The sequence below is a fragment of the Melospiza melodia genome, chromosome 6, assembly GCF_035770615.1.
Source record: "Melospiza melodia melodia isolate bMelMel2 chromosome 6, bMelMel2.pri, whole genome shotgun sequence".
Classification (NCBI taxonomy): domain Eukaryota; kingdom Metazoa; phylum Chordata; class Aves; order Passeriformes; family Passerellidae; genus Melospiza; species Melospiza melodia.
Window position 1 is genome coordinate 45286990 of NC_086199.1, and position 285403 is coordinate 45572392.

The following is a 285403-nucleotide window of genomic DNA, read 5'->3' on the forward strand; positions in this document are numbered from 1 at the left end:
GCAGAAGCGGGGCAGCTTACTTTTGTTTGCCAGGGAAACGGGCCGAGGTTTGTGTCTGGGGGCCTATGGCTGGGAGTGACCGCCTGGCTCCTGAAAATCTACGATAGGCAGGATGGTTACCAGACCCATGGTGGCACCAGTGCCAAGTTGGGCTGGTTTGATAGTACCAAGTGGCTCCGGCAATCTGCCATCAAAAAGTTGGCAGGCCAGTTTTGTTTTCCAGGGAAAAGCGCCGTTGTTTGTGTTTGGGGGACTGTGGGTGGGAGTGGCCGGCTGGCTCCTTAGAACACACGATACGCAGGATGGTTCCCAGACCCAAGGTGGCACCAGTGCCACGTCGGGCTGGTTTGATGGTGAAAAGTAGCTCCTGCAATCTGCCATCCTGAAGCGGGGTAGCTTACATTTGTGTGCCAGGGAAACGGGCCGAGGTTTATGACTGGGGGCCTAGGGCTAGAAGTGACCGGCTGGCTCCTGAATAGCAACAATAGGCAGGATGGTTCCCAGACCCAAGGTGGCACCAGTGCCAAGTTGGGCTGGTTTGATGGTACCAACTGGCTCCTGCAATCTGCCATCTAAAAGTTGTCAGGCGAGTTTTGTTTTCCTGGGAAAAGCGCCGTTGATTTTGTTTGGAGGCCTGTGGCTGGCAGTGGCTGCCTGTCGTCTTAGAATCCGGGTTACGCAGCATGGTTCCCAGAGCCAAGGTGGCACCAGTGTCAAGTTGGGCTGGTTTGATAGTACCAAGTGGCTCCTGCAATCTGCCATCCAGAAGCGGGGCAGCTTACTTTTGTTTGCCAGGGAAACGGGCCGAGGTATTTGTCTGGGGACCTATGGCTGGGAGTGACCGGCTGGCTCCTGAAAAGCTACGATAGGCAGGATGGTTCCCTGACCCAAGGTGGCACCAGTGCCAAGTCGGGCGGTTTTCGTAGTACAAAGTGCGTCCTAAAATTTGCCATCCAGAAGAGGGGCAGGTGAGTTTTGTTTACCAGAGAAAAGGGCCGTGGTTTGTTTTTGGGGGCATATGGCTGATAGTGGCCGTCTGGCCCCTGAAAATCCACGATAGGCAGGATGGTTCCCAGACCAGAGGTGGCACCAGTGCCAAGTCGGGCTGGTTTGATAGTACTAAATAGCACCTGCAATCTGCCATGCAGAAGCGGGGCAGCTTACTTTTGTTTGCCAGGGAAACGGGCCGAGGTTTGTGTCTGGGGGCCTATGGCTGGGAGTGACCGCCTGGCTCCTGAAAATCTACGATAGGTAGGATGGTTACCAGACCCATGGTGGCACCAGTGCCAAGTTGGGCTGGTTTGATAGTAGCAAGTGGCTCCTGCAATCTGCCATCAAAAATTTGGCAGGCCAGTTTTGTTTTCCAGGGAAAAGCGCCGTTGTTTGTGCTTGGGGGACTGTGGGTGGGAGTGGCCGGCTGGCTCCTTAGAACACACCATACGCAGGATGGTTCCCAGACCCAAGGTGGCACCAGTGCCACGTCGGCCTGGTTTGATGGTGAAAAGTGGCTCCTGCAATCTGCCATCCTGAAGCGGGGTAGCTTACATTTGTGTGCCAGGGAAACGGGCCGAGGTTTATGACTGGGGGCCTAGGGCTAGAAGTGACCGGCTGGCTCCTGAAAAGCAACAATAGGCAGGATGATTCCCAGACCCAAGGTGGCACCAGTGCCAAGTTGGGCTGGTTTGATGGTACCAACTGGCTCCTGCAATCTGCCATCTAAAAGTTGTCAGGCGAGTTTTGTTTTCCAGGGAAAAGCGCCGTTGATTTTGTTTGGAGGCCTGTGGCTGGCAGTGGCTGCCTGTCGTCTTAGAATCCGGGTTACGCAGCATGGTTCCCAGAGCCAAGGTGGCACCAGTGTCAAGTTGGTCTGGTTTGATAGTACTAAGTGGCTCCTGCAATCTGCCATCCAGAAGCGGGGCAGCTTACTTTTGTTTGCCAGGGAAACGGGCCGAGGTATTTGTCTGGGGACCTATGGCTGGGAGTGACCGGCTGGCTCCTGAAAAGCTACGATAGGCAGGATGGTTCCCTGACCCAATGTGGCACCAGTGCCAAGTCGGGCGGTTTTCGTAGTACAAAGTGCGTCCTAAAATTTGCCATCCAGAAGAGGGGCAGGTGAGTTTTGTTTACCAGAGAAAAGGGCCGTGGTTTGTTTTTGTGGGCATATGGCTGATAGTGGCCGTCTGGCGCCTGAAAATCCACGATAGGCAGGATGGTTCCCAGACCAGAGGTGGCACCAGTGCCAAGTCGGGCTGGTTTGATAGTACTAAATAGCACCTGCAATCTGCCATGCAGAAGCGGGGCAGCTTACTTTTGTTTGCCAGGGAAACGGGCCGAGGTTTGTGTCTGGGGGCCTATGGCTGGGAGTGACCGCCTGGCTCCTGAAAAGCTACGATAGGCAGGATGGTGACCAGACCCATGGTGGCACCAGTGCCAAGTTGGGCTGGTTTGATAGTACCAAGTGGCTCCTGCAATCTGCCATCAAAAAGTTGGCAGGCCAGTTTTGTTTTCCAGGGAAAAGCGCCGTTGTTTGTGTTTGGGGGACTGTGGGTGGGAGTGGCCGGCTGGCTCCTTAGAACACACGATACGCAGGATGGTTCCCAGACCCAAGGTGGCACCAGTGCCACGTCGGGCTGGTTTGATGGTGAAAAGTGGCTCCTGCAATCTGCCATCCTGAAGCGGGGCAGCTTACTTTTGTTTGCCAGGGAAACGGGCCGAGGTTTATGACTGGGGGCCTAGGGCTAGAAGTGACCGGCTGGCTCCTGAAAAGCAACAATAGGCAGGATGATTCCCAGACCCAAGGTGGCACCAGTGCCAAGTTGGGCTGGTTTGATGGTACCAACTGGCTCCTGCAATCTGCCATCTAAAAGTTGTCAGGCGAGTTTTGTTTTCCAGGGAAAAGCGCCGTTGATTTTGTTTGGAGGCCTGTGGCTGGCAGTGGCTGCCTGTCGTCTTAGAATCCGGGTTACGCAGCATGGTTCCCAGAGCCAAGGTGGCACCAGTGTAAAGTTGGGCTGGTTTGATAGTACTAAGTGGCTGCTGCAATCTGCCATCCAGAAGCGGGGCAGCTTACTTTTGTTTGCCAGGGAAACGGGCCGAGGTATTTGTCTGGGGACCTATGGCTGGGAGTGACCGGCTGGCTCCTGAAAAGCTACGATAGGCAGGATGGTTCCCTGACCCAAGGTGGCACCAGTGCCAAGTCGGGCGGTTTTCGTAGTACAAAGTGCGTCCTAAAATTTGCCATCCAGAAGAGGGGCAGGTGAGTTTTGTTTACCAGAGAAAAGGGCCGTGGTTTGTTTTTGGGGGCATATGGCTGATAGTGGCCGTCTGGCGCCTGAAAATCCACGATAGGCAGGATGGTTCCCAGACCAGAGGTGGCACCAGTGCCAAGTCGGGCTGGTTTGATAGTACTAAAGAGCACCTGCAATCTGCCATGCAGAAGCGGGGCAGCTTACTTTTGTTTGCCAGGGAAACGGGCCGAGGTTTGTGTCTGGGGGCCTATGGCTGGGAGTGACCGCCTGGCTCCTGAAAAGCTACGATAGGCAGGATGGTGACCAGACCCATGGTGGCACCAGTGCCAAGTTGGGCTGGTTTGATAGTAACAAGTGGCTCCTGCAATCTGCCATCAAAAAGTTGGCAGGCCAGTTTTGTTTTCCAGGGAAAAGCGCCGTTGTTTGTGTTTGGGGGACTGTGGCTGCGAGTGGCCGGCTGGCTCCTTAGAACACACGATACGCAGGATGGTTCCCAGACCCAAGGTGGCACCAGTGCCACGTCGGGCTGGTTTGATGATGAAAAGTGGCTCCTGCAATCTGCCATCCTGAAGCGGGGTAGCTTACATTTGTGTGCCAGGGAAACGGGCCGAGGTTTATGACTGGGGGCCTAGGGCTAGAAGTGACCGGCTGGCTCCTGAAAAGCAACAATAGGCAGGATGGTTCCCAGACCCAAGGTGGCACCAGTGCCAAGTTGGGCTGGTTTGATGGTACCAACTGGCTCCTGCAATCTGCCATCTAAAAGTTGTCAGGCGAGTTTTGTTTTCCAGGGAAAAGCGCCGTTGATTTTGTTTGGAGGCCTGTGGCTGGCAGTGGCTGCCTGACGTCTTAGAATCCGGGTTACGCAGCATGGTTCCCAGAGCCAAGGTGGCACCAGTGTCAAGTTGGGCTGGTTTGATTGTACCAAGTGGCTCCTGCAATCTGCCATCCAGAAGCGGGGCAGCTTACTTTTGTTTGCCAGGGAAACGGGCCGAGGTATTTGTCTGGGGACCTATGGCTGGGAGTGACCGGCTGGCTCCTGAAAAGCTACGATAGGCAGGATGGTGACCAGACCCATGGTGGCACCAGTGCCAAGTTGGGCTGGTTTGATAGTACCAAGTTGCTCCTGCAATCTGCCATCAAAAAGTTGGCAGGTCAGTTTTGTTTTCCAGGGAAAAGCGCCGTTGTTTGTGTTTGGGGGACTGTGGCTGGGAGTGGCCGGCTGGCTCCTTAGAACACAGGATACGCAGGATGGTTCCCAGACCAGAGGTGGCACCAGTGCCAAGTCGGGCTGGTTTGATAGCACCAAGTGGCTCCTGCAATCTGCCATCCAGAAGCGGGGCAGCTTACTTTTGTTTTCCAGGGAAACGGACCGAGGTTTTTTTCTGGGGGCCTATGGCTGGGAGTGACCGCCTGGCTCATGAAAAGCTACGATAGGCAGGATGGTGACCAGACCCATGGTGGCACCAGTGCCAAGTTGGGCTGGTTTGATAGTACCAAGTGGCTCCTGCAATCTGCCATCAAAAAGTTGGCAGGCGAGTTTTGTTTTCCAGGGAAAAGCGCCGTTGTGTGTATTTTGGGGCCTGTGCCTGGGAGTGGCCAGCTGGCTCCTTAGAATTCACGATACGCAGGATGGTTCCCAGACCCAAGGTGGCACCAGTGCCAAGTCGGGCTGGTTTGTTAGTACCAAGTGGTTCCTGCAATCTGCCATCCAGAAGCGGGGCAGCTGAATTTTGTTTGCCAGAGAAAAAGGCTGTTGTTTGTGTTTCGGGGCCTGTGGCTGGCAGTGGACGGCTGGCTCCTGAAAATCCATGATACGCAGCATGGTTCCCAGACCCAAGGTGGCACCAGTGCCAAGTAGGGCTGGTTTCATAGTACCCAGTGGCTCCTGCAATCTGCCATCCAGAAGAGGGGCAGTTGAGTTTTGTTTTCCAGAGAAAAGGGCCGTGGTTTGTGTTTGGGGCCTATGGCTGAGAGTGACCGGCTGGCCCCTGAAAATCCACGATAGGAAGGATGGTTCCCAGATCCAAGGTGGCAGCAGTGCCATGTTGTGCTGGTGTGATAGTCCCAAGTGGCTCCTGCAATCTGCCATCCAGAAGTGGGGCAGCTGAATTTTGTTTGCCAGAGAAAAAGGCTGTGGTTTTTGTTTGGGGGCCTATGGCTGGGAGTGGCCGGCTGGCTCCTGAAAATCCATGATACGCAGCATGGTTCCCAGACCCAAGGTGGCACCAGTGCCAAGTGGGGCTGGTTTCACAGTGTCAAGTGCCTCCTGCAATCTCCCATCCAGAAGCGGGGCAGCTGAGTTTTGTTTGCCTGTGAAACGGGCCGTTGTTTTTGATTGGGGTCTGTGGCCGAGAATGTTCAGCTGGCTCCTGACAATCCACAATATGCAGGATGGTTCCCAGACCCAAGGTGGCACCAGTGCCAAGTCTTGCTGGTTTGATAGTACCAAGTGGCTCCTGCAATCTGCCATCCAGAAGCGGTGCAGCTGAGTTTTGTTTGCCAGAGAAAAGGGCCGTGGGTTGTGTTTGGGGGCATATGGCTGGGAGTGGCCGGCTGTCTCATTAAAAAGATCGATACGCAGGATGGTTCCCAGACCCAAGGTGGCACCAGTGCCAAGTCGGGCTGTTTTTATAGTACCAAGTGCGTCCTGCAATTTGCCATCCAGAAGAGGGGCAGTGGAGTTTTGTTTGCCAGAGAATAGCGCCGTTGTTTGTGTTTGGGGGCTTGTGGCTGGGAGTGGCCGACTGGCGCCTTAGAATCTGCGATACGCAGCATGGTTCCCAGACCCAAGGTGGCACCAGTTCCAAGTTGGGCTGGTTTGATAGTACCAAGTGGCTCCTGCAATCTGCCATCCAGAAGCGGGGCAGCTTACTTTTGTTTGCCAGGGAAACGGGCCGAGGTTTGTGTTTGGGGGCAAATGGCTGGGAGTGACCGGCTGGCTCCTGGAAAGCTACAATAGGCAGGATGGTGACCAGACCCATGGTGGCACCAGTGCCAAGTTGGGCTGGTTTGATAGTACCAAGTTGCTCCTGCAATCTGCCATCAAAAAGTTGGCAGGCGAGTTTTGTTTTCCAGGGAAAAGTGCCGTTGTTTGTGTTTGGGGGCCTGTGGCTGGGAGTGGCCGGCTGGCTCCTTAGAATCCACGATACGCAGGATGGTTCCCAGACCCAAGGTGGCACCAGTGCCAAGTTGGGCTGGTTTGATACTACCAAGTGGTTCCTGCAATCTGCCATCCAGAAGCAGGGCAGCTTACTTTTGTTTGCCAGGGAAACGGGCCGTGGGTTTTGTTTGGGGGCATATAGCTGAGAGTGGCCGGCTGGCCCCTGAAAATCCACGCTAGGCAGCATGGTTCCCAGATGCAAGGTGGCACCAGTGCCAAGTCGGGCTGGTTTGATGGTGCAAAGTGGCTCCTGCAATCTGCCATCCAGAAGCGGGGCAGCTGATTTTTGTTTGCCAGAGAAAAATTCCGTGGATTGTTTTTGGGGGCATATTGCTGGGAGTGGCCGGCTGGCTCCTTAAAATGCTCGATACGCATGATGGTTCCCAGGCCCAAGGTGTCACCACTACCAAGTCGGCCTGCGGTTTTAGTATCAAGTTCACCCTGCAATTTGCCATCCAGAAGAGGGGCAGTTGAGTTTTGTTTGCCAGAGAAACGGGCCGAGGTTTCTGTTTGGGGACATATGGCTGAGAGTGGCCGGCTGGCCCCTGAAAATCCACGATACACAACATGGTTCCCAGATCCAAGGTGGCACCAGTGCCAAGTTGGGCTGGTTTGATAGTCCCAAGTGTCTCCTGCAATCTGCCATCCAGAAGCGGGGCAGCTTACTTTTGTTTGCCAGAGAAATAGGCCTAGGTTTTTGTTTGGGGGCCTGTGGCTAGGAGTGGCCGGCTGGCTCCTAAGAATCCACGATACGCAGGATGTTTACCAGACCCATGGTGGCACCAGTGCCAAGTTGGGCTGGTTTGATAGTACCAAGTGGCTCCTGCAAACTCCATCAAAAAGTTGGCAGGCGTGTTTTGTTTTCCAGGGAACAGCGCCGTTGATTTTGTTTGGGGGCCTGTGGCTGGGAGTGGCCGGCTGGCTCCTTAGAATCCACGATACGCAGGATGGTTCCCAGACCCAAGGTGACACCAGTGCCAAGTCGGGCTGGTTTGATTACACCAAGTGGCTCCTGCAATCTGCCATCCATAAGTGAGGCAGCTAAGTTTTGTTTGCCAGAAAAAAGGGCCGTGGTTTTTGTTGGGGGCCTGTGGCTGGGAGTAGCCGGCTGGCTCCTTAAAATCCACGATAGGCAGGATGGTTCCCAGACCCAAGGTGGTACCAGTGCCAAGTCGGGCTGGTTTGATAGCACCAAGTGGCTCCTGCAATCTGCCATCCAGAAGCGGGCCAGCTTACTTTTGTTTGCCATGGAAACGGGCCGAGGTATTTGTCTGGGGACCTATGGCTGGGAGTGACCGGCTGGCTCCTGAAAAGCTACGATAGGCAGGATGGTGACCAGACCCATGGTGGCACCAGTGCCAAGTTGGGCTGGTTTGATAGTACCAAGTTGCTCCTGCAATCTGCCATCAAAAATTTGGCAGGTCAGTTTTGTTTTCCAGGGAAAAGCGCCGTTGTTTGTGTTTGGGGGACTGTGGCTGGGAGTGGCCGGCTGGCTCCTTAGAACACAGGATACGCAGGATGGTTCCCAGACCCAAGATGGCACCAGTGCCAAGTCGGGCTGGTTTGATAGCACCAAGTGGCTCCTGCAATCTGCCATCCAGAAGCGGGGCAGCTTACTTTTGTTTTCCAGGGAAACGGACCGAGGTTTTTTTCTGGGGGCCTATGGCTGGGAGTGACCGGCTGGCTCCTGAAAAGCTACGATAGGCAGGATGGTGACCAGACCCATGGTGGCACCAGTGCCAAGTTGGGCTGGTTTGATAGTACCAAGTGGCTCCTGCAATCTGCCATTAAAAAGTTGGCAGGCGAGTTTTGTTTTCCAGGGAAAAGCGCCGTTGTGTGTATTTTGGGGCCTGTGGCTGGGAGTGGCCAGCTGGCTCCTTAGAATCCACGATACGCAGGATGGTTCCCAGACCCAAGGTGGCACCAGTGCCAAGTCGGGCTGGTTTGTTAGTACCAAGTGGTTCCTGCAATCTGCCATCCAGAAGCGGGGCAGCTGAATTTTGTTTGCCAGAGAAAAAGGCTGTTGTTTGTGTTTCGGGGCCTGTGGCTGGCAGTGGACGGCTGGCTCCTGAAAATCCATGATACGCAGCATGGTTCCCAGACCCAAGGTGGCACCAGTGCCAAGTAGGACTAGTTTCATAGTACCCAGTGGCTCCTGCAATCTGCCATCCAGAAGAGGGGCAGTTGAGTTTTGTTTTCCAGAGAAAAGGGCCGTGGTTTGTGTTTGGGGCCTATGGCTGAGAGTGACCGGCTGGCCCCTGAAAATCCACGATAGGAAGGATGGTTCCCATATCCAAGGTGGCACCAGTGCCATGTTGTGCTGGTGTGATAGTCCCAAGTGGCTCCTGCAATCTGCCATCCAGAAGTGGGGCAGCTGAATTTTGTTTGCCAGAGAAAAAGGCTGTGGTTTTTGTTTGGGGGCCTATGGCTGGGAGTGGCCGGCTGGCTCCTGAAAATCCATGATACGCAGCATGGTTCCCAGACCCAAGGTGGCACCAGTGCCAAGTGGGGCTGGTTTCACAGTGTCAAGTGCCTCCTGCAATCTCCCATCCAGAAGCGGGGCAGCTGAGTTTTGTTTGCCTGTGAAACGGGCCGTTGTTTTTGATTGGGGTCTGTGGCCGAGAATGTTCAGCTGGCTCCTGACAATCCACAATATGCAGGATGGTTCCCAGACCCAAGGTGGCACTAGTTCCAAGTTGGGCTGGTTTGATAGTACCAAGTGGCTCCTGCAATCTGCCATCCAGAAGCGGGGCAGCTTACTTTTGTTTGCCAGGGAAACGGGCCGAGGTTTGTGTTTGGGGGCAAATGGCTGGGAGTGACCGGCTGGCTCCTGGAAAGCTACAATAGGCAGGATGGTGACCAGACCCATGGTGGCACCAGTGCCAAGTTGGGCTGGTTTGATAGTACCAAGTTGCTCCTGCAATCTGCCATCAAAAAGTTGGCAGGCGAGTTTTGTTTTCCAGGGAAAAGCGCCGTTGTTTGTATTTGGGGGCCTGTGGCTGGGAGTGGCCGGCTGGCTCCTTAGAATCCACGATACGCAGGATGGTTCCCAGACCCAAGGTGGCACCAGTGCCAAGTCGGGCTGGTTTGATACTACCAAGTGGTTCCTGCAATCTGCCATCCAGAAGCAGGGCAGCTTACTTTTGTTTGCCAGGGAAACGGGCCGTGGGTTTTGTTTGGGGGCATATAGCTGAGAGTGGCCCGCTGGCCCCTGAAAATCCACGCTAGGCAGCATGGTTCCCAGATGCAAGGTGGCACCAGTGCCAAGTCGGGCTGGTTTGATGGTGCAAAGTGGCTCCTGCAATCTGCCATCCAGAAGCGGGGCAGCTGATTTTTGTTTGCCAGAGAAAAATTCCGTGGATTGTTTTTGGGGGCATATTGCTGGGAGTGGCCGGCTGGCTCCTTAAAATGCTCGATACGCATGATGGTTCCCAGGCCCAAGGTGTCACCACTACCAAGTCGGCCTGCGGTTTTAGTATCAAGTTCATCCTGCAATTTGCCATCCAGAAGAGGGGCAGTTGAGTTTTGTTTGCCAGAGAAACGGGCCGAGGTTTCTGTTTGGGGACATATGGCTGAGAGTGGCCGGCTGGCCCCTGAAAATCCACGATACACAACATGGTTCCCAGATCCAAGGTGGCACCAGTGCCAAGTTGGGCTGGTTTGATAGTCCCAAGTGTCTCCTGCAATCTGCCATCCAGAAGCGGGGCAGCTTACTTTTGTTTGCCAGAGAAATAGGCCTAGGTTTTTGTTTGGGGGCCTGTGGCTAGGAGTGGCCTGCTGGCTCCTAAGAATCCACGATACGCAGGATGTTTACCAGACCCATGGTGGCACCAGTGCCAAGTTGGGCTGGTTTGATAGTACCAAGTGGCTCCTGCAAACTCCATCAAAAAGTTGGCAGGCGTGTTTTGTTTTCCAGGGAACAGCGCCGTTGATTTTGTTTGGGGGCCTGTGGCTGGGAGTGGCCGGCTGGCTCCTTAGAATCCACGATACGCAGGATGGTTCCCAGACCCAAGGTGACACCAGTGCCAAGTCGGGCTGGTTTGATTACACCAAGTGGCTCCTGCAATCTGCCATCCATAAGTGAGGCAGCTAAGTTTTGTTTGCCAGAAAAAAGGGCCGTGGTTTTTGTTGGGGGCCTGTGGCTGAGAGTAGCCGGCTGGCTCCTTAAAATCCACGATAGGCAGGATGGTTCCCAGACCCAAGGTGGTACCAGTGCCAAGTCGGGCTGGTTTGATAGCACCAAGTGGCTCCTGCAATCTGCCATCCAGAAGCGGGGCAGCTTACTTTTGTTTGCCAGGGAAACGGGCCGAGATTTGTGTCTCGGGGCCTATGGCAGGGAGTGACCAGCTGGCTCCTGAAAAGCTACGATAGGCAGGATGGTGACCAGACCCATGGTGGCACCAGTGCCAAGTTGGGCTGGTTTGATAGTACCAAGTTGCTCCTGCAATCTGCCATCAAAAATTTGGCAGGTCAGTTTTGTTTTCCAGGGAAAAGCGCCGTTGTTTGTGTTTGGGGGACTGTTGGTGGGAGTGGCCGGCTGGCTCCTTAGAACACAGGATACGCAGGATGGTTCCCAGACCCAAGATGGCACCAGTGCCAAGTCGGGCTGGTTTGATAGCACCAAGTGGCTCCTGCAATCTGCCATCCAGAAGCGGGGCAGCTTACTTTTGTTTTCCAGGGAAACGGACCGAGGTTTTTTTCTGGGGGCCTATGGCTGGGAGTGACCGGCTGGCTCCTGAAAAGCTACGATAGGCAGGATGGTGACCAGACCCATGGTGGCACCAGTGCCAAGTTGGGCTGGTTTGATAGTACCAAGTGGCTCCTGCAATCTGCCATCAAAAAGTTGGCAGGCGAGTTTTGTTTTCCAGGGAAAAGCGCCGTTGTGTGTATTTTGGGGCCTGTGGCTGGGAGTGGCCAGCTGGCTCCTTAGAATCCACGATACGCAGGATGGTTCCCAGACCCAAGGTGGCACCAGTGCCAAGTCGGGCTGGTTTGTTAGTACCAAGTGGTTCCTGCAATCTGCCATCCAGAAGCGGGGCAGCTGAATTTTGTTTGCCAGAGAAAAAGGCTGTTGTTTGTGTTTCGGGGCCTGTGGCTGGCAGTGGACGGCTGGCTCCTGAAAATCCATGATACGCAGCATGGTTCCCAGACCCAAGGTGGCACCAGTGCCAAGTAGGACTAGTTTCATAGTACCCAGTGGCTCCTGCAATCTGCCATCCAGAAGAGGGGCAGTTGAGTTTTGTTTTCCAGAGAAAAGGGCCGTGGTTTGTGTTTGGGGCCTATGGCTGAGAGTGACCGGCTGGCCCCTGAAAATCCACGATAGGAAGGATGGTTCCCATATCCAAGGTGGCACCAGTGCCATGTTGTGCTGGTGTGATAGTCCCAAGTGGCTCCTGCAATCTGCCATCCAGAAGTGGGGCAGCTGAATTTTGTTTGCCAGAGAAAAAGGCTGTGGTTTTTGTTTGGGGGCCTATGGCTGGGAGTGGCCGGCTGGCTCCTGAAAATCCATGATACGCAGCATGGTTCCCAGACCCAAGGTGGCACCAGTGCCAAGTGGGGCTGGTTTCACAGTGTCAAGTGCCTCCTGCAATCTCCCATCCAGAAGCGGGGCAGCTGAGTTTTGTTTGCCTGTGAAACGGGCCGTTGTTTTTGATTGGGGTCTGTGGCCGAGAATGTTCAGCTGGCTCCTGACAATCCACAATATGCAGGATGGTTCCCAGACCCAAGGTGGCACTAGTTCCAAGTTGGGCTGGTTTGATAGTACCAAGTGGCTCCTGCAATCTGCCATCCAGAAGCGGGGCAGCTTACTTTTGTTTGCCAGGGAAACGGGCCGAGGTTTGTGTTTGGGGGCAAATGGCTGGGAGTGACCGGCTGGCTCCTGGAAAGCTACAATAGGCAGGATGGTGACCAGACCCATGGTGGCACCAGTGCCAAGTTGGGCTGGTTTGATAGTACCAAGTTGCTCCTGCAATCTGCCATCAAAAAGTTGGCAGGCGAGTTTTGTTTTCCAGGGAAAAGCGCCGTTGTTTGTATTTGGGGGCCTGTGGCTGGGAGTGGCCGGCTGGCTCCTTAGAATCCACGATACGCAGGATGGTTCCCAGACCCAAGGTGGCACCAGTGCCAAGTCGGGCTGGTTTGATACTACCAAGTGGTTCCTGCAATCTGCCATCCAGAAGCAGGGCAGCTTACTTTTGTTTGCCAGGGAAACGGGCCGTGGGTTTTGTTTGGGGGCATATAGCTGAGAGTGGCCCGCTGGCCCCTGAAAATCCACGCTAGGCAGCATGGTTCCCAGATGCAAGGTGGCACCAGTGCCAAGTCGGGCTGGTTTGATGGTGCAAAGTGGCTCCTGCAATCTGCCATCCAGAAGCGGGGCAGCTGATTTTTGTTTGCCAGAGAAAAATTCCGTGGATTGTTTTTGGGGGCATATTGCTGGGAGTGGCCGGCTGGCTCCTTAAAATGCTCGATACGCATGATGGTTCCCAGGCCCAAGGTGTCACCACTACCAAGTCGGCCTGCGGTTTTAGTATCAAGTTCATCCTGCAATTTGCCATCCAGAAGAGGGGCAGTTGAGTTTTGTTTGCCAGAGAAACGGGCCGAGGTTTCTGTTTGGGGACATATGGCTGAGAGTGGCCGGCTGGCCCCTGAAAATCCACGATACACAACATGGTTCCCAGATCCAAGGTGGCACCAGTGCCAAGTTGGGCTGGTTTGATAGTCCCAAGTGTCTCCTGCAATCTGCCATCCAGAAGCGGGGCAGCTTACTTTTGTTTGCCAGAGAAATAGGCCTAGGTTTTTGTTTGGGGGCCTGTGGCTAGGAGTGGCCTGCTGGCTCCTAAGAATCCACGATACGCAGGATGTTTACCAGACCCATGGTGGCACCAGTGCCAAGTTGGGCTGGTTTGATAGTACCAAGTGGCTCCTGCAAACTCCATCAAAAAGTTGGCAGGCGTGTTTTGTTTTCCAGGGAACAGCGCCGTTGATTTTGTTTGGGGGCCTGTGGCTGGGAGTGGCCGGCTGGCTCCTTAGAATCCACGATACGCAGGATGGTTCCCAGACCCAAGGTGACACCAGTGCCAAGTCGGGCTGGTTTGATTACACCAAGTGGCTCCTGCAATCTGCCATCCATAAGTGAGGCAGCTAAGTTTTGTTTGCCAGAAAAAAGGGCCGTGGTTTTTGTTGGGGGCCTGTGGCTGAGAGTAGCCGGCTGGCTCCTTAAAATCCACGATAGGCAGGATGGTTCCCAGACCCAAGGTGGTACCAGTGCCAAGTCGGGCTGGTTTGATAGCACCAAGTGGCTCCTGCAATCTGCCATCCAGAAGCGGGGCAGCTTACTTTTGTTTGCCAGGGAAACGGGCCGAGATTTGTGTCTCGGGGCCTATGGCAGGGAGTGACCAGCTGGCTCCTGAAAAGCTACGATAGGCAGGATGGTGACCAGACCCATGGTGGCACCAGTGCCAAGTTGGGCTGGTTTGATAGTACCAAGTTGCTCCTGCAATCTGCCATCAAAAATTTGGCAGGTCAGTTTTGTTTTCCAGGGAAAAGCGCCGTTGTTTGTGTTTGGGGGACTGTGGCTGGGAGTGGCCGGCTGGCTCCTTAGAACACAGGATACGCAGGATGGTTCCCAGACCCAAGATGGCACCAGTGCCAAGTCGGGCTGGTTTGATAGCACCAAGTGGCTCCTGCAATCTGCCATCCAGAAGCGGGGCAGCTTACTTTTGTTTTCCAGGGAAACGGACCGAGGTTTTTTTCTGGGGGCCTATGGCTGGGAGTGACCGGCTGGCTCCTGAAAAGCTACGATAGGCAGGATGGTGACCAGACCCATGGTGGCACCAGTGCCAAGTTGGGCTGGTTTGATAGTACCAAGTGGCTCCTGCAATCTGCCATCAAAAAGTTGGCAGGCGAGTTTTGTTTTCCAGGGAAAAGCGCCGTTGTGTGTATTTTGGGGCCTGTGGCTGGGAGTGGCCAGCTGGCTCCTTAGAATCCACGATACGCAGGATGGTTCCCAGACCCAAGGTGGCACCAGTGCCAAGTCGGGCTGGTTTGTTAGTACCAAGTGGTTCCTGCAATCTGCCATCCAGAAGCGGGGCAGCTGAATTTTGTTTGCCAGAGAAAAAGGCTGTTGTTTGTGTTTCGGGGCCTGTGGCTGGCAGTGGACGGCTGGCTCCTGAAAATCCATGATACGCAGCATGGTTCCCAGACCCAAGGTGGCACCAGTGCCAAGTAGGACTAGTTTCATAGTACCCAGTGGCTCCTGCAATCTGCCATCCAGAAGAGGGGCAGTTGAGTTTTGTTTTCCAGAGAAAAGGGCCGTGGTTTGTGTTTGGGGCCTATGGCTGAGAGTGACCGGCTGGCCCCTGAAAATCCACGATAGGAAGGATGGTTCCCATATCCAAGGTGGCACCAGTGCCATGTTGTGCTGGTGTGATAGTCCCAAGTGGCTCCTGCAATCTGCCATCCAGAAGTGGGGCAGCTGAATTTTGTTTGCCAGAGAAAAAGGCTGTGGTTTTTGTTTGGGGGCCTATGGCTGGGAGTGGCCGGCTGGCTCCTGAAAATCCATGATACGCAGCATGGTTCCCAGACCCAAGGTGGCACCAGTGCCAAGTGGGGCTGGTTTCACAGTGTCAAGTGCCTCCTGCAATCTCCCATCCAGAAGCGGGGCAGCTGAGTTTTGTTTGCCTGTGAAACGGGCCGTTGTTTTTGATTGGGGTCTGTGGCCGAGAATGTTCAGCTGGCTCCTGACAATCCACAATATGCAGGATGGTTCCCAGACCCAAGGTGGCACTAGTTCCAAGTTGGGCTGGTTTGATAGTACCAAGTGGCTCCTGCAATCTGCCATCCAGAAGCGGGGCAGCTTACTTTTGTTTGCCAGGGAAACGGGCCGAGGTTTGTGTTTGGGGGCAAATGGCTGGGAGTGACCGGCTGGCTCCTGGAAAGCTACAATAGGCAGGATGGTGACCAGACCCATGGTGGCACCAGTGCCAAGTTGGGCTGGTTTGATAGTACCAAGTTGCTCCTGCAATCTGCCATCAAAAAGTTGGCAGGCGAGTTTTGTTTTCCAGGGAAAAGCGCCGTTGTTTGTATTTGGGGGCCTGTGGCTGGGAGTGGCCGGCTGGCTCCTTAGAATCCACGATACGCAGGATGGTTCCCAGACCCAAGGTGGCACCAGTGCCAAGTCGGGCTGGTTTGATACTACCAAGTGGTTCCTGCAATCTGCCATCCAGAAGCAGGGCAGCTTACTTTTGTTTGCCAGGGAAACGGGCCGTGGGTTTTGTTTGGGGGCATATAGCTGAGAGTGGCCCGCTGGCCCCTGAAAATCCACGCTAGGCAGCATGGTTCCCAGATGCAAGGTGGCACCAGTGCCAAGTCGGGCTGGTTTGATGGTGCAAAGTGGCTCCTGCAATCTGCCATCCAGAAGCGGGGCAGCTGATTTTTGTTTGCCAGAGAAAAATTCCGTGGATTGTTTTTGGGGGCATATTGCTGGGAGTGGCCGGCTGGCTCCTTAAAATGCTCGATACGCATGATGGTTCCCAGGCCCAAGGTGTCACCACTACCAAGTCGGCCTGCGGTTTTAGTATCAAGTTCATCCTGCAATTTGCCATCCAGAAGAGGGGCAGTTGAGTTTTGTTTGCCAGAGAAACGGGCCGAGGTTTCTGTTTGGGGACATATGGCTGAGAGTGGCCGGCTGGCCCCTGAAAATCCACGATACACAACATGGTTCCCAGATCCAAGGTGGCACCAGTGCCAAGTTGGGCTGGTTTGATAGTCCCAAGTGTCTCCTGCAATCTGCCATCCAGAAGCGGGGCAGCTTACTTTTGTTTGCCAGAGAAATAGGCCTAGGTTTTTGTTTGGGGGCCTGTGGCTAGGAGTGGCCTGCTGGCTCCTAAGAATCCACGATACGCAGGATGTTTACCAGACCCATGGTGGCACCAGTGCCAAGTTGGGCTGGTTTGATAGTACCAAGTGGCTCCTGCAAACTCCATCAAAAAGTTGGCAGGCGTGTTTTGTTTTCCAGGGAACAGCGCCGTTGATTTTGTTTGGGGGCCTGTGGCTGGGAGTGGCCGGCTGGCTCCTTAGAATCCACGATACGCAGGATGGTTCCCAGACCCAAGGTGACACCAGTGCCAAGTCGGGCTGGTTTGATTACACCAAGTGGCTCCTGCAATCTGCCATCCATAAGTGAGGCAGCTAAGTTTTGTTTGCCAGAAAAAAGGGCCGTGGTTTTTGTTGGGGGCCTGTGGCTGAGAGTAGCCGGCTGGCTCCTTAAAATCCACGATAGGCAGGATGGTTCCCAGACCCAAGGTGGTACCAGTGCCAAGTCGGGCTGGTTTGATAGCACCAAGTGGCTCCTGCAATCTGCCATCCAGAAGCGGGGCAGCTTACTTTTGTTTGCCAGGGAAACGGGCCGAGATTTGTGTCTCGGGGCCTATGGCAGGGAGTGACCAGCTGGCTCCTGAAAAGCTACGATAGGCAGGATGGTGACCAGACCCATGGTGGCACCAGTGCCAAGTTGGGCTGGTTTGATAGTACCAAGTGGCTCCTGCAATCTGCCATCAAAAAGTTGGCAGGCGAGTTTTGTTTTCCAGGGAAAAGCGCCGTTGTGTGTGTTTTGGGGCCTGTGGCTGGGAGTGGCCAGCTGGCTCCTTAGAATCCACGATACGCAGGATGGTTCCCAGACCCAAGGTGGCACCAGTGCCAAGTCGGGCTGGTTTGTTAGTACCAAGTGGTTCCTGCAATCTGCCATCCAGAAGCGGGGCAGCTGAATTTTGTTTGCCAGAGAAAAAGGCTGTTGTTTGTGTTTCGGGGCCTGTGGCTGGCAGTGGACGGCTGGCTCCTGAAAATCCATGATACGCAGCATGGTTCCCAGACCCAAGGTGGCACCAGTGCCAAGTAGGGCTGGTTTCATAGTACCCAGTGGCTCCTGCAATCTGCCATCCAGAAGAGGGGCAGTTGAGTTTTGTTTTCCAGAGAAAAGGGCCGTGGTTTGTGTTTGGGGCCTATGGCTGAGAGTGACCGGCCGGCCCCTGAAAATCCACGATAGGAAGGATGATTCCCAGATCCAAGGTGGCACCAGTGCCATGTTGTGCTGGTGTGATATTCCCAAGTGGCTCCTGCAATCTGCCATCCAGAAGCGGGGCAGCTGAATTTTGTTTGCCAGAGAAAAAGGCTGTGGTTTTTGTTTGGGGGCCTATGGCTGGGAGTGGCCGGCTGGCTCCTGAAAATCCATGATACGCAGCATGGTTCCCAGACCCAAGGTGGCACCAGTGCCAAGTGGGGCTGGTTTCACAGTGTCAAGTGCCTCCTGCAATCTCCCATCCAGAAGCGGGGCAGCTGAGTTTTGTTTGCCTGTGAAACGGGCCGTTGTTTTTGATTGGGGTCTGTGGCCGAGAGTGTCCAGCTGGCTCCTGACAATCCACAATACGCAGGATGGTTCCCAGACCCAAGGTGGCACCAGTGCCAAGACGTGCTGGTTTGATAGTACCAAGTGCGTCCTGCAAATTGCCATCCAGAAGAGGGGCAGTTGAGTTTTGTTTGCCAGAGAAAAGCGCCGTTGTTTGTGTTTGGGGTCTTGTGGCTGGGAGTGGCCGACTGGCGCCTTAGAATCTGCGATACGCAGCATGGTTCCCAGACCCAAGGTGGCACCAGTGCCAAGTCGGGCTGGTTTGATAGTACCAAGTGGCTCCTGCAATCTGCCATCCAGAAGCGGGGCAGCTTACTTTTGTTTGCCAGGGAAACGGGCCGAGGTTTGTGACTGGGGGCCTATGGCTGGGAGTGACCGGCTGGCTCCTGGAAAGCTACAATAGGCAGGATGGTTACCAGACCCATGGTGGCACCAGTGCCAAGTTGGCCTGGTTTGATAGTACCAAGTTGCTCCTGCAATCTGCCATCAAAAAGTTGTCAGGCGAGTTTTGTTTTCCAGGGAAAAGCGCCGTTGTTTGTATTTGGGGGCCTGTGGCTGGGAGTGGCCGGCTGGCTCCTTAGAATCCACGATACGCAGGATGGTTCCCAGACCCAAGGTGGCACCAGTGCCAAGTCGGGCTGGTTTGATACTACCAAGTGGTTCCTGCAATCTGCCATCCAGAAGCAGGGCAGCTTACTTTTGTTTGCCAGGGAAACGGGCCGTGGGTTTTGTTTGGGGGCATATAGCTGAGAGTGGCCCGCTGGCCCCTGAAAATCCACGCTAGGCAGCATGGTTCCCAGATGCAAGGTGGCACCAGTGCCAAGTCGGGCTGGTTTGATGGTGCAAAGTGGCTCCTGCAATCTGCCATCCAGAAGCGGGGCAGCTGATTTTTGTTTGCCAGAGAAAAATTCCGTGGATTGTTTTTGGGGGCATATTGCTGGGAGTGGCCGGCTGGCTCCTTAAAATGCTCGATACGCATGATGGTTCCCAGGCCCAAGGTGTCACCACTACCAAGTCGGCCTGCGGTTTTAGTATCAAGTTCATCTTGCAATTTGCCATCCAGAAGAGGGGCAGTTGAGTTTTGTTTGCCAGAGAAACGGGCCGAGGTTTCTGTTTGGGGGCATATGGCTGAGAGTGGCCGGCTGGCCCCTGAAAATCCACGATACACAGCATGGTTCCCAGATCCAAGGTGGCACCAGTGCCAAGTTGGGCTGGTTTGATAGTACCAAGTGTCTCCTGCAATCTGCCATCCAGAAGCGGGGCAGCTTACTTTTGTTTGCCAGAGAAATAGGCCTAGGTTTTTGTTTGGGGGCCTGTGGCTAGGAGTGGCCGGCTGGCTCCTAAGAATCCACGATACGCAGGATGTTTACCAGACCCATGGTGGCACCAGTGCCAAGTTGGGCTGGTTTGATAGTACCAAGTGGCTCCTGCAAACTCCATCAAAAAGTTGGCAGGCGTGTTTTGTTTTCCAGGGAACAGCGCCGTTGATTTTGTTTGGGGGCCTGTGGCTGGGAGTGGCCGGCTGGCTCCTTAGAATCCACGATACGCAGGATGGTTCCCAGACCCAAGGTGGCACCAGTGCCAAGTCGGGCTGGTTTGATTACACCAAGTGACTCCTGCAATCTGCCATCCAGAAGTGAGGCAGCTAAGTTTTGTTTGCGAGAAAAAAGGGCCGTGGTTTTTGTTGGGGGCCTGTGGCTGAGAGTAGCCGGCTGGCTCCTTAAAATCCACGATAGGCAGGATGGTTCCCAGACCCAAGGTGGCACCAGTGCCAAGTCGGGCTGGTTTGATAGTACCAAGTGGCTCCTGCAATCTGCCATCCAGAAGCGGGGCAGCTGAGTTTTGTTTGCCAGAGAAAAAGGCTGTGGTTTTTGTCTGGGGGCCTGTGGCTGGCAGTGGCCGGCTGGCTCTTGAAAATCCACGATACGCAGCATGGTTCCCAGACCCAAGGTGGCACCAGTACAAAGTGGGGCTCGTTTGACAGTGTCAAGTGCCTCCTGCAATCTCCCATCCAGAAGCGGGGCAGCTGAGTTTTTTTTGCCAGGGAAACGGACCTTTGTTTTTGATTGGGGTCTGTGGCCGAGAGTGGTCGGCTGTCTCCTGACAATCCACAATACGCAGGATGGTTCCCAGACCAAAGGTGGCACCAGTGCCAAGTCGGGCTGGTTTGATAGTACCAAGTGTCTCCTGCACTCTGCCATCCAGAAGCGGGGCAGCTGAGTTTTGTTTGCCAGAGAAAAGGGCCGTGGGTTGTGTTTGGGGGCATATGGCTGGGAGTGGCCACCTGGCTCCTTAAAATGCACGATACGCCGCATGGTAACCAGACGCAAGGTGGCACCAGTGCCAAGTCGGGCTGTTTTTGTAGTACCCAGTGGCTCCTGCAATTTGCCATCCAGAAGCGGGGCAGCTAAATTTTGTTTGCTAGAGAAAAGGGCTGTGGTTTGTGTTTGGGGGCCTATGGCCGAGAGTGGTAGGCTGGCCCCTGAAAATCAACGATAGGCAGGATGGTTCCCAGATCCAAGGTGGCACCAGTGCCAAGTAAGGCTGGTTGTATGGTTCAAAGTGACTCCTGCAATCTGCCATCCAGAAGCGGGACAGCTGAGTTTTTTTTGCCAGAGAAAAGGTCCGTGGTTTCTTTTTGGGGCATACGGCTGGGAATTGCCGGCTGGCTCCTTAAAAAGCTCGATACGCAGGATGGTTCCCAGAGCCAAGGTGGCACCACTGCCAAGTCGGGCTCTTTTTGTAGTACCAAGTGCGTCCTGCAATTTGCCATCCAGAAGAGGGGCAGTTGAGTTTTGTTTGCCAGAGAAAAGGGCCGAGGTTTGTGTTTGGGAGCATATGGCTGGGAATGACCAGCTGGCCCCTGAAAATCCACGATACGCCGGATGGTTCCCAGATCCAAGATGGTACCATTACCAAGTCGGGCTGCTTTGATAGTCCCAAGTGGCTCCTGCAAACTGCCACACCAGAAGCGGGGCAGCTGAGTTTTGTTTGCCAGGGAAATGGGCCGTTGTTTGTGTTTGGGGGCCTGTGGCTGGGAGTGTTCGGCTGGTTCCTGAATATGTACGATACGCAGGATTGTTCCCAGATCCAAGGTGGCAGCAGTGCCATGTTGTGCTGGTGTGATAGTCCCAAGTGGCTCCTGCAATCTGCCATCCAGAAGTGGGGCAGCTGATTTTTGTTTGCCAGAGAAAAGGTCCGTGGTTTGTGTTTGGGGGCATATGGCTGAGAGTGGCCGGCTGGCCCCTGAAAATCCACGATACACAGGATGGTTCCCAGATCCAAGGTGGCACCTGTGCCAAGTCGGGCTGATTTGATAGTACTAAGTAGCTCCTGCAATCTGCCATCCAGAAGCGGGGCAGCTTACTTTTGTTTGCCAGGGAAACGGGCCGAGGTTTCTGTTTGGGGGCCTATGGCTGGGAGTGACCGGCTGGCTCCTGAAAAGCTACAATAGGCAGGATGGTTCCCAGAGCCAAGGTGGCACCAGTGCCAAGTTGGGCTGGTTTGATAGTACCAAGTGGCTCCTGCAATCTGCTATCCAGAAGCAGGGTAGCTGAGTTTTGTTTGCCAGAGAAAAGGGCTTGGTTTGTGTTTGGGGGCATATGGCTGTGTGTGGCCAGCTGGCTCCTTAAAATGCACGATATGCAACATGGCTCCCAGACCCATAGTGGCACCAGTGCCAAGTCGGGCTGGTTTGATAGTACCAAGTGGCTCCTGCAATCTTCCATGATCACGTGGAGAAATACTTTCTGGTTTCAGCCATATGCTCTTTCTTCTCTCCCTCAACTTCTCTATCACCTCTCATCTGGTTCACATGCGCTGTCTTCAAGGTCCACAGGCTACTTTTCACAGAATCTTCTGGCCTGATGAAGTAAGAATGATGAATAGAACAGAGCTGGGATCTATTTTCCAGTTTGGATAAAATGCATTCTGCACACAAATCCAAGGAGAACGTGCTGCCCCAATGCCCAGAAAATCTTTCACTCCTGCTAGTGTTCTACGTCAACCGCAACTTAGTCTGAAAGAAAAGCTTTTTCTCTGAGAGCATCTGAGAGGTTTGCATGAAGCACTGATATCTGACATATGCAATTTTGAATAGGAGAGGAAAAAGAAAATGGCAAGGAGTTTTTAATTTTAGTGGTTTCAATTTTAATTTCCGTGCACTTTTTCAAAACTTGTCAGCTCAAATGCCCATCAACATCTTTTAGTCATCTGTAAGTCAGTATTCATATAAAATGTGCTTCAAATCCAAAGAATTTCAAATTTGCACTCCAAGCTTCTATGCCTAGATTTATGATTTCCTACACATATTAGATGAAAGGAAGGCCTTTTTTACTGTGGGAGTGCTGGAACACTGGAACAGGTTGCCCAGAGAAGTTGTGGGTGTCCCATCCCTGAAAGTATTCAAGGTCACCTTGGACGGGGCTTGGAGCAGCAACAAAGGAGAAGCTTGATGGTAGAGAAACAAAGTTGGACTATAGAAGAAACTCGGATTGAAGTATAGGATCAAGTTTTCTCTCAGCTCTTGGGGTAAATTCAAAGTTGTACAAAATGACATTTATCTGTGCTATTCACTACTGTAACAGAAAGTTTCATGAAAACTGTACAGAAGATAGTAAATTTTAAAAGAGATAAGAATTACAGCATAAAATCCATGGGATAGGTTACAACATGAGACACTCTCTAAGAGAAAATCTCTGTGTTTCAGCACTTCATCGGGGTAAGATTTCATGAAGTGCCAAAGAAGGCGGCAAAATATCATTCGGGACATTATTTACTGGAATTCAGCCTGGCCATTAGTAGGAACTGCCTTTGAACATATCATGTAGATATACCACACACGCTTTCCCTTCACTGAAAAATTACTGTTTACAACAAATAAGCAATTGACGATCAAAATTGATTGAAAGCATCTTAAACATGTCAAGTATTTCATTGTAGATGATCTGTGATCCAAATGCTTCTTCCACCTTCGAGAGGGACAGAAGAATTCTTCCATATCATGATGGTTTAAAATTGTATCAACCAATGTTTTCTGCTGAAAAGATATCATCTATTTTTTTCTATTTTTGGAAGAAAATATTCCTAGACATACAACAGGTGAGAACTAAGTAATTTTAAAGAAACAAATGAAATGAAAATATTCTGTAAATAGAATGAAATGAAAAGCTGTGTTTTAAATAGGAGCTAAATATTAAACAGAATTTTTGTACCAGGCATTTGAATTACTGCACCAGCTCTTTTGCCCATCAAGAGAGGCATTTAGCATTTCAGTCTTTTCCAAGGTGTTCATGATCTGCTATGCTGATCTCTGTGTGTGCCTAGGTGTGTGTGGAGGGGGGGGCATATGAAGGGGAGTGTGTATGTTTGCTTTACAATTGTTGTGGCAGATTCATGCCTCAGCTCCACATTTTGTTTTAAAAAGGTCACACCGAGTGGATATGAAGTTTACTATCAACAAGAGATCGATTCCCAAATCATCCATTTGACTCTCCCTTATAAATCATGTGCTTTGTTGCATATTTTATCAAATATACTTTCAAGCCAGATGGAGGAAGGAGGATGTGGGAATCCCTCCACCATCTTGCAACTTTTATGTAAGTAGGTTTTCAAGAAAATCATCATTTCTCTTTTAAATATGTCTGGAACAGGCATGATGGTAGTGTCAACCTGTTGGAGTTTTTGTTGCTGGAAGAAGTTGTACAAAAGGATTGGTTTTTACATTGACCAGTTACTGAATCAAGCGCAGGAATACATTGGAAATTTAGCTGGGGGTTCCTTTTCCCAGCAGACTACTTCTAGAACGAGCTTGTACACTGAAGCTGACTCTTTTGCTCTCTTTTTGTTTCTTTCCTATTTTCTTGGCTTCTTTGCCACTATCTAGACAATTTTGGAACTTTGTTCCCAACTAAAATGGTTTCAATAGTCTGATTGTGATCATACATTTTTACAAGGAATTTTTAAAATCTTTCCTCGAGTCCAGAAAGTCAAGGACTTAGATCTTTTTCTTCCCTTATCAATATTGCCATGAAATTGATAAATAAAGACCAACTCTTTATTTTTGTTTTTAACCCACGTAGATAATTCCCATCCATTAATCCATTTTGTGGACCAATAGCTGCCATTCTGATGGAAGCTGTCACTTCTTAACAATAGGCATTCTGTGACTATGTTGACTGCACTTTGGGTGAAGATCCTAACTGGTCTTAGATATACATAGGGAGAAATTTGCTCAGCCAGTGTCAGTCTTAAGCATGCGTATCAGAAGATCTTTCTAGAGCTGGGAATTTTCCCATGAAAGGGATTCAGTTAGGGAAGAGACACTTGTGCCAGAGTTTTACATTCTTCTTGAACACTGCTTAAGGAACTTAGATGCCATGTCCATTTGGATCTCTGTCTGCACAGAACTTTGTCATGCCAGTGCTTTGAAATGCATCTTGAAGAGAATTCACTAGCACAGAATGAAAGAGAGTGGAAGGGGTTGGTGGGGCTAACCAGGCCCAACCCCCCTGCCTAAACCAGGATACCTAGAGCCTCTTGCCCAGGATTCTATCTGGGTGTACTTTTAATGTCTTCAAAGATCCAGGCTCCACAATCTTTCTGGGCAGTCTGTGCCGTGGTTCAGTCACCCTGACAGTAAAGAAACATTTACTGATGTTCAAAGGCAATCTCCTGTATTTCAGTGTGTGCCCACTGCCTCTTGTCTTTTCCCTCAGCATCACTGAAAAGACACTGATTCCCTCCCCTTTGCACTATTGCTTCCATATGTATGTGTGATGCCATGTAGAGGTATGTCAAAAACCTCCCTGAAGCCCAGGCAGATAATATTCCCTTCATCTACCAGTCAAGTTGATTCATCAGAGGAGTTTAAAGTGATGTTCAGCATGAAATTCCCCTGAAAAATCATGCTAACTACATTATTTGGTCATCTGTCATGTGCCTGGCAAGGATTTCCAGGAAGAGCTGCTTCATCAACTTCCTGGGGATAAAAAAGAGGCTGGCTGGTTTGTACTATGGCGAGTCCTCTTAATTGCCTTTTTTGAAGATGGGTGTCATTTGTTAACATCCACTCTTTAGCCTCTGTTGTCGTCTACATCTTAGCAAAACGCTTTTCCACTATGTCTGGCTAGGAAAAACTGTGCCAGCACAGAAAACATCTCCCATCGTGTTCTAGAAGTTGCACGGATGTCTGCCAAGTGTTTGGCAGGAAGAAAAGAAAAGTTGTCCAAAACAGCTTCCAATCGAATGTTCCTGTGATTGGAAAAGTCAGGAGAGTGCAAAGGTACTGTTTTCTATCAGTTGGCAAGGTGCGCACACAATCCCAGTGTTGTACAGCTTGCTTCTTCACCTTCCCGAAGCTGCCGCTCTCGCCGGCTGCCGGAGCCCAAGAAGCGGCTTCTTCGCGCAAAGACGATTGTGCCGCTCACAGGGCTCTCCTTAGCGCGGCTTCTGCCGAAAGACGCCCGGCAGCGGCTCTTACCTCCGGAGAGCATCCTACCTTCGTCTTTAGCTCCTCTTCTCATCTACACCTCGGCAAAAAGCTTTTCCACTATGTCTGGCTAGGAAAAACTGTGCCAGCACAGAAAACATCTCCCATCGTGTTCTAGAAGTTGCACGGATGTCTGCCAAGTGTTTGGCAGGAAGAAAAGAAAAGTTGTCCAAAACAGCTTCCAATCGAATGTTCCTGTGATTGGAAAAGTCAGGAGAGTGCAAAGGTACTGTTTTCTATCAGTTGGCAAGGTGCGCACACAATCCCAGTGTTGTACAGCTTGCTTCTTCACCTTCCCGAAGCTGCCGCTCTCGCCGGCTGCCGGAGCCCAAGAAGCGGCTTCTTCGCGCAAAGACGATTGTGCCGCTCACAGTGCTCTCCTTAGCGCGGCTTCTGCCGAAAGACGCCCGGCAGCGGCTCTTACCTCCGGAGAGCATCCTACCTTCGTCTTTCGTGTCTTTTGTAGTCTACATCTTAGCAAAACGCTTTTCCACTATGTCTGGCTAGGAAAAACTGTGCCAGCACAGAAAACATCTCCCATCGTGTTCTAGAAGTTGCACGGATGTCTGCCAAGTGTTTGGCAGGAAGAAAAGAAAAGTTGTCCAAAACAGCTTCCAATCGAATGTTCCTGTGATTGGAAAAGTCAGGAGAGTGCAAAGGTACTGTTTTCTATCAGTTGGCAAGGTGCGCACACAATCCCAGTGTTGTACAGCTTGCTTCTTCACCTTCCCGAAGCTGCCGCTCTCGCCGGCTGCCGGAGCCCAAGAAGCGGCTTCTTCGCGCAAAGACGATTGTGCCGCTCACAGTGCTCTCCTTAGCGCGGCTTCTGCCGAAAGACGCCCGGCAGCGGCTCTTACCTCCGGAGAGCATCCTACCTTCGTCTTTCGCGTCTTTTGTAGTCTACATCTTAGCAAAACGCTTTTCCACTATGTCTGGCTAGGAAAAACTGTGCCAGCACAGAAAACATCTCCCATCGTGTTCTAGAAGTTGCACGGATGTCTGCCAAGTGTTTGGCAGGAAGAAAAGAAAAGTTGTCCAAAACAGCTTCCAATCGAATGTTCCTGTGATTGGAAAAGTCAGGAGAGTGCAAAGGTACTGTTTTCTATCAGTTGGCAAGGTGCGCACACAATCCCAGTGTTGTACAGCTTGCTTCTTCACCTTCCCGAAGCTGCCGCTTTCGCCGGCTGCCGGAGCCCAAGAAGCGGCTTCTTCGCGCAAAGACGATTGTGCCGCTCACAGTGCTCTCCTTAGCGCGGCTTCTGCCGAAAGACGCCCGGCAGCGGCTCTTACCTCCGGAGAGCATCCTACCTTCGTCTTTCGCGTCTTTTGTAGTCTACATCTTAGCAAAACGCTTTTCCACTATGTCTGGCTAGGAAAAACTGTGCCAGCACAGAAAACATCTCCCATCGTGTTCTAGAAGTTGCACGGATGTCTGCCAAGTGTTTGGCAGGAAGAAAAGAAAAGTTGTCCAAAACAGCTTCCAATCGAATGTTCCTGTGATTGGAAAAGTCAGGAGAGTGCAAAGGTACTGTTTTCTATCAGTTGGCAAGGTGCGCACACAATCCCAGTGTTGTACAGCTTGCTTCTTCACCTTCCCGAAGCTGCCACTCTCGCCGGCTGCCGGAGCCCAAGAAGCGGCTTGTTCGCGCAAAGACGATTGTGCCGCTCACAGGGCTCTCCTTAGCGCGGCTTCTGCCGAAAGACGCCCGGCAGCGGCTCTTACCTCCGGAGAGCATCCTACCTTCGTCTTTCGCGTCTTTTGTAGTCTACACCTCGGCAAAACGCTTTTCCACTATGTCTGGCTAGGAAAAACTGTGCCAGCACAGAAAACATCTCCCATCGTGTTCTAGAAGTTGCACGGATGTCTGCCAAGTGTTTGGCAGGAAGAAAAGAAAAGTTGTTCAAAACAGCTTCCAATCGAATGTTCATGTGATTGGAAAAGTCAGGAGAGTGCAAAGGTACTGTTTTCTATCAGTTGGCAAGGTGCGCACACAATCCCAGTGTTGTACAGCTTGCTTCTTCACCTTCCCGAAGCTGCCGCTCTCGCCGGCTGCCGGAGCCCAAGAAGCGGCTTCTTCGCGCAAAGACGATTGTGCCGCTCACAGGGCTCTCCTTAGCGCGGCTTCTGCCGAAAGACGCCCGGCAGCGGCTCTTACCTCCGGAGAGCATCCTACCTTCGTCTTTCGCGTCTTTTGTAGTCTACATCTTAGCAAAACGCTTTTCCACTATGTCTGGCTAGGAAAAACTGTGCCAGCACAGAAAACATCTCCCATCGTGTTCTAGAAGTTGCACGGATGTCTGCCAAGTGTTTGGCAGGAAGAAAAGAAAAGTTGTCCAAAACAGCTTCCAATCGAATGTTCCTGTGATTGGAAAAGTCAGGAGAGTGCAAAGGTACTGTTTTCTATCAGTTGGCAAGGTGCGCACACAATCCCAGTGTTGTACAGCTTGCTTCTTCACCTTCCTGAAGCTGCCGCTCTCGCCGGCTGCCGGAGCCCAAGAAGCGGCTTCTTCGCGCAAAGACGATTGTGCCGCTCACAGTGCTCTCCTTAGCGCGGCTTCTGCCGAAAGACGCCCGGCAGCGGCTCTTACCTCCGGAGAGCATCCTACCTTCGTCTTTCGCGTCTTATGTAGTCTACATCTTAGCAAAACGCTTTTCCACTATGTCTGGCTAGGAAAAACCGTGCCAGCCCAGAAAACATCTCCCATCGTGTTCTAGAAGTTGCAGATATGTCTGCCAAGTGTTTGGGAGGAAGAAAAGAAAAGTTGTCCAAAACAGCTTCCAATCGAATGTTCCTGTGATTGGAAAAGTCAGGAGAGTGCAAAGGTACTGTTTTCTATCAGTTGGCAAGGTGCGCACACAATCCCAGTGTTGTACAGCTTGCTTCTTCACCTTCCCGAAGCTGCCACTCTCAGGAGGTAAGAGCCGCTGCCGGGCGTCTTTCGGCAGAAGCCGCGCTAAGGGGAGCACTGTGAGCGGCACAATCGTCTTTGCGCGAAGAAGCCGCTTCTTGGGCTCCGGCAGCCGGCGAGAGCGGCAGCTTCGGGAAGGTGAAGAAACAAGCTGTACAACACTGGGATTGTGTGCGCACCTTGCCAACTGATAGAAAACAGTACCTTTGCACTCTCCTGACTTTTCCAATCACAGGAACATTCGATTGGAAGCTGTTTTGGACAACTTTTCTTTTCTTCCTGCCAAACACTTGGCAGACATCCGTGCAACTTCTAGAACACGATGGGAGATGTTTTCTGTGCTGGCACAGTTTTTCCTAGCCAGACATAGTGGAGAAGCGTTTTGCTAAGATGTAGACTACAAAAGACGCGAAAGACGAAGGTAGGATGCTCTCCGGAGGTAAGAGCCGCTGCCGGGCGTCTTTCGGCAGAAGCCGCGCTAAGGAGAGCCCTGTGAGCGGCACAATCGTCTTTGCGCGAAGAAGCCGCTTCTTGGGCTCCGGCAGCCGGCGAGAGCGGCAGCTTCGGGAAGGTGAAGAAGCAAGCTGTACAACACTGGGATTGTGTGCGCACCTTGCCAACTGATAGAAAACAGTACCTTTGCACTCTCCTGACTTTTCCAATCACAGGAACATTCGATTGGAAGCTGTTTTGGACAACTTTTCTTTTCTTCCTGCCAAACACTTGGCAGACATCCGTGCAACTTCTAGAACACGATGGGAGATGTTTTCTGTGCTGGCACAGTTTTTCCTAGCCAGACATAGTGGAGAAGCGTTTTGCTAAGATGTAGACTACAAAAGACGCGAAAGACGAAGGTAGGATGCTCTCCGGAGGTAAGAGCCGCTGCCGGGCGTCTTTCGGCAGAAGCCGCGCTAAGGAGAGCCCTGTGAGCGGCACAATCGTCTTTGCGCGAAGAAGCCGCTTCTTGGGCTCCGGCAGCCGGCGAGAGCGGCAGCTTCGGGAAGGTGAAGAAGCAAGCTGTACAACACTGGGATTGTGTGCGCACCTTGCCAACTGATAGAAAACAGTACCTTTGCACTCTCCTGACTTTTCCAATCACAGGAACATTCGATTGGAAGCTGTTTTGGACAACTTTTCTTTTCTTCCTGCCAAACACTTGGCAGACATCCGTGCAACTTCTAGAACACGATGGGAGATGTTTTCTGTGCTGGCACAGTTTTTCCTAGCCAGACATAGTGGAAAAGCGTTTTGCCGAGGTGTAGATGAGAAGAGGAGCTAAAGACGAAGGTAGGATGCTCTCCGGAGGTAAGAGCCGCTGCCGGGCGTCTTTCGGCAGAAGCCGCGCTAAGGAGAGCACTGTGAGCGGCACAATCGTCTTTGCGCGAAGCCGCTTCTTGGGCTCCGGCAGCCGGCGAGAGCGGCAGCTTCGGGAAGGTGAAGAAGCAAGCTGTACAACACTGGGATTGTGTGCGCACCTTGCCAACTGATAGAAAACAGTACCTTTGCACTCTCCTGACTTTTCCAATCACAGGAACATTCGATTGGAAGCTGTTTTGGACAACTTTTCTTTTCTTCCTGCCAAACACTTGGCAGACATCCGTGCAACTTCTAGAACACGATGGGAGATGTTTTCTGTGCTGGCACAGTTTTTCCTAGCCAGACATAGTGGAAAAGCTTTTTGCCGAGGTGTAGATGAGAAGAGGAGCTAAAGAGTGGATGTTAGCAAATGACACCCATCTTCAAAAAAGGCAATTAAGAGGACTCGCCATAGTACAAACCAGCCAGCCTCTTTTTTATCCCCAGGAAGTTGATGAAGCAGCTCTTCCTGGAAATCCTTGCCAGGCACATGACAGATGACCAAATAATGTAGTTAGCATGATTTTTCAGGGGAATTTCATGCTGAACATCACTTTAAACTCCTCTGATGAATCAACTTGACTGGTAGATGAAGGGAATATTATCTGCCTGGGCTTCAGGGAGGTTTTTGACATACCTCTACATGGCATCACACATACATATGGAAGCAATAGTGCAAAGGGGAGGGAATCAGTGTCTTTTCAGTGATGCTGAGGGAAAAGACAAGAGGCAGTGGGCACACACTGAAATACAGGAGATTGCCTTTGAACATCAGTAAATGTTTCTTTACTGTCAGGGTGACTGAACCACGGCACAGACTGCCCAGAAAGATTGTGGAGCCTGGATCTTTGAAGACATTAAAAGTACACCCAGATAGAATCCTGGGCAAGAGGCTCTAGGTATCCTGGTTTAGGCAGGGGGGTTGGGCCTGGTTAGCCCCACCAACCCCTTCCACTCTCTTTCATTCTGTGCTAGTGAATTCTCTTCAAGATGCATTTCAAAGCGCTGGCATGACAAAGTTCTGTGCAGACAGAGATCCAAATGGACATGGCATCTAAGTTCCTTAAGCAGTGTTCAAGAAGAATGTAAAACTCTGGCACAAGTGTCTCTTCCCTAACTGAATCCCTTTCATGGGAAAATTCCCAGCTCTAGAAAGATCTTCTGATACGCATGCTTAAGACTGACACTGGCTGAGCAAATTTCTCCCTATGTATATCTAAGACCAGTTAGGATCTTCACCCAAAGTGCAGTCAACATAGTCACAGAATGCCTATTGTTAAGAAGTGACAGCTTCCATCAGAATGGCAGCTATTGGTCCACAAAATGGATTAATGGATGGGAATTATCTACGTGGGTTAAAAACAAAAATAAAGAGTTGGTCTTTATTTATCAATTTCATGGCAATATTGATAAGGGAAGAAAAAGATCTAAGTCCTTGACTTTCTGGACTCGAGGAAAGATTTTAAAAATTCCTTGTAAAAATGTATGATCACAATCAGACTATTGAAACCATTTTAGTTGGGAACAAAGTTCCAAAATTGTCTAGATAGTGGCAAAGAAGCCAAGAAAATAGGAAAGAAACAAAAAGAGAGCAAAAGAGTCAGCTTCAGTGTACAAGCTCGTTCTAGAAGTAGTCTGCTGGGAAAAGGAACCCCCAGCTAAATTTCCAATGTATTCCTGCGCTTGATTCAGTAACTGGTCAATGTAAAAACCAATCCTTTTGTACAACTTCTTCCAGCAACAAAAACTCCAACAGGTTGACACTACCATCATACCTGTTCCAGACATATTTAAAAGAGAAATGATGATTTTCTTGAAAACCTACTTACATAAAAGTTGCAAGATGGTGGAGGGATTCCCACATCCTCCTTCCTCCATCTGGCTTGAAAGTATATTTGATAAAATATGCAACAAAGCACATGATTTATAAGGGAGAGTCAAATGGATGATTTGGGAATCGATCTCTTGTTGATAGTAAACTTCATATCCACTCGGTGTGACCTTTTTAAAACAAAATGTGGAGCTGAGGCATGAATCTGCCACAACAATTGTAAAGCAAACATACACACTCCCCTTCATATGCCCCCCCCTCCACACACACCTAGGCACACACAGAGATCAGCATAGCAGATCATGAACACCTTGGAAAAGACTGAAATGCTAAATGCCTCTCTTGATGGGCAAAAGAGCTGGTGCAGTAATTCAAATGCCTGGTACAAAAATTCTGTTTAATATTTAGCTCCTATTTAAAACACAGCTTTTCATTTCATTCTATTTACAGAATATTTTCATTTCATTTGTTTCTTTAAAATTACTTAGTTCTCACCTGTTGTATGTCTAGGAATATTTTCTTCCAAAAATAGAAAAAAATAGATGATATCTTTTCAGCAGAAAACATTGGTTGATACAATTTTAAACCATCATGATATGGAAGAATTCTTCTGTCCCTCTCGAAGGTGGAAGAAGCATTTGGATCACAGATCATCTACAATGAAATACTTGACATGTTTAAGATGCTTTCAATCAATTTTGATCGTCAATTGCTTATTTGTTGTAAACAGTAATTTTTCAGTGAAGGGAAAGCGTGTGTGGTATATCTACATGATATGTTCAAAGGCAGTTCCTACTAATGGCCAGGCTGAATTCCAGTAAATAATGTCCCGAATGATATTTTGCCGCCTTCTTTGGCACTTCATGAAATCTTACCCCGATGAAGTGCTGAAACAAAGAGATTTTCTCTTAGAGAGTGTCTCATGTTGTAACCTATCCCATGGATTTTATGCTGTAATTCTTATCTCTTTTAAAATTTACTATCTTCTGTACAGTTTTCATGAAACTTTCTGTTACAGTAGTGAATAGCACAGATAAATGTCATTTTGTACAACTTTGAATTTACCCCAAGAGCTGAGAGAAAACTTGATCCTATACTTCAATCCGAGTTTCTTCTATAGTCCAACTTTGTTTCTCTACCATCAAGCTTCTCCTTTGTTGCTGCTCCAAGCCCCGTCCAAGGTGACCTTGAATACTTTCAGGGATGGGACACCCACAACTTCTCTGGGCAACCTGTTCCAGTGTTCCAGCACTCCCACAGTAAAAAAGGCCTTCCTTTCATCTAATATGTGTAGGAAATCATAAATCTAGGCATAGAAGCTTGGAGTGCAAATTTGAAATTCTTTGGATTTGAAGCACATTTTATATGAATACTGACTTACAGATGACTAAAAGATGTTGATGGGCATTTGAGCTGACAAGTTTTGAAAAAGTGCACGGAAATTAAAATTGAAACCACTAAAATTAAAAACTCCTTGCCATTTTCTTTTTCCTCTCCTATTCAAAATTGCATATGTCAGATATCAGTGCTTCATGCAAACCTCTCAGATGCTCTCAGAGAAAAAGCTTTTCTTTCAGACTAAGTTGCGGTTGACGTAGAACACTAGCAGGAGTGAAAGATTTTCTGGGCATCGGGGCAGCCCGTTCTCCTTGGATTTGTGTGCAGAATGCATTTTATCCAAACTGGAAAATAGATCCCAGCTCTGTTCTATTCATCATTCTTACTTCATCAGGCCAGAAGATTCTGTGAAAAGTAGCCTGTGGACCTTGAAGACAGCGCATGTGAACCAGATGAGAGGTGATAGAGAAGTTGAGGGAGAGAAGAAAGAGCATGAGGCTGAAACCAGAAAGTATTTCTCCACGTGATCATGGAAGATTGCAGGAGCCACTTGGTACTATCAAACCAGCCCAACTTGGCACTGGTGCCACCTTGGGTCTGGGAGCCATGTTGCATATCGTGCATTTTAAGGAGCCAGCTGGCCACACCCAGCCATATGCCCCCAAACACAAACCAAGGCCCTTTTCTCTGGCAAACAAAACTCAGCTGCCCTGCTTCTGGATGGCAGATTGCAGGAACCACTTGGTACTATCAAACCAGCCCAACTTGGCACTGGTGCCACCATGGGTCTGGTCACCATCCTGCCTATTGTAGCTTTTCAGGAGCCAGCCGGTCACTCTCAGCCATAGGCCCCCAAACACAAACCTCGGCCCGTTTCCCTGGCAAACAAAAGTAAGCTGTCCCGCTTCTGCATGGCAGATTGCAGGAGCTACTTAGTACTATCAAATCAGCCCGACTTGGCACAGGTGCCACCTTGGATCTGGGAACCATCCTGTGTATCGTGGATTTTCAGGGGCCAGCCAGCCACTCTCAGCCATATGCCCCCAAAAACAAACCACGGACCTTTTCTCTGGCAAACAAAACTCAACTGCCCCTCTTCTGGATGGCAAATTTTAGGACGCACTTTGTACTACGAAAACCGCCCGACGTGGCACTGGTGCCACCTTGTGTCAGGGAACCATCCTGCATATCGAGCTTTTTAAGGAGCCAGCCGGCCAGGCCCAGCCATATACCCCCAAAAACAAACCACGGACCATTTCTCATGGAAACAAAAATCCGCTGCCCCGCGTCTGGATGGCAGATTGCAGGAGCCACTTTGCACCATCAAACCAGCCCGACTTGGCACTGGTGCCACCTTGGGTCTGGGAACAATCCTGCGTATCGTACATATTCAGGAACCAGCCGAACACTCCCAGCCACAGGCCCCCAAACACAAACAACGGCCCATTTCCCTGGCAAACAAAACTCAGCTGCCCCGCTTCTGGATGGCAGTTTGCAGGAGCCACTTGGGAGTATCAAACCAGCCCGACTTGGCACTGGTGCCACCTTGGGTCTGGGAACCATCCTGCGTATGGTGGATTCTAAGGAGCCAGCCGGCCACTCCCAGCCACAGGCCCCCAACAAAAACCACGGCCCTTTTTTCTGGCAAACAAAACTTAGCTGCCTCACTTCTGGATGGCAGATTGCAGGAGCCACTTGGTGTAATCAAACCAGCCCGACTTGGCACTGGTGCCACCTTGGGTCTGGGAACCATCCTGCGTATCGTGGATTCTAAGGAGCCAGCCGGCCACTCCCAGCCACAGGCCCCCAAACAAAATCAACTGCGCTGTTCCCTGGAAAACAAAACACGCCTGCCAACTTTTTGATGGAGTTTGCAGGAGCCACTTGGTACTATCAAACCAGCCCGACTTGGCACTGGTGCCACCTTGGGTCTGGGAAACATCCTGCGTATCGTGGATTCTTAGGAGCCAGCCGGCCACTCCTAGCCACAGGCCCCCAGACAAAAACCTAGGCCTATTTCTCTGGCAAACAAAAGTAAGCTGCCCCGCTTCTGGATGGCAGATTGCAGGAGACACTTGGTACTATCAAACCAGCCCAACTTGGCACTGGTGCCACCTTGGATCTGGGAACCATGCTGTGTATCGTGGATATTCAGGGGCCAGCCGGCCACTCTCAGCCATATGTCCCCAAACAGAAACCTCGGCCCGTTTCTCTGGCAAACAAAACTCAACTGCCCCTCTTCTGGATGGCAAATTGCAGGATGAACTTGATACTAAAACCGCAGGCCGACTTGGTAGTGGTGACACCTTGGACCTGGGAACCATCATGCGTATCGAGCATTTTAAGGAGCCAGCCGGCCACTCCCAGCAATATGCCCCCAAAAACAATCCACGGAATTTTTCTCCGGCAAACAAAAATCAGCTGCCCCGCTTCTGGATGGCAGATTGCAGGAGCCACTTTGCACCATCAAACCAGCCCGACTTGGCACTGGTGCCACCTTGCATCTGGGAACCATGCTGCCTAGCGTGGATTTTCAGGAGCCAGCCGGCCACTCTCAGCCATAGGCCCCCAAACAAAACCCACGGCCCGTTTCCCTGGCAAACAAAATTAAGCTGCCCCGCTTCTGGATGGCAGATTGCAGGACGCATTTGGTACTATCAAACCAGCCCGACTTGGCACTGGTGCCACCTTGGGTCTGGGAACCATCCTGCGTATCGTGGGTTCAAAGGAGCCAGCCGGCCACTCCCAGCCACAGGCCCCCAAATACAAACAACGGCGCTTTTCCCTGGAAAACAAAACTCGCCTGACAACTTTTTGATGGCAGATTGCAGGAGCCACTTGGTACTATCAAACCAGCCCAACTTGGCACTGGTGCCACCATGGGTCTGGTCACCATCCTGCCTATCGTAGCTTTTCAGGAGCCAGCCGGTCACTCCCAGCCATAGGTCCCCAGTCACAAACCTCGGCCCGTTTCCCTGGCAAACAAAAGTAAGCTGCCCCGCTTCTGGATGGCAGATTGCAGGAGCCACTTGGTACTATCAAACCAGCCCAACTTGGCACTGGTGCCACCTCTGGTCTGGGAACCATGCTGCGTAACACAGATTCTAAGGCGCCAGTCGGCCACTCCCAGCCACAAGCCCCCAAACACAAACAACGGCGCTATTCTCTGGCAAACAAAACTCCACTGCCCCTCTTCTGGATGGCAAATTGCAGGACGCACTTGGTACTATAAAAACAGCCCGACTTGGCACTGGTGCCACCTTGGGTCTGGGAACCATGCTGCGTGTCGATCTTTTTAATGAGACAGCCGGCCACTCCCAGCCATATGCCCCCAAACACAACCCACGGCCCTTTTCTCTGGCAAACAAAACTCAACTGCACCGCTTCTGGATGGCAGATTGCAGGAGCCACTTGGTACTATCAAACCAGCCCGACTTGGCACTGGTGCCACCTTGGGTCTGGGAACCATCCTGCGTATGGTGGATTCTAAGGAGCCAGCCGCTCACTCCCAGCCACAGGCCCCCAACAAAAACCACGGCCCTTTTTTCTGGCAAACAAAACTTAGCTGCCTCACTTCTGGATGGCAGATTGCAGGAGCCACTTGGTGTAATCAAACCAGCCCGACTTGGCACTGGTGCCACCTTGGGTCTGGGAACCATCCTGCGTATCGTGGATTCTAAGGAGCCAGCCGGCCACTCCCAGCCACAGGCCCCCAAACAAAATCAACGGCGCTGTTCCCTGGAAAACAAAACACGCCTGCCAACTTTTTGATGGAGTTTGCAGGAGCCACTTGGTACTATCAAACCAGCCCGACTTGGCACTGGTGCCACCTTGGGTCTGGGAAACATCCTGCGTATCGTGGATTCTTAGGAGCCAGCCGGCCACTCCTAGCCACAGGCCCCCAGACAAAAACCTAGGCCTATTTCTCTGGCAAACAAAAGTAAGCTGCCCCGCTTCTGGATGGCAGATTGCAGGAGACACTTGGTACTATCAAACCAGCCCAACTTGGCACTGGTGCCACCTTGGATCTGGGAACCATGCTGTGTATCGTGGATATTCAGGGGCCAGCCGGCCACTCTCAGCCATATGTCCCCAAACAGAAACCTCGGCCCGTTTCTCTGGCAAACAAAACTCAACCGCCCCTCTTCTGGATGGCAAATTGCAGGATGAACTTGATACTAAAACCGCAGGCCGACTTGGTAGTGGTGACACCTTGGACCTGGGAACCATCATGCGTATCGAGCATTTTAAGGAGCCAGCCGGCCACTCCCAGCAATATGCCCCCAAAAACAATCCACGGAATTTTTCTCTGGCAAACAAAAATCAGCTGCCCCGCTTCTGGATGGCAGATTGCAGGAGCCACTTTGCACCATCAAACCAGCCCGACTTGGCACTGGTGCCACCTTGCATCTGGGAACCATGCTGCCTAGCGTGGATTTTCAGGAGCCAGCCGGCCACTCTCAGCCATAGGCCCCCAAACAAAACCCACGGCCCGTTTCCCTGGCAAACAAAATTAAGCTGCCCCGCTTCTGGATGGCAGATTGCAGGACGCACTTGGTAGTATCAAACCAGCCCGACTTGGCACTGGTGCCACCTTGGGTCTGGGAACCATCCTGCGTATCGTGGGTTCAAAGGAGCCAGCCGGCCACTCCCAGCCACAGGCCCCCAAATACAAACAACGGCGCTTTTCCCTGGAAAACAAAACTCGCCTGACAACTTTTTGATGGCAGATTGCAGGAGCCACTTGGTACTATCAAACCAGCCCGACTTGGCACTGGTGCCACCATGGGTCTGGTCACCATCCTGCCTATCGTAGCTTTTCAGGAGCCAGCCAGCCACGCCCAGCCAGAGGCCCGTAGACAAATATTTCGGCCCGTTTCCCTGGCAAACAAAAGTAAGCTACCCCGCTTCTGGATGGCAGATTGCAGGAGCCACTTTGCACCATCAAACTAGCCCGACTTGGCACTGGTGCCACCTCAGCTCTGGGAACCATCCTGCGTATCGTTCATTGTAAGGAGCCAGCCGGCCACTCCAGCCACAGGCCCCCAGACACAAACAACGGCGCTTTTCCCTGGAAAACAAAACTCGCCTGCCAACTTTTTGATGGCAGATTGCAGGAGCCACTTGCTACTATCAAATCAGCCCAACTTGGCACTGGTGCCACCATGGGTCTGGTCACCATCCTGCCTATCGTAGCTTTACAGGAGCCAGCCGGTCACTCGCAGCCATAGGCCCCCAGACACAAAACTCGGCCCGTTTCCCTGGCAAACAAAAGTAAGCTACCCCGCTTCTGGATGGCAGATTGCAGGAGCCACTTTGCACCATCAAACTAGCCCGACTTGGCACTGGCGCCACCTCTGGTCTGGGAACCATCCTGCGTATCGTGGATTCTAAGGAGCCAGCCGGTCACTCCCACCCACAGGCCCCCACACAAAAACAACGGCACTTTTCCCTGGAAAACAAAACTCGCCTGCCAACTTTTTGATGGCAGATTGCAGGAGCCACTTGGTACTATCAAACCAGCCCAACTTGGCACTGGTGCCACCATGGGTCTGGTCACCATCCTGCCTATCGTAGCTTTTCAGGAGCCAGCCGGTCACTCCCAGCCATAGGCCCCCAGACAAAAACCTCGGCCCGTTTCCCTGGCAAACAAAAGTAAGCTGCCCCGCTTCTGGATGGCAGATTGCAGGAGCCACTTTTCACCATCAAACCAGCCCTACTTGGCACTGGTGCCACCTCTGGTCTGGGAACCATCCTGCGTATCATGGATTCTAAGGAGCCAGCCGGCCACTCCCAGCCAGAGGCCCCCAAACACAAACAACGGCGCTTTTCCCTGGATAACAAACTCGTCTGCCAACTTTTTGATGGCAGATTGCAGGAGCCACTTGGTACTATCAAACCAGCCCAACTTGGCACTGGTGCCACCATGGGTCTGGTCACCATCCTGCCTATCGTAGCTTTTCAGGAGCCAGCCGGTCACTCCCAGCCATAGGCCCTGAGACACAAACCTCGGCCCGTTTCCCTGGCAAACAAAAGTAAGCTGCCCCGCTTCTGGATGGTAGATTTCAGGACGCACTTGGTACTATCAAACCAGCCCAACTTGGCACTGGTGCCACCTCTGGTCTGGGAACCATCCTGCGTATCGTGGATTCTAAGGAGCCAGCCGGCCACTCCCAGCCACAGGCCCCCAAACACAAACAACGGCGCTTTTCCCTGGAAAACAAAACTCGCCTGCCAACATTTTGATGGCAGATTGCAGGAGCCACTTGGTACTATCAAATCAGCCCAACTTGGCACTGGTGCCACCATGCGTTTGGTCACCATCCTGCCTATCGTAGCTTTTCAGGAGCCAGACGGTCACTCCCAGCTATAGGCCCCCAGACAAAAACCTCGGCCCGTTTCCCTGGCAAACAAAAGTAAGCTGCCCCGCTTCTGGATGGCAGATTGCAGGACGCACTTGGTACTATCAAACCAGCCCGAATTGGCACTGGTGCCACCTCTGGTCTGGGAACCATCCTGCGTATCGTGGTTCTAAGGAGCCTTCCGTCCACTCCCAGCCACAGGCCCCCAAACACAAACAACGGCGCTTTTCCCTGGAAAACAAAACTCGCCTGCCAACTTTTTGATGGCAGATTGCAGGAGCCACTTGGTACTATCAAATCAGCCCAACTTGGCACTGGTGCCACCATGGGTCTGGTCACCATCCTGCCTATCGTAGCTTTTCAGGAGCCAGCCGGTCACTCCCAGCCATAGGCCCCAGAAACAATACTCGGCCCGTTTCCCTGGCAAACAAAAGTAAGCTGCCCCGCTTCTGGATGGCAGATTGCAGGAGCCACTTTGCACCATCAAACTAGCCCGACTTGGCACTGGTGCCACCTCTGGTCTGGGAACCATCCTGCGTATCGTGGATTCTAAGGAGCCAGCCGGCCACTCCCACCCACAGGCCTCCAAACAAAAACAACGGCGCTTTTCCCTGGAAAACAAAACTCGCCTGCCAATTTTTTGATGGCAGATTGCAGGAGCCACTTGGTACTATCAAACCAGCCCAACTTGGCACTGGTGCCACCATGGGTCTGGTCACCATCCTGCCTATCGTAGCTTTTCAGGAGCCAGGCGGTCACTCGCAGCCATAGGCCCCCAGACACAAACCTCGGCCCGTTTCCCTGGCAAACAAAAGTAAGCTACCCCGCTTCTGGATGGCAGATTGCAGGACGCACTTGATAGTATCAAACCAGCCCGACTTGGCACTGGTGCCACCTCAGGTCTGGGAACCATGCTGCGTATCGTGGATTCTAATTAGCCATCTGGCCACTCCCACCCACAGGCCCTCAAACACTAACAACGGCGCTTTTCCCTGGATAACAAACTCGCCTGTCAACTTTTTGATGGCAGATTGCAGGAGCCACTTGGTACTATCAAACCAGCCCAACTTGGCACTGGTGCCACCATGGGTCTGGTCACCATCCTGCCTATTGTAGCTTTTCAGGAGCCAGGCGGTCACTCCCAGCCATAGGCCCTGAGACACAAACCTCGGCCCGTTTCCCTGGCAAACAAAAGTAAGCTGCCCCGCTTCTGGATGGCAGATTGCAGGACGCACTTGGTACTATCAAACCAGCCCAACTTGGCACTGGTGCCACCTCTGGTCTGGGAACCATGCCGCGTATCGTGGATTCTAAGGAGCCAGCCGGCCACTCCCAGCCACAGGCCCCCAAACAGAAACAACGGCGCTTTTCCCTGGAAAACAAAACTCGCCTGCCAACTTTTTGATGGCAGATTGCAGGAGCCACTTGGTACTATCAAATCAGCCCAACTTGGCACTGGTGCCACCATGGGTCTGGTCACCATCCTGCCTATCGTAGCTTTTCAGGAGCCAGGCGGTCACTCCCAGCCATAGGCCCCCAGACACAAACCTTGGCCCGTTTCCCTGGCAAACAAAAGTAAGCTGCCCCGCTTCTGGATGGCAGATTGCAGGAGCCACTTGGTACTATCAAACCAGCCCAACTTGGCACTGGTGCCACCTCTGGTCTGGGAACCATGCTGCGTAACACAGATTCTAAGGCGCCAGTCGGCCACTCCCAGCCACAAGCCCCCAAACACAAACAACGGCGCTATTCTCTGCCAAACAAAACTCCACTGCCCCTCTTCTGGATGGCAAATTTCAGGACGCACTTGGTACTATAAAAACAGCCCGACTTGGCACTGGTGCCACCTTGGGTCTGGGAACCATCCTGCGTATCGATCTTTTTAATGAGACAGCCGGCCACTCCCAGCCATATGCCCCCAAACACAACCCACGGCCCTTTCCTCTGGCAAACAAAACTCAGCTGCACCGCTTCTGGATGGCAGATTGCAGGAGCCACTTGGTACTATCAAACCAGCAAGACTTGGCACTGGTGCGACCTTGGGTCTGGGAACCATCCTGCGTATTGTGGATTGTCAGGAGCCAGCTGAACATTCTCGGCCACAGACCCCAATCAAAAACAACGGCCCGTTTCTCAGGCAAACAAAACTCAGCTGCCCCGCTTCTGGATGGGAGATTGCAGGAGGCACTTGACACTGTGAAACCAGCCCCACTTGGCACTGGTGCCACCTTGGGTCTGGGAACCATGCTGCGTATCATGGATTTTCAGGAGCCAGCCGGCCACTCCCAGCCATAGGCCCCCAAACAAAAACCACAGCCTTTTTTCTCTGGCAAACAAAATTCAGCTGCCCCACTTCTGGATGGCAGATTGCAGGAGCCACTTGGGACTATCACACCAGCACAACATGGCACTGCTGCCACCTTGGATCTGGGAACCATCCTTCCTATCGTGGATTTTCAGGGGCCAGCCGGTCACTCTCAGCCATAGGCCCCAAACACAAACCACGGCCCTTTTCTCTGGAAAACAAAACTCAACTGCCCCTCTTCTGGATGGCAGATTGCAGGAGCCACTGGGTACTATGAAACTAGCCCTACTTGGCACTGGTGCCACCTTGGGTCTGGGAACCATGCTGCGTATCATGGATTTTCAGGAGCCAGCCGTCCACTGCCAGCCACAGGCCCCGAAACACAAACAACAGCCTTTTTCTCTGGCAAACAAAATTCAGCTGCCCCGCTTCTGGATGGCAGATTGCAGGAACCACTTGGTACTAAGAAACCAGCCCGACTTGGCACTGGTGCCACCTTGGGTCTGGGAACCATCCTGCGTATCGTGGATTCTAAGGAGCCAGCTGGCCACTCCCAGCCACAGGCCCCAAAATACACACAACGGCGCTTTTCCCTGGAAAACAAAACTCGCCTGCCAACTTTTTGATGGCAGATTGCAGGAGCCACTTGGTACTATCAAACCAGCCCAACTTGGCACTGGTGCCACCATGGGTCTGGTCACCATCCTGCCTATTGTAGCTTTTCAGGAGCCAGGCGGTCACTCCCAGCCATAGGCCCTGAGACACAAACCTCGGCCCGTTTCCCTGGCAAACAAAAGTAAGCTGCCCCGCTTCTGGATGGCAGATTGCAGGACGCACTTGGTACTATCAAACCAGCCCAACTTGGCACTGGTGCCACCTCTGGTCTGGGAACCATGCCGCGTATCGTGGATTCTAAGGAGCCAGCCGGCCACTCCCAGCCACAGGCCCCCAAACAGAAACAACGGCGCATTTCCCTGGGAAACAAAACTCGCCTGCCAACTTTTTCATGGCAGATTGCAGGAGCCACTTGGTACTATCAAATCAGCCCAACTTGGCACTGGTGCCACCATGGGTCTGGTCACCATCCTGCCTATCGTAGCTTTTCAGGAGCCAGGCGGTCACTCCCAGCCATAGGCCCCCAGACACAAACCTTGGCCCGTTTCCCTGGCAAACAAAAGTAAGCTGCCCCGCTTCTGGATGGCAGATTGCAGGAGCCACTTGGTACTACCAAACCAGCCCAACTTGGCACTGGTGCCACCTCTGGTCTGGGAACCATGCTGCGTAACACAGATTCTAAGGCGCCAGTCGGCCACTCCCAGCCACAAGCCCCCAAACACAAACAACGGCGCTATTCTCTGGCAAACAAAACTCCACTGCCCCTCTTCTGGATGGCAAATTTCAGGACGCACTTGGTACTATATAAACAGCCCGACTTGGCACTGGTGCCACCTTGGGTCTGGGAACCATCCTGCGTATCGATCTTTTTAATGAGACAGCCGGCCACTCCCAGCCATATGCCCCCAAACACAACCCACGGCCCTTTCCTCTGGCAAACAAAACTCAGCTGCACCGCTTCTGGATGGCAGATTGCAGGAGCCACTTGGTACTATCAAACCAGCAAGACTTGGCACTGGTGCGACCTTGGGTCTGGGAACCATCCTGCGTATTGTGGATTGTCAGGAGCCAGCTGAACATTCTCGGCCACAGACCCCAATCAAAAACAACGGCCCGTTTCTCAGGCAAACAAAACTCAGCTGCCCCGCTTCTGGATGGGAGATTGCAGGAGGCACTTGACACTGTGAAACCAGCCCCACTTGGCACTGGTGCCACCTTGGGTCTGGGAACCATGCTGCGTATCATGGATTTTCAGGAGCCAGCCGGCCACTCCCAGCCATAGGCCCCCAAACAAAAACCACAGCCTTTTTCTCTGGCAAACAAAATTCAGCTGCCCCACTTCTGGATGGCAGATTGCAGGAGCCACTTGGGACTATCACACCAGCACAACATGGCACTGCTGCCACCTTGGATCTGGGAACCATCCTTCCTATCGTGGATTTTCAGGGGCCAGCCGGTCACTCTCAGCCATAGGCCCCAAACACAAACCACGGCCCTTTTCTCTGGAAAACAAAACTCAACTGCCCCTCTTCTGGATGGCAGATTGCAGGAGCCACTGGGTACTATGAAACTAGCCCTACTTGGCACTGGTGCCACCTTGGGTCTGGGAACCATGCTGCGTATCATGGATTTTCAGGAGCCAGCCGTCCACTGCCAGCCACAGGCCCCGAAACACAAACAACAGCCTTTTTCTCTGGCAAACAAAATTCAGCTGCCCCGCTTCTGGAAGGCAGATTGCAGGAACCACTTGGTACTAACAAACCAGCCCGACTTGGCACTGGTGCCACCTTGGGTCTGGGAACCATCCTGCGTATCGTGGATTCTAAGGAGCCAGCTGGCCACTCCCAGCCACAGGCCCCAAAATACACACAACGGCGCTTTTCCCTGGAAAACAAAACTCGCCTGCCAACTTTTGGATGGCAGATTGCAGGAGCCACTTGGTACTATCAAACCAGCCCAACTTGGCACTGGTGCCACCATGGGTCTGGTCACCATCCTGCCTATCGTAGCTTTTCAGGAGCCAGGCGGTCACTCCCAGCCATAGGCCCCCAGAAAAAAACCTCGGTCCGTTTCCCTGGAAAACAAAAGTAAGCTGCCCCGCTTCTGGATGGCAGATTGCAGGAGCCACTTGGTGCTATCAAACCAGCCCGACGTGGCACTGGTGCCACCTTGGGTCTGGGAACCATCCTGCGTATCGTGTGTTCTAAGGAGCCAGCCGGCCACTCCCAGCCACAGTCCCCCAAACACAAACAACGGCGCTTTTCCCTGGAAAACAAAACTGGCCTGCCAACTTTTTGATGGCAGATTGCGGGAGCCACTTGGTATTATCAAACCAGCCCAACTTGGCACTGGTGCCACCATGGGTCTGGTCACCATCCTGCCTATCGTAGTTTTTCAGGAGCCAGGCGGTCACTCCCAGCCATAGGCCCCCAGACACAAACCTCGGCCCGTTTCCCTGGCAAACAAAAGTAAGCTGCCCCGCTTCTGCATGGCAGATTGCAGGTGCTATTTAGTACTATCAAACCAGCCCGACTTGGCACTGGTGCCACCTCTGGTCTGGGAACCATCCTGCCTATCGTGGATTTTCAGGGGCCAGACGGCCACTATCAGCCATAGGTCCCCAGACAAATACCTCGGCCCGTTTCCCTGGCAAACAAAAGTAAGCTGCCCCGCTTCTGGATGGCAGATTGCAGGAGCCACTTGGTACTATCAAACCAGCCCAACTTGACACTGGTGCCACCTTGGCTCTGGGAACCATGCTGCGTAACCCGGATTCTAAGACGACAGGCAGCCACTGCCAGCCACAGGCCTCCAAACAAAATCAACGGCGCTTTTCCCTGGAAAACAAAACTCGCCTGACAACTTTTAGATGGCAGATTGCAGGAGCCAGTTGGTACCATCAAAACAGCCCAACTTGGCACTGGTGCCACCTTGGGTCTGGGAACCATCCTGCCTATTGTTGCTTTTCAGGAGCCAGCCGGTCACTTCTAGCCCTAGGCCCCCAGTCATAAACCTCGGCCCGTTTCCCTGGCACACAAATGTAAGCTACCCCGCTTCAGGATGGCAGATTGCAGGAGCCACTTTTCACCATCAAACCAGCCCGACGTGGCACTGGTTCCACCTTGGGTCTGGGAACCATCCTGCGTATCGTGTGTTCTAAGGAGCCAGCCGGCCACTCCCAGCCACAGTCCCCCAAACACAAACAACGGCGCTTTTCCCTGGAAAACAAAACTGGCCTGCCAACTTTTTGATGGCAGATTGCAGGAGCCACTTGGTACTATCAAACCAGCCCAACTTGGCACTGGTGCCACCATGGGTCTGGTCACCATCCTGCCTATCGTAGCTTTTCAGGAGCCAGGCGGTCACTCCCAGCCATAGGCCCCCAGACACAAACCTCGGCCCGTTTCCCTGGCAAACAAAAGTAAGCTGCCCCGCTTCTGCATGGCAGATTGCAGGTGCTATTTAGTACTATCAAACCAGCCCGACTTGGCACTGGTGCCACCTCTGGTCTGGGAACCATCCTGCCTATCGTAGCTTTTTAAGGAGTCAGCAGGCCACGCCCAGCCATATAGCCCCATAACAAACCACGGACCATTTCTCTTGGAAACAAAAATCCGCTGCCCCGCGTCAGGATGGCAGATTGCAGGAGCCACTTTGCACCATCAAACCACCCCGACTTGGCACTGGTGCCATCTTGGATCTGGGAACCATCCTGCCTATCGTAGCTTTTCAGGAGCCAGCCGGTTACTCCCAACCATAGGCCCCCAGACAGAAAGCTCTGCCCGTTTCCCTGGCAAACAAAAGTAAGCAGCCCCGCTTCTGGATGGCAGATTGCAGGAGCCACTTGGTACTATCAAACCAGCCCAACTTGGCACTGGTGCCACCATGGGTCTGGTCACCATCCTGCCTATCGTAGCTTTTCAGGAGCCAGGCGGTCACTCCCAGCCATAGGCCCCCAGACAAATACCTCGGCCCGTTTCCCTGGCAAACAAATGTAAGCTGCCCCGCTTCTGGATGGCAGATTGCAGGAGCCACATGGTACTATCAAACCAGGCCAACATGGCACTGGTGCCACCTTGGCTCTGGGAACCATCCTGCCTATCGTGGATTTTCAGGCGCCAGCCGGCCACTCTCAGCCATATGCCCCCAAACACAAACCACGGCCCTTTTCTCTGGTAAACAAAACTCAACTGCCCCTCTTCTGGATGGCAAATTGCAGGACGCACTTGGTACTACGAAAACAGCCCGACTTGGCAGTGATGCCACCTTGGGTCAGGGAACCATCCTGCGTATCGATGTTTTTAAGGAGTCAGCCGGCAACGTCCAGCCATATACCCCCAAAAAAAACCCACGGAACTTTTCTCCAGCAAGCAAAAATCCGCTGCCCCGCGTCTGGATGGCAGATTGCAGGAGCTATTTAGTATTATCAAACCAGCCCGACTTGGGACTGGTGCCACCATGGGTCTGGTCACCATCCTGCCTATCGTAGCTTTTCAGGAGCCAGCCGGCCACTCTCAGCCATAGGCCCCAAACACAAACCACGGCCCTTTTCTCTGGAAAACAAAACTCAACTGCCCCTCTTCTGGATGGCAGATTGCAGGAGCCACTGGGTACTATGAAACCAGCCCTACTTGGCACTGGTGCCACCTTGGGTCTGGGAACCATGCTGCGTATCATGGATTTTCAGGAGCCAGCCGTCCACTGCCAGCCACAGGCCCCGAAACACAAACAACAGCCTTTTTCTCTGGCAAACAAAATTCAGCTGCCCCGCTTCTGGATGGCAGATTGCAGGAACCACTTGGTACTAACAAACCAGCCCGACTTGGCACTGGTGCCACCTTGGGTCTGGGAACCATCCTGCGTATCGTGGATTCTAAGGAGCCAGCTGGCCACTCCCAGCCACAGGCCCCAAAACACACTCAACGGCGCTTTTCCCTGGAAAACAAAACTCGCCTGCCAACTTTTTGATGGCAGATTGCAGGAGCCACTTGGTACTATCAAACCAGCCCAACTTGGCACTGGTGCCACCATGGGTCTGGTCACCATCCTGCCTATCGTAGCTTTTCAGGAGCCAGCCGGTCACTCCCAGCCATAGGCCCCCAGACACAAAGCTCGGCCTGTTTCCCTGGCACAAAAAAGTAAGCTACCGCACTTCTGGATGGCAGATTGCAGGAGCCACTTTGCACCATCAAACCAGCCCAACTTGGCACTGGTGCCACCTTGGCTCTGGGAACCATGCTGCGTAACCCGGATTCTAAGACGACAGGCAGCCACTGCCAGCCACAGGCCTCCAAACAAAATCAACGGCGCTTTTCCCTGGAAAACAAAACTCGCCTGACAACTTTTAGATGGCAGATTGCAGGAGCCAGTTGGTACCATCAAACCAGCCCAACTTGGCACTGGTGCCACCTTGGGTCTGGGAACCATCCTGCCTATTGTTGCTTTTCAGGAGCCAGCCGGTCACTCCTAGCCATAGGCCCCCAGTCATAAACCTCGGCCCGTTTCCCTGGCACACAAAAGTAAGCTACCCCGCTTCAGGATGGCAGATTGCAGGAGCCACTTTTCACCATCAAACCAGCCCGACGTGGCACTGGTGCCACCTTGGGTCTGGGAACCATCCTGCGTATCGTGTGTTCTAAGGAGCCAGCCGGCCACTCCCACCAACAGTCCCCCAAACACAAACAACGGCGCTTTTCCCTGGAAAACAAAACTCGCCTGACAACTTTTTGATGGCAGATTGCAGGAGCCACTTGGTACTATCAAACCAGCCCAACTTGGCACTGGTGCCACCATGGGTCTGGTAACCATCCTGCCTATCGTAGCTTTTCAGGAGCCAGGCGGTCACTCTCAGCCATAGGCCCCCAGACACAAACCTCGGCCCGTTTCCCTGGCAAACAAAAGTAAGCTGCCCCGCTTCTGCATGGCAGATTGCAGGTGCTATTTAGTACTATCAAACCAGCCCGACTTGGCACTGGTGCCACCTCTGGTCTGGGAACCATCCTGCCTATCATGGATTTTCAGGCGCCAGACGGCCACTATCAGCCATATGCCCCCAAAAACAAACCACGGCCCTTTTCTCTGGTAAACAAAACTCAACTGCCCCTCTTCTGGATGGCAAATTTTAGGACGCACTTTGTACTACGAAAACCGCCCGACTTGGCACTGGTGCCACCTTGGGTCAGGGAACCATCCTGCCTATCGTAGCTTTTTAAGGAGCCAGCAGGCCACGCCCAGCCATATAGCCCCAAAAACAAACCACGGACCATTTCTCTTGGAAACAAAAATCCGCTGCCCCGCGTCAGGATGGCAGATTGCAGGAGCCACGTTGCACCATCAAACCACCCCGACTTGGCACTGGTGCCATCTTGGATCTGGGAACCATCCTGCCTATCGTAGCTTTTCAGGAGCCAGCGGGTTACTCCCAACCATAGGCCCCCAGACAGAAAGCTCTGCCCGTTTCCCTGGCAAACAAAAGTAAGCTACCCCGCTTCTGGATGGCAGATTGCAGGAGCCACTTGGTACTATCAAACCAGCCCAACTTGACACTGGTGCCACTTTGGGTCTGGGAACCATGCTGCGTAACGTAGATTCTAAGGCGCCAGGCGGCCACTCCCAGCCACAGGCCCCCAAATACAAACAACGGCGCTTTTCCCTGGAAAGCAAAACTCGCCTGCCAGCTTTTTGATGGCAGATTGCAGGAGCCACTTGGTACTATCAAATCATCCCAACTTGGCACTGGTGCCACCATGGGTCTGGGAACCATCCTGCCAATTGTACCATTTCAGGAGCCAGCCGGTCACTCCCAGCCATAGGCCCCCATCACAAACCTCGGACCGTTTCCCTGGCAAACAAAATTAAGCTGCCCCGATTCTGGATGGCAGATTGCAGGAGCCACTTGGTAGTGTCAAAACAGCCCGACTTGGCACTGGTGCCACCTTGGGTCTGGGAACCATCCTGCGTATCGTGGATTCTAAGCAGCCACCCGGCCACTCCGTGCCACAGGCGCCCAAACACAAACAACGGCGCTTTTCCCTGGAAAACAAAACTCGCCTGCCAACATTTTGATGGCAGATTGCAGGAGCCACTTGGTACTATCAAACCAGCCCAACTTGGCACTGGTGCCACCATGGGTCTGGTCACCATCCTGCCTATCGTAGCTTTTCAGGAGCCAGCCGGTCACTCCCAGCCATAAACCCCCAGACACAAACGTCGGCCCGTTTCCCTGGAAAACAAAAGTAAGCACCCCCGATTCTGGATGGCAGATTGCAGGAGCCACTTGGTAGTATCAAATTAGCCCAACTTGGCACTGGTGCCATCATGGGTCTGGTAAACATCCTGCCTATCTTAGCTTTTCAGGAGCCGGCCGGTCACTCCCTGCCATAGGCCCCCAGAGAAATACCTCGGCCCGTTTCCCTGGCAAACAAAAGTAAGCTGCCCCTCTTCTGGATGGCAGATTGCAGGAACCACTTGCTACTATCAAACCAGCCCAACTTGGCACTGGTGCCACCTTGGCTCTGGGAACCATGCTGCGTAACGTAGATTCTAAGAGGACAGGCGGACACTCCCAGCCACAGGCCTCTAAACAAAAACAACGGCGCGTTACCCTGGAAAACAAAACTCGCCTGCCAACTTTTTGATGGCAGATTGCAGGAGCCACTTGGTACTATCAAACCAGCCCAACTTGGCACTGGTGCCACCATGGGTCTGGTCACCATCCTGCCTATCGTAGCTTTTCAGGAGCCAGCCGGTCACTCCCAGCCATAGGCCCCCAGACAAATACCTCGGCCCGTTTCCCTGGCAAACAAAAGTAAGCTGCCCCGCTTCTGGATGGCAGATTGCAGGAGCCACATGGTACTATCAAACCAGGCCAACATGGCACTGGTGCCACCTTGGCTCTGGGAACCATCCTGCCTATCGTGGATTTTCAGGCGCCAGCCGGCCACTCTCAGCCATATGCCCCAAAACACAAACCACGGCCCTTTTCTCTGGTAAACAAAACTCAACTGCCCCTCTTCTGGATGGCAAATTGCAGGAGCCACTTGGTACTACGAAAACAGCCCGACTTGGCAGTGATGCCACCTTGGGTCAGGGAACCATCCTGCGTATCGATGTTTTTAAGGAGTCAGCCGGCAACGTCCAGCCATATACCCCAAAAAAAAACCCACGGAACTTTTCTCCAGCAAGCAAAAATCCGCTGCCCCGCGTCTGGATGGCAGATTGCAGGAGCTATTTAGTATTATCAAACCAGCCCGACTTGGCACTGGTGCCACCATCGGTCTGGTCACCATCCTGCCTATCGTAGCTTTTCAGGAGCCAGCCGGTCACTCCCAGCCATAGGCCCCCAGACAAAAACCTCGGCCCGTTTCCCTGGCAAACAAAAGTAAGCTGCCCTGCTTCTGGATGGCAGATTGCAGGAACCACTTGGTACTATCAAACCAGCAAAACTTGGCACTGGTGCCACCTTGGGTCTGGGAACCATCCTGCGTATCGTGGATTCTAAGCAGCCAGCCGGCCACTCCCAGCCACAGGCCCCCAAACACAAACAACGGCGCTTTTCCCTGGAAAATAAAAACTCGCCTGCCAAATTTTGACGGCAGATTGCAGGAGCCACTTGGTACTATCAAATCAGCCCAACTTGGGACTGGTGCCACCATGGGTCTGGTCACCATCCTGCCTATCGTAGCTTTTCAGGAGCCAGCCGGTCACTCCCAGCCATAGGCCCCCAGACAAAAACCTCGGCCCGTTTCCCTGGCAAACAAAAGTAAGCTGCCCTGCTTCTGGATGGCAGATTGCAGGAACCACTTGGTACTATCAAACCAGCAAATCTTGGCACTGGTGCCACCTTGGGTCTGGATACCATGCTGCCTATCGTGGATTCTAAGGAGCCAGCCGGCCACTCCCAGCCACAGGCCCCCAAACACAAACAACGGCGCTTTTCCCTGGAAAACAAAACTTTCCTGCCAACTTTTTGATGGCAGATTGCAGGAGCCACTTGGTTTTATCAAATCAGCCCAACTTGGCACTGGTGCCACCATGGGTCTGGTCACCATCCTGCCTATCTTATCTTTTCAGGAGCCAGCCGGTCACTCCCCGCCATAGGCCCCCAGACAAAAAGCTCGGCCCGTTTCCCTGGCAAACAAAAGTAAGCTACCCCGCTTCTGGATGGCAGATTGCAGGAGCCACGTTGCACCATCACACTAGCCCGTCTTGGCACTGGTGCCACCTCTGGTCTGGGAACCATCCTGCGTATCGTGGATTCTAATTAGCCAGCCGGCCACTCCCTACCACAGGCCCCCAAACACAAACATCTGCGCTTTTCCCTGGAAAACAAAACTCGCCTACCAACTATTTGATGGCAGATTACAGGAGCCACTTGGTACTATCAAACCAGCCCAACTTGGCACTGGTGCCACCATGGGTCTGGTCACAATCCTGCCTATCGTAACTTTTCAGGAGCCAGCCGGTCACTCCCAGCCATAGGTCCCCAGTCACAAACCTCGGCCCGTTTCTCTGGCAAACAAAAGTAAGCTGCCCCGCTTCTGGATGGCAGATTGCAGGAGCCACTTGGTACTATCAAACCAGCCCGACTTGGCACTGGTGCCACCTCTGGTCTGGGACCCATCCTGCGTATCGTGGATTCTAAGGAGCCAGTCGGCCACTCCCAGCCACAGGCCCCCAAACACAAACAACGGCCCGTTTCCGTGGCAAACAAAAGTAAGCTGCCCCGCTTCTGGATGGCAGATTGCAGGAACCACTTGGTAGTATCAAACCAGCACAACTTGGCACTGGTGGCACCTCTTGTCTGGTAACCATGCTGCGTATCGTGGTTTCTAAGGAGCCAGCCGGGCACTCCCAACCACAGGTCCCCAAACACACACAATGGCGCTTTTCCCTGGAAAACAAAACTCGCCTGCCAACTTTTTGATGGCAGATTGCAGGAGCCACTTGGTACTATCAAACCAGCCCAACTTGGCACTGGTGCCACCATGGGTCTGGTCACCATCCTGCCTATCGTAGCTTTTCAGGAGCCAGGCGGTCACTCCCTGCCATAGGCCCCGAGACAGAAAGCCCGGCCCGTTTCCCTGGCAAACAAAAGTAAGCTGCCCCGCTTCTGGATGGCAGATTGCAGGAGCCACTTTGTACTATCAAACCAGCCCGACTTGGCACTGGTGCCACCTTGGGTCTGGGAACCATCCTGCCTATCGTGGAGTTTAAGGAGCCAGTCGGCCACTCCCAGCCATACGCCTCCAAACACAAACAACGGTCCATTTCCCTGGCAAACAAAAGTAAGCTGCTCCGCTTCTGGATGTCAGATTGCAGGAACCACTTGTTGCCAAGTTGGGGTGGTTTGATGGTGCAAAGTGGCTCCTGCAATCTGCCATCCAGAAGCGGGGTAGCTTACTTTTGTTTGCCAGGGAAACGGGCCGAGATTTTTGTCTGGGGGCCTATGGCGGGGAGTGACCGGCTGGCTCCTGAAAAGATAAGATAGGCAGGATGGTGACCAGACCCATGGTGGCACCAGTGCCAAGTTGGGCTGATTTGATAAAACCAAGTGGCTCCTGCAATCTGCCATCAAAAAGTTGGCAGGAGAGTTTTGTTTTCCAGGGAAAAGCGCCGTTGTTTGTGTTTGGGGGCCTGTGGCTGGGAGTGGCCGGCTGGCTCCTTAGAATCCACGATACGCAGCATGGTATCCAGACCCAAGGTGGCACCAGTGCCAAGTTTTGCTGGTTTGATAGTACCAAGTGGTTCCTGCAATCTGCCATCCAGAAGCAGGGCAGCTTACTTTTGTTTGCCAGGGAAACGGGCCGTGGTTTTTGTCTGGGGGCCTATGGCTGGGAGTGACCGGCTGGCTCCTGAAAAGCTACGATAGGCAGGATGGTGACCAGACCCATGGTGGCACCAGTCCCAAGTTGGGCTGATTTGATAGTACCAAGTGGCTCCTGCAATCTGCCGTCAAAATTTGGCAGGCGAGTTTTTATTTTCCAGGGAAAAGCGCCGTTGTTTGTGTTTGGGGGCCTGTGGCTGGGAGTGGCCGGCTGGCTGCTTAGAATCCACGATACGCAGGATGGTTCCCAGACCCAAGTGGCACCAGTGCCAAGTTTTGCTGGTTTGATAGTACCAAGTGGTTCCTGCAATCTGCCATCCAGAAGCAGGGCAGCTTACTTTTGTTTGCCAGGGAAACGGGCCGAGGTTTTTGTCTGGGGGCCTATGGCTGGGAGTGACCGGCTGGCTCCTGAAAAGCTACGATAGGCAGGATGGTGACCAGACCGATGGTGGCACCAGTGCCAAGTCGGGCTGGTTTGATAATACTAAATAGCTCCTGCAATCTGCCATCCAGACGCGGGGCAGCGGATTTTTGCTTGCTGGAGAAAAGTTCCGTGGGTTTTCTTTGGGGGTATATGGCTGGACGTTGCCGGCTGACTCCTTAAAAACATCGATACGCAGGATGGTTCCCTGACCCAAGGTGGCATCACTGCCAAGTCGGGCTGTTTTCGTAGTACCAAGTGGCTCCTGCAATTTGCCATCCAGAAGAGGGGCAGTTGAGTTTTGTTTACCAGAGAAAAGGGCCGTGGTTTGTGTTTTGGGGCATATGGCTGAGAGTGGCCGGCTGGCGCCTGAAAATCCACGATAGGCAGGATGGTTCCCAGAGCCAAGGTGGCACCAGTGCCATGTTGGCCTGGTTTGATAGTACCATGTGGCTCCTGCAATCTGCCATCCAGAAGCGGGGCAGCTTACTTTTGTTTGCCAGGGAAACGGGCCGAGGTATTTGTCTGGGGGCCTATGGCTGGGAGTGACCGGCTGGCTCCTGAAAAGCTACGATAGGCAGGATGGTGACCAGACCCATGGTGGCACCAGTGCCAAGTTGGGCTGGTTTGATAGTACCAAGTGGCTCCTGCAATCTGCCATCAAAAAGTTGGCAGGCGAGTTTTGTTTTCCAGGGTAACGCGCCGTTGTTTTTGTTTTAGAGGCCTGTGGCTGGGAGTGTCCGCCTGTCCTCTTAGAATCTACGTTACGCAGCATGGTTCCCAGAGCCAAGGTGGCACCAGTGCCAAGTTGGGCTGGTTTGATAGTAGCAAGTGGTTCCTGCAATCTGCCATCCAGAAGAGGGGCAGCTTACTTTTGTTTGCCAGGGAAACGGGCCGAGGTATTTCTCTGGGGGCCTATGGCAGGGAGTGACCGGCCGGCTCCTGAAAAGCTAAGATAGGCAGGATGTTTACCAGACCCATGATGGCACCAGTGCCAAGTTGGGCTAATTTGATACTACCAAGTGGCTCCTGCAATCTGCCATCCAGAATCGGGGGTGCTTACTTTTGTTTTCCAGGGAAACGGGCCGACGTTTGTGTTTGGGGGTTTATGGCTGGGAGTGACCGGCTGGCTCCTGAAAAGCTACGATAGGCAGGATGGTGACCAGACCCATGGTGGCACCAGTGCCAAGTTGGGCTGGTTTGATAGTACCAAGTGGCTCCTGCAATCTGCCATCAAAATATTGGCAGGCGAGTTTTGTTTTCCAGGGAAAAGCGCCGTTGTTTGTGTTTGGGCGCCTGTGGCACGGAGTGGCCGGGTGGCTGCTTAGAATCCACGATACGCAGGATGGTTCCCAGACCCAAGGTGGCACCAGTGCCAAGTCGGGCTGTTTTGACACTACCAAGTGGCTCCTGCAATCTGCCATCCAGAATCGGGGCAGCTTAATTTTGTTTGCCAGGGAAACGGTCCGAGGTTTGTGATGGGGGCCTATGGCTGGGAGTGACCGGCTGGCTCCTGAAATGGTACAATTGGCAGGATGGTTCCCAGACCCATAGTGGCACCAGTGCCAAGTTGGGATGATTTGATAGTACCAAGTGGCTCCTGCAATCTGCCATCAAAAAGCTGGCAGGCGAGTTTTGTTTTCCAGGGAAAAGCGCCGTTGTTTGTATTTGGGGGCCTGTGGCTGGGAGTGGCCGCCTGGCGCCTTAGAATCTACGTTACGCAGCATGGTTCCCAGACCCAAAGTGGCACCAGTGTCAAGTTGGGCTGGTTTGATAGTACCAAGTGGCTCCTGCAATCTGCCATCCAGAAGCGGGGTAGCTTACTTTTGTTTGCCAGGGAAACGGGCAGAGATTTCTGTCTGGGGGCCTATGGTTGGGAGTAACCGGCTGGCTCCTGAAAAGCTACGATAGGCAGGATGGTTCCCAGATCCAAGATGGCACCAGTGCCAAGTCGGGGTGGTTTGATGGTGCAACGTGGCTCCTGCAATCTGCCATCCTGACGCGGGGCAGCGGATTTTTGTTTCCAAGAGAAATGGTCCGTGGTTTGTTTTTGGGGCTATATGGCTGGGCGTGGCCTGCTGGCTCCTTAAAAAGCTACGATAGGCAGGATGGTTCCCTGACCCAAGGTGGCACCAGTGCCAAGTCGGGTGGTTTTCGTAGTACAAAGTGCGTCCTAAAATTTGCCATCCAGAAGAGGGGCAGTTGAGTTTTGTTTACCAGAGAAAAGGGCCGTGGTTTGTTTTTGGGGGCATATGGCTGATAGTGGCCGTCTGGCGCCTGAAAATCCACGATAGGCAGGATGGTTCCCAGACCAGAGGTGGCACCAGTGCCAAGTCGGGCTGGTTTGATAGTACTAAATAGCACCTGCAATCTGCCATCCAGAAGCGGGGCAGCTTACTTTTGTTTGCCAGGGAAACGGGCCGAGGTTTGTGTCTGGGGGCCTATGGCTGAGAGTGACCGCCTGGCTCCTGAAAAGCTACGATAGGCAGGATGGTTACCAGACCCATGGTGGCACCAGTGCCAAGTTGGGCTGGTTTGATAGTACCAAGTGGCTCCTGCAATCTGCCATCAAAAAGTTGTCAGGCGAGTTTTGTTTTCCAGGGAAAAGCGCCGTTGTTTGTGTTTGGGGGACTGTTGGTGGGAGTGGCCGGCTGGCTCCTTAGAACACACGATACGCAGGATGGTTCCCAGACCCAAGGTGGCACCAGTGCCACGTCGGGCTGGTTTGATGGTGAAAAGTGGCTCCTGCAATCTGCCATCCTGAAGCGGGGTAGCTTACTTTTGTGTGCCAGGGAAACGGGCCGAGGTTTATGACTGGGGGCCTAGGGCTAGGAGTGACCGGCTGGCTCCTGAAAAGCAACAATAGGCAGGATGGTTCCCAGACCCAAGGTGGCACCAGTGCCAAGTTGGGCTGGTTTGATGGTACCAACTGGCTCCTGCAATCTGCCATCTAAAAGTTGTCAGGCGAGTTTTGTTTTCCAGGGAAAAGCGCCGTTGATTTTGTTTGGAGGCCTGTGGCTGGCAGTGGCTGCCTGTCGTCTTAGAATCCGGGTTACGCAGCATGGTTCCCAGAGCCAAGGTGGCACCAGTGCCAAGTTGGGCTGGTTTGATGGTGCAAAGTGGCTCCTGCAATCTGCCATCCAGAAGTGCGGTAGCTTACTTTTGTGTGCCAGGGAAACAGGCCGAGGTTTGTGTCTGGGGGCCTATGGCTGGGAGTGACCAGCTGGCTCCTGAAAAGCTACGATAGGCAGGATGGTGACCAGACCCATGGTGGCACCAGTGCCAGGTTGGGCTGGTTTGATAGTACCAAGTGGCTCCTGCAATCTGCCATCAAAATGTTGGCAGGCGAGTTTTGTTTTCCAGGGAAAAGCGCCGTTGTGTGTGTTTTGGGGCCTGTGGCTGGGAGTGGCCAGCTGGCTCCTTAGAATCCACGATACGCAGGATGGTTCCCAGACCCAAGGTGGCACCAGTGCCAAGTCGGGCTGGTTTGTTAGTACCAAGTGGTTCCTGCAATCTGCCATCCAGAAGCGGGGCAGCTGAATTTTGTTTGCCAGAGAAAAAGGCTGTTGTTTGTGTTTCGGGGCCTGTGGCTGGCAGTGGACGGCTGGCTCCTGAAAATCCATGATACGCAGCATGGTTCCCAGACCCAAGGTGGCACCAGTGCCAAGTAGGGCTGGTTTCATAGTACCCAGTGGCTCCTGCAATCTGCCATCCAGAAGAGGGGCAGTTGAGTTTTGTTTTCCAGAGAAAAGGGCCGTGGTTTGTGTTTGGGGCCTATGGCTGAGAGTGACCGGCTGGCTCCTGAAAAGCTACGATAGGCAGGATGGTGACCAGACCCATGGTGGCACCAGTGCCAAGTCGGGCTGGTTTGATAATACTAAATAGCTCCTGCAATCTGCCATCCAGACGCGGGGCAGCGGATTTTTGCTTGCTGGAGAAAAGTTCCGTGGGTTTTTTTTGGGGGTATATGGCTGGACGTTGCCGGCTGACTCCTTAAAAACATCGATACGCAGGATGGTTCCCTGACCCAAGGTGGCATCACTGCCAAGTCGGGCTGTTTTCGTAGTACCAAGTGCGTCCTGCAATTTGCCATCCAGAAGAGGGGCAGTTGAGTTTTGTTTACCAGAGAAAAGGGCCGTGGTTTGTGTTTGGGGGCATATGGCTGAGAGTGGCCGGCTGGCGCCTGAAAATCCACGATAGGCAGGATGGTTCCCAGAGCCAAGGTGGCACCAGTGCCATGTTGGCCTGGTTTGATAGTACCATGTGGCTCCTGCAATCTGCCATCCAGAAGCGGGGCAGCTTACATTTGTTTGCCAGGGAAACGGGCCGAGGTATTTGTCTGGGGGCCTATGGCTGGGAGTGACCGCCTGGCTCCTGAAAAGCTACGATAGGCAGGATGGTGACCAGACCCATGGTGGCACCAGTGCCAAGTTGGGCTGGTTTGATAGTACCAAGTGGCTCCTGCAATCTGCCATCCAGAAGCGGGGCTGCTTACTTTTGTTTGCCAGGGAAACGGGCAGAGCTTTCTGTCTGGGGGCCTATGGTTGGGAGTAACCGGCTGGCTCCTGAAAAGCTACGATAGGCAGGATGGTTCCCAGATCCAAGATGGCACCAGTGCCAAGTCGGGGTGGTTTGATGGTGCAAAGTGGCTCCTGCAATCTGCCATCCTGACGCGGGGCAGCGGATTTTTGTTTCCAAGAGAAATGGTCCGTGGTTTGTTTTTGGGGCTATATGGCTGGGCGTGGCCTGCTGGCTCCTTAAAAAGCTACGATAGGCAGGATGGTTCCCTGACCCAAGGTGGCACCAGTGCCAAGTCGGGCGGTATTCGTAGTAAAAAGTGCGTCCTAAAATTTGCCATCCAGAAGAGGGGCAGTTGAGTTTTGTTTACCAGAGAAAAGGTCCGTGGTTTGTTTTTGGGGGCATATGGCTGATAGTGGCCGTGTGGCCCCTGAAAATCCACGATAGGCAGGATGGTTCCCAGACCAGAGGTGGCACCAGTGCCAAGTCGGGCTGGTTTGATAGTACTAAATAGCACCTGCAATCTGCCATGCAGAAGCGGGGCAGCTTACTTTTGTTTGCCAGGGAAACGGGCCGAGGTATTTGTCTGGGGGCCTATGGCTGGGAGTGACCGCCTGGCTCCTGAAAAGCTACGATAGGCAGGATGGTGACCAGACCCATGGTGGCACCAGTGCCAAGTTGGGCTGGTTTGATAGTACCAAGTGGCTCCTGCAATCTGCCATCAAAAAGTTGGCAGGCCAGTTTTGTTTTCCAGGGAAAAGCGCCGTTGTTTGTGTTTGGGGGACTGTGGGTGGGAGTGGCCGGCTGGCTCCTTAGAACACACGATATGCAGGATGGTTCCCAGACCCAAGGTGGAACCAGTGCCACGTCGGGCTGGTTTGATGGTGAAAAGTGGCTCCTGCAATCTGCCATCCTGAAGCGGGGTAGCTTACTTTTGTGTGCCAGGGAAACGGGCCGAGGTTTATGACTGGGGGCCTAGGGCTAGAAGTGACCGGCTGGCTCCTGAAAAGCAACAATAGGCAGGATGGTTCCCAGACCCAAGGTGGCACCAGTGCCAAGTTGGGCTGGTTTGATGGTACCAAGTGGCTCCTGCAATCTGCCATCAAAAAGTTGTCAGGCGAGTTTTGTTTTCCAGGGAAAAGCGCCGTTGATTTTGTTTGGAGGCCTGTGGCTGGCAGTGGCTGCCTGTCGTCTTAGAATCCGGGTTACGCAGCATGGTTCCCAGAGCCAAGGTGGCACCAGTGTCAAGTTGGGCTGGTTTGATAGTACCAAGTGGCTCCTGCAATCTGCCATCCAGAAGCGGGGCAGCTTACTTTTGTTTGCCAGGGAAACGGGCCGAGGTATTTGTCTGGGGACCTATGGCTGGGAGTGACCGGCTGGCTCCTGAAAAGCTACGATAGGCAGGATGGTTCCCTGACCCAAGGTGGCACCAGTGCCAAGTCGGGCGGTTTTCGTAGTACAAAGTGCGTCCTAAAATTTGCCATCCAGAAGAGGGGCAGTTGAGTTTTGTTTACCAGAGAAAAGGGCCGTGGTTTGTTTTTGGGGGCATATGGCTGATAGTGGCCGTCTGGCCCCTGAAAATCCACGATAGGCAGGATGGTTCCCAGACCAGAGGTGGCACCAGTGCCAAGTCGGGCTGGTTTGATAGTACTAAATAGCACCTGCAATCTGCCATGCAGAAGCGGGGCAGCTTACTTTTGTTTGCCAGGGAAACGGGCCGAGGTATTTGTCTGGGGGCCTATGGCTGGGAGTGACCGCCTGGCTCCTGAAAAGCTACGATAGGCAGGATGGTGACCAGACCCATGGTGGCACCAGTGCCAAGTTGGGCTGGTTTGATAGTACCAAGTGGCTCCTGCAATCTGCCATCAAAAAGTTGGCAGGCCAGTTTTGTTTTCCAGGGAAAAGCGCCGTTGTTTGTGTTTGGGGGACTGTGGGTGGGAGTGGCCGGCTGGCTCCTTAGAACACACGATATGCAGGATGGTTCCCAGACCCAAGGTGGAACCAGTGCCACGTCGGGCTGGTTTGATGGTGAAAAGTGGCTCCTGCAATCTGCCATCCTGAAGCGGGGTAGCTTACTTTTGTGTGCCAGGGAAACGGGCCGAGGTTTATGACTGGGGGCCTAGGGCTAGAAGTGACCGGCTGGCTCCTGAAAAGCAACAATAGGCAGGATGGTTCCCAGACCCAAGGTGGCACCAGTGCCAAGTTGGGCTGGTTTGATGGTACCAACTGGCTCCTGCAATCTGCCATCTAAAAGTTGTCAGGCGAGTTTTGTTTTCCAGGGAAAAGCGCCGTTGATTTTGTTTGGAGGCCTGTGGCTGGCAGTGGCTGCCTGTCGTCTTAGAATCCGGGTTACGCAGCATGGTTCCCAGAGCCAAGGTGGCACCAGTGTCAAGTTGGGCTGGTTTGATAGTACCAAGTGGCTCCTGCAATCTGCCATCCAGAAGCGGGGCAGCTTACTTTTGTTTGCCAGGGAAACGGGCCGAGGTATTTGTCTGGGGACCTATGGCTGGGAGTGACCGGCTGGCTCCTGAAAAGCTACGATAGGCAGGATGGTTCCCTGACCCAAGGTGGCACCAGTGCCAAGTCGGGCGGTTTTCGTAGTACAAAGTGCGTCCTAAAATTTGCCATCCAGAAGAGGGGCAGTTGAGTTTTGTTTACCAGAGAAAAGGGCCGTGGTTTGTTTTTGGGGGCATATGGCTGATAGTGGCCGTCTGGCCCCTGAAAATCCACGATAGGCAGGATGGTTCCCAGACCAGAGGTGGCACCAGTGCCAAGTCGGGCTGGTTTGATAGTACTAAATAGCACCTGCAATCTGCCATGCAGAAGCGGGGCAGCTTACTTTTGTTTGCCAGGGAAACGGGCCGTGGTTTTTGTCTGGGGGCCTATGGCTGGGAGTGACCGGCTGGCTCCTGAAAAGCTACGATAGGCAGGATGGTGACCAGACCCATGGTGGCACCAGTCCCAAGTTGGGCTGATTTGATAGTACCAAGTGGCTCCTGCAATCTGCCGTCAAAATTTGGCAGGCGAGTTTTTATTTTCCAGGGAAAAGCGCCGTTGTTTGTGTTTGGGGGCCTGTGGCTGGGAGTGGCCGGCTGGCTGCTTAGAATCCACGATACGCAGGATGGTTCCCAGACCCAAGGTGGCACCAGTGCCAAGTTTTGCTGGTTTGATAGTACCAAGTGGTTCCTGCAATCTGCCATCCAGAAGCAGGGCAGCTTACTTTTGTTTGCCAGGGAAACGGGCCGAGGTTTTTGTCTGGGGGCCTATGGCTGGGAGTGACCGGCTGGCTCCTGAAAAGCTACGATAGGCAGGATGGTGACCAGACCGATGGTGGCACCAGTGTCAAGTCGGGCTGGTTTGATAATACTAAATAGCTCCTGCAATCTGCCATCCAGACGCGGGGCAGCGGATTTTTGCTTGCTGGAGAAAAGTTCCGTGGGTTTTCTTTGGGGGTATATGGCTGGACGTTGCCGGCTGACTCCTTAAAAACATCGATACGCAGGATGGTTCCCTGACCCAAGGTGGCATCACTGCCAAGTCGGGCTGTTTTCGTAGTACCAAGTGGCTCCTGCAATTTGCCATCCAGAAGAGGGGCAGTTGAGTTTTGTTTACCAGAGAAAAGGGCCGTGGTTTGTGTTTTGGGGCATATGGCTGAGAGTGGCCGGCTGGCGCCTGAAAATCCACGATAGGCAGGATGGTTCCCAGAGCCAAGGTGGCACCAGTGCCATGTTGGCCTGGTTTGATAGTACCATGTGGCTCCTGCAATCTGCCATCCAGAAGCGGGGCAGCTTACTTTTGTTTGCCAGGGAAACGGGCCGAGGTATTTGTCTGGGGGCCTATGGCTGGGAGTGACCGGCTGGCTCCTGAAAAGCTACGATAGGCAGGATGGTGACCAGACCCATGGTGGCACCAGTGCCAAGTTGGGCTGGTTTGATAGTACCAAGTGGCTCCTGCAATCTGCCATCAAAAAGTTGGCAGGCGAGTTTTGTTTTCCAGGGTAACGCGCCGTTGTTTTTGTTTAGAGGCCTGTGGCTGGGAGTGTCCGCCTGTCCTCTTAGAATCTACGTTACGCAGCATGGTTCCCAGAGCCAAGGTGGCACCAGTGCCAAGTTGGGCTGGTTTGATAGTAGCAAGTGGTTCCTGCAATCTGCCATCCAGAAGAGGGGCAGCTTACTTTTGTTTGCCAGGGAAACGGGCCGAGGTATTTCTCTGGGGGCCTATGGCAGGGAGTGACCGGCCGGCTCCTGAAAAGCTAAGATAGGCAGGATGTTTACCAGACCCATGATGACACCAGTGCCAAGTTGGGCTAATTTGATACTACCAAGTGGCTCCTGCAATCTGCCATCCAGAATCGGGGGTGCTTACTTTTGTTTTCCAGGGAAACGGGCCGACGTTTGTGTTTGGGGGTTTATGGCTGGGAGTGACCGGCTGGCTCCTGAAAAGCTACGATAGGCAGGATGGTGACCAGACCCATGGTGGCACCAGTGCCAAGTTGGGCTGGTTTGATAGTACCAAGTGGCTCCTGCAATCTGCCATCAAAATGTTGGCAGGCGAGTTTTGTTTTCCAGGGAAAAGCGCCGTTGTTTGTGTTTGGGCGCCTGTGGCACGGAGTGGCCGGGTGGCTGCTTAGAATCCACGATACGCAGGATGGTTCCCAGACCCAAGGTGGCACCAGTGCCAAGTCGGGCTGTTTTGACACTACCAAGTGGCTCCTGCAATCTGCCATCCAGAATCGGGGCAGCTTAATTTTGTTTGCCAGGGAAACGGTCCGAGGTTTGTGATGGGGGCCTATGGCTGGGAGTGACCGGCTGGCTCCTGAAATGGTACAATTGGCAGGATGGTTCCCAGACCCATAGTGGCACCAGTGCCAAGTTGGGATGATTTGATAGTACCAAGTGGCTCCTGCAATCTGCCATCAAAAAGCTGGCAGGCGAGTTTTGTTTTCCAGGGAAAAGCGCCGTTGTTTGTATTTGGGGGCCTGTGGCTGGGAGTGGCCGCCTGGCGCCTTAGAATCTACGTTACGCAGCATGGTTCCCAGACCCAAAGTGGCACCAGTGTCAAGTTGGGCTGGTTTGATAGTACCAAGTGGCTCCTGCAATCTGCCATCCAGAAGCGGGGTAGCTTACTTTTGTTTGCCAGGGAAACGGGCAGAGATTTCTGTCTGGGGGCCTATGGTTGGGAGTAACCGGCTGGCTCCTGAAAAGCTACGATAGGCAGGATGGTTCCCAGATCCAAGATGGCACCAGTGCCAAGTCGGGGTGGTTTGATGGTGCAACGTGGCTCCTGCAATCTGCCATCCTGACGCGGGGCAGCGGATTTTTGTTTCCAAGAGAAATGGTCCGTGGTTTGTTTTTGGGGCTATATGGCTGGGCGTGGCCTGCTGGCTCCTTAAAAAGCTACGATAGGCAGGATGGTTCCCTGACCCAAGGTGGCACCAGTGCCAAGTCGGGCGGTTTTCGTAGTACAAAGTGCGTCCTAAAATTTGCCATCCAGAAGAGGGGCAGTTGAGTTTTGTTTGCCAGAGAAAAGGGCCGTGGTTTGTTTTTGGGGGCATATGGCTGATAGTGGCCGTCTGGCCCCTGAAAATCCACGATAGGCAGGATGGTTCCCAGACCAGAGGTGGCACCAGTGCCAAGTCGGGCTGGTTTGATAGTACTAAATAGCACCTGCAATCTGCCATCCAGAAGCGGGGCAGCTTACTTTTGTTTGCCAGGGAAACGGGCCGAGGTTTGTGTCTGGGGGCCTATGGCTGAGAGTGACCGCCTGGCTCCTGAAAAGCTACGATAGGCAGGATGGTTACCAGACCCATGGTGGCACCAGTGCCAAGTTGGGCTGGTTTGATAGTACCAAGTGGCTCCTGCAATCTGCCATCAAAAAGTTGTCAGGCGAGTTTTGTTTTCCAGGGAAAAGCGCCGTTGTTTGTGTTTGGGGGACTGTTGGTGGGAGTGGCCGGCTGGCTCCTTAGAACACACGATACGCAGGATGGTTCCCAGACCCAAGGTGGCACCAGTGCCACGTCGGGCTGGTTTGATGGTGAAAAGTGGCTCCTGCAATCTGCCATCCTGAAGCGGGGTAGCTTACTTTTGTGTGCCAGGGAAACGGGCCGAGGTTTATGACTGGGGGCCTAGGGCTAGGAGTGACCGGCTGGCTCCTGAAAAGCAACAATAGGCAGGATGGTTCCCAGACCCAAGGTGGCACCAGTGCCAAGTTGGGCTGGTTTGATGGTACCAACTGGCTCCTGCAATCTGCCATCTAAAAGTTGTCAGGCGAGTTTTGTTTTCCAGGGAAAAGCGCCGTTGATTTTGTTTGGAGGCCTGTGGCTGGCAGTGGCTGCCTGTCGTCTTAGAATCCGGGTTACGCAGCATGGTTCCCAGAGCCAAGGTGGCACCAGTGCCAAGTTGGGCTGGTTTGATGGTGCAAAGTGGCTCCTGCAATCTGCCATCCAGAAGTGCGGTAGCTTACTTTTGTGTGCCAGGGAAACAGGCCGAGGTTTGTGTCTGGGGGCCTATGGCTGGGAGTGACCAGCTGGCTCCTGAAAAGCTACGATAGGCAGGATGGTGACCAGACCCATGGTGGCACCAGTGCCAGGTTGGGCTGGTTTGATAGTACCAAGTGGCTCCTGCAATCTGCCATCAAAATGTTGGCAGGCGAGTTTTGTTTTCCAGGGAAAAGCGCCGTTGTGTGTGTTTTGGGGCCTGTGGCTGGGAGTGGCCAGCTGGCTCCTTAGAATCCACGATACGCAGGATGGTTCCCAGACCCAAGGTGGCACCAGTGCCAAGTCGGGCTGGTTTGTTAGTACCAAGTGGTTCCTGCAATCTGCCATCCAGAAGCGGGGCAGCTGAATTTTGTTTGCCAGAGAAAAAGGCTGTTGTTTGTGTTTCGGGGCCTGTGGCTGGCAGTGGACGGCTGGCTCCTGAAAATCCATGATACGCAGCATGGTTCCCAGACCCAAGGTGGCACCAGTGCCAAGTAGGGCTGGTTTCATAGTACCCAGTGGCTCCTGCAATCTGCCATCCAGAAGAGGGGCAGTTGAGTTTTGTTTTCCAGAGAAAAGGGCCGTGGTTTGTGTTTGGGGCCTATGGCTGAGAGTGACCGGCTGGCTCCTGAAAAGCTACGATAGGCAGGATGGTGACCAGACCCATGGTGGCACCAGTGCCAAGTCGGGCTGGTTTGATAATACTAAATAGCTCCTGCAATCTGCCATCCAGACGCGGGGCAGCGGATTTTTGCTTGCTGGAGAAAAGTTCCGTGGGTTTTTTTTGGGGGTATATGGCTGGACGTTGCCGGCTGACTCCTTAAAAACATCGATACGCAGGATGGTTCCCTGACCCAAGGTGGCATCACTGCCAAGTCGGGCTGTTTTCGTAGTACCAAGTGCGTCCTGCAATTTGCCATCCAGAAGAGGGGCAGTTGAGTTTTGTTTATCAGAGAAAAGGGCCGTGGTTTGTGTTTGGGGGCATACGGCTGAGAGTGGCCGGCTGGCGCCTGAAAATCCACGATAGGCAGGATGGTTCCCAGACCAGAGGTGGCACCAGTGCCATGTTGGCCTGGTTTGATAGTACCATGTGGCACCTGCAATCTGCCATCCAGAAGCGGGGCAGCTTACATTTGTTTGCCAGGGAAACGGGCCGAGGTATTTGTCTGGGGGCCTATGGCTGGGAGTGACCGCCTGGCTCCTGAAAAGCTACGATAGGCAGGATGGTGACCAGACCCATGGTGGCACCAGTGCCAAGTTGGGCTGGTTTGATAGTACCAAGTGGCTCCTGCAATCTGCCATCCAGAAGCGGGGTAGCTTACTTTTGTTTGCCAGGGAAACGGGCAGAGCTTTCTGTCTGGGGGCCTATGGTTGGGAGTAACCGGCTGGCTCCTGAAAAGCTACGATAGGCAGGATGGTTCCCAGATCCAAGATGGCACCAGTGCCAAGTCGGGGTGGTTTGATGGTGCAAAGTGGCTCCTGCAATCTGCCATCCTGACGCGGGGCAGCGGATTTTTGTTTCCAAGAGAAATGGTCCGTGGTTTGTTTTTGGGGCTATATGGCTGGGCGTGGCCTGCTGGCTCCTTAAAAAGCTACGATAGGCAGGATGGTTCCCTGACCCAAGGTGGCACCAGTGCCAAGTCGGGCGGTATTCGTAGTACAAAGTGCGTCCTAAAATTTGCCATCCAGAAGAGGGGCAGTTGAGTTTTGTTTACCAGAGAAAAGGTCCGTGGTTTGTTTTTGGGGGCATATGGCTGATAGTGGCCGTCTGGCCCCTGAAAATCCACGATAGGCAGGATGGTTCCCAGACCAGAGGTGGCACCAGTGCCAAGTCGGGCTGGTTTGATAGTACTAAATAGCACCTGCAATCTGCCATGCAGAAGCGGGGCAGCTTACTTTTGTTTGCCAGGGAAACGGGCCGAGGTTTGTGTCTGGGGGCCTATGGCTGGGAGTGACCGCCTGGCTCCTGAAAAGCTACGATAGGCAGGATGGTGACCAGACCCATGGTGGCACCAGTGCCAAGTTGGGCTGGTTTGATAGTACCAAGTGGCTCCTGCAATCTGCCATCAAAAAGTTGGCAGGCCAGTTTTGTTTTCCAGGGAAAAGCGCCGTTGTTTGTGTTTGGGGGACTGTGGCTGGGAGTGGCCGGCTGGCTCCTTAGAACACACGATACGCAGGATGGTTCCCAGACCCAAGGTGGAACCAGTGCCACGTCGGGCTGGTTTGATGGTGAAAAGTGGCTCCTGCAATCTGCCATCCTGAAGCGGGGTAGCTTACATTTGTGTGCCAGGGAAACGGGCCGAGGTTTATGACTGGGGGCCTAGGGCTAGAAGTGACCGGCTGGCTCCTGAAAAGCAACAATAGGCAGGATGGTTCCCAGACCCAAGGTGGCACCAGTGCCAAGTTGGGCTGGTTTGATGGTACCAACTGGCTCCTGCAATCTGCCATCTAAAAGTTGTCAGGCGAGTTTTGTTTTCCAGGGAAAAGCGCCGTTGATTTTGTTTGGAGGCCTGTGGCTGGCAGTGGCTGCCTGTCGTCTTAGAATCCGGGTTACGCAGCATGGTTCCCAGAGCCAAGGTGGCACCAGTGTCAAGTTGGGCTGGTTTGATAGTACCAAGTGGCTCCTGCAATCTGCCATCCAGAAGCGGGGCAGCTTACTTTTGTTTGCCAGGGAAACGGGCCGAGGTATTTGTCTGGGGACCTATGGCTGGGAGTGACCGGCTGGCTCCTGAAAAGCTACGATAGGCAGGATGGTTCCCTGACCCAAGGTGGCACCAGTGCCAAGTCGGGCGGTTTTCGTAGTACAAAGTGCGTCCTAAAATTTGCCATCCAGAAGAGGGGCAGTTGAGTTTTGTTTACCAGAGAAAAGGGCCGTGGTTTGTTTTTGGGGGCATATGGCTGATAGTGGCCGTCTGGCCCCTGAAAATCCACGATAGGCAGGATGGTTCCCAGACCAGAGGTGGCACCAGTGCCAAGTCGGGCTGGTTTGATAGTACTAAATAGCACCTGCAATCTGCCATGCAGAAGTGGGGCAGCTTACTTTTGTTTGCCAGGGAAACGGGCCGAGGTTTGTGTCTCAGGGCCTATGGCTGGGATTGACCGCCTGGCTCCTGAAAAACTACGATAGGCATGATGGTGACCAGACCCATGGTGGCACCAGTGCCAAGTTGGGCTGGTTTGATAGTACCAAGTGGCTCCTGCAATCTGCCATCAAAAAGTTGGCAGGCCAGTTTTGTTTTCCAGGGAAAAGCGCCGTTGTTTGTGTTTGGGGGACTGTGGCTGGGAGTGGCCGGCTGGCTCCTTAGAACACACGATACGCAGGATGGTTCCCAGACCCAAGGTGGCACCAGTGCCACGTCGGGCTGGTTTGATAGCACCAAGTGGGTCCTGCAATCTGCCATCCAGAAGCGGGGCAGCTTACTTTTGTTTTCCAGGGAAACGGACCGAGGTTTTTTTCTGGGGGCCTATGGCTGGGAGTGACCGGCTGGCTCCTGAAAAGCTACGATAGGCAGGATGGTGACCAGACCCATGGTGGCACCAGTGCCAAGTTGGGCTGGTTTGATAGTACCAAGTGGCTCCTGCAATCTGCCATCAAAAAGTTGGCAGGCGAGTTTTGTTTTCCAGGGAAAAGCGCCGTTGTGTGTATTTTGGGGCCTGTGGCTGGGAGTGGCCAGCTGGCTCCTTAGAATCCACGATACGCAGGATGGTTCCCAGACCCAAGGTGGCACCAGTGCCAAGTCAGGCTGGTTTGTTAGTACCAAGTGGTTCCTGCAATCTGCCATCCAGAAGCGGGGCAGCTGAATTTTTTTTGCCAGAGAAAAAGGCTGTTGTTTGTGTTTCGGGGCCTGTGGCTGGCAGTGGACGGCTGGCTCCTGAAAATCCATGATACGCAGCATGGTTCCCAGACCCAAGTTGGCACCAGTGCCAAGTAGGGCTAGTTTCATAGTACCCAGTGGCTCCTGCAATCTGCCATCCAGAAGAGGGGCAGTTGAGTTTTGTTTTCCAGAGAAAAGGGCCGTGGTTTGTGTTTGGGGCCTATGGCTGAGAGTGACCGGCTGGCCCCTGAAAATCCACGATAGGAAGGATGGTTCCCAGATCCAAGGTGGCAGCAGTGCCATGTTGTTCTGGTGTGATAGTCCCAAGTGGCTCCTGCAATCTGCCATCCAGAAGTGGGGCAGCTGAATTTTGTTTGCCAGAGAAAAAGGCTGTGGTTTTTGTTTGGGGGCCTATGGCTGGGGGTGGCCGGCTGGCTCCTGAAAATCCATGATACGCAGCATGGTTCCCAGACCCAAGGTGGCACCAGTGCCAAGTGGGGCTGGTTTCACAGTGTCAAGTGCCTCCTGCAATCTCCCATCCAGAAGCGGGGCAGCTGAGTTTTGTTTGCCTGAGAAACGGGCCGTTGTTTTTGATTGGGGTCTGTGGCCGAGAATGTTCAGCTGGCTCCTGACAATCCACAATACGCAGGATGGTTCCCAGACCCAAGGTCGCACCAGTGCCAAGTCTTGCTGGTTTGATAGTACCAAGTGGCTCCTGCAATCTGCCATCCAGAAGCGGTGCAGCTGAGTTTTGTTTGCCAGAGGAAAGGGCCGTGGGTTGTGTTTGGGGGCATATGGCTGGGAGTGGCCGGCTGTCTCATTAAAAAGATCGATACGCAGGATGGTTCCCAGACCCAAGGTGGCACCAGTGCCAAGTCGGGCTGTTTATATAGTACCAAGTGCGTCCTGAAATTTGCCATCCAGAAGAGGGGCAGTGGAGTTTTGTTTGCCAGAGAATAGCGCCGTTGTTTGTGTTTGGGGGCTTGTGGCTGGGAGTGGCCGACTGGCGCCTTAGAATCTGTGTTACGCAGCATGGTTCCCAGACCAGAGGTGGCACCAGTGCCAAGTTGGGCTGGTTTGATAGTACCAAGTGGCTCCTGCAATCTGCCATCCAGAAGCGGGGCAGCTTACTTTTGCTTGCCAGGGAAACGGGCCGAGGTTTGTGTCTGGGGGCCTATGGCTGGGAGTGACCGCCTGGCTCCTGAAAAGCTACGATAGGCAGGATGGTGACCAGACCCATGGTGGCACCAGTGCCAAGTTGGGCTGATTTGATAGTACCAAGTGGCTCCTGCAATCTGCCATGAAAAAGTTGGCAGGCGAGTTTTGTTTTCCAGGGAAAAGCGCCGTTGTTTCTGTTTGGGGGCCTGTGGCTGGGAGTGGCCGGCTGGCTCCTTAGAATTCACGATACGCAGGATGGTTCCCAGACCAGAGGTGGCACCAGTGCCAAGTCGGGCTGGTTTGATGGTGAAAAGTGGCTCCTGCAATCTGCCATCCAGAAGCGGGATAACTTACTTTTGTTTGCCAGGGAAACGGGCCGAGGTTTTTGTTTGGGGGCCTATGGCTGGGAGTGACCGGCTGGCTCCTGAAAAGCTACGATAAGCAGGATGGTGACCAGACCCATGGTGGCACCAGTGCCAAGTTGGGCTGGTTTGATAGTACCAAGTGGCTCCTGCAATCTGCCATCAAAATGTTGGCAGGCGAGTTTTGTTTTCCAGGGAAAAGTGCCATTGTTTGTGTTTTTTGGGCCTGTGGCTGGGAGTGGCCGGCTGGCTCCTTAGAATCCACGATACGCAGGATGGTTCCCAGACCAGAGGTCGCACCAGTGCCAAGTCGGGCCAGTTTGATGGTGCAAAGTGGCTCCTGCAATCTGCCATCCAGAAGCGGGGTAGCTTACTTTTGTTTGCCAGGGAAACGGGCCGAGGTTTTTCTCTGGGGGCCTATGGCAGGGAGGGACCGGCTGGCTCCTGAAAAGCTACGATAGGCAGGATGGTGACCAGACCCATGGTGGCACCAGTGCCAAGTTGGGCTGATTTGATAGTAGCAAGTGGCTCCTGCAATCTGCCATCAAAAAGTTGGCAGGCGAGTTTTGTTTTCCAGGGAAAAGCGCCGTTGTTTGTGTTTGGTGGCCTGTGGCTGGGAGTGACCGGCTGGCTCCTTAGAATCCACGATACGCAGGATGGTTCCCAGACCCAAGGTGGCACCAGTGCCAAGTTGGGCTGGTTTGATAGTACCAAGTGGTTCCTGCAATCTGCCATCCAGAAGCGGGGCAGCTTACTTTTGTTTGCCAGGGAAACGGGCCGAGGTTTTTCTCTGGGGGCCTATGGCTTGGAGTGACCGGCTAGGTCCTGAAAAGCTACGATAGGAAGGATGGTGACCAGATCCATGGTGGCACCAGTGCCAAGTTGGGCTGGTTTGATAGTACCAAGTGGCTCCTGCAATCTGCCATCAAAAAGTTGGCAGGCGAGTTTTGTTTTCCAGGGAAAAGCGCTGTGGTTTGTGTTTGGGGGCCTGTGGCTGGGAGTGGCCGGCTGGCTCCTTAGAATCCACGATACGCAGGATGGTTCCCAGACCAGAGGTGGCACCAGTGCCAAGTCGGGCTGGTGTGATGGTGAAAAGTGGCTCCTGCAATCTGCCATCCAGAAGCGGGATAACTTACTTTTGTTTGCCAGGGAAACGGGCCAAGGGTTTTGTCTGGGGGCCTATGGCTGGGAGTGACCGGCTGGCTCCTGAAAAGCTACGATAGGCAGGATGGTGACCAGACCCATGGTGGCACCAGTGTCAAGTTGGGCTGGTTTGATAGTACCAAGTGGCTCCTGCAATCTTCCATGATCACGTGGAGAAATACTTTCTGGTTTCAGCCTCATGCTCTTTCTTCTCTCCCTCAACTTCTCTATCACCTCTCATCTGGTTCACATGCGCTGTCTTCAAGGTCCACAGGCTACTTTTCACAGAATCTTCTGGCCTGATGAAGTAAGAATGATGAATAGAACAGAGCTGGGATCTATTTTCCAGTTTGGATAAAATGCATTCTGCACACAAATCCAAGGAGAACGGGCTGCCCCGATGCCCAGAAAATCTTTCACTCCTGCTAGTGTTCTACGTCAACCGCAACTTAGTCTGAAAGAAAAGCTTTTTCTCTGAGAGCATCTGAGAGGTTTGCATGAAGCACTGATATCTGACATATGCAATTTTGAATAGGAGAGGAAAAAGAAAATGGCAAGGAGTTTTTAATTTTAGTGGTTTCAATTTTAATTTCCGTGCACTTTTTCAAAACTTGTCAGCTCAAATGCCCATCAACATCTTTTAGTCATCTGTAAGTCAGTATTCATATAAAATGTGCTTCAAATCCAAAGAATTTCAAATTTGCACTCCAAGCTTCTATGCCTAGATTTATGATTTCCTACACATATTAGATGAAAGGAAGGCCTTTTTTACTGTGGGAGTGCTGGAACACTGGAACAGGTTGCCCAGAGAAGTTGTGGGTGTCCCATCCCTGAAAGTATTCAAGGTCACCTTGGACGGGGCTTGGAGCAGCAACAAAGGAGAAGCTTGATGGTAGAGAAACAAAGTTGGACTATAGAAGAAACTCGGATTGAAGTATAGGATCAAGTTTTCTCTCAGCTCTTGGGGTAAATTCAAAGTTGTACAAAATGACATTTATCTGTGCTATTCACTACTGTAACAGAAAGTTTCATGAAAACTGTACAGAAGATAGTAAATTTTAAAAGAGATAAGAATTACAGCATAAAATCCATGGGATAGGTTACAACATGAGACACTCTCTAAGAGAAAATCTCTTTGTTTCAGCACTTCATCGGGGTAAGATTTCATGAAGTGCCAAAGAAGGCGGCAAAATATCATTCGGGACATTATTTACTGGAATTCAGCCTGGCCATTAGTAGGAACTGCCTTTGAACATATCATGTAGATATACCACACACACTTTCCCTTCACTGAAAAATTACTGTTTACAACAAATAAGCAATTGACGATCAAAATTGATTGAAAGCATCTTAAACATGTCAAGTATTTCATTGTAGATGATCTGTGATCCAAATGCTTCTTCCACCTTCGAGAGGGACAGAAGAATTCTTCCATATCATGATGGTTTAAAATTGTATCAACCAATGTTTTCTGCTGAAAAGATATCATCTATTTTTTTCTATTTTTGGAAGAAAATATTCCTAGACATACAACAGGTGAGAACTAAGTAATTTTAAAGAAACAAATGAAATGAAAATATTCTGTAAATAGAATGAAATGAAAAGCTGTGTTTTAAATAGGAGCTAAATATTAAACAGAATTTTTGTACCAGGCATTTGAATTACTGCACCAGCTCTTTTGCCCATCAAGAGAGGCATTTAGCATTTCAGTCTTTTCCAAGGTGTTCATGATCTGCTATGCTGATCTCTGTGTGTGCCTAGGTGTGTGTGGAGGGGGGGGCATATGAAGGGGAGTGTGTATGTTTGCTTTACAATTGTTGTGGCAGATTCATGCCTCAGCTCCACATTTTGTTTTAAAAAGGTCACACCGAGTGGATATGAAGTTTACTATCAACAAGAGATCGATTCCCAAATCATCCATTTGACTCTCCCTTATAAATCATGTGCTTTGTTGCATATTTTATCAAATATACTTTCAAGCCAGATGGAGGAAGGAGGATGTGGGAATCCCTCCACCATCTTGCAACTTTTATGTAAGTAGGTTTTCAAGAAAATCATCATTTCTCTTTTAAATATGTCTGGAACAGGTATGATGGTAGTGTCAACCTGTTGGAGTTTTTGTTGCTGGAAGAAGTTGTACAAAAGGATTGGTTTTTACATTGACCAGTTACTGAATCAAGCGCAGGAATACATTGGAAATTTAGCTGGGGGTTCCTTTTCCCAGCAGACTACTTCTAGAACGAGCTTGTACACTGAAGCTGACTCTTTTGCTCTCTTTTTGTTTCTTTCCTATTTTCTTGGCTTCTTTGCCACTATCTAGACAATTTTGGAACTTTGTTCCCAACTAAAATGGTTTCAATAGTCTGATTGTGATCATACATTTTTACAAGGAATTTTTAAAATCTTTCCTCGAGTCCAGAAAGTCAAGGACTTAGATCTTTTTCTTCCCTTATCAATATTGCCATGAAATTGATAAATAAAGACCAACTCTTTATTTTTGTTTTTAACCCACGTAGATAATTCCCATCCATTAATCCATTTTGTGGACCAATAGCTGCCATTCTGATGGAAGCTGTCACTTCTTAACAATAGGCATTCTGTGACTATGTTGACTGCACTTTGGGTGAAGATCCTAACTGGTCTTAGATATACATAGGGAGAAATTTGCTCAGCCAGTGTCAGTCTTAAGCATGCGTATCAGAAGATCTTTCTAGAGCTGGGAATTTTCCCATGAAAGGGATTCAGTTAGGGAAGAGACACTTGTGCCAGAGTTTTACATTCTTCTTGAACACTGCTTAAGGAACTTAGATGCCATGTCCATTTGGATCTCTGTCTGCACAGAACTTTGTCATGCCAGCGCTTTGAAATGCATCTTGAAGAGAATTCACTAGCACAGAATGAAAGAGAGTGGAAGGGGTTGGTGGGGCTAACCAGGCCCAACCCCCCTGCCTAAACCAGGATACCTAGAGCCTCTTGCCCAGGATTCTATCTGGGTGTACTTTTAATGTCTTCAAAGATCCAGGCTCCACAATCTTTCTGGGCAGTCTGTGCCGTGGTTCAGTCACCCTGACAGTAAAGAAACATTTACTGATGTTCAAAGGCAATCTCCTGTATTTCAGTGTGTGCCCACTGCCTCTTGTCTTTTCCCTCAGCATCACTGAAAAGACACTGATTCCCTCCCCTTTGCACTATTGCTTCCATATGTATGTGTGATGCCATGTAGAGGTATGTCAAAAACCTCCCTGAAGCCCAGGCAGATAATATTCCCTTCATCTACCAGTCAAGTTGATTCATCAGAGGAGTTTAAAGTGATGTTCAGCATGAAATTCCCCTGAAAAATCATGCTAACTACATTATTTGGTCATCTGTCATGTGCCTGGCAAGGATTTCCAGGAAGAGCTGCTTCATCAACTTCCTGGGGATAAAAAAGAGGCTGGCTGGTTTGTACTATGGCGAGTCCTCTTAATTGCCTTTTTTGAAGATGGGTGTCATTTGCTAACATCCACTCTTTAGCTCCTCTTCTCATCTACACCTCGGCAAAAAGCTTTTCCACTATGTCTGGCTAGGAAAAACTGTGCCAGCACAGAAAACATCTCCCATCGTGTTCTAGAAGTTGCACGGATGTCTGCCAAGTGTTTGGCAGGAAGAAAAGAAAAGTTGTCCAAAACAGCTTCCAATCGAATGTTCCTGTGATTGGAAAAGTCAGGAGAGTGCAAAGGTACTGTTTTCTATCAGTTGGCAAGGTGCGCACACAATCCCAGTGTTGTACAGCTTGTTTCTTCACCTTCCCGAAGCTGCCGCTCTCGCCGGCTGCCGGAGCCCAAGAAGCGGCTTCTTCGCGCAAAGACGATTGTGCCGCTCACAGTGCTCCCCTTAGCGCGGCTTCTGCCGAAAGACGCCCGGCAGCGGCTCTTACCTCCGGAGAGCATCCTACCTTCGTCTTTAGCTCCTCTTCTCATCTACACCTCGGCAAAACGCTTTTCCACTATGTCTGGCTAGGAAAAACTGTGCCAGCACAGAAAACATCTCCCATCGTGTTCTAGAAGTTGCACGGATGTCTGCCAAGTGTTTGGCAGGAAGAAAAGAAAAGTTGTCCAAAACAGCTTCCAATCGAATGTTCCTGTGATTGGAAAAGTCAGGAGAGTGCAAAGGTACTGTTTTCTATCAGTTGGCAAGGTGCGCACACAATCCCAGTGTTGTACAGCTTGCTTCTTCACCTTCCCGAAGCTGCCGCTCTCGCCGGCTGCCGGAGCCCAAGAAGCGGCTTCTTCGCGCAAAGACGATTGTGCCGCTCACAGTGCTCTCCTTAGCGCGGCTTCTGCCGAAAGACGCCCGGCAGCGGCTCTTACCTCCGGAGAGCATCCTACCTTCGTCTTTCGCGTCTTATGTAGTCTACACCTCGGCAAAACGCTTTTCCACTATGTCTGGCTAGGAAAAACTGTGCCAGCACAGAAAACATCTCCCATCGTGTTCTAGAAGTTGCACGGATGTCTGCCAAGTGTTTGGCAGGAAGAAAAGGAAAAGTTGTCCAAAACAGCTTCCAATCGAATGTTCCTGTGATTGGAAAAGTCAGGAGAGTGCAAAGGTACTGTTTTCTATCAGTTGGCAAGGTGCGCACACAATCCCAGTGTTGTACAGCTTGCTTCTTCACCTTCCCGAAGCTGCCAGCTCTCGCCGGCTGCCGGAGCCCAAGAAGCGGCTTCTTCGCGCAAAGACGATTGTGCCGCTCACAGTGCTCTCCTTAGCGCGGCTTCTGCCGAAAGACGCCCGGCAGCGGCTCTTACCTCCGGAGAGCATCCTACCTTCGTCTTTCGCGTCTTTTGTAGTCTACATCTTAGCAAAACGCTTTTCCACTATGTCTGGCTAGGAAAAACTGTGCCAGCACAGAAAACATCTCCCATCGTGTTCTAGAGTTGCACGGATGTCTGCCAAGTGTTTGGCAGGAAGAAAAGAAAAGTTGTCCAAAACAGCTTCCAATCGAATGTTCCTGTGATTGGAAAAGTCAGGAGAGTGCAAAGGTACTGTTTTCTATCAGTTGGCAAGGTGCGCACACAATCCCAGTGTTGTACAGCTTGTTTCTTCACCTTCCCGAAGCTGCCGCTCTTCGCCGGCTGCCGGAGCCCAAGAAGCGGCTTCTTCGCGCAAAGACGATTGTGCCGCTCACAGTGCTCTCCTTAGCGCGGCTTCTGCCGAAAGACGCCCGGCAGCGGCTCTTACCTCCGGAGAGCATCCTACCTTCGTCTTTCGCGTCTTTTGTAGTCTACATCTTAGCAAAACGCTTTTCCACTATGTCTGGCTAGGAAAAACTGTGCCAGCACAGAAAACATCTCCATCGTGTTCTAGAAGTTGCACGGATGTCTGCCAAGTGTTTGGCAGGAAGAAAAGAAAAGTTGTCCAAAACAGCTTCCAATCGAATGTTCCTGTGATTGGAAAAAGTCAGGAGAGTGCAAAGGTACTGTTTTCTATCAGTGGCAAGGTGCGCACACAATCCCAGTGTTGTACAGCTTGCTTCTTCACCTTCCCGAAGCTGCCGCTCTCGCCGGCTGCCGGAGCCCAAGAAGCGGCTTCTTCGCGCAAAGACGATTGTGCCGCTCACAGTGCTCTCCTTAGCGCGGCTTCTGCCGAAAGACGCCCGGCAGCGGCTCTTACCTCCGGAGAGCATCCTACCTTCGTCTTTCGCGTCTTTTGTAGTCTACATCTTAGCAAAACGCTTTTCCACTATGTCTGGCTAGGAAAAACTGTGCCAGCACAGAAAACATCTCCCATCGTGTTCTAGAAGTTGCACGGATGTCTGCCAAGTGTTTGGCAGGAAGAAAAGAAAAGTTGTCCAAAACAGCTTCCAATCGAATGTTCCTGTGATTGGAAAAGTCAGGAGAGTGCAAAGGTACTGTTTTCTATCAGTTGGCAAGGTGCGCACACAATCCCAGTGTTGTACAGCTTGTTTCTTCACCTTCCCGAAGCTGCCGCTCTCGCCGGCTGCCGGAGCCCAAGAAGCGGCTTCTTCGCGCAAAGACGATTGTGCCGCTCACAGTGCTCCCCTTAGCGCGGCTTCTGCCGAAAGACGCCCGGCAGCGGCTCTTACCTCCTGAGAGTGGCAGCTTCGGGAAGGTGAAGAAGCAAGCTGTACAACACTGGGATTGTGTGCGCACCTTGCCAACTGATAGAAAACAGTACCTTTGCACTCTCCTGACTTTTCCAATCACAGGAACATTCGATTGGAAGCTGTTTTGGACAACTTTTCTTTTCTTCCTCCCAAACACTTGGCAGACATATCTGCAACTTCTAGAAAACGATGGGAGATGTTTTCTGGGCTGGCACGGTTTTTCCTAGCCAGACATAGTGGAAAAGCATTTTGCTAAGATGTAGACTACATAAGACGCGAAAGACGAAGGTAGGATGCTCTCCGGAGGTAAGAGCCGCTGCCGGGCGTCTTTCGGCAGAAGCCGCGCTAAGGAGAGCCCTGTGAGCGGCACAATCGTCTTTGCGCGAAGAAGCCGCTTCTTGGGCTCCGGCAGCCGGCGAGAGCGGCAGCTTCGGGAAGGTGAAGAAGCAAGCTGTACAACACTGGGATTGTGTGCGCACCTTGCCAACTGATAGAAAACAGTACCTTTGCACTCTCCTGACTTTTCCAATCACAGGAACATTCGATTGGAAGCTGTTTTGGACAACTTTTCTTTTCTTCCTGCCAAACACTTGGCAGACATCCGTGCAACTTCTAGAACACGATGGGAGATGTTTTCTGTGCTGGCAGAGTTTTTCCTAGCCAGACATAGTGGAAAAGCGTTTTGCCGAGGTGTAGACTACATAAGACGCGAAAGACGAAGGTAGGATGCTCTCCGGAGGTAAGAGCCGCTGCCGGGCGTCTTTCGGCAGAAGCCGCGCTAAGGAGAGCACTGTGAGCGGCACAATCGTCTTTGCGCGAAGAAGCCGCTTCTTGGGCTCCGGCAGCCGGCGAGAGCGGCAGCTTCGGGAAGGTGAAGAAGCAAGCTGTACAACACTGGGATTGTGTGCGCACCTTGCCAACTGATAGAAAACAGTACCTTTGCACTCCCCTGACTTTTCCAATCACATGAACATTCGATTGGAAGCTGTTTTGAACAACTTTTCTTTTCTTCCTGCCAAACACTTGGCAGACATCCGTGCAACTTCTAGAACACGATGGGAGATGTTTTCTGTGCTGGCACAGTTTTTCCTAGCCAGACATAGTGGAAAAAGCGTTTTGCCGAGGTGTAGACTACAAAAGACGCGAAAGACGAAGGTAGGATGCTCTCCGGAGGTAAGAGCCGCTGCCGGGCGTCTTTCGGCAGAAGCCGCGCTAAGGAGAGCCCTGTGAGCGGCACAATCGTCTTTGCGCGAACAAGCCGCTTCTTGGGCTTCCGGCAGCCGGCGAGAGCGGCAGCTTCGGGAAGGTGAAGAAGCAAGCTGTACAACACTGGGATTGTGTGCGCACCTTGCCAACTGATAGAAAACAGTACCTTTGCACTCTCCTGACTTTTCCAATCACAGGAACATTCGATTGGAAGCTGTTTTGGACAACTTTTCTTTTCTTCCTGCCAAACACTTGGCAGACATCCGTGCAACTTCTAGAACACGATGGGAGATGTTTTCTGTGCTGGCACAGTTTTTCCTAGCCAGACATAGTGGAAAAGCGTTTTGCTAAGATGTAGACTACAAAAGACGCGAAAGACGAAGGTAGGATGCTCTCCGGAGGTAAGAGCCGCTGCCGGGCGTCTTTCGGCAGAAGCCGCGCTAAGGAGAGCACTGTGAGCGGCACAATCGTCTTTGCGCGAAGAAGCCGCTTCTTGGGCTCCGGCAGCCGGTGAGAGCGGCAGCTTCGGGAAGGTGAAGAGCAAGCTGTACAACACTGGGATTGTGTGCGCACCTTGCCAACTGATAGAAAACAGTACCTTTGCACTCTCCTGACTTTTCCAATCACAGGAACATTCGATTGGAAGCTGTTTTTGGACAACTTTTCTTTCTTCCTGCCAAACACTTGGCAGACATCCGTGCAACTCTAGAACACGATGGGAGATGTTTTCTGTGCTGGCACAGTTTTTCCTAGCCAGACATAGTGAAAAGCGTTTTGCTAAGATGTAGACTACAAAAGACGCGAAAGACGAAGGTAGGATGCTCTCCGGAGGTAAGAGCCGCTGCCGGGCGTCTTTCGGCAGAAGCCGCGCTAAGGAGAGCACTGTGAGCGGCACAATCGTCTTTGCGCGAAGAAGCCGCTTCTTGGGCTCCGGCAAGCCGGCGAGAGCGGCAGCTTCGGGAAGGTGAAGACAGCAAGCTGTACAACACTGGGATTGTGTGCGCACCTTGCCAACTGATAGAAAACAGTACCTTTGCACTCTCCTGACTTTTCCAATCACAGGAACATTCGATTGGAAGCTGTTTTTGGACAACTTTTCTTTTCTTCCTGCCAAACACTTGGCAGACATCCGTGCAACTTCTAGAACACGATGGAGATGTTTTCTGTGCTGGCACAGTTTTTCCTAGCCAGACATAGTGGAAAAGCGTTTTGCCGAGGTGTAGATGAGAAGAGGAGCTAAAGACGAAGGTAGGATGCTCTCCGGAGGTAAGAGCCGCTGCCGGGCGTCTTTCGGCAGAAGCCGCGCTAAGGAGAGCCCTGTGAGCGGCACAATCGTCTTTGCGCGAAGAAGCCGCTTCTTGGGCTCCGGCAGCCGGCGAGAGCGGCAGCTTCGGGAAGGTGAAGAAGCAAGCTGTACAACACTGGGATTGTGTGCGCACCTTGCCAACTGATAGAAAACAGTACCTTTGCACTCTCCTGACTTTTCCAATCACAGGAACATTCGATTGGAAGCTGTTTTGGACAACTTTTCTTTTCTTCCTGCCAAACACTTGGCAGACATCCGTGCAACTTCTAGAACACGATGGGAGATGTTTTCTGTGCTGGCACAGTTTTTCCTAGCCAGACATAGTGGAAAAGCGTTTTGCTAAGATGTAGACGACAACAGAGGCTAAAGAGTGGATGTTAGCAAATGACACCCATCTTCAAAAAAGGCAATTAAGAGGACTCGCCATAGTACAAACCAGCCAGCCTCTTTTTTATCCCCAGGAAGTTGATGAAGCAGCTCTTCCTGGAAATCCTTGCCAGGCACATGACAGATGACCAAATAATGTAGTTAGCATGATTTTTCAGGGGAATTTCATGCTGAACATCACTTTAAACTCCTCTGATGAATCAACTTGACTGGTAGATGAAGGGAATATTATCTGCCTGGGCTTCAGGGAGGTTTTTGACATACCTCTACATGGCATCACACATACATATGGAAGCAATAGTGCAAAGGGGAGGGAATCAGTGTCTTTTCAGTGATGCTGAGGGAAAAGACAAGAGGCAGTGGGCACACACTGAAATACAGGAGATTGCCTTTGAACATCAGTAAATGTTTCTTTACTGTCAGGGTGACTGAACCACGGCACAGACTGCCCAGAAAGATTGTGGAGCCTGGATCTTTGAAGACATTAAAAGTACACCCAGATAGAATCCTGGGCAAGAGGCTCTAGGTATCCTGGTTTAGGCAGGGGGGTTGGGCCTGGTTAGCCCCACCAACCCCTTCCACTCTCTTTCATTCTGTGCTAGTGAATTCTCTTCAAGATGCATTTCAAAGCGCTGGCATGACAAAGTTCTGTGCAGACAGAGATCCAAATGGACATGGCATCTAAGTTCCTTAAGCAGTGTTCAAGAAGAATGTAAAACTCTGGCACAAGTGTCTCTTCCCTAACTGAATCCCTTTCATGGGAAAATTCCCAGCTCTAGAAAGATCTTCTGATACGCATGCTTAAGACTGACACTGGCTGAGCAAATTTCTCCCTATGTATATCTAAGACCAGTTAGGATCTTCACCCAAAGTGCAGTCAACATAGTCACAGAATGCCTATTGTTAAGAAGTGACAGCTTCCATCAGAATGGCAGCTATTGGTCCACAAAATGGATTAATGGATGGGAATTATCTACGTGGGTTAAAAACAAAAATAAAGAGTTGGTCTTTATTTATCAATTTCATGGCAATATTGATAAGGGAAGAAAAAGATCTAAGTCCTTGACTTTCTGGACTCGAGGAAAGATTTTAAAAATTCCTTGTAAAAATGTATGATCACAATCAGACTATTGAAACCATTTTAGTTGGGAACAAAGTTCCAAAATTGTCTAGATAGTGGCAAAGAAGCCAAGAAAATAGGAAAGAAACAAAAAGAGAGCAAAAGAGTCAGCTTCAGTGTACAAGCTCGTTCTAGAAGTAGTCTGCTGGGAAAAGGAACCCCCAGCTAAATTTCCAATGTATTCCTGCGCTTGATTCAGTAACTGGTCAATGTAAAAACCAATCCTTTTGTACAACTTCTTCCAGCAACAAAAACTCCAACAGGTTGACACTACCATCATGCCTGTTCCAGACATATTTAAAAGAGAAATGATGATTTTCTTGAAAACCTACTTACATAAAAGTTGCAAGATGGTGGAGGGATTCCCACATCCTCCTTCCTCCATCTGGCTTGAAAGTATATTTGATAAAATATGCAACAAAGCACATGATTTATAAGGGAGAGTCAAATGGATGATTTGGGAATCGATCTCTTGTTGATAGTAAACTTCATATCCACTCGGTGTGACCTTTTTAAAACAAAATGTGGAGCTGAGGCATGAATCTGCCACAACAATTGTAAAGCAAACATACACACTCCCCTTCATATGCCCCCCCCTCCACACACACCTAGGCACACACAGAGATCAGCATAGCAGATCATGAACACCTTGGAAAAGACTGAAATGCTAAATGCCTCTCTTGATGGGCAAAAGAGCTGGTGCAGTAATTCAAATGCCTGGTACAAAAATTCTGTTTAATATTTAGCTCCTATTTAAAACACAGCTTTTCATTTCATTCTATTTACAGAATATTTTCATTTCATTTGTTTCTTTAAAATTACTTAGTTCTCACCTGTTGTATGTCTAGGAATATTTTCTTCCAAAAATAGAAAAAAATAGATGATATCTTTTCAGCAGAAAACATTGGTTGATACAATTTTAAACCATCATGATATGGAAGAATTCTTCTGTCCCTCTCGAAGGTGGAAGAAGCATTTGGATCACAGATCATCTACAATGAAATACTTGACATGTTTAAGATGCTTTCAATCAATTTTGATCGTCAATTGCTTATTTGTTGTAAACAGTAATTTTTCAGTGAAGGGAAAGCGTGTGTGGTATATCTACATGATATGTTCAAAGGCAGTTCCTACTAATGGCCAGGCTGAATTCCAGTAAATAATGTCCCGAATGATATTTTGCCGCCTTCTTTGGCACTTCATGAAATCTTACCCCGATGAAGTGCTGAAACACAGAGATTTTCTCTTAGAGAGTGTCTCATGTTGTAACCTATCCCATGGATTTTATGCTGTAATTCTTATCTCTTTTAAAATTTACTATCTTCTGTACAGTTTTCATGAAACTTTCTGTTACAGTAGTGAATAGCACAGATAAATGTCATTTTGTACAACTTTGAATTTACCCCAAGAGCTGAGAGAAAACTTGATCCTATACTTCAATCCGAGTTTCTTCTATAGTCCGACTTTGTTTCTCTACCATCAAGCTTCTCCTTTGTTGCTGCTCCAAGCCCCGTCCAAGGTGACCTTGAATACTTTCAGGGATGGGACACCCACAACTTCTCTGGGCAACCTGTTCCAGTGTTCCAGCACTCCCACAGTAAAAAAGGCCTTCCTTTCATCTAATATGTGTAGGAAATCATAAATCTAGGCATAGAAGCTTGGAGTGCAAATTTGAAATTCTTTGGATTTGAAGCACATTTTATATGAATACTGACTTACAGATGACTAAAAGATGTTGATGGGCATTTGAGCTGACAAGTTTTGAAAAAGTGCACGGAAATTAAAATTGAAACCACTAAAATTAAAAACTCCTTGCCATTTTCTTTTTCCTCTCCTATTCAAAATTGCATATGTCAGATATCAGTGCTTCATGCAAACCTCTCAGATGCTCTCAGAGAAAAAGCTTTTCTTTCAGACTAAGTTGCGGTTGACGTAGAACACTAGCAGGAGTGAAAGATTTTCTGGGCATTGGGGCAGCCCGTTCTCCTTGGATTTGTGTGCAGAATGCATTTTATCCAAACTGGAAAATAGATCCCAGCTCTGTTCTATTCATCATTCTTACTTCATCAGGCCAGAAGATTCTGTGAAAAGTAGCCTGTGGACCTTGAAGACAGCGCATGTGAACCAGATGAGAGGTGATAGAGAAGTTGAGGGAGAGAAGAAAGAGCATATGGCTGAAACCAGAAAGTATTTCTCCACGTGATCATGGAAGATTGCAGGAGCCACTTGGTACTATCAAACCAGCCCGACTTGGCACTGGTGCCACTATGGGTCTGGGAGCCATGTTGCATATCGTGCATTTTAAGGAGCCAGCTGGCCACACACAGCCATATGCCCCCAAACACAAACCAAGCCCTTTTCTCTGGCAAACAAAACTCAGCTGCCCTGCTTCTGGATGGCAGATTGCAGGAGCCACTTGGTACTATCAAACCAGCCCAACTTGGCACTGGTGCCACCTTGGCTCTGGGAACCATCCTGCCTATTGTAGCTTTTCAGGAGCCAGCCGGTCACTCCCAGCCATAGGCCCCCAAACAGAAACCTCGGCCCGTTTCCCTGGCAAACAAAAGTAAGCTGCCCCGCTTCTGGATGGCAGATTGCAGGAGCTACTTAGTACTATCAAATCAGCCCGACTTGGCACAGGTGCCACCTTGGATCTGGGAACCATCCTGTGTATCGTGGATTTTCAGGGGCCAGCCGGCCACTCTCAGCCATATGCCCCCAAACACAAACCACGGACCTTTTCTCTGGCAAACAAAAATCAGCTGTCCCACTTCTGGATGGCAGATTGCAGGAGCCACTTGGGACTATCACACCAGCACAACATGGCACTGCTGCCACCTTGGATCTGGGAACAATCCTGCGTATCGTACATATTCAGGAACCAGCCGAACACTCCCAGCCACAGGCCCCCAAACACAAACAACGGCCCATTTCCCTGGCAAACAAAACTCAGCTGCCCCGCTTCTGCTGTGGCAGTTTGCAGGAGCCACTTGGGACTATCAAAGCAGCCCGACTTGGTAATGGTACCATCTTGGATCTGGGAACCATCCGGCGTATCGTGGATTTTCAGGGGCCAGCCGGTCATTCCCAGCCATATGCTCCCAAACACAAACCTCGGCCCTTTTCTCTGGCAAACAAAACTCAACTGCCCCTCTTCTGGATGGCAAATTGCAGGACGCACTTGGTACTACAAAAAGAGCCCGACTTGGCAGTGGTGCCACCTTGGCTCTGGGAACCATCCTGCGTATCGAGCATTTTAAGGAGCCAGCCGGCAATTCCCAGCCGTATGCCCCAAAAAGAAACCACGGACCTTTTCTCTGGCAAAAAAAACTCAGCTGTCCCGCTTCTGGATGGCAGATTGCAGGAGTCACTTTGAACCATACAACCAGCCTTACTTGGCACTGGTGCCACCTTGGATCTGGGAACCATCCTGCCTATCGTTGATTTTCAGGGGCCAGCCTACCACTCTCGGCCATAGGACCCCAAACACAAACCACAGCCCTTTTCTCTAGCAAACAAAATTTAGCTGCCCCGCTTCTGGATGGCAAATTGCAGGAGCCACTGGGTACTACAAAAACAGCCCGACTTGGCACTGGTGCCACCTTGCGTCTGGTTACCATGCGGCGTATCGTGCATTTTAAGGAGCCAGGTGGCCACTCCCAGCCATATGCCCCCAAACACAACCCACGGCCCTTTTCTCTGGCAAACAAAACTCAGCTGCCCCGCTTCTGGATGGCAGAGTGCAGGAGACACTTGGTACTCTCAAACCAGCCCGACTTGGCACTGGTGCCACCTTTGGTCTGGGAACCATCCTGCGTATTGTGGATTGTCAGGAGACAGCCGACCACTCTCGGCCACAGACCCCAATCAAAAACAAAGGTCCGTTTCCCTGGCAAAAAAAACTCAGCTGCCCCGCTTCTGGATGGGAGATTGCAGGAGGCACTTGACACTGTCAAACGAGCCCCACATTGTACTGGTGCCACCTTGGGTCTGGGAACCATGCTGCGTATCGTGGATTTTCAGGAGCCAGCCGGCCACTGCCAGCCACAGGCCCCCAAACAAAAACCACAGCCTTTTTCTCTGGCAAACAAAACTCAGCTGCCCCGCTTCTGGATGGCAGATTGCAGGAGCCACTTGGTACTATCAAACCAGCCCAACTTGGCACTGGTGCCACCTTGGGTCTGGGAACCATCCTGCCTATCGTGGATTTTAAGGAGCCAGCCGGCTACTCCCAGCCACAGGCCCCCAACAAAAACCACGGCCCTTTTTTCTCGCAAACAAAACTTAGCTGCCTCACTTCTGGATGGCAGATTGCAGGAGTCACTTGGTGTAATCAAACCAGCCCGACTTGGCACTGGTGCCACCTTGGGTCTGGGAACCATGGTGCGTATCGTGAATTCTAAGGAGCCAGCCGGCCACTCCCAGCCACAGGCCCCCAAACAAAATCAACGGCGCTGTTCCCTGGAAAACAAAACACGCCTGCCAACTTTTTGATGGAGTTTGCAGGAGCCACTTGGTACTATCAAACCAGCCCAACTTGGCACTGGTGCCACCATGGGTCTGGTAAACATCCTGCGTATCGTGGATTCTTAGGAGCCAGCAGGCCACTCCTAGCCACAGGCCCCCAAACAAAACCTAGGCCTATTTCTCTGGCAAACAAAAGTAAGCTGCCCCGCTTCTGGATGGCAGATTGCAGGAGACACTTGGGACTATCAAACCAGCCCAACTTGGCACTGGTGCCACCTTGGATCTGGGAACCATGCTGTGTATCGTGGATTTTCAGGGGCCAGCCGGCCACTCTCAGCCATATGTCCCCAAACAGAAACCTCGGCCCGTTTCTCTGGCAAACAAAACTCAACTGCCCCTCTTCTGGATGGCAAATTGCAGGGTGAACTTGATACTAAAACCGCAGGCCGACTTGGTAGTGGTGACACCTTGGGCCTGGGAACCATCATGCGTATCGAGCATTTTAAGGAGCCAGCCGGCCACTCCCAGCAATATGCCCCCAAAAACAATCCACGGAATTTTTCTCTGGCAAACAAAAATCAGCTGCCCCGCTTCTGGATGGCAGATTGCAGGAGCCACTTTGCACCATCAAACCAGCCCGACTTGGCACTGGTGCCACCTTGCATCTGGGAACCATGCTGCCTAGCGTGGATTTTCAGGGGCCAGCGGGCCACTCTCAGCTATATGCCCCCAAACAAAACCCACGGCCCGTTTCCCTGGCAAACAAAAGTAAGCTGCCCTGCTTCTGGATGGCAGATTGCAGGAACCACTTGGTAGTATCAAACCAGCCCGACTTGGCACTGGTGCCACCTTGGGTCTGGGAACCATCCTGCGTATCGTGGATTCTAAGGAGCCAGCCGGCCACTCCCAGCCACAGGCCCCCAAACACAAACAACGGCGCTTTTCCCTGGAAAACAAAACTCGCCTGCCAACTTTTTGATGGCAGATTGCAGGAGCAACTTGGTACTATCAAACCAGCCCAACTTGGCACTGGTGCCACCATGGGTCTGGTCACCATCCTGCCTATTGTAGCTTTCCAGGAGCCAGCCGGTCACTCCCAGCCATAGGCCCCCAAACACAAACCTCGGCCCGTTTCCCTGGCAAACAAAAGTAAGCTGCCCCGCTTCTGGATGGCAGATTGCAGGAGCCACTTGGTACAATCAAACCAGCCCAACTTGGAACTGGTGCCACCTTGGGTCTGGGAACCATGCTGCGTATCGCAGATTCTAAGGCGCCAGTCGGCCACTCCCAGCCAGAAGCCCCCAAACACAAACAACGGCGCTTTTCTCTGGCAAACAAAACTCAACTGCCCCTCTTCTGGATGGCAAATTGCAGGACGCACTTGGTACTATAAAAACAGCCCGACTTGGCACTGGTGCCACCTTGGGTCTGGGAACCATCCTGCGTATCGATCTTTTTAATGAGACAGCCGGCCACTCCCAGCCATATGCCCCCAAACACAACCCACGGCCCTTTCCTCTGGCAAACAAAACTCAGCTGCACCGCTTCTGGATGGCAGATTGCAGGAGCCACTTGGTACTATCAAACCAGCAAGACTTGGCACTGGTGCCACCTTGGGTCTGGGAACCATCCTGCATATTGTGGATTGTCAGGAGCCAGCTGAACATTCTCGGCCACAGACCCCAATCAAAAACAACGGCCCGTTTCACAGGCAAACAAAACTCAGCTGCCCCGCTTCTGGATGGGAGATTGCAGGAGGCACTTGACACTGTGAAACCAGCCCCACTTGGCACTGGTGCCACCTTGGGTCTGGGAACCATGCTGCGTATCATGGATTTTCAGGAGCCAGCCGGCCACTCCCAGCCATAGGCCCCCAAACAAAAACCACAGCCTTTTTCTCTGGCAAACAAAATTCAGCTGCCCCACTTCTGGATGGCAGATTGCAGGAGCCACTTGGGACTATCACACCAGCACAACATGGCACTGCTGCCACCTTGGATCTGGGAACCATCCTTCCTATCGTGGATTTTCAGGGGCCAGCCGGTCACTCTCAGCCATAGGCCCCAAACACAAACCACGGCCCTTTTCTCTGGAAAACAAAACTCAACTGCCCCTCTTCTGGATGGCAGATTGCAGGAGCCAGTGGGTACTATGAAACTAGTCCTACTTGGCACTGGTGCCACCTTGGGTCTGGGAACCATGCTGCGTATCATGGATTTTCAGGAGCCAGCCGTCCACTGCCAGCCACAGGCCCCGAAACACAAACAACAGCCTTTTTCTCTGGCAAACAAAATTCAGCTGCCCCGCTTCTGGATGGCAGATTGCAGGAACCACTTGGTACTAACAAACCAGCCCGACTTGGCACTGGTGCCACCTTGGGTCTGGGAACCATCCTGCGTATCGTGGATTCTAAGGAGCCAGCTGGCCACTCCCAGCCACAGGCCCCAAAATACACACAACGGCGCTTTTCCCTGGAAAACAAAACTCGCCTGCCAACTTTTTGATGGCAGATTGCAGGAGCCACTTGGTACTATCAAACCAGCCCAACTTGGCACTGGTGCCACCATGGGTCTGGTCACCATCCTGCCTATCGTAGCTTTTCAGGAGCCAGCCGGTCACTCCCAGCCATAGGCCCCCAGAAAAAAACCTCGGTCCGTTTCCCTGGCAAACAAAAGTAAGCTGCCCCGCTTCTGGATGGCAGATTGCAGGAGCCACTTGGTGCTATCAAACCAGCCCGACTTGGCACTGGTGCCACCTTGGGTCTGGGAACCATCCTGCGTATCCTGTGTTCTAAGGAGCCAGCCGGCCACTCCCAGCCACAGTCCCCCAAACACAAACAACGGCGCTTTTCCCTGGAAAACAAAACTGACCTGCCAACTTTTTGATGGCAGATTGCAGGAGCAACTTGGTACTATCAAACCAGCCCAACTTGGCACTGGTGCCACCATGGGTCTGCTCACCATCCTGCCTATCGTAGCTTTTCAGGAGCCAGCCGGTCACTCCCAGCCATAGGTCCCCAGACAAATACCTCGGCCCGTTTCCCTGGCAAACAAAAGTAAGCTGCCCCGCTTCTGGATGGCAGATTGCAGGAGCCACTTGGTACAATCATACCAGCCCAACTTGACACTGGTGCCACCTTGGCTCTGGGAACCATGCTGCGTAACCCGGATTCTAAGACGACAGGCAGCCACTGCCAGCCACAGGCCTCCAAACAAAATCAACGGCGCTTTTCCCTGGAAAACAAAACTCGCCTGACAACTTTTAGATGGCAGATTGCAGGAGCCAGTTGGTACCATCAAACCAGCCCAACTTGGCACTGGTGCCACCTTGGGTCTGGGAATCATCCTGCCTATTGTTGCTTTTCAGGAGCCAGCCGGTCACTTCTAGCCCTAGGCCCCCAGTCATAAACCTCGGCCCGTTTCCCTGGCACATAAATGTAAGCTACCCCGCTTCAGGATGGCAGATTGCAGGAGCCACTTTTCACCATCAAACCAGCCCGACGTGGCACTGGTGCCACCTTGGGTCTGGGAACCATCCTGCGTATCGTGTGTTCTAAGGAGCCAGCCGGCCACTCCCACCCACAGTCCCCCAAACACAAACAACGGCGCTTTTCCCTGGAAAACAAAACTGGCCTGCCAACTTTTTGATGGCAGATTGCAGGAGCCACTTGGTACTATCAAACCAGCCCAACTTGGCACTGGTGCCACCATGGGTCTGGTCACCATCCTGCCTATCGTAGCTTTTCAGGAGCCAGGCGGTCACTCCCAACCATAGGCCCCCAGACACAAAGCTCGGCCCGTTTCCCTGGCAAACAAAAGTAAGCTGCCCCGCTTCTGCATGGCAGATTGCAGGTGCTATTTAGTACTATCAAACCAGCCCGACTTGGCACTGGTGCCACCTCTGGTCTGGGAACCATCCTGCCTATCGTGGATTTTCAGGCGCCAGACGGCCACTATCAGCCATATGCCCCCAAAAACAAACCACGGCCCTTTTCTCTGGTAAAGAAAACTCAACTGCCCCTCTTCTGGATGGCAAATTTTAGGACGCACTTTGTACTACGAAAACCGCCCGACTTGGCACTGGTGCCACCTTGGGTCAGGGAACCATCCTGCCTATCGTAGCTTTTCAGGAGCCAGCCGGTCACTCCCAGCCATAGGTCCCCAGACAAATACCTCGGCCCGTTTCCCTGGCAAACAAAAGTAAGCTGCCCCGCTTCTGGATGGCAGATTGCAGGAGCCACTTGGTACTATCAAACCAGCCCAACTTGACACTGGTGCCACCTTGGCTCTGGGAACCATGCTGCGTAACCCGGATTCTAAGACGACAGGCAGCCACTGCCAGCCACAGGCCTCCAAACAAAATCAACGGCGCTTTTCCCTGGAAAACAAAACTCGCCTGACAACTTTTAGATGGCAGATTGCAGGAGCCAGTTGGTACCATCAAACCAGCCCAACTTGGCACTGGTGCCACCTTGGGTCTGGGAACCATCCTGCCTATTGTTGCTATTCAGGAGCCAGCCGGTCACTTCTAGCCCTAGGCCCCCAGTCATAAACCTCGGCCCGTTTCCCTGGCACACAAATGTAAGCTACCCCGCTTCAGGATGGCAGATTGCAGGAGCCACTTTTCACCATCAAACCAGCCCGACGTGGCACTGGTGCCACCTTGCGTCTGGGAACCATCCTGCGTATCGTGTGTTCTAAGGAGCCAGCCGGCCACTCCCACCCACAGTCCCCCAAACACAAACAACGGCGCTTTTCCCTGGAAAACAAAACTGGCCTGCCAACTTTTTGATGGCAGATTGCCGGAGCCACTTGGTACTATCAAACCAGCCCAACTTGGCACTGGTGCCACCATGGGTCTGGTAACCATCCTGCCTATCGTAGCTTTTTAAGGAGCCAGCAGGCCACGCCCAGCCATATAGCCCCAAAAACAAACCACGGACCATTTCTCTTGGAAACAAAAATCCGCTGCCCCGCGTCAGGATGGCAGATTGCAGGAGCCACTTTGCACCATCAAACCACCCCGACTTGGCACTGGTGCCATCTTGGATCTGGGAACCATCCTGCCTATCGTAGCTTTTCAGGAGCCAGCCGGTTACTCCCAACCATAGGCCCCCAGACAGAAATCTCTGCCCGTTTCCCTGGCAAACAAAAGTAAGCTACCCCGCTTCTGGATGGCAGATTGCAGGAGCCACTTGGTACTATCAAACCAGCCCAACTTGGCACTGGTGCCACCATGGGTCTGGTCACCATCCTGCCTATCGTAGCTTTTCAGGAGCCAGGCGGTCACTCCCAGCCATAGGCCCCCAGACAAATACCTCGGCCCGTTTCCCTGGCAAACAAATGTAAGCTGCCCCGCTTCTGGATGGCAGATTGCAGGAGCCACATGGTACTATCAAACCAGGCCAACATGGCACTGGTGCCACCTTGGCTCTGGGAACCATCCTGCCTATCGTGGATTTTCAGGCGCCAGCCGGCCACTCTCAGCCATATGCCCCCAAACACAAACCACGGCCCTTTTCTCTGGTAAACAAAACTCAACTGCCCCTCTTCTGGATGGCAAATTGCAGGACGCACTTGGTACTACGAAAACAGCCCGACTTGGCAGTGATGCCACCTTGGGTCAGGGAACCATCCTGCGTATCGATGTTTTTAAGGAGTCAGCCGGCAACGTCCAGCCATATACCCCCAAAAAAAACCCACGGAACATTTCTCCAGCAAGAAAAAATCCGCTGCCCCGCGTCTGGATGGCAGATTGCAGGAGCTATTTAGTATTATCAAACCAGCCCGACTTGGCACTGGTGCCGCCATGGGTCTGGTCACCATCCTGCCTATCGTAGCTTTTCAGGAGCCAGCCGGTCACTCTCAGCCATAGGCCCCCAGACACAAACCACGGCCCTTTTCTCTGGAAAACAAAACTCAACTGCCCCTCTTCTGGATGGCAGATTGCAGGAGCCACTGGGTACTATGAAACCAGCCCTACTTGGCACTGGTGCCACCTTGGGTCTGGGAACCATGCTGCGTATCATGGATTTTCAGGAGCCAGCCCTCCACTGCCAGCCACAGGCCCCGAAACACAAACAACAGCCTTTTTCTCTGGCAAACAAAATTCAGCTGCCCCGCTTCTGGATGGCAGATTGCAGGAACCACTTGGTACTAACAAACCAGCCCGACTTGGCACTGGTGCCACCTTGGGTCTGGGAACCATCCTGCGTATCGTGGATTCTAAGGAGCCAGCTGGCCACTCCCAGCCACAGGCCCCAAAACACACACAACGGCGCTTTTCCCTGGAAAACAAAACTCGCCTGCCAACTTTTTGATGGCAGATTGCAGGAGCCACTTGGTACTATCAAACCAGCCCAACTTGGCACTGGTGCCACCATGGGTCTGGTCACCATCCTGCCTATCGTAGCTTTTCAGGAGCCAGGCGGTCACTCCCAGCCATAGGCCCCCAGACACAAACCTCGGACTGTTTCCCTGGCACACAAAAGTAAGCTACCGCACTTCTGGATGGCAGATTGCAGGAGCCACTTTGCACCATCAAACCAGCCCGACTTGGCACTGGTGCCACCTTGGCTCTGGGAACCATGCTGTGTAACCCGGATTCTAAGAAGACAGGCAGCCACTGCCAGCCACAGGCCTCCAAACAAAATCAACGGCGCTTTTCCCTGGAAAACAAAACTCGCCTGACAACTTTTAGATGGCAGATTGCAGGAGCCAGTTGGTACCATCAAACCAGCCCAACTTGGCACTGGTGCCACCTTGGGTCTGGGAACCATCCTGCCTATTGTTGCTTTTCAGGAGCCAGCCGGTCACTCCTAGCCCTAGGCCCCCAGTCATAAACCTCGGCCCGTTTCCCTGGCACACAAAAGTAAGCTACCCCGCTTCAGGATGGCAGATTGCAGGAGCCACTTTTCACCATCAAACCAGCCCGACGTGGCACTGGTGCCACCTTGGGTCTGGGAACCATCCTGCGTATCGTGTGTTCTAAGGAGCCAGCCGGCCACTCCCACCAACAGTCCCCCAAACACAAACAACGGCGCTTTTCCCTGGAAAACAAAACTCGCCTGACAACTTTTTGATGGCAGATTGCAGGAGCCACTTGGTACTATCAAACCAGCCCAACTTGGCACTGGTGCCACCATGGGTCTGGTAACCATCCTGCCTATCGTAGCTTTTCAGGAGATAGCCGGTCACTCCCAGCCATAGGCCCCCAGACACAAACCTCGGCCCGTTTCCCTGGCAAACAAAAGTAAGCTGCCCCGCTTCTGCATGGCAGATTGCAGGTGCTATTTAGTACTATCAAACCAGCCCGACTTGGCACTGGTGCCACCTCTGGTCTGGGAACCATCCTGCCTATCGTGGATTTTCAGGCGCCAGACGGCCACTATCAGTCATATGCCCCCAAAAACAAACCACGGCCCTTTTCTCTGGCAAACAAAACTCAACTGCCCCTCTTCTGGATGGCAAATTTTAGGACGCACTTTGTACTACGAAAACCGCCCGACTTGGCACTTGTGCCACCTTGGGTCAGGGAACCATCCTGCCTATCGTAGCTTTTTAAGGAGCCAGCAGGCCACGCCCAGCCATATAGCCCCAAAAACAAACCACGGACCATTTCTCTTGGAAACAAAAATCCGCTGCCCCGCGTCAGGATGGCAGATTGCAGGAGCCACGTTGCACCATCAAACCACCCCGACTTGGCACTGGTGCCATCTTGGATCTGGGAACCATCCTGCCTATCGTAGCTTTTCAGGAGCCAGCCGGTTACTCCCAACCATAGGCCCCCAGAATGAAAGCTCTGCCCGTTTCCCTGGCAAACAAAAGTAAGCTACCCCGCTTCTGGATGGCAGATTGCAGGAGCCACTTGGTACTATCAAACCAGCCCAACTTGACACTGGTGCCACTTTGGGTCTGGGAACCATGCTGCGTAACGTAGATTCTAAGGCGCCAGGCGGCCACTCCCAGCCACAGGCCCCCAAATACAAACAACGGCGCTTTTCCCTGGAAAACAAAACTCGCCTGCCAGCTTTTTGATGGCAGATTGCAGGAGCCACTTGGTACTATCAAATCATCCCAACTTGGCACTGGTGCCACTCTGGGTCTGGGAACCATCCTGCCAATTGTACCATTTCAGGAGCCAGCCGGTCACTCCCAGCCATAGGCCCCCATCACAAACCTCGGACCGTTTCCCTGGCAAACAAAATTAAGCTGCCCCGATTCTGGATGGCAGATTGCAGGAGCCACTCGGTAGTGTCAAAACAGCCCGACTTGGCACTGGTGCCACCTTGGGTCTGGGAACCATCCTGCGTATCGTGGATTCTAAGCAGCCACCCGGCCACTCCGTGCCACAGGCGCCCAAACACAAACAACGGCGCTTTTCCCTGGAAAACAAAACTCGCCTGCCAACATTTTGATGGCAGATTGCAGGAGCCACTTGGTACTATCAAACCAGCCCAACTTGGCACTGGTGCCACCATGGGTCTGGTCACCATCCTGCCTATCGTAGCTTTTCAGGAGCCAGCCGGTCACTCCCAGCCATAAACCCCCAGACACAAACGTCGGCCCGTTTCCCTGGAAAACAAAAGTAAGCACCCCCGATTCTGGATGGCAGATTGCAGGAGCCACTTGGTAGTATCAAATTAGCCCAACTTGGCACTGGTGCCATCATGGGTCTGGTAAACATCCTGCCTATCTTAGCTTTTCAGGAGCCGGCCGGTCACTCCCTGCCATAGGCCCCCAGAGAAATACCTCGGCCCGTTTCCCTGGCAAACAAAAGTAAGCTGCCCCTCTTCTGGATGGCAGATTGCAGGAACCACTTGCTACTATCAAACCAGCCCAACTTGGCACTGGTGCCACCTTGGCTCTGGGAACCTTGCTGCGTAACGTAGATTCTAAGAGGACAGGCGGACATTCCCAGGCACAGGCCTCTAAAACAAAAACAACGGCGCGTTACCCTGGAAAACAAAACTCGCCTGCCAAATTTTGATGGCAGATTGCAGGAGCCACTTGGTACTATCAAACCAGCCCAACTTGGCACTGGTGCCACCATGGGTCTGGTCACCATCCTGCCTATAGTAGCTTTTCAGGAGCCAGCCGGTCACTCCCAGCCATAGGCCCCCAGACAAATACCTCGGCCCGTTTCCCTGGCAAACAAAAGTAAGCTGCCCTGCTTCTGGATGGCAGATTGCAGGAGCCACATGGTACTATCAAACCAGGCCAACATGGCACTGGTGCCACCTTGGCTCTGGGAACCATCCTGCCTATCGTGGATTTTCAGGCGCCAGCCGGCCACTCTCAGCCATATGCCCCAAAACACAAACCACGGCCCTTTTCTCTGGTAAACAAAACTCAACTGCCCCTCTTCTGGATGGCAAATTGCAGGAGCCACTTGGTACTACGAAAACAGCCCGACTTGGCAGTGATGCCACCTTGGGTCAGGGAACCATCCTGCGTATCGATGTTTTTAAGGAGTCAGCCGGCAACGTCCAGCCATATACCCCCAAAAAAAACCCACGGAACTTTTCTCCAGCAAGCAAAAATCCGCTGCCCCGCGTCTGGATGGCAGATTGCAGGAGCCACTTGGTACTATGAAATCAGCCGAACATGGCACTGGTGCCACCATGGGTCTGGTCACCATCCTGCCTATCGTAGCTTTTCAGGAGCCAGCCGGTCACTCCCAGCCATAGGCCCCCAGACACAAACCTCGGCCCGTTTCCCTGGCAAACAAAAGTAAGCTGCCCCGCTTCTGCATGGTAGATTGCAGGAACCATTTGCTACAATCAAACCAGCCCAACTTGGCACTGGTGCCACCTCAGGTCTGGGAACCATCCTGCGTATTTTGGATTCTAAGGAGCCAGCCGTCCACTCCCAGCCACAGGCCCCCAAACACAAACAACGGCGCTTTTCCCTGGAAAACAAAACTTGCCTGCCAACATTTTGATGGCAGATTGCAGGAGCCACTTGGTACTATCAAACCAGCCCAACTTGCCACTGGTGCCACCATGGGTCTGGTCACCATCCTGCCTATCATAGTTTTTCAGGAGCCAGCCGGTCACTCCCTGCCATAGGCCCCCAGACAAAACCTCGGCGCTTTTCCTTGGCAAACAAAAGTAAGCTGCCCCGCTTCTGGATGGCAGATTGCAGGACGCACTTGGTAGTATCAAACCAGCCCAACTTGGCACTGGTGCCACCTCAGGTCTGGGAACCATGCTGCGTATCGTGGATTCTAATTAGCCATCCGGCCACTCCCAGCCACAGGCCCCCAAACAAAAACAACGGCGCTTTTCCCTGGATAACAAATTCGCCTGCCAACTTTTTGATGGCAGATTGCAGGAGCCACTTGGTACTATCAAACCAGCCCAACTTGGCACTGGTGCCACCATGGGTCTGGTCACCATCCTGCCTATCGTAGCTTTTCAGGAGACAGCCGGTCACTCCCAGCCATAGGCCCCCAGACAAAAACCTCGGCCCTTTTCCCTGGCAAACAAAAGTAAGTTAACCCGCTTCTGGATGGCAGATTGCAGGAGCCGCTTTTCACCATCAAACTAGCCCGACTTGGCACTGGTGTCACCTCTGGTCTGGGAACCATGCTGTGTATCGTGGATTCTAAGGAGCCAGCCGGTCACTCCCAGCCTTAGGCCCCCAGACACAAACCTCGGCCCGTTTCCCTGGCAAACAAAAGTAAGCTGCCCCGCTTCTGGATGGCAGATTGCAGGAACCACTTGGTACTATCAAACCAGCCCAACTTGGGACTGGTGCCACCTTGGGTCTGGGAACCATGCTGTGTATCGTGGATTCTAAGGAGCCAGGCGGCCACTCCCAGCCACAGGCCCCCAAACACAAACAACGACGCTTTTCCCTGGAAAACAAAACTCGCCTGCCATCTTTTTGATGGCAGATTGCAGGAACCACTTGGTACTATCAAACCAGCCACACTTGGCACTGGTGCCACCTTGGGTCTGGGAACCATGCTGCGTATCGTGGATTCTAAGGAGCCAGCCGGCCACTCCAGCCACAGTCCCGCAGACACAAACAACGGCGCTTTTCCCTGGAAAACAAAACTCGCCTGCCGACTTTTTGATGGCAGATTGCAGGAGCCACTTGGTACTATGAAATCAGCCGAACATGGCACTGGTGCCACCATGGGTCTGGTCACCATCCTGCCTATCGTAGCTTTTCAGTAGCCAGCCGGTCACTCCCAGCCATAGGCCCCCTGACACAAAGCTCGGCCCGTTTCCCTGGCAAACAAAAGTAAGCTGCCCCGCTTCTGGATGGCAGATTGCAGGACGCACTTGGTACTATAAAACCAGCCCGACTTGGCACTGGTGCCACCTCAGGTCTGGGAACCATCCTGCGTATCGTGGATTCTAAGGAGCCAGCCGGCCACTCCCAGCCACAGGCCCCCAAACACAAACAACGGCGCTTTTCCCTGGAAAACAAAACTCGCCTGCCGACATTTTGATGGCAGATTGCAGGAGCCACTTGGTACTATCAAACCAGCCCAACTTGGCACTGGTGCCACCATGGGTCTGGTCACCATCCTGCCTATCGTAGCTTTTCAGGAGCCAGCCGGTCACTCCCAGCCATAGTCCCCGAGACACAAAGCTCGGACCGTTTCCCTGGCAAACAAAAGTAAGCTGCCCCGCTTCTGGATGGCAGATTGCAGGAGCCACTTTGCACCATCATACTAGCCCGACTTGGCACTGGTGCCACCTTGGGTCTGGGAACCATCCTGCGTATCGTGGATTCTAAGCAGCCAGCCGGCCACTCCCAGCCACAGGCCCCCAAACACAAACAACGGCGCTTTTCCCTGGAAAATAAAAACTCGCCTGCCAAATTTTGACGGCAGATTGCAGGAGCCACTTGGTACTATCAAATCAGCCCAACTTGGCACTGGTGCCACCATGGGTCTGGTCACCATCCTGCCTATCGTAGCTTTTCAGGAGCCAGCCGGTCACTGTCAGCCATAGGCCCCCAGACAAAAACCACGGCCCGTTTCCCTGGCAAACAAAAGTAAGCTGCCCTGCTTCTGGATGGCAGATTGCAGGAACCACTTGGTACTATCAAACCAGCAAAACTTGGCACTGGTGCCACCTTGGGTCTGGATACCATGCTGCGTATCGTGGATTCTAAGGAGCCAGCCGGCCACTCCCAGCCACAGGCCCCCAAACACAAACAACGGCGCTTTTCCCTGGAAAACAAAACTCTCCTGCCAACTTTTTGATGGCAGATTGCAGGAGCCACTTGGTTTTATCAAATCAGCCCAACTTGGCACTGGTGCCACCATGGGTCTGGTCACCATCCTGCCTATCTTAGCTTTTCAGGAGCCAGCCGGTCACTCCCCGCCATAGGCCCCCAGACAAAAAGCTCGGCCCGTTTCCCTGGCAAACAAAAGTAAGCTACCCCGCTTCTGGATGGCAGATTGCAGGAGCCACTTTGCACCATCAAACTAGCCCGACTTGGCACTGGTGCCACCTCTGGTCTGGGAACCATCCTGCGTATCGTGGATTCTAAGGAGCCATCCGTCCACTCCCAGCCACAGGCCCCCAAACACAAACAACGGCGCTTTTCCCTGGAAAACAAAACTCGCCTGCCAACTTTTTGATGGCAGATTGCAGGAGCCACTTGGTACTATCAAACCAGCCCAACTTGGCACTGGTGCCACCATGGGTCTGGTCACCATCCTGCCTATCGTAGCTTTTCAGGAGCCAGCCGGTCACTCCCAGCCATAGGCCCCCAGAAACAATACTCGGCCCGTTTCCCTGGCAAAAAAAAGTAAGCTGCCCCGCTTCTGGATGGCAGATTGCAGGAGCCACTTTGCACCATCAAACTAGCCCGACTTGGCACTGGTGCCACCTCTGGTCTGGGAACCATGCTGCGTATCGTGGATTCTAAGGAGCCAGCCGGCCACTCCCACCCACAGGCCCGCAAACAAAAACAACGGCGCTTTTCCCTGGAAAACAAAAGTCGCCTGCCAATTTTTGATGGCAGATTGCAGGAGCCACTTGGTACTATCAAACCAGCCCAACATGGCACTGGTGCCACCATGGGTCTGGTCACCATCCTGCCTATCGTAGCTTTTCAGGAGCCAGCCGGTCACTCCCAGCCATAGGCCCCCAGACACAAACCTCGGCCCGTTTCCCTGGCAAACAAAAGTGAGCTACCCCGCTTCTGGATGGCAGATTGCAGGAACCACTTTGCACCATCAAACTAGCCCGACTTGGCACTGGTGCCACCTCAGGTCTGGGAACCATCCTGCGTATCGTTCATTGTAAGGAGCCAGCCGGCCACTCCCAGCCACAGGCCCCCAGACACAAACAACGGCGCTTTTCCCTGGAAAACAAAACTCGCCTGCCAACATTTTGATGGCAGATTGCAGGAGCCACTTGGTACTATCAAATCAGCCCAACTTGGCACTGGTGCCACCATGGGTCTGGTCACCATCCTGCCTATCGTAGCTTTTCAGGAGCCAGCCGGTCACTCGCAGCCATAGGCCCCCAGACACAAAACTCGGCCCGTTTCCCTGGCAAACAAAAGTAAGCTACCCCGCTTCTGGATGGCAGATTGCAGGAGCCACTTTGCACCATCAAACTGGCCCGACTTGGCACTGGTGCGACCTCTTGTCTGGGAACCATCCCGCGTATCGTGGATTCTAAGGAGCCAGCCGGTCACTCCCACCCACAGGCCCCCAAACACAAACAACGGCACTTTTCCCTGGAAAACAAAACTCGCCTGCCAACATTTTGATGGCAGATTGCAGGAGCCACTTGGTACTATCAAACCAGCCCAACTTGGCACTGGTGCCACCATGGGTCTGGTCACCATCCTGCCTATCGTAGCTTTTCAGGAGCCAGCCGGTCACTCCCAGCCATAGGCCCCCAGACAAAAACCTCGGCCCGTTTCCCTGGCAAACAAAAGTAAGTCATCCCGCTTCTGGATGGCAGATTGCAGGAGCCACTTTTCACCATCAAACCAGCCCGACTTGGCACTGGTGCCACCTCTGGTCTGGGAACCATCCTGCGTATCATGGATTCTAAAGAGCCAGCCGGCCACTCCCAGCCAGAGGCCCCCAAACACAAACAACGGCGCTTTTCCCTGGATAACAAACTCGCCTGCCAACTTTTTGATGGCAGATTGCAGGAGCCACTTGGTACTATCAAACCAGCCCAACTTGGCACTGGTGCCACCATGGGTCTGGTCACCATCCTGCCTATCGTAGCTTTTCAGGAGCCAGCCGGTCACTCCCAGCCATAGGCCCCCAGACACAAACCTCGGCCCGTTTCCCTGGCAAACAAAAGTAAGCTGCCCCGCTTCTGGATGGCAGATTGCAGGACGCACTTGGTAGTATCAAACCAGCCCGACTTGGCACTGGTGCCACCTCTGGTCTGGGAACCATCCTGCGTATCGTGGATTCTAAGCAGCCAGGCGGCCACTCCCAGCCACAGGCCCCCAAACATAAACAACGGCGCTTTTCCCTGGAAAACAAAACTCGCCTGCCAACATTTTGATGGCAGATTGCAGGAGCCACTTGGTACTATCAAATCAGCCCAACTTGGCACTGGTGCCACCATGCGTTTGGTCACCATCCCGCCTATCGTAGCTTTTCAGGAGCCAGCCGGTCACTCCCAGCTATAGGCCCCCAGACAAAAACCTCGGCCCGTTTCCCTGGCATACAAAAGTAAGCGGCCCCGCTTCTGGATGGCAGATTGCAGGAACCACTTGGTACTATCAAACCAGCCCGACTTGACACTGGTGCCACCTCTGGTCTGGGAACCATCCTGCGTATCGTGGTTCTAAGGAGCCATCCGTCCACTCCCAGCCACAGGCCCCCAAACACAAACAACGGCGCTTTTCCCTGGAAAACAAAACTCGCCTGCCAACTTTTTGATGGCAGATTGCAGGAGCCACTTGGTACTATCAAATCAGCCCAACTTGGCACTGGTGCCACCATGGGTCTGGTCACCATCCTGCCTATCGTAGCTTTTCAGGAGCCAGCCGGTCACTCGCAGCCATAGGCCCCCAGAAACAATACTCGGCCCGTTTCCCTGGCAAACAAAAGTAAGTTATCCCGCTTCTGGATGGCAGATTGCAGGAGCCACTTTTCACCATCAAACCAGCCCGACTTGGCACTGGTGCCACCTCTGGTCTGGGATCCATCCTGCGTATCGTGGATTCTAAGGAGCCAGCCGGCCACTCCCAGCCACAGGCCCCCAGACACAAACAACGGCGCTTTTCCCTGGAAAACAAAACTCGCCTGCCAACATTTTGATGGCAGATTGCAGGAGCCACTTGGTACTATCAAACCAGCCCAACTTGGCACTGGTGCCACCATGGATCTGGTCACCATCCTGCCTATCGTAGCTTTTCAGGACCTAGCCGGTCACTCCAAGCCATAGGCCCCCAGAGAAAAACCTCGGCCCGTTTCCCTGGCAAACAAAAGTAAGCTGCCCTGCTTCTGGATGGCAGATTGCAGGAACCACTTGGTACTATCAAACCAGCCCAACTTGGCACTGGTGCCACCTTGGGTCTGGGAACCATCCTGCGTATCGTGGATTCTAAGGAGCCAGCCGGTCACTCCCAGCCACAGGCCACCAAACACAAACAACGGCGCTTTTCCCTGGAAAACAAAACTCGCCTGACAACTTTTTGATGGCAGATTGCAGGAGCCACTTGGTACTATGAAACCAGCCCAACTTGGCACTGGTGCCACCATGGGTCTGGTCACCATCCTGCCTATCGTAGCTTTTCAGGAGCCAGCCGGTCACTCCCAGCCATAGGCCCTGAGACACAAACCTCGGCCCGTTTCCCTGGCAAACATAAGTAAGCTGCCCCGCTTCTGGATGGCAGATTTCAGGACGCACTTGGTACTATCCAACCAGCCCAACTTGGCACTGGTGCCACCTCTGGTCTGGGAACCATCCTGCGTATCGTGGATTCTAAGGAGCCAGCCGTCCACTCCCAGCCACAGGCCCCCAAACACAAACAACGGCGCTTTTCCCTGGAAAACAAAACTCGCCTGACAACTTTTTGATGGCAGATTGCAGGAGCCACTTGGTACTATCAAATCAGCCCAACTTGGCACTGGTGCCACCATGGGTCTGGTCACCATCCTGCCTATCGTAGCTTTTCAGGAGCCAGCCGGTCACTCCCAGCCATAGGCCCCCAGACACAAACCTCGGCCCGTTTCCCTGGCAAACAAAAGTAAGCTGCCCCGCTTCTGGATGGCAGATTGCAGGACGCACTTGGTAGTATCAAACCAGCCCGACTTGGCACTGGTGCCACCTCTGGTCTGGGAACCATCCTGCGTATCGTGGATTCTAAGCAGCCAGCCGGCCACTCCCAGCCACAGGCCCCCAAACACAAACAACGGCGCTTTTCCCTGGAAAACAAAACTCGCCTGCCAACATTTTGATGGCAGATTGCAGGAGCCACTTGGTACTATCAAATCAGCCCAACTTGGCACTGGTGCCACCATGCGTTTGGTCACCATCCTGCCTATCGTAGCTTTTCAGGAGCCAGCCGGTCACTCCCAGCTATAGGCCCCCAGAAAAAAACCTCGGCCCGTTTCCCTGGCATACAAAAGTAAGCTGCCCCGCTTCTGGATGGCAGATTGCAGGAACCACTTGGTACTATCAAACCAGCCCGACTTGGCACTGGTGCCACCTCTGGTCTGGGAACCATCCTGCGTATCGTGGTTCTAAGGAGCCATCCGTCCACTCCCAGCCACAGGCCCCCAAACACAAACAACGGCGCTTTTCCCTGGAAAACAAAACTCGCCTGCCAACTTTTTGATGGCAGATTGCAGGAGCCACTTGGTACTATCAAATCAGCCCAACTTGGCACTGGTGCCACCATGGGTCTGGTCACCATCCTGCCTATCGTAGCTTTTCAGGAGCCAGCCGGTCACTCGCAGCCGTAGGCCCCCAGAAACAATACTAGGCCCGTTTCCCTGGCAAACAAAAGTAAGCTGCCCCGCTTCTGGATGGCAGATTGCAGGAGCCACTTTGCACCATCAAACTAGCCCGACTTGGCACTGGTGCCACCTCTGGTCTGGGAACCATCCTGCGTATCGTGGATTCTAAGGAGCCAGCCGGCCACTCCCACCCACAGGCCCCCAAACAAAAACAACGGCGCTTTTCCCTAGAAAACAAAACTCGCCTGCCAATTTTTTGATGGCAGATTGCAGGAGCCACTTGGTACTATCAAACCAGCCCAACTTGGCACTGGTGCCACCATGGGTCTGGTCACCATCCTGCCTATCGTAGCTTTTCAGGAGCCAGCCGGTCACTCCCAGCCATAGGCCCCCAGACACAAACCTCGGCCCGTTTACCTGGCAAACAAAAGTAAGCTACCCCGCTTCTGGATGGCAGATTGCAGGACGCACTTGATAGTATCAAACCAGCCCGACTTGGCACTGGTGCCACCTCAGGTCTGGGAACCATGCTGCCTATCGTGGATTCTAATTAGCCATCTGGCCACTCCCACCCACAGGCCCCCAAACAAAAACAACGGCGCTTTTCCCGGGAAAACAAACCTCGCCTGCCAAATTTTGATGGCAGATTGCCGGAGCCACTTGGTACTATCAAACCCGCCCAACTTGACACTGGTGCCACCATGGGTCTGGTCACCATCCTGCCTATCGTAGCTTTTCAGGAGCCAGCCGGTCACTCCCAGCCATAGGCCCCCAGACAAAAACCTTGGCCCGTTTCCCTGGCAAACAAAAGTAAGTTATCCCGCTTCTGGATGGCAGATTGCAGGAGCCACTTTTCACCATCAAACCAGCCCGACTTGGCACTGGTGCCACCTCTGGTCTGGGAACCATCCTGCGTATCGTGGATTCTAAGGAGCCAGCCGGCCACTCCCTGCCACAGGCCCCCAAACTCAAACCACAGCGCTTTTCCCTGGAAAACAAAACTCGCCTGCCAACTTTTTGATGGCAGATTGCAGGAGCCACTTGCTACTATCAAATCAGCCCAACTTGGCACTGGTGCCACCATGGGTCTGGTCACCATCCTGCCTATCGTAGCTTTTCAGGAGCCAGCCGGTCCCTCCCTGCCATAGGCCCCCAGAGAAAAACCTCGGCCCGTTTCCCTGGCAAACAAAAGTAAGCTACCCCGCTTCTGGATGGCAGATTGCAGGAGCCACTTTGCACCATCAAACTAGCCCGACTTGGCACTGGTGCCACCTCAGGTCTGGGAACCATCCTGCGTATCGTTCATTGTAAGGAGCCAGCCGGCCACTCCCAGCCACAGGCCCCCAGACACAAACAACGGCGCTTTTCCCTGGAAAACAAAACTCGCCTGCCAACTTTTTGATGGCAGATTGCAGGAGCCACTTGGTACTATCAAATCAGCCCAACTTGGCACTGGTGCCACCATGGGTCTGGTCACCATCCTGCCTATTGTAGCTTTTCAGGAGCCAGCCGGTCACTCGCAGCCATAGGCCCCCAGACACAAAACTCGGCCCGTTTCCCTGGCAAACAAAAGTAAGCTGCCCCGCTTCTGGATGGCAGATTGCAGGAGCCACTTTGCACCATCAAACTGGCCCGACTTGGCACTGGTGCGACCTCTGGTCTGGGAACCATCCTGCGTATCGTGGATTCTAAGAAGCCAGCCGGTCACTCCCACCCACAGGCCCCCAAACACAAACAACGGCACTTTTCCCTGGAAAACAAAACTCGCCTGCCAACATTTTGATGGCAGATTGCAGGAGCCACTTGGTACTATCAAACCAGCCCAACTTGGCACTGGTGCCACCATGGGTCTGGTCACCATCCTGCCTATCGTAGCTTTTCAGGAGCCAGCCGGTCACTCCCAGCCATAGGCCCCCAGACAAAAAGCTCGGCCCGTTTCCCTGGCAAACAAAAGTAAGTTATCCCGCTTCTGGATGGCAGATTGCAGGAACCACTTGGTACTATCAAACCAGCCCGACTTGGCACTGGTGCCACCTCTGGTCTGGGAACCATCCTGCGTATCGTGGTTCTAAGGAGCCATCCGTCCACTCCCAGCCACAGGCCCCCAAACACAAACAACGGCGCTTTTCCCTGGAAAACAAAACTCGCCTGCCAACTTTTTGATGGCAGATTGCAGGAGCCACTTGGTACTATCAAATCAGCCCAACTTGGCACTGGTGCCACCATGGGTCTGGTCACCATCCTGCCTATCGTAGCTTTTCAGGAGCCAGCCGGTCACTCGCAGCCGTAGGCCCCCAGAAACAATACTCGGCCCGTTTCCCTGGCAAACAAAAGTAAGCTGCCCCGCTTCTGGATGGCAGATTGCAGGAGCCACTTTGCACCATCAAACTAGCCCGACTTGGCACTGGTGCCACCTCTGGTCTGGGAACCATCCTGCGTATCGTGGATTCTAAGGAGCCAGCCGGCCACTCCCACCCACAGGCCCCCAAACAAAAACAACGGCGCTTTTCCCTGGAAAACAAAACTCGCCTGCCAACTTTTTGATGGCAGATTGCAGGAGCCACTTGGTACTATCAAACCAGCCCAACTTGGCACTGGTGCCACCATGGGTCTGGTCACCATCCTGCCTATCGTAGCTTTTCAGGAGCCAGCCGGTCACTCCCAGCCATAGGCCCCCAGACACAAACCTCGGCCCGTTTCCCTGGCAAACAAAAGTAAGCTACCCCGCTTCTGGATGGCAGATTGCAGGACGCACTTGATAGCATCAAACCAGCCCGACTTGGCACTGGTGCCACCTCAGGTCTGGGAACCATGCTGCGTATCGTGGATTCTAATTAGCCATCTGGCCACTCCCACCCACAGGCCCCCAAACACAAACAACGGCGCTTTTCCCTGGAAAACAAACCTCGCCTGCCAAATTTTGATGGCAGATTGCCGGAGCCACTTGGTACTATCAAACCCGCCCAACTTGACACTGGTGCCACCATGGGTCTGGTCACCATCCTGCCTATCGTAGCTTTTCAGGAGCCAGCCGGTCACTCCCAGCCATAGGCCCCCAGACAAAAACCTTGGCCCGTTTCCCTGGCAAACAAAAGTAAGTTATCCCGCTTCTGGATGGCAGATTGCAGGAGCCAATTTTCACCATCAAACCAGCCCGACTTGGCACTGGTGCCACCTCTCCTCTGGGAACCATCCTGCGTATCGTGGATTCTAAGGAGCCATCCGTCCACTCCCAGCCACAGGCCCCCAAACACAAACCACAGCGCTTTTCCCTGGAAAACAAAACTCGCCTGCCAACATTTTGATGGCAGATTGCAGGAGCCACTTGGTACTATCAAACCAGCCCAACTTGGCACTGGTGCCACCATGGATCTGGTCACCATCCTGCCTATCGTAGCCTTTCAGGACCTAGCCGGTCACTCCAAGCCATAGGCCCCCAGAGAAAAACCTCGGCCCGTTTCCCTGGCAAACAAAAGTAAGCTGCCCCGCTTCTGGATGGCAGATTGCAGGAACCACTTGGTACTATCAAACCAGCCCAACTTGGCACTGGTGCCACCTTGGGTCTGGGAACCATCCTGCGTATCGTGGATTCTAAGGAGCCAGCCGGTCACTCCCAGCCACAGGCCACCAAACACAAACAACGGCGCTTTTCCCTGGAAAACAAAACTCGCCTGCCAACATTTTGACGGCAGATTGCAGGAGCCACTTGCTACTATCAAATCAGCCCAACTTGGCACTGGTGCCACCATGGGTCTGGTCACCATCCTGCCTATCGTAGCTTTTCAGGAGCCAGCCGGTCCCTCCCTGCCATAGGCCCCCAGAGAAAAACCTCGGCCCGTTTCCCTGGCAAACAAAAGTAAGCTACCCCGCTTCTGGATGGCAGATTGCAGGAGCCACTTTGCACCATCAAACTAGCCCGACTTGGCACTGGTGCCACCTCAGGTCTGGGAACCATCCTGCGTATCGTGGATTCTAAGGAGCCAGCCGGTCACTCCCACCCACAGGCCCCCAAACACAAACAACGGCACTTTTCCCTGGAAAACAAAACTCGCCTGCCAACATTTTGATGGCAGATTGCAGGAGCCACTTGGTACTATCAAACCAGCCCAACTTGGCACTGGTGCCACCATGGGTCTGGTCACCATCCTGCCTATCGTAGCTTTTCAGGAGCCAGCCGGTCACTCCCAGCCATAGGCCCCCAGACAAAAAGCTCGGCCCTTTTCCCTGGCAAACAAAAGTAAGTTATCCCGCTTCTGGATGGCAGATTGCAGGAGCCACTTTTCACCATCAAACCAGCCCGACTTGGCACTGGTGCGACCTCTGGTCTGGGAACCATCCTGCGTATCGTGGATTCTAAGGAGCCAGCCGGCCACTCCCAGCCACAGGCCCCCAAACACAAACAACGGCGCTTTTCCCTGGATAACAAACTCGCCTGCCAACTTTTTGATGGCAGATTGCAGGAGCCACTTGGTACTATCAAACCAGCCCAACTTGGCACTGGTGCCACCATGGGTCTGGTCACCATCCTGCCTATCGTAGCTTTTCAGGAGCCAGCCGGTCACTCCCAGCCATAGGCCCCCAGACACAAACCTCGGCCCGTTTCCCTGGCAAACAAAAGTAAGCTGCCCCGCTTCTGGATGGCAGATTGCAGGAACCACTTGGTAGTATCAAACCAGCCCGACTTGGCACTGGTGCCACCTCTGGTCTGGGAACCATCCTGCGTATCGTGGTTCTAAGGAGCCAGCCGGCCACTCCCAGCCACAGGCCCCCAAACACAAACCACAGCGCTTTTCCCTGGAAAACAAAACTCGCCTGCCAACTTTTTGATGGCAGATTGCAGGAGCCACTTGGTACTATCAAACCAGCCCAACTTGGCACTGGTGCCACCATGGGTCTGGTCACCATCCTGCCTATCGTAGCTTTTCAGGAGCCAGGCGGTCACTCCCAGCCATAGGCCCCCAGACACAAACCTCGGCCCGTTTCCCTGGCAAACAAAAGTAAGCTGCCCCGCTTCTGGATGGCAGATTGCAGGAACCACTTGGTAGTATCAAACCAGCCCGACTTGGCACTGGTGCCACCTCTGGTCTGGGAACCATCCTGCGTATCGTGGTTCTAAGGAGCCATCCGTCCACTCCCAGCCACAGGCCCCCAAACAGAAACAACGGCGCTTTTCCCTGGAAAACAAAACTCGCCTGCCAACTTTTTGATGGCAGATTGCAGGAGCCACTTGGTACTATCAAATCAGCCCAACTTGGCACTGGTGCCACCATGGGTCTGGTCACCATCCTGCCTATCGTAGCTTTTCAGGAGCCAGCCGGTCCCTCCCTGCCATAGGCCCCCAGAAACAATACTCGGCCCGTTTCCCTGGCAAACAAAACTAAGCTACCCCGCTTCTGGATGGCAGATTGCAGGAGCCACTTTGCACCATCAAACTAGCCCGACTTGGCACTGGTGCCACCTTGGCTCTGGGAACCATCCTGCGTATCGTGGATTCTAAGGAGCCAGCCGGCCACTCCCACCCACAGGCCCCCAAACAAAAACAACGGCGCTTTTCCCTGGAAAACAAAACTCGCCTGCCAATTTTTTGATGGCAGATTGCAGGAGCCACTTGGTACTATCAAACCAGCCCAACTTGGCACTGGTGCCACCATGGGTCTGGTCACCATCCTGCCTATCGTAGCTTTTCAGGAGCCAGCCGGTCACTCCCAGCCATAGGCCCCCAGACACAAACCTCGGCCCGTTTCCCTGGCAAACAAAAGTAAGCTACCCCGCTTCTGGATGGCAGATTGCAGGACGCACTTGATAGTATCAAACCAGCCCGACTTGGCACTGGTGCCACCTCTGGTCTGGGAACCATGCTGCGTATCGTGGATTCTAATTAGCCATCTGGCCACTCCCACCCACAGGCCCCCAAACAAAAACAACGGCGCTTTTCCCTGGAAAACAAACCTCGCCTGCCAAATTTTGATGGCAGATTGCCGGAGCCACTTGGTACTATCAAACCAGCCCAACTTGACACTGGTGCCACCATGGGTCTGGTCACCATCCTGCCTATCGTAGCTTTTCAGGAGCCAGCCGGTCACTCCCAGCCATAGGCCCCCAGACACAAACCTCGGCCCGTTTCCCTGGCAAACAAAAGTAAGTTATCCCGCTTCTGGATGGCAGATTGCAGGAGCCACTTTTCACCATCAAACCAGCCCGACTTGGCACTGGTGCCACCTCTGGTCTGGGAACCATCCTGCGTATCGTGGATTCTAAGGAGCCAGCCGGCCACTCCCAGACACAGGCCCCCAAACACAAACCACAGCGCTTTTCCCTGGAAAACAAAACTCGCCTGCCAACTTTTTGATGGCAGATTGCAGGAGCCACTTGGTACTATCAAACCAGCCCAACTTGGCACTGGTGCCACCATGGATCTGGTCACCATCCTGCCTATCGTAGCTTTTCAGGACCTAGCCGGTCACTCCAAGCCATAGGCCCCCAGAGAAAAACCTCGGCCCGTTTCCCTGGCAAACAAAAGTAAGCTGCCCCGCTTCTGGATGGCAGATTGCAGGAACCACTTGGTACTATCAAACCAGCCCAACTTGGCACTGGTGCCACCATGGGTCTGGTCACCATCCTGCCTATCGTAGCTTTTCAGGTGCCAGGCGGTCACTCCCAGCCATAGGCCCTGAGACACAAACCTCGGCCCGTATCCCTGGCATACAAAAGTAAGCTGCCCCGCTTCTGGATGGCAGATTGCAGGACGCACTTGGTACTATCAAACCAGCCCAACTTGGCACTGGTGCCACCTCTGGTCTGGGAACCATGCCGCGTATCGTGGATTCTAAGGAGCCAGTCGGCCACTCCCACCCACAGGCCCCCAAACAGAAACAACGGCGCTTTTCCCTGGAAAACAAAACTCGCCTGCCAACATTTTCATGGCAGATTGCAGGAGCCACTTGGTATTATCAAATAAGCCCAACTTGGCACTGGTGCCACCATGGGTCTGGTCACCATCCTGCCTATCGTAGCTTTTCAGGAGCCAGCCGGTCACTCCCAGCCATAGGCCCCCAGACACAAACCTCGGCCCGTTTCCCTGGCAAACAAAAGTAAGCTGCCCCGCTTCTGGATGGCAGATTGCAGGAACCACTTTGCACCATCAAACTAGCCCGACTTGGCACTGGTGCCACCTCTGGTCTGGGAACCATGCTGCGTATCGTGGATTCTAAGGAGCCATCCGTCCACTCCCAGCCACAGGCCCCCAAACAGAAACAACGGCGCTTTTCCCTGGAAAACAAAACTCGCCTGCCAACTTTTTGATGGCAGATTGCAGGAGCCACTTGGTACTATCAAACCAGCCCAACTTGGCACTGGTGCCACCATGGGTCTGGTCACCATCCTGCCTATCGTAGCTTTTCAGGAGCCAGCCGGTCACTCCCAGCCATAGGCCCCCAGACAAAAACCTCGGCCCGTTTCCCTGGCAAACAAAAGTAAGCTACCCCGCTTCTGGATGGCAGATTGCAGGACGCACTTGGTAGTATCAAACCAGCCCGACTTGGCACTGGTGCCACCTCTGGTCTGGGAACCATCCTGCGTATCGTGGATTCTAAGCAGCCAGCCGGCCACTCCCAGCCACAGGCCCCCAAACACAAACAACGGCGCTTTTCCCTGGAAAACAAAACTCGCCTGCCAACATTTTGATGGCAGATTGCAGGAGCCACTTGGTACTATCAAATCAGCCCAACTTGGCACTGGTGCCACCATGCGTTTGGTCACCATCCTGCCTATCGTAGCTTTTCAGGAGCCAGACGGTCACTCCCAGCTATAGGCCCCCAGACAAAAACCTCGGCCCGTTTCCCTGGCATACAAAAGTAAGCTGCCCCGCTTCTGGATGGCAGATTGCAGGAACAACTTGGTACTATCAAACCAGCCCGACTTGGCACTGGTGCCACCTCTGGTCTGGGAACCATCCTGCGTATCGTGGATTCTAAGCAGCCAGCCGGCCACTCCCAGCCACAGGCCCCCAAACACAAACAACGGCGCTTTTCCCTGGAAAACAAAACTCGCCTGCCAACATTTTGATGGCAGATTGCAGGAGCCACTTGGTACTATCAAACCAGCCCAACTTGGCACTGGTGCCACCATGGATCTGGTCACCATCCTGCCTATCGTAGCTTTTCAGGACCTAGCCGGTCACTCCAAGCCATAGGCGCCCAGACAAAAAGCTCGGCCCGTTTCCCTGGCAAACAAAGTAAGCTGCCCCGCTTCTGGATGGCAGATTGCAGGAACCACTTGGTACTATCAAACCAGCCCGACTTGGCACTGGTGCCACCTTGGGTCTGGGAACCATCCTGCGTATCGTGGATTCTAAGGAGCCAGCCGGTCACTCCCAGCCACAGGCCCCCAAACACAAACAACGGCGCTTTTCCCTGGAAAACAAAACTCGCCTCCCAATATTTTGATGGCAGATTGCAGGAGCCACTTGGTACTATCAAACCAGCCCAACTGGGCACTGGTGCCACCATGGGTCTGGTCACCATCCTGCCTATCGTAGCTTTTCAGGAGCCAGCCGGTCCCTCCCTGCCATAGGCCCCCAGAGAAAAACCTCGGCCCGTTTCCCTGGCAAACAAAAGTAAGCTACCCCGCTTCTGGATGGCAGATTGCAGGAGCCACTTTGCACCATCAAACTAGCCCGACTTGGCACTGGTGCCACCTCAGGTCTGGGAACCATCCTGCGTATCGTGGATTCTAAGGAGCCAGCCGGCCACTCCAGCCACATGCCCCCAGACACAAACAACGGCGCTTTTCCCTGGAAAACAAAACTCGCCTGCCAACATTTAGATGGCAGATTGCAGGAGCCACTTGGTACTGTCAAATCAGCCCAACTTGACACTGGTGCCACCATGGGTCTGGTCACCATCCTGCCTATCGTAGGTGTTCAGGCGCCAGCCGGTCACTCCCAGCCATAGGCCCCCAGAGAAAAACCTCGGCCCGTTTCCCTGGCAAACAAAAGTAAGCTGCCCCGCTTCTGGATGGCAGATTGCAGGAGCCACTTTGCACCATCAAACCAGCCCAACTTGGCACTGGTGCCACCTCTGGTCTGGGAACCATGCTGTGTATCGTGGATTCCAATTAGCAAGCCGGCCACTCCCAGCCACAGGCCTCCAAACACAAACAACGGCGCTTTTCCCTGGAAAACAAAACTCGCCTGCCAACTTTTTGATGGCAGATTGCAGGAGCCACTTGGTACTATCAAACCAGCCCAACTTGGCACTGGTGCCACCATGGGTCTGGTCACCATCCTGCCTATCGTAGCTTTTCAGGAGCCAGCCGGTCACTCCCAGCCATAGGCCCCGTGACACGAAGCTCGGCCCGTTTCCCTGGCAAACAAAAGTAAGCTGTCCCGCTTCTGGATGGCAGATTGCAGGATCCACTAGGTATTATCAAACCAGCCCGACTTGGCACTGGTGCCACCTCTGGTCTGGGAACCATCCTGCGTATCGTGGATTCTAAGCAGCCAGCCGGCCACTCCCAGCCACAGGCCCCCAAACTGAAACAACGGCGCTTTTCCCTGGAAAACAAAACTCGCCTGCCAACATTTTGATGGCAGATTGCAGGAGCCACTTGGTACTATCAAACCAGCCCAACTTGGCACTGGTGCCACCATGGGTCTGGTCACCATCCTGCCTATCGTAGCTTTTCAGGAGCCAGCCGGTCACTCCAAGCCATAGGCCCCCAGACAAAAACCTCGGCCCGTTTCCCTGGCAAAGAAAAATAAGCTACCCCGCTTCTGGATGGCACATTGCAGGAGCCACTTTGCACCATCAAACCAGCCCGACTTGGCACTGGTGCCACCTCTGGTCTGGGAACCATCCTGCGTATCGTGGATTCTAATTAGCCATCCGTCCACTCCCAGCCACAGGCCCCCAAACAAAAACAACGGCGCTTTTCCCTGGAAAACAAAACTCGCCTGCCAAATTTTGATGGCAGATTGCCGGAGCCACTGGGTACTATCAAACCAGCCCAACTTGACACTGGTGCCACCATGGGTCTGGTCACCATCCTGCCTATCGTAGCTTTTCAGGAGCCAGCCGGTCACTCCCAGCCATAGGCCCCCAGACAAAAAGCTCGGACCGTTTCCCTGGCAAACAAAAGTAAGTTATTCCGCTACTGGATGGCAGATTGCAGGAGCCACTTTTCACCATCAAACCAGCCCGACTTGGCACTGGTGCCACCTCTGGTCTGGGAACCATGCTGCGTATCGTGGATTCTAAGGAGCCAGCCGGCCACTCCCAGCCACAGGCCCCCAAACACAAACAACGGCGCATTTCCCTGGATAACAAACTCGCCTGCCAACTTTTTGATGGCAGATTGCAGGAGCCACTTGGTACTATCAAACCAGCCCAACTTGGCACTGGTGCCACCATGGGTCTGGTCACCATCCTGCCTATCGTAGCTTTTCAGGAGCCAGCCGGTCACTCCCAGCCATAGGCCCCCAGACAAAAACCTTGGCCCGTTTCCCTGGCAAACAAAAGTAAGCTACCCCGCTTCTGGATGGCAGATTGCAGGACGCACTTGGTACTATCAAACCAGCCCAACTTGGCACTGGTGCCACCTCTGGTCTGGGAACCATGCTGCGTATCGTGGATTCTAAGGAGCCAGCCGGCCACTCCCAGCCACAGGCCCCCAAACAAAAACAACGGCGCTTTTCCCTGGAAAACAAAACTCGCCTGCCAACATTTTGATGGCAGATTGCAGGAGCCACTTGGTACTATCAAACCAGCCCAACTTGGCACTGGTGCCACCATGGGTCTGGTCACCATCCTGCCTATCGTAGCTTTTCAGGAGCCAGCCGGTCACTCCCAGCCATAGGCCCCCAGACACAAACCTCGGCCCGTTTCCCTGGCAAACAAAAGTAAGCTGCCCCGCTTCTGGATGGCAGATTGCAGGAGCCACTTGGTACTATCAAACCAGCCCAACTTGGCACTGGTGCCACCTTGGGTCTGGGAACCATCCTGCGTATCGTGGATTCTAAGGAGCCAGCCGGTCACTCCCAGCCACAGGCCCCCAAACACAAACCACAGCGCTTTTCCCTGGAAAAAAAAAACCAGCCTGCCGACATTTTGATGGCAGATTGCAGGAGCCACTTGCTACTATCAAATCAGCCCAACTTGGCACTGGTGCCACCATGGGTCTGGTCACCATCCTGCCTATCGTAGCTTTTCAGGAGCCAGCCGGTCACTCCCAGCCATAGGCCCCCAGACACAAAGCTCGGCCCGTTTCCCTGGCAAACAAAAGTAAGCTGCCCCGCTTCTGCATGGCAGATTGCAGGAGCTATTTAGAACTATCAAACCAGCCCGACTTGGCACTGGTGCCACCTCAGGTCTGGGAACCATCCTGCGTAAGTTGGATTCTAAGGAGCCATCTGTCCACTCCCAGCCACAGGCCCCCAAACACAAACAACGGCGCTTTTCCCTGGAAAACAAAACTCTCCTGCCAACTTTTTGATGGGAGATTGCAGGAGCCACTTGGTTTTATCAAATCAGACCAACTTGGCACTGGTGCCACCATGGGTCTGGTCACCATCCTGCCTATCGTAGCTTTTCAGGAGCCAGCCGGTCACTCCCAGCCATAGGCCCCCAGACACAAACCTCGGCCCGTTTCCCTGACAAACAAAAGTAAGTTATCCCGCTTCTGGATGGCAGATTGCCGGAGCCACTTGGTACTATCAAACCAGCCCGACTTGGCACTGGTGCCACCATGGGTCTGGTCACCATCCTGCTTATCGTAGCTTTTCAGGAGCCAGCCGGTCACTCCCAGCCATAGGCGCCCAGACACAATGCTCTGCCCTTTTCCCTGGCAAACCAAAGTAAGCTGCCCCGCTTCTGGATGGCAGATTGCAGGAACCACTTGGTACTATAAAACCAGCCCGACTTGGCACTGGTGCCACCTCTGGTCTGGGAACCATGCTGCGTATCGTGGATTCTAAGGAGCCAGCCGGCCACTCCCAGCCACAGGCCCCCAAACAAAAACAACGGCGCTTTTCCCTGGAAAACAAAACTCGCCTGCCAAATTTTTGATGGCAGATTGCAGGAGCCACTTGGTACTATCAAACCAGCCCAACTTGACACTGGTGCCACCATGGGTCTGGTCACCATCATGCCTATCTTAGCTTTTCAGGAGCCAGCCGGTCACTCCCAGCCATAGGCCCCCAGACACGAAGCTCGGCCCGTTTCCCTGGCAAACAAAAGTAAGCTGCCCCGCTTCTGGATGGCAGATTGCAGGAGCCACTTGGTACTATCAAACCAGCCCAACTTGGCACTGGTGCCACCTTGGGTCTGGGAACCATCCTGCGTATCGTGGATTCTAAGGAGCCAGCCGGTCACTCCCAGCCACAGGCCCCCAAACACAAACCACAGCGCTTTTCCCTGGAAAACAAACCCGCCTGCAGACATTTTGATGGCAGATTGCAGGAGCCACTTGCTGCTATCAAATCAGCCCAACTTGGCACTGGTGCCACCATGGGTCTGGTCACCATCCTGCCTATCGTAGCTTTTCAGGAGCCAGCCGGTCACTCCCAGTCATAGGCCCCCAGACACAAAGCTCGGCCCGTTTCCCTGGCAAACAAAAGTAAGCTGCCCCGCTTCTGGATGGCAGATTGTAGGACGCACTTGGTACTATCAAACCAGCCCGACTTGGCACTGGTGCCACCTCTGGTCTGGGAACTATGGTGCGTATCGTGGATTCTAAGGAGCCAGCCGGCCACTCCCAGCCATAGGCACCCAAACACAAACAACGGCGCTTTTCCCTGGAAAACAAAACTCGCCTGCCAACTTTTTGATGGCAGATTGCAGGAGCCACTTGGTACTATCAAACCAGCTCAACTTGGCACTGGTGCCACCATGGGTCTGCTCACCATCCTGCCTATCGTAGCTTTTCAGGAGCCAGACGGTCACTCGCAGCCATAGGCCCCCAGACAAAAACCTCGGCCCGTTTCCCTGGCAAACAAAAGTAAGCTGCCCCGCTTCTGCATGGCAGATTGCAGGAGCTATTTAGTACTATCAAACCAGCCCGACTTGGCACTGGTGCCACCATGGGTCTGGTCAACATCCTGCCTATCGTAGCTTTTCAGGAGCCAGCCGGTCACTCCCAGCCATAGGCCCCCAGACACAAACCTCGGCCCGTTTCCCTGGCAAACAAAAGTAAGTTATCCCGCTTCTGGATGGCAGATTGCAGGAGCCACTTTTCACCATCAAACCAGCCCAACTTGGCACTGGTGCCACCTCTGGTCTGGGAACCATCCTGCGTATCGTGGATTCTAAGGATCCAGCCGGCCACTCCCTGCCACAGGCCCCCAAACACAAACAACGGCGCTTTTCCCTGGATAACAAAACTCGCCTGCCAACTTTTTGATGGCAGATTGCAGGAGCCACTTGGTACTATCAAACCAGCCCAACTTGGCACTGGTGCCACCATGGGTCTGGTCACCATCCTGCCTATCGTAGCTTTTCAGGAGCCAGGCGGTCACTCCCAGCCATAGGCCCCCAGACACAAACCTCGGCCCGTATCCCTGGCTAACAAAAGTAAGCTGCCCCGCTTCTGGATGGCAGATTGCAGGAGCCACTTGGTACTATCAAACCAGCCCAACTTGGCACTGGTGCCACCTCTGGTCTGGGAACCATGCCGCGTATCGTGGATTCTAAGGAGCCAGCCGGCCACTCCCAGCCACAGGCCCCCAAACAGAAACAACGGCGCTTTTCCCTGGAAAACAAAACTCGCCTGCCAACTTTTTCATGGCAGATTGCAGGAGCCACTTGGTACTATCAAATCAGCCCGACTTGGCACTGGTGCCACCATGGGTCTGGTCACCATCCTGCCTATCGTGGATTCTAATTAGCCATCTGTCCACTCCCAGCCACAGGCCCCCAAACAAAAACAACGGCGCTTTTCCCTGGAAAACAAAACTCGTCTGCCAACTTTTTGATGGCAGATTGCCAGAGCCACTTGGTACTATCAAACCAGCCCAACTTGGCACTGGTGCCACCTCTGGTCTGGGAACCATGCTGCGTATCGTGGATTATAAGGAGCCAGCCGGCCACTCCCAGCCACAGGCCCCCAAACACAAACCACAGCGCTTTTCCCTGGAAAACAAAACCCGCCTGCCGACATTTTGATGGCAGATTGCAGGAGCCACTTGCTACTATCAAATCAGCCCAACTTGGCACTGGTGCCACCATGGGTCTGGTCACCATCCTGCTTATCGTAGCTTTTCAGGAGCCAGCCGGTCACTCCCAGCCATAGGCGCCCAGACACAATGCTCTGCCCTTTTCCCTGGCAAACCAAAGTAAGCTGCCCCGCTTCTGGATGGCAGATTGCAGGAACCACTTGGTAATATAAAACCAGCCCGACTTGGCACTGGTGCCACCTCTGGTCTGGGAACCATGCTGCGTATCGTGGATTCTAAGGAGCCAGCCGGCCACTCCCAGCCACAGGCCCCCAAACAAAAACAACGGCGCTTTTCCCTGGAAAACAAAACTCGCCTGCCAAATTTTTGATGGCAGATTGCAGGAGCCACTTGGTACTATCAAACCAGCCCAACTTGACACTGGTGCCACCATGGGTCTGGTCACCATCCTGCCTATCTTAGCTTTTCAGGAGCCAGCCGGTCACTCCCAGCCATAGGCCCCCAGACACAAAGCTCGGCCCGTTTCCCTGGCAAACAAAAGTAAGCTGCCCCGCTTCTGGATGGCAGATTGCAGGAGCCACTTGGTACTATCAAACCAGCCCAACTTGGCACTGGTGCCACCTTGGGTCTGGGAACCATCCTGCGTATCGTGGATTCTAAGGAGCCAGCCGGTCACTCCCAGCCACAGGCCCCCAAACACAAACCACAGCGCTTTTCCCTGGAAAACAAACCCGCCTGCCGACATTTTGATGGCAGATTGCAGGAGCCACTTGCTGCTATCAAATCAGCCCAACTTGGCACTGGTGCCACCATGGGTCTGGTCACCATCCTGCCTATCGTAGCTTTTCAGGAGCCAGCCGGTCACTCCCAGTCATAGGCCCCCAGACACAAAGCTCGGCCCGTTTCCCTGGCAAGCAAAAGTAAGCTGCCCCGCTTCTGGATGGCAGATTGTAGGACGCACTTGGTACTATCAAACCAGCCCGACTTGGCACTGGTGCCACCTCTGGTCTGGGAACTATGGTGCGTATCGTGGATTCTAAGGAGCCAGCCGGCCACTCCCAGCCATAGTCACCCAAACACAAACAACGGCGCTTTTCCCTGGAAAACAAAACTCGCCTGCCAACTTTTTGATGGCAGATTGCAGGAGCCACTTGGTACTATCAAACCAGCTCAACTTGGCACTGGTGCCACCATGGGTCTGCTCACCATCCTGCCTATCGTAGCTTTTCAGGAGCCAGACGGTCATTCGCAGCCATAGGCCCCCAGACAAAAACCTCGGCCCGTTTCCCTGGCAAACAAAAGTAAGCTGCCCCGCTTCTGCATGGCAGATTGCAGGAGCTATTTAGTACTATCTAACCAGCCCGACTTGGCACTGGTGCCACCATGGGTCTGGTCACCATCCTGCCTATCGTAGCTTTTCAGGAGCCAGCCGGTCACTCCGAGCCATAGGCCCCCAGACAAAAACCTCGGCCCGTTTCCCTGGCAAACAAAAGTAAGTTATCCCGCTTCTGGATGGCAGATTGCAGGAGCCACTTTTCACCATCAAACCAGCCCAACTTGGCACTGGTGCCACCTCTGGTCTGGGAACAATCCTGCGTATCGTGGATTCTAAGGAGCCAGCCGGCCACTCCCTGCCACAGGCCCCCAAACACAAACAACGGCGCTTTTCCCTGGATAACAAACTCGCCTGCCAACTTTTTGATGGCAGATTGCAGGAGCCACTTGGTACTATCAAACCAGCCACACTTGGCACTGGTGCCACCATGGGTCTGGTCACCATCCTGCCTATCGTAGCTTTTCAGGAGCCAGGCGGTCACTCCCAGCCATAGGCCCTGAGACACAAACCTCGGCCCGTATCCCTGGCAAACAAAAGTAAGCTGCCCCGCTTCTGGATGGCAGATTGCAGGAACCACTTGGTACTATCAAACCAGCCCAACTTGGCACTGGTGCCACCTCTGGTCTGGGAACCATGCCGCGTATCGTGGATTCTAAGGAGCCAGCCGGCCACTCCCAGCCACAGGCCCCCAAACAGAAACAACGGCGCTTTTCCCTGGAAAACAAAACTCGCCTGCCAACTTTTTCATGGCAGATTGCAGGAGCCACTTGGTACTATCAAATCAGCCCAACTTGGCACTGGTGCCACCATGGGTCTGGTCACCATCCTGCCTATCGTAGCTTTTCAGGAGCCAGCCGGTCACTCCCAGCCATAGGCCCCCAGACACAAACCTCGGCCCGTTTCCCTGGCAAACAAAAGTAAGCTACCCCGCTTCTGGATGGCAGATTGCAGGAGCCACTTTGCACCATCACACTAGCCCGACTTGGCACTGGTGCCACCTCTGGTCTGGGAACCATCCTGCGTATCGTGGATTCTAAGGAGCCATCCGTCCACTCCCAGACACAGGCCCCCAAACACAAACAACGGCGCTTTTCCCTGGAAAACAAAACTCGCCTGCCAACTTTTTGATGGCAGATTGCAGGAGCCACTTGGTACTATCAAACCAGCCCAACTTGACACTGGTGCCACCATGGGTCTGGTCACCATCCTGCCTATCGTAGCTTTTCAGGAGCCAGCCGGTCACTCGCAGCCATAAACCCCCAGACACAAACCTCGGCCCGTTTCCCTGGCAAACAAAAGTAAGCTGCCCCGCTTCTGGATGGCAGATTGCAGGACGCACTTAGTAGTATCAAACCAGCCCGACTTGGCACTGGTGCCACCTCTGGTCTGGGAACCATCCTGCGTATCGTGGATTCCTAGCAGCCAGCCGGCCACTCCCAGCCACAGGCCCCCAAACACAAACAACGGCGCTTTTCCCTGGAAAACAAAACTCGCCTGCCAACATTTTGATGGCAGATTGCAGGAGCCACTTGCTACTATCAAATCAGCCCAACTTGGCACTGGTGCCACCATGCGTTTGGTCACCATCCTGCCTATCGTAGCTTTTCAGGAGCCAGACGGTCACTCCCAGCCATAGGCCCCCAGACAAAAACCTCGGCCCGTTTCCCTGGCATACCAAAGGAAGCTGCCCCGCTTCTGGATGGCAGATTGCAGGAACAACTTGGTACTATCAAACCAGCCCGACTTGGCACTGGTGCCACCTTGGGTCTGGGAACCATGCTGCGTATCGTGGATTCTAAGGAGCCAGCCGGTCACTCCCAGCCACAGGCCCCCAAACAAAAACAACGGCGCTTTTCCCTGGAAAACAAAACTCGCCTGCCAATATTTAGATGACAGATTGCAGGAGCCACTTGCTACTATCAAATCAGCCCAACTTGGCACTGGTGCCACCATGGGTCTGGTCACCATCCTGCCTATCGTAGCTTTTCAGGAGCCAGCCGGTCCCTCCCTGCCATAGGCCCCCAGAGAAAAACCTCGGCCCGTTTCCCTGGCAAACAAAAGTAAGCTACCCCGCTTCTGAATGGCAGATTGCAGGAGCCACTTTGCACCATCAAACTAGCCCGACTTGGCACTGGTGCCACCTCAGGTCTGGGAACCATCCTGCGTATCGTTCATTCTAAGGAGCCAGCCGGCCACTCCAGCCACAGGCCCCCAGACACAAACAACGGCGCTTTTCCCTGGAAAACAAAACTCGCCTGCCAACTTTTAGATGGCAGATTGCAGGAGCCACTTGGTACTGTCAAATCAGCCCAACTTGGCACTGGTGCCACCATGGGTCTGGTCACCATCCTGCCTATCGTAGCTTTTCAGGACCTAGCAGGTCACTCCCAGCCATAGGCGCCCAGACACAAAGCTCGGCCCGTTTCCCTGGCAAACAAAAGTAAGCTGCCCCGCTTCTGGATGGCAGATTTCCGGAGCCACTTGGTACTATCAAACCAGCCCGACTTGGCACTGGTGCCACCTCTGGTCTGGGAACCATGCTGCGTATCGTGGATTCTAAGGAGCCATCTGTCCACTCCCAGCCACAGGCCCCCAAACACAAACAACGGCGCTTTTCCCTGGAAAACAAAACTCGCCTGCCAACATTTTGATGGCAGATTGCAGGAGCCACTTGCTACTATCAAATCAGCCAATCTTGGCACTGGTGCCACCATGGGTCTGGTCACCATCCTGCCTATCGTAGGTGTTCAGGCGCCAGCCGGTCACTCCAAGCCATAGGCCCCCAGAGAAAAACCTCGGCCCGTTTCCCTGGCAAACAAAAGTAAGCTGCCCCGCTTCTGGATGGCAGATTGCAGGAGCCACTTTGCACCATCAAACCAGCCCAACTTGGCACTGGTGCCACCTCTGGTCTGGGAACCATGCTGTGTATCGTGGATTCCAATTAGCAAGCCGGCCACTCCCAGCCACAGGCCTCCAAACACAAACAACGGCGCTTTTCCCTGGAAAACAAAACTCGCCTGCCAACTTTTTGATGGCAGATTGCAGGAGCCACTTGGTACTATCAAACCAGCCCAACTTGGCACTGGTGCCACCATGGGTCTGGTCACCATCCTGCCTATCGTAGCTTTTCAGGACCTAGACGGTCACTCCCAGCCATAGGCCCCGTGACACAAACCTCGGCCCGTTTCCCTGGCAAACAAAAGTAAGCTGTCCCGCTTCTGGATGGCAGATTGCAGGATCCACTAGGTATTATCAAACCAGCCCGACTTGGCACTGGTGCCACCTCTGGTCTGGGAACCATCCTGCGTATCGTGGATTCTAAGCAGCCAGCCGGCCACTCCCAGCCACAGGCCCCCAAACACAAACAACGGCGCTTTTCCCTGGAAAACAAAACTCGCCTGCCAACATTTTGATGGCAGATTGCAGGAGCCACTTGGTACTATCAAACCAGCCCAACTTGGCACTGGTGCCACCATGGGTCTGGTCACCATCCTGCCTATCGTAGCTTTTCAGGAGCCAGCCGGTCACTCCAAGCCATAGGCCCCCAGACAAAAACCTCGGCCCGTTTCCCTGACAAAGAAAAATAAGCTACCCCGCTTCTGGATGGCACATTGCAGGAGCCACTTTGCACCATCAAAGCAGCCCGACTTGGCACTGGTGCCACCTCTGGTCTGGGAACCATCCTGCGTATCGTGGATTCTAATTAGCCATCCGTCCACTCCCAGCCACAGGCCCCCAAACAAAAACAACGGCGCTTTTCCCTGGAAAACAAAACTCGCCTGCCAAATTTTGATGGCAGATTGCCGGAGCCACTTGGTACTATCAAACCAGCCCAACTTGACACTGGTGCCACCATGGGTCTGGTCACCATCCTGCCTATCGTAGCTTTTCAGGAGCCAGCCGGTCACTCCCAGCCATAGGCTCCCAGACAAAAAGCTCGGACCGTTTCCCTGGCAAACAAAAGTAAGTTATTCCGCTACTGGATGGCAGATTGCAGGAGCCACTTTTCACCATCAAACCAGCCCGACTTGGCACTGGTGCCACCTCTGGTCTGGGAACCATGCTGCGTATCGTGGATTCTAAGGAGCCAGCCGGCCACTCCCAGCCACAGGCCCCCAAACACAAACAACGGCGCATTTCCCTGGATAACAAACTCGCCTGCCAACTTTTTGATGGCAGATTGCAGGAGCCACTTGGTACTATCAAACCAGCCCAACTTGGCACTGGTGCCACCATGGGTCTGGTCAACATCCTGCCTATCGTAGCTTTTCAGGAGCCAGCCGGTCACTCCCAGCCATAGGCCCCGAGACACAAACCTCGGCCCGTTTCCCTGGCAAACAAAAGTAAGCTACCCCGCTTCTGGATGGCAGATTGCAGGAGCCACTTGGTACTATCAAACCAGCCCAACTTGGCACTGGTGCCTCCTTGGGTCTGGGAACCATCCTGCGTATCGCGGATTCTAAGGAGCCAGCCGGTCACTCCCAGCCACAGGCCCCCAAACAGAAACCACAGCGCTTTTCCCTGGAAAACAAAACCCGCCTGCCGACATTTTGATGGCAGATTGCAGGAGCCACTTGCTACTATCAAATCAGCCCAACTTGGCACTGGTGCCACCATGGGTCTGGTCACCATCCTGCCTATCGTAGCTTTTCAGGAGCCAGCCGGTCACTCCCAGCCATAGGCCCCCAGACACAAAGCTCGGCCCGTTTCCCTGGCAAACAAAAGTAAGCTGCCCCGCTTCTGGATGGCAGATTGTAGGACGCACTTGGTACTATCAAACCAGCCCGACTTGGCACTGGTGCCACCTCTGGTCTGGGAACCATGGTGCGTATCGTGAATTCTAAGGAGCCAGCCGGCCACTCCCAGCCATAGGCACCCAAACACAAACAACGGCGCTTTTCCCTGGAAAACAAAACTCGCCTGCCAACTTTTTGATGGCAGATTGCAGGAGCCACTTGGTACTATCAAACCAGCTCAACTTGGCACTGGTGCCACCATGGGTCTGCTCACCATCCTGCCTATCGTAGCTTTTCAGGAGCCAGACGGTCACTCGCAGCCATAGGCCGCAGACACAAACCTCGGCCCGTTTCCCTGGCAAACAAAAGTAAGCTGCCCCGCTTCTGCATGGCAGATTATAGGAGCTATTTAGTACTATCAAACGAGCCCGACTTGGCACTGGTGCCACCTCAGGTCTGGGACCCATCCTGCGTATCGTGGATTCTAAGGAGCCAGCCGGCCACTCCCAGCCACAGGCGCCCAAACACAAACAACGGCGCTTTTACCTGGAAAACAAAACTCGCCTGCCAAATTTTGACGGCAGATTGCAGGAGCCACTTGGTACTATCAAATCAGCCCAACTTGGGACTGGTGCCACCATGGGTCTGGTCACCATCCTGCCTATCGTAGCTTTTCAGGAGCCAGCCGGTCACTCCCAGCCATAGGCCCCCAGACAAAAACCTAGGCCCGTTTCCCTGGCATACAAAAGTAAGCTGCCCTGCTTCTGGATGGCAGATTGCAGGAACCGCTTGGTACTATCAAACCAGCAAAACTTGGCACTGGTGCCACCTTGGGTCTGGATACCATGCTGCGTATCGTGGATTCTAAGGAGCCAGCCGGCCACTCCCAGCCACAGGCCCCCAAACAAAAACAACGGCGCTTTTCCCTGGAAAACAAAACTCTCCTGCCAACTTTTTGATGGGAGATTGCAGGAGCCACTTGGTTTTATCAAATCAGACCAACTTGGCACTGGTGCCACCATGGGTCTGGTCACCATCCTGCCTATCGTAGCTTTTCAGGAGCCAGCCGGTCACTCCCAGCCATAGGCCCCCAGACACAAACCTCGGCCCGTTTCCCTGACAAACAAAAGTAAGTTATCCCGCTTCTGGATGGCAGATTCCAGGAGCCACTTGGTACTATCAAACCAGCCCGACTTGGCACTGGTGCCACCATGGGTCTGGTCACCATCCTGCCTCTCGTGGATTCTAATTAGCCATCCGTCCACTCCCAGCCACAGGCCCCCAAACAAAAACAACGGCGCTTTTCCCTGGAAAACAAAACTCGTCTGCCAACTTTTTGATGGCAGATTGCCAGAGCCACTTGGTACTATCAAACCAGCCCAACTTGGCACTGGTGCCACCTTGGGTCTGGGAACCATGCTGCGTATCGTGGATTATAAGGAGCCAGCCGGCCACTCCCAGCCACAGGCCCCCAAACACAAACCACAGCGCTTTTCCCTGGAAAACAAAATTCGCCGGCCAACTTTTTGATGGCAGATTGCAGGAGCCACTTGGTACTATCAAACCAGCCCAACTTGGCACTGGTGCCACCATGGGTCTGGTCACCATCCTGCTTATCGTAGCTTTTCAGGAGCCAGCCGGTCACTCCCAGCCATAGGCGCCCAGACACAATGCTCTGCCCTTTTCCCTGGCAAACCAAAGTAAGCTGCCCCGCTTCTGGATGGCAGATTGCAGGAACCACTTGGTACTATAAAACCAGCCCGACTTGGAACTGGAGCCACCTCTGGTCTGGGAACCATGCTGCGTATCGTGGATTCTAAGGAGCCAGCCGGCCACTCCCAGTCACAGGCCCCCAAACAAAAACAACGGCGCTTTTCCCTGGAAAACAAAACTCGCCTGCCAAATTTTTGATGGCAGATTGCAGGAGCCACTTGGTACTATCAAACCAGCCCAACTTGGCACTGGTGCCACCATGGGTCTGGTCACCATCCTGCCTATCTTAGCTTTTCAGGAGCCAGCCGGTCACTCCCAGCCATAGGCCCCCAGACACAAACCTCGGCCCGTTTCCCTGGCAAACAAAAGTAAGCTGCCCCGCTTCTGGATGGCAGATTGCAGGAGCCACTTGGTACTATCAAACCAGCCCGACTTGGCACTGGTGCCACCTCTGGTCTGGGAACTATGGTGCGTATCGTGGATTCCAAGGAGCCAGCCGGTCACTCCCAGCCACAGGCCCCCAAACACAAACCACAGCGCTTTTCCCTGGAAAACAAACCCGCCTGCCGACATTTTGATGGCAGATTGCAGGAGCCACTTGCTGCTATCAAACCAGCTCAACTTGGCACTGGTGCCACCATGGGTCTGCTCACCATCCTGCCTATCGTAGCTTTTCAGGAGCCAGCCGGTCACTCCCAGCCATAGGCGCCCAGACACAATGCTCTGCCCTTTTCCCTGGCAAACCAAAGTAAGCTGCCCCGCTTCTGGATGGCAGATTGCAGGAACCACTTGGTACTATAAAACCAGCCCAACTTGGCACTGGTGCCACCTCTGGTCTGGGAACCATGCTGCGTATCGTGGATTCTAAGGAGCCAGCCGGCCACTCCCAGCCACAGGCCCCCAAACAAAAACAACGGCGCTTTTCCCTGGAAAACAAAACTCGCCTGCCAAATTTTTGATGGCAGATTGCAGGAGCCACTTGGTACTATCAAACCAGCCCAACTTGACACTGGTGCCACCATGGGTCTGGTCACCATCCTGCCTATCTTAGCTTTTCAGGAGCCAGCCGGTCACTCCCAGCCATAGGCCCCCAGACACAAAGCTCGGCCCGTTTCCCTGGCAAACAAAAGTAAGCTGCCCCGCTTCTGGATGGCAGATTGCAGGAGCCACTTGGTACTATCAAACCAGCCCAACTTGGCACTGGTGCCACCTTGGGTCTGGGAACCATCCTGCGTATCGTGGATTCTAAGGAGCCAGCCGGTCACTCCCAGCCACAGGCCCCCAAACACAAACCACAGCGCTTTTCCCTGGAAAACAAACCCGCCTGCCGACATTTTGATGGCAGATTGCAGGAGCCACTTGCTGCTATCAAATCAGCCCAACTTGGCACTGGTGCCACCATGGGTCTGGTCACCATCCTGCCTACCGTAGCTTTTCAGGAGCCAGCCGGTCACTCCCAGCCATAGGCCCCCAGACACAAAGCTCGGCCCGTTTCCCTGGCAAACAAAAGTAAGCTGCCCCACTTCTGGATGGCAGATTGTAGGACGCACTTGGTACTATCAAACCAGCCCGACTTGGCACTGGTGCCACCTCTGGTCTGGGAACTATGGTGCGTATCGTGGATTCTAAGGAGCCAGCCGGACACTCCCAGCCATAGGCACCCAAACACAAACAACGGCGCTTTTCCCTGGAAAACAAAACTCGCCTGCCAACATTTTGATGGCAGATTGCAGGAGCCACTTGGTACTATCAAACCAGCTCAACTTGGCACTGGTGCCACCATGGGTCTGCTCACCATCCTGCCTATCGTAGCTTTTCAGGAGCCAGACGGTCACTCGCAGCCATAGGCCCCCAGACAAAAACCTCGGCCCGTTTCCCTGGCAAACAAAAGTAAGCTGCCCCGCTTCTGCATGGCAGATTGCAGGAGCTATTTAGTACTATCAAACCAGCCCGACTTGGCACTGGTGCCACCTCAGGTCTGGGAACCATCCTGCGTATCGTGGATTCTAAGGAGCCAGCCGGCCACTCCCAGCCACAGGCCCCCAAACACAAACAACGGCGCTTTTCCCTGGAAAACAAAACTCGCCTGCCAAATTTTGACGGCAGATTGCAGGAGCCACTTGGTACTATCAAATCAGCCCAACTTGGGACTGGTGCCACCATGGGTCTGGTCACCATCCTGCCTATCGTAGCTTTTCAGGAGCCAGCCGGTCACTCCCAGCCATAGGCCCCCAGACAAAAACCTCGGACCGTTTCCCTGGCAAACAAAAGTAAGCTGCCCTGCTTCTGGATGGCAGATTGCAGGAACCACTTTGTAATATCAAACCAGCAAAACTTGGCACTGGTGCCACCTTGGGTCTGGATACCATGCTGCGTATCGTGGATTCTAAGGAGCCAGCCGGCCACTCCCAGCCACAGGCCCCCAAACACAAACAACGGCGCTTTTCCCTGGAAAACAAAACTCTCCTGCCAATTTTTGATGGGAGATTGCAGGAGCCACTTGGTTTTATCAAATCAGACCAACTTGGCACTGGTGCCACCATGGGTCTGGTCACCATCCTGCCTATCGTAGCTTTTCAGGAGCCAGCCGGTCACTCCCAGCCATAGGCCCCCAGACACAAACCTCGGCCCGTTTCCCTGACAAACAAAAGTAAGTTATCCCGCTTCTGGATGGCAGATTCCAGGAGCCACTTGGTACTATCAAACCAGCCCGATTTGGCACTGGTGCCACCATGGGTCTGGTCACCATCCTGCGTATCGTGGATTCTAATTAGCCATCCGTCCACTCCCAGCCACAGGCCCCCAAACAAAAACAACGGCGCTTTTCCCTGGAAAACAAAACTCGTCTGCCAACTTTTTGATGGCAGATTGCCAGAGCCACTTGGTACTATCAAACCAGCCCAACTTGGCACTGGTGCCACCTTGGGTCTGGGAACCATGCTGCGTATCGTGGATTATAAGGATCCAGCCGGCCACTCCCAGCCACAGGCCCCCAAACACAAACCACAGCGCTTTTCCCTGGAAAACAAAATTCGCCGGCCAACTTTTTGATAGCAGATTGCAGGAGCCACTTGGTACTATCAAATCAGCCCAACTTGGCACTGGTGCCACCATGGGTCTGGTCACCATCCTGCTTATCGTAGCTTTTCAGGAGCCAGCCGGTCACTCCCAGCCATAGGCGCCCAGACACAATGCTCTGCCATTTTCCCTGGCAAACCAAAGTAAGCTGCCCCGCTTCTGGATGGCAGATTGCAGGAACCACTTTTCACCATCAAATAGCCCGACTTGGAACTGGAGCCACCTCTGGTCTGGGAACCATTCTGCGTATCGTGGATTCTAAGGAGCCAGCCGGCCACTCCCAGCCACAGGCCCCCAAACACAAACAACGGCTCTTTTCCCTGGAAAACAAAACTCGCCTGACAACTTTTTGATGGCAGATTGCAGGAGCCACTTGCTACTATCAAATCAGCCCAACTTGGCACTGGTGCCACCATGGGTCTGGTCACCATCCTGCCTATCGTAGCTTTTCAGGAGCCAGCCGGTCACTCCCAGCCATAGGCTCCCAGACAAAAACCTCGGCCCGTTTCCCTGGCAAACAAAAGTAAGCTGCCCCGCTTCTGGATGGCAGATTGCAGGAACCACTTGGTACTATAAAACCAGCCCGACTTGGCACTGGTGCCACCTCTGGTCTGGGAACCATGCTGCGTATCGGGGATTCTAAGGAGCCAGCCGGCCACTCCCAGCCACAAGCCCCCAAACACAAACAACGGCGCTTTTCCCTGGAAAACAAAACTCGCCTGCCAACTTTTTGATGGCAGATTGCAGGAGCCACTTGGTACTATCAAACCAGCCCAACTTGGCACTGGTGCCACCATGGGTCTGGTCACCATCCTGCCTACCTTAGCTTTTCAGGACCTAGCCGGTCACTCCCAGCCATAGGCCCCCAGACACAAATCTCGACCCGTTTCCCTGGCAAACAAAAGCAAGCTGTCCCGCTTCTGGATGGCAGATTGTAGGACGCACTCGGTACTATCAAACCAGCCCGACTTGGCACTGGTGCCACCTCTGGTCTGGGAACCATCCTGCGTATCGTGGATTCTAAGGAGCCAGCCGGCCACTCCCAGACATAGGCACCCAAACACAAACAACGGCGCTTTTCCCTGGAAAACAAAACTCGCCTGCCAACATTTTGATGGCAGATTGCAGGAGCCACTTGGTGCTATCAAACCAGCCCAACTTGGCACTTGTGCCACCATGGGTCTGCTCACCATTCTGCCTATCGTAGCTTTTCAGGAGCCAGCCGCTCACTCCCAGCCATAGGCCCCCAGACAAAAAGCTCGGCCCGTTTCCCTGGCAAACAAAAGTAAGCTGCCCCGCTTCTGGATGGCAGATTGCAGGACGCATTTGGTACTATCAAACCAGCCCGACTTGGCACTGGTGCCACCTCAGGTCTGGGAACCATCCTGCGTATCGTGGATTCTAAGGAGCCAGCCGGCCACTCCCAGCCACAGGCCCCCAAACACAAACAACGGCGCTTTTCCCTGGAAAACAAAACTCGCCTGCCGACATTTTGATGGCAGATTGCAGGAGCCACTTGGTACTATCAAACCAGCCCAACTTGGCACTGGTGCCACCATGGGTCTGGTCACCATCCTGCCTATCGTAGCTTTTCAGGAGCCAGCCGGTCACTCCCAGCCATAGGCCCCGAGACACAAAGCTCGGCCCTTTTCCCTGGCAAACAAAAGTAATCTGCCCCGCTTCTGGATGGCAGATTGCAGGAGCCACTTTGCACCATCATATTAGCCCGACTTGGCACTGGTGCCACCTTGGGTCTGGGAACCATCCTGCGTATCGTGGATTCTAAGGAGCCAGCCGGCCACTCCCAGCCACAGGCCCCCAAACACAAACAACGGCGCTTTTCCCTGGAAAACAAAACTCGCCTGCCAAATTTTGACGGCAGATTGCAGGAGCCACTTGGTACTATCAAATCAGCCCAACTTGGGACTGGTGCCAGCATGGGTCTGGTCACCATCCTGCCTATCGTAGCTTTTCAGGAGCCAGCCGGTCACTCCCAGCCATAGGCCCCCAGACAAAAACCTCGGACCGTTTCCCTGGCAAACAAAAGTAAGCTGCCCTGCTTCTGGATGGCAGATTGCAGGAACCACTTTGTAATATCAAACCAGCAAAACTTGGCACTGGTGCCACCTTGGGTCTGGATACCATGCTGCGTATCGTGGATTCTAAGGAGCCAGCCGGCCACTCCCAGCCACAGGCCCCCAAACACAAACAACGGCGCTTTTCCCTGGAAAACAAAACTCTCCTGCCAACTTTTTGATGGCAGATTGCAGGAGCCACTTGGTTTTATCAAATCAGCCCAACTTGGCACTGGTGCCACCATGGGTCTGGTCACCATCCTGCCTATCGTAGCTTTTCAGGAGCCAGACGGTCACTCCAAGCCATAGGCCCCCAGACAAAAAGCTCGGCCCGTTTCCCTGGCAAACAAAAGTAAGCTACCCCGCTTCTGGATGGCAGATTGCAGGAGCCACTTTGCACCATCAAACTAGCCCGACTTGGCACTGGTGCCACCTCTGGTCTGGGAACCATCCTGCGTATCGTGGATTTTAAGGAGCCAGTCGGCCACTCCCAGCCATACGCCTCCAAACACAAACAACGGTCCGTTTCCCTGGCAAAGAAAAGTAAGCTGCCCCGCTTCTGGATGTCAGATTGCAGGAACCACTTGTTGCCAAGTTGGGGTGGTTTGATAGTACCAAGTGGCTCCTGCAATCTTCCATCAAAAAGTTGGCAAGCGAGTTTTGTTTTCCAGGGAAAAGCGCCGTTGTTTGTGTTTGGGGGCCTGTGGCTGGGAGTGGCCAGCTGTCTCCTTAGAATCCACGATACGCAGGATGGGTCCCAGACCAGAGGTGGCACCAGTGCCAAGTCGGGCTGGTTTGATGGTGCAAAGTGACTCCTGCAATCTGCCATCCAGAAGCGGGGTAGCTTACTTTTGTTTGCCAGGGAAACGGGCAGAGCTTTGTGTCTGGGGGCCTATGGCTGGGAGTGACCGGCTGCCTCCTGAAAAGCTACGATAGGCAGGATGGTGACCAGACCCATGGTGGCACCAGTGCCAAGTTGGGCTGGTTTGATAGTACCAAGTGGCTCCTGCAATCTGCCATCAAAAAGTTGGCAGGTGAGTTTTGTTTTCCAGGGAAAAGCGCCGTTGTTTGTGTTTGGGGGCCTGTGGCTGGGAGTGGCCAGCTGGCTCCTTAGAATCCACGATACGCAGGATGGTTCCCAGACCAGAGGTGGCACCAGTGCCAAGTCGGGCTGGTTTGATGGTACAAAGTGGCTCCTGCAATCTGCCATCCAGAAGCGGGGTAGCTTACTTTTGTTTGCCAGGGAAACGGGCCGAGGTTTGTGACTGGGGGCCTATGGCTGGGAGTGACCGGCTGGCGCCTGAAAAGCTACGATAGGCAGGATGGTGACCAGACCCATGGTGGCACCAGTGTCAAGTTGGGCTGGTTTGATAGTACCAAGTGGCTCCTGCAATCTGCCATCAAAAAGTTGGCAGGCCAGTTTTGTTTTCCAGGGAAAAGCGCCGTTGTTTGTGTTTGGAGGCCTGTGGCTGGGAGTGGCCGGCTGCCTCCTTTGAACCCAGGATACGCAGGATGGTTCCCAGAGCCAAGGTGGCGCCAGTGCCAACTTGGGCTGGTTTGATAGTACCAAGCGGCTCCTGCAATCTGCCATCCAGAAGCGGGACAGCTTAATTTTGTTTCTCAGGGAAACGGGCCGAGGTATTTGTCTGGGGGCCTATGGCTGGGAGTGACTGGCTGGCTACTGAAAAGCTACAATAGGCAGGATGGTGACCAGACTCATGGTGGCACCAGTGCCAAGTCGGGCTGGTTTGATAATACTAAATAGCTCCTGCAATCTGCCATCCAGACGGGGGGCAGCGGATTTTTGTTTGCTGCAGAAAAGTTCCGTGGTTTTTTTTTGGGGGTATATGGCTGGACGCGGCCGGCTGGCTCCTTAAAAGATCGATACGCAGGATTGTTCCCTGACCCAAGGCGGCATCAGTGCCAAGTCGGGCTGTTTTCGTAGTACAAAGTGCGTCCTGCAATTTGCCATCCAGAAGAGGGGCAGTTGAGTTTTGTTTGCCAGAGAAAAGGGCCGTGGTATATGTTTGGGGGCATATGGTTGAGAGGGGCCGGCTGGCCCCTGAAAATCCACGATAGGCAGGATGGTTCCCAAAACCAAGGTGGCACCAGTGCCATGTTGGCCTGGTTTGATAGTACCATGTGGCTCCTGCAATCTGCCATCCAGAAGCGGGGCTGCTTACTTTTGTTTGCCAGGGAAACGGGCCGAGATATTTGTCTGGGGGCCTATGGCTGGGAGTGAGCGGCTGGCTCCTGAAAAGCTACGATAGGCAGGATGGTGACCAGACCCATGGTGGCACCAGTGCCAAGTTGGGCTGGTTTGATAGTACCAAGTGGCTCCTGCAATCTGCCATCAAAAAGTTGTCAGGCGAGTTTTGTTTTCCAGGGAAAAGCGCCGTTGTTCTTGTTTAGAGGCCTGTGGCTGGGAGTGGCCGGCTGCCTCCTTTGAATCCAGGATACGCAGGATGGTTCCCAGACCCAAGGTGGCACCAGTGCCAAGTTGGGCTGGTTTGATAGTACCAAGTGGCTCCTGCAATCTGCCATCCAGAAGCGGGACAGCTTACCTTTGTTTCCCAGGGAAACGGGCCGAGGTATTTGTCTGGGGGCCTATGGCTGGGAGTGACCAGCTGGCTACTGAAAAGCTACGATAGGCAGGATGGTTACCAGACTCATGGTGGCACCAGTGCCAAGTCGGGCTGGTTTGATAATACTAAATAGCTCCTGAAATCTGCCATTCAGACGCGGGGCAGCGGATTTTTGTTTGCTGGAGAAAAGTTCCGTGGTTTTTTTTGGGGGGTATATGGCTGGACGTGGCCGGCTGGCTCCTTAAAAAGATCGATACGCAGGATTGTTCCCTGACCCAAGGTGGCATCACTGCCAAGTCGGGCTGTTTTCGTAGTACCAAGTGCGTCCTGCAATTTGCCATCCAGAAGAGGGGCAGTTGAGTTTTGTTTGCCAGAGCAAAGGGCCGTGGTATGTGTTTGGGGGCATATGGTTGAGAGTGGCCGGCTGGCCCCTGAAAATCCACGATAGGCAGGATGGTTCCCAGAGCCAAGGTAGCACCAGTGCCATGTTGGCCTGGTTTGATAGTACCATGTGGCTCCTGCAATCTGCCATCCAGAAGCGGGGCTGCTTACTTTTTTTTGCCAGGGAAACGGGCCGAGATATTTGTCTGGGGGCCTATGGCTGGGAGTGACCGGCTGGCTCCTGAAAAGCTACGATAGGCAGGATGGTGACCAGACCCAAAGTGGAACCAGTACCAAGTTGGGCTGGTTTGATAGTACCAAGTGGCTCCTGCAATCTGCCATCAAAAATTTGGCAGGCGAGTTTTGTTTTCCAGGGAAAAGCGCCGTTGTTTAGAGGCCTGTGGCTGGGAGTGGCCGCCTGTCCTCGTAGAATCTAAGTTACGCAGCATGGTTCCCAGAGCCAAGGTGGCACCAGGGCCAAGTCGGGCAGGTTTGATAGTACCAAATGCATCCTGCAATCTGCCATCCAAAAGCGGGGCAGTTTACTTTTGTTTGCCAGGGAAACGGGCCGAGGTTTTTGTCTGGGGGCCTATGGCAGGGAGTGACCGTCTGGCTCCTGAAAAGCTACGATAGGCAGGATGTTTACCAGACCCATGGTGGCACCAGTGCCAAGTTGGGCTGATTTGATAGTACCAAGTGGCTCCTGCAATCTGCCATCCAGAATCGGGGCAGCTTACTTTTGTTTTCCAGGGAAACGGGCCGAGGTTTGTGTCTGGGGGTCTATGGCTGGGAGTGACCGGCTGGCTCCTGAAAAGCTACGATAGGCAGGATGGTGACCAGACCCATGGTGGCACCAGTGCCAAGTTGGGCTGGTTTGATAGCACCAAGTGGCTCCTGCAATCTGCCATCAAAATGTTGGCAGGCGATTTTTGTTTTCCAGGGAAAAGCGCCGTTGTTTGTGTTTGGGCGCCTGTGGCTCAGAGTGGCCGGGTGGCTGCTTAGAATCCACGATACGCCGGATGGTTCCCAGACCCAAGGTGGCACCAGTGCCAAGTCGGGCTGGTTTGACTCTACCACGTGGCTCCTGCAATCTGCCATCCAGAATCGGGGCAGCTTAATTTTGTTTGCCAGGGAAACGGTCCGAGGTTTGTGTCTGGGGGCCTATGGCTGGGAGTGACCGGCTGGCTCCTGAAATGCTACAATAGGCAGGATGGTTCCCAGACCCATAGTGGCACCAGTGCCAAGTTGGGATGATTTGATAGTACCAAGTGGCTCCTGCAATCTGCCATCAAAAAGCTGGCAGGCGAGTTTTGTTTTCCAGGGAAAAGCGCCGTTGTTTGTGTTTGGGGGCCTGTGGCTGGGAGTGGCCGGCTGGCTCCTTAGAATCCACGATATGCAGGATTGTTCCCAGACCCAAGGTGGCACCAGTGCCAAGTCGGGCTGGTTTGATGGTGCAAAGTGGCTCCTGCAATCTGCCATCCAGACGCGGGGCAGCGGATTTTTGTTTCCATGAGAAATGGTCCGTGGTTTGTTTTTGGGGGTATATGGCTGGGCGTGGCCGGCTGGCTCCTTAAAAAGCTCGATATGCAGGATGGTTCCCTGACAAAAGGTGGCACCAGTGCCACGTCGGGCGGTTTTCGTAGTACAAAGTGCGTCCTAAAATTTGCCATCCAGAAGAGGGGCAGTTGAGTTTTGTTTGCCAGAGAAAAGGGCCGTGGTTTGTTTTTGGGGGCATATGGCTGGGAGTGGCCGGCTGGCCCCTGAAAATCCACAATAAGCAGGATGGTTCCCACACCAGAGGTGTCACCAGTGCCAAGTCGGGGTGGTTTGATAGTACTAAATAGCTCTTGCAATCTGCCATGCAGAAGCGGGGCAGCTTACTTTTGTTTCCCAGGGAAACGGGCCGAGGTTTGTGTCTGGGGGCCTATGGCTGCGAGTGACCGGCTGGCTCCTGAAAAGCTACGATAGGCAGGATGGTGACCAGACCCATGGTGGCACCAGTGCCAAGTTGGGCTGGTTTGATAGTACCAAGTGGCTCCTGCAATCTGCCATCAAAATGTTGGCAGGCGAGTTTTGTTTTCCAGGGAAAAGCGCCGTTGTTTGTGTTTGGGGGCCTGTGGCTGGGAGTGGCTAGCTGGCTCCTTAGAACCCACGATACGCAGGATGGTTCCCAGACCAGAGGTGGCACCAGTGCCAAGTTGGGCTGGTTTGATGGTGCAAAGTGGCTCCTGCAATCTGCCATCCAGAAGCGGGGTAGCTTACTTTTGTTTGCCAGGGAAACGGGCCGAAATATTTGTCTAGGGGCCTCTGGCTGGGGGTGACTGGGTGGCACCTGAAAAGCTACGATAGGCAGGATGGTGACCAGACCCATGGTGGCACCAGTGCCAAGTTGGGCTGATTTGATAAAACCAAGTGGCTCCTGCAATCTGCCATCAAATGTTTGGCAGGCGAGTTTTGTTTTCCAGGGAAAAGCACCGTTGTGTGTGTTTTGGGGCCTGTGGCTGGGAGTGGCCAGCTGGCTCCTTAGAATCCACGATACGCAGGATGGTTCCCAGACCCAAGGTGGCACCAGTGCCAAGTCGGGCTGGTTTGATAGTACCAAGTGGTTCCTGCAATCTGCCATCCAGAAGCGGGGCAGCTGAACTTTGTTTGCCAGAGAAAAAGGCTGTTGTTTGTGTTTCGGGGCCTGTGGCTGGCAGTGGCCGGCTGGCTCCTGAAAATCCATGATACGCAGCATGGTTCCCAGACCCAAGGTGGCACCAGTGCCAAGTAGGGCTGGTTTCATAGTACCCAGTGGCTCCTGCAATCTCCCATCAGGAAGAGGGGCAGTTGAGTTTTGTTTTCCAGAGAAAAGGGCCGTGGTTTGTGTTTGGGGCCTATGGCTGAGAGTGACCGGCTGGCCCCTGAAAATCCACGACAGGAAGGATGGTTCCCAGATCCAAGGTGGCAGCAGTGCCATGTTGTGCTGGTGTGATAGTCCCAAGTGGCTCCTGCAATCTGCCATCCAGAAGCGGGGCAGCTGAATTTTGTTTGCCAGAGAAAAATGCTGTGGTTTGTGTTTGGGGGCCTGTGGCTGGGAGTGGCCGGCTGGCTCCTGAAAATCCATGATACGCAGCATGGTTCCCAGACCCAAGGTGGCACCAGTGCCAAGTGGGGCTGGTTTCACAGTGTCAAGTGCCTCCTGCAATCTCCCATCCAGAAGCGGGGCAGCTGAGTTTTGTTTGCCTGTGAAACGGGCCGTTGTTTTTGATTGGGGTCTGTGGCCGAGAGTGTTCGGCTGGCTCCTGACAACCCACAATACGCAGGATTTTTCCCAGACCCAAGGTGGCACCAGTGCCAAGTCGGGCTGGTTTGATAGTACCAAGTGGCTCCTGCAATCTGCCATCCAGAAGCGGTGCAGTTAAGTTTTGTTTGCCAGAGAAAAGGGCCGTGGGTTGTGTTTGGGGGCATATGGCTGGGAGTGGCCGGCTGTCTCATTAAAAAGATCGATACGCAGGATGGTTCCCAGACCCAAGGTGGCACCAGTGCCAAGTAGGGCTGTTTTTATAGTACCAAGTGCGTCCTGCAATTTGCCATCCAGAAGAGGGGCAGTGGAGTTTTGTTTGCCAGAGAATAGCGCCGTTGTTTGTGTTTGGGGGCTTGTGACTGGGAGTGGCCGACTGGCGCCTTAGAATCTGTCTTACGCAGCATGGTTCCCAGACCAGAGGTGGCACCAGTGCCAAGTTGGGCTGGTTTGATAGTACCAAGTGGCTCCTGCAATCTGCCATCCAGAAGCGGGGCAGCTTACTTTTGTTTGCCAGGGAAACGGGCCGAGGTTTGTGACTGGGGACGTATGGCTGGGAGTGACCGGCTGGCTCCTGGAAAGCTACAATAGGCAGGATGGTGACCAGACCCATGGTGGCACCAGTGCCAAGTTGGGCTGGTTTGATAGTACCAAGTGGCTCCTGCAATCTGCCATCAAAAAGTTGGCAGGCGAGTTTTGTTTTCCAGGGAAAAGCGCCGTTGTTTGTATTTGGGGGCCTGTGGCTGGGAGTGGCCGGCTGGCTCCTTTGAACCCACAATACGCAGGATGGTTCCCAGACCCAAGGTGGCACCAGTGCCAAGTCGGGCTGGTTTGATACTACCAAGTGCGTCCTGCAATCTGCCATCCAGAAGCGGTGCAGCTTAATTTTGTTTGCCAGGGAAACGGGCCGTGGGTTTTGTTTGGGGGCCTATGGCTGAGAGTGGCCGGCTGGCTCCTGAAAATCCACGCTAGGCAGCATGGTTCCCAGATTCAAGGTGGCACCAGTGCCAAGTCGGGCTGGTTTGATGGTGCAAAGTGGCTCCTGCAATCTGCCATCCAGAAGCGGGGCAGCTGATTTTTGTTTGCCAGAGAAAAATTCCGTGGATTGTTTTTGGGGGCATATTGCTGGGATTGGCCGGCTGGCTCCTTAAAATGCTCGATACGCATGATGGTTCCCAGGCCCAAGGTGTCACCACTACCAAGTCGGCCTGCGGTTTTAGTATCAAGTTCATCCTGCAATTTGCCATCCAGAAGAGGGGCAGTTGAGTTTTGTTTGCCAGAGAACAGGGCCGAGGTTTCTGTTTGGGGACATATGGCTGAGAGTGGCCGGCTGGCCCCTGAATATCCACGATACACAGCATGGTTCCCAGATCCAAGGTGGCACCAGTGCCAAGTTGGGCTGGTTTGATAGTCCCAAGTGTCTCCTGCAATCTGCCATCCAGAAGCGGGGCAGCTTACTTTTGTTTGCCAGAGAAATAGGCCTAGGTTTTTGTTTGGGGGCCTGTGGCTAGGAGTGGCCGGCTGGCTCCTAAGAATCCACGATACGCAGGATGTTTACCAGACCCAAGGTGGCACCAGTGCCAAGTCGGGCTGGTTTGATAGTCCCAAGTGGCTCCTGCAAACTGCCATCCAGAAGCGGGGCCGCTGAGTTTTGTTTGCCAGGGAAATGGGCCGTTGTTTGTGTTTGGGGGCCTGTGGCTGGGAGTGTTCGGCTGGTTCCTGAATATGTACGATACGCAGGATTGTTCCCAGACCCAAGGTGGCACCAGTGCCAAGTCGGGCTGGTTTGATGGTGCAAAGTGGCTCCTGCAATCTGCCATCCAGACGCGGGGCAGCGGATTTTTTTTTCCATGAGAAATGGTCCGTGGTTTGTTTTTGGGGGTATATGGCTGGGCCTGGCCGGCTGGCTCCTTAAAAAGCTCGATATGCAGGATGGTTCCCTGACACAAGGTGGCACCAGTGCCACGTCGGGCGGTTTTCGTAGTACAAAGTGCGTCCTAAAATTTGCCATCCAGAAGAGGGGCAGTTGAGTTTTGTTTGCCAGAGAAAAGGTCCGTGGTTTGTTTTTGGGGGCATATGGCTGAGAGTGGCTGGCTGGCCCCTGAAAATCCACGATACACAGGATGGTTCCCAGATCCAAGGTGGCACCTGTGCCAAGTCGGGCTGATTTGATAGTACTAAGTAGCTCCTGCAATCTGCCATCCAGAAGCGGGGCAGCTTTCTTTTGTTTGCCAGGGAAACGGGCCGAGGTTTGTGTTTGGGGGCCTATGGCTGAGAGTGACCGGCTGGCTCCTGAAAAGCTACAATAGGCAGGATGGTGACCAGACCCATGGTGGCACCAGTGCCAAGTTGGGCTGGTTTGATAGTACCAAGTGGTTCCTGCAATCTGCCATCCAGAAGCAGGGCAGCTGAGTTTTGTTTGCCAGAGAAAAGGGCCTTGGTTTGTGTTTGGGGGCATATGGCTGGGTGTGGCCAGCTGGCTCCTTAAAATGCACGATATGCAACATGGCTCCCAGACCCAAGGTGGCACCAGTGCCAAGTTGGGCTGGTTTGATAGTACCAAGTGGCTCCTGCAATCTTCCATGATCACGTGGAGAAATACTTTCTGGTTTCAGCCTCATGCTCTTTCTTCTCTCCCTCAACTTCTCTATCACCTCTCATCTGGTTCACATGCGCTGTCTTCAAGGTCCACAGGCTACTTTTCACAGAATCTTCTGGCCTGATGAAGTAAGAATGATGAATAGAACAGAGCTGGGATCTATTTTCCAGTTTGGATAAAATGCATTCTGCACACAAATCCAAGGAGAACGGGCTGCCCCGATGCCCAGAAAATCTTTCACTCCTGCTAGTGTTCTACGTCAACCGCAACTTAGTCTGAAAGAAAAGCTTTTTCTCTGAGAGCATCTGAGAGGTTTGCATGAAGCACTGATATCTGACATATGCAATTTTGAATAGGAGAGGAAAAAGAAAATGGCAAGGAGTTTTTAATTTTAGTGGTTTCAATTTTAATTTCCGTGCACTTTTTCAAAACTTGTCAGCTCAAATGCCCATCAACATCTTTTAGTCATCTGTAAGTCAGTATTCATATAAAATGTGCTTCAAATCCAAAGAATTTCAAATTTTCACTCCAAGCTTCTATGCCTAGATTTATGATTTCCTACACATATTAGATGAAAGGAAGGCCTTTTTTACTGTGGGAGTGCTGGAACACTGGAACAGGTTGCCCAGAGAAGTTGTGGGTGTCCCATCCCTGAAAGTATTCAAGGTCACCTTGGACGGGGCTTGGAGCAGCAACAAAGGAGAAGCTTGATGGTAGAGAAACAAAGTCGGACTATAGAAGAAACTCGGATTGAAGTATAGGATCAAGTTTTCTCTCAGCTCTTGGGGTAAATTCAAAGTTGTACAAAATGACATTTATCTGTGCTATTCACTACTGTAACAGAAAGTTTCATGAAAACTGTACAGAAGATAGTAAATTTTAAAAGAGATAAGAATTACAGCATAAAATCCATGGGATAGGTTACAACATGAGACACTCTCTAAGAGAAAATCTCTTTGTTTCAGCACTTCATCGGGGTAAGATTTCATGAAGTGCCAAAGAAGGCGGCAAAATATCATTCGGGACATTATTTACTGGAATTCAGCCTGGCCATTAGTAGGAACTGCCTTTGAACATATCATGTAGATATACCACACACACTTTCCCTTCACTGAAAAATTACTGTTTACAACAAATAAGCAATTGACGATCAAAATTGATTGAAAGCATCTTAAACATGTCAAGTATTTCATTGTAGATGATCTGTGATCCAAATGCTTCTTCCACCTTCGAGAGGGACAGAAGAATTCTTCCATATCATGATGGTTTAAAATTGTATCAACCAATGTTTTCTGCTGAAAAGATATCATCTATTTTTTTCTATTTTTGGAAGAAAATATTCCTAGACATACAACAGGTGAGAACTAAGTAATTTTAAAGAAACAAATGAAATGAAAATATTCTGTAAATAGAATGAAATGAAAAGCTGTGTTTTAAATAGGAGCTAAATATTAAACAGAATTTTTGTACCAGGCATTTGAATTACTGCACCAGCTCTTTTGCCCATCAAGAGAGGCATTTAGCATTTCAGTCTTTTCCAAGGTGTTCATGATCTGCTATGCTGATCTCTGTGTGTGCCTAGGTGTGTGTGGAGGGGGGGGCATATGAAGGGGAGTGTGTATGTTTGCTTTACAATTGTTGTGGCAGATTCATGCCTCAGCTCCACATTTTGTTTTAAAAAGGTCACACCGAGTGGATATGAAGTTTACTATCAACAAGAGATCGATTCCCAAATCATCCATTTGACTCTCCCTTATAAATCATGTGCTTTGTTGCATATTTTATCAAATATACTTTCAAGCCAGATGGAGGAAGGAGGATGTGGGAATCCCTCCACCATCTTGCAACTTTTATGTAAGTAGGTTTTCAAGAAAATCATCATTTCTCTTTTAAATATGTCTGGAACAGGCATGATGGTAGTGTCAACCTGTTGGAGTTTTTGTTGCTGGAAGAAGTTGTACAAAAGGATTGGTTTTTACATTGACCAGTTACTGAATCAAGCGCAGGAATACATTGGAAATTTAGCTGGGGGTTCCTTTTCCCAGCAGACTACTTCTAGAACGAGCTTGTACACTGAAGCTGACTCTTTTGCTCTCTTTTTGTTTCTTTCCTATTTTCTTGGCTTCTTTGCCACTATCTAGACAATTTTGGAACTTTGTTCCCAACTAAAATGGTTTCAATAGTCTGATTGTGATCATACATTTTTACAAGGAATTTTTAAAATCTTTCCTCGAGTCCAGAAAGTCAAGGACTTAGATCTTTTTCTTCCCTTATCAATATTGCCATGAAATTGATAAATAAAGACCAACTCTTTATTTTTGTTTTTAACCCACGTAGATAATTCCCATCCATTAATCCATTTTGTGGACCAATAGCTGCCATTCTGATGGAAGCTGTCACTTCTTAACAATAGGCATTCTGTGACTATGTTGACTGCACTTTGGGTGAAGATCCTAACTGGTCTTAGATATACATAGGGAGAAATTTGCTCAGCCAGTGTCAGTCTTAAGCATGCGTATCAGAAGATCTTTCTAGAGCTGGGAATTTTCCCATGAAAGGGATTCAGTTAGGGAAGAGACACTTGTGCCAGAGTTTTACATTCTTCTTGAACACTGCTTAAGGAACTTAGATGCCATGTCCATTTGGATCTCTGTCTGCACAGAACTTTGTCATGCCAGCGCTTTGAAATGCATCTTGAAGAGAATTCACTAGCACAGAATGAAAGAGAGTGGAAGGGGTTGGTGGGGCTAACCAGGCCCAACCCCCCTGCCTAAACCAGGATACCTAGAGCCTCTTGCCCAGGATTCTATCTGGGTGTACTTTTAATGTCTTCAAAGATCCAGGCTCCACAATCTTTCTGGGCAGTCTGTGCCGTGGTTCAGTCACCCTGACAGTAAAGAAACATTTACTGATGTTCAAAGGCAATCTCCTGTATTTCAGTGTGTGCCCACTGCCTCTTGTCTTTTCCCTCAGCATCACTGAAAAGACACTGATTCCCTCCCCTTTGCACTATTGCTTCCATATGTATGTGTGATGCCATGTAGAGGTAAGTCAAAAACCTCCCTGAAGCCCAGGCAGATAATATTCCCTTCATCTACCAGTCAAGTTGATTCATCAGAGGAGTTTAAAGTGATGTTCAGCATGAAATTCCCCTGAAAAATCATGCTAACTACATTATTTGGTCATCTGTCATGTGCCTGGCAAGGATTTCCAGGAAGAGCTGCTTCATCAACTTCCTGGGGATAAAAAAGAGGCTGGCTGGTTTGTACTATGGCGAGTCCTCTTAATTGCCTTTTTTGAAGATGGGTGTCATTTGCTAACATCCACCCTTTAGCTCCTCTTCTCATCTACACCTCGGCAAAAAGCTTTTCCACTATGTCTGGCTAGGAAAAACTGTGCCAGCACAGAAAACATCTCCCATCGTGTTCTAGAAGTTGCACGGATGTCTGCCAAGTGTTTGGCAGGAAGAAAAGAAAAGTTGTCCAGAACAGCTTCCAATCGAATGTTCCTGTCATTGGAAAAGTCAGGAGAGTGCTAAGGTACTGTTTTCTATCAGTTGGCAAGGTGCGCACACAATCCCAGTGTTGTACAGCTTGCTTCTTCACCTTCCCGAAGCTGCCGCTCTCGCCGGCTGCCGGAGCCCAAGAAGCGGCTTCTTCGCGCAAAGACGATTGTGCCGCTCACAGTGCTCTCCTTAGCGCAGCTTCTGCCGAAAGACGCCCGGCAGCGGCTCTTACCTCCGGAGAGCATCCTACCTTCGTCTTTCGCGTCTTTTGTAGTCTACATCTTAGCAAAACGCTTCTCCACTATGTCTGGCTAGGAAAAACTGTGCCAGCACAGAAAACATCTCCCATCGTGTTCTAGAAGTTGCACGGATGTCTGCCAAGTGTTTGGCAGGAAGAAAAGAAAAGTTGTCCAGAACAGCTTCCAATCGAATGTTCCTGTGATTGGAAAAGTCAGGAGAGTGCAAAGGTACTGTTTTCTATCAGTTGGCAAGGTGCGCACACAATCCCAGTGTTGTACAGCTTGCTTCTTCACCTTCCCGAAGCTGCCGCTCTCGCCGGCTGCCGGAGCCCAAGAAGCGGCTTCTTCGCGCAAAGACGATTGTGCCGCTCACAGTGCTCTCCTTAGCGCGGCTTCTGCCGAAAGACGCCCGGCAGCGGCTCTTACCTCCGGAGAGCATCCTACCTTCGTCTTTCGCGTCTTTTGTAGTCTACATCTTAGCAAAACGCTTTTCCACTATGTCTGGCTAGGAAAAACTGTGCCAGCACAGAAAACATCTCCCATCGTGTTCTAGAAGTTGCACGGATGTCTGCCAAGTGTTTGGCAGGAAGAAAAGAAAAGTTGTCCAAAACAGCTTCCAATCGAATGTTCCTGTCATTGGAAAAGTCAGGAGAGTGCAAAGGTACTGTTTTCTATCAGTTGGCAAGGTGCGCACACAATCCCAGTGTTGTACAGCTTGCTTCTTCACCTTCCCGAAGCTGCCGCTCTCGCCGGCTGCCGGAGCCCAAGAAGCGGCTTCTTCGCGCAAAGACGATTGTGCCGCTCACAGTGCTCTCCTTAGCGCGGCTTCTGCCGAAAGACGCCCGGCAGCGGCTCTTACCTCCGGAGAGCATCCTACCCTCGTCTTTCGCGTCTTTTGTAGTCTACATCTTAGCAAAACGCTTTTCCACTATGTCTGGCTAGGAAAAACTGTGCCAGCACAGAAAACATCTCCCATCGTGTTCTAGAAGTTGCACGGATGTCTGCCAAGTGTTTGGCAGGAAGAAAAGAAAAGTTGTCCAAAACAGCTTCCAATCGAATGTTCCTGTGATTGGAAAAGTCAGGAGAGTGCAAAGGTACTGTTTTCTATCAGTTGGCAAGGTGCGCACACAATCCCAGTGTTGTACAGCTTGCTTCTTCACCTTCCCGAAGCTGCCGCTCTCGCCGGCTGCCGGAACCGAAGAAGCGGCTTCTTCGCGCAAAGACGATTGTGCCGCTCACAGTGCTCTCCTTAGCGCGGCTTCTGCCGAAAGACGCCCGGCAGCGGCTCTTACCTCCGGAGAGCATCCTACCTTCGTCTTTCGCGTCTTTTGTAGTCTACATCTTAGCAAAACGCTTTTCCACTATGTCTGGCTAGGAAAAACTGTGCCAGCACAGAAAACATCTCCCATCGTGTTCTAGAAGTTGCACGGATGTCTGCCAAGTGTTTGGCAGGAAGAAAAGAAAAGTTGTCCAAAACAGCTTCCAATCGAATGTTCCTGTCATTGGAAAAGTCAGGAGAGTGCTAAGGTACTGTTTTCTATCAGTTGGCAAGGTGCGCACACAATCCCAGTGTTGTACAGCTTGCTTCTTCACCTTCCCGAAGCTGCCGCTCTCGCCGGCTGCCGGAGCCCAAGAAGCGGCTTCTTCGCGCAAAGACGATTGTGCCGCTCACAGTGCTCTCCTTAGCGCGGCTTCTGCCGAAAGACGCCCGGCAGCGGCTCTTACCTCCGGAGAGCATCCTACCTTCGTCTTTCGCGTCTTTTGTAGTCTACATCTTCGCAAAACGCTTTTCCACTATGTCTGGCTAGGAAAAACTGTGCCAGCACAGAAAACATCTCCCATCGTGTTCTAGAAGTTGCACGGATGTCTGCCAAGTGTTTGGCAGGAAGAAAAGAAAAGTTGTCCAGAACAGCTTCCAATCGAATGTTCCTGTGATTGGAAAAGTCAGGAGAGTGCAAAGGTACTGTTTTCTATCAGTTGGCAAGGTGCGCACACAATCCCAGTGTTGTACAGCTTGCTTCTTCACCTTCCCGAAGCTGCCGCTCTCGCCGGCTCCCGGAACCGAAGAATCGGCTTCTTCGCGCAAAGACGATTGTGCCGCTCACAGTGCTCCCCTTAGCGCGGCTTCTGCCGAAAGACGCCCGGCAGCGGCTCTTACCTCCTGAGAGTGGCAGAACACGATGGGAGATGTTTTCTGTGCTGGCACAGTTTTTCCTAGGCAGACATAGTGGAAAAGCGTTTTGCCGAGGTGTAGATGAGAAGAGGAGCTAAAGACGAAGGTAGGATGCTCTCCGGAGGTAAGAGCCGCTGCCGGGCGTCTTTCGGCAGAAGCCGCGCTAAGGAGAGCACTGTGAGCGGCACAATCGTCTTTGCGCGAAGAAGCCGCTTCTTGGGCTCCGGCAGCCGGCGAGAGCGGCAGCTTCGGGAAGGTGAAGAAGCAAGCTGTACAACACTGGGATTGTGTGCGCACCTTGCCAACTGATAGAAAACAGTACCTTTGCACTCTCCTGACTTTTCCAATCACAGGAACATTCGATTGGAAGCTGTTTTGGACAACTTTTCTTTTCTTCCTGCCAAACACTTGGCAGACATCCGTGCAACTTCTAGAACACGATGGGAGATGTTTTCTGTGCTGGCACAGTTTTTCCTAGCCAGACATAGTGGAAAAGCGTTTTGCTAAGATGTAGACTACAAAAGACGCGAAAGACGAGGGTAGGATGCTCTCCGGAGGTAAGAGCCGCTGCCGGGCGTCTTTCGGCAGAAGCCGCGCTAAGGAGAGCACTGTGAGCGGCACAATCGTCTTTGCGCGAAGAAGCCGCTTCTTGGGCTCCGGCAGCCGGCGAGAGCGGCAGCTTCGGGAAGGTGAAGAAGCAAGCTGTACAACACTGGGATTGTGTGCGCACCTTGCCAACTGATAGAAAACAGTACCTTTGCACTCTCCTGACTTTTCCAATGACAGGAACATTCGATTGGAAGCTGTTTTGGACAACTTTTCTTTTCTTCCTGCCAAACACTTGGCAGACATCCGTGCAACTTCTAGAACACGATGGGAGATGTTTTCTGTGCTGGCACAGTTTTTCCTAGCCAGACATAGTGGAAAAGCGTTTTGCTAAGATGTAGACGACAACAGAGGCTAAAGAGTGGATGTTAGCAAATGACACCCATCTTCAAAAAAGGCAATTAAGAGGACTCGCCATAGTACAAACCAGCCAGCCTCTTTTTTATCCCCAGGAAGTTGATGAAGCAGCTCTTCCTGGAAATCCTTGCCAGGCACATGACAGATGACCAAATAATGTAGTTAGCATGATTTTTCAGGGGAATTTCATGCTGAACATCACTTTAAACTCCTCTGATGAATCAACTTGACTGGTAGATGAAGGGAATATTATCTGCCTGGGCTTCAGGGAGGTTTTTGACATACCTCTACATGGCATCACACATACATATGGAAGCAATAGTGCAAAGGGGAGGGAATCAGTGTCTTTTCAGTGATGCTGAGGGAAAAGACAAGAGGCAGTGGGCACACACTGAAATACAGGAGATTGCCTTTGAACATCAGTAAATGTTTCTTTACTGTCAGGGTGACTGAACCACGGCACAGACTGCCCAGAAAGATTGTGGAGCCTGGATCTTTGAAGACATTAAAAGTACACCCAGATAGAATCCTGGGCAAGAGGCTCTAGGTATCCTGGTTTAGGCAGGGGGGTTGGGCCTGGTTAGCCCCACCAACCCCTTCCACTCTCTTTCATTCTGTGCTAGTGAATTCTCTTCAAGATGCATTTCAAAGCACTGGCATGACAAAGTTCTGTGCAGACAGAGATCCAAATGGACATGGCATCTAAGTTCCTTAAGCAGTGTTCAAGAAGAATGTAAAACTCTGGCACAAGTGTCTCTTCCCTAACTGAATCCCTTTCATGGGAAAATTCCCAGCTCTAGAAAGATCTTCTGATACGCATGCTTAAGACTGACACTGGCTGAGCAAATTTCTCCCTATGTATATCTAAGACCAGTTAGGATCTTCACCCAAAGTGCAGTCAACATAGTCACAGAATGCCTATTGTTAAGAAGTGACAGCTTCCATCAGAATGGCAGCTATTGGTCCACAAAATGGATTAATGGATGGGAATTATCTACGTGGGTTAAAAACAAAAATAAAGAGTTGGTCTTTATTTATCAATTTCATGGCAATATTGATAAGGGAAGAAAAAGATCTAAGTCCTTGACTTTCTGGACTCGAGGAAAGATTTTAAAAATTCCTTGTAAAAATGTATGATCACAATCAGACTATTGAAACCATTTTAGTTGGGAACAAAGTTCCAAAATTGTCTAGATAGTGGCAAAGAAGCCAAGAAAATAGGAAAGAAACAAAAAGAGAGCAAAAGAGTCAGCTTCAGTGTACAAGCTCGTTCTAGAAGTAGTCTGCTGGGAAAAGGAACCCCCAGCTAAATTTCCAATGTATTCCTGCGCTTGATTCAGTAACTGGTCAATGTAAAAACCAATCCTTTTGTACAACTTCTTCCAGCAACAAAAACTCCAACAGGTTGACACTACCATCATGCCTGTTCCAGACATATTTAAAAGAGAAATGATGATTTTCTTGAAAACCTACTTACATAAAAGTTGCAAGATGGTGGAGGGATTCCCACATCCTCCTTCCTCCATCTGGCTTGAAAGTATATTTGATAAAATATGCAACAAAGCACATGATTTATAAGGGAGAGTCAAATGGATGATTTGGGAATCGATCTCTTGTTGATAGTAAACTTCATATCCACTCGGTGTGACCTTTTTAAAACAAAATGTGGAGCTGAGGCATGAATCTGCCACAACAATTGTAAAGCAAACATACACACTCCCCTTCATATGCCCCCCCCTCCACACACACCTAGGCACACACAGAGATCAGCATAGCAGATCATGAACACCTTGGAAAAGACTGAAATGCTAAATGCCTCTCTTGATGGGCAAAAGAGCTGGTGCAGTAATTCAAATGCCTGGTACAAAAATTCTGTTTAATATTTAGCTCCTATTTAAAACACAGCTTTTCATTTCATTCTATTTACAGAATATTTTCATTTCATTTGTTTCTTTAAAATTACTTAGTTCTCACCTGTTGTATGTCTAGGAATATTTTCTTCCAAAAATAGAAAAAAATAGATGATATCTTTTCAGCAGAAAACATTGGTTGATACAATTTTAAACCATCATGATATGGAAGAATTCTTCTGTCCCTCTCGAAGGTGGAAGAAGCATTTGGATCACAGATCATCTACAATGAAATACTTGACATGTTTAAGATGCTTTCAATCAATTTTGATCGTCAATTGCTTATTTGTTGTAAACAGTAATTTTTCAGTGAAGGGAAAGTGTGTGTGGTATATCTACATGATATGTTCAAAGGCAGTTCCTACTAATGGCCAGGCTGAATTCCAGTAAATAATGTCCCGAATGATATTTTGCCGCCTTCTTTGGCACTTCATGAAATCTTACCCCGATGAAGTGCTGAAACAAAGAGATTTTCTCTTAGAGAGTGTCTCATGTTGTAACCTATCCCATGGATTTTATGCTGTAATTCTTATCTCTTTTAAAATTTACTATCTTCTGTACAGTTTTCATGAAACTTTCTGTTACAGTAGTGAATAGCACAGATAAATGTCATTTTGTACAACTTTGAATTTACCCCAAGAGCTGAGAGAAAACTTGATCCTATACTTCAATCCGAGTTTCTTCTATAGTCCGACTTTGTTTCTCTACCATCAAGCTTCTCCTTTGTTGCTGCTCCAAGCCCCGTCCAAGGTGACCTTGAATACTTTCAGGGATGGGACACCCACAACTTCTCTGGGCAACCTGTTCCAGTGTTCCAGCACTCCCACAGTAAAAAAGGCCTTCCTTTCATCTAATATGTGTAGGAAATCATAAATCTAGGCATAGAAGCTTGGAGTGAAAATTTGAAATTCTTTGGATTTGAAGCACATTTTATATGAATACTGACTTACAGATGACTAAAAGATGTTGATGGGCATTTGAGCTGACAAGTTTTGAAAAAGTGCACGGAAATTAAAATTGAAACCACTAAAATTAAAAACTCCTTGCCATTTTCTTTTTCCTCTCCTATTCAAAATTGCATATGTCAGATATCAGTGCTTCATGCAAACCTCTCAGATGCTCTCAGAGAAAAAGCTTTTCTTTCAGACTAAGTTGCGGTTGACGTAGAACACTAGCAGGAGTGAAAGATTTTCTGGGCATCGGGGCAGCCCGTTCTCCTTGGATTTGTGTGCAGAATGCATTTTATCCAAACTGGAAAATAGATCCCAGCTCTGTTCTATTCATCATTCTTACTTCATCAGGCCAGAAGATTCTGTGAAAAGTAGCCTGTGGACCTTGAAGACAGCGCATGTGAACCAGATGAGAGGTGATAGAGAAGTTGAGGGAGAGAAGAAAGAGCATGAGGCTGAAACCAGAAAGTATTTCTCCACGTGATCATGGAAGATTGCAGGAGCCACTTGGTACTATCAAACCAGCCCAACTTGGCACTGGTGCCACCTTGGGTCTGGGAGCCATGTTGCATATCGTGCATTTTAAGGAGCCAGCTGGCCACACCCAGCCATATGCCCCCAAACACAAACCAAGGCCCTTTTCTCTGGCAAACAAAACTCAGCTGCCCTGCTTCTGGATGGCAGATTGCCGGAACCACTTGGTACTATCAAACCAGCCCAACTTGGCACTGGTGCCAACATGGGTCTGGTCACCATCCTGCCTATTGTAGCTTTTCAGGAGCCAGCCGGTCACTCTCAGCCATAGGCCCCCAAACACAAACCTCGGCCCGTTTCCCTGGCAAACAAAAGTAAGCTGCCCCGCTTCTGGATGGCAGATTGCAGGAGCTACTTAGTACTATCAAATCAGCCCGACTTGGCACAGGTGCCACCTTGGATCTGGGAACCATCCTGTGTATCGTGGATTTTCAGGGGCCAGCCAGCCACTCTCAGCCATATGCCCCCAAAAACAAACCACGGACCTTTTCTCTGGCAAACAAAACTCAACTGCCCCTCTTCTGGATGGCAAATTTTAGGACGCACTTTGTACTACGAAAACCGCCCGACGTGGCACTGGTGCCACCTTGTGTCAGGGAACCAACCTGCATATCGAGCTTTTTAAGGAGCCAGCCGGCCAGGCCCAGCCATATACCCCCAAAAACAAACCACGGACCATTTCTCATGGAAAAAAAAATCCGCTGCCCCGCGTCTGGATGGCAGATTGCAGGAGCCACTTTGCACCATCAAACCAGCCCGACTTGGCACTGGTGCCACCTTGGGTCTGGGAACAATCCTGCGTATCGTACATATTCAGGAACCAGCCGAACACTCCCAGCCACAGGCCCCCAAACACAAACAACGGCCCATTTCCCTGGCAAACAAAACTCAGCGGCCCCGCTTCTGGATGGCAGTTTGCAGGAGCCACTTGGGACTATCAAACCAGCCCGACTTGGCACTGGTGCCACCTTGGGTCTGGTAAACATCCTGCGTATCGTGGATTCTTAGGAGCCAGCCGGCCACTCCTAGCCACAGGCCCCCAAACAAAAACCTAGGCCTATTTCTCTGGCAAACAAAAGTAAGCTGCCCCGCTTCTGGATGGCAGATTGCAGGAGACACTTGGGACTATCAAACCAGCCCAACTTGGCACTGGTGCCACCTTGGATCTGGGAACCATGCTGTGTATCGTGGATATTCAGGGGCCAGCCGGCCACTCTCAGCCATATGTCCCCAAACAGAAACCTCGGCCCTGTTCTCTGGCAAACAAAACTCAACTGCCCCTCTTCTGGATGGCAAATTGCAGGATGAACTTGATACTAAAACCGCAGGCCGACTTGGTAGTGGTGACACCTTGGACCTGGGAACCATCATGCGTATCGAGCATTTTAAGGAGCCAGCCGGCCACTCCCAGCAATATGCCCCCAAAAACAATCCACGGAATTTTTCTCTGGCAAACAAAAATCAGCTGCCCCGCTTCTGGATGGCAGATTGCAGGAGCCACTTTGCACCATCAAACCAGCCCGACTTGGCACTGGTGCCACCTTGAATCTGGGAACCATGCTGCCTAGCGTGGATTTTCAGGAGCCAGCCGGCCACTCTCAGCCATAGGCCCCCAAACAAAACCCACGGCCCGTTTCCCTGGCAAACAAAATTAAGCTGCCCCGCTTCTGGATGGCAGATTGCAGGACGCACTTGGTAGTATCAAACCAGCCCGACTTGGCACTGGTGCCACCTTGGGTCTGGGAACCATCCTGCGTATTGTGGGTTCAAAGGAGCCAGCCGGCCACTCCCAGCCACAGGCCCCCAAATACAAACAACGGCGCTTTTCCCTGGAAAACAAAACTCGCCTGCCAACTTTTTGATGGCAGATTGCAGGAGCCACTTGGTACTATCAAACCAGCCCAACTTGGCACTGGTGCCACCATGGGTCTGGTCACCATCCTGCCTATTGTAGCTTTCCAGGAGCCAGCCGGTCACTCCCAGCCATAGGTCCCCAGTCACAAACCTCGGCCCGTTTACCTGGCAAACAAAAGTAAGCTGCCCCGCTTCTGGATGGCAGATTGCAGGAGCCACTTGGTACTATCAAACCAGCCCAACTTGGCACTGGTGCCACCTCTGGTCTGGGAACCATGCTGCGTAAGACAGATTCTAAGGCGCCAGTCGGCCACTCCCAGTCACAAGCCCCCAAACACAAACAACGGCGCTATTCTCTGGCAAACAAAACTCCACTGCCCCTCTTCTGGATGGCAAATTGCAGGACGCACTTGGTACTATAAAAACAGCCCTACTTGGCACTGGTGCCACCTTGGGTCTGGGAACCATCCTGCGTATCGATCTTTTTAATGAGACAGCCGGCCACTCCCAGCCATATGCCCCCAAACACAACCCACGGCCCTTTTCTCTGGCAAACAAAACTCAACTGCACCGCTTCTGGATGGCAGATTGCAGGAGCCACTTGGTACTATCAAACCAGCCCGACTTGGCACTGGTGCCACCTTGGGTCTGGGAACCATCCAGCCTATCGTGGATTTTAAGGAGCCAGCCGGCTACTCCCAGCCACAGGCCCCCAACAAAAACCACGGCCCTTTTTTCTGGCAAACAAAACTTAGCTGCCTCACTTCTGGATGGCAGATTGCAGGAGCCACTTGGTGTAATCAAACCAGCCCGACTTGGCACTGGTGCCACCTTGGGTCTGGGAACCATCCTGCGTATCGTGGATTCTAAGGAGCCAGCCGGCCACTCCCAGCCACAGGCCCCCAAACAAAATCAACGGCGCTGTTCCCTGGAAAACAAAACACGTCTGCCAATATTTTGATGGAGTTTGCAGGAGCCACTTGGTACTATCAAATCAGCCCAACTTGGCACTGGTGCCACCTTGGGTCTGGGAAACCTCCTGCGTATCGTGGATTCTTAGGAGCCAGCCGGCCACTCCTAGCCACAGGCCCCCAGACAAAAACCTAGGCCTATTTCTCTGGCAAACAAAAGTAATCTGCCCCGCTTCTGGATGGCAGATTGCAGGAGACACTTGGTACTATCAAACCAGCCCAACTTGGCACTGGTGCCACCTTGGATCTGGGAACCATGCTGTGTATCGTGGATATTCAGGGGCCAGCCGGCCACTCTCAGCCATATGTCCCCAAACAGAAACCTCGGCCCGTTTCTCTGGCAAACAAAACTCAACTGCCCCTCTTCTGGATGGCAAATTGCAGGATGAACTTGATACTAAAACCGCAGGCCGACTTGGTAGTGGTGACACCTTGGGCCTGGGAACCATCATGCGTATCGAGCATTTTAAGGAGCCAGCCGGCCACTCCCAGCAATATGCCCCCAAAAACAATCCACGGAATTTTTCTCTGGCAAACAAAAATCAGCTGCCCCGCTTCTGGATGGCAGATTGCAGGAGCCACTTTGCACCATCAAACCAGCCCGACTTGGCACTGGTGCCAGCTTGCATCTGGGAACCATGCTGCCTAGCGTGGATTTTCAGGAGCCAGCCGGCCACTCTCAGCCATAGGCCCCCATACAAAACCCTCGGCCCGATTCCCTGGCAAGCAAAATTAAGCTGCCCCGCTTCTGGATGGCAGATTGCAGGACGCACTTGGTAGTATCAAACCAGCCCGACTTGGCACTGGTGCCACCTCTGGTCTGGGAACCATCCTGCGTATCGTGGGTTCAAAGGAGCCAGCCGGCCACTCCCAGCCATAGGTCCCAAGTCACAAACCTCGGCCCGTTTAACTGGCAAACAAAAGTAAGCTGCCCCGCTTCTGGATGGCAGATTGCAGGAGCCACTTGGTACTATCAAACCAGCCCAACTTGGCACTGGTGCCACCTCTGGTCTGGGAACCATGCTGCGTAACACAGATTCTAAGGCGCCAGTCGGCCACTCCCAGCCACAAGCCCCCAAACAAAAACAACGGCGCTATTCTCTGGCAAACAAAACTCAACTGCCCCTCTTCTGGATGGCAAATTGCAGGACGCACTTGGTACTATAAAAACAGCCCTACTTGGCACTGGTGCCACCTTGGGTCTGGGAACCATCCTGCGTATCGATCTATTTAATGAGACAGCCGGCCACTCCCAGCCATATGCCCCCAAACACAACCCACGGCCCTTTTCTCTGGCAAACAACACTCAACTGCACCGCTTCTGGATGGCAGATTGCAGGAGCCACTTGGTACTATCAAACCAGCCCGACTTGGCACTGGTGCCACCTTGGGTCTGGGAAAAATCCTGCGTATTGTGGGTTGTCAGGAGCCAGCCGAACACTCTCGGCCACAGACCCCAATCAAAAACAACGGCCCGTTTCACAGGCAAACAAAACTCAGCTGCCCCGCTTCTGGATGGGAGATTGCAGGAGGCACTTGACACTGTGAAACCAGCCCCACTTGGCACTGGTGCCACCTTGGGTCTGGGAACCATGCTGCGTATCATGGATTTTCAGGAGCCAGCCGGCCACTCCCAGCCACAGGCCCCCAAACACAAACCACAGCATTTTTCTCTGGCAAACAAAATTCAGCTGCCCCGCTTCTGGATGGCAGATTGCAGGAGCCACTTGGGACTATCACACCAGCACAACATGGCACTGCTGCCACCTTGGATCTGGGAACCATCCTTCCTGTCGTGGATTTTCAGGGGCCAGCCGGTCACTCTCAGCCATAGGCCCCAAACACAAACCACGGCCCTTTTCTCTGGAAAACAAAACTCAACTGCCCCTCTTCCTGATGGGAGATTGCAGGAGCCACTGGGTACTATGAAACCAGCCCTACTTGGCACTGGTGCCACCTTGGGTCTGGGAACCATGCTGCGTATCATGGATTTTCAGGAGCCAGCCGGCCACTGCCAGCCACAGGCCCCGAAACACAAACAACAGCCTTTTTCTCTGGCAAACAAAGTTCAGCTGCCCCGCTTCTGGATGGCAGATTGCAGGAACCACTTGGTACTATCAAACCAGCCCGACTTGGCACTGGTGCCACCTTGGGTCTGGGAACCATCCTGCGTATCGTGGATTCTAAGGAGCCAGCTGGCCACTCCCAGCCACAGGCCCCAAAACACACACAACGGTGCTTTTCCCTGGAAAACAAAACTCGCCTGCCAAACATTTGATGGCAGATTGCAGGAGCCACTTGGTTTTATCAAATCAGCCCAACTTGGCACTGGTGCCACCATGGGTCTGGTCACCATCCTGCCTATCGTAGCTTTTCAGGTGCCACCCAGTCACCCCCAGCCAGAGGCCCCTAGACAAATATTTCGGCCCGTTTCCCTGGCAAACAAAAGTAAGCTACCCCGCTTCTGGATGGCAGATTGCAGGAGCCACTTTGCACCATCAAACCAGCCCAACTTGGCACTGGTGCCACCTCTGGTCTGGGAACCATCCTGCGTATCGTGGGTTCTAAGGAGCCAGCTAGCCACTCCCAGCCACAGGCCCCCAAACACAAACAACGGCGCTTTTCCCTGGAAAACAAAACTCGCCTGCCAACTTTTTGATGGCAGATTGTCGGAGCCACTTGGTACTATCAAACCAGCCCAACTTGGCACTGGTGCCACCATGGGTCTGGTCACCATCCTGCCTATCGTAGCTTTTCAGGAGCCAGCCGGTCACTCGCAGCCATAGGCCCCCAGACACAAACCTCGGCCCGTTTCCCTGGGAAACAAAAGTAAGCTGCCCCGCTTCTGCATGGCAGATTGCAAGAGCTATTTAGTACTATCAAACCAGCCCGACTTGGCACTGGTGACACCTCTGGTGTGGGAACCATCCTGCTTATTGTGGATTTTCAGGGGCCAGCCAGCCACTATCAGCCATATGCCCCCAAAAACAAACCACGGCCCTTTTCTCTGGCAAACAAAACTCAACTGCCCCTCTTCTGGATGGCAAATTTTAGGACGCACTTTGTACTACGAAAACCGCCCGACGTGGCACTGGTGCCACCTTTTGTCAGGGAACCATCCTGCATATCGAGCTTTTTAAAGAGCCAGCCGGCCACGCCCAGCCATATACCCCCAAAAACAAACCACGGACCATTTCTCATGGAAACAAAAATCCGCTGCCCCGCGTCTGGATGGCAGATTGCAGGAGCCACTTTGCACCATCAAACCAGCCCGACTTGGCACTGGTGCCACCTTGGGTCTGGGAACAATCCTGCAAATCGTGGATTCTAAGGAGCCAGCCGGCCACTCCCAGCCACAGGCCCCCAAACACAAACAACGGCGCTTTTCCCTGGAAAACAAAACTCGCCTGCCAGCTTTTTGATGGCAGATTGCAGGAGCCACTTGGTACTATCAAATCATCCCAACTTGGCACTGGTGCCACTATGGGTCTGGGAACCATCCTGCCTATTGTAGCATTTCAGGAGCCAGCCGGTCACTCCCAGCCATAGGCCCCCAGACACAAACCTCGGACCGTTTCCCTGGCAAACAAAATTAAGCTGCCCCGATTCTGGATGGCAGATTGAAGGAGCCACGTGGTAGTGTCAAACCAGCCCGACTTGGCACTGGTGCCACCTTGGGTCTGGGAGCCATCCGGCGTATCGTGGATTCTAAGCAGCCACCCGGCCACTCTGAGCCACAGGCGCCCAAACACAAACAACGGCGCTTTTCCCTGGAAAACAAAAATCGCCTGCCAAAATTTTGATGGCAGATTGCAGGAGCCACTTGGTGCTATCAAACCAGCCCAACTTGGCACTGGTGCCACCATGGGTCTGGTCACCATCCTGCCTATCGTAGCTTTTCAGGAGCCAGCCGGTCACTCCCAGCCATAGACCCCCAGACACAAACCTCGGCCCGTTTCCCTGGAAAACAAAAGTAAGCTGCCCCGATTCTGGATGGCAGATTGCAGGAGCCACTTGGTACTATCAAATCAGCCCAACTTGGCACTGGTGCCACCATGGGTCTGGTAAACATCCTGCCTATCGTAGCTTTTCAGGAGCCAGACGGTCACTCCCTGCCATAGGCCCCCAGACAAAAACCTCGGCCCGTTTCCCTGGCAAACAAAAGTAAACTGCCCCGCTTTTGGATGGCAGATTGCAGGATGCATTTGGTACTATCAAACCTGCCCGACTTGGCCCTGGTGCCACCTTGGCTCTGGGAACCATGCTGCGTAACGTAGATTCTACGAGGACAGGCGGCCACTCCCAGCCACAGGCCTCTAAACAACGGCGCTTTTCCCTGGAAAACAAAACTCGCCTGCCAAATTTTTGATGGCAGATTGCAGGAGCCACTTGGTACTATCAAACCAGCCCAACTTGGTACTGGTTCCACTTTGGGTCTGGTCTCCATCCTGCCTATCGTAGCTTTTCAGGAGCCAGCCGGTCACTCCCAGCCATAGGCCCCCAGACAAATATCTCGGCCCGTTTCCCTGGCAAAAAAAAGTAAGCTGCCCCGCTTCTGGATGGCAGATTGCAGGAGCCACATGGTACTATCAAACCAGGCCAACATGGCACTGGTGCTACCTTGGCTCTGGGAACCATCCTGCCTATCGTGGATTTTCAGGGGCCAGCCGGCCACTCTCAACCATATGCCCCCAAACACATACCACGGCCCTTTGCTCTGGCAAACAAAACTCAACTGCCCCTCTTCTGGATGGCAAATTGCAGGACGCACTTGGTACTACGAAAACAGCCCGACTTGGCAGTGATGCCACCTTGGGTCAGGGAACAATCCTGCGTATCGATCTTTTTAAGGAGCCAGCCGGCCACGTCCAGCCATATACCCCCCAAAAAAAACCACGGAACTTTTCTCCAGCAAACAAAAATCCGCTGCCCCGCGTCTGAATGGCAGATTTCAGGAGCTATTTAGTATTATCAAACCAGCCCGACTTGGCACTGGTGCCACCATGAGTCTGGTAACCATCCTGCCTATCGTAGCTTTTCAGTAGCCAGCTGGTCACTCCCAGCCATAGGCCCCCAGACAAATACCTCGGCCCGTTTCCCTGGGAAAAAAAGGTAAGCTGTCCTGCTTCTGGATGGCAGATTGCAGGAGCCACTTGGTACTATCAAACCAGCCCAACTTGGCACTGGTGCCACCTTGGGTCTGGGAACCATCCTGCGTATCCTGGATTCAAAGGAGGCAGCCGGCCACTCCCAGCCACAGGCCTCTAAACAAGAACAACGGCGCTTTTCCCTGGAAAACAAAACTCGCCTGACAACATTTTGATGGCAGATTGCAGGAGCCACTTGGTACTATCAAACCAGCCCAACTTGGCACTGGTGCCACCATGGGTCTGGTCACCATCCTGCCTATCGTAGCTTTTCAGGAGCCAGCCGCTCACTCCCAGCCATAGGCCCCCAGACAAATATCTCGGCCCGTTTCCCTGGCAAACAAAAGTAAGCAGCCCCGCTTCTGGATGGCAGATTGCAGGAGCCCCATGGTACTATCAAACCAGGCCAACATGGCACTGGTGCCACCTTGGTTTTGGGAACCATCCTGCCTATCGTGGATTTTCAGGGGCCAGCCGGCCACTCTCAACCATATGCCCCCAAACATATACCACGGCCCTTTTCTCTGGCAAACAAAACTCAACTGCCCCTCTTCTGGATGGCAAATTGCAGGACGCACTTTGTACTACGAAAACAGCCCGACTTGGCACTGATGCCGCCTTGGGTCAGGGAACAATCCTGCGTATCGATCTTTTAAGGAGCCAGCCGGCCGCGTCCAGCCATATACCCCCAAAAAAAAACCACGGAACTTTTCTGCAGCAAACAAAAATCCGCTGCCCCCCGTCTGGATGGCAGATTGCAGGAGCTATTTAGTATTATCAAACCAGCCCGACTTGGCACTGGTGCCACCATGAGTCTGGTCACCATCCTGCCTATTGTAGCTTTTCAGTAGCCAGCCAGTCACTCCCAGCCATAGGCCCCCAGACAAATACCTCGGCCCGTTTCCCTGAGAAACAAAATTAAGCTGTCCCGCTTCTGGATGGCAGATTGCAGGAGCCGCTTGGTACTATCAAACCAGCCCAAGTTGGCACTGGCGCCACCTTGGCTCTGGGAACCATCCTGCGTATCCTGGGTTCAAAGGAGGCAGCCGGCCACTCCCAGCCACAGGCCTCCAAACACAAACAACGGCGCTTTTCCCTGGAAAACAAAACTGGCCTGCCAACTTTTTGATGGCAGATTGCAGGAGCCACTTGGTACTATCAAACCAGCCCAACTTGACACTGGTGCCACCATGGGTCTGGTCACCATCCTGCCTATCGTAGCTTTTCAGGCGCCAGCCGGTCACTCCCAGCCCTAGGCCCCCAGTCACAAACCTCGGCCCGTTTCCCTGGCAAACAAAAGTAAGCTACCCCGCTTCTGGATGGCAGATTGCAGGAGCCACTTTGTACCATCAAACCAGCCCGACTTGGCACTGGTGCCACCTCTGGTCTGGGAACCATCCTGCGTATCGTGGATTCTAAGGAGCCAGCTGGCCACTCCCAGCCACAGGCCCCCAAACACAAACAACGGCGCTTTTCCCTGGAAAACAAAACTCACCTGCCAACTTTTTGATGGCAGATTGCAGGAGCCACTTGGTACTATCAAACCAGCCCAACTTGGCACTGGTGCCACCATGGGTCTGGTCACCATCCTGCCTATCGTAGCTTTTCAGGAGGCAGCCGGTCACTCCCAGCCATAGGCCCCCAGACACAAAGCTCTGCCCGTTTCCCTGGCAAACAAAAGTAAGCTACCCCGCTTCTGGATGGCAGATTGCAGGAGTCACTTTGCACCATCAAACCAGCCCGACTTGGCACTGGTGCCACCTCTGGTCTGGGACCCATCCTGCGTATCGTGGATTCTAAGGAGACAGCTGGCCACTCCCAGCCACAGGCCCCCAAACACAAACAACGGCGCTTTTCCCTGGAAAACAAAACTCGCTTGCCAACTTTTTGATGGAAGATTGCAGGAGCCACTTGGTACTATCAAACCACCCCAACTTGGCAACAAGTGGTTCCTGCAATCTGACATCCAGAAGCGGGGCAGCTTACTTTTCTTTGCCAGGGAAATGGACCGTTGTTTGTGTTTGGAGGCGTATGGCTGGGAGTGGCCGACTGGCTCCTTAAAATCCACGATACGCAGGATGGTTCCCAGACCAGGGGTGGCACCAGTGCCAAGTCGGGCTAGTTTGATGGTGCAAAGTGGCTCCTGCAATCTGCCATCCAGAAGCGGGATAACTTACTTTTGTTTGCCAGGGAAACGGGCCGAGCTTTTTGTCTGGGGGCCTATGGCTTGGAGTGACCGGCTGGCTCCTGAAAAGCTACGATAGGCAGGATGGTGACCAGACCCATGGTGGCACCAGTGCCAAGTTGGGCTGATTTGATAAAACCAAGTGGCTCCTGCAATCTGCCATCAAAAAGTTGGCAGGAGAGTTTTGTTTTCCAGGGAAAAGCGCCGTTGTTTGTGTTTGGGGGCCTGTGGCTGGGAGTGGCCGGCTGGCTCCTTAGAATCCACGATACGCAGCATGGCATCCAGACCCAAGGTGGCACCAGTGCCAAGTTTTGCTGGTTTGATATTACAAAGTGGTTCCTGCAATCTGCCATCCAGAAGCAGGGCAGCTTACTTTTGTTTGCCAGGGAAACGGTCCGAGGTTTTTGTCTGGGGGCCTATGGCTGGGAGTGACCGGCTGGCTCCTGAAAAGCTACGATAGGCAGGATGGTGACCAGACCCATGCTGGCACCAGTCCCAAGTTGGGCTGATTTGATAGTACCAAGTGGCTCCTGCAATCTGCCGTCAAAATTTGGCAGGCGAGTTTTGTTTTCCAGGGAAAAGCGCCGTTGTTTGTGTTTGGGGGCCTGTGGCTGGGAGTGGCCGGCTGGCTCCTTAGAATCCACGATACGCAGGATGGTTCCCAGACCCAAGGTGGCACCAGTGCCAAGTCGGGCTAGTATGATGGTGCAAAGTGGCTCCTGCAATCTGCCATCCAGAAGCGGGGCAGATTACTTTTGTTTGCCAGGGAAAAGGGCCGAGCTTTGTGTCTCGGGGCCTATGGCTGGGAGTGACCGGCTGGCTCCTGAAAAGCTACGATAGGCAGGATGGTGACCAGACCCATGGTGGCACCAGTGCCAAGTTGGGCTGGTTTGATAGTACCAAGTGGCTCCTGCAATCTGCCATCAAAATGTCGGCAGGCGAGTTTTGTTTTCCAGGGAAAAGCGCCGTTGTTTGTGTTTGGGGGCCTGTGGCTGGGAGTGGCCGGCTGGCTCCTTAGAATCCACGATACGCAGGATGGTTCCCAGACCTGAGGTGGCACCAGTGCCAAGTCGGGCTGGTTTGATAGTACCAAATGCGTCCTGCAATCTGCCATCCAGAAGCGGGGCAGCTTACTTTTGTTTGCCAGGGAAACGGGCCGAGCTTTTTGTCTGGGGGCCTATGGCTGGGAGTGAGCGGCTGGCTCCTGAAAAGCTACGATAGGCAGAATGCTGAGCAGACCCATGGTGGCACAAGTGCCAAGTTGGGCTGGTTTGATAGCACCAAGTGGCTCCTGCAATCTGCCATCAAAATGTTGGCAGGCGAGTTTTGTTTTCCAGGGAAAAGCGCCGTTGTTTGTGTTTGGGTGCCTATGTCTGGGAGTGGCCGGCTGGCTCCTTAGAATCCACGATACGCAGGATGGTTCCCAGACCAGAGGTGGCACCAGTGCCAAGTCGGGCTGGTTTGATAGTACCGAGTGCGTCCTACAATCTGCCATCCAGAAGCGGGACAGCTTGCTTTTGTTTGCCAGGGAAACGGGTCGAGATTTGTGTCTGGGGGCCTATGGCTGGGAGTGACCGGCTAGGTCCTGAAAAGCTAAGGTAGGCAGGATGGTGACCAGACCCATGGTGGCACCAGTGCCAAGTTGGGCTGGTTTGATAGTACCAAGTGGCTCCTGCAATCTGCCATCAAAAAGTTGGCAGGCGAGTTTTGTTTTCCAGGGAAAAGCGCCGTTGTTTGTGTTTGGGGGCCTTTGGCTGGGAGTGGCCGGCTGGCTCCTTAGAATCCACGATACGCAGCATGGTTCCCAGACCAGAGGTGGCACCAGTGCCAAGTCGGGCTGGTTTTATAGTACCAAGTGGTTCCTGCAATCTGCCATCCAGAAGCGGGGCAGCTTACTTTTGTTTGCCAGGGAAACGGGCCGAGGTTTTTGTCTGGGAGCCTATGGCTGGGAGTGACCGGCTGGCTCCTGAAAAGCTACGATAGGCAGGATGGTGACCAGACCCATGGTGGCACCAGTGCCAAGTTGGGCTGATTTGATAGTAGCAAGTGGCTCCTGCAATCTGCCATCAAAAAGTTGTCAGGCGAGTTTTGTTTTCCAGGGAAAAGAGCCGTTGTTTGTGTTTGGGGGCCTGTGGCTGGGAGTGGCCGGCTGGCTCCTTAGAATCCACGATACGCAGAATGGTTCCCAGACCAGAGGTGGCTCCAGTTCCAAGTCGGGCTATTTGATGGTGAAAAGTGGTTCCTGCAATCTGCCATCCAGAAGCGGGGCAGCTTACTTTGGTTTGCCAGGGAAAAGGGCAGAGCATTGTGTCTGGGCGCCTATGGCTGGGAGTGACCGGCTGGCTCCTGAAAAGCTACGATAAGCAGGATGGTGACCAGACCCATGGTGGCACCAGTGCCAAGTTGGGCTGATTTGATAGTACCAAGTGGCTCCTGCAATCTGCTATCAAAAAGTTGGCCGGCGAATTTTGTTTTCCAGGGAAAAGCGCTGTGGTTTGTGTTTGGGGGCCTGTGGCTGGGAGTGGCCGGCTGGATCCTTATAATCCACGATACGCAGCATGGTTCCCAGACCCAAGGTGGCACCAGTGCCAAGTTGGGCTGGTTTGATAGTACCAAGTGGCTCTGGCAATCTGCCATCAAAAAGTTGGCAGACGAGTTTTGTTTTCCAGGGAAAAGCGCCGTTGTTTTTGTTTGGGGGCCTGTGGCTGGGAGTGGACGGATGGCTAATTAGAATCCACGAGAGGCAGGATGGTGACCAGACCCATGGTGGCACCAGTGCCAAGTCGGGCTGGTTTGATAGTACCAAGTGGCTCCTGGAATCTGCCATCCAGAAGCGGGATAACTTACTTTTGTTTGTCAGGGAAACGGGCCGAGGTTTGTGTCTGGGGGCCTATGGCTGGGAGTGACCGGCTGGCTCCTGAAAAGCTACGATAGGCAGGATGGTGACCAGACCCATGGTGGCACCAGTGCCAAGTTGGTCTGATTTGATAAAACCAAGTGGCTCCTGCAATCTCCCATCAAAAATTGGCAGGAGAGTTTTGTTTTCCAGGGAAAAGCGCCGTTGTTTGTGTTTGGGGGCCTGTGGCTGGGAGTGGCCGGCTGGCTCCTTAGAATCCACGATACGCAGCATGGTATCCAGACCCAAGGTGGCACCAGTGCCAAGTTTTGCTGGTTTGATAGTACCAAGTGGTTCCTGCAATCTGCCATCCAGAAGCAGGGCAGCTTACTTTTGTTTGCCAGGGAAACGGGCCGAGGTTTTTGTCTGGGGGCCTATGGCTGGGAGTGACCGGCTGGCTCCTGAAAAGCTACGATAGGCAGGATGGTGACCAGACCCATGGTGGCACCAGTCCCAAGTTGGGCTGATTTGATAGTACCAAGTGGCTCCTGCAATCTGCCGTCAAAATTTGGCAGGCGAGTTTTGTTTTCCAGGGAAAAGCGCCGTTGTTTGTGTTTGGGGGCCTGTGGCTGGGAGTGGCCGGCTGGCTCCTTAGAATCCACGATACGCAGGATGGTTCCCAGACCTGAGGTGGCACCAGTGCCAAGTCGGGCTGGTTTGATAGTACTAAATAGCTCCTGCAATCTGCCATGCAGAAGCGGGGCAGCTTACTTTTGTTTGCCAGGGAAACGGGCCGAGGTTTTTGTCTGGGGGCCTATGGCTGCGAGTGACCGTCTGGCTCCTGAAAAGCTACGATAGGCAGGATGGTGAGCAGACCCATGGTGGCACCAGTGCCAAGTTGAGCTGGTTTGATAGTACCAAGTGGCTCCTGCAATCTGCCATCAAAAAGTTGGCAGGCGAGTTTTGTTTTCCAGGGAAAAGCGCCGTTGTTTGTGTTTGGGTGCCTATGGCTGGGAGTGGCCGGCTGGCTCCTTAGAATCCACGATACGCACCATAGTTCCCAGACCAGAGGTGGCACCAGTGCCAAGTCGGGCTGGTTTGATAGTACCAAGTGCGTCCTACAATCTGCCATCCAGAAGTGGGGCAGCTTACTTTTGTTTGCCAGGGAAACGGGCCGAGCTTTGTGTCTGGGGGCCTATGGCTGGGAGTGACCGGCTGGCTCCTGAAAAGCTACGATAGGCAGGATGGTGACCAGACCCATGGTGGCACCAGTGCCAAGTTGGGCTGATTTGATAGCAGCAAGTGGCTCCTGCAATCTGCCATCAAAATGTCGGCAGGCGGGTTTGTTTTCCAGGGAAAAGCGCTGTGGTTTGTGTTTGGGGGCCTGTGGCTGGGAGTGACCGGCTGGCTCCTTAGAATCCACGATACGCAGGATGGTTCCCAGACCCAAGGTGGCACCAGTGCCAAGTTGGGCTGGTTTGATAGTACCAAGTGGCTCCTGCAATCTGCCATCCAGAAGCGGGGCAGCTTACTTTTGTTTGCCAGGGAAACGGGCCGAGCTTTGTGTCTGGGGGCCTATGGCTGGGAGTGACCGGCTGGCTCCTGAAAAGCTAAGATAGGCAGGATGGTGACCAGACCCATGGTGGCACCAGGGTCAAGTTGGGCTGGTTTGATAGTACCAAGTGGCTCCTGCAATCTGCCATCAAAAATTTGGCAGGCGAGTTTTGTTTTCCAGGGAAAAGCGCCGTTGTTTTTGTTTGGGGGCCTGTGGCTGGGAGTGGCCGGCTGGCTCCTTAGAATCCACGATACGCAGCATGGTTCCCAGACCAGAGGTGGCACCAGTGCCAAGTTGGGCTGGTTTTATAGTACCAAGTGGTTCCTGCAATCTGCCATCCAGAAGCGGGGCAGCTTACTTTGGTTTGCCAGGGAAAAGGGCAGAGCATTGTGTCTGGGCGCCTATGGCTGGGAGTGACCGGCTGGCTCCTGAAAAGCTACGATAGGCAGGATGGTGAGCAGACCCATGGTGGCACCAGTGCCAAGTTGGGCTGATTTGATAGTAGCAAGTGGCTCCTGCAATCTGCCATCAAAAAGTTGTCAGGCGAGTTTTGTTTTCCAGGGAAAAGAGCCGTTGTTTGTGTTTGGGGGCCTGTGGCTGGGAGTGGCCGGCTGGCTCCTTAGAATCCACGATACGCAGAATGGTTCCCAGACCAGAGGTGGCTCCAGTTCCAAGTCGGGCTATTTGATGGTGAAAAGTGGTTCCTGCAATCTGCCATCCAGAAGCGGGGCAGCTTACTTTGGTTTGCCAGGGAAAAGGGCAGAGCATTGTGTCTGGGCGCCTATGGCTGGGAGTGACCGGCTGGCTCCTGAAAAGCTACGATAAGCAGGATGGTGACCAGACCCATGGTGGCACCAGTGCCATGTTGGGCTGATTTGATAGTACCAAGTGGCTCCTGCAATCTGCTATCAAAAAGTTGGCCGGCGAATTTTGTTTTCCAGGGAAAAGCGCTGTGGTTTGTGTTTGGGGGCCTGTGGCTGGGAGTGGCCGGCTGGATCCTTATAATCCACGATACGCAGCATGGTTCCCAGACCCAAGGTGGCACCAGTGCCAAGTTGGGCTGGTTTGATAGTACCAAGTGGCTCTGGCAATCTGCCATCAAAAAGTTGGCAGACGAGTTTTGTTTTCCAGGGAAAAGCGCCGTTGTTTTTGTTTGGGGGCCTGTGGCTGGGAGTGGACGGATGGCTAATTAGAATCCACGAGAGGCAGGATGGTGACCAGACCCATGGTGGCACCAGTGCCAAGTCGGGCTGGTTTGATAGTACCAAGTGGCTCCTGGAATCTGCCATCCAGAAGCGGGATAACTTACTTTTGTTTGTCAGGGAAACGGGCCGAGGTTTGTGTCTGGGGGCCTATGGCTGGGAGTGACCGGCTGGCTCCTGAAAAGCTACGATAGGCAGGATGGTGACCAGACCCATGGTGGCACCAGTGCCAAGTTGGTCTGATTTGATAAAACCAAGTGGCTCCTGCAATCTCCCATCAAAAATTGGCAGGAGAGTTTTGTTTTCCAGGGAAAAGCGCCGTTGTTTGTGTTTGGGGGCCTGTGGCTGGGAGTGGCCGGCTGGCTCCTTAGAATCCACGATACGCAGCATGGTATCCAGACCCAAGGTGGCACCAGTGCCAAGTTTTGCTGGTTTGATAGTACCAAGTGGTTCCTGCAATCTGCCATCCAGAAGCAGGGCAGCTTACTTTTGTTTGCCAGGGAAACGGGCCGAGGTTTTTCTCTGGGGGCCTATGGCTGGGAGTGACCGGCTGGCTCCTGAAAAGCTACGATAGGCAGGATGGTGACCAGACCCATGGTGGCACCAGTCCCAAGTTGGGCTGATTTGATAGTACCAAGTGGCTCCTGCAATCTGCCGTCAAAATTTGGCAGGCGAGTTTTGTTTTCCAGGGAAAAGCGCCGTTGTTTGTGTTTGGGGGCCTGTGGCTGGGAGTGGCCGGCTGGCTCCTTAGAATCCACGATACGCAGGATGGTTCCCAGACCTGAGGTGGCACCAGTGCCAAGTCGGGCTGGTTTGATAGTACTAAATAGCTCCTGCAATCTGCCATGCAGAAGCGGGGCAGCTTACTTTTGTTTGCCAGGGAAACGGGCCGAGGTTTTTGTCTGGGGGCCTATGGCTGCGAGTGACCGTCTGGCTCCTGAAAAGCTACGATAGGCAGGATGGTGAGCAGACCCATGGTGGCACCAGTGCCAAGTTGAGCTGGTTTGATAGTACCAAGTGGCTCCTGCAATCTGCCATCAAAAAGTTGGCAGGCGAGTTTTGTTTTCCAGGGAAAAGCGCCGTTGTTTGTGTTTGGGTGCCTATGGCTGGGAGTGGCCGGCTGGCTCCTTAGAATCCACGATACGCACCATAGTTCCCAGACCAGAGGTGGCACCAGTGCCAAGTCGGGCTGGTTTGATAGTACCAAGTGCGTCCTACAATCTGCCATCCAGAAGTGGGGCAGCTTACTTTTGTTTGCCAGGGAAACGGGCCGAGCTTTGTGTCTGGGGGCCTATGGCTGGGAGTGACCGGCTGGCTCCTGAAAAGCTACGATAGGCAGGATGGTGACCAGACCCATGGTGGCACCAGTGCCAAGTTGGGCTGATTTGATAGCAGCAAGTGGCTCCTGCAATCTGCCATCAAAATGTCGGCAGGCGGGTTTGTTTTCCAGGGAAAAGCGCTGTGGTTTGTGTTTGGGGGCCTGTGGCTGGGAGTGACCGGCTGGCTCCTTAGAATCCACGATACGCAGGATGGTTCCCAGACCCAAGGTGGCACCAGTGCCAAGTTGGGCTGGTTTGATAGTACCAAGTGGCTCCTGCAATCTGCCATCCAGAAGCGGGGCAGCTTACTTTTGTTTGCCAGGGAAACGGGCCGAGCTTTGTGTCTGGGGGCCTATGGCTGGGAGTGACCGGCTGGCTCCTGAAAAGCTAAGATAGGCAGGATGGTGACCAGACCCATGGTGGCACCAGGGTCAAGTTGGGCTGGTTTGATAGTACCAAGTGGCTCCTGCAATCTGCCATCAAAAATTTGGCAGGCGAGTTTTGTTTTCCAGGGAAAAGCGCCGTTGTTTTTGTTTGGGGGCCTGTGGCTGGGAGTGGCCGGCTGGCTCCTTAGAATCCACGATACGCAGCATGGTTCCCAGACCAGAGGTGGCACCAGTGCCAAGTTGGGCTGGTTTTATAGTACCAAGTGGTTCCTGCAATCTGCCATCCAGAAGCGGGGCAGCTTACTTTGGTTTGCCAGGGAAAAGGGCAGAGCATTGTGTCTGGGCGCCTATGGCTGGGAGTGACCGGCTGGCTCCTGAAAAGCTACGATAGGCAGGATGGTGAGCAGACCCATGGTGGCACCAGTGCCAAGTTGAGCTGGTTTGATAGCAGCAAGTGGCTCCTGCAATCTGCCATCAAAATGTCGGCAGGCGGGTTTGTTTTCCAGGGAAAAGCGCTGTGGTTTGTGTTTGGGGGCCTGTGGCTGGGAGTGACCGGCTGGCTCCTTAGAATCCACGATACGCACCATAGTTCCCAGACCAGAGGTGGCACCAGTGCCAAGTCGGGCTGGTTTGATAGTACCAAGTGGCTCCTGCAATCTGCCATCCAGAAGCGGGGCAGCTTACTTTTGTTTGCCAGGGAAACGGGCCGAGGTTTGTGTCTGGGGGCCTATGGCTGGGAGTGACCGGCTGGCTCCTGAAAAGCTAAGATAGGCAGGATGGTGACCAGACCCATGGTGGCACCAGTGTCAAGTTGGGCTGGTTTGATAGTACCAAGTGGCTCCTGCAATCTGCCATCAAAAATTTGGCAGGCGAGTTTTGTTTTCCAGGGAAAAGCGCCGTTGTTTTTGTTTGGGGGCCTGTGACTGGGAGTGGCCGGCTGGCTCCTTAGAATCCACGATACGCAGCATGGTTCCCAGACCAGAGGTGGCACCAGTGCCAAGTCGGGCTGGTTTTATAGTACCAAGTGGTTCCTGCAATCTGCCATCCAGAAGCGGGGCAGCTTACTTTGGTTTGCCAGGGAAAAGGGCAGAGCATTGTGTCTGGGTGCCTATGGCTGGGAGTGACCGGCTGGCTCCTGAAAAGCTACGATAAGCAGGATAGTGACCAGACCCATGGTGGCACCAGTGCCAAGTTGGGCTGGTTTGATAGTACCAAGTGGCTCCTGCAATCTGCCATCAAAATGTTGGCCGGCGAATTTTGTTTTCCAGGGAAAAGCGCTGTGGTTTGTGTTTGGGGGCCTGTGGCTGGGAGTGGCCGGCTGGCTCCTTATAATCCACGATACGCAGCATGGTTCCCAGACCCAAGGTGGCACCAGTGCCAAGTTGGGCTGGTTTGATAGTACCAAGTGGCTCTGGCAATCTGCCATCAAAAAGTTGGCAGACGAGTTTTGTTTTCCAGGGAAAAGCGCCGTTGTTTTTGTTTGGGGGCCTGTGGCTGGGAGTGGCCGGCTGGCTAATTAGAATCCACGAGAGGCAGGATGGTGACCAGACCCATGGTGGCACCAGTGCCAAGTCGGGCTGGTTTGATAGTACCAAGTGGCTCCTGGAATCTGCCATCCAGAAGCGGGATAACTTACTTTTGTTTGTCAGGGAAACGGGCCGAGGTTTGTGTCTGGGGGCCTATGGCTGGGAGTGACCGGCTGGCTCCTGAAAAGCTACGATAGGCAGGATGGTGACCAGACCCATGGTGGCACCAGTGCCAAGTTGGTCTGATTTGATAAAACCAAGTGGCTCCTGCAATCTCCCATCAAAAATTGGCAGGAGAGTTTTGTTTTCCAGGGAAAAGCGCCGTTGTTTGTGTTTGGGGGCCTGTGGCTGGGAGTGGCCGGCTGGCTCCTTAGAATCCACGATACGCAGCATGGTATCCAGACCCAAGGTGGCACCAGTGCCAAGTTTTGCTGGTTTGATAGTACCAAGTGGTTCCTGCAATCTGCCATCCAGAAGCAGGGCAGCTTACTTTTGTTTGCCAGGGAAACGGGCCGAGGTTTTTGTCTGGGGGCCTATGGCTGGGAGTGACCGGCTGGCTCCTGAAAAGCTACGATAGGCAGGATGGTGACCAGACCCATGGTGGCACCAGTCCCAAGTTGGGCTGATTTGATAGTACCAAGTGGCTCCTGCAATCTGCCGTCAAAATTTGGCAGGCGAGTTTTGTTTTCCAGGGAAAAGCGCCGTTGTTTGTGTTTGGGGGCCTGTGGCTGGGAGTGGCCGGCTGGCTCCTTAGAATCCACGATACGCAGGATGGTTCCCAGACCTGAGGTGGCACCAGTGCCAAGTCGGGCTGGTTTGATAGTACTAAATAGCTCCTGCAATCTGCCATGCAGAAGCGGGGCAGCTTACTTTTGTTTGCCAGGGAAACGGGCCGAGGTTTTTGTCTGGGGGCCTATGGCTGCGAGTGACCGTCTGGCTCCTGAAAAGCTACGATAGGCAGGATGGTGAGCAGACCCATGGTGGCACCAGTGCCAAGTTGAGCTGGTTTGATAGTACCAAGTGGCTCCTGCAATCTGCCATCAAAAAGTTGGCAGGCGAGTTTTGTTTTCCAGGGAAAAGCGCCGTTGTTTGTGTTTGGGTGCCTATGGCTGGGAGTGGCCGGCTGGCTCCTTAGAATCCACGATACGCACCATAGTTCCCAGACCAGAGGTGGCACCAGTGCCAAGTCGGGCTGGTTTGATAGTACCAAGTGCGTCCTACAATCTGCCATCCAGAAGCGGGGCAGCTTACTTTTGTTTGCCAGGGAAACGGGCCGAGCTTTGTGTCTGGGGGCCTATGGCTGGGAGTGACCGGCTGGCTCCTGAAAAGCTACGATAGGCAGGATGGTGACCAGACTCATGGTGGCACCAGTGCCAAGTTGGGCTGATTTGATAGCAGCAAGTGGCTCCTGCAATCTGCCATCAAAATGTCGGCAGGCGGGTTTGTTTTCCAGGGAAAAGCGCTGTGGTTTGTGTTTGGGGGCCTGTGGCTGGGAGTGACCGGCTGGCTCCTTAGAATCCACGATACGCAGGATGGTTCCCAGACCCAAGGTGGCACCAGTGCCAAGTTGGGCTGGTTTGATAGTACCAAGTGGCTCCTGCAATCTGCCATCCAGAAGCGGGGCAGCTTACTTTTGTTTGCCAGGGAAACGGGCCGAGCTTTGTGTCTGGGGGCCTATGGCTGGGAGTGACCGGCTGGCTCCTGAAAAGCTAAGATAGGCAGGATGGTGACCAGACCCATGGTGGCACCAGTGTCAAGTTGGGCTGGTTTGATAGTACCAAGTGGCTCCTGCAATCTGCCATCAAAATGTTGGCAGGCGAGTTTTGTTTTCCAGGGAAAAGCGCCGTTGTTTTTGTTTGGGGGCCTGTGGCTGGGAGTGGCCGGCTGGCTCCTTAGAATCCACGATACGCAGCATGGTTCCCAGACCAGAGGTGGCACCAGTGCCAAGTCGGGCTGGTTTGATAGTACCAAGTGGTTCCTGCAATCTGCCATCCAGAAGCGGGGCAGCTTACTTTGGTTTGCCAGGGAAAAGGGCAGAGCATTGTGTCTGGGCGCCTATGGCTGGGAGTGACCGGCTGGCTCCTGAAAAGCTACGATAGGCAGGATGGTGAGCAGACCCATGGTGGCACCAGTGCCAAGTTGAGCTGGTTTGATAGTACCAAGTGGCTCCTGCAATCTGCCATCAAAAAGTTGGCAGGCGAGTTTTGTTTTCCAGGGAAAAGCGCCGTTGTTTGTGTTTGGGTGCCTGTGGCTGGGAGTGGCCGGCTGGCTCCTTATAATCCACGATACGCAGCATGGTTCCCAGACCCAAGGTGGCACCAGTGCCAAGTTGGGCTGGTTTGATAGTACCAAGTGGATCTGGCAATCTGCCATCAAAAAGTTGGCAGACGAGTTTTGTTTTCCAGGGAAAAGCGCCGTTGATTTTGTTTGGGGGCCTGTGGCTGGGAGTGGACGGATGGCTCCTTAGAATCCACGATACGCAGGATGGTTCCCAGACCCAAGGTGGCACCAGTGCCAAGTCGGGCTAGTATGATGGTGCAAAGTGGCTCCTGCAATCTGCCATCCAGAAGCGGGGCAGATTACTTTTGTTTGCCAGGGAAAAGGGCCGAGCTTTGTGTCTCGGGGCCTATGGCTGGGAGTGACCGGCTGGCTCCTGAAAAGCTACGATAGGCAGGATGGTGACCAGACCCATGGTGGCACCAGTGCCAAGTTGGGCTGGTTTGATAGTACCAAGTGGCTCCTGCAATCTGCCATCAAAATGTCGGCAGGCGAGTTTTGTTTTCCAGGGAAAAGCGCCGTTGTTTGTGTTTGGGGGCCTGTGGCTGGGAGTGGCCGGCTGGCTCCTTAGAATCCACGATACGCAGGATGGTTCCCAGACCTGAGGTGGCACCAGTGCCAAGTCGGGCTGGTTTGATAGTACCAAATGCGTCCTGCAATCTGCCATCCAGAAGCGGGGCAGCTTACTTTTGTTTGCCAGGGAAACGGGCCGAGCTTTTTGTCTGGGGGCCTATGGCTGGGAGTGAGCGGCTGGCTCCTGAAAAGCTACGATAGGCAGAATGCTGAGCAGACCCATGGTGGCACAAGTGCCAAGTTGGGCTGGTTTGATAGCACCAAGTGGCTCCTGCAATCTGCCATCAAAATGTTGGCAGGCGAGTTTTGTTTTCCAGGGAAAAGCGCCGTTGTTTGTGTTTGGGTGCCTATGTCTGGGAGTGGCCGGCTGGCTCCTTAGAATCCACGATACGCAGGATGGTTCCCAGACCAGAGGTGGCACCAGTGCCAAGTCGGGCTGGTTTGATAGTACCGAGTGCGTCCTACAATCTGCCATCCAGAAGCGGGACAGCTTGCTTTTGTTTGCCAGGGAAACGGGTCGAGATTTGTGTCTGGGGGCCTATGGCTGGGAGTGACCGGCTAGGTCCTGAAAAGCTAAGGTAGGCAGGATGGTGACCAGACCCATGGTGGCACCAGTGCCAAGTTGGGCTGGTTTGATAGTACCAAGTGGCTCCTGCAATCTGCCATCAAAAAGTTGGCAGGCGAGTTTTGTTTTCCAGGGAAAAGCGCCGTTGTTTGTGTTTGGGGGCCTTTGGCTGGGAGTGGCCGGCTGGCTCCTTAGAATCCACGATACGCAGCATGGTTCCCAGACCAGAGGTGGCACCAGTGCCAAGTCGGGCTGGTTTTATAGTACCAAGTGGTTCCTGCAATCTGCCATCCAGAAGCGGGGCAGCTTACTTTTGTTTGCCAGGGAAACGGGCCGAGGTTTTTGTCTGGGAGCCTATGGCTGGGAGTGACCGGCTGGCTCCTGAAAAGCTACGATAGGCAGGATGGTGACCAGACCCATGGTGGCACCAGTGCCAAGTTGGGCTGATTTGATAGTAGCAAGTGGCTCCTGCAATCTGCCATCAAAAAGTTGTCAGGCGAGTTTTGTTTTCCAGGGAAAAGAGCCGTTGTTTGTGTTTGGGGGCCTGTGGCTGGGAGTGGCCGGCTGGCTCCTTAGAATCCACGATACGCAGAATGGTTCCCAGACCAGAGGTGGCTCCAGTTCCAAGTCGGGCTATTTGATGGTGAAAAGTGGTTCCTGCAATCTGCCATCCAGAAGCGGGGCAGCTTACTTTGGTTTGCCAGGGAAAAGGGCAGAGCATTGTGTCTGGGCGCCTATGGCTGGGAGTGACCGGCTGGCTCCTGAAAAGCTACGATAAGCAGGATGGTGACCAGACCCATGGTGGCACCAGTGCCAAGTTGGGCTGATTTGATAGTACCAAGTGGCTCCTGCAATCTGCTATCAAAAAGTTGGCCGGCGAATTTTGTTTTCCAGGGAAAAGCGCTGTGGTTTGTGTTTGGGGGCCTGTGGCTGGGAGTGGCCGCCTGGATCCTTATAATCCACGATACGCAGCATGGTTCCCAGACCCAAGGTGGCACCAGTGCCAAGTTGGGCTGGTTTGATAGTACCAAGTGGCTCTGGCAATCTGCCATCAAAAAGTTGGCAGACGAGTTTTGTTTTCCAGGGAAAAGCGCCGTTGTTTTTGTTTGGGGGCCTGTGGCTGGGAGTGGACGGATGGCTAATTAGAATCCACGAGAGGCAGGATGGTGACCAGACCCATGGTGGCACCAGTGCCAAGTCGGGCTGGTTTGATAGTACCAAGTGGCTCCTGGAATCTGCCATCCAGAAGCGGGATAACTTACTTTTGTTTGTCAGGGAAACGGGCCGAGGTTTGTGTCTGGGGGCCTATGGCTGGGAGTGACCGGCTGGCTCCTGAAAAGCTACGATAGGCAGGATGGTGACCAGACCCATGGTGGCACCAGTGCCAAGTTGGGCTGATTTGATAAAACCAAGTGGCTCCTGCAATCTCCCATCAAAAATTGGCAGGAGAGTTTTGTTTTCCAGGGAAAAGCGCCGTTGTTTGTGTTTGGGGGCCTGTGGCTGGGAGTGGCCGGCTGGCTCCTTAGAATCCACGATACGCAGCATGGTATCCAGACCCAAGGTGGCACCAGTGCCAAGTTTTGCTGGTTTGATAGTACCAAGTGGTTCCTGCAATCTGCCATCCAGAAGCAGGGCAGCTTACTTTTGTTTGCCAGGGAAACGGGCCGAGGTTTTTGTCTGGGGGCCTATGGCTGGGAGTGACCGGCTGGCTCCTGAAAAGCTACGATAGGCAGGATGGTGACCAGACCCATGGTGGCACCAGTCCCAAGTTGGGCTGATTTGATAGTACCAAGTGGCTCCTGCAATCTGCCGTCAAAATTTGGCAGGCGAGATTTGTTTTCCAGGGAAAAGCGCCGTTGTTTGTGTTTGGGGGCCTGTGGCTGGGAGTGGCCGGCTGGCTCCTTAGAATCCACGATACGCAGGATGGTTCCCAGACCTGAGGTGGCACCAGTGCCAAGTCGGGCTGGTTTGATAGTACTAAATAGCTCCTGCAATCTGCCATGCAGAAGCGGGGCAGCTTACTTTTGTTTGCCAGGGAAACGGGCCGAGGTTTTTGTCTGGGGGCCTATGGCTGCGAGTGACCGTCTGGCTCCTGAAAAGCTACGATAGGCAGGATGGTGAGCAGACCCATGGTGGCACCAGTGCCAAGTTGAGCTGGTTTGATAGTACCAAGTGGCTCCTGCAATCTGCCATCAAAAAGTTGGCAGGCGAGTTTTGTTTTCCAGGGAAAAGCGCCGTTGTTTGTGTTTGGGTGCCTATGGCTGGGAGTGGCCGGCTGGCTCCTTAGAATCCACGATACGCACCATAGTTCCCAGACCAGAGGTGGCACCAGTGCCAAGTCGGGCTGGTTTGATAGTACCAAGTGCGTCCTACAATCTGCCATCCAGAAGTGGGGCAGCTTACTTTTGTTTGCCAGGGAAACGGGCCGAGCTTTGTGTCTGGGGGCCTATGGCTGGGAGTGACCGGCTGGCTCCTGAAAAGCTACGATAGGCAGGATGGTGACCAGACCCATGGTGGCACCAGTGCCAAGTTGGGCTGATTTGATAGCAGCAAGTGGCTCCTGCAATCTGCCATCAAAATGTCGGCAGGCGGGTTTGTTTTCCAGGGAAAAGCGCTGTGGTTTGTGTTTGGGGGCCTGTGGCTGGGAGTGACCGGCTGGCTCCTTAGAATCCACGATACGCAGGATGGTTCCCAGACCCAAGGTGGCACCAGTGCCAAGTTGGGCTGGTTTGATAGTACCAAGTGGCTCCTGCAATCTGCCATCCAGAAGCGGGGCAGCTTACTTTTGTTTGCCAGGGAAACGGGCCGAGATTTGTGTCTCGGGGCCTATGGCTGGGAGTGACCGGCTGGCTCCTGAAAAGCTAAGATAGGCAGGATGGTGACCAGACCCATGGTGGCACCAGGGTCAAGTTGGGCTGGTTTGATAGTACCAAGTGGCTCCTGCAATCTGCCATCAAAAATTTGGCAGGCGAGTTTTGTTTTCCAGGGAAAAGCGCCGTTGTTTTTGTTTGGGGGCCTGTGGCTGGGAGTGGCCGGCTGGCTCCTTAGAATCCACGATACGCAGCATGGTTCCCAGACCAGAGGTGGCACCAGTGCCAAGTTGGGCTGGTTTTATAGTACCAAGTGGTTCCTGCAATCTGCCATCCAGAAGCGGGGCAGCTTACTTTGGTTTGCCAGGGAAAAGGGCAGAGCATTGTGTCTGGGCGCCTATGGCTGGGAGTGACCGGCTGGCTCCTGAAAAGCTACGATAGGCAGGATGGTGAGCAGACCCATGGTGGCACCAGTGCCAAGTTGAGCTGGTTTGATAGCAGCAAGTGGCTCCTGCAATCTGCCATCAAAATGTCGGCAGGCGGGTTTGTTTTCCAGGGAAAAGCGCTGTGGTTTGTGTTTGGGGGCCTGTGGCTGGGAGTGACCGGCTGGCTCCTTAGAATCCACGATACGCACCATAGTTCCCAGACCAGAGGTGGCACCAGTGCCAAGTCGGGCTGGTTTGATAGTACCAAGTGGCTCCTGCAATCTGCCATCCAGAAGCGGGGCAGCTTACTTTTGTTTGCCAGGGAAACGGGCCGAGGTTTGTGTCTGGGGGCCTATGGCTGGGAGTGACCGGCTGGCTCCTGAAAAGCTAAGATAGGCAGGATGGTGACCAGACCCATGGTGGCACCAGTGTCAAGTTGGGCTGGTTTGATAGTACCAAGTGGCTCCTGCAATCTGCCATCAAAAATTTGGCAGGCGAGTTTTGTTTTCCAGGGAAAAGCGCCGTTGTTTTTGTTTGGGGGCCTGTGACTGGGAGTGGCCGGCTGGCTCCTTAGAATCCACGATACGCAGCATGGTTCCCAGACCAGAGGTGGCACCAGTGCCAAGTCGGGCTGGTTTTATAGTACCAAGTGGTTCCTGCAATCTGCCATCCAGAAGCGGGGCAGCTTACTTTGGTTTGCCAGGGAAAAGGGCAGAGCATTGTGTCTGGGTGCCTATGGCTGGGAGTGACCGGCTGGCTCCTGAAAAGCTACGATAAGCAGGATGGTGACCAGACCCATGGTGGCACCAGTGCCAAGTTGGGCTGGTTTGATAGTACCAAGTGGCTCCTGCAATCTGCCATCAAAAAGTTGGCCGGCGAATTTTGTTTTCCAGGGAAAAGCGCTGTGGTTTGTGTTTGGGGGCCTGTGGCTGGGAGTGGCCGGCTGGCTCCTTATAATCCACGATACGCAGCATGGTTCCCAGACCCAAGGTGGCACCAGTGCCAAGTTGGGCTGGTTTGATAGTACCAAGTGGCTCTGGCAATCTGCCATCAAAAAGTTGGCAGACGAGTTTTGTTTTCCAGGGAAAAGCGCCGTTGTTTTTGTTTGGGGGCCTGTGGCTGGGAGTGGCCGGCTGGCTAATTAGAATCCACGAGAGGCAGGATGGTGACCAGACCCATGGTGGCACCAGTGCCAAGTCGGGCTGGTTTGATAGTACCAAGTGGCTCCTGGAATCTGCCATCCAGAAGCGGGATAACTTACTTTTGTTTGTCAGGGAAACGGGCCGAGGTTTGTGTCTGGGGGCCTATGGCTGGGAGTGACCGGCTGGCTCCTGAAAAGCTACGATAGGCAGGATGGTGACCAGACCCATGGTGGCACCAGTGCCAAGTTGGTCTGATTTGATAAAACCAAGTGGCTCCTGCAATCTCCCATCAAAAATTGGCAGGAGAGTTTTGTTTTCCAGGGAAAAGCGCCGTTGTTTGTGTTTGGGGGCCTGTGGCTGGGAGTGGCCGGCTGGCTCCTTAGAATCCACGATACGCAGCATGGTATCCAGACCCAAGGTGGCACCAGTGCCAAGTTTTGCTGGTTTGATAGTACCAAGTGGTTCCTGCAATCTGCCATCCAGAAGCAGGGCAGCTTACTTTTGTTTGCCAGGGAAACGGGCCGAGGTTTTTGTCTGGGGGCCTATGGCTGGGAGTGACCGGCTGGCTCCTGAAAAGCTACGATAGGCAGGATGGTGACCAGACCCATGGTGGCACCAGTCCCAAGTTGGGCTGATTTGATAGTACCAAGTGGCTCCTGCAATCTGCCGTCAAAATTTGGCAGGCGAGTTTTGTTTTCCAGGGAAAAGCGCCGTTGTTTGTGTTTGGGGGCCTGTGGCTGGGAGTGGCCGGCTGGCTCCTTAGAATCCACGATACGCAGGATGGTTCCCAGACCTGAGGTGGCACCAGTGCCAAGTCGGGCTGGTTTGATAGTACTAAATAGCTCCTGCAATCTGCCATGCAGAAGCGGGGCAGCTTACTTTTGTTTGCCAGGGAAACGGGCCGAGGTTTTTGTCTGGGGGCCTATGGCTGCGAGTGACCGTCTGGCTCCTGAAAAGCTACGATAGGCAGGATGGTGAGCAGACCCATGGTGGCACCAGTGCCAAGTTGAGCTGGTTTGATAGTACCAAGTGGCTCCTGCAATCTGCCATCAAAAAGTTGGCAGGCGAGTTTTGTTTTCCAGGGAAAAGCGCCGTTGTTTGTGTTTGGGTGCCTATGGCTGGGAGTGGCCGGCTGGCTCCTTAGAATCCACGATACGCACCATAGTTCCCAGACCAGAGGTGGCACCAGTGCCAAGTCGGGCTGGTTTGATAGTACCAAGTGCGTCCTACAATCTGCCATCCAGAAGCGGGGCAGCTTACTTTTGTTTGCCAGGGAAACGGGCCGAGCTTTGTGTCTGGGGGCCTATGGCTGGGAGTGACCGGCTGGCTCCTGAAAAGCTACGATAGGCAGGATGGTGACCAGACTCATGGTGGCACCAGTGCCAAGTTGGGCTGATTTGATAGCAGCAAGTGGCTCCTGCAATCTGCCATCAAAATGTCGGCAGGCGGGTTTGTTTTCCAGGGAAAAGCGCTGTGGTTTGTGTTTGGGGGCCTGTGGCTGGGAGTGACCGGCTGGCTCCTTAGAATCCACGATACGCAGGATGGTTCCCAGACCCAAGGTGGCACCAGTGCCAAGTTGGGCTGGTTTGATAGTACCAAGTGGCTCCTGCAATCTGCCATCCAGAAGCGGGGCAGCTTACTTTTGTTTGCCAGGGAAACGGGCCGAGCTTTGTGTCTGGGGGCCTATGGCTGGGAGTGACCGGCTGGCTCCTGAAAAGCTAAGATAGGCAGGATGGTGACCAGACCCATGGTGGCACCAGTGTCAAGTTGGGCTGGTTTGATAGTACCAAGTGGCTCCTGCAATCTGCCATCAAAATGTTGGCAGGCGAGTTTTGTTTTCCAGGGAAAAGCGCCGTTGTTTTTGTTTGGGGGCCTGTGGCTGGGAGTGGCCGGCTGGCTCCTTAGAATCCACGATACGCAGCATGGTTCCCAGACCAGAGGTGGCACCAGTGCCAAGTCGGGCTGGTTTGATAGTACCAAGTGGTTCCTGCAATCTGCCATCCAGAAGCGGGGCAGCTTACTTTGGTTTGCCAGGGAAAAGGGCAGAGCATTGTGTCTGGGCGCCTATGGCTGGGAGTGACCGGCTGGCTCCTGAAAAGCTACGATAGGCAGGATGGTGAGCAGACCCATGGTGGCACCAGTGCCAAGTTGAGCTGGTTTGATAGTACCAAGTGGCTCCTGCAATCTGCCATCAAAAAGTTGGCAGGCGAGTTTTGTTTTCCAGGGAAAAGCGCCGTTGTTTGTGTTTGGGTGCCTGTGGCTGGGAGTGGCCGGCTGGCTCCTTATAATCCACGATACGCAGCATGGTTCCCAGACCCAAGGTGGCACCAGTGCCAAGTTGGGCTGGTTTGATAGTACCAAGTGGATCTGGCAATCTGCCATCAAAAAGTTGGCAGACGAGTTTTGTTTTCCAGGGAAAAGCGCCGTTGATTTTGTTTGGGGGCCTGTGGCTGGGAGTGGACGGATGGCTCCTTAGAATCCACGATACGCAGGATGGTTCCCAGACCCAAGGTGGCACCAGTGCCAAGTCGGGCTAGTATGATGGTGCAAAGTGGCTCCTGCAATCTGCCATCCAGAAGCGGGGCAGATTACTTTTGTTTGCCAGGGAAAAGGGCCGAGCTTTGTGTCTCGGGGCCTATGGCTGGGAGTGACCGGCTGGCTCCTGAAAAGCTACGATAGGCAGGATGGTGACCAGACCCATGGTGGCACCAGTGCCAAGTTGGGCTGGTTTGATAGTACCAAGTGGCTCCTGCAATCTGCCATCAAAATGTCGGCAGGCGAGTTTTGTTTTCCAGGGAAAAGCGCCGTTGTTTGTGTTTGGGGGCCTGTGGCTGGGAGTGGCCGGCTGGCTCCTTAGAATCCACGATACGCAGGATGGTTCCCAGACCTGAGGTGGCACCAGTGCCAAGTCGGGCTGGTTTGATAGTACCAAATGCGTCCTGCAATCTGCCATCCAGAAGCGGGGCAGCTTACTTTTGTTTGCCAGGGAAACGGGCCGAGCTTTTTGTCTGGGGGCCTATGGCTGGGAGTGAGCGGCTGGCTCCTGAAAAGCTACGATAGGCAGAATGCTGAGCAGACCCATGGTGGCACAAGTGCCAAGTTGGGCTGGTTTGATAGCACCAAGTGGCTCCTGCAATCTGCCATCAAAATGTTGGCAGGCGAGTTTTGTTTTCCAGGGAAAAGCGCCGTTGTTTGTGTTTGGGTGCCTATGTCTGGGAGTGGCCGGCTGGCTCCTTAGAATCCACGATACGCAGGATGGTTCCCAGACCAGAGGTGGCACCAGTGCCAAGTCGGGCTGGTTTGATAGTACCGAGTGCGTCCTACAATCTGCCATCCAGAAGCGGGACAGCTTGCTTTTGTTTGCCAGGGAAACGGGTCGAGATTTGTGTCTGGGGGCCTATGGCTGGGAGTGACCGGCTAGGTCCTGAAAAGCTAAGGTAGGCAGGATGGTGACCAGACCCATGGTGGCACCAGTGCCAAGTTGGGCTGGTTTGATAGTACCAAGTGGCTCCTGCAATCTGCCATCAAAAAGTTGGCAGGCGAGTTTTGTTTTCCAGGGAAAAGCGCCGTTGTTTGTGTTTGGGGGCCTTTGGCTGGGAGTGGCCGGCTGGCTCCTTAGAATCCACGATACGCAGCATGGTTCCCAGACCAGAGGTGGCACCAGTGCCAAGTCGGGCTGGTTTTATAGTACCAAGTGGTTCCTGCAATCTGCCATCCAGAAGCGGGGCAGCTTACTTTTGTTTGCCAGGGAAACGGGCCGAGGTTTTTGTCTGGGAGCCTATGGCTGGGAGTGACCGGCTGGCTCCTGAAAAGCTACGATAGGCAGGATGGTGACCAGACCCATGGTGGCACCAGTGCCAAGTTGGGCTGATTTGATAGTAGCAAGTGGCTCCTGCAATCTGCCATCAAAAAGTTGTCAGGCGAGTTTTGTTTTCCAGGGAAAAGAGCCGTTGTTTGTGTTTGGGGGCCTGTGGCTGGGAGTGGCCGGCTGGCTCCTTAGAATCCACGATACGCAGAATGGTTCCCAGACCAGAGGTGGCTCCAGTTCCAAGTCGGGCTATTTGATGGTGAAAAGTGGTTCCTGCAATCTGCCATCCAGAAGCGGGGCAGCTTACTTTGGTTTGCCAGGGAAAAGGGCAGAGCATTGTGTCTGGGCGCCTATGGCTGGGAGTGACCGGCTGGCTCCTGAAAAGCTACGATAAGCAGGATGGTGACCAGACCCATGGTGGCACCAGTGCCAAGTTGGGCTGATTTGATAGTACCAAGTGGCTCCTGCAATCTGCTATCAAAAAGTTGGCCGGCGAATTTTGTTTTCCAGGGAAAAGCGCTGTGGTTTGTGTTTGGGGGCCTGTGGCTGGGAGTGGCCGCCTGGATACTTATAATCCACGATACGCAGCATGGTTCCCAGACCCAAGGTGGCACCAGTGCCAAGTTGGGCTGGTTTGATAGTACCAAGTGGCTCTGGCAATCTGCCATCAAAAAGTTGGCAGACGAGTTTTGTTTTCCAGGGAAAAGCGCCGTTGTTTTTGTTTGGGGGCCTGTGGCTGGGAGTGGACGGATGGCTAATTAGAATCCACGAGAGGCAGGATGGTGACCAGACCCATGGTGGCACCAGTGCCAAGTCGGGCTGGTTTGATAGTACCAAGTGGCTCCTGGAATCTGCCATCCAGAAGCGGGATAACTTACTTTTGTTTGTCAGGGAAACGGGCCGAGGTTTGTGTCTGGGGGCCTATGGCTGGGAGTGACCGGCTGGCTCCTGAAAAGCTACGATAGGCAGGATGGTGACCAGACCCATGGTGGCACCAGTGCCAAGTTGGGCTGATTTGATAAAACCAAGTGGCTCCTGCAATCTCCCATCAAAAATTGGCAGGAGAGTTTTGTTTTCCAGGGAAAAGCGCCGTTGTTTGTGTTTGGGGGCCTGTGGCTGGGAGTGGCCGGCTGGCTCCTTAGAATCCACGATACGCAGCATGGTATCCAGACCCAAGGTGGCACCAGTGCCAAGTTTTGCTGGTTTGATAGTACCAAGTGGTTCCTGCAATCTGCCATCCAGAAGCAGGGCAGCTTACTTTTGTTTGCCAGGGAAACGGGCCGAGGTTTTTGTCTGGGGGCCTATGGCTGGGAGTGACCGGCTGGCTCCTGAAAAGCTACGATAGGCAGGATGGTGACCAGACCCATGGTGGCACCAGTCCCAAGTTGGGCTGATTTGATAGTACCAAGTGGCTCCTGCAATCTGCCGTCAAAATTTGGCAGGCGAGATTTGTTTTCCAGGGAAAAGCGCCGTTGTTTGTGTTTGGGGGCCTGTGGCTGGGAGTGGCCGGCTGGCTCCTTAGAATCCACGATACGCAGGATGGTTCCCAGACCTGAGGTGGCACCAGTGCCAAGTCGGGCTGGTTTGATAGTACTAAATAGCTCCTGCAATCTGCCATGCAGAAGCGGGGCAGCTTACTTTTGTTTGCCAGGGAAACGGGCCGAGGTTTTTGTCTGGGGGCCTATGGCTGCGAGTGACCGTCTGGCTCCTGAAAAGCTACGATAGGCAGGATGGTGAGCAGACCCATGGTGGCACCAGTGCCAAGTTGAGCTGGTTTGATAGTACCAAGTGGCTCCTGCAATCTGCCATCAAAAAGTTGGCAGGCGAGTTTTGTTTTCCAGGGAAAAGCGCCGTTGTTTGTGTTTGGGTGCCTATGGCTGGGAGTGGCCGGCTGGCTCCTTAGAATCCACGATACGCACCATAGTTCCCAGACCAGAGGTGGCACCAGTGCCAAGTCGGGCTGGTTTGATAGTACCAAGTGCGTCCTACAATCTGCCATCCAGAAGTGGGGCAGCTTACTTTTGTTTGCCAGGGAAACGGGCCGAGCTTTGTGTCTGGGGGCCTATGGCTGGGAGTGACCGGCTGGCTCCTGAAAAGCTACGATAGGCAGGATGGTGACCAGACCCATGGTGGCACCAGTGCCAAGTTGGGCTGATTTGATAGCAGCAAGTGGCTCCTGCAATCTGCCATCAAAATGTCGGCAGGCGGGTTTGTTTTCCAGGGAAAAGCGCTGTGGTTTGTGTTTGGGGGCCTGTGGCTGGGAGTGACCGGCTGGCTCCTTAGAATCCACGATACGCAGGATGGTTCCCAGACCCAAGGTGGCACCAGTGCCAAGTTGGGCTGGTTTGATAGTACCAAGTGGCTCCTGCAATCTGCCATCCAGAAGCGGGGCAGCTTACTTTTGTTTGCCAGGGAAACGGGCCGAGCTTTGTGTCTGGGGGCCTATGGCTGGGAGTGACCGGCTGGCTCCTGAAAAGCTAAGATAGGCAGGATGGTGACCAGACCCATGGTGGCACCAGTGTCAAGTTGGGCTGGTTTGATAGTACCAAGTGGCTCCTGCAATCTGCCATCAAAATGTTGGCAGGCGAGTTTTGTTTTCCAGGGAAAAGCGCCGTTGTTTTTGTTTGGGGGCCTGTGGCTGGGAGTGGCCGGCTGGCTCCTTAGAATCCACGATACGCAGGATGGTTCCCAGACCAGAGGTGGCACCAGTGCCAAGTTGGGCTGGTTTTATAGTACCAAGTGGTTCCTGCAATCTGCCATCCAGAAGCGGGGCAGCTTACTTTGGTTTGCCAGGGAAAAGGGCAGAGCATTGTGTCTGGGCGCCTATGGCTGGGAGTGACCGGCTGGCTCCTGAAAAGCTACGATAGGCAGGATGGTGAGCAGACCCATGGTGGCACCAGTGCCAAGTTGAGCTGGTTTGATAGCAGCAAGTGGCTCCTGCAATCTGCCATCAAAATGTCGGCAGGCGGGTTTGTTTTCCAGGGAAAAGCGCTGTGGTTTGTGTTTGGGGGCCTGTGGCTGGGAGTGACCGGCTGGCTCCTTAGAATCCACGATACGCACCATAGTTCCCAGACCAGAGGTGGCACCAGTGCCAAGTCGGGCTGGTTTGATAGTACCAAGTGGCTCCTGCAATCTGCCATCCAGAAGCGGGGCAGCTTACTTTTGTTTGCCAGGGAAACGGGCCGAGGTTTGTGTCTGGGGGCCTATGGCTGGGAGTGACCGGCTGGCTCCTGAAAAGCTAAGATAGGCAGGATGGTGACCAGACCCATGGTGGCACCAGTGTCAAGTTGGGCTGGTTTGATAGTACCAAGTGGCTCCTGCAATCTGCCATCAAAAATTTGGCAGGCGAGTTTTGTTTTCCAGGGAAAAGCGCCGTTGTTTTTGTTTGGGGGCCTGTGACTGGGAGTGGCCGGCTGGCTCCTTAGAATCCACGATACGCAGCATGGTTCCCAGACCAGAGGTGGCACCAGTGCCAAGTCGGGCTGGTTTTATAGTACCAAGTGGTTCCTGCAATCTGCCATCCAGAAGCGGGGCAGCTTACTTTGGTTTGCCAGGGAAAAGGGCAGAGCATTGTGTCTGGGTGCCTATGGCTGGGAGTGACCGGCTGGCTCCTGAAAAGCTACGATAAGCAGGATGGTGACCAGACCCATGGTGGCACCAGTGCCAAGTTGGGCTGGTTTGATAGTACCAAGTGGCTCCTGCAATCTGCCATCAAAATGTTGGCCGGCGAATTTTGTTTTCCAGGGAAAAGCGCTGTGGTTTGTGTTTGGGGGCCTGTGGCTGGGAGTGGCCGGCTGGCTCCTTATAATCCACGATACGCAGCATGGTTCCCAGACCCAAGGTGGCACCAGTGCCAAGTTGGGCTGGTTTGATAGTACCAAGTGGCTCTGGCAATCTGCCATCAAAAAGTTGGCAGACGAGTTTTGTTTTCCAGGGAAAAGCGCCGTTGTTTTTGTTTGGGGGCCTGTGGCTGGGAGTGGCCGGCTGGCTAATTAGAATCCACGAGAGGCAGGATGGTGACCAGACCCATGGTGGCACCAGTGCCAAGTCGGGCTGGTTTGATAGTACCAAGTGGCTCCTGGAATCTGCCATCCAGAAGCGGGATAACTTACTTTTGTTTGTCAGGGAAACGGGCCGAGGTTTGTGTCTGGGGGCCTATGGCTGGGAGTGACCGGCTGGCTCCTGAAAAGCTACGATAGGCAGGATGGTGACCAGACCCATGGTGGCACCAGTGCCAAGTTGGTCTGATTTGATAAAACCAAGTGGCTCCTGCAATCTCCCATCAAAAATTGGCAGGAGAGTTTTGTTTTCCAGGGAAAAGCGCCGTTGTTTGTGTTTGGGGGCCTGTGGCTGGGAGTGGCCGGCTGGCTCCTTAGAATCCACGATACGCAGCATGGTATCCAGACCCAAGGTGGCACCAGTGCCAAGTTTTGCTGGTTTGATAGTACCAAGTGGTTCCTGCAATCTGCCATCCAGAAGCAGGGCAGCTTACTTTTGTTTGCCAGGGAAACGGGCCGAGGTTTTTGTCTGGGGGCCTATGGCTGGGAGTGACCGGCTGGCTCCTGAAAAGCTACGATAGGCAGGATGGTGACCAGACCCATGGTGGCACCAGTCCCAAGTTGGGCTGATTTGATAGTACCATGTGGCTCCTGCAATCTGCCGTCAAAATTTGGCAGGCGAGTTTTGTTTTCCAGGGAAAAGCGCCGTTGTTTGTGTTTGGGGGCCTGTGGCTGGGAGTGGCCGGCTGGCTCCTTAGAATCCACGATACGCAGGATGGTTCCCAGACCTGAGGTGGCACCAGTGCCAAGTCGGGCTGGTTTGATAGTACTAAATAGCTCCTGCAATCTGCCATGCAGAAGCGGGGCAGCTTACTTTTGTTTGCCAGGGAAACGGGCCGAGGTTTTTGTCTGGGGGCCTATGGCTGCGAGTGACCGTCTGGCTCCTGAAAAGCTACGATAGGCAGGATGGTGAGCAGACCCATGGTGGCACCAGTGCCAAGTTGAGCTGGTTTGATAGTACCAAGTGGCTCCTGCAATCTGCCATCAAAAAGTTGGCAGGCGAGTTTTGTTTTCCAGGGAAAAGCGCCGTTGTTTGTGTTTGGGTGCCTATGGCTGGGAGTGGCCGGCTGGCTCCTTAGAATCCACGATACGCACCATAGTTCCCAGACCAGAGGTGGCACCAGTGCCAAGTCGGGCTGGTTTGATAGTACCAAGTGCGTCCTACAATCTGCCATCCAGAAGCGGGGCAGCTTACTTTTGTTTGCCAGGGAAACGGGCCGAGCTTTGTGTCTGGGGGCCTATGGCTGGGAGTGACCGGCTGGCTCCTGAAAAGCTACGATAGGCAGGATGGTGACCAGACTCATGGTGGCACCAGTGCCAAGTTGGGCTGATTTGATAGCAGCAAGTGGCTCCTGCAATCTGCCATCAAAATGTCGGCAGGCGGGTTTGTTTTCCAGGGAAAAGCGCTGTGGTTTGTGTTTGGGGGCCTGTGGCTGGGAGTGACCGGCTGGCTCCTTAGAATCCACGATACGCAGGATGGTTCCCAGACCCAAGGTGGCACCAGTGCCAAGTTGGGCTGGTTTGATAGTACCAAGTGGCTCCTGCAATCTGCCATCCAGAAGCGGGGCAGCTTACTTTTGTTTGCCAGGGAAACGGGCCGAGCTTTGTGTCTGGGGGCCTATGGCTGGGAGTGACCGGCTGGCTCCTGAAAAGCTAAGATAGGCAGGATGGTGACCAGACCCATGGTGGCACCAGTGTCAAGTTGGGCTGGTTTGATAGTACCAAGTGGCTCCTGCAATCTGCCATCAAAATGTTGGCAGGCGAGTTTTGTTTTCCAGGGAAAAGCGCCGTTGTTTTTGTTTGGGGGCCTGTGGCTGGGAGTGGCCGGCTGGCTCCTTAGAATCCACGATACGCAGCATGGTTCCCAGACCAGAGGTGGCACCAGTGCCAAGTCGGGCTGGTTTGATAGTACCAAGTGGTTCCTGCAATCTGCCATCCAGAAGCGGGGCAGCTTACTTTGGTTTGCCAGGGAAAAGGGCAGAGCATTGTGTCTGGGCGCCTATGGCTGGGAGTGACCGGCTGGCTCCTGAAAAGCTACGATAGGCAGGATGGTGAGCAGACCCATGGTGGCACCAGTGCCAAGTTGAGCTGGTTTGATAGTACCAAGTGGCTCCTGCAATCTGCCATCAAAAAGTTGGCAGGCGAGTTTTGTTTTCCAGGGAAAAGCGCCGTTGTTTGTGTTTGGGTGCCTGTGGCTGGGAGTGGCCGGCTGGCTCCTTATAATCCACGATACGCAGCATGGTTCCCAGACCCAAGGTGGCACCAGTGCCAAGTTGGGCTGGTTTGATAGTACCAAGTGGATCTGGCAATCTGCCATCAAAAAGTTGGCAGACGAGTTTTGTTTTCCAGGGAAAAGCGCCGTTGATTTTGTTTGGGGGCCTGTGGCTGGGAGTGGACGGATGGCTAATTAGAATCCACGAGAGGCAGGATGGTGACCAGACCCATGGTGGCACCAGTGCCAAGTTGGGCTGATTTGATAGTACCAAGTGGCTCCGGCAATCTGCCATCCAGAAGCGGGATAACTTACTTTTGTTTGTCAGGGAAACGGGCCGAGGTTTGTGTCTGGGGGCCTATGGCTGGGAGTGACCGGCTGGCTCCTGAAAAGCTACGATAGGCAGGATGGTGACCAGACCCATGGTGGCACCAGTGCCAAGTTGGTCTGATTTGATAAAACCAAGTGGCTCCTGCAATCTCCCATCAAAAAGTTGGCAGGAGAGTTTTGTTTTCCAGGGAAAAGCGCCGTTGTTTTTGTTTGGGGGCCTGTGGCTGGGAGTGGCCGGCTGGCTCCTTAGAATCCACGATACGCAGCATGGTATCCAGACCCAAGGTGGCACCAGTGCCAAGTTTTGCTGGTTTGATAGTACCAAGCGGTTCCTGCAATCTGCCATCCAGAAGCAGGGCAGCTTACTTTTGTATGCCAGGGAAACGGGCCTAGGTTTTTGTCTGGGGGCCTATGGCTGGGAGTGACCGGCTGGCTCCTGAAAAGCTACGATAGGCAGGATGGTGACCAGACCCATGGTGGCACCAGTCCCAAGTTGGGCTGATTTGATAGTACCAAGTGGCTCCTGCAATCTGCCGTCAAAATTTGGCAGGCGAGTTTTGTTTTCCAGGTAAAAGCGCCGTTGTTTGTGTTTGGGCGCCTGTGGCTGGGAGTGGCCGGCTGGCTCCTTAGAATCCACGATACGCAGGATGGTTCCCAGACCTGAGGTGGCACCAGTGCCAAGTCGGGCTGGTTTGATAGTACTAAATAGCTCCTATAATCTGCCATGCAGAAGCGGGGCAGCTTACTTTTGTTTGCCAGGGAAACGGGCCGAGGTTTGTGTCTGGGGGCCTATGGCTGCGAGTGACCGTCTGGCTCCTGAAAAGCTACGATAGGCAGGATGGTGAGCAGACCCATGGTGGCACCAGTGCCAAGTTGAGCTGGTTTGATAGTACCAAGTGGCTCCTGCAATCTGCCATCAAAAAGTTGGCAGGCGAGTTTTGTTTTCCAGGGAAAAGCGCCGTTGTTTGTGTTTGGGTGCCTATGGCTGGGAGTGGCCGGCTGGCTCCTTAGAATTCACGATACGCAGCATGGTTCCCAGACCAGAGGTGGCACCAGTGCCAAGTCGGGCTGGTTTGATAGTACCAAGTGCGTCCTACAATCTGCCATCCAGAAGCGGGGCAGCTTACTTTTGTTTGCCAGGGAAACGGGCCGAGGTTTTTCTCTGGGGGCCTATGGCTGGGAGTGACCGGCTGGCTCCTGAAAAGCTACGATAGGCAGGATGGTGACCAGACCCATGGTGGCACCAGTGCCAAGTTGGGCTGATTTGATAGTAGCAAGTGGCTCCTGCAATCTGCCATCAAAATGTCGGCAGGCGGGTTTTGTTTTCCAGGGAAAAGCGCTGTGGTTTGTGTTTGGGGGCCTGTGGCTGGGAGTGACCGGCTGGCTCCTTAGAATCCACGATACGCAGGATGGTTCCCAGACCCAAGGAGGCACCAGTGCCAAGTTGGGCTGGTTTGATAGTACCAAGTGGCTCCTGCAATCTGCCATCCAGAAGCGGGGTAGCTTACTTTTGTTTGCCAGGGAAACGGGCCGAGGTTTGTGTCTCGGGGCCTATGGCTGGGAGTGACCGGCTGGCTCCTGAAAAGCTACGATAGGCAGGATGTTGACCAGACCCATGGTGGCACCAGTGCCAAGTTGGGCTGGTTTGATAGTACCAAGTGGCTCCTGCAATCTGCCATCAAAAAGTTGGCAGGCGAGTTTGTTATCCAGGGAAATGCGCCGTTGTTTGTGTTTGGGGGCCTGTGGCTGGGAGTGGCCGGCTGGCTCCTTAGAATCCACGATACGCAGCATGGTTCCCAGACCAGAGGTGGCACCAGTGCCAAGTCGGGCTGGTTTGATGGTGAAAAGTGGCTCCTGCAATCTGCCATCCAGTAGCGGAATAACTTACTTTTGTTTGCCAGGGAAACGGTCCGAGCTTTTTGTCTGGGAGCCTATGGCTGGGAGTGACCGGCTGGCTCCTGAAAAGCTACGATAGGCAGGATGGTGACCAGACCCATGGTGGCACCAGTGTCAAGTTGGGCTGGTTTGATAGTACCCAGTGGCTCCGGCAATCTGCCATCAAAATTTGGCAGGCGAGTTTTGTTTTCCAGGGAAAAGCGCCGTTGTTTCTGTTTGGGGGCCTGTGGCTGGGAGTGGCCGGCTGGCTGCTTAGAATCCACGATACGCAGGATGGTTCCCAGACCAGAGGTGGCACCAGTGCCAAGTCGGGCTGGTTTGATAATACCTAGTGGATCCTGCAATCTGCCATCCAGAAGCGGGACAGCTTACTTTTGTTTGCCAGGGAAACGGGCCGAGCTTTGTGTCACGGGGCCTATGGCTGGGAGTGACCGTCTAGGTCCTGAAAAGCTACGATAGGCAGGATGGTGACCAGACCCATGGTGGCACCAGTGCCAAGTTGGGCTGGTTTGATAGTACCAAGTGGCTCCTGCAATCTGCCATCAAAAAGTTGGCAGGCGAGTTTTGTTTTCCAGGGAAAAGCGCCGTTGTTTGTGTTTGGAGGCCTGTGGCTGGGAGTGGCCGGCTTGCTAATTGGAATCCACGATACACAGCATGGTTCCCAGACCAGAGGTGGCACCAGTGCCAAGTTGGGCTGGTTTGATGGTGCAAAGTGGCTCCTGCAATCTGCCATCCAGAAGCGGGGCAGCTTACTTTTGTTTGCCAGGGAAACGGGCCGAGGTTTTTCTCTGGGGGCCTATGGCTGGGAGTGACCGGCTGGCGCCTGAACACCTACGATAGGCAGGATGGTGACCAGACCCATGGTGGCACCAGTGCCAAGATTGGCAGATTTGATAGTAGCAAGTGGCTCCTGCAATCTGCCATCAAAATGTTGGCAGGCGAGTTTTGTTTTCCAGGGAAAAGCGCCGTTGTTTGTGTTTGGGGGCCTGTGGCTGGGAGTGGACGGATGGCTCCTTAGAATCCACGATACGCAGCATGGTTCCCAGACCAGAGGTGGCACCAGTGCCAAGTCGGGCTGGTTTGATAGTACCAAGTGGCTCCGGAAATCTGCCATCCAGAAGCGGGGCAGCTTACTTTTGTTTGCCAGGGAAACGGGCCGAGCTTTGTGTCTGGGCGCCTATGGCTGGGAGTGACCTGCTAGGTCCTGAAAAGCTACGATAGGCAGGATGGTGACCAGACCCATGGTGGCACCAGTGCCAAGTTGGGCTGATTTGACAGTACCAAGTGGCTCCTGCAATCTGCCATCTAAAAGTTGGCAGGCGAGTTTTGTTTTCCAGGGAAAAGCGCCGTTGTTTGTGTCTGGTGGCCTGTGGCTGGAGTGGCCGGCTGGCTCCTTAGAATGAACGATACGCAGGATGGTTCCCAGACCTGAGGTGGCACCAGTGCCAAGTCGGGCTAGTTTGATGGTGCAAAGTGGCTCCTGCAATCTGCCATTCAGAAGCGGGGTAGCTTACTTTTGTTTGCCAGGGAAACGGGCCGAGGTTTTTCTCTGGGGGCCTATGGCAGGGAGGGACCGGCTGGCTCCTGAAAAGCTACGATAGGCAGGATGGTGACCAGACCCATGGTGGCACCAGTGCCAAGTTGGGCTGATTTGATAGTAGCAAGTGGCTCCTGCAATCTGCCATCAAAATATTGGCAGGCGAGTTTTGTTTTCCAGGGAAAAGCGCCGTTGTTTGTGTTTGGGGGCCTGTGGCTGGGAGTGACCGGCTGGCTCCTTAGAATCCACGATACGCAGGATGGTTCCCAGACCCAAGGTGGCACCAGTGCCAAGTCGGGCTGGTTTGATAGTACCAAGTGGTTCCTGCAATCTGCCATCCAGAAGCGGGGCAGCTTACTTTGTTTGCCAGGGAAACGGGCCGAGCTTTTTGTCTGGGCGCCTATGGCTTGGAGTGACCGGCTAGGTCCTGAAAAGCTACGATAGGCAGGATGGTGACCAGATCCATGGTGGCACCAGTGCCAAGTTGGGCTGGTTTGATAGTACCAAGTGGCTCCTGCAATCTGCCATCAAAATGTTGGCAGGCGAGTTTTGTTTTCCAGGGAAAAGCGCCGTTGTTTGTGTTTGGGGGCCTGTGGCTGGGAGTGGACGGATGGCTCCTTAGAACCACGATACGCAGGATGGTTCCCAGACCAGAGGTGGCACCAGTGCCAAGTCGGGCTGGTTTGATAGTACCAAGTTGTTCCTGCAATCTGCCATCCAGAAGCGGGGCAGCTTACTTTTGTATGCCAGGGAAACGGGCCGAGGTTTTTGTCTGGGGGCCTATAGCTGGGAGTGACCGTCTGGCTCCTGAAAAGCTACGATAGGCAGGATGGTGACCAAACGCATGGTGGCACCAGTGCCAAGTTGGGCTGATTTGATAGTAGCAAGTGGCTCCTGCAATCTGCCATCAAAATGTTGGCAGGCGAGTTTTGTTTTCCAGGGAAAAGCGCCGTTGTTTGTGTTTGGGGGCCTGTGGCTGGGAGTGGCCGGCTGGCTGCTAGGAATCCACGATACGCAGGATGGTTCCCAGACCAGAGGTGGCACCAGTGCCAAGTCGGGCTGGTTTGATACTACTAAGTGCGTCCTGCAATCTGCCATCCAGAAGCGGGGCAGCTTACTTTTGTTTGCCAGGGAAACGGGCCGAGGTTTGTGTCTGGGGGTTTATGGCTGCGAGTGACCGGCTGGCTCCTGAAAAGCTACGATAGGCAGGATGGTGACCAGACCCATGGTGGCACCAGTGCCAAGTTGGGCTGGTTTGATAGTACCAAGTGGCTCCTGCAATCTGCCATCAAAAAGTTGGCAGGCGAGTTTTGTTTTCCAGGGAAAAGCGCCGTTGTTTGTGTTTGGGGGCCTGTGTCTGGGAGTGGACGGATGGCTCCTTAGAATCCACGATACGCAGCATGGTTCCCAGACCAGAGGTGGCACCAGTGCCAAGTCGGGCTAGTTTGATGGTGCAAAGTGGCTCCTGCAATCTGCCATCCAGAAGCGGGGTAGCTTACTTTTGTTTGCCAGGGAAACGGGCCGAGGTTTGTGTCTGGGGGCCTATGGCTGGGAGTGACCGGCTGGCTCCTGAAAAGCTACGATAGGCAGGATGGTGACCAGACCCATGGTGGCACCAGTGCCAAGTTGGGCTGATTTGATAGTACCAAGTGGCTCCTGCAATCTGCCATGAAAAAGTTGGCAGGCGAGTTTTGTTTTCCAGGGAAAAGCGCCGTTGTTTCTGTTTGGGGGCCTGTGGCTGGGAGTGGCCGGCTGGCTCCTTAGAATCCACGATACGCGGCATGGTTCCCAGACCAGAGGTGGCACCAGTGCCAAGTTGGGCTGGTTTGATAGTACCAAGTGGTTCCTGCAATCTGCCATCCAGAAGCGGGGCAGCTTACTTTTGTTTGCCAGGGATACGGGCCGAGGTTTGTGTCTCAGGGCCTATGGCTGGGAGTGACCGCCTGGCTCCTGAAAAGCTACGATAGGCAGGATGGTGACCAGACCCATGGTGGCACCAGTGCCAAGTGTGGCTGGTTTGATAGTACCAAGTGGCTCCTGCAATCTGCCATCAAAAAGTTGGCAGGCGAGTTTGTTATCCAGGGAAAAGCGCCGTTGTTTGTGTTTGGGGGCCTGTGGCAGGGAGTGGCCGGCTGGCTCCTTAGAATCCACGATACGCAGGATGGTTCCCAGACCAGAGGTGGCACCAGTGCCAAGTTGGGCTGGTTTGATGGTGAAAAGTGGCTCCTGCAATCTGCCATCCAGAAGCGGGATAACTTACTTTTGTTTGCCAGGGAAACGGGCCGAGGTTTTTGTCTGGGGGCCTATGGCTGGGAGTGACCGGCTGGCTCCTGAAAAGCTACGATAGGCAGGATGGTGACCAGACCCATGGTGGCACCAGTGCCAAGTCGGGCTGGTTAGATAGTACTAAATAGCTCCTGCAATCTGCCATGCAGAAGCGGGGCAGCTTACTTTTGTTTGCCAGGGAAACGGGCCGAGGTTTTTGTCTGGGGGCCTATGGCTGCGAGTGACCGTCTGGCTCCTGAAAAGCTACGATAGGCAGGATGGTGAGCAGACCCATGGTGGCACCAGTGCCAAGTTGAGCTGGTTTGATAGTACCAAGTGGCTCCTGCAATCTGCCATCAAAAAGTTGGCAGGCGAGTTTTGTTTTCCAGGGAAAAGCGCCGTTGTTTGTGTTTGGGTGCCTATGGCTGGGAGTGGCCGGCTGGCTCCTTAGAATCCACGATACGCACCATAGTTCCCAGACCAGAGGTGGCACCAGTGCCAAGTCGGGCTGGTTTGATAGTACCAAGTGCGTCCTACAATCTGCCATCCAGAAGCGGGGCAGCTTACTTTTGTTTGCCAGGGAAACGGGCCGAGCTTTGTGTCTGGGGGCCTATGACTGGGAGTGACCGGCTGGCTCCTGAAAAGCTACGATAGGCAGGATGGTGACCAGACCCATGGTGGCACCAGTGCCAAGTTGGGCTGATTTGATAGCAGCAAGTGGCTCCTGCAATCTGCCATCAAAATGTCGGCAGGCGGGTTTGTTTTCCAGGGAAAAGCGCTGTGGTTTGTGTTTGGGGGCCTGTGGCTGGGAGTGACCGGCTGGCTCCTTAGAATCCACGATACGCAGGATGGTTCCCAGACCCAAGGTGGCACCAGTGCCAAGTTGGGCTGGTTTGATAGTACCAAGTGGCTCCTGCAATCTGCCATCCAGAAGCGGGGCAGCTTACTTTTGTTTGCCAGGGAAACGGGCCGAGCTTTGTGTCTGGGGGCCTATGGCTGGGAGTGACCGGCTGGCTCCTGAAAAGCTAAGATAGGCAGGATGGTGACCAGACCCATGGTGGCACCAGTGTCAAGTTGGGCTGGTTTGATAGTACCAAGTGGCTCCTGCAATCTGCCATCAAAAATTTGGCAGGCGAGTTTTGTTTTCCAGGGAAAAGCGCCGTTGTTTTTGTTTGGGGGCCTGTGGCTGGGAGTGGCCGGCTGGCTCCTTAGAATCCACGATACGCAGCATGGTTCCCAGACCAGAGGTGGCACCAGTGCCAAGTTGGGCTGGTTTTATAGTACCAAGTGGTTCCTGCAATCTGCCATCCAGAAGCGGGGCAGCTTACTTTGGTTTGCCAGGGAAAAGGGCAGAGCATTGTGTCTGGGCGCCTATGGCTGGGAGTGACCGGCTGGCTCCTGAAAAGCTACGATAAGCAGGATGGTGACCAGACCCATGGTGGCACCAGTGCCAAGTTGGGCTGATTTGATAGTAGCAAGTGGCTCCTGCAATCTGCCATCAAAATGTCGGCAGGCGGGTTTTGTTTTCCAGGGAAAATCGCTGTGGTTTGTGTTTGGGGGCCTGTGGCTGGGAGTGGCCGGCTGGCTCCTTATAATCCACGATACGCAGCATGGTTCCCAGACCCAAGGTGGCACCAGTGCCAAGTTGGGCTGGTTTGATAGTACCAAGTGGCTCTGGCAATCTGCCATCAAAAAGTTGGCAGACGAGTTTTGTTTTCCAGGGAAAAGCGCCGTTGTTTTTGTTTGGGGGCCTGTGGCTGGGAGTGGACAGATGGCTAATTAGAATCCACGATAGGCAGGATGGTGACCAGACCCATGGTGGCACCAGTGCCAAGTCGGGCTGGTTTGATAGTACCAAGTGGCTCCTGCAATCTGCCATGAAAATGTTGGCAGGCGAGTTTTGTTTTCCAGGGAAAAGCGCCGTTGTTTCTGTTTGGGGGCCTGTGGCTGGGAGTGGCCGGCTGGCTCCTTAGAATCCACGATACGCGGCATGGTTCCCAGACCAGAGGTGGCACCAGTGCCAAGTTGGGCTGGTTTGATAGTACCAAGTGGCTCCTGCAATCTGCCATCCAGAAGCGGGGCAGCTTACTTTTGTTTGCCAGGGATACGGACCGAGGTTTGTGTCTCAGGGCCTATGACTGGGAGTGACCGCCTGGCTCCTGAAAAGCTACGATAGGCAGGATGGTGACCAGACCCATGGTGGCACCAGTGCCAAGTTGGGCTGGTTTGATAGTACCAAGTGGCTCCTGCAATCTGCCATCAAAAAGTTGGCAGGCGAGTTTTGTTATCCAGGGAAAAGCGCCGTTGTTTGTGTTTGGGGGCCTGTGGCAGGGAGTGGCCGGCTGGCTCCTTAGAATCCACGATACGCAGGATGGTTCCCAGACCAGAGGTGGCACCAGTGCCAAGTTGGGCTGGTTTGATGGTGTAAAGTGGCTCCTGCAATCTGCCATCCAGAAGCGGGATAACTTACTTTTGTTTGCCAGGGAAACGGGCCGAGGTTTGTGTCTGGGGGCCTATGGCTGGGAGTGACCGGCTGGCTCCTGAAAAGCTACGATAGGCAGGATGTTGACCAGACCCATGGTGGCACCAGTGCCAAGTCGGGCTGGTTTGATAGTACTAAATAGCTCCTGCAATCTGCCATGCAGAAGCGGGGCAGCTTACTTTTGTTTGCCAGGGAAACGGGCCGAGGTTTTTGTCTGGGGGCCTATGGCTGCGAGTGACCGTCTGGCTCCTGAAAAGCTACGATAGGCAGGATGGTGAGCAGACCCATGGTGGCACCAGTGCCAAGTTGAGCTGGTTTGATAGTACCAAGTGGCTCCTGCAATCTGCCATCAAAAAGTTGGCAGGCGAGTTTTGTTTTCCAGGGAAAAGCGCCGTTGTTTGTGTTTGGGTGCCTATGGCTGGGAGTGGCCGGCTGGCTCCTTAGAATCCACGATACGCACCATAGTTCCCAGACCAGAGGTGGCACCAGTGCCAAGTCGGGCTGGTTTGATAGTACCAAGTGCGTCCTACAATCTGCCATCCAGAAGCGGGGCAGCTTACTTTTGTTTGCCAGGGAAACGGGCCGAGCTTTGTGTCTGGGGGCCTATGACTGGGAGTGACCGGCTGGCTCCTGAAAAGCTACGATAGGCAGGATGGTGACCAGACCCATGGTGGCACCAGTGCCAAGTTGGGCTGATTTGATAGCAGCAAGTGGCTCCTGCAATCTGCCATCAAAATGTCTGCAGGCGGGTTTGTTTTCCAGGGAAAAGCGCTGTGGTTTGTGTTTGGGGGCCTGTGGCTGGGAGTGACCGGCTGGCTCCTTAGAATCCACGATACGCAGGATGGTTCCCAGACCCAAGGTGGCACCAGTGCCAAGTTGGGCTGGTTTGATAGTACCAAGTGGCTCCTGCAATCTGCCATCCAGAAGCGGGGCAGCTTACTTTTGTTTGCCAGGGAAACGGGCCGAGCTTTGTGTCTGGGGGCCTATGGCTGGGAGTGACCGGCTGGCTCCTGTAAAGCTAAGATAGGCATGATGGTGACCAGACCCATGGTGGCACCAGTGCCAAGTTGGGCTGGTTTGATAGTACCAAGTGGCTCCTGCAATCTGCCATCAAAAATTTGGCAGGCGAGTTTTGTTTTCCAGGGAAAAGCGCCGTTGTTTTTGTTTGGGGGCCTGTGGCTGGGAGTGGCCGGCTGGCTCCTTAGAATCCACGATACGCAGCATGGTTCCCAGACCAGAGGTGGCACCAGTGCCAAGTTGGGCTGGTTTTATAGTACCAAGTGGTTCCTGCAATCTGCCATCCAGAAGCGGGGCAGCTTACTTTGGTTTGCCAGGGAAAAGGGCAGAGCATTGTGTCTGGGCGCCTATGGCTGGGAGTGACCGGCTGGCTCCTGAAAAGCTACGATAAGCAGGATGGTCCCCAGACCTGAGGTGGCACCAGAGCCAAGTCGGGCTGGTTTGATAGTTCTAAATAGCTCCTGCAATCTGCCATGCAGAAGCGGGGCAGCTTACTTTTGTTTGCCAGGGAAACGGGCCGAGCTTTGTGTCTGGGGGCCTATGGCTGGGAGTGACCGGCTGGCTCCTGAAAAGCTACGATAGGCAGGATGGTGACCAGACCCATGGTGGCACCAGTGCCAAGTTGGGCTGATTTGATAGTAGCAAGTGGCTCCTGCAATCTGCCATCAAAACGTCGGCAGGCTGGTTTTGTTTTCCAGGGAAAAGCGCTGTGGTTTGTGTTTGGGGGCCTGTGGCTGGGAGTGACCGGCTGGCTCCTTAGAATCCACGATACGCAGGATGGTTCCCAGACCCAAGGTGGCACCAGTGCCAAGTTGGGCTGGTTTGATAGTACCAAGTGGTTCCTGCAATCTGCCATCCAGAAGCGGGGCAGCTTACTTTTGTTTGCCAGGGAAACGGGCCGAGGTTTGTGTCTGGGGGCCTATGGCTGGGAGTGACCGGCTGGCTCCTGAAAAGCTACGATAGGCAGGATGGTGACCAGACCCATGGTGGCACCAGTGCCAAGTTGGGCTGGTTTGATAGTACCAAGTGGCTCCTGCAATCTGCCATCAAAATGTTGGCAGGCGAGTTTTGTTTTCCAGGGAAAAGCGCCGTTGTTTTTGTTTGGGGGCCTGTGGCTGGGAGTGGCCGGCTGGCTCCTTAGAATCCACGATACGCAGCATGGTTCCCAGACCAGAGGTGGCACCAGTGCCAAGTCGGGCTGGTTTGATAGTACCAAGTGCGTCCTGCAATCTGCCATCCAGAAGCGGGGTAGCTTACTTTTGTTTGCCAGGGAAACGGGCCAAGGTTTTTGTCTGGGGGCCTATGGCTGGGAGTGACCGGCTGGCTCCTGAAAAGCTACGATAGGCAGGATGGTGACCAGACCCATGGTGGCACCAGTGCCAAGTTGGGCTGGTTTGATAGTACCAAGTGGCTCCTGCAATCTGCCATCAAAAAGTTGGCAGGCGAGTTTGTTATCCAGGGAAATGCGCCGTTGTTTGTGTTTGGGGGCCTGTGGCTGGGAGTGGCCGGCTGGCTCCTTAGAATCCACGATACGCAGCATGGTTCCCAGACCAGAGGTGGCACCAGTGCCAAGTCGGGCTGGTTTGATGGTGAAAAGTGGCTCCTGCAATCTGCCATCCAGTAGCGGAATAACTTACTTTTGTTTGCCAGGGAAACGGTCCGAGCTTTTTGTCTGGGGGCCTATGGCTGGGAGTGACCGGCTGGCTCCTGAAAAGCTACGATAGGCAGGATGGTGACCAGACCCATGGTGGCACCAGTGTCAAGTTGGGCTGGTTTGATAGTACCCAGTGGCTCCGGCAATCTGCCATCAAAATTTGGCGGGCGAGTTTTGTTTTCCAGGGAAAAGCGCCGTTGTTTTTGTTTGGGGGCCTGTGGCTGGGAGTGGACGGATGGCTAATTAGAATCCACGATACGCAGGATGGTTCCCAGACCAGAGGTGGCACCAGTGCCAAGTCGGGCTGGTTTGATGGTGCAAAGTGGCTCCTGCAATGTGCCATCCAGAAGCGGGGTAGCTTATTTTTCTTTGCCAGGGAAACGGGCCGAGGTTTTTGTCTGGGGGCCTATGGCTTGGAGTGACCGGCTGGCTCCTGAAAAGCTACGATAGGCAGGATGGTGACCAGACCCATGGTGGCACCAGTGCCAAGTTGGGCTGGTTTGATAGTACCAAGTGGCTCCTGCAATCTGCCATCAAAAAGTTGGCAGGCGAGTTTGTTATCCAGGGAAATGCGCCGTTGTTTGTGTTTGGGGGCCTGTGGCTGGGAGTGGCCGGCTGGCTCCTTAGAATCCACGATACGCAGCATGGTTCCCAGACCAGAGGTGGCACCAGTGCCAAGTCGGGCTGGTTTGATGGTGAAAAGTGGCTCCTGCAATCTGCCATCCAGTAGCGGAATAACTTACTTTTGTTTGCCAGGGAAACGGTCCGAGCTTTTTGTCTGGGGGCCTATGGCTGGGAGTGATCGGCTGGCTCCTGAAAAGCTACGATAGGCAGGATGGTGACCAGACCCATGGTGGCACCAGTGTCAAGGTTGGCTGGTTTGATAGTACCCAGTGGCTCCGGCAATCTGCCATCAAAATTTGGCAGGCGAGTTTTGTTTTCCAGGGAAAAGCGCCGTTGTTTTTGTTTGGGGGCCTGTGGCTGGGAGTGGACGGATGGCTAATTAGAATCCACGATACGCAGGATGGTTCCCAGACCAGAGGTGGCACCAGTGCCAAGTCGGGCTGGTTTGATGGTGCAAAGTGGCTCCTGCAATGTGCCATCCAGAAGCGGGGTAGCTTATTTTTCTTTGCCAGGGAAACGGGCCGAGGTTTGTGTCTGGGGGCCTATGGCTTAGAGTGACCGGCTGGCTCCTGAAAAGCTACGATAGGCAGGATGGTGACCAGACCCATGGTGGCACCAGTGCCAAGTTGGGCTGGTTTGATAGTACCAAGTGGCTCCTGCAATCTGCCATCAAAATGTTGGCAGGCGAGTTTTGTTTTCCAGGGAAAAGCGCCGTTGTTTCTGTTTGGGGGCCTGTGGCTGGGAGTGGCCGGCTGGCTGCTTAGAATCCACGATACGCAGGATGGTTCCCAGACCAGAGGTGGCACCAGTGCCAAGTCGGGCTGGTTTGATAATACCTAGTGGATCCTGCAATCTGCCATCCAGAAGCGGGACAGCTTACTTTTGTTTGCCAGGGAAACGGGCCGAGCTTTGTGTCACGGGGCCTATGGCTGGGAGTGACCGTCTAGGTCCTGAAAAGCTACGATAGGCAGGATGGTGACCAGACCCATGGTGGCACCAGTGCCAAGTTGGGCTGGTTTGATAGTACCAAGTGGCTCTGGCAATCTGCCATCAAAAAGTTGGCAGACGAGTTTTGTTTTCCAGGGAAAAGCGCCGTTGTTTTTGTTTGGGGGCCTGTGGCTGGGAGTGGCCGGCTGGCTGCTTAGAATCCACGATACGCAGCATGGTTCCCAGACCAGAGGTGGCACCAGTGCCAAGTCGGGCTGGTTTTATAGTACCAAGTGGTTCCTGCAATCTGCCATCCAGAAGCGGGGCAGCTTACTTTGGTTTGCCAGGGAAAAGGGCAGAGCATTGTGTCTGGGCGCCTATGGCTGGGAGTGACCGGCTGGCTCCTGAAAAGCTACGATAAGCAGGATGGTGACCAGACCCATGGTGGCACCAGTGCCAAGTTGGGCTGATTTGATAGTACCAAGTGGCTCCTGCAATCTGCCATCAATAATTTGGCCGGCGAATTTTGTTTTCCAGGGAAAAGCGCTATGGTTTGTGTTTGGGGGCCTGTGGCTGGGAGTGGCCGGCTGGCTCCTTATAATCCACGATACGCAGCATGGTTCCCAGACCCAAGGTGGCACCAGTGCCAAGTTGGGCTGGTTTGATAGTACCAAGTGGCTCTGGCAATCTGCCATCAAAAAGTTGGCAGACGAGTTTTGTTTTCCAGGGAAAAGCGCCGTTGTTTTTGTTTGGGGGCCTGTGGCTGGGAGTGGACAGATGGCTAATTAGAATCCACGATAGGCAGGATGGTGACCAGACCCATGGTGGCACCAGTGCCAAGTCGGGCTGGTTTGATAGTACCAAGTGGCTCCGGCAATCTGCCATCCAGAAGCGGGATAACTTACTTTTGTTTGTCAGGGAAACGGGCCGAGGTTTGTGTCTGGGGGCCTATGGCTGGGAGTGACCGGCTGGCTCCTGAAAAGCTACGATAGGCAGGATGGTGACCAGACCCATGGTGGCACCAGTGCCAAGTTGGTCTGATTTGATAAAACCAAGTGGCTCCTGCAATCTCCCATCAAAAAGTTGGCAGGAGAGTTTTGTTTTCCAGGGAAAAGCGCCGTTGTTTGTGTTTGGGGGCCTGTGGCTGGGAGTGGCCGGCTGGCTCCTTAGAATCCACGATACGCAGCATGGTATCCAGACCCAAGGTGGCACCAGTGCCAAGTTTTGCTGGTTTGATAGTACCAAGTGGTTCCTGCAATCTGCCATCCAGAAGCAGGGCAGCTTACTTTTGTATGCCAGGGAAACGGGCCGAGGTTTTTGTCTGGGGGCCTATGGCTGGGAGTGACCGGCTGGCTCCTGAAACGCTACTATAGGCAGGATGGTGACCAGACCCATGGTGGCACCAGTCCCAAGTTGGGCTGATTTGATAGTACCAAGTGGCTCCTGCAATCTGTCGTCAAAATTTGGCAGGCGAGTTTTGTTTTCCAGGGAAAAGCGCCGTTGTTTGTGTTTGGGCGCCTGTGGCTGGGACTGGCCGGCTGGCTCCTTAGAATCCACGTTACGCAGGATGGTTCCCAGACCTGAGGTGGCACCAGTGCCAAGTCGGGCTGGTTTGATAGTACTAAATAGCTCCTGCAATCTGCCATGCAGAAGCGGGGCAGCTTACTTTTGTTTGCCAGGGAAACGGGCCGAGGTTTGTGTCTGGGGGCCTATGGCTGCGAGTGACCGTCTGGCTCCTGAAAAGCTACGATAGGCAGGATGGTGAGCAGACCCATGGTGGCACCAGTGCCAAGTTGAGCTGGTTTGATAGTACCAAGTGGCTCCTGCAATCTGCCATCAAAAAGTTGGCAGGCGAGTTTTGTTTTCCAGGGAAAAGCGCCGTTGTTTGTGTTTGGGTGCCTATGGCTGGGAGTGGCCGGCTGGCTCCTTAGAATTCACGATACGCACCATGGTTCCCAGACCAGAGGTGGCACCAGTGCCAAGTCGGGCTGGTTTGATAGTACCAAGTGCGTCCTACAATCTGCCATCCAGAAGCGGGGCAGCTTACTTTTGTTTGCCAGGGAAACAGGCCGAGATTTGTGTCTGGGGGCCTATGGCTGGGAGTGACCGGCTGGCTCCTGAAAAGCTACGATAGGCAGGATGGTGACCAGACCCATGGTGGCACCAGTGCCAAGTTGGGCTGATTTGATAGTAGCAAGTGGCTCCTGCAATCTGCCATCAAAATGTCGGCAGGCGGGTTTTGTTTTCCAGGGAAAAGCGCTGTGGTTTGTGTTTGGGGGCCTGTGGCTGGGAGTGACCGGCTGGCTCCTTAGAATCCACGATACGCAGGATGGTTCCCAGACCCAAGGTGGCACCAGTGCCAAGTTGGGCTGGTTTGATAGTACCAAGTGGCTCCTGCAATCTGCCATCCAGAAGCGGGGCAGCTTACTTTTGTTTGCCAGGGAAACGGGCCGAGGTTTGTGTCTGGGGGCCTATGGCTGGGAGTGACCGGCTGGCTCCTGAAAAGCTAAGATAGGCAGGATGGTGACCAGACCCATGGTGGCACCAGTGCCAAGTTGGGCTGGTTTGATAGTACCAAGTGGCTCCTGCAATCTGCCATCAAAATGTTGGCAGGCGAGTTTTGTTTTCCAGGGAAAAGCGCCGTTGTTTTTGTTTGGGGGCCTGTGGCTGGGAGTGGCCGGCTGGCTCCTTAGAATCCACGATACGCAGCATGGTTCCCAGACCAGAGGTGGCACCAGTGCCAAGTTGGGCTGGTTTGATAGTACCAAGTGCGTCCTGCAATCTGCCATCCAGAAGCGGGGTAGCTTACTTTTGTTTGCCAGGGAAACGGGCCGAGGTTTGTGTCTCGAGGCCTATGGCTGGGAGTGACCGGCTGGCTCCTGAAAAGCTACGATAGGCAGGATGGTGACCAGACCCATGGTGGCACCAGTGCCAAGTTGGGCTGGTTTGATAGTACCAAGTGGCTCCTGCAATCTGCCATCAAAAAGTTGGCAGGCGAGTTTGTTATCCAGGGAAATGCGCCGTTGTTTGTGTTTGGGGGCCTGTGGCTGGGAGTGGCCGGCTGGCTCCTTAGAATCCACGATACGCAGCATGGTTCCCAGACCAGAGGTGGCACCAGTGCCAAGTCGGGCTGGTTTGATGGTGAAAAGTGGCTCCTGCAATCTGCCATCCAGTAGCGGAATAACTTACTTTTGTTTGCCAGGGAAACGGTCCGAGCTTTTTGTCTGGGGGCCTATGGCTGGGAGTGACCGGCTGGCTCCTGAAAAGCTACGATAGGCAGGATGGTGACCAGACCCATGGTGGCACCAGTGTCAAGTTGGGCTGGTTTGATAGTACCCAGTGGCTCCGGCAATCTGCCATCAAAATTTGGCAGGCGAGTTTTGTTTTCCAGGGAAAAGCGCCGTTGTTTTTGTTTGGGGGCCTGTGGCTGGGAGTGGACGGATGGCTAATTAGAATCCACGATACGCAGGATGGTTCCCAGACCAGAGGTGGCACCAGTGCCAAGTCGGGCTGGTTTGATGGTGCAAAGTGGCTCCTGCAATGTGCCATCCAGAAGCGGGGTAGCTTATTTTTCTTTGCCAGGGAAACGGGCCGAGGTTTTTGTCTGGGGGCCTATGGCTTGGAGTGACCGGCTGGCTCCTGAAAAGCTACGATAGGCAGGATGGTGACCAGACCCATGGTGGCACCAGTGCCAAGTTGGGCTGGTTTGATAGTACCAAGTGGCTCCTGCAATCTGCCATCAAAATGTTGGCAGGCGAGTTTTGTTTTCCAGGGAAAAGCGCCGTTGTTTCTGTTTGGGGGCCTGTGGCTGGGAGTGGCCGGCTGGCTGCTTAGAATCCACGATACGCAGGATGGTTCCCAGACCAGAGGTGGCACCAGTGCCAAGTCGGGCTGGTTTGATAATACCTAGTGGATCCTGCAATCTGCCATCCAGAAGCGGGACAGCTTACTTTTGTTTGCCAGGGAAACGGGCCGAGCTTTGTGTCACGGGGCCTATGGCTGGGAGTGACCGTCTAGGTCCTGAAAAGCTACGATAGGCAGGATGGTGACCAGACCCATGGTGGCACCAGTGCCAAGTTGGGCTGGTTTGATAGTACCAAGTGGCTCCTGCAATCTGCCATCAAAAAGTTGGCAGGCGAGTTTTGTTTTCCAGGGAAAAGCGCCGTTGTTTGTGTTTGGAGGCCTGTGGCTGGGAGTGGCCGGCTTGCTAATTGGAATCCACGATACACAGCATGGTTCCCAGACCAGAGGTGGCACCAGTGCCAAGTCGGGCTGGTTTGATGGTGCAAAGTGGCTCCTGCAATCTGCCATCCAGAAGCGGGGCAGCTTACTTTTGTTTGCCAGGGAAACGGGCCGAGGTTTTTCTCTGGGGGCCTATGGCTGGGAGTGACCGGCTGGCGCCTGAACACCTACGATAGGCAGGATGGTGACCAGACCCATGGTGGCACCAGTGCCAAGATGGGCTGATTTGATAGTAGCAAGTGGCTCATGCAATCTGCCATCAAAATGTTGGCAGGCGAGTTTTGTTTTCCAGGGAAAAGCGCCGTTGTTTGTGTTTGGGGGCCTGTGGCTGGGAGTGGACGGATAGCTCCTTAGAATCCACGATACGCAGCATGGTTCCCAGACCAGAGGTGGCACCAGTGCCAAGTCGGGCTGGTTTGATAGTACCAAGTGGCTCCGGAAATCTGCCATCCAGAAGCGGGGCAGCTTACTTTTGTTTGCCAGGGAAACGGGCCGAGCTTTGTGTCTGGGCGCCTATGGCTGGGAGTGACCTGCTAGGTCCTGAAAAGCTACGATAGGCAGGATGGTGACCAGACCCATGGTGGCACCAGTGCCAAGTTGGGCTGATTTGACAGTACCAAGTGGCTCCTGCGATCTGCCATCTAAATGTTGGCAGGCGAGTTTTGTTTTCCAGGGAAAAGCGCCGTTGTTTGTGTCTGGGGGCCTGTGGCTGGAGTGGCCGGCTGGCTCCTTAGAATCCACGATACGCAGGATGGTTCCCAGACCTGAGGTGGCACCAGTGCCAAGTCGGGCTAGTTTGATGGTGCAAAGTGGCTCCTGCAATCTGCCATCCAGAAGCGGGGTAGCTTACTTTTGTTTGCCAGGGAAACGGGCCGAGGTTTTTCTCTGGGGGCCTATGGCAGGGAGGGACCGGCTGGCTCCTGAAAAGCTACGATAGGCAGGATGGTGACCAGACCCATGGTGGCACCAGTGCCAAGTTGGGCTGGTTTGATAGTACCAAGTGGCTCCTGCAATCTGCCATCAAAATATTGGGAGGCGAGTTTTGTTTTCCAGGGAAAAGCGCCGTTGTTTGTGTTTGGGGGCCTGTGGCTGGGAGTGACCGGCTGGCTCCTTAGAATCCACGATACGCAGGATGGTTCCCAGACCCAAGGTGGCACCAGTGCCAAGTCGGGCTGGTTTGATAGTACCAAGTGGTTCCTGCAATCTGCCATCCAGAAGCGGGGCAGCTTACTTTGTTTGCCAGGGAAACGGGCCGAGCTTTTTGTCTGGGCGCCTATGGCTTGGAGTGACCGGCTAGGTCCTGAAAAGCTACGATAGGCAGGATGGTGACCAGATCCATGGTGGCACCAGTGCCAAGTTGGGCTGGTTTGATAGTACCAAGTGGCTCCTGCAATCTGCCATCAAAATGTTGGCAGGCGAGTTTTGTTTTCCAGGGAAAAGCGCCGTTGTTTGTGTTTGGGGGCCTGTGGCTGGGAGTGGACGGATGGCTCCTTAGAATCCACGATACGCAGGATGGTTCCCAGACCAGAGGTGGCACCAGTGCCAAGTCGGGCTGGTTTGATAGTACCAAGTTGTTCCTGCAATCTGCCATCCAGAAGCGGGGCAGCTTACTTTTGTATGCCAGGAAAACGGGCCGAGGTTTTTGTCTGGGGGCCTATAGCTGGGAGTGACCGTCTGGCTCCTGAAAAGCTACGATAGGCAGGATGGTGACCAAACGCATGGTGGCACCAGTGCCAAGTTGGGCTGATTTGATAGTACCAAGTGGCTCCTGCAATCTGCCATCAAAATGTTGGCAGGCGAGTTTTGTTTTCCAGGGAAAAGCGCCGTTGTTTGTGTTTGGGGGCCTGTGGCTGGGAGTGGCCGGCTGGCTGCTTAGAATCCACGATACGCAGGATGGTTCCCAGACCAGAGGTGGCACCAGTGCCAAGTCGGGCTAGTTTGATGGTGCAAAGTGGTTCCTGCAATCTGCCATCCAGAAGCGGGGCAGCTTACTTTTGTTTGCCAGGGATACGGGCCGAGCTTTGTGTCTGGGGGCCTATGGCTGGGAGTGACCGGCTGGCTCCTGAAAAGCTACGATAGGCAGGATGGTGACCAGACCCATGGTGGCACCAGTGCCAAGTTGGGCTTATTTGATAGTACCAAGTGGCTCCTGCAATCTGCCATGAAAATGTTGGCAGGCGAGTTTTGTTTTCCAGGGAAAAGCGCCGTTGTTTCTGTTTGGGGGCCTGTGGGTGGGAGTGGCCGGCTGGCTCCTTAGAATCCACGATACGCGGCATGGTTCCCAGACCAGAGGTGGCACCAGTGCCAAGTTGGGCTGGTTTGATAGTACCAAGTGCGTCCTGCAATCTGCCATCCAGAAGCGGGGCAGCTTACTTTTGTATGCCAGGGATACGGGCCGAGGTTTGTGTCTCAGGGCCTATGGCTGGGAGTGACCGCCTGGCACCTGAAAAGCTACGATAGGCAGGATGGTGACCAGACCCATGGTGGCACCAGTGCCAAGTTGGGCTGGTTTGATAGTACCAAGTGGCTCCTGCAATCTGCCATCAAAAAGTTGGCAGGCGAGTTTGTTTTCCAGGGAAAAGCGCCGTTGTTTGTGTTTGGGGGCCTGTGGCAGGGAGTGGCCGGCTGGCTCCTTACAATGAACGATACGCAGGATGGTTCCCAGACCAGAGGTGGCACCAGTGCCAAGTTGGGCTGGTTTGATGGTGAAAAGTGGCTCCTGCAATCTGCCATCCAGAAGCGGGATAACTTACTTTTGTTTGCCAGGGAAACGAGCCGAGGTTTTTGTCTGGGGGCCTATGGCTGGGAGTGACCGGCTGGCTCCTGAAAAGCTACGATAGGCAGGATGGTGACCAGACCCATGGTGGCACCAGTGCCAAGTTGGGCTGGTTTGATAGTACCAAGTGGCTCCTGCAATCTGCCATCAAAATGTTGGCAGGCGAGTTTTGTTTTCCAGGGAAAAGTGCCGTTGTTTGTGTTTGGGGGCCTGTGGGTGGGAGTGACCGGCTGGCTCCTTAGAATCCACGATACGCGGGATGGTTCCCAGACCAGAGGTCGCACCAGTGCCAAGTCGGGCCAGTTTGATGGTGCAAAGTGGCTCCTGCAATCTGCCATCCAGAAGCGGGGTAGCTTACTTTTGTTTGCCAGGGAAACGGGCCGAGTTTTGTGTCTGGGGGCCTATGGCTGGGAGTGACCGGCTGGCTCCTGAAAAGCTACGATAGGCAGGATGGTTACCAGACCCATGGTGGCACCAGTGCCAAGTTGGGCTGATTTGATAGTACCAAGTGGCTCCTGCAATCTGCCATCAAAAAGTTGGCAGGCGAGTTTTGTTTTCCAGGGAAAAGCGCCGTTTTTTGTGTCTGGGGGCCTGTGGCTGGGAGTGGCCGGCTGGCTCCTTACAATGAACGATACGCAGGATGGTTCCCAGACCTGAGGTGGCACCAGTGCCAAGTCGGGCTAGTTTGATGGTGCAAAGTGGCTCCTGCAATCTGCCATCCAGAAGCGGGGTAGCTTACTTTTGTTTGCCAGGGAAACGGGCCGAGGTTTGTGTCTGGGGGCCTATGGCTGGGAGTGACCGGCTGGCTCCTGAAAAGCTACGATAGGCAGGATGGTGACCAGACCCATGGTGGCACCAGTGTCAAGTTGGGCGGGTTTGATAGTACCAAGTGGCTCCGGCAATCTGCCATCAAAATTTGGCAGGCGAGGTTTGTTTTCCAGGGAAAAGCGCCGTTGTTTTTGTTTGGGGGCCTGTGGGTGGGAGTGGCCAGATGGCTAATTAGAATCCACGATAGGCAGCATGGTTCCCAGACCTGAGGTGGCACCAGTGCCAAGTCGGGCTGGTTTGATACTATCAAGTGCGTCCTGCAATCTGCCATCCAGAAGCGGGGTAGCTTACTTTTGTTTGCCAGGTAAACGGGCCGAGGTTTGTGTCTGGGGGCCTATGGCTGGGAGTGACCGGCTGGCTCCTGAAAAGCTACGATAGGCAGGATGGTGACCAGACCCATGGTGGCACCAGTGCCAAGTTGGGCTGGTTTGATAGTACCAAGTGGCTCCTGCAATCTGCCATCAAAAAATTGGCAGGCGAGTTTTGTTTTCCAGGGAAAAGCGCCGTTGTTTTTGTTTGCGGGCCTGTGGGTGGGAGTGGCCGGCTGGCTCCTTAGAATCCACGATACGCAGGATGGTTCCCAGACCAGAGGTGGCACCAGTGCCAAGTCGGGCTAGTTTGATGGTGCAAAGTGGCTCCTGCAATCTGCCATCCAGAAGCGGGGCAGCTTACTTTTGTTTGCCAGGGAAACGGGCCTAGTATTGTTTCTGGGGGCCTACGGCTGCGAGTGACCGGCTGGCTCCTGAAAAGCTACGATAGGCAGGATGGTGACCAGACCCATGGTGGCACCAGTGCCAAGTTGGGCTGATTTGATAGTACCAAGTGGCTCCTGCAATCTGCCATCAAAAAGTTGGCAGGCGAGTTTTGTTTTCCAGGGAAAAGCGCCGTTGTTTGTGTTTGGGGGCCTGTGGCTGGGAGTGGACGGATGGCTCCTTAGAACCACGATACGCAGGATGGTTCCCAGACCAGAGGTGGCACCAGTGCCAAGTCGGGCTGGTTTGATAGTACCAAGTGGTTCCTGCAATCTGCCATCCAGAAGCGGGGCAGCTTACTTTTGTATGCCAGGGAAACGGGCCGAGGTTTTTTTCTGGGGGCCTATAGCTGGGAGTGACCGGCTGGCTCCTGAAAAGCTACGATAGGCAGGATGGTGACCAAACGCATGGTGGCACCAGTGCCAAGTTGGGCTGATTTGATAGTACCAAGTGGCTCCTGCAATCTGCCATCAAAATGTTGGCAGGCGAGTTTTGTTTTCCAGGGAAAAGCGCCGTTGTTTGTGTTTGGGGGCCTGTGGCTGGGAGTGGCCGGCTGGCTGCTTAGAATCCACGATACGCAGGATGGTTCCCAGACCAGAGGTGGCACCAGTGCCAAGTCGGGCTGGTTTGATACTACCAAGTGCGTCCTGCAATCTGCCATCCAGAAGCGGGGCAGCTTACTTTTGTTTGCCAGGGAAACGGGCCGAGGTTTGTGTCTGGGGGCCTATGGCTGGGAGTGACCGGCTGGCTCCTGAAAAGCTACGACAGGCAGGATGGTGACCAGACCCATGGTGGCACCAGTGCCAAGTTGGGCTGGTTTGATAGTACCAAGTGGCTCCTGCAATCTGCCATCAAAATGTTGGCAGGCGAGTTTTGTTTTCCAGGGAAAAGCGCCGTTGTTTGTGTTTGGGGGCCTGTGGCTGGGAGTGGACGGATGGCTCCTTAGAATCCACGATACACAGCATGGTTCCCAGACCAGAGGTGGCACCAGTGACAAGTCGGGCTGGTTTGATGGTGCAAAGTGGTTCCTGCAATCTGCCATCCAGAAGCGGGGCAGCTTACTTTTGTATGCCAGGGAAACGGGCCGAGGTTTGTGTCTGGGGGCCTATGGCTGGGAGTGACCGGCTGGCTCCTGAAAAGCTACGATAGGCAGGATGGTGACCAGACCCATGGTGGCACCAGTGCGAAGTTGGGCTGATTTGATAGTACCAAGTGGCTCCTGCAATCTGCCATCAAAAAGTTGTCAGGCGAGTTTTGTTTTCCAGGGAAAAGCGCCGTTGTTTGTGTTTGGGGGCCTGTGGCTGGGAGTGGACGGCTGGCTGCTTAGAATCCACGATACGCAGGATGGTTCCCAGACCAGAGGTGGCACCAGTGCCAAGTTGGGCTGGTTGGATAGTACCAAGTGCGTCCTGCAATCTGCCATCCAGAAGCGGGGCAGCTTACTTTTGTTTGCCAGGGAAACGGGCCGAGGTTTGTGTCTCAGGGCCTATGCCTGGGAGTGACCGGCTGGCTCCTGAAAAGCTACGATAGGCAGGATGGTGACCAGACCCATGGTGGCACCAGTGCCAAGTTGGGCTGGTTTCATAGTACCAAGTGGCTCCTGCAATCTGCCATCAAAAAGTTGTCAGGCGAGTTTTGTTTTCCAGGGAAAAGCGCCGTTGTTTGTGTTTGGTGGCCTGTGGCTGGGAGTGACCGGCTGGCTCCTTAGAATCCACGATACGCAGGATGGTTCCCAGACCCAAGGTGGCACCAGTGCCAAGTTGGGCTGGTTTGATAGTACCAAGTGGTTCCTGCAATCTGCCATCCAGAAGCAGGGCAGCTTACTTTTGTTTGCCAGGGAAACGGGCCGAGGTTTTTCTCTGGGGGCCTATGGCTTGGAGTGACCGGCTAGGTCCTGAAAAGCTACGATAGGCAGGATGGTGACCAGATCCATGGTGGCATCAGTGCCAAGTTGGGCTGGTTTGATAGTACCAAGTGGCTCCTGCAATCTGCCATCAAAATGTTGGCAGGCGAGTTTTGTTTTCCAGGGAAAAGCGCCGTTGTTTGTGTCTGGGGGCCTGTGGCTGGGAGTGGCCGGCTGGCTCCGTAGAATCCACGATACGCAGGATGGTTCCCAGACCAGAGGTGGCACCAGTGCCAAGTCGGGCTGCTTTGATGGTGAAAAGTGGCTCCTGCAATCTGCCATCCAGAAGCGGGATAACTTACTTTTGTTTGCCAGGGAAACGGGGCGAGTATTGTTTCTGGGGGCCTATGGCTGCGAGTGACCGGCTGGCTCCTGAAAAGCTACGATAGGCAGGATGGTGACCAGACCCATGGTGGCACCAGTGCCAAGTTGGGCTGATTTGATAGTACCAAGTGGCTCCTGCAATCTGCCATCAAAAAGTTTGCAGGCGAGTTTTGTTTTCCAGGGAAAAGCGCCGTTGTTTGTGTTTGGGGGCCTGTGGCTGGGAGTGGACGGATGGCTCCTTAGAACCACGATACGCAGGATGGTTCCCAGACCAGAGGTGGCACCAGTGCCAAGTCGGGCTGGTTTGATAGTACCAAGTGGTTCCTGCAATCTGCCATCCAGAAGCGGGGCAGCTTACTTTTGTATGCCAGGGAAACGGGCCGAGGTTTTTTTCTGGGGGCCTATAGCTGGGAGTGACCGGCTGGCTCCTGAAAAGCTACGATAGGCAGGATGGTGACCAAACGCATGGTGGCACCAGTGCCAAGTTGGGCTGATTTGATAGTACCAAGTGGCTCCTGCAATCTGCCATCAAAATGTTGGCAGGCGAGTTTTGTTTTCCAGGGAAAAGCGCCGTTGTTTTTGTCTGGGGGCCTGTGGCTGGGAGTGGCCGGCTGGCTCCTTACAATGAACGATACGCAGGATGGTTCCCAGACCTGAGGTGGCACCAGTGCCAAGTCGGGCTAGTTTGATGGTGCAAAGTGGTTCCTGCAATCTGCCATCCAGAAGCGGGGTAGCTTACTTTTGTTTGCCAGGGAAACGGGCCGAGGTTTTTCTCTGGGGGCCTATGGCAGGGAGTGACCGGCTGGCTCCTGAAAAGCTACGATAGGCAGGATGGTGACCAGACCCATGGTGGCACCAGTGCCAAGTTGGGCTGGTTTCATAGTACCAAGTGGCTCCTGCAATCTGCCATCTAAATGTTGGCAGGCGAGTTTTGTTTTCCAGGGAAAAGCGCCGTTGTTTGTGTTTGGTGGCCTGTGGCTGGGAGTGACCGGCTGGCTACTTAGAATCCACGATACGCAGGATGGTTCCCAGACCCAAGGTGGCACCAGTGCCAAGTTGGGCTGGTTTGATAGTACCAAGTGGTTCCTGCAATCTGCCATCCAGAAGCGGGGCAGCTTACTTTTGTTTGCCAGGGAAACGGGCCGAGGTTTTTCTCTGGGGGCCTATGGCTTGGAGTGACCGGCTAGGTCCTGAAAAGCTACGATAGGCAGGATGGTGACCAGATCCATGGTGGCACCAGTGCCAAGTTGGGCTGGTTTGATAGTACCAAGTGGCTCCTGCAATCTGCCATCAAAATGTTGGCAGGCGAGTTTTGTTTTCCAGGGAAAAGCGCCGTTGTTTGTGTTTGGGGGCCTGTGGCTGGGAGTGGCCGGCTGGCTCCTTAGAATCCACGATACGCAGGATGGTTCCCAGACCAGAGGTGGCACCAGTGCCAAGTCGGGCTGGTTTGATGGTGAAAAGTGGCTCCTGCAATCTGCCATCCAGAAGCGGGATAACTTACTTTTGTTTGCCAGGGAAACGGGCCAAGGTTTTGTCTGGGGGCCTATGGCTGGGAGTGACCGGCTGGCTCCTGAAAAGCTACGATAGGCAGGATGGTGACCAGACCCATGGTGGCACCAGTGTCAAGTTGGGCTGGTTTGATAGTACCAAGTGGCTCAGGCAATCTGCCATCAAAATTTGGCAGGCGAGGTTTGTTTTCCAGGGAAAAGCGCCGTTGTTTTTATTTGGGGGCCTGTGGGTGGGAGTGGCCAGATGGCTAACTAGAATCCACGATACGCAGCATGGTTGCCAGACCAGAGGTGGCACCAGTGCCAAGTCGGGCTGGTTTGATACTATCAAGTGCGTCCTGCAATCTGCCATCCAGAAGCGGGGTAGCTTACTTTTGTTTGCCAGGGAAACGGGCCGAGGTTTGTGTCTGGGGGCCTATGGCTGCGAGTGACCGGCTGGCTCCTGAAAAGCTACGATAGGCAGGATGGTGACCAGACCCATGGTGGCACCAGTGCCAAGTTGGGCTGGTTTGATAGTACCAAGTGGCTCCTGCAATCTGCCATCAAAAAATTGGCAGGCGAGTTTTGTTTTCCAGGGAAAAGCGCCGTTGTTTTTGTTTGGGGGCCTGTGGCTGGGAGTGGCCGGCTGGCTCCTTAGAATCCACGATACACAGCATGGTTCCCAGACCAGAGGTGGCACCAGTGCCAAGTCGGGCTAGTTTGATGGTGCAAAGTGGCTCCTGCAATCTGCCATCCAGAAGCGGGGCAGCTTACTTTTGTTTGCCAGGGAAACGGGCCGAGTATTGTTTCTGGGGGCCTATGGCTGGGAGTGACCGGCTGGCTCCTGAAAAGCTACGATAGGCAGGATGGTGACCAGACCCATGGTGGCACCAGTGCCAAGTTGGGCTGATTTGATAGTACCAAGTGGCTCCTGCAATCTGCCATCAAAAAGTTGGCAGGCGAGTTTTGTTTTCCAGGGAAAAGCGCCGTTGTTTGTGTTTGGGGGCCTGTGGCTGGGAGTGGACGGATGGCTCCTTAGAACCACGATACGCAGGATGGTTCCCAGACCAGAGGTGGCACCAGTGCCAAGTCGGGCTGGTTTGATAGTACCAAGTGCGTCCTGCAATCTGCCATCCAGAAGCGGGGCAGCTTACTTTTGTATGCCAGGGAAACGGGCCGAGGTTTTTTTCTGGGGGCCTATAGCTGGGAGTGACCGGCTGGCTCCTGAAAAGCTACGATAGGCAGGATGGTGACCAAACCCATGGTGGCACCAGTGCCAAGTTGGGCTGATTTGATAGTACCAAGTGGCTCCTGCAATCTGCCATCAAAATGTTGGCAGGCGAGTTTTGTTTTCCAGGGAAAAGCGCCGTTGTTTGTGTTGGGGGGCCTGTGGCTGGGAGTGGCCGGCTGGCTGCTTAGAATCCACGATACGCAGGATGGTTCCCAGACCAGAGGTGGCACCAGTGCCAAGTCGGGCTGGTTTGATACTACCAAGTGCGTCCTGCAATCTGCCATCCAGAAGCGGGGCAGCTTACTTTTGTTTGCCAGGGAAACGGGCCGAGGTTTGTGTCTGGGGGCCTATGGCTGGGAGTGACCGGCTGGCTCCTGAAAAGCTACGATAGGCAGGATGGTGACCAGACCCATGGTGGCACCAGTGCCAAGTTGGGCTGGTTTGATAGTACCAAGTGGCTCCTGCAATCTGCCATCAAAAAGTTGGCAGGCGAGTTTGTTATCCAGGGAAAAGCGCCGTTGTTTGTGTTTGGGGGCCTCTGGCTGGGAGTGGCCGGCTGGCTCCTTAGAATCCATGATACGCAGGATGGTTCCCAGACCAGAGGTGGCACCAGTGCCAAGTCGGGCTGGTTTGATGGTGAAAAGTGGCTCCTGCAATCTGCCATCCAGAAGCGGGATGACTTCCTTTTGTTTGCCAGGGAAACGGGCCGAGGTTTTTGTCTGGGGGCCTATGGCTGGGAGTGACCGGCTGGCTCCTGAAAAGCTACGATAGGCAGGATGGTGACCAGACCCATGGTGGCACCAGTGCCAAGTTGGGCTGGTTTGATAGTACCAAGTGGCTCCTGCAATCTGCCATCAAAATGTTGGCAGGCGAGTTTTGTTTTCCAGGGAAAAGTGCCGTTGTTTGTGTTTGGGGGCCTGTGGGTGGGAGTGACCGGCTGGCTCCTTAGAATCCACGATACGCGGGATGGTTCCCAGACAAGAGGTCGCACCAGTGCCAAGTCGGGCCAGTTTGATGGTGCAAAGTGGCTCCTGCAATCTGCCATCCAGAAGCGGGGTAGCTTACTTTTGTTTGCCAGGGAAACGGGCCGAGTTTTGTGTCTGGGGGCCTATGGCTGCGAGTGACCGGCTGGCTCCTGAAAAGCTACGATAGGCAGGATGGTGACCAGACCCATGGTGGCACCAGTGCCAAGTTGGGCTGATTTGATAGTACCAAGTGGCTCCTGCAATCTGCCATCAAAATGTTGGCAGGCGAGTTTTGTTTTCCAGGGAAAAGCGCTGTTGTTTGTGTCTGGGGGCCTGTGGCTGGGAGTGGCCGGCTGGCTCCTTACAATGAACGATACGCAGGATGGTTCCCAGACCTGAGGTGGCACCAGTGCCAAGTCGGGCTAGTTTGATGGTGCAAAGTGGTTCCTGCAATCTGCCATCCAGAAGCGGGGTAGCTTACTTTTGTTTGCCAGGGAAACGGGCCGAGGTTTTTCTCTGGGGGCCTATGGCAGGGAGTGACCGGCTGGCTCCTGAAAAGCTACGATAGGCAGGATGGTGACCAGACCCATGGTGGCACCAGTGCCAAGTTGGGCTGGTTTCATAGTACCAAGTGGCTCCTGCAATCTGCCATCTAAATGTTGGCAGGCGAGTTTTGTTTTCCAGGGAAAAGCGCCGTTGTTTGTGTTTGGTGGCCTGTGGCTGGGAGTGACCGGCTGGCTCCTTAGAATCCACGATACGCAGGATGGTTCCCAGACCCAAGGTGGCACCAGTGCCAAGTTGGGCTGGTTTGATAGTACCAAGTGTGTCCTGCAATCTGCCATCCAGAAGCGGGGTAGCTTACTTTTGTTTGCCAGGGAAACGGGCCGAGGTTTGTGTCTGGGGGCCTATGGCTGGGAGTGACCGGCTGGCTCCTGAAAAGCTACGATAGGCAGGATGGTGACCAGACCCATGGTGGCACCAGTGCCAAGTTGGGCTGATTTGATAGTACCAAGTGGCTCCTGCAATCTGCCATCACAAAGTTGGCAGGCGAGTTTTGTTTTCCAGGGAAAAGCGCCGTTGTTTGTGTTTGGGGGCCTGTGGCTGGGAGTGGACGGATGGCTCCTTAGAACCACGATACGCAGGATGGTTCCCAGACCAGAGGTGGCACCAGTGCCAAGTCGGGCTGGTTTGATAGTACAAAGTGGTTCCTGCAATCTGCCATCCAGAAGCGGGGCAGCTTACTTTTGTATGCCAGGGAAACGGGCCGAGGTTTTTGTCTGGGGGCCTATAGCTGGGAGAGACCGGCTGGCTCCTGAAAAGCTACGATAGGCAGGATGGTGACCAAACGCATGGTGGCACCAGTGCCAAGTTGGGCTGATTTGATAGTACCAAGTGGCTCCTGCAATCTGCCATCAAAATGTTGGCAGGCGAGTTTTGTTTTCCAGGGAAAAGCGCCGTTGTTTGTGTTTGGGGGCCTGTGGCTGGGAGTGGCCGGCTGGCTGCTTAGAATCCACGATACGCAGGATGGTTCCCAGACCAGAGGTGGCACCAGTGCCAAGTCGGGCTGGTTTGATACTACCATGTGCGTCCTGCAATCTGCCATCCAGAAGCGGGGCAGCTTACTTTTGTTTGCCAGGGAAACGGGCCGAGGTTTGTGTCTGGGGGCCTATGGCTGGGAGTGACCGGCTGGCTCCTGAAAAGCTACGATAGGCAGGATGGTGACCAGACCCATGGTGGCACCAGTGCCAAGTTGGGCTGGTTTGATAGTACCAAGTGGCTCCTGCAATCTGCCATCAAAAAGTTGGCAGGCGAGTTTTGTTTTCCAGGGAAAAGCGCCGTTGTTTGTGTTTGGGGGCCTGTGGCTGGGAGTGGACGGATGGCTCCTTAGAATCCACGATACACAGCATGGTTCCCAGACCAGAGGTGGCACCAGTGCCAAGTCGGGCTAGTTTGATGGTGCAAAGTGGTTCCTGCAATCTGCCATCCAGAAGCGGGGCAGCTTACTTTTGTTTGCCAGGGAAACGGGCCGAGGTTTGTGTCTGGGGGCCTATGGCTGGGAGTGACCGGCTGGCTCCTGAAAAGCTACGATAGGCAGGATGGTGACCAGACCCATGGTGGCACCAGTGCCAAGTTGGGCTGATTTGATAGTACCAAGTGGCTCCTGCAATCTGCCATCAAAAAGTTGGCAGGCGAGTTTTGTTTTCCAGGGAAAAGCGCCGTTGTTTGTGTTTGGGGGCCTGTGGCTGGGAGTGGACGGCTGGCTCCTTAGAATCCACGATACGCAGGATGTTTCCCAGACCAGAGGTGGCACCAGTGCCAAGTTGGGCTGGTTTGATAGTACCAAGTGCGTCCTGCAATCTACCATCCAGAAGGGGGCAGCTTACTTTTGTTTGCCAGGGAAACAGGCCGAGGTTTGTGTCTCAGGGCCTATGGCTGGGAGTGACCGGCTGGCTCCTGAAAAGCTACGATAGGCAGGATGGTGACCAGACCCATGGTGGCACCAGTGCCAAGTTGGGCTGGTTTGATAGTACCAAGTGGCTCCTGCAATCTGCCATCAAAAAGTTGGCAGGCGAGTTTGTTATCCAGGGAAAAGCGCCGTTGTTTGTGTTTGGGGGCCTCTGGCTGGGAGTGGCCGGCTGGCTCCTTAGAATCCATGATACGCAGGATGGTTCCCAGACCAGAGGTGGCACCAGTGCCAAGTCGGGCTGGTTTGATGGTGAAAAGTGGCTCCTGCAATCTGCCATCCAGAAGCGGGATGACTTACTTTTGTTTGCCAGGGAAACGGGCCGAGGTTTTTGTCTGGGGGCCTATGGCTGGGAGTGACCGGCTGGCTCCTGAAAAGCTACGATAGGCAGGATGGTGACCAGACCCATGGTGGCACAAGTGCCAAGTTGGGCTGGTTTGACAGTACCAAGTGGCTCCTGCAATCTGCCATCAAAAAGTTGGCAGGCGAGTTTTGTTTTCCAGGGAAAAGTGCCGTTGTTTGTGTTTGGGGGCCTGTGGGTGGGAGTGACCGGCTGGCTCCTTAGAATCCACGATACGCAGGATGGTTCCCAGACCAGAGGTGGCACCAGTGCCAAGTCGGGCTAGTTTGATGGTGCAAAGTGGCTCCTGCAATCTGCCATCCAGAAGCGGGGTAGCTTACTTTTGTTTGCCAGGGAAACGGGCCGAGGTTTGTGTCTGGGGGCCTATGGCTGCGAGTGACCGGCTGGCTCCTGAAAAGCTACGATAGGCAGGATGGTGACCAGACCCATGGTGGCACCAGTGCCAAGTTGGGCTGATTTGATAGTAGCAAGTGGCTCCTGCAATCTGCCATCAAAAAGTTGGCAGGCGAGTTTTGTTTTCCAGGGAAAAGCGCCGTTGTTTGTGTCTGGGGGCCTGTGGCTGGAGTGGCCGGCTGGCTCCTTACAATGAACGATACGCAGGATGGTTCCCAGAGCTGAGGTGGCACCAGTGCCAAGTCGGGCTAGTTTGATGGTGCAAAGTGGCTCCTGCAATCTGCCATCCAGAAGCGGGGTAGCTTACTTTTGTTTGCCACGGAAACGGGCCGAAATATTTGTCTAGGGGCCTCTGGCTGGGGGTGGCTGGCTGGCTCCTGAAAAGCTACGATAGGCAGGATGGTGACCAGACCCATGGTGGCACCAGTGCCAAGTTGGGCTGGTTTGATAGTACCAAGTGGCTCCTGCAATCTGCCATCAAAAAGTTGTCAGGCGAGTTTTGTTTTCCAGGGAAAAGCGCCGTTGTTTGTATTTGGGGGCCTGTGGCTGGGAGTGGCCGGCTGGCTCCTTTGAACCCACGATACGCAGGATGGTTCCCAGACCCAAGGTGGCACCAGTGCCAAGTCGGGCTGGTTTGATACTACCAAGTGCGTCCTGCAATCTGCCATCCAGAAGCGGGGCAGCTTAATTTTGTTTGCCAGGGAAACGGGCCGTGGGTTTTGTTTGGGGGCCTATGGCTGAGAGTGGCCGGCTGGCTCCTGAAAATCCACGCTAGGCAGCATGGTTCCCAGATGCAAGGTGGCACCAGTGCCAAGTCGGGCTGGTTTGATGGTGCAAAGTGGCTCCTGAAATCTGCCATCCAGAAGCGGGGCAGCTGATTTTTGTTTGCCAGGGAAAAATTCCGTGGATTGTTTTTGGGGGCATATTGCTGGGAGTGGCCGGCTGGCTCCTTAAAGTGCTCGATACGCATGATGGTTCCCAGGTCCAAGGTGTCACCACTACCAAGTCGGCCTGCGGTTTTAGTATCAAGTTCATCCTGCAATTTGCCATCCAGAAGAGGGGCAGTTGAGTTTTGTTTGCCAGAGAAACGGGCCGAGGTTTCTGTTTGGGGACATATGGCTGAGAGTGGCCGGCTGGCCCCTGAATATCCACGATACACAGCATGGTTCCCAGATCCAAGGTGGCACCAGTGCCAAGTTGGGCTGGTTTGATAGTACCAAGTGTCTCCTGCAATCTGCCATCCAGAAGCGGGGCAGCTTACTTTTGTTTGCCAGAGAAATAGGCCTAGGTTTTTGTCTGGGGGCCTGTGGCTAGGAGTGGCCGGCTGGCTCCTAAGAATCCACGATACGCAGGATGTTTCCCAGACCCAAGGTGGCACCAGTGCCAAGTCGGGCTGGTTTGATAGTACCAAGTGGCTCCTGCAAACTCCATCAAAAAGTTGGCAGGCGTGTTTTGTTTTCCAGGGAACAGCGCCGTTGATTTTGTTTGGGGGCCTGTGGCTGGGAGTGGCCGGCTGGCTCCTTAGAATCCACGATACGCAGGATGGTTCCCAGACCCAAGGTGGCACCAGTGCCAAGTCGGGCTGGTTTGATTACACCAAGTGGCTCCTGCAATCTGCCATCCAGAAGTGAGGCAGCTAAGTTTTGTTTGCCAGAAAAAAGGGCCGTGGTTTTTGTTGGGGGCCTGTGGCTGGGAGTGGCCGGCTGGCTCCTTAGAATCCACCATACGCAGGATGGTTCCCAGACCCAAGGTGGCACCAGTGCCAAGTCGGGCTGGTTTGATAGTACCAAGTGGCTCCTGCAATCTGCCATCCAGAAGCGGTGCAGTTGAGTTTTGTTTGCCAGAGAAAAGGGCCGTGGGTTGTGTTTGGGGGCATATGGCTGGGAGTGGCCGGCTGTCTCATTAAAAAGATCGATACGCAGGATGGTTCCCAGACCCAAGGTGGCACCAGTGCCAAGTCGGGCTGTTTTTATAGTACCAAGTGCGTCCTGCAATTTGCCATCCAGAAGAGGGGCAGTGGAGTTTTGTTTGCCAGAGAATAGCGCCGTTGTTTGTGTTTGGGGGCTTGTGGCTGGGAGTGGCCGACTGGCGCCTTAGAATCTGTGTTACGCAGCATGGTTCCCAGACCAGAGGTGGCACCAGTGCCAAGTTGGGCTGGTTTGATAGTACCAAGTGGCTCCTGCAATCTGCCATCCAGAAGCGGGGCAGCTTACTTTTGTTTGCCAGGGAAACGGGCCGAGGTTTGTGTCTGGGGGCCTATGGCTGGGAGTGACCGGCTGGCTCCTGAAAAGCTACGATAGGCAGGATGGTGACCAGACCCATGGTGGCACCAGTGCCAAGTTGGGCTGATTTGATAGTACCAAGTGGCTCCTGCAATCTGCCATCTAAATGTTGGCAGGCGAGATTTGTTTTCCAGGGAAAAGCGCCGTTGTTTGTGTTTGGTGGCCTGTGGCTGGGAGTGACCGGCTGGCTCCTTAGAATCCACGATACGCAGGATGGTTCCCAGACCCAAGGTGGCACCAGTGCCAAGTTGGGCTGGTTTGATAGTACCAAGTGGTTCCTGCAATCTGCCATCCAGAAGCGGGGCAGCTTACTTTTGTTTGCCAGGGAAACGGGCCGAGCTTTGTGTCTCAGGGCCTATGGCTGGGAGTGACCGGCTAGGTCCTGAAAAGCTACGATAGGCAGGATGGTGACCAGATCCATGGTGGCACCAGTGCCAAGTTGGGCTGGTTTGATAGTACCAAGTGGCTCCTGCAATCTGCCATCAAAATGTTGGCAGGCGAGTTTTGTTTTCCAGGGAAAAGCGCCGTTGTTTGTGTCTGGGGGCCTGTGGCTGGGAGTGGCCGGCTGGCTCCTTAGAATCCACGATACGCAGGATGGTTCCCAGACCAGAGGTGGCACCAGTGCCAAGTCGGGCTGGTTTGATGGTGAAAAGTGGCTCCTGCAATCTGCCATCCAGAAGCGGGATAACTTACTTTTGTTTGCCAGGGAAACGGGCCAAGGTTTTTGTCTGTGGGCCTATGGCTGGGAGTGACCGGCTGGCTCCTGAAAAGCTACGATAAGCAGGATGGTGACCAGACCCATGGTGGCACCAGTGCCAAGTTGGGCTGGTTTGATAGTACCAAGTGGCTCCTGCAATCTGCCATCAAAAAGTTGGCAGGCGAGTTTTGTTTTCCAGGGAAAAGCGCCGTTGTTTGTGTTTGGGGGCCTGTGGCTGGGAGTGGACGGATGGCTCCTTAGAACCACGATACGCAGGATGGTTCCCAGACCAGAGGTGACACCAGTGCCAAGTCGGGCTGGTTTGATAGTACCAAGTGGTTCCTGCAATCTGCCATCCAGAAGCGGGGCAGCTTACTTTTGTATGCCAGGGAAACGGGCCGAGGTTTTTGTCTGGGGGCCTATAGCTGGGAGTGACCGGCTGGCTCCTGAAAAGCTACGATAGGCAGGATGGTGACCAAACGCATGGTGGCACCAGTGCCAAGTTGGGCTGATTTGATAGTACCAAGTGGCTCCTGCAATCTGCCATCAAAATGTTGGCAGGCGAGTTTTGTTTTCCAGGGAAAAGCGCCGTTGTTTGTGTTTGGGGGCCTGTGGCTGGGAGTGGCCGGCTGGCTGCTTAGAATCCACGATACGCAGGATGGTTCCCAGACCAGAGGTGGCACCAGTGCCAAGTCGGGCTGGTTTGATACTACCAAGTGCGTCCTGCAATCTGCCATCCAGAAGCGGGGCAGCTTACTTTTGTTTGCCAGGGAAACGGGCCGAGGTTTGTGTCTGGGGGCCTATGGCTGGGAGTGACCGGCTGGCTCCTGAAAAGCTACGATAGGCAGGATGGTGACCAGACCCATGGTGGCACCAGTGCCAAGTTGGGCTGGTTTGATAGTACCAAGTGGCTCCTGCAATCTGCCATCAAAAAGTTGTCAGGTGAGTTTTGTTTTCCAGGGAAAAGCGCCGTTGTTTGTGTTTGGGGGCCTGTGGCTGGGAGTGGACGGATGGCTCCTTAGAATCCACGATACACAGCATGGTTCCCAGACCAGAGGTGGCACCAGTGCCAAGTCGGGCTAGTTTGATGGTGCAAAGTGGTTCCTGCAATCTGCCATCCAGAAGCGGGGCAGCTTACTTTTGTTTGCCAGGGAAACGGGCCGAGGTTTGTGTTTGGGGGCCTATGGCTGGGAGTGACCGGCTGGCTCCTGAAAAGCTACGATAGGCAGGATGGTGACCAGACCCATGGTGGCACCAGTGCCAAGTTGGGCTGGTTTGATAGTACCAAGTGGCTCCTGCAATCTGCCATCAAAAAGTTGGCAGGCGAGTTTGTTTTCCAGGGAAAAGCGCCGTTGTTTGTGTTTGGGGGCCTCTGGCTGGGAGTGGCCGGCTGGCTCCTTAGAATCCACGATACGCAGGATGGTTCCCAGACCAGAGGTGGCACCAGTGCCAAGTCGGGCTGGTTTGATGGTGAAAAGTGGCTCCTGCAATCTGCCATCCAGAAGCGGGATAACTTACTTTTGTTTGCCAGGGAAACGGGCCGAGGTTTTTGTCTGGGGGCCTATGGCTGGGAGTGACCGGCTGGCTCCTGAAAAGCTACGATAGGCAGGATGGTGACCAGACCCATGGTGGCACCAGTGCCAAGTTGGGCTGGTTTGATAGTACCAAGTGGCTCCTGCAATCTGCCATCAAAAAGTTGGCAGGCGAGTTTTGTTTTCCAGGGAAAAGTGCCGTTGTTTGTGTTTGGGGGCCTGTGGGTGGGAGTGACCGGCTGGCTCCTTAGAATCCACGATACGCAGGATGGTTCCCAGACCAGAGGTGGCACCAGTGCCAAGTCGGGCTAGTTTGATGGTGCAAAGTGGCTCCTGCAATCTGCCATCCAGAAGCGGGGTAGCTTACTTTTGTTTGCCAGGGAAACGGGCCGAGTTTTGTGTCTGGGGGCCTATGGCTGCGAGTGACCGGCTGGCTCCTGAAAAGCTACGATAGGCAGGATGGTGACCAGACCCATGGTGGCACCAGTGCCAAGTTGGGCTGATTTGATAATAGCAAGTGGCTCCTGCAATCTGCCATCAAAAAGTTGGCAGGCGAGTTTTGTTTTCCAGGGAAAAGCGCCGTTGTTTGTGTCTGGGGGCCTGTGGCTGGAGTGGCCGGCTGGCTCCTTACAATGAACGATACGCAGGATGGTTCCCAGAGCTGAGGTGGCACCAGTGCCAAGTCGGGCTAGTTTGATGGTGCAAAGTGGCTCCTGCAATCTGCCATCCAGAAGCGGGGTAGCTTACTTTTGTTTGCCAGGGAAACGGGCCGAAATATTTGTCTAGGGGCCTCTGGCTGGGGGTGGCTGGCTGGCTCCTGAAAAGCTACGATAGGCAGGATGGTGACCAGACCCATGGTGGCACCAGTGCCAAGTTGGGCTGGTTTGATAGTACCAAGTGGCTCCTGCAATCTGCCATCAAAAAGTTGTCAGGCGAGTTTTTTTTTCCAGGGAAAAGCGCCGTTGTTTGTATTTGGGGGCCTGTGGCTGGGAGTGGCCGGCTGGCTCCTTTGAACCCACGATACGCAGGATGGTTCCCAGACCCAAGGTGGCACCAGTGCCAAGTTGGGCTGGTTAGATACTACCAAGTGCGTCCTGCAATCTGCCATCCAGAAGCGGGGCAGCTTAATTTTGTTTGCCAGGGAAACGGGCCGTGCGTTTTGTTTGGGGGCCTATGGCTGAGAGTGGCCGGCTGGCTCCTGAAAATCCACGCTAGGCAGCATGGTTCCCAGATACAAGGTGGCACCAGTGCCAAGTCGGGCTGGTTTGATGGTGCAAAGTGGCTCCTGCAATCTGCCATCCAGAAGCGGGGCAGCTGATTTTTGTTTGCCAGAGAAAAATTCCGTGGATTGTTTTTGGGGGCATATTGCTGGGAGTGGCCGGCTGGCTCCTTAAAATGCTCGATACGCATGATGGTTCCCAGGTCCAAGGTGTCACCACTACCAAGTCGGCCTGCGGTTTTAGTATCAAGTTCATCCTGCAATTTGCCATCCAGAAGAGGGGCAGTTGAGTTTTGTTTGCCAGAGAAACGGGCCGAGGTTTCTGTTTGGGGACATATGGCTGAGAGTGGCCGGCTGGCTCCTAAGAATCCACGATACGCAGGATGTTTCCCAGACCCAAGGTGGCACCAGCGCCAAGTCGGGCTGGTTTGATAGTACCAAGTGGCTCCTGCAAACTCCATCAAAAAGTTGGCAGGCGTGTTTTGTTTTCCAGGGAACAGCGCCGTTGATTTTGTTTGGGGGCCTGTGGCTGGGAGTGGCCGGCTGGCTCCTTAGAATCCACGATACGCAGGATGGTTCCCAGACCCAAGGTGGCACCAGTGCCAAGTCGGGCTGGTTTGATTACACCAAGTGGCTCCTGCAATCTGCCATCCAGAAGTGAGGCAGCTAAGTTTTGTTTGCCAGAAAAAAGGGCCGTGGTTTTTGTTGGGGGCCTGTGGCTGGGAGTGGCCGGCTGGCTCCTTAGAATCCACCATACGCAGGATGGTTCCCAGACCCAAGGTGGCACCAGTGCCAAGTCGGGCTGGTTTGATAGTACCAAGTGGCTCCTGCAATCTGCCATCCAGAAGCGGTGCAGTTGAGTTTTGTTTGCCAGAGAAAAGGGCTGTGGGTTGTGTTTGGGGGCATATGGCTGGGAGTGGCCGGCTGTCTCATTAAAAAGATCGATACGCAGGATGGTTCCCAGACCCAAGGTGGCACCAGTGCCAAGTCGGGCTGTTTTTATAGTACCAAGTGCGTCCTGCAATTTGCCATCCAGAAGAGGGGCAGTGGAGTTTTGTTTGCCAGAGAATAGCGCCGTTGTTTGTGTTTGGGGGCTTGTGGCTGGGAGTGGCCGACTGGCGCCTTAGAATCTGTGTTACGCAGCATGGTTCCCAGACCAGAGGTGGCACCAGTGCCAAGTTGGGCTGGTTTGATAGTACCAAGTGGCTCCTGCAATCTGCCATCCAGAAGCGGGGCAGCTTACTTTTGTTTGCCAGGGAAACGGGCCGAGGTTTGTGTCTGGGGGCCTATGGCTTGGAGTGACCGGCTGGCTCCTGAAAAGCTACGATAGGCAGGATGGTGACCAGACCCATGGTGGCACCAGTGCCAAGTTGGGCTGATTTGATAGTACCAAGTGGCTCCTGCAATCTGCCATGAAAAAGTTGGCAGGCGAGTTTTGTTTTCCAGGGAAAAGCGCCGTTGTTTGTATTTGGGGGCCTGTGGCTGGGAGTGGCCGGCTGGCTCCTTAGAATCCACGATACGCGGCATGGTTCCCAGACCAGAGGTGGCACCAGTGCCAAGTTGGGCTGGTTTGATAGTACCAAGTGCGTCCTGCAATCTGCCATCCAGAAGCGGGGCAGCCTACTTTTGTTTGCCAGGGAAACGGGCCGAGGTTTGTGTCTCAGGGCCTATGGCTGGGAGTGACCGCCTGGCTCCTGAAAAGCTACGATAGGCAGGATGGTGACCAGACCCATGGTGGCACCAGTGCCAAGTTGGGCTGGTTTGATAGTACCAAGTGGCTCCTGCAATCTGCCATCAAAATGTTGGCAGGCGAGTTTGTTATCCAGGGAAAAGCGCCGTTGTTTGTGTTTGGGGGCCTGTGGCTGGGAGTGGCCAGCTGGCTCCTTAGAATCCACGATACACAGGATGGTTCCCAGACCAGAGGTGGCACCAGTGCCATGTTGGCCTGGTTTGATAGTACCATGTGGCTCCTGCAATCTGCCATCCAGAAGCGGGGCTGCTTACTTTTGTTTGCCAGGGAAACGGGCCGAGATATTTGTCTGGGGGCCTATGCCTGGGAGTGAGCGGCTGGCTCCTGAAAAGCTACGATAGGCAGGATGGTGACCAGACCCATGGTGGCACCAGTGCCAAGTTGGGCTGGTTTGATAGTACCAAGTGGCTCCTGCAATCTGCCATCAAAAAGTTGTCAGGCGACTTTTGTTTTCCAGGGAAAAGCGCCGTTGTTCTTGTTTAGAGGCCTGTGGCTGGGAGTGGCCGGCTGCCTCCTTTGAACCCAGGATACGCAGGATGGTTCCCAGAGCCAAGGTGGCACCAGTGCCAAGTCGGGCTGGTTTGATGGTGAAAAGTGGCTCCTGCAATCTGCCATCCAGAAGCGGGATAACTTACTTTTGTTTGCCAGGGAAACGGGCCGAGGTTTTTGTCTGGGGGCCTATGGCTGGGAGTGACCGGCTGGCTCCTGAAAAGCTACGATAGGCAGGATGGTGACCAGACCCATGGTGGCACCAGTGCCAAGTTGGGCTGGTTTGATAGTACCAAGTGGCTCCTGCAATCTGCCATCAAAATGTTGGCAGGCGAGTTTTGTTTTCCAGGGAAAAGTGCCGTTGTTTGTGTTTGGGGGCCTGTGGGTGGGAGTGACCGGCTGGCTCCTTAGAATCCACGATACGCAGGATGGTTCCCAGACCAGAGGTCGCACCAGTGCCAAGTCGGGCCAGTTTGATGGTGCAAAGTGGCTCCTGCAATCTGCCATCCAGAAGCGGGGTAGCTTACTTTTGTTTGCCAGGGAAACGGGCCGAGGTTTGTGTCTGGGGGCCTATGGCTGCGAGTGACCGGCTGGCTCCTGAAAAGCTACGATAGGCAGGATGGTGACCAGACCCATGGTGGTACCAGTGCCAAGTTGGGCTGATTTGATAGTACCAAGTGGCTCCTGCAATCTGCCATCAAAAAGTTGGCAGGCGAGTTTTGTTTTCCAGGGAAAAGCGCCGTTGTTTGTGTCTGGGGGCCTGTGGCTGGGAGTGGCCGGCTGGCTCCTTACAATGAACGATACGCAGGATGGTTCCCAGACCTGAGGTGGCACCAGTGCCAAGTCGGGCTAGTTTGATGGTGCAAAGTGGCTCCTGCAATCTGCCATCCAGAAGCGGGGTAGCTTACTTTTGTTTGCCAGGGAAACGGGCCGAGGTTTTTCTCTGGGGGCCTATGGCAGGGAGGGACCGGCTGGCTCCTGAAAAGCTACGATAGGCAGGATGGTGACCAGAGCCATGGTGGCACCAGTGCCAAGTTGGGCTGGTTTGGTATTACCAAGTGGTTCCTGCAATCTGCCATCCAGAAGCGGGGCAGCTTACTTTTGTTTGCCAGGGAAACTGGCCGAGGTTTTTCTCTGGGGGCCTATGGCTTGGAGTGACCGGCTAGGTCCTGAAAAGCTACGATAGGCAGGATGGTGACCAGATCCATGGTGGCACCAGTGCCAAGTTGGGCTGGTTTGATAGTACCAAGTGGCTCCTGCAATCTGCCATCAAAAAGTTGGCAGGCGAGTTTTGTTTTCCAGGGAAAAGCGCTGTGGTTTGTGTTTGGGGGCCTGTGGCTGGGAGTGGCCGGCTGGCTCCTTAGAATCCACGATACGCAGGATGGTTCCCAGACCAGAGGTGGCACCAGTGCCAAGTCGGGCTGGTTTGATGGTGAAAAGTGTCTCCTGCAATCTGCCATCCAGAAGCGGGATAACATACTTTTGTTTGCCAGGGAAACGGGCCAAGGTTTTTGTCTGGGGGCCTATGGCTGGGAGTGACCGGCTGGCTCCTGAAAAGCTACGATAGGCAGGATGGTGACCAGACCCATGGTGGCACCAGTGTCAAGTTGGGCTGGTTTGATAGTACCAAGTGGCTCCGGCAATCTGCCATCAAAAAGTTGGCAGGCGAGGTTTGTTTTCCAGGGAAAAGCGCCGTTGTTTTTGTTTGGGGGCCTGTGGCTGGGAGTGGCCAGATGGCTAATTAGAATCCACGATACGCAGCATGGTTCCCAGACCTGAGGTGGCACCAGTGCCAAGTCGGGCTGGTTTGATACTATCAAGTGCGTCCTGCAATCTGCCATCCAGAAGCGGGGTAGCTTACTTTTGTTTGCCAGGGAAACGGGCCGAGGTTTGTGTCTGGGGGCCTATGGCTGGGAGTGACCGGCTGGCTCCTGAAAAGCTACGATAGGCAGGATGGTGACCAGACCCATGGTGGCACCAGTGCCAAGTTGGGCTGGTTTGATAGTACCAAGTGGCTCCTGCAATCTGCCATCAAAAAATTGGCAGGCGAGTTTTGTTTTCCAGGGAAAAGCGCCGTTGTTTTTGTTTGCGGGCCTGTGGGTGGGAGTGGCCGGCTGGCTCCTAGGAATCCACGATACGCAGGATGGTTCCCAGACCAGAGGTGGCACCAGTGCCAAGTCGGGCTAGTTTGATGGTGCAAAGTGGCTCCTGCAATCTGCCATCCAGAAGCGGGGCAGCTTACTTTTGTTTGCCAGGGAAAAGGGCCGAGTATTGTTTCTGGGGGCCTATGGCTGGGAGTGACCGGCTGGCTCCTGAAAAGCTACGATAGGCAGGATGGTGACCAGACCCATGGTGGCACCAGTGCCAAGTTGGGCTGATTTGATAGTACCAAGTGGCTCCTGCAATCTGCCATCAAAAAGTTGGCAGGCGAGTTTTGTTTTCCAGGGAAAAGCGCCGTTGTTTGTGTTTGGGGGCCTGTGGCTGGGAGTGGATGGATGGCTCCTTAGAACCACGATACGCAGGATGGTTCCCAGACCAGAGGTGGCACCAGTGCCAAGTCGGGCTGGTTTGATACTAACAAGTGGTTCCTGCAATCTGCCATCCAGAAGCGGGGCAGCTTACTTTTGTTTGCCAGGGAAACGGGCCGAGGTTTGTGTCTGGGGGCCTATGGCTGGGAGTGACCGCCTGACTCCTGAAAAGCTACGATAGGCAGGATGGTGACCAGACCCATGGTGGCACCAGTGCCAAGTTGGGCTGGTTTGATAGTACCAAGTGGCTCCTGCAATCTGCCATCAAAAAGTTGGCAGGCGAGTTTGTTATCCAGGGAAAAGCGCCGTTGTTTGTGTTTGGGGGCCTGTGGCTGGGAGTGGCCGGCTGGCTGCTTAGAATCCACGATACGCAGGATGGTTCCCAGACCAGAGGTGGCACCAGTGCCAAGTCGGGCTGGTTTGATGGTGAAAAGTGGCTCCTGCAATCTGCCATCCAGAAGCGGGATAACTTACTTTTGTTTGCCAGGGAAACGGGCCGAGCTTTTTGTCTGGGGGCCTATGGCTAGGAGTGACCGGCTGGCTCCTGAAAAGCTACGATAGGCAGGATGGTGACCAGACCCATGGTGGCACCAGTGCCAAGTTGGGCTGGTTTGATAGTACCAAGTGGCTCCTGCAATCTGCCATCAAAATGTTGGCAGGCGAGTTTTGTTTTCCAGGGAAAAGTGCCGTTGTTTGTGTTTGGGGGCCTGTGGGTGGGAGTGACCGGCTGGCTCCTTAGAATCCACGATACGCAGGATGGTTCCCAGACCAGAGGTCGCACCAGTGCCAAGTCGGGCCAGTTTGATGGTGCAAAGTGGCTCCTGCAATCTGCCATCCAGAAGCGGGGTAGCTTACTTTTGTTTGCCAGGGAAACGGGCCGAGTTTTGTGTCTGGGGGCCTATGGCTGGGAGTGACCGGCTGGCTCCTGAAAAGCTACGATAGGCAGGATGGTGACCAGACCCATGGTGGCACCAGTGCCAAGTTGGGCTGGTTTGATAGTACCAAGTGGCTCCTGCAATCTGCCATCAAAAAATTGGCAGGCGAGTTTTGTTTTCCAGGGAAAAGCGCCGTTGTTTTTGTTTGGGGGCCTGTGGGTGGGAGTGGCCGGCTGGCTCCTTAGAATCCACGATACGCAGCATGGTTCCCAGACCAGAGGTGGGACCAGTGCCAAGTCGGGCTAGTTTGATGGTGCAAAGTGGCTCCTGCAATCTGCCATCCAGAAGCGGGGCAGCTTACTTTTGTTTGCCAGGGAAACGGGCCGAGTATTGTTTCTGGGGGCCTATGGCTGCGAGTGACCGGCTGGCTCCTGAAAAGCTACGATAGGCAGGATGGTGACCAGATCCATGGTGGCACCAGTGCCAAGTTGGGCTGGTTTGATAGTACCAAGTTGCTCCTGCAATCTGCCATCAAAAATTTGGCAGGCGAGTTTTGTTTTCCAGGGAAAAGCGCCGTTGTTTGTATTTGGGGGCCTGTGGCTGGGAGTGGCCGGCTGGCTGCTTAGAATCCACGATACGCAGGATGGTTCCCAGACCAGAGGTGGCACCAGTGCCAAGTCGGGCTGGTTTGATAGTACCAAGTGCGTCCTGCAATCTGCCATCCAGAAGCGGGGCAGCTTACTTTTGTATGCCAGGCAAACGGGCCGAGGTTTTTGTCTGGGGGCCTATGGCTGGGAGTGACCGTCTGGCTCCTGAAAAGCTACGATAGGCAGGATGGTGACCAAACGCATGGTGGCACCAGTGCCAAGTTGGGCTGATTTGATATTACCAAGTGGCTCCTGCAATCTGCCATCAAAATGTTGGCAGGCGAGTTTTGTTTTCCAGGGAAAAGCGCCGTTGTTTGTGTTTGGGGGCCTGTGGCTGGGAGTGGCCGGCTGGCTGCTTAGAATCCACGATACGCAGGATGGTTCCCAGACCAGAGGTGGCACCAGTGCCAAGTCGGGCTGGTTTGATACTACCAAGTGCGTCCTGCAATCTGCCATCCAGAAGCGGGGCAGCTTACTTTTGTTTGCCAGGGAAACGGGCCGAGGTTTGTGTCTGGGGGCCTATGGCTGGGAGTGACCGGCTGGCTCCTGAAAAGCTACGATAGGCAGGATGGTGACCAGACCCATGGTGGCACCAGTGCCAAGTTGGGCTGATTTGATAGTACCAAGTGGCTCCTGCAATCTGCCATCAAAAAGTTGGCAGGCGAGTTTGTTATCCAGGGAAAAGCGCCGTTGTTTGTGTTTGGGGGCCTCTGGCTGGGAGTGGCCGGCTGGCTCCTTAGAATCCATGATACGCAGGATGGTTCCCAGACCAGAGGTGGCACCAGTGCCAAGTCGGGCTGGTTTGATGGTGAAAAGTGGCTCCTGCAATCTGCCATCCAGAAGCGGGATGACTTACTTTTGTTTGCCAGGGAAACGGGCCGAGGTTTTTGTCTGGGGGCCTATGGCTGGGAGTGACCGGCTGGCTCCTGAAAAGCTACGATAGGCAGGATGGTGACCAGACCCATGGTGGCACCAGTGCCAAGTTGGGCTGGTTTGATAGTACCAAGTGGCTCCTGCAATCTGCCATCAAAACGTTGGCAGGCGAGTTTTGTTTTCCAGGGAAAAGTGCCGTTGTTTGTGTTTGGGGGCCTGTGGGTGGGAGTGACCGGCTGGCTCCTTAGAATCCACGATACGCAGGATGGTTCCCAGACCAGAGGTGGCACCAGTGCCAAGTCGGGCTAGTTTGATGGTGCAAAGTGGCTCCTGCAATCTGCCATCCAGAAGCGGGGTAGCTTACTTTTGTTTGCCAGGGAAACGGGCCGAGGTTTGTGTCTGGGGGCCTATGGCTGCGAGTGACCGGCTGGCTCCTGAAAAGCTACGATAGGCAGGATGGTGACCAGACCCATGGTGGCACCAGTGCCAAGTTGGGCTGATTTGATAGTAGCAAGTGGCTCCTGCAATCTGCCATCAAAAAGTTGTCAGGCGAGTTTTGTTTTCCAGGGAAAAGCGCCGTTGTTTGTGTCTGGGGGCCTGTGGCTGGAGTGGCCGGCTGGCTCCTTACAATGAACGATACGCAGGATGGTTCCCAGAGCTGAGGTGGCACCAGTGCCAAGTCGGGCTAGTTTGATGGTGCAAAGTGGCTCCTGCAATCTGCCATCCAGAAGCGGGGTAGCTTACTTTTGTTTGCCAGGGAAACGGGCCGAAATATTTGTCTAGGGGCCTCTGGCTGGGGGTGGCTGGCTGGCTCCTGAAAAGCTACGATAGGCAGGATGGTGACCAGACCCATGGTGGCACCAGTGCCAAGTTGGGCTGATTTGATAGTACCAAGTGGCTCCTGCAATCTGCCATCAAAATGTTGGCAGGCGAGTTTTGTTTTCCAGGGAAAAGCGCCGTTGTTTGTATTTGGGGGCCTGTGGCTGGGAGTGGCCGGCTGGCTCCTTTGAACCCACGATACGCAGGATGGTTCCCAGACCCAAGGTGGCACCAGTGCCAAGTCGGGCTGGTTTGATACTACCAAGTGCGTCCTGCAATCTGCCATCCAGAAGCGGGGCAGCTTAATTTTGTTTGCCAGGGAAACGGGCCGTGGGTTTTGTTTGGGGGCCTATGGCTGAGAGTGGCCGGCTGGCTCCTGAAAATCCACGCTAGGCAGCATGGTTCCCAGATGCAAGGTGGCACCAGTGCCAAGTCGGGCTGGTTTGATGGTGCAAAGTGGCTCCTGAAATCTGCCATCCAGAAGCGGGGCAGCTGATTTTTGTTTGCCAGGGAAAAATTCCGTGGATTGTTTTTGGGGGCATATTGCTGGGAGTGGCCGGCTGGCTCCTTAAAGTGCTCGATACGCATGATGGTTCCCAGGTCCAAGGTGTCACCACTACCAAGTCGGCCTGCGGTTTTAGTATCAAGTTCATCCTGCAATTTGCCATCCAGAAGAGGGGCAGTTGAGTTTTGTTTGCCAGAGAAACGGGCCGAGGTTTCTGTTTGGGGACATATGGCTGAGAGTGGCCGGCTGGCCCCTGAATATCCACGATACACAGCATGGTTCCCAGATCCAAGGTGGCACCAGTGCCAAGTTGGGCTGGTTTGATAGTACCAAGTGTCTCCTGCAATCTGCCATCCAGAAGCGGGGCAGCTTACTTTTGTTTGCCAGAGAAATAGGCCTAGGTTTTTGTCTGGGGGCCTGTGGCTAGGAGTGGCCGGCTGGCTCCTAAGAATCCACGATACGCAGGATGTTTCCCAGACCCAAGGTGGCACCAGTGCCAAGTCGGGCTGGTTTGATAGTACCAAGTGGCTCCTGCAAACTCCATCAAAAAGTTGGCAGGCGTGTTTTGTTTTCCGGGGAACAGCGCCGTTGATTTTGTTTGGGGGCCTGTGGCTGGGAGTGGCCGGCTGGCTCCTTAGAATCCACGATACGCAGGATGGTTCCCAGACCAGAGGTGGCACCAGTGCCAAGTCGGGCTGGTTTGATTACACCAAGTGGCTCCTGCAATCTGCCATCCAGAAGTGAGGCAGCTAAGTTTTGTTTGCCAGAAAAAAGGGCCGTGGTTTTTGTTGGGGGCCTGTGGCTGGGAGTGGCCGGCTGGCTCCTTAGAATCCACCATACGCAGGATGGTTCCCAGACCCAAGGTGGCACCAGTGCCAAGTCGGGCTGGTTTGATAGTACCAAGTGGCTCCTGCAATCTGCCATCCAGAAGCGGTGCAGTTGAGTTTTGTTTGCCAGAGAAAAGGGCCGTGGGTTGTGTTTGGGGGCATATGGCTGGGAGTGGCCGGCTGTCTCATTAAAAAGATCGATACGCAGGATGGTTCCCAGACCCAAGGTGGCACCAGTGCCAAGTCGGGCTGTTTTTATAGTACCAAGTGCGTCCTGCAATTTGCCATCCAGAAGAGGGGCAGTGGAGTTTTGTTTGCCAGAGAATAGCGCCGTTGTTTGTGTTTGGGGGCTTGTGGCTGGGAGTGGCCGACTGGCGCCTTAGAATCTGTGTTACGCAGCATGGTTCCCAGACCAGAGGTGGCACCAGTGCCAAGTCGGGCTGGTTTGATAGTACCAAGTGGCTCCTGCAATCTGCCATCCAGAAGCGGGGCAGCTTACTTTTGTTTGCCAGGGAAACGGGCCGAGGTTTGTGACTGGGGACCTATGGCTGGGAGTGACCGGCTGGCTCCTGAAAAGCTACGATAGGCAGGATGGTGACCAGACCCATGGTGGCACCAGTGCCAAGTTGGGCTGGTTTGATAGTACCAAGTGGCTCCTGCAATCTGCCATCAAAAAGTTGTCAGGCGAGTTTTGTTTTCCAGGGAAAAGCGCCGTTGTTTGTATTTGGGGGCCTGTGGCGGGAAGTGGCCGGCTGGCTCCTTTGAACCCACAATACGCAGGATGGTTCCCAGACCCAAGGTGGCACCAGTGCCAAGTCGGGCTGGTTTGATACTACCAAGTGCGTCCTGCAATCTGCCATCCAGAAGCGGGGCAGCTTAATTTTGTTTGCCAGGGAAACGGGCCGTGGGTTTTGTTTGGGGGCCTATGGCTGAGAGTGGCCGGCTGGCTCCTGAAAATCCACGCTAGGCAGCATGGTTCCCAGATGCAAGGTGGCACCAGTGCCAAGTCGGGCTGGTTTGATGGTGCAAAGTGGCTCCTGCAATCTGCCGTCCAGAAGCGGGGCAGCTGATTTTTGTTTGCCAGAGAAAAATTCCGTGGATTGTTTTTGGGGGCATATTGCTGGGAGTGGCCGGCTGGCTCCTTAAAATGCTCGATACGCATGATGGTTCCCAGGTCCAAGGTGTCACCACTACCAAGTCGGCCTGCGGTTTTAGTATCAAGTTCATCCTGCAATTTGCCATCCAGAAGAGGGGCAGTTGAGTTTTGTTTGCCAGAGAAACGGGCCGAGGTTTCTGTTTGGGGACATATGGCTGAGAGTGGCCGGCTGGCCCCTGAATATCCACGATACACAGCATGGTTCCCAGATCCAAGGTGGCACCAGTGCCAAGTTGGGCTGGTTTGATAGTACCAAGTGTCTCCTGCAATCTGCCATCCAGAAGCGGGGCAGCTTACTTTTGTTTGCCAGAGAAATAGGCCTAGGTTTTTGTCTGGGGGCCTGTGGCTAGGAGTGGCCGGCTGGCTCCTAAGAATCCACGATACGCAGGATGTTTCCCAGACCCAAGGTGGCACCAGTGCCAAGTCGGGCTGGTTTGATAGTACCAAGTGGCTCCTGCAAACTCCATCAAAAAGTTGGCAGGCGTGTTTTGTTTTCCAGGGAACAGCGCCGTTGATTTTGTTTGGGGGCCTGTGGCTGGGAGTGGCCGGCTGGCTCCTTAGAATCCACGATACGCAGGATGGTTCCCAGACCCAAGGTGGCACCAGTGCCAAGTCGGGCTGGTTTGATTACACCAAGTGGCTCCTGCAATCTGCCATCCAGAATTGAGGCAGCTAAGTTTTGTTTGCCAGAAAAAAGGGCCGTGGTTTTTGTTGGGGGCCTGTGGCTGGGAGTGGCCGGCTGGCTCCTTAGAATCCACCATACGCAGGATGGTTCCCAGACCCAAGGTGGCACCAGTGCCAAGTCGGGCTGGTTTGATAGTCCCAAGTGGCTCCTGCAAACTGCCATCCGGAAGCGGGGCAGTGGAGTTTTGTTTGCCAGGGAAATGGGCCGTTGTTTGTGTTTGGGGGCCTGTGGCTGGGAGTGTTTGGCTGGTTCCTGAATATGTACGATACGCAGGATTGTTCCCAGACCCAAGGTGGCACCAGTGCCAAGTCGGGCTGGTTTGATGGTGCAAAGTGGCTCCTGCAATCTGCCATCCAGACGCGGGGCAGCGGATTTTTGTTTCCATGAGAAATGGTCCGTGGTTTGTTTTTGGGGGTATATGGCTGGGCCTGGCCGGCTGGCTCCTTAAAAAGCTCGATATGCAGGATGGTTCCCTGACACAAGGTGGCACCAGTGCCACGTCGGGCGGTTTTCGTAGTACAAAGTGCGTCCTAAAATTTGCCATCCAGAAGAGGGGCAGTTGAGTTTTGTTTGCCAGAGAAAAGGTCCGTGGTTTGTTTTTGGGGGCATATGGCTGAGAGTGGCTGGCTGGCCCCTGAAAATCCACGATACACAGGATGGTTCCCAGATCCAAGGTGGCACCTGTGCCAAGTCGGGCTGATTTGATAGTACTAAGTAGCTCCTGCAATCTGCCATCCAGAAGCGGGACAGCTTACTTTTGTTTGCCAGGGAAACGGGCCGAGGTTTGTGTTTGGGGGCCTATGGCTGAGAGTGACCGGCTGGCTCCTGAAAAGCTACAATAGGCAGGATGGTGACCAGACCCATGGTGGCACCAGTGCCAAGTTGGGCTGGTTTGATAGTACCAAGTGGTTCCTGCAATCTGCCATCCAGAAGCAGGGCAGCTGAGTTTTGTTTGCCAGAGATAAGGGCCTTGGTTTGTGTTTGGGGGCATATGGCTGGGTGTGGCCAGCTGGCTCCTTAAAATGCACGATATGCAACATGGCTCCCAGACCCAAGGTGGCACCAGTGCCAAGTTGGGCTGGTTTGATAGTACCAAGTGGCTCCTGCAATCTTCCATGATCACGTGGAGAAATACTTTCTGGTTTCAGCCTCATGCTCTTTCTTCTCTCCCTCAACTTCTCTATCACCTCTCATCTGGTTCACATGCGCTGTCTTCAAGGTCCACAGGCTACTTTTCACAGAATCTTCTGGCCTGATGAAGTAAGAATGATGAATAGAACAGAGCTGGGATCTATTTTCCAGTTTGGATAAAATGCATTCTGCACACAAATCCAAGGAGAACGGGCTGCCCCGATGCCCAGAAAATCTTTCACTCCTGCTAGTGTTCTACGTCAACCGCAACTTAGTCTGAAAGAAAAGCTTTTTCTCTGAGAGCATCTGAGAGGTTTGCATGAAGCACTGATATCTGACATATGCAATTTTGAATAGGAGAGGAAAAAGAAAATGGCAAGGAGTTTTTAATTTTAGTGGTTTCAATTTTAATTTCCGTGCACTTTTTCAAAACTTGTCAGCTCAAATGCCCATCAACATCTTTTAGTCATCTGTAAGTCAGTATTCATATAAAATGTGCTTCAAATCCAAAGAATTTCAAATTTGCACTCCAAGCTTCTATGCCTAGATTTATGATTTCCTACACATATTAGATGAAAGGAAGGCCTTTTTTACTGTGGGAGTGCTGGAACACTGGAACAGGTTGCCCAGAGAAGTTGTGGGTGTCCCATCCCTGAAAGTATTCAAGGTCACCTTGGACGGGGCTTGGAGCAGCAACAAAGGAGAAGCTTGATGGTAGAGAAACAAAGTCGGACTATAGAAGAAACTCGGATTGAAGTATAGGATCAAGTTTTCTCTCAGCTCTTGGGGTAAATTCAAAGTTGTACAAAATGACATTTATCTGTGCTATTCACTACTGTAACAGAAAGTTTCATGAAAACTGTACAGAAGATAGTAAATTTTAAAAGAGATAAGAATTACAGCATAAAATCCATGGGATAGGTTACAACATGAGACACTCTCTAAGAGAAAATCTCTTTGTTTCAGCACTTCATCGGGGTAAGATTTCATGAAGTGCCAAAGAAGGCGGCAAAATATCATTCGGGACATTATTTACTGGAATTCAGCCTGGCCATTAGTAGGAACTGCCTTTGAACATATCATGTAGATATACCACACACGCTTTCCCTTCACTGAAAAATTACTGTTTACAACAAATAAGCAATTGACGATCAAAATTGATTGAAAGCATCTTAAACATGTCAAGTATTTCATTGTAGATGATCTGTGATCCAAATGCTTCTTCCACCTTCGAGAGGGACAGAAGAATTCTTCCATATCATGATGGTTTAAAATTGTATCAACCAATGTTTTCTGCTGAAAAGATATCATCTATTTTTTTCTATTTTTGGAAGAAAATATTCCTAGACATACAACAGGTGAGAACTAAGTAATTTTAAAGAAACAAATGAAATGAAAATATTCTGTAAATAGAATGAAATGAAAAGCTGTGTTTTAAATAGGAGCTAAATATTAAACAGAATTTTTGTACCAGGCATTTGAATTACTGCACCAGCTCTTTTGCCCATCAAGAGAGGCATTTAGCATTTCAGTCTTTTCCAAGGTGTTCATGATCTGCTATGCTGATCTCTGTGTGTGCCTAGGTGTGTGTGGAGGGGGGGGCATATGAAGGGGAGTGTGTATGTTTGCTTTACAATTGTTGTGGCAGATTCATGCCTCAGCTCCACATTTTGTTTTAAAAAGGTCACACCGAGTGGATATGAAGTTTACTATCAACAAGAGATCGATTCCCAAATCATCCATTTGACTCTCCCTTATAAATCATGTGCTTTGTTGCATATTTTATCAAATATACTTTCAAGCCAGATGGAGGAAGGAGGATGTGGGAATCCCTCCACCATCTTGCAACTTTTATGTAAGTAGGTTTTCAAGAAAATCATCATTTCTCTTTTAAATATGTCTGGAACAGGTATGATGGTAGTGTCAACCTGTTGGAGTTTTTGTTGCTGGAAGAAGTTGTACAAAAGGATTGGTTTTTACATTGACCAGTTACTGAATCAAGCGCAGGAATACATTGGAAATTTAGCTGGGGGTTCCTTTTCCCAGCAGACTACTTCTAGAACGAGCTTGTACACTGAAGCTGACTCTTTTGCTCTCTTTTTATTTCTTTCCTATTTTCTTGGCTTCTTTGCCACTATCTAGACAATTTTGGAACTTTGTTCCCAACTAAAATGGTTTCAATAGTCTGATTGTGATCATACATTTTTACAAGGAATTTTTAAAATCTTTCCTCGAGTCCAGAAAGTCAAGGACTTAGATCTTTTTCTTCCCTTATCAATATTGCCATGAAATTGATAAATAAAGACCAACTCTTTATTTTTGTTTTTAACCCACGTAGATAATTCCCATCCATTAATCCATTTTGTGGACCAATAGCTGCCATTCTGATGGAAGCTGTCACTTCTTAACAATAGGCATTCTGTGACTATGTTGACTGCACTTTGGGTGAAGATCCTAACTGGTCTTAGATATACATAGGGAGAAATTTGCTCAGCCAGTGTCAGTCTTAAGCATGCGTATCAGAAGATCTTTCTAGAGCTGGGAATTTTCCCATGAAAGGGATTCAGTTAGGGAAGAGACACTTGTGCCAGAGTTTTACATTCTTCTTGAACACTGCTTAAGGAACTTAGATGCCATGTCCATTTGGATCTCTGTCTGCACAGAACTTTGTCATGCCAGCGCTTTGAAATGCATCTTGAAGAGAATTCACTAGCACAGAATGAAAGAGAGTGGAAGGGGTTGGTGGGGCTAACCAGGCCCAACCCCCCTGCCTAAACCAGGATACCTAGAGCCTCTTGCCCAGGATTCTATCTGGGTGTACTTTTAATGTCTTCAAAGATCCAGGCTCCACAATCTTTCTGGGCAGTCTGTGCCGTGGTTCAGTCACCCTGACAGTAAAGAAACATTTACTGATGTTCAAAGGCAATCTCCTGTATTTCAGTGTGTGCCCACTGCCTCTTGTCTTTTCCCTCAGCATCACTGAAAAGACACTGATTCCCTCCCCTTTGCACTATTGCTTCCATATGTATGTGTGATGCCATGTAGAGGTATGTCAAAAACCTCCCTGAAGCCCAGGCAGATAATATTCCCTTCATCTACCAGTCAAGTTGATTCATCAGAGGAGTTTAAAGTGATGTTCAGCATGAAATTCCCCTGAAAAATCATGCTAACTACATTATTTGGTCATCTGTCATGTGCCTGGCAAGGATTTCCAGGAAGAGCTGCTTCATCAACTTCCTGGGGATAAAAAAGAGGCTGGCTGGTTTGTACTATGGCGAGTCCTCTTAATTGCCTTTTTTGAAGATGGGTGTCATTTGCTAACATCCACTCTTTAGCTCCTCTTCTCATCTACACCTCGGCAAAAAGCTTTTCCACTATGTCTGGCTAGGAAAAACTGTGCCAGCACAGAAAACATCTCCCATCGTGTTCTAGAAGTTGCACGGATGTCTGCCAAGTGTTTGGCAGGAAGAAAAGAAAAGTTGTCCAAAACAGCTTCCAATCGAATGTTCCTGTGATTGGAAAAGTCAGGAGAGTGCAAAGGTACTGTTTTCTATCAGTTGGCAAGGTGCGCACACAATCCCAGTGTTGTACAGCTTGCTTCTTCACCTTCCCGAAGCTGCCGCTCTCGCCGGCTGCCGGAGCCCAAGAAGCGGCTTCTTCGCGCAAAGACGATTGTGCCGCTCACAGGGCTCTCCTTAGCGCGGCTTCTGCCGAAAGACGCCCGGCAGCGGCTCTTACCTCCGGAGAGCATCCTACCTTCGTCTTTAGCTCCTCTTCTCATCTACACCTCGGCAAAAAGCTTTTCCACTATGTCTGGCTAGGAAAAACTGTGCCAGCACAGAAAACATCTCCCATCGTGTTCTAGAAGTTGCACGGATGTCTGCCAAGTGTTTGGCAGGAAGAAAAGAAAAGTTGTCCAAAACAGCTTCCAATCGAATGTTCCTGTGATTGGAAAAGTCAGGAGAGTGCAAAGGTACTGTTTTCTATCAGTTGGCAAGGTGCGCACACAATCCCAGTGTTGTACAGCTTGCTTCTTCACCTTCCCGAAGCTGCCGCTCTCGCCGGCTGCCGGAGCCCAAGAAGCGGCTTCTTCGCGCAAAGACGATTGTGCCGCTCACAGGGCTCTCCTTAGCGCGGCTTCTGCCGAAAGACGCCCGGCAGCGGCTCTTACCTCCGGAGAGCATCCTACCTTCGTCTTTAGCTCCTCTTCTCATCTACACCTCGGCAAAAAGCTTTTCCACTATGTCTGGCTAGGAAAAACTGTGCCAGCACAGAAAACATCTCCCATCGTGTTCTAGAAGTTGCACGGATGTCTGCCAAGTGTTTGGCAGGAAGAAAAGAAAAGTTGTCCAAAACAGCTTCCAATCGAATGTTCCTGTGATTGGAAAAGTCAGGAGAGTGCAAAGGTACTGTTTTCTATCAGTTGGCAAGGTGCGCACACAATCCCAGTGTTGTACAGCTTGCTTCTTCACCTTCCCGAAGCTGCCGCTCTCGCCGGCTGCCGGAGCCCAAGAAGCGGCTTCTTCGCGCAAAGACGATTGTGCCGCTCACAGGGCTCTCCTTAGCGCGGCTTCTGCCGAAAGACGCCCGGCAGCGGCTCTTACCTCCGGAGAGCATCCTACCTTCGTCTTTCGCGTCTTTTGTAGTCTACATCTTAGCAAAACGCTTTTCCACTATGTCTGGCTAGGAAAAACTGTGCCAGCACAGAAAACATCTCCCATCGTGTTCTAGAAGTTGCACGGATGTCTGCCAAGTGTTTGGCAGGAAGAAAAGAAAAGTTGTCCAAAACAGCTTCCAATCGAATGTTCCTGTGATTGGAAAAGTCAGGAGAGTGCAAAGGTACTGTTTTCTATCAGTTGGCAAGGTGCGCACACAATCCCAGTGTTGTACAGCTTGCTTCTTCACCTTCCCGAAGCTGCCGCTCTCGCCGGCTGCCGGAGCCCAAGAAGCGGCTTCTTCGCGCAAAGACGATTGTGCCGCTCACAGTGCTCTCCTTAGCGCGGCTTCTGCCGAAAGACGCCCGGCAGCGGCTCTTACCTCCGGAGAGCATCCTACCTTCGTCTTTCGCGTCTTTTGTAGTCTACATCTTAGCAAAACGCTTTTCCACTATGTCTGGCTAGGAAAAACTGTGCCAGCACAGAAAACATCTCCCATCGTGTTCTAGAAGTTGCACGGATGTCTGCCAAGTGTTTGGCAGGAAGAAAAGAAAAGTTGTCCAAAACAGCTTCCAATCGAATGTTCCTGTGATTGGAAAAGTCAGGAGAGTGCAAAGGTACTGTTTTCTATCAGTTGGCAAGGTGCGCACACAATCCCAGTGTTGTACAGCTTGCTTCTTCACCTTCCCGAAGCTGCCGCTCTCGCCGGCTGCCGGAGCCCAAGAAGCGGCTTCTTCGCGCAAAGACGATTGTGCCGCTCACAGGGCTCTCCTTAGCGCGGCTTCTGCCGAAAGACGCCCGGCAGCGGCTCTTACCTCCGGAGAGCATCCTACCTTCGTCTTTCGCGTCTTTTGTAGTCTACATCTTAGCAAAACGCTTTTCCACTATGTCTGGCTAGGAAAAACTGTGCCAGCACAGAAAACATCTCCCATCGTGTTCTAGAAGTTGCACGGATGTCTGCCAAGTGTTTGGCAGGAAGAAAAGAAAAGTTGTCCAAAACAGCTTCCAATCGAATGTTCCTGTGATTGGAAAAGTCAGGAGAGTGCAAAGGTACTGTTTTCTATCAGTTGGCAAGGTGCGCACACAATCCCAGTGTTGTACAGCTTGCTTCTTCACCTTCCCGAAGCTGCCGCTCTCGCCGGCTGCCGGAGCCCAAGAAGCGGCTTCTTCGCGCAAAGACGATTGTGCCGCTCACAGTGCTCTCCTTAGCGCGGCTTCTGCCGAAAGACGCCCGGCAGCGGCTCTTACCTCCGGAGAGCATCCTACCTTCGTCTTTCGCGTCTTTTGTAGTCTACATCTTAGCAAAACGCTTTTCCACTATGTCTGGCTAGGAAAAACTGTGCCAGCACAGAAAACATCTCCCATCGTGTTCTAGAAGTTGCACGGATGTCTGCCAAGTGTTTGGCAGGAAGAAAAGAAAAGTTGTCCAAAACAGCTTCCAATCGAATGTTCCTGTGATTGGAAAAGTCAGGAGAGTGCAAAGGTACTGTTTTCTATCAGTTGGCAAGGTGCGCACACAATCCCAGTGTTGTACAGCTTGCTTCTTCACCTTCCCGAAGCTGCCGCTCTCGCCGGCTGCCGGAGCCCAAGAAGCGGCTTCTTCGCGCAAAGACGATTGTGCCGCTCACAGGGCTCTCCTTAGCGCGGCTTCTGCCGAAAGACGCCCGGCAGCGGCTCTTACCTCCGGAGAGCATCCTACCTTCGTCTTTCGCGTCTTTTGTAGTCTACATCTTAGCAAAACGCTTTTCCACTATGTCTGGCTAGGAAAAACTGTGCCAGCACAGAAAACATCTCCCATCGTGTTCTAGAAGTTGCACGGATGTCTGCCAAGTGTTTGGCAGGAAGAAAAGAAAAGTTGTCCAAAACAGCTTCCAATCGAATGTTCCTGTGATTGGAAAAGTCAGGAGAGTGCAAAGGTACTGTTTTCTATCAGTTGGCAAGGTGCGCACACAATCCCAGTGTTGTACAGCTTGCTTCTTCACCTTCCCGAAGCTGCCGCTCTCGCCGGCTGCCGGAGCCCAAGAAGCGGCTTCTTCGCGCAAAGACGATTGTGCCGCTCACAGTGCTCTCCTTAGCGCGGCTTCTGCCGAAAGACGCCCGGCAGCGGCTCTTACCTCCGGAGAGCATCCTACCTTCGTCTTTCGCGTCTTTTGTAGTCTACATCTTAGCAAAACGCTTTTCCACTATGTCTGGCTAGGAAAAACTGTGCCAGCACAGAAAACATCTCCCATCGTGTTCTAGAAGTTGCACGGATGTCTGCCAAGTGTTTGGCAGGAAGAAAAGAAAAGTTGTCCAAAACAGCTTCCAATCGAATGTTCCTGTGATTGGAAAAGTCAGGAGAGTGCAAAGGTACTGTTTTCTATCAGTTGGCAAGGTGCGCACACAATCCCAGTGTTGTACAGCTTGCTTCTTCACCTTCCCGAAGCTGCCGCTCTCGCCGGCTGCCGGAGCCCAAGAAGCGGCTTCTTCGCGCAAAGACGATTGTGCCGCTCACAGGGCTCTCCTTAGCGCGGCTTCTGCCGAAAGACGCCCGGCAGCGGCTCTTACCTCCGGAGAGCATCCTACCTTCGTCTTTCGCGTCTTTTGTAGTCTACATCTTAGCAAAACGCTTTTCCACTATGTCTGGCTAGGAAAAACTGTGCCAGCACAGAAAACATCTCCCATCGTGTTCTAGAAGTTGCACGGATGTCTGCCAAGTGTTTGGCAGGAAGAAAAGAAAAGTTGTCCAAAACAGCTTCCAATCGAATGTTCCTGTGATTGGAAAAGTCAGGAGAGTGCAAAGGTACTGTTTTCTATCAGTTGGCAAGGTGCGCACACAATCCCAGTGTTGTACAGCTTGCTTCTTCACCTTCCCGAAGCTGCCGCTCTCGCCGGCTGCCGGAGCCCAAGAAGCGGCTTCTTCGCGCAAAGACGATTGTGCCGCTCACAGTGCTCTCCTTAGCGCGGCTTCTGCCGAAAGACGCCCGGCAGCGGCTCTTACCTCCGGAGAGCATCCTACCTTCGTCTTTCGCGTCTTTTGTAGTCTACATCTTAGCAAAACGCTTTTCCACTATGTCTGGCTAGGAAAAACTGTGCCAGCACAGAAAACATCTCCCATCGTGTTCTAGAAGTTGCACGGATGTCTGCCAAGTGTTTGGCAGGAAGAAAAGAAAAGTTGTCCAAAACAGCTTCCAATCGAATGTTCCTGTGATTGGAAAAGTCAGGAGAGTGCAAAGGTACTGTTTTCTATCAGTTGGCAAGGTGCGCACACAATCCCAGTGTTGTACAGCTTGCTTCTTCACCTTCCCGAAGCTGCCGCTCTCGCCGGCTGCCGGAGCCCAAGAAGCGGCTTCTTCGCGCAAAGACGATTGTGCCGCTCACAGTGCTCTCCTTAGCGCGGCTTCTGCCGAAAGACGCCCGGCAGCGGCTCTTACCTCCGGAGAGCATCCTACCTTCGTCTTTCGCGTCTTTTGTAGTCTACATCTTAGCAAAACGCTTTTCCACTATGTCTGGCTAGGAAAAACTGTGCCAGCACAGAAAACATCTCCCATCGTGTTCTAGAAGTTGCACGGATGTCTGCCAAGTGTTTGGCAGGAAGAAAAGAACAGTTGTCCAAAACAGCTTCCAATCGAATGTTCCTGTGATTGGAAAAGTCAGGAGAGTGCAAAGGTACTGTTTTCTATCAGTTGGCAAGGTGCGCACACAATCCCAGTGTTGTACAGCTTGCTTCTTCACCTTCCCGAAGCTGCCGCTCTCGCCGGCTGCCGGAGCCCAAGAAGCGGCTTCTTCGCGCAAAGACGATTGTGCCGCTCACAGTGCTCTCCTTAGCGCGGCTTCTGCCGAAAGACGCCCGGCAGCGGCTCTTACCTCCGGAGAGCATCCTACCTTCGTCTTTCGCGTCTTATGTAGTCTACACCTCGGCAAAACGCTTTTCCACTATGTCTGGCTAGGAAAAACTGTGCCAGCACAGAAAACATCTCCCATCGTGTTCTAGAAGTTGCACGGATGTCTGCCAAGTGTTTGGCAGGAAGAAAAGAAAAGTTGTCCAAAACAGCTTCCAATCGAATGTTCCTGTGATTGGAAAAGTCAGGAGAGTGCAAAGGTACTGTTTTCTATCAGTTGGCAAGGTGCGCACACAATCCCAGTGTTGTACAGCTTGCTTCTTCACCTTCCCGAAGCTGCCGCTCTCGCCGGCTGCCGGAGCCCAAGAAGCGGCTTCTTCGCGCAAAGACGATTGTGCCGCTCACAGTGCTCTCCTTAGCGCGGCTTCTGCCGAAAGACGCCCGGCAGCGGCTCTTACCTCCGGAGAGCATCCTACCTTCGTCTTTCGCGTCTTTTGTAGTCTACATCTTAGCAAAACGCTTTTCCACTATGTCTGGCTAGGAAAAACTGTGCCAGCACAGAAAACATCTCCCATCGTGTTCTAGAAGTTGCACGGATGTCTGCCAAGTGTTTGGCAGGAAGAAAAGAAAAGTTGTCCAAAACAGCTTCCAATCGAATGTTCCTGTGATTGGAAAAGTCAGGAGAGTGCAAAGGTACTGTTTTCTATCAGTTGGCAAGGTGCGCACACAATCCCAGTGTTGTACAGCTTGCTTCTTCACCTTCCCGAAGCTGCCGCTCTCGCCGGCTGCCGGAGCCCAAGAAGCGGCTTCTTCGCGCAAAGACGATTGTGCCGCTCACAGTGCTCTCCTTAGCGCGGCTTCTGCCGAAAGACGCCCGGCAGCGGCTCTTACCTCCGGAGAGCATCCTACCTTCGTCTTTCGCGTCTTTTGTAGTCTACATCTTAGCAAAACGCTTTTCCACTATGTCTGGCTAGGAAAAACTGTGCCAGCACAGAAAACATCTCCCATCGTGTTCTAGAAGTTGCACGGATGTCTGCCAAGTGTTTGGCAGGAAGAAAAGAAAAGTTGTCCAAAACAGCTTCCAATCGAATGTTCCTGTGATTGGAAAAGTCAGGAGAGTGCAAAGGTACTGTTTTCTATCAGTTGGCAAGGTGCGCACACAATCCCAGTGTTGTACAGCTTGCTTCTTCACCTTCCCGAAGCTGCCGCTCTCGCCGGCTGCCGGAGCCCAAGAAGCGGCTTCTTCGCGCAAAGACGATTGTGCCGCTCACAGTGCTCTCCTTAGCGCGGCTTCTGCCGAAAGACGCCCGGCAGCGGCTCTTACCTCCGGAGAGCATCCTACCTTCGTCTTTCGCGTCTTTTGTAGTCTACATCTTAGCAAAACGCTTTTCCACTATGTCTGGCTAGGAAAAACTGTGCCAGCACAGAAAACATCTCCCATCGTGTTCTAGAAGTTGCACGGATGTCTGCCAAGTGTTTGGCAGGAAGAAAAGAAAAGTTGTCCAAAACAGCTTCCAATCGAATGTTCCTGTGATTGGAAAAGTCAGGAGAGTGCAAAGGTACTGTTTTCTATCAGTTGGCAAGGTGCGCACACAATCCCAGTGTTGTACAGCTTGCTTCTTCACCTTCCCGAAGCTGCCGCTCTCGCCGGCTGCCGGAGCCCAAGAAGCGGCTTCTTCGCGCAAAGACGATTGTGCCGCTCACAGGGCTCTCCTTAGCGCGGCTTCTGCCGAAAGACGCCCGGCAGCGGCTCTTACCTCCGGAGAGCATCCTACCTTCGTCTTTCGCGTCTTTTGTAGTCTACATCTTAGCAAAACGCTTTTCCACTATGTCTGGCTAGGAAAAACTGTGCCAGCACAGAAAACATCTCCCATCGTGTTCTAGAAGTTGCACGGATGTCTGCCAAGTGTTTGGCAGGAAGAAAAGAAAAGTTGTCCAAAACAGCTTCCAATCGAATGTTCCTGTGATTGGAAAAGTCAGGAGAGTGCAAAGGTACTGTTTTCTATCAGTTGGCAAGGTGCGCACACAATCCCAGTGTTGTACAGCTTGCTTCTTCACCTTCCCGAAGCTGCCGCTCTCGCCGGCTGCCGGAGCCCAAGAAGCGGCTTCTTCGCGCAAAGACGATTGTGCCGCTCACAGTGCTCTCCTTAGCGCGGCTTCTGCCGAAAGACGCCCGGCAGCGGCTCTTACCTCCGGAGAGCATCCTACCTTCGTCTTTCGCGTCTTTTGTAGTCTACATCTTAGCAAAACGCTTTTCCACTATGTCTGGCTAGGAAAAACTGTGCCAGCACAGAAAACATCTCCCATCGTGTTCTAGAAGTTGCACGGATGTCTGCCAAGTGTTTGGCAGGAAGAAAAGAAAAGTTGTCCAAAACAGCTTCCAATCGAATGTTCCTGTGATTGGAAAAGTCAGGAGAGTGCAAAGGTACTGTTTTCTATCAGTTGGCAAGGTGCGCACACAATCCCAGTGTTGTACAGCTTGCTTCTTCACCTTCCCGAAGCTGCCGCTCTCGCCGGCTGCCGGAGCCCAAGAAGCGGCTTCTTCGCGCAAAGACGATTGTGCCGCTCACAGTGCTCTCCTTAGCGCGGCTTCTGCCGAAAGACGCCCGGCAGCGGCTCTTACCTCCGGAGAGCATCCTACCTTCGTCTTTCGCGTCTTTTGTAGTCTACATCTTAGCAAAACGCTTTTCCACTATGTCTGGCTAGGAAAAACTGTGCCAGCACAGAAAACATCTCCCATCGTGTTCTAGAAGTTGCACGGATGTCTGCCAAGTGTTTGGCAGGAAGAAAAGAACAGTTGTCCAAAACAGCTTCCAATCGAATGTTCCTGTGATTGGAAAAGTCAGGAGAGTGCAAAGGTACTGTTTTCTATCAGTTGGCAAGGTGCGCACACAATCCCAGTGTTGTACAGCTTGCTTCTTCACCTTCCCGAAGCTGCCGCTCTCGCCGGCTGCCGGAGCCCAAGAAGCGGCTTCTTCGCGCAAAGACGATTGTGCCGCTCACAGTGCTCTCCTTAGCGCGGCTTCTGCCGAAAGACGCCCGGCAGCGGCTCTTACCTCCGGAGAGCATCCTACCTTCGTCTTTCGCGTCTTATGTAGTCTACACCTCGGCAAAACGCTTTTCCACTATGTCTGGCTAGGAAAAACTGTGCCAGCACAGAAAACATCTCCCATCGTGTTCTAGAAGTTGCACGGATGTCTGCCAAGTGTTTGGCAGGAAGAAAAGAAAAGTTGTCCAAAACAGCTTCCAATCGAATGTTCCTGTGATTGGAAAAGTCAGGAGAGTGCAAAGGTACTGTTTTCTATCAGTTGGCAAGGTGCGCACACAATCCCAGTGTTGTACAGCTTGCTTCTTCACCTTCCCGAAGCTGCCGCTCTCGCCGGCTGCCGGAGCCCAAGAAGCGGCTTCTTCGCGCAAAGACGATTGTGCCGCTCACAGTGCTCTCCTTAGCGCGGCTTCTGCCGAAAGACGCCCGGCAGCGGCTCTTACCTCCGGAGAGCATCCTACCTTCGTCTTTCGCGTCTTTTGTAGTCTACATCTTAGCAAAACGCTTTTCCACTATGTCTGGCTAGGAAAAACTGTGCCAGCACAGAAAACATCTCCCATCGTGTTCTAGAAGTTGCACGGATGTCTGCCAAGTGTTTGGCAGGAAGAAAAGAAAAGTTGTCCAAAACAGCTTCCAATCGAATGTTCCTGTGATTGGAAAAGTCAGGAGAGTGCAAAGGTACTGTTTTCTATCAGTTGGCAAGGTGCGCACACAATCCCAGTGTTGTACAGCTTGCTTCTTCACCTTCCCGAAGCTGCCGCTCTCGCCGGCTGCCGGAGCCCAAGAAGCGGCTTCTTCGCGCAAAGACGATTGTGCCGCTCACAGTGCTCTCCTTAGCGCGGCTTCTGCCGAAAGACGCCCGGCAGCGGCTCTTACCTCCGGAGAGCATCCTACCTTCGTCTTTCGCGTCTTTTGTAGTCTACATCTTAGCAAAACGCTTTTCCACTATGTCTGGCTAGGAAAAACTGTGCCAGCACAGAAAACATCTCCCATCGTGTTCTAGAAGTTGCACGGATGTCTGCCAAGTGTTTGGCAGGAAGAAAAGAAAAGTTGTCCAAAACAGCTTCCAATCGAATGTTCCTGTGATTGGAAAAGTCAGGAGAGTGCAAAGGTACTGTTTTCTATCAGTTGGCAAGGTGCGCACACAATCCCAGTGTTGTACAGCTTGCTTCTTCACCTTCCCGAAGCTGCCGCTCTCGCCGGCTGCCGGAGCCCAAGAAGCGGCTTCTTCGCGCAAAGACGATTGTGCCGCTCACAGTGCTCTCCTTAGCGCGGCTTCTGCCGAAAGACGCCCGGCAGCGGCTCTTACCTCCTGAGAGTGGCAGCTTCGGGAAGGTGAAGAAGCAAGCTGTACAACACTGGGATTGTGTGCGCACCTTGCCAACTGATAGAAAACAGTACCTTTGCACTCTCCTGACTTTTCCAATCACAGGAACATTCGATTGGAAGCTGTTTTGGACAACTTTTCTTTTCTTCCTGCCAAACACTTGGCAGACATATCTGCAACTTCTAGAACACGATGGGAGATGTTTTCTGTGCTGGCACGGTTTTTCCTAGCCAGACATAGTGGAAAAGCGTTTTGCTAAGATGTAGACTACATAAGACGCGAAAGACGAAGGTAGGATGCTCTCCGGAGGTAAGAGCCGCTGCCGGGCGTCTTTCGGCAGAAGCCGCGCTAAGGAGAGCACTGTGAGTGGCACAATCGTCTTTGCGCGAAGAAGCCGCTTCTTGGGCTCCGGCAGCCGGCGAGAGCGGCAGCTTCGGGAAGGTGAAGAAGCAAGCTGTACAACACTGGGATTGTGTGCGCACCTTGCCAACTGATAGAAAACAGTACCTTTGCACTCTCCTGACTTTTCCAATCACAGGAACATTCGATTGGAAGCTGTTTTGGACAACTTTTCTTTTCTTCCTGCCAAACACTTGGCAGACATCCGTGCAACTTCTAGAACACGATGGGAGATGTTTTCTGTGCTGGCACAGTTTTTCCTAGCCAGACATAGTGGAAAAGCGTTTTGCTAAGATGTAGACTACAAAAGACGCGAAAGACGAAGGTAGGATGCTCTCCGGAGGTAAGAGCCGCTGCCGGGCGTCTTTCGGCAGAAGCCGCGCTAAGGAGAGCACTGTGAGCGGCACAATCGTCTTTGCGCGAAGAAGCCGCTTCTTGGGCTCCGGCAGCCGGCGAGAGCGGCAGCTTCGGGAAGGTGAAGAAGCAAGCTGTACAACACTGGGATTGTGTGCGCACCTTGCCAACTGATAGAAAACAGTACCTTTGCACTCTCCTGACTTTTCCAATCACAGGAACATTCGATTGGAAGCTGTTTTGGACAACTTTTCTTTTCTTCCTGCCAAACACTTGGCAGACATCCGTGCAACTTCTAGAACACGATGGGAGATGTTTTCTGTGCTGGCACAGTTTTTCCTAGCCAGACATAGTGGAAAAGCGTTTTGCTTAGATGTAGACGACAACAGAGGCTAAAGAGTGGATGTTAGCAAATGACACCCATCTTCAAAAAAGGCAGTTAAGAGGACTCGCCATAGTACAAACCAGCCAGCCTCTTTTTTATCCCCAGGAAGTTGATGAAGCAGCTCTTCCTGGAAATCCTTGCCAGGCACATGACAGATGACCAAATAATGTAGTTAGCATGATTTTTCAGGGGAATTTCATGCTGAACATCACTTTAAACTCCTCTGATGAATCAACTTGACTGGTAGATGAAGGGAATATTATCTGCCTGGGCTTCAGGGAGGTTTTTGACATACCTCTACATGGCATCACACATACATATGGAAGCAATAGTGCAAAGGGGAGGGAATCAGTGTCTTTTCAGTGATGCTGAGGGAAAAGACAAGAGGCAGTGGGCACACACTGAAATACAGGAGATTGCCTTTGAACATCAGTAAATGTTTCTTTACTGTCAGGGTGACTGAACCACGGCACAGACTGCCCAGAAAGATTGTGGAGCCTGGATCTTTGAAGACATTAAAAGTACACCCAGATAGAATCCTGGGCAAGAGGCTCTAGGTATCCTGGTTTAGGCAGGGGGGTTGGGCCTGGTTAGCCCCACCAACCCCTTCCACTCTCTTTCATTCTGTGCTAGTGAATTCTCTTCAAGATGCATTTCAAAGCACTGGCATGACAAAGTTCTGTGCAGACAGAGATCCAAATGGACATGGCATCTAAGTTCCTTAAGCAGTGTTCAAGAAGAATGTAAAACTCTGGCACAAGTGTCTCTTCCCTAACTGAATCCCTTTCATGGGAAAATTCCCAGCTCTAGAAAGATCTTCTGATACGCATGCTTAAGACTGACACTGGCTGAGCAAATTTCTCCCTATGTATATCTAAGACCAGTTAGGATCTTCACCCAAAGTGCAGTCAACATAGTCACAGAATGCCTATTGTTAAGAAGTGACAGCTTCCATCAGAATGGCAGCTATTGGTCCACAAAATGGATTAATGGATGGGAATTATCTACGTGGGTTAAAAACAAAAATAAAGAGTTGGTCTTTATTTATCAATTTCATGGCAATATTGATAAGGGAAGAAAAAGATCTAAGTCCTTGACTTTCTGGACTCGAGGAAAGATTTTAAAAATTCCTTGTAAAAATGTATGATCACAATCAGACTATTGAAACCATTTTAGTTGGGAACAAAGTTCCAAAATTGTCTAGATAGTGGCAAAGAAGCCAAGAAAATAGGAAAGAAACAAAAAGAGAGCAAAAGAGTCAGCTTCAGTGTACAAGCTCGTTCTAGAAGTAGTCTGCTGGGAAAAGGAACCCCCAGCTAAATTTCCAATGTATTCCTGCGCTTGATTCAGTAACTGGTCAATGTAAAAACCAATCCTTTTGTACAACTTCTTCCAGCAACAAAAACTCCAACAGGTTGACACTACCATCATGCCTGTTCCAGACATATTTAAAAGAGAAATGATGATTTTCTTGAAAACCTACTTACATAAAAGTTGCAAGATGGTGGAGGGATTCCCACATCCTCCTTCCTCCATCTGGCTTGAAAGTATATTTGATAAAATATGCAACAAAGCACATGATTTATAAGGGAGAGTCAAATGGATGATTTGGGAATCGATCTCTTGTTGATAGTAAACTTCATATCCACTCGGTGTGACCTTTTTAAAACAAAATGTGGAGCTGAGGCATGAATCTGCCACAACAATTGTAAAGCAAACATACACACTCCCCTTCATATGCCCCCCCCTCCACACACACCTAGGCACACACAGAGATCAGCATAGCAGATCATGAACACCTTGGAAAAGACTGAAATGCTAAATGCCTCTCTTGATGGGCAAAAGAGCTGGTGCAGTAATTCAAATGCCTGGTACAAAAATTCTGTTTAATATTTAGCTCCTATTTAAAACACAGCTTTTCATTTCATTCTATTTACAGAATATTTTCATTTCATTTGTTTCTTTAAAATTACTTAGTTCTCACCTGTTGTATGTCTAGGAATATTTTCTTCCAAAAATAGAAAAAAATAGATGATATCTTTTCAGCAGAAAACATTGGTTGATACAATTTTAAACCATCATGATATGGAAGAATTCTTCTGTCCCTCTCGAAGGTGGAAGAAGCATTTGGATCACAGATCATCTACAATGAAATACTTGACATGTTTAAGATGCTTTCAATCAATTTTGATCGTCAATTGCTTATTTGTTGTAAACAGTAATTTTTCAGTGAAGGGAAAGCGTGTGTGGTATATCTACATGATATGTTCAAAGGCAGTTCCTACTAATGGCCAGGCTGAATTCCAGTAAATAATGTCCCGAATGATATTTTGCCGCCTTCTTTGGCACTTCATGAAATCTTACCCCGATGAAGTGCTGAAACACAGAGATTTTCTCTTAGAGAGTGTCTCATGTTGTAACCTATCCCATGGATTTTATGCTGTAATTCTTATCTCTTTTAAAATTTACTATCTTCTGTACAGTTTTCATGAAACTTTCTGTTACAGTAGTGAATAGCACAGATAAATGTCATTTTGTACAACTTTGAATTTACCCCAAGAGCTGAGAGAAAACTTGATCCTATACTTCAATCCGAGTTTCTTCTATAGTCCAACTTTGTTTCTCTACCATCAAGCTTCTCCTTTGTTGCTGCTCCAAGCCCCGTCCAAGGTGACCTTGAATACTTTCAGGGATGGGACACCCACAACTTCTCTGGGCAACCTGTTCCAGTGTTCCAGCACTCCCACAGTAAAAAAGGCCTTCCTTTCATCTAATATGTGTAGGAAATCATAAATCTAGGCATAGAAGCTTGGAGTGCAAATTTGAAATTCTTTGGATTTGAAGCACATTTTATATGAATACTGACTTACAGATGACTAAAAGATGTTGATGGGCATTTGAGCTGACAAGTTTTGAAAAAGTGCACGGAAATTAAAATTGAAACCACTAAAATTAAAAACTCCTTGCCATTTTCTTTTTCCTCTCCTATTCAAAATTGCATATGTCAGATATCAGTGCTTCATGCAAACCTCTCAGATGCTCTCAGAGAAAAAGCTTTTCTTTCAGACTAAGTTGCGGTTGACGTAGAACACTAGCAGGAGTGAAAGATTTTCTGGGCATCGGGGCAGCCCGTTCTCCTTGGATTTGTGTGCAGAATGCATTTTATCCAAACTGGAAAATAGATCCCAGCTCTGTTCTATTCATCATTCTTACTTCATCAGGCCAGAAGATTCTGTGAAAAGTAGCCTGTGGACCTTGAAGACAGCGCATGTGAACCAGATGAGAGGTGATAGAGAAGTTGAGGGAGAGAAGAAAGAGCATGAGGCTGAAACCAGAAAGTATTTCTCCACGTGATCATGGAAGATTGCAGGAGCCACTTGGTACTATCAAACCAGCCCAACTTGGCACTGGTGCCACCTTGGGTCTGGGAGCCATGTTGCATATCGTGCATTTTAAGGAGCCAGCTGGCCACACCCAGCCATATGCCCCCAAACACAAACCAAGGCCCTTTTCTCTGGCAAACAAAACTCAGCTGCCCTGCTTCTGGATGGCAGATTGCAGGAACCACTTGGTACTATCAAACCAGCCCAACTTGGCACTGGTGCCACCATGGGTCTGGTCACCATCCTGCCTATTGTAGCTTTTCAGGAGCCAGCCGGTCACTCTCAGCCATAGGCCCCCAAACACAAACCTCGGCCCGTTTCCCTGGCAAACCAAAGTAAGCTGCCCCGCTTCTGGATGGCAGATTGCAGGAGCTACTTAGTACTATCAAATCAGCCCGACTTGGCACAGGTGCCACCTTGGATCTGGGAACCATCCTGTGTATCGTGGATTTTCAGGGGCCAGCCAGCCACTCTCAGCCATATGCCCCCAAAAACAAACCACGGACCTTTTCTCTGGCAAACAAAACTCAACTGCCCCTCTTCTGGATGGCAAATTTTAGGACGCACTTTGTACTACGAAAACCGCCCGACGTGGCACTGGTGCCACCTTGTGTCAGGGAACCATCCTGCATATCGAGCTTTTTAAGGAGCCAGCCGGCCAGGCCCAGCCATATACCCCCAAAAACAAACAACGGACCATTTCTCATGGAAACAAAAATCCGCTGCCCCGCGTCTGGATGGCAGATTGCAGGAGCCACTTTGCACCATCAAACCAGCCCGACTTGGCACTGGTGCCACCTTGGGTCTGGGAACAATCCTGCGTATCGTACATATTCAGGAACCAGCCGAACACTCCCAGCCACAGGCCCCCAAACACAAACAACGGCCCATTTCCCTGGCAAACAAAACTCAGCTGCCCCGCTTCTGGTGTGGCAGTTTGCAGGAGCCACTTGGGACTATCAAAGCAGCCCGACTTGGTATAGTTACCATCTTGGATCTGGGAACCATCCGGCGTATCGTGGATTTTCAGGGGCCAGCCGGTCATTCCCAGCCATATGCTCCCAAACACAAACCTCGGCCCTTTTCTCTGGCAAACAAAACTCAACTGCCCCTCTTCTGGATGGCAAATTGCAGGACGCACTTGGTACTACAAAAAGAGCCCGACTTGGCAGTGGTGCCACCTTGGCTCTGGGAACCATCCTGCGTATCGAGCATTTTAAGGAGCCAGCCGGCAATTCCCAGCCGTATGCCCCAAAAAGAAACCACGGACCTTTTCTCTGACAAAAAAAACTCAGCTGTCCCGCTTCTGGATGGCAGATTGCAGGAGTCACTTTGAACCATACAACCAGCCTTACTTGGCACTGGTGCCACCTTGGATCTGGGAACCATCCTGCCTATCGTTGATTTTCAGGGGCCAGCCTACCACTCTCGGCCATAGGCCCCCAAACACAAACCACAGCCCTTTTCTCTAGCAAACAAAATTTAGCTGCCCCGCTTCTGGATGGCAAATTGCAGGAGCCACTGGGTACTACATAAACAGCCCGACTTGGCACTGGTGCCACCTTGCGTCTGGTTACCATGCGGCGTATCGTGCATTTTAAGGAGCCAGGTGGCCACTCCCAGCCATATGCCCCCAAACACAACCCACGGCCCTTTTCTCTGGCAAACAAAACTCAGCTGCCCCGCTTCTGGATGGCAGAGTGCAGGAGACACTTGGTACTATCAAACCAGCCCGACTTGGCACTGGTGCCACCTTTGGTCTGGGAACCATCCTGCGTATTGTGGATTGTCAGGAGACAGCCGACCACTCTCGGCCACAGACCCCAATCAAAAACAAAGGTCCGTTTCCCAGGCAAACAAAACTCAGCTGCCCCGCTTCTGGATGGGAGATTGCAGGAGGCACTTGACACTGTCAAACGAGCCCCACTTTGTACTGGTGCCACTTTGGGTCTGGGAACCATGCTGCGTATCGTGGATTTTCAGGAGCCAGCCGGCCACTGCCAGCCACAGGCCCCCAAACAAAAACCACAGCATTTTCTCTGGCAAACAAAACTCAGCTGCCCCGCTTCTGGATGGCAGATTGCAGGAGCCACTTGGTACTATCAAACCAGCCCGACTTGGCACTGGTGCCACCTTGGGTCTGGGAACCATCCTGCCTATCGTGGATTTTAAGGAGCCAGCCGGCTACTCCCAGCCACAGGCCCCCAACAAAAACCACGGCCCTTTTTTCTCGCAAACAAAACTTAGCTGCCTCACTTCTGGATGGCAGATTGCAGGAGTCACTTGGTGTAATCAAACCAGCCCGACTTGGCACTGGTGCCACCTTGGGTCTGGGAACCATCCTGCGTATCGTGGATTCTAAGGAGCCAGCCGGCCACTCCCAGCCACAGGCCCCCAAACAAAATCAACGGCGCTGTTCCCTGGAAAACAAAACACGCCTGCCAACTTTTTGATGGAGTTTGCAGGAGCCACTTGGTACTATCAAACCAGCCCAACTTGGCACTGGTGCCACCATGGGTCTGGTAAACATCCTGCGTATCGTGGATTCTTAGGAGCCAGCCGGCCACTCCTAGCCACAGGCCCCCAAACAAAAACCTAGGCCTATTTCTCTGGCAAACAAAAGTAAGCTGCCCCGCTTCTGGATGGCAGATTGCAGGAGACACTTGGGACTGTCAAACCAGCCCAACTTGGCACTGGTGTCACCTTGGATCTGGGAACCATGCTGTGTATCGTGGATTTTCAGGGGCCAGCCGGCCACTCTCAGCCATATGCCCCCAAACAGAAACCTCGGCCCGTTTCTCTGGCAAACAAAACTCAACTGCCCCTCTTCTGGATGGCAAATTGCAAGATGAACTTGATACTAAAACCGCAGGCCGACTTGGTAGTGGTGACACCTTGGGCCTGGGAACCATCATGCGTATCGAGCATTTTAAGGAGCCAGCCGGCAACTCCCAGCAATATGCCCCCAAAAACAATCCACGGAATTTTTCTCTGGCAAACAAAAATCAGCTGCCCCGCTTCTGGATGGCAGATTGCAGGAGCCACTTTGACCCATCAAACCAGCCCGACTTGGCACTGGTGCCACCTTGCATCCTGGAACCATGCTGCCTAGCGTGGATTTTCAGGGGCCAGCCGGCCACTCTCAGCTATATGCCCCCAAACAAAACCCACGGCCCGTTTCCCTGGCAAACAAAAGTAAGCTGCCCCGCTTCTGGATGGCAGATTGCAGGAACCACTTGGTAGTATCAAACCAGCCCGACTTGGCACTGGTGCCACCTTGGGTCTGGGAACCATCCTGCGTATCGCAGATTCTAAGGCGCCAGTCGGCCACTCCCAGCCACAAGACCCCAAACACAAACAACGGCGCTTTTCTCTGGCAAACAAAACTCAACTGCCCCTCTTCTGGATGGCAAATTGCAGGACGCACTTGGTACTATCAAACCAGCACGACTTGGCACTAGTGCCACCTTGGGTCTGGGAACCATCCTGCGTATTGTGGATTGTCAGGAGCCAGCTGGACACTCTCGGCCACAGACCCCAATCAAAAACAACGGCCCGTTTCACAGGCAAACAAAACTCAGCTGCCCCGCTTCTGGATGGGAGATTGCAGGAGGCACTTGACACTGTGAAACCAGCCCCACTTGGCACTGGTGCCACCTTGGGTCTGGGAACCATGCTGCGTATCATGGATTTTCAGGAGCCAGCCGGCCACTCCCAGCCATAGGCCCCCAAACAAAAACCACAGCCTTTTTCTCTGGCAAACAAAATTCAGCTGCCCCGCTTCTGGATGGCAGATTGCAGGAGCCACTTGGGACTATCACAGCAGCACAACATGGCACTGGTGCCACCTTGGATCTGGGAATCATCCTTCCTATCGTGGATTTTCAGGGGCCGGCCGGTCACTCTCAGCCATAGGCCCCAAACACAAACCACGGCCCTTTTCTCTGGAAAACAAAACTCAACTGCCCCTCTTCTGGATGGCAGATTGCAGGAGCCACTGGGTACTATGAAACCAGCCCTACTTGGCACTGGTGCCACCTTGGGTCTGGGAACCATGCTGCGTATCATGGATTTTCAGGAGCCAGCCGTCCACTGCCAGCCACAGGCCCCGAAACACAAACAACAGCCTTTTTCTCTGGCAAACAAAATTCAGCTGCCCCGCTTCTGGATGGCAGATTGCAGGAACCACTTGGTACTAACAAACCAGCCCGACTTGGCACTGGTGCCACCTTGGGTCTGGGAACCATCCTGCGTATCGTGGATTCTAAGGAGCCAGTTGGCCACTCCCAGCCACAGGCCCCAAAACACACACAACGGCGCTTTTCCCTGGAAAACAAAACTCGCCTGCCAACTTTTTGATGGCAGATTGCAGGAGCCACTTGGTACTATCAAACCAGCCCAACTTGCCACTGGTGCCACCATGGGTCTGGTCACCATCCTGCCTATCGTAGCTTTTCAGGAGCCAGCCGGTCACTCCCTGCCATAGGCCCCGAGACACAAAGCTCGGCCCGTTTCCCTGGCAAACAAAAGTAAGCTGCCCCGATTCTGGATGGCAGATTGCAGGAGCCACTTGGTGCTATCAAACCAGCCCGACTTGGCACTGGTACCACCTTGGGTCTGGGGACCATCCTGCCTATCGTGGATTTTAAGGAGCCAGCCGGCTACTCCCAGCCACAGGCCCCCAACAAAAACCACGGCCCTTTTTTCTGGCAAACAAAACTTAGCTGCCTCACTTATGGATGGCAGATTGCAGGAGCCACTTGGTGTAATCAAACCAGCCCGACTTGGCACTGGTGTCACCTTGGGTCTGGGAACCATCCTGCGTATCGTGGATTCTAAGGAGCCAGCCGGCCACTCCCAGCCACAGGCCCCCAAACAAAATCAACGGCGCTGTTCCCTGGAAAACAAAACACGCCTGCCAACTTTTTGATGGAGTTTGCAGGAGCCACTTGGTACTATCAAACCAGCCCAACTTGGCACTGGTGCCACCATGGGTCTGGTAAACATCCTGCGTATCGTGGATTCTTAGGAGCCAGCAGGCCACTCCTAGCCACAGGCCCCCAAACAAAAACCTAGGCCTATTTCTCTGGCAAACAAAAGTAAGCTGCCCCGCTTCTGGATGGCAGATTGCAGGAGACACTTGGGACTATCAAACCAGCCCAACTTGGCACTGGTGCCACCATGGATCTGGGAACCATGTTGTGTATCGTGGATTTTCAGGGGCCAGCCGGCCACTCTCAGCCATATGTCCCCAAACAGAAACCTCGGCCCGTTTCTCTGGCAAACAAAACTCAACTGCCCCTCTTCTGGATGGCAAATTGCAGGGTGAACTTGATACTAAAACCGCAGGCCGACTTGGTAGTGGTGACACCTTGGGCCTGGGAACCATCATGCGTATCGAGCATTTTAAGGAGCCAGCCGGCCACTCCCAGCAATATGCCCCCAAAAACAATCCACGGAAGTTTTCTCTGGCAAACAAAAATCAGCTGCCCCGCTTCTGGATGGCAGATTGCAGGAGCCACTTTGCACCATCAAACCAGCCCGACTTGGCACTGGTGCCACCTTGCATCTGGGAACCATGCTGCCTAGCGTGGATTTTCAGGGGCCAGCGGGCCACTCTCAGCTATATGCCCCCAAACAAAACCCACGGCCCGTTTCCCTGGCAAACAAAAGTAAGCTGCCCCGCTTCTGGATGGCAGATTGCAGGAACCACTTGGTAGTATCAAACCAGCCCGACTTGGCACTGGTGCCACCTTGGGTCTGGGAACCATCCTGCGTATCGTGGATTCTAAGGAGCCAGCCGGCCACTCCCAGCCACAGGCCCCCAAACACAAACAACGGCGCTTTTCCCTGGAAAACAAAACTCGCCTGCCAACTTTTTGATGGCAGATTGCAGGAGCAACTTGGTACTATCAAACCAGCACAACTTGGCACTGGTGCCACCATGGGTCTGGTCACCATCCTGCCTATTGTAGCTTTCCAGGAGCCAGCCGGTCACTCCCAGCCATAGGCCCCCAAACACAAACCTCGGCCCGTTTCCCTGGCAAACAAAAGTAAGCTGCCCCGCTTCTGGATGGCAGATTGCAGGAGCCACTTGGTACTATCAAACCAGCCCAACTTGGAACTGGTGCCACCTTGGGTCTGGGAACCATGCTGCGTATCGCAGATTCTAAGGCGCCAGTCGGCCACTCCCAGCCACAAGCCCCCAAACACAAACAACGGCGCTTTTCTCTGGCAAACAAAACTCAACTGCCCCTCTTCTGGATGGCAAATTGCAGGACGCACTTGGTACTATAAAAACAGCCCGACTTGGCACTGGTGCCACCTCAGGTCTGGGAACCATCCTGCGTATCGATCTTTTTAATGAGACAGCCGGCCACTCCCAGCCATATGCCCCCAAACACAACCCACGGCCCTTTCCTCTGGCAAACAAAACTCAGCTGCACCGCTTCTGGATGGCAGATTGCAGGAGCCACTTGGTACTATCAAACCAGCAAGACTTGGCACTGGTGCCACCTTGGGTCTGGGAACCATCCTGCATATTGTGGATTGTCAGGAGCCAGCTGAACATTCTCGGCCACAGACCCCAATCAAAAACAACGGCCCGTTTCACAGGCAAACAAAACTCAGCTGCCCCGCTTCTGGATGGGAGATTGCAGGAGGCACTTGACACTGTGAAACCAGCCCCACTTGGCACTGGTGCCACCTTGGGTCTGGGAACCATGCTGCGTATCATGGATTTTCAGGAGCCAGCCGGCCACTCCCAGCCATAGGCCCCCAAACAAAAACCACAGCCTTTTTCTCTGGCAAACAAAATTCAGCTGCCCCACTTCTGGATGGCAGATTGCAGGAGCCACTTGGGACTATCACACCAGCACAACATGGCACTGGTGCCACCTTGGATATGGGAACCATCCTTCCTATCGTGGATTTTCAGGGGCCAGCCGGTCACTCTCAGCCATAGGCCCCAAACACAAACCACGGCCCTTTTCTCTGGAAAACAAAACTCAACTGCCCCTCTTCTGGATGGCAGATTGCAGGAGCCACTGGGTACTATGAAACTAGTCCTACTTGGCACTGGTGCCACCTTGGGTCTGGGAACCATGCTGCGTATCATGGATTTTCAGGAGCCAGCCGTCCACTGCCAGCCACAGGCCCCGAAACACAAACAACAGCCTTTTTCTCTGGCAAACAAAATTCAGCTGCCCCGCTTCTGGATGGCAGATTGCAGGAACCACTTGGTACTAACAAACCAGCCCGACTTGGCACTGGTGCCACCTTGGGTCTGGGAACCATCCTGCGTATCGTGGATTCTAAGGAGCCAGCTGGCCACTCCCAGCCACAGGCCCCAAAATACACACAACGGCGCTTTTCCCTGGAAAACAAAACTCGCCTGCCAACTTTTTGATGGCAGATTGCAGGAGCCACTTGGTACTATCAAACCAGCCCAACTTGGCACTGGTGCCACCATGGGTCTGGTCACCATCCTGCCTATCGTAGCTTTTCAGGAGCCAGGCGGTCACTCCCAGCCATAGGCCCCCAGAAAAAAACCTCGGTCCGTTTCCCTGGAAAACAAAAGTAAGCTGCCCCGCTTCTGGATGGCAGATTGCAGGAGCCACTTGGTGCTATCAAACCAGCCCGACTTGGCACTGGTGCCACCTTGGGTCTGGGAACCATCCTGCGTATTCTGTGTTCTAAGGAGCCAGCCGGCCACTCCCAGCCACAGTCCCCCAAACACAAACAACGGCGCTTTTCCCTGGAAAACAAAACTGACCTGCCAACTTTTTGATGGCAGATTGCAAGAGCAACTTGGTACTATCAAACCAGCCCAACTTGGCACTGGTGCCACCATGGGTCTGGTCACCATCCTGCCTATCGTAGCTTTTCAGGAGCCAGCCGGTCACTCCCAGCCATAGGTCCCCAGACAAATACCTCGGCCCGTTTCCCTGGCAAACAAAAGTAAGCTGCCCCGCTTCTGGATGGCAGATTGCAGGAGCCACTTGGTGCTATCAAACCAGCCCGACTTGGCACTGGTACCACCTTGGGTCTGGGGACCATCCTGCCTATCGTGGATTTTAAGGAGCCAGCCGGCTACTCCCAGCCACAGGCCCCCAACAAAAACCACGGCCCTTTTTTCTGGCAAACAAAACTTAGCTGCCTCACTTATGGATGGCAGATTGCAGGAGCCACTTGGTGTAATCAAACCAGCCCGACTTGGCACTGGTGTCACCTTGGGTCTGGGAACCATCCTGCGTATCGTGGATTCTAAGGAGCCAGCCGGCCACTCCCAGCCACAGGCCCCCAAACAAAATCAACGGCGCTGTTCCCTGGAAAACAAAACACGCCTGCCAACTTTTTGATGGAGTTTGCAGGAGCCACTTGGTACTATCAAACCAGCCCAACTTGGCACTGGTGCCACCATGGGTCTGGTAAACATCCTGCGTATCGTGGATTCTTAGGAGCCAGCAGGCGACTCCTAGCCACAGGCCCCCAAACAAAAACCTAGGCCTATTTCTCTGGCAAGCAAAAGTAAGCTGCCCCGCTTCTGGATGGCAGATTGCAGGAGACACTTGGGACTATCAAACCAGCCCAACTTGGCACTGGTGCCACCTTGGATCTGGGAACCATGTTGTGTATCGTGGATTTTCAGGGGCCAGCTGGCCACTCTCAGCCATATGTCCCCAAACAGAAACCTCGGCCCGTTTCTCTGGCAAACAAAACTCAACTGCCCCTCTTCTGGATGGCAAATTGCAGGGTGAACTTGATACTAAAACCGCAGGCCGACTTGGTAGTGGTGACACCTTGGGCCTGGGAACCATCATGCGTATCGAGCATTTTAAGGAGCCAGCCGGCCACTCCCAGCAATATGCCCCCAAAAACAATCCACGGAATTTTTCTCTGGCAAACAAAAATCAGCTGCCCCGCTTCTGGATGGCAGATTGCAGGAGCCACTTTGCACCATCAAACCAGCCCGACTTGGCACTGGTGCCACCTTGCATCTGGGAACCATGCTGCCTAGCGTGGATTTTCAGGGGCCAGCGGGCCACTCTCAGCTATATGCCCCCAAACAAAACCCACGGCCCGTTTCCCTGGCAAACAAAAGTAAGCTGCCCTGCTTCTGGATGGCAGATTGCAGGAACCACTTGGTACTATCAAACCAGCCCGACTTGGCACTGGTGCCACCTTGGGTCTGGGAACCATCCTGCGTATCGTGGATTCTAAGGAGCCAGCCGGCCACTCCCAGCCACAGGCCCCCAAACACAAACAACGGCGCTTTTCCCTGGAAAACAAAACTCGCCTGCCAACTTTTTGATGGCAGATTGCAGGAGCAACTTGGTACTATCAAACCAGCCCAACTTGGCACTGGTGCCACCATGGGTCTGGTCACCATCCTGCCTATTGTAGCTTTCCAGGAGCCAGCCGGTCACTCCCAGCCATAGGCCCCCAAACACAAACCTCGGCCCGTTTCCCTGGCAAACAAAAGTAAGCTGCCCCGCTTCTGGATGGCAGATTGCAGGAGCCACTTGGTACTATCAAACCAGCCCAACTTGGAACTGGTGCCACCTTGGGTCTGGGAACCATGCTGCGTATCGCAGATTCTAAGGCGCCAGTCGGCCACTCCCAGCCACAAGCCCCCAAACACAAACAACGGCGCTTTTCTCTGGCAAACAAAACTCAACTGCCCCTCTTCTGGATGGCAAATTGCAGGACGCACTTGGTACTATAAAAACAGCCCGACTTGGCACTGGTGCCACCTCAGGTCTGGGAACCATCCTGCGTATCGATCTTTTTAATGAGACAGCCGGCCACTCCCAGCCATATGCCCCCAAACACAACCCACGGAACTTTTCTCCAGCAAGCAAAAATCCGCTGCCCCGCGTCTGGATGGCAGATTGCAGGAGCCACTTGGTACTATCAAACCAGCCCAACTTGGCACTGGTGCCACCTTGGGTCTGGGAACCATCCTGCATATTGTGGATTGTCAGGAGCCAGCTGAACATTCTCGGCCACAGACCCCAATCAAAAACAACGGCCCGTTTCACAGGCAAACAAAACTCAGCTGCCCCGCTTCTGGATGGGAGATTGCAGGAGGCACTTGACACTGTGAAACCAGCCCCACTTGGCACTGGTGCCACCTTGGGTCTGGGAACCATGCTGCGTATCATGGATTTTCAGGAGCCAGCCGGCCACTCCCAGCCATAGGCCCCCAAACAAAAACCACAGCCTTTTTCTCTGGCAAACAAAATTCAGCTGCCCCACTTCTGGATGGCAGATTGCAGGAGCCACTTGGGACTATCACACCAGCACAACATGGCACTGCTGCCACCTTGGATCTGGGAACCATCCTTCCTATCGTGGATTTTCAGGGGCCAGCCGGTCACTCTCAGCCATAGGCCCCAAACACAAACCACGGCCCTTTTCTCTGGAAAACAAAACTCAACTGCCCCTCTTCTGGATGGCAGATTGCAGGAGCCACTGGGTACTATGAAACTAGTCCTACTTGGCACTGGTGCCACCTTGGGTCTGGGAACCATGCTGCGTATCATGGATTTTCAGGAGCCAGCCGTCCACTGCCAGCCACAGGCCCCGAAACACAAACAACAGCCTTTTTCTCTGGCAAACAAAATTCAGCTGCCCCGCTTCTGGATGGCAGATTGCAGGAACCACTTGGTACTAACAAACCAGCCCGACTTGGCACTGGTGCCACCTTGGGTCTGGGAACCATCCTGCGTATCGTGGATTCTAAGGAGCCAGCTGGCCACTCCCAGCCACAGGCCCCAAAATACACACAACGGCGCTTTTCCCTGGAAAACAAAACTCGCCTGCCAACTTTTTGATGGCAGATTGCAGGAGCCACTTGGTACTATCAAACCAGCCCAACTTGGCACTGGTGCCACCATGGGTCTGGTCACCATCCTGCCTATCGTAGCTTTTCAGGAGCCAGGCGGTCACTCCCAGCCATAGGCCCCCAGAAAAAAACCTCGGTCCGTTTCCCTGGAAAACAAAAGTAAGCTGCCCCGCTTCTGGATGGCAGATTGCAGGAGCCACTTGGTGCTATCAAACCAGCCCGACTTGGCACTGGTGCCACCTTGGGTCTGGGAACCATCCTGCGTATCCTGTGTTCTAAGGAGCCAGCCGGCCACTCCCAGCCACAGTCCCCCAAACAAAAACAACGGCGCTTTTCCCTGGAAAACAAAACTGACCTGCCAACTTTTTGATGGCAGATTGCAGGAGCAACTTGGTACTATCAAACCAGCCCAACTTGGCACTGGTGCCACCATGGGTCTGGTCACCATCCTGCCTATCGTAGCTTTTCAGGAGCCAGCCGGTCACTCCCAGCCATAGGTCCCCAGACAAATACCTCGGTCCGTTTCCCTGGCAAACAAAAGTAAGCTGCCCCGCTTCTGGATGGCAGATTGCAGGAGCCACTTGGTACAATCAAACCAGCCCAACTTGACACTGGTGCCACCTTGGCTCTGGGAACCATGCTGCGTAACCCGGATTCTAAGACGACAGGCAGCCACTGCCAGCCACAGGCCTCCAAACAAAATCAACGGCGCTTTTCCCTGGAAAACAAAACTCGCCTGACAACTTTTAGATGGCAGATTGCAGGAGCCTGTTGGTACCATCAAACCAGCCCAACTTGGCACTGGTGCCACCTTGGGTCTGGGAACCATCCTGCCTATTGTTGCTTTTCAGGAGCCAGCCGGTCACTTCTAGCCCTAGGCCCCCAGTCATAAACCTCGGCCCGTTTCCCTGGCACACAAATGTAAGCTACCCCGCTTCAGGATGGCAGATTGCAGGAGCCACTTTTCACCATCAAACCAGCCCGACGTGGCACTGGTGCCACCTTGGGTCTGGGAACCATCCTGCGTATCGTGTGTTCTAAGGAGCCAGCCGGCCACTCCCAGCCACAGTCCCCCAAACACAAACAACGGCGCTTTTCCCTGGAAAACAAAACTGGCCTGCCAACTTTTTGATGGCAGATTGCAGGAGCCACTTGGTACTATCAAACCAGCCCAACTTGGCACTGGTGCCACCATGGGCCTGGTCACCATCCTGCCTATCGTAGCTTTTCAGGAGCCAGGCGGTCACTCCCAGCCATAGGCCCCCAGACACAAACCTCGGCCCGTTTCCCTGGCAAACAAAAGTAAGCTGCCCCGCTTCTGGATGGCAGATTGCAGGAGCCACTTGGTACTATCAAACCAGCCCAACTTGGAACTGGTGCCACCTTGGGTCTGGGAACCATGCTGCGTATCGCAGATTCTAAGGCGCCAGTCGGCCACTCCCAGCCACAAGCCCCCAAACACAAACAACGGCGCTTTTCTCTGGCAAACAAAACTCAACTGCCCCTCTTCTGGATGGCAAATTGCAGGACGCACTTGGTACTATAAAAACAGCCCGACTTGGCACTGGTGCCACCTCAGGTCTGGGAACCATCCTGCGTATCGATCTTTTTAATGAGACAGCCGGCCACTCCCAGCCATATGCCCCCAAACACAACCCACGGCCCTTTCCTCTGGCAAACAAAACTCAGCTGCACCGCTTCTGGATGGCAGATTGCAGGAGCCACTTGGTACTATCAAACCAGCAAGACTTGGCACTGGTGCCACCTTGGGTCTGGGAACCATCCTGCATATTGTGGATTGTCAGGAGCCAGCTGAACATTCTCGGCCACAGACCCCAATCAAAAACAACGGCCCGTTTCACAGGCAAACAAAACTCAGCTGCCCCGCTTCTGGATGGGAGATTGCAGGAGGCACTTGACACTGTGAAACCAGCCCCACTTGGCACTGGTGCCACCTTGGGTCTGGGAACCATGCTGCGTATCATGGATTTTCAGGAGCCAGCCGGCCACTCCCAGCCATAGGCCCCCAAACAAAAACCACAGCCTTTTTCTCTGGCAAACAAAATTCAGCTGCCCCACTTCTGGATGGCAGATTGCAGGAGCCACTTGGGACTATCACACCAGCACAACATGGCACTGCTGCCACCTTGGATCTGGGAACCATCCTTCCTATCGTGGATTTTCAGGGGCCAGCCGGTCACTCTCAGCCATAGGCCCCAAACACAAACCACGGCCCTTTTCTCTGGAAAACAAAACTCAACTGCCCCTCTTCTGGATGGCAGATTGCAGGAGCCACTGGGTACTATGAAACTAGTCCTACTTGGCACTGGTGCCACCTTGGGTCTGGGAACCATGCTGCGTATCATGGATTTTCAGGAGCCAGCCGTCCACTGCCAGCCAAAGGCCCCGAAACACAAACAACAGCCTTTTTCTCTGGCAAACAAAATTCAGCTGCCCCGCTTCTGGATGGCAGATTGCAGGAACCACTTGGTACTAACAAACCAGCCCGACTTGGCACTGGTGCCACCTTGGGTCTGGGAACCATCCTGCGTATCGTGGATTCTAAGGAGCCAGCTGGCCACTCCCAGCCACAGGACCCAAAATACACACAACGGCGCTTTTCCCTGGAAAACAAAACTCGCCTGCCAACTTTTTGATGGCAGATTGCAGGAGCCACTTGGTACTATCAAACCAGCCCAACTTGGCACTGGTGCCACCATGGGTCTGGTCACCATCCTGCCTATCGTAGCTTTTCAGGAGCCAGCCGGTCACTCCCAGCCATAGGCCCCCAGAAAAAAACCTCGGTCCGTTTCCCTGGAAAACAAAAGTAAGCTGCCCCGCTTCTGGATGGCAGATTGCAGGAGCCACTTGGTGCTATCAAACCAGCCCGACTTGGCACTGGTGCCACCTTGGGTCTGGGAACCATCCTGCGTATCCTGTGTTCTAAGGAGCCAGCCGGCCACTCCCAGCCACAGTCCCCCAAACACAAACAACGGCGCTTTTCCCTGGAAAACAAAACTGACCTGCCAACTTTTTGATGGCAGATTGCAGGAGCAACTTGGTACTATCAAACCAGCCCAACTTGGCACTGGTGCCACCATGGGTCTGGTCACCATCCTGCCTATCGTAGCTTTTCAGGAGCCAGCCGGTCACTCCCAGCCATAGGTCCCCAGACAAATACCTCGGTCCGTTTCCCTGGCAAACAAAAGTAAGCTGCCCCGCTTCTGGATGGCAGATTGCAGGAGCCACTTGGTACAATCAAACCAGCCCAACTTGACACTGGTGCCACCTTGGCTCTGGGAACCATGCTGCGTAACCCGGATTCTAAGACGACAGGCAGCCACTGCCAGCCACAGGCCTCCAAACAAAATCAACGGCGCTTTTCCCTGGAAAACAAAACTCGCCTGACAACTTTTAGATGGCAGATTGCAGGAGCCAGTTGGTACCATCAAACCAGCCCAACTTGGCACTGGTGCCACCTTGGGTCTGGGAACCATCCTGCCTATTGTTGCTTTTCAGGAGCCAGCCGGTCACTTCTAGCCCTAGGCCCCCAGTCATAAACCTCGGCCCGTTTCCCTGGCACACAAATGTAAGCTACCCCGCTTCAGGATGGCAGATTGCAGGAGCCACTTTTCACCATCAAACCAGCCCGACGTGGCACTGGTGCCACCTTGGGTCTGGGAACCATCCTGCGTATCGTGTGTTCTAAGGAGCCAGCCGGCCACTCCCAGCCACAGTCCCCCAAACACAAACAACGGCGCTTTTCCCTGGAAAACAAAACTGGCCTGCCAACTTTTTGATGGCAGATTGCAGGAGCCACTTGGTACTATCAAACCAGCCCAACTTGGCACTGGTGCCACCATGGGTCTGGTCACCATCCTGCCTATCGTAGCTTTTCAGGAGCCAGGCGGTCACTCCCAGCCATAGGCCCCCAGACACAAACCTCGGCCCGTTTCCCTGGCAAACAAAAGTAAGCTGCCCCGCTTCTGCATGGCAGATTGCAGGTGCTATTTAGTACTATCAAACCAGCCCGACTTGGCACAGGTGCCACCTCTGGTCTGGGAACCATCCTGCCTATCGTGGATTTTCAGACGCCAGACGGCCACTATCAGCCATATGCCCCCAAAAACAAACCACGGCCCTTTTCTCTGGTAAACAAACTCACCTGCCCCTCTTCTGGATGGCAAATTTTAGGACGCACTTTTTACTACGAAAACCGCCGGACTTGGCACTGGTGCCACCTTGGGTCAGGGATCCATCCTGCCTATCGTAGCTTTTCAGGAGCCAGCCGGTCACTCCCAGCCATAGGTCCCCAGACAAATACCTCGGCCCGTTTCCCTGGCAAACAAAAGTAAGCTGCCCCGCTTCTGGATGGCAGATTGCAGGAGCCACTTGGTACTATCAAACCAGCCCAACTTGACACTGGTGCCACCTTGGCTCTGGGAACCATGCTGCGTAACCCGGATTCTAAGACGACAGGCAGCCACTGCGAGCCACAGGCCTCCAAACAAAATCAACGGCGCTTTTCCCTGGAAAACAAAACTCGCCTGACAACTTTTAGATGGCAGATTGCAGGAGCCAGTTGGTACCATCAAACCAGCCCAACTTGGCACTGGTGCCACCTTGGGTCTGGGAACCATCCTGCCTATTGTTGCTATTCAGGAGCCAGCCGGTCACTTCTAGCCCTAGGCCCCCAGTCATAAACCTCGGCCCGTTTCCCTGGCACACAAATGTAAGCTAACCCGCTTCAGGATGGCAGATTGCAGGAGCCACTTTTCACCATCAAACCAGCCCGACGTGGCACTGGTGCCACCTTGGGTCTGGGAACCATCCTGCGTATCGTGTGTTCTAAGGAGCCAGCCGGCCACTCCCAGCCACAGTCCCCCAAACACAAACAACGGCGCTTTTCCCTGGAAAACAAAACTGGCCTGCCAAATTTTTGATGGCAGATTGCAGGAGCCACTTGGTACTATCAAACCAGCCCAACTTGGCACTGGTGCCACCATGGGTCTGGTCACCATCCTGCCTATCGTAGCTTTTCAGGAGCCAGGCGGTCACTCCCAGCCATAGGCCCCCAGACACAAACCTCGGCCCGTTTCCCTGGCAAACAAAAGTAAGCTGCCCCGCTTCTGCATGGCAGATTGCAGGTGCTATTTAGTACTATCAAACCAGCCCGACTTGGCACTGGTGCCACCTCTGGTCTGGGAACCATCCTGCCTATCGTGGATTTTCAGGCGCCAGACGGCCACTATCAGCCATATGCCCCCAAAAACAAACCACGGCCCTTTTCTCTGGTAAACAAAACTCAACTGCCCCTCTTCTGGATGGCAAATTTTAGGACGCACTTTGTACTACGAAAACCGCCCGACTTGGCACTGGTGCCACCTTGGGTCAGGGAACCATCCTGCCTATCGTAGCTTTTCAGGAGCCAGCCGGTCACTCCCAGCCATAGGTCCCCAGACAAATACCTCGGCCCGTTTCCCTGGCAAACAAAAGTAAGCTGCCCCGCTTCTGGATGGCAGATTGCAGGAGCCACTTGGTACTATCAAACCAGCCCAACTTGACACTGGTGCCACCTTGGCTCTGGGAACCATGCTGCGTAACCCGGATTCTAAGACGACAGGCAGCCACTGCCAGCCACAGGCCTCCAAACAAAATCAACGGCGCTTTTCCCTGGAAAACAAAACTCGCCTGACAACTTTTAGATGGCAGATTGCAGGAGCCAGTTGGTACCATCAAACCAGCCCAACTTGGCACTGGTGCCACCTTGGGTCTGGGAACCATCCTGCCTATTGTTGCTATTCAGGAGCCAGCCGGTCACTTCTAGCCCTAGGCCCCCAGTCATAAACCTCGGCCCGTTTCCCTGGCACACAAATGTAAGCTACCCCGCTTCAGGATGGCAGATTGCAGGAGCCACTTTTCACCATCAAACCAGCCCGACGTGGCACTGGTGTCACCTTGGGTCTGGGAACCATCCTGCGTATCGTGTGTTCTAAGGAGCCAGCCGGCCACTCCCACCCACAGTCCCCCAAACACAAACAACGGCGCTTTTCCCTGGAAAACAAAACTGGCCTGCCAACTTTTTGATGGCAGATTGCCGGAGCCACTTGGTACTATCAAACCAGCCCAACTTGGCACTGGTGCCACCATGGGTCTGGTAACCATCCTGCCTATCGTAGCTTTTCAGGAGCCAGGCGGTCACTCCCAGCCATAGGCCCCCAGACACAAACCTCGGCCCGTTTCCCTGGCAAACAAAAGTAAGCTGCCCCGCTTCTGCATGGCAGATTGCAGGTGCTATTTAGTACTATCAAACCAGCCCGACTTGGCACTGGTGCCACCTCTGGTCTGGGAACCATCCTGCCTATCGTGGATTTTCAGGCGCCAGACGGCCACTATCAGCCATATGCCCCCAAAAACAAACCACGGCCCTTTTCTCTGGCAAACAAAACTCAACTGCCCCTCTTCTGGATGGCAAATTTTAGGACGCACTTTGTACTACGAATACCGCCCGACTTGGCACTGGTGCCACCTTGGGTCAGGGAACCATCCTGCCTATCGTAGCTTTTTAAGGAGCCAGCAGGCCACGCCCAGCCATATAGCCCCAAAAACAAACCACGGACCATTTCTCTTGGAAACAAAAATCCGCTGCCCCGCGTCAGGATGGCAGATTGCAGGAGCCACTTTGCACCATCAAACCACCCCGACTTGGCACTGGTGCCATCTTGGATCTGGGAACCATCCTGCCTATCGTAGCTTTTCAGGAGCCAGCCGGTTACTCCCAACCATAGGCCCCCAGACAGAAAGCTCTGCCCGTTTCCCTGGCAAACAAAAGTAAGCTACCCCGCTTCTGGATGGCAGATTGCAGGAGCCACTTGGTACTATCAAACCAGCCCAACTTGGCACTGGTGCCACCATGGGTCTGGTCACCATCCTGCCTATCGTAGCTTTTCAGGAGCCAGGCGGTCACTCCCAGCCATAGGCCCCCAGACAAATACCTCGGCCCGTTTCCCTGGCAAACAAATGTAAGCTGCCCCGCTTCTGGATGGCAGATTGCAGGAGCCACATGGTACTATCAAACCAGGCCAACATGGCACTGGTGCCACCTTGGCTCTGGGAACCATCCTGCCTATTGTGGATTTTCAGGCGCCAGCCGGCCACTCTCAGCCATATGCCCCCAAACACAAACCACGGCCCTTTTCTCTGGTAAACAAAACTCAACTGCCCCTCTTCTGGATGGCAAATTGCAGGACGCACTTGGTACTACGAAAACAGCCCGACTTGGCAGTGATGCCACCTTGGGTCAGGGAACCATCCTGCGTATCGATGTATTTAAGGAGTCAGCCGGCAACGTCCAGCCATATACCCCCAAAAAAAACCCACGGAACTTTTCTCCAGCAAGCAAAAATCCGCTGCCCCGCGTCTGGATGGCAGATTGCAGGAGCTATTTAGTATTATCAAACCAGCCCGACTTGGCACTGGTGCCACCATGGGTCTGGTCACCATCCTGCCTATCGTAGCTTTTCAGGAGCCAGCCGGTCACTCTCAGCCATAGGCCCCAAACACAAACCACGGCCCTTTTCTCTGGAAAACAAAACTCAACTGCCCCTCTTCTGGATGGCAGATTGCAGGAGCCACTGGGTACTATGAAACCAGCCCTACTTGGCACTGGTGCCACCTTGGGTCTGGGAACCATGCTGCGTATCATGGATTTTCAGGAGCCAGCCGTCCACTGCCAGCCACAGGCCCCGAAACACAAACAACAGCCTTTTTCTCTGGCAAACAAAATTCAGCTGCCCCGCTTCTGGATGGCAGATTGCAGGAACCACTTGGTACTAACAAACCAGCCCGACTTGGCACTGGTGCCACCTTGGGTCTGGGAACCATCCTGCGTATCGTGGATTCTAAGGAGCCAGCTGGCCACTCCCAGCCACAGGCCCCAAAACACACACAACGGCGCTTTTCCCTGGAAAACAAAACTCGCCTGCCAACTTTTTGATGGCAGATTGCAGGAGCCACTTGGTACTATCAAACAAGCCCAACTTGGCACTGGTGCCACCATGGGTCTGGTCACCATCCTGCCTATCGTAGCTTTTCAGGAGCCAGCCGGTCACTCCCAGCCATAGGCCCCCAGACACAAACCTCGGCCTGTTTCCCTGGCACACAAAAGTAAGCTACCGCACTTCTGGATGGCAGATTGCAGGAGCCACTTTGCACCATCAAACCAGCCCAACTTGGCACTGGTGCCACCTTGGCTCTGGGAACCATGCTGTGTAACCCGGATTCTAAGACGACAGGCAGCCACTGCCAGCCACAGGCCTCCAAACAAAATCAACGTCGCTTTTCCCTGGAAAACAAAACTCGCCTGACAACTTTTAGATGGCAGATTGCAGGAGCCAGTTGGTACCATCAAACCAGCCCAACTTGGCACTGGTGCCACCTTGGGTCTGGGAACCATCCTGCCTATTGTTGCTTTTCAGGAGCCAGCCGGTCACTCCTAGCCCTAGGCCCCCAGTCATAAACCTCGGCCCGTTTCCCTGGCACACAAAAGTAAGCTACCCCGCTTCAGGATGGCAGATTGCAGGAGCCACTTTTCACCATCAAACCAGCCCGACGTGGCACTGGTGCCACCTTGGGTCTGGGAACCATCCTGCGTATCCTGTGTTCTAAGGAGCCAGCCGGCCACTCCCACCAACAGTCCCCCAAACACAAACAACGGCGCTTTTCCCTGGAAAACAAAACTCGCCTGACAACTTTTTGATGGCAGATTGCAGGAGCCACTTGGTACTATCAAACCAGCCCAACTTGGCACTGGTGCCACCATGGGTCTGGTAACCATCCTGCCTATCGTAGCTTTTCAGGAGCCAGCCGGTCACTCCCAGCCATAGGCCCCCAGACACAAACCTCGGCCCGTTTCCCTGGCAAACAAAAGTAAGCTGCCCCGCTTCTGCATGGCAGATTGCAGGTGCTATTTAGTACTATCAAACCAGCCCGACTTGGCACTGGTGCCACCTCTGGTCTGGGAACCATCCTGCCTATCGTGGATTTTCAGGCGCCAGACGGCCACTATCAGCCATATGCCCCCAAAAACAAACCACGGCCCTTTTCTCTGGTAAACAAAACTCAACTGCCCCTCTTCTGGATGGCAAATTTTAGGACGCACTTTGTACTACGAAAACCGCCCGACTTGGCACTGGTGCCACCTTGGGTCAGGGAACCATCCTGCCTATCGTAGCTTTTTAAGGAGCCAGCAGGCCACGCCCAGCCATATAGCCCCAAAAACAAACCACGGACCATTTCTCTTGGAAACAAAAATCCGCTGCCCCGCGTCAGGATGGCAGATTGCAGGAGCCACGTTGCACCATCAAACCACCCCGACTTGGCACTGGTGCCATCTTGGATCTGGTAACCATCCTGCCTATCGTAGCTTTTCAGGAGCCAGCCGGTTACTCCCAACCATAGGCCCCCAGACAGAAAGCTCTGCCCGTTTCCCTGGCAAACAAAAGTAAGCTACCCCGCTTCTGGATGGCAGATTGCAGGAGCCACTTGGTACTATCAAACCAGCCCAACTTGACACTGGTGCCACTTTGGGTCTGGGAACCATGCTGCGTAACGTAGATTCTAAGGCGCCAGGCGGCCACTCCCAGCCACAGGCCCCCAAATACAAACAACGGCGCTTTTCCCTGGAAAACAAAACTCGCCTGCCAGCTTTTTGATGGCCGATTGCAGGAGCCACTTGGTACTATCAAATCATCCCAACTTGGCACTGGTGCCACTATGGGTCTGGGAACCATCCTGCCAATTGTACCATTTCAGGAGCCAGCCGGTCACTCCCAGCCATAGGACCCCATCACAAACCTCGGACCGTTTCCCTGGCAAACAAAATTAAGCTGCCCCGATTCTGGATGGCAGATTGCAGGAGCCACTTGGTAGTGTCAAAACAGCCTGACTTGGCACTGGTGCCACCTTGGGTCTGAGAACCATCCTGCGTATCGTGGATTCTAAGCAGCCACCCGGCCACTCCGTGCCACAGGCGCCCAAACACAAACAACGGCGCTTTTCCCTGGAAAACAAAACTCGCCTGCCAACATTTTGATGGCAGATTGCAGGAGCCACTTGGTACTATCAAACCAGCCCAACTTGGCACTGGTGCCACCATGGGTCTGGTCACCATCCTGCCTATCGTAGCTTTTCAGGAGCCAGCCGGTCACTCCCAGCCATAAACCCCCAGACACAAACCTCGGCCCGTTTCCCTGGAAAACAAAAGTAAGCACCCCCGATTCTGGATGGCAGATTGCAGGAGCCACTTGGTAGTATCAAATTAGCCCAACTTGGCACTGGTGCCATCATGGGTCTGGTAAACATCCTGCCTATCTTAGCTTTTCAGGAGCCGGCCGGTCACTCCCTGCCATAGGCCCCCAGAGAAATACCTCGGCCCGTTTCCCTGGCAAACAAAAGTAAGCTGCCCCTCTTCTGGATGGCAGATTGCAGGAACCACTTGCTACTATCAAACCAGCCCAACTTGGCACTGGTGCCACCTTGGCTCTGGGAACCATGCTGCGTAACGTAGATTCTAAGAGGACAGGCGGACACTCCCAGCCACAGGCCTCTAAACAAAAACAACGGCGCGTTACCCTGGAAAACAAAACTCGCCTGCCAACTTTTTGATGGCAGATTGCAGGAGCCACTTGGTACTATCAAACCAGCCCAACTTGGCACTGGTGCCACCATGGGTCTGGTCACCATCCTGCCTATCGTAGCTTTTCAGGAGCCAGCCGGTCACTCCCAGCCATAGGCCCCCAGACAAATACCTCGGCCCGTTTCCCTGGCAAACAAAAGTAAGCTGCCCCGCTTCTGGATCGCAGATTGCAGGAGCCACATGGTACTATCAAACCAGGCCAACATGGCACTGGTGCCACCTTGGCTCTGGGAACCATCCTGCCTATCGTGGATTTTCAGGCGCCAGCCGGCCACTCTCAGCCATATGCCCCAAAACACAAACCACGGCCCTTTTCTCTGGTAAACAAAACTCAACTGCCCCTCTTCTGGATGGCAAATTGCAGGACGCACTTGGTACTACGAAAACAGCCCGACTTGGCAGTGATGCCACCTTGGGTCAGGGAACCATCCTGCGTATCGATGTTTTTAAGGAGTCAGCCGGCAACGTCCAGCCATATACCCCCAAAGAAAACCCACGGAACTTTTCTCCAGCAAGCAAAAATCCGCTGCCCCGCGTCTGGATGGCAGATTGCAGGAGCCACTTGGTACTATCAAACCAGCCCAACTTGGCACTGGTGCCACCTTGGGTCTGGGAACCATGCTGCGTATTGTGGATTCTAAGGAGCCAGCCGGCCACTCCAGCCACAGGCCCGCAGACACAAACAACGGCGCTTTTCCCTGGAAAACAAAACTCGCCTGCCAGATTTTTGATGGCAGATTGCAGGAGCCACTTGGTACTATGAAATCAGCCGAACATGGCACTGGTGCCACCATGGGTCTGGTCACCATCCTGCCTATCGTAGCTTTTCAGGAGCCAGCCGGTCACTCCCAGCCATAGGCCCCCAGACACAAACCTCGGCCCGTTTCCCTGGCAAACAAAAGTAAGCTGCCCTGCTTCTGGATGGCAGATTGCAGGACGCACTTGGTAGTATCAAACCAGCCCAACTTGGCACTGGTGCCACCTCAGGTCTGGGAACCATGCTGCGTATCGTGGATTCTAATTAGCCATCCGGCCACTCCCAGCCACAGGCCCCCAAACAAAAACAACGGCGCTTTTCCCTGGATAACAAACTCGCCTGCCAACTTTTTGATGGCAGATTGCAGGAGCCACTTGGTACTATCAAACCAGCCCAACTTGGCACTGGTGCCACCATGGGTCTGGTCACCATCCTGCCTATCGTAGCTTTTCAGGAGACAGCCGGTCACTCCCAGCCATAGGCCCCCAGACAAAAACCTCGGCCCTTTTCCCTGGCAAACAAAAGTAAGTTAACCCGCTTCTGGATGGCAGATTGCAGGAGCCACTTTTCACCATCAAACTAGCCCGACTTGGCACTGGTGCCACCTCTGGTCTGGGAACCATCCTGCCTGTCGTGGATTCTAATTAGCCAGCCGGCCACTCCCAGCCACAGGCCCCCAAACACAAACAACGGCGCTTTTCCCTGGGAAACAAAACTCGCCTGCCAAGTTTTTGATGGCAGATTGCAGGAGCCACTTGGTACTATCAAACCAGCCCAACTTGGCACTGGTGCCACCATGGGTCTGGTCACCATCCTGCCTATCGTAGCCTTTCAGGAGCCAGCCGGTCACTCCCAGCCATAGGCCCCCAGACACAAACCTCGGCCCGTTTCCCTGGCAAACAAAAGTAAGCTGCCCCGCTTCTGGATGGCAGATTGCAGGAACCACTTGGTACTATCAAACCAGCCCAACTTGGGACTGGTGCCACCTTGGGTCTGGGAACCATGCTGTGTATCGTGGATTCTAAGGAGCCAGCCGGCCACTCCCAGGCACAGGCCCCCAAACACAAACAACGACGCTTTTCCCTGGAAAACAAAACTCGCCTACCAACTATTTGATGGCAGATTACAGGAGCCACTTGGTACTATCAAACCAGCCCAACTTGGCACTGGTGCCACCATGGGTCTGGTCACAATCCTGCCTATCGTAACTTTTCAGGAGCCAGCCGGTCACTCCCAGCCATAGGTCCCCAGTCACAAACCTCGGCCCGTTTCCTGGCAAACAAAAGTAAGCTGCCCCGCTTCTGGATGGCAGATTGCAGGAGCCACTTGGTACTATCAAACCAGTCCGACTTGGCACTGGTGCCACCTCTGGTCTGGGACCCATCCTGCGTATCGTGGATTCTAAGGAGCCAGTCGGCCACTCCCAGCCACAGGCCCCCAAACACAAACAACGGCCCGTTTCCGTGGCAAACAAAAGTAAGCTGCCCCGCTTCTGGATGGCAGATTGCAGGAACCACTTGGTAGTATCAAACCAGCACAACTTGGCACTGGTGGCACCTCTTGTCTGGTAACCATGCTGCGTATCGTGGTTTCTAAGGAGCCAGCCGGGCACTCCCAACCACAGGTCCCCAAACACAAACAATGGCGCTTTTCCCTGGAAAACAAAACTCGCCTGCCAACTTTTTGATGGCAGATTGCAGGAGCCACTTGGTACTATCAAACCAGCCCAACTTGGCACTGGTGCCACCATGGGTCTGGTCACCATCCTGCCTATCGTAGCTTTTCAGGAGCCAGCCGGTCACTCCCTGCCATAGGCCCCGAGACAGAAAGCCCGGCCCGTTTCCCTGGCAAACAAAAGTAAGCTGCCCCGCTTCTGGATGGCAGATTGCAGGAGCCACTTGGTACTATCAAACCAGCCCGACTTGGCACTGGTGCCACCTTGCATCTGGGAACCATGCTGCGTATCGTGGATTTTAAGGAGCCAGTCGGCCACTCCCAGCCATATGCCTCCAAACACAAACAACGGTCCATTTCCCTGGCAAACAAAAGTAAGCTGCCCCGCTTCTGGATGTCAGATTGCAGGAACCACTTGTTGCCAAGTTGGGGTGGTTTGATAGTACCAAGTGGCTCCTGCAATCTGCCATCAAAAAGTTGGCAAGCGAGTTTTGTTTTCCAGGGAAAAGCGCCGTTGTTTTTGTTTGGGGGCCTGTGGCTGGGAGTGGCCAGCTGTCTCCTTAGAATCCACGATACGCAGGATGGGTCCCAGACCAGAGGTGGCACCAGTGCCAAGTCGGGCTGGTTTGATGGTGCAAAGTGACTCCTGCAATCTGCCATCCAGAAGCGGGGTAGCTTACTTTTGTTTGCCAGGGAAACGGGCCGAGGTTTGTGTCTGGGGGCCTATGGCTGGGAGTGACCGGCTGGCTCCTGAAAAGCTACGATAGGCAGGATGGTGACCAGACCCATGGTGGCACCAGTGCCAAGTTGGGCTGGTTTGATAGTACCAAGTGGCTCCTGCAATCTGCCATCAAAAAGTTGGCAGGTGAGTTTTGTTTTCCAGGGAAAAGCACCGTTGTTTGTGTTTGGGGGCCTGTGGCTGGGAGTGGCCAGCTGGCTCCTTAGAATCCACGATACACAGGATGGTTCCCAGACCAGAGGTGGCACCAGTGCCATGTTGGCCTGGTTTGATAGTACCATGTGGCTCCTGCAATCTGCCATCCAGAAGCGGGGCTGCTTACTTTTGTTTGCCAGGGAAACGGGCCGAGATATTTGTCTGGGGGCCTATGGCTGGGAGTGAGCGGCTGGCTCCTGAAAAGCTACGATAGGCAGGATGGTGACCAGACCCATGGTGGCACCAGTGCCAAGTTGGGCTGGTTTGATAGTACCAAGTGGCTCCTGCAATCTGCCATCAAAAAGTTGTCAGGCGACTTTTGTTTTCCAGGGAAAAGCGCCGTTGTTCTTGTTTAGAGGCCTGTGGCTGGGAGTGGCCGGCTGCCTCCTTTGAACCCAGGATACGCAGGATGGTTCCCAGAGCCAAGGTGGCACCAGTGCCAAGTTGGGCTGGTTTGATAGTACCAAGTGGCTCCTGCAATCTGCCATCCAGAAGCGGGTCAGCTTACTTTTGTTTGCCAGGGAAACGGGCCGAGGTTTGTGTCTGGGGGCCTATGGCTGGGAGTGACCGGCTGGCTACTGAAAAGCTACGATAGGCAGGATGGTAACCAGACTCATGGTGGCACCAGTGCCAAGTCGGGCTGGTTTGATAATACTAAATAGCTCCTGAAATCTGCCATTCAGACGCGGGGCAGCGGATTTTTGTTTGCTGGAGAAAAGTTCCGTGGTTTTTTTTTGGGGGTATATGGCTGGACGTGGCCGGCTGGCTCCTTAAAAAGATCGATACGCAGGATTGTTCCCTGACCCAAGGTGGCATCACTGCCAAGTCGGGCTGTTTTCGTAGTACCAAGTGCGTCCTGCAATTTGCCATCCAGAAGAGGGGCAGTTGAGTTCTGTTTGCCAGAGCAAAGGGCCGTAGTATGTGTTTGGGGGCATATGGCTGAGAGTGGCCGGCTGGCCCCTGAAAATCCACGATAGGCAGCATGGTTCCCAGAGCCAAGGTGGCACCAGTACCATGTTGGCCTGGTTTGATAGTACCATGTGGCTGCTGTAATCTGCCATCCAGAAGCGGGGCAGCTTACTTTTGTTTGCCAGGGAAACGGGCCGAGATATTTGTCTGGGGGCCTATGGCTGGGAGTGACCGGCTGGCTCCTGAAAAGCTACGATAGGCAGGATGGTGACCAGACCCATGGTGGCACCAGTACCAAGTTGGGCTGGTTTGATAGTACCAAGTGGCTCCTGCAATCTGCCATCAAAAATTTGGCAGGCGAGTTTTGTTTTCCAGGGAAAAGCGCCGTTGTTTTTGTTTAGAGGCCTGTGGCTGGGAGTGGCCGCCTGTCCTCGTAGAATCTACGTTACGCAGCATGGTTCCCAGAGCCAAGGTGGCACGAGGGCCAAGTCGGGCAGGTTTGATAGTACCAAATGCATCCTACAATCTGCCATCCAAAAGCGGGGCAGTTTACTTTTGTTTGCCAGGGAAACGGGCCGAGGTTTGTGTCTGGGGGCCTATGGCAGGGAGTGACCGGCTGGCTCCTGAAAAGCTACGTTAGGCAGGATGTTTACCAGACCCATGGTGGCACCAGTGCCAAGTTGGGCTGATTTGATAGTACCAAGTGGCTCCTGCAATCTGCCATCCAGAATCGGGGCAGCTTACTTTTGTTTTCCAGGGAAACGGGCCGAGGTTTGTGTCTGGGGTTCTATGGCTGGGAGTGACCGGCTGGCTCCTGAAAAGCTACGATAGGCAGGATGGTGACCAGACCCATGGTGGCACCAGTGCCAAGTTGGGCTGGTTTGATAGCACCAAGTGGCTCCTGCAATCTGCCATCAAAATGTTGGCAGGCGAGTTTTGTTTTCCAGGGAAAAGCGCCGTTGTTTGTGTTTGGGCGCCTGTGGCTCAGAGTGGCCGGGTGGCTGCTTAGAATCCACGATACGCAGGATGGTTCCCAGACCCAAGGTGGCACCAGTGCCAAGTCGGGCTGGTTTGACACTACCAAGTGGCTCCTGCAATCTGCCATCCAGAATCGGGGCAGCTTAATTTTGTTTGCCAGGGAAACGGTCCGAGGTTTGTGTCTGGGGGCCTATGGCTGGGAGTGACCGGCTGGCTCCTGAAAAGCTACAATAGGCAGGATGGTTCCCAGACCCATAGTGGCACCAGTGCCAAGTTGGGATGATTTGATAGTACCAAGTGGCTCCTGCAATCTGCCATCAAAAAGCTGGCAGGCGAGTTTTGTTTTCCAGGGTAAAGCGCCGTTGTTTGTGTTTGGGGGCCTGTGGCTGGGAGTGGACGGCTGGCTCCTTAGAATCCACGATATGCAGGATTGTTCCCAGACCCAAGGTGGCACCAGTGCCAAGTCGGGCTGGTTTGATGGTGCAAAGTGGCTCCTGCAATCTGCCATCCAGACGCGGGGCAGCGGATTTTTGTTTCCATGAGAAATGGTCCGTGGTTTGTTTTTGGGTTTATATGGCTGGGCCTGGCCGGCTGGCTCCTTAAAAAGCTCGATATGCAGGATGGTTCCCTGACACAAGGTGGCACCAGTGCCACGTCGGGCGGTTTTCGTAGTACAAAGTGCGTCCTAAAATTTGCCATCCAGAAGAGGGGCAGTTGAGTTTTGTTTGCCAGAGAAAAGGGCCGTGGTTTGTTTTTGGGGGCATATGGCTGAGAGTGGCCGGCTGGCCCCTGAAAATCCACGATAGGCAGGATGGTTCCCAGACCAGAGGTGTCACCAGTGCCAAGTGGGGCTGGTTTGATAGTACTAAATAGCTCCTGCAATCTGCCATGCAGAAGCGGGGCAGCTTACTTTTGTTTGCCAGGGAAACGGGCCGAGGTTTGTGTCTGGGGGCCTATGGCTGGGAGTGACCGGCTGGCTCCTGAAAAGCTACGATAGGCAGGATGGTGACCAGACCCATGGTGGCACCAGTGCCAAGTTGGGCTGGTTTGATAGTACCAAGTGGCTCCGGCAATCTGCCATCAAAAAGTTGGCAGGCGAGTTTTGTTTTCCAGGGAAAAGCGCCGTTGTTTGTGTTTGGGGGCCTGTGGCTGGGAGTGGCCAGCTGGCTCCTTAGAACCCACGATACGCAGGATGGTTCCCAGACCAGAGGTGGCACCAGTGCCAACTTGGGCTGGTTTGATGGTGCAAAGTGGCTCCTGCAATCTGCCATCCAGAAGCGGGGTAGCTTACTTTTGTTTGCCAGGGAAACGGGCCGAAATATTTGTCTAGGGGCCTCTGGCTGGGGGTGGCTGGCTGGCACCTGAAAAGCTACGATAGGCAGGATGGTGACCAGACCCATGGTGGCACCAGTGCCAAGTTGGGCTGGTTTGATAGTACCAAGTGGCTCCTGCAATCTGCCATCAAATGTTTGGCAGGCGAGTTTTGTTTTCCAGGGAAAAGCACCGTTGTGTGTGTTTTGGGCGCCTGTGGCTGGGAGTGGCCAGCTGGCTCCTTAGAATCCACGATACGCAGGATGGTTCCCAGACCCAAGGTGGCACCAGTACCAAGTCGGGCTGGTTTTTTAGTACCAAGTGGTTCCTGCAATCTGCCATCCAGAAGCGGGGCAGCTGAATTTTGTTTGCCAGAGAAAAAGGCTGTTGTTTGTGTTTCGGGGCCTGTGGCTGGCAGTGGACGGCTGGCTCCTGAAAATCCATGATACGCAGGATGGTTCCCAGACCCAAGGTGGCACCAGTGCCAAGTCGGGCTGGTTTGATACTACCAAGTGCGTCCTGCAATCTGCCATCCAGAAGCGGGGCAGCTTAATTTTGTTTGCCAGGGAAACGGGCCGTGGGTTTTGTATGGGGGCCTATGGCTGAGAGTGACCGGCTGGCTCCTGAAAATCCACACTAGGCAGCATGGTTCCCAGATGCAAGGTGGCACCAGTGCCAAGTCGGGCTGGTTTGATGGTGCAAAGTGGCTCCTGCAATCTGCCATCCAGAAGCGGGGCAGCTGATTTTTGTTTGCCAGAGAAAAATTCCGTGGATTGTTTTTGGGGGCATATTGCTGGGAGTGGCCGGCTGGCTCCTTAAAATGCTCGATACGCATGATGGTTCCCAGGCCCAAGGTGTCACCACTACCAAGTCGGCCTGCGGTTTTAGTATCAAGTTCATCCTGCAATTTGCCATCCAGAAGAGGGGCAGTTGAGTTTTGTTTGCCAGAGAAACGGGCCGAGGTTTCTGTTTGGGGACATATGGCTGAGAGTGGCCGGGTGGCCCCTGAATATCCACGATACACAGCATGGTTCCCAGATCCAAGGTGGCACCAGTGCCAAGTTGGGCTGGTTTGATAGTCCCAAGTGTCTCCTGCAATCTGCCATCCAGAAGCGGGGCAGCTTACTTTTGTTTGCCAGAGAAATAGGCCTAGGTTTTTGTCTGGGGGCCTGTGGCTAGGAGTGGCCGGCTGGCTCCTTAGAATCCACGATACGCAGGATGTTTCCCAGACCCAAGGTGGCACCAGTGCCAAGTCGGGCTGGTTTGATAGTACCAAGTGGCTCCTGCAAACTCCATCAAAATGTTGGCAGGCGTGTTTTGTTTTCCAGGGAACAGCGCCGTTGATTTTGTTTGGGGACCTGTGGCTGGGAGTGGCCGGCTGGCTCCTTAGAATCCACCATACGCAGGATGGTTCCCAGACCCAAGGTGGCACCAGTGCCAAGTCGGGCTGGTTTGATTACACCAAGTGGCTCCTGCAATCTGCCATCCAGAAGTGAGGCAGCTAAGTTTTGTTTGCCAGAAAAAAGGGCCGTGGTTTTTGTTGGGGGCCTGTGGCTGGGAGTAGCCGGCTGGCTCCTTAAAATCCACGATAGGCTGGATGGTTCCCAGACCCAAGGTGGCACCAGTGCCAGGTAGGGCTGGTTTCATAGTACCAAGTGGCTCCTGCAATCTGCCATCCAGAAGCGGTGCAGTTGAGTTTTGTTTGCCAGAGAAAAGGGCCGTGGGTTGTGTTTGGGGGCATATGGCTGGGAGTGGCCGGCTGTCTCATTAAAAAGATCGATACGCAGGATGCTTTCCAGACCCAAGGTGGCACCAGTGCCAAGTTGGGCTGTTTTTATAGTACCAAGTGCGTCCTGCAATTTGCCATCCAGAAGAGGGGCAGTGGAGTTTTGTTTGCCAGAGAATAGCGCCGTTGTTTGTGTTTGGGGGCTTGTGGCTGGGAGTGGCCGACTGGCGCCTTAGAATCTGTGTTACGCAGCATGGTTCCCAGACCAGAGGTGGCACCAGTGCCAAGTTGGGCTGGTTTGATAGTACCAAGTGGCTCCTGCAATCTGCCATCCAGAAGTGGGGCAGCTTACTTTTGTTTGCCAGGGAAACGGGCCGAGGTTTGTGACTGGGGACCTATGGCTGGGAGTGACCGGCTGGCTCCTGAAAAGCTACGATAGGCAGGATGGTGACCAGACCCATGGTGGCACCAGTGCCAAGTTGGGCTGGTTTGATAGTACCAAGTGGCTCCTGCAATCTGCCATCAAAAAGTTGTCAGGCGAGTTTTGTTTTCCAGGGAAAAGCGCCGTTGTTTGTATTTGGGGGCCTGTGGCTGGGAGTGGCCGGCTGGCTCCTTTGAACCCACAATACGCAGGATGGTTCCCAGACCCAAGGTGGCACCAGTGCCAAGTCGGGCTGGTTTGATACTACCAAGTGCGTCCTGCAATCTGCCATCCAGAAGCGGGGCAGCTTAATTTTGTTTGCCAGGGAAACGGGCCGTGGGTTTTGTTTGGGGGCCTATGGCTGAGAGTGGCCGGCTGGCTCCTGAAAATCCACGCTAGGCAGCATGGTTCCCAGATGCAAGGTGGCACCAGTGCCAAGTCGGGCTGGTTTGATGGTGCAAAGTGGCTCCTGCAATCTGCCATCCAGAAGCGGGGCAGCTGATTTTTGTTTGCCAGAGAAAAATTCCGTGGATTGTTTTTGGGGGCATATTGCTGGGAGTGGCCGGCTGGCTCCTTAAAATGCTCGATACGCATGATGGTTCCCAGGTCCAAGGTGTCACCACTACCAAGTCGGCCTGCGGTTTTAGTATCAAGTTCATCCTGCAATTTGCCATCCAGAAGAGGGGCAGTTGAGTTTTGTTTGCCAGAGAAACGGGCCGAGGTTTCTGTTTGGGGACATATGGCTGAGAGTGGCCGGCTGGCCCCTGAATATCCACGATACACAGCATGGTTCCCAGATCCAAGGTGGCACCAGTGCCAAGTTGGGCTGGTTTGATAGTACCAAGTGTCTCCTGCAATCTGCCATCCAGAAGCGGGGCAGCTTACTTTTGTTTGCCAGAGAAATAGGCCTAGGTTTTTGTCTGGGGGCCTGTGGCTAGGAGTGGCCGGCTGGCTCCTAAGAATCCACGATACGCAGGATGTTTCCCAGACCCAAGGTGGCACCAGTGCCAAGTCGGGCTGGTTTGATAGTACCAAGTGGCTCCTGCAAACTCCATCAAAAAGTTGGCAGGCGTGTTTTGTTTTCCAGGGAACAGCGCCGTTGATTTTGTTTGGGGGCCTGTGGCTGGGAGTGGCCGGCTGGCTCCTTAGAATCCACGATACGCAGGATGGTTCCCAGACCCAAGGTGGCACCAGTGCCAAGTCGGGCTGGTTTGATTACACCAAGTGGCTCCTGCAATCTGCCATCCAGAAGTGAGGCAGCTAAGTTTTGTTTGCCAGAAAAAAGGGCCGTGGTTTTTGTTGGGGGCCTGTGGCTGGGAGTGGCCGGCTGGCTCCTTAGAATCCACCATACGCAGGATGGTTCCCAGACCCAAGGTGGCACCAGTGCCAAGTCGGGCTGGTTTGATAGTACCAAGTGGCTCCTGCAATCTGCCATCCAGAAGCGGTGCAGTTGAGTTTTGTTTGCCAGAGAAAAGGGCCGTTGTTTGTGTTTGGGGGCATATGGCTGGGAGTGGCCGGCTGTCTCATTAAAAAGATCGATACGCAGGATGGTTCCCAGACCCAAGGTGGCACCAGTGCCAAGTCGGGCTGTTTTTATAGTACCAAGTGCGTCCTGCAATTTGCCATCCAGAAGAGGGGCAGTGGAGTTTTGTTTGCCAGAGAATAGCGCCGTTGTTTGTGTTTGGGAGCTTGTGGCTGGGAGTGGCCGACTGGCGCCGTAGAATCTGTGTTACGCAGCATGGTTCCCAGACCAGAGGTGGCACCAGTGCCAAGTTGGGCTGGTTTGATAGTACCAAGTGGCTCCTGCAATCTGCCATCCAGAAGCGGGGCAGCTTACTTTTGTTTGCCAGGGAAACGGGCCGAGGTTTGTGACTGGGGACCTATGGCTGGGAGTGACCGGCTGGCTCCTGAAAAGCTACGATAGGCAGGATGGTGACCAGACCCATGGTGGCACCAGTGCCAAGTTGGGCTGGTTTGATAGTACCAAGTGGCTCCTGCAATCTGCCATCAAAAAGTTGTCAGGCGAGTTTTGTTTTCCAGGGAAAAGCGCCGTTGTTTGTATTTGGGGGCCTGTGGCTGGGAGTGGCCGGCTGGCTCCTTTGAACCCACAATACGCAGGATGGTTCCCAGACCCAAGGTGGCACCAGTGCCAAGTTGGGCTGGTTTGATACTACCAAGTGCGTCCTGCAATCTGCCATCCAGAAGCGGGGCAGCTTAATTTTGTTTGCCAGGGAAACGGGCCGTGGGTTTTGTTTGGGGGCCTATGGCTGAGAGTGGCCGGCTGGCTCCTGAAAATCCACGCTAGGCAGCATGGTTCCCAGATGCAAGGTGGCACCAGTGCCAAGTCGGGCTGGTTTGATGGTGCAAAGTGGCTCCTGCAATCTGCCATCCAGAAGCGGGGCAGCTGATTTTTGTTTGCCAGAGAAAAATTCCGTGGATTGTTTTTGGGGGCATATTGCTGGGAGTGGCCGGCTGGCTCCTTAAAATGCTCGATACGCATGATGGTTCCCAGGTCCAAGGTGTCACCACTACCAAGTCGGCCTGCGGTTTTAGTATCAAGTTCATCCTGCAATTTGCCATCCAGAAGAGGGGCAGTTGAGTTTTGTTTGCCAGAGAAACGGGCCGAGGTTTCTGTTTGGGGACATATGGCTGAGAGTGGCCGGCTGGCCCCTGAATATCCACGATACACAGCATGGTTCCCAGATCCAAGGTGGCACCAGTGCCAAGTTGGGCTGGTTTGATAGTACCAAGTGTCTCCTGCAATCTGCCATCCAGAAGCGGGGCAGCTTACTTTTGTTTGCCAGAGAAATAGGCCTAGGTTTTTGTCTGGGGGCCTGTGGCTAGGAGTGGCCGGCTGGCTCCTAAGAATCCACGATACGCAGGATGTTTCCCAGACCCAAGGTGGCACCAGTGCCAAGTCGGGCTGGTTTGATAGTACCAAGTGGCTCCTGCAAACTGCCATCCAGAAGCGGGGCAGCTGAGTTTTGTTTGCCAGGGAAATGGGCCGTTGTTTGTGTTTGGGGGCCTGTGGCTGGGAGTGTTCGGCTGGTTCCTTAATATGTACGATACGCAGGATTGTTCCCAGACCCAAGGTGGCACCAGTGCCAAGTCGGGCTGGTTTGATGGTGCAAAGTGGCTCCTGCAATCTGCCATCCAGACGCGGGGCAGCGGATTTTTGTTTCCATGAGAAATGGTCCGTGGTTTTTTTTGGGGGTATATGGCTGGGCCTGGCCGGCTGGCTCCTTAAAAAGCTCGATATGCAGGATGGTTCCCTGACACAAGGTGGCACCAGTGCCACGTCGGGCGGTTTTCGTAGTACAAAGTGCGTCCTAAATTTTGCCATCCAGAAGAGGGGCAGTTGAGTTTTGTTTGCCAGAGAAAAGGTCCGTGGTTTGTTTTTGGGGGCATATGGCTGAGAGTGGCTGGCTGGCCCCTGAAAATCCACGATACACAGGATGGTTCCCAGATCCAAGGTGGCACCTGTGCCAAGTCGGGCTGATTTGATAGTACTAAGTAGCTCCTGCAATCTGCCATCCAGAAGCGGGGCAGCTTACTTTTGTTTGCCAGGGAAACGGGCCGAGGTTTGTGTTTGGGGGCCTATGGCTGAGAGTGACCGGCTGGCTCCTGAAAAGCTACGATAGGCAGGATGGTGACCAGACCCATGGTGGCACCAGTGCCAAGTTGGGCTGGTTTGATAGTACCAAGTGGTTCCTGCAATCTGCCATCCAGAAGCAGGGCAGCTGAGTTTTGTTTGCCAGAGAAAAGGGCCTTGGTTTGTGTTTGGGGGCATATGGCTGGGTGTGGCCAGCTGGCTCCTTAAAATGCACGATATGCAACATGGCTCCCAGACCCAAGGTGGCACCAGTGCCAAGTTGGGCTGGTTTGATAGTACCAAGTGGCTCCTGCAATCTTCCATGATCACGTGGAGAAATACTTTCTGGTTTCAGCCTCATGCTCTTTCTTCTCTCCCTCAACTTCTCTATCACCTCTCATCT